Here is a 288,358-nt window from a genome sequence, read left to right on the forward strand (position 1 = left end):
CTCAGAACTGATTGCATTTCTGAGGATCTATTCAAAAAAGTACAAGTGACTCCTAGTTTGCCAAAGTAGATATAACTTAGGCCTTGTAAATCTAGTTACATTTGGAACATCAGTTACATTTGCCATATTTTCGTGGTTTTCCAAGTGCAACCATTGTTTATGCTGGTGCCTTCAACCATCTAGAGTCCCATATAATTGAGCTTTTTTTCCCCTAAAATTGTGTTGATTTTTCTTCTGAATTTGTTCCTGTTTTTCCTTTTTTATAGACAGTACAATGATTATGAAAGGTCCTGGACTGAAAGCCCTAGAAAACAGAATTCTCTGGCCAAAGAAGCCACTGCATGGGCAATAGCATGGGTAATGGCGGGATGAGCTTCCCTTATCGATGTACTTCAGCACTGACCTGAAAGGACCATCTTTACAGATAAGAGGATGGTTCACATTCTTAGTATGGCTAATTCTTGGCTTCACTGCTGTGGATGTGTTGACAAAAGTTCCAATTAGTGTGGATTTTTGGAATGGCTTTTGATGTAGATTCGTAGATTATAATACCTTGTTACACAGGAGGGCTACATAAACCTAAGCACAACTTTGTGTGGGCCAAACAGATTCTACATATTTTAATAATATTTAAAGTCACCTGTATTAATTTATATTTTAAGTTCCGCTTGTTTCATAAGTATATAGATAGGTTGTTTCTATGTATAGTAGTGTCTATTTACACACTTGTGTAGACTAAAATGATGACAACATGATGTCAAAATGCTAATGCTTAGTATGTTGTTTTGAAGCTGACCGTGGGCCTTATGAAGTGCTCTAGTGGGCCATGTATGGCCCATGGGCTATAGATTGGGCATCTCTGGATTATAGAATTGGAAGGGACCAATGTGATCATCCATCCAGACTTTCTGCATAATACAGGCCATCAGTCTTCCTTGAATTAATTCCTGTTTGAACTAGAGCATATGTATTAGGGTCTACATGGATGTTTTTCTATTTCACTTAGAACTGGACCACTACTGAATAGCTATCATGTTATGATGTGTTTTGGTCAATACTGATCCTGACCAATATGAACTGTAACATTAAGCTGAAAAGTTCTGAATTCATTTTACCAATCTTCTGAGCTCTCCAGTTGTTCTAAGGCTCCCTCTCCTTTTATTTTCTTGTCACTTTTCTACTACTTTACTTTAAATGAAATAAGTTGACTAAATGGGGACAAGTACATTTTATGATGTTAACTCCAATTAGTGCAATGGAATTACATCAGGGAAGAATTTTGCCTATTCGTTTTACCCTTGGTTAGTTAGAGCAGGTTACTTAGGTGTCAGGACTCCTGGTTTCTGTTTCTGGCTCTGCAATTGACATGTTGTGCATCTGACGACAACAGTGGAGAACCACATAAAGAACTACTTTCTTCTAACACTGAAAAAGAAATAGGGAAAACAGTATTACTCCCAAACCTACTTTGTGTGTGCATCTCTCTCTTCTGCTACTTCATTGTAGAGCTTCAGCCTTGAACCAACCTAGTCTCTCTCCCCGAGTCCCGTCTGGCTTCCTGATACAGATTTAAAGAAACAGAACATATATCCTCATCCAATTGTGACCTTAGCCTGTCACTTACTCTGACTTAGTAACCTACAAGTGAAATGGGTGTAATAATTCTTACCTACCTTATAAGGATGGATTGTGTGGCTTAGTGTTTAAGCCATTTGAGATATTTGGAGGCAAAAGGTTCTCAGATCACTGTTGTTGTGTGGAGAGCTGGCTGATCATGTGATGCTGGGTCTCTTCACTTCCAGCTGATAAAGCATGTTAAAAAACAACTAAAAATATCACTAAATACTTTCCTACTATTACCCTCCCATATAAGCTATTGCAGTATTTATCTTGAGGTTGTAACGCAATCATATTTGGGAGATGATTTTATGAATCAGAGAGGAGCTGATCCATGAGGCAGTGTCTCCATTAAGATGTAATCTATTCTGTGGAAAAGGCTGACAAAATCTTCTAATACAGTAAATGTAAAGTAGTATTCTATTGATTGTCTTCCATGCATGAATTCCATAGCAGTAGCACAACATTCAGACAACAAGATCATCTCCTGTAACCAGGAGCTCTGAGGTTACTGATCATTCTTCATTTCAACATTAGAAACGATTTCTATTGATCTCTCTGCCTCAACATTGGGGACATGCATTAACTATCTTTTCACTTTCTAATGTTCAAATTCAAAGGGTCTATCTCTCTCTCTCTTTCTATCTGACTTGCTTTCAGGCTGATCCAAGATAGCTACCCAGTCTGGCAGTTATCTGTTATGATTGGGGGATTTGTAATTTTAAAAGATTATGCCTCTTTAATAAATCAGTGTAACTTTAAAATATGAAAGGATTAAGTATTTTATTTGCTTAAAATACCACCATGCTCTGGCTTTGCAATATAGGAGCACAGAAAGATGGTTGTAGAACAGCAGCAGCAAGTGACTCTAGAGTCTAGACAGAGTCCATCCTAGAAATGTGTATCCATGAATGTGACTACCTTGCCATTGGTGCTCTGTTAGTGATCAAATTACGAGGCCTGGAAGTGTTGGCAATAAAGCAAACACTTCATTATTTAAATCTGAGGAAGATTGGAAGAGTGAGGGGAAATAGAGTGACTGGGAAGATCCAATCACAGAGAGAAGGGTTGGAAAAAACAGGCAGCATCCTCCGCCCTTCTCATACTTCCCCTAAAGATATGTGGAGATTTGCACTGCTTCTAGAGTATGGCCTAATGCTAGATAGTGTTGGAACAACTTTCAGCCCATTCAGTAAATTTGATCTGATTAAGAGCCTTTTATCAGATTCACTTTCCTCTCCTGCTTCTCTTTCTGCTAAGGAATTGTTGAGGATTATGGCTGTCCAAAGTTGGTACAACATGAGAACAAAAAGAATAGCCCTTGAGCCCTAAGACGATAAAAAGTAATAAAGAACTGAGGGAGAGTAATGTAATTAATGGAAACCAACATGGGTTTATGGAAAATAGATCCTGTCACACTAGATATTTTTTATGAGATTACAAATTTGGTTGGTAAAGGGAATAGTGTTGCTGTAATACTTAAACTTCTGAAAGGCATTTGACTTGGTGCCATGTGATATTTTGATTAAAAAACAAGAGCAATATAAAATTAATATAGCACAAAGTAAATGAATTAAAAACTGGCTAACTGATCTGTATTTGGCACCACTGCTGGAATATGGTATCCAGTTCTGATTCCAACCGTTCAAGAAGGATGTTGGTAAACTGAAGAGGGTTCAGAGAAATGCCACAAGAATGATTAAAGGATTAGAAAACATGTCTTATAGTGGTAGACTCAAAGAGCTCAGTCTTTTTAGTTTAACATAGAGAAAATTGAGATGATTTGATTGTAGTCTACAGTTATCTACATGGGGAACAAATATCTAATCATGAGTTTTTCCATGTAGCAGAGACAGGTATAACATAATAACACAAAGGTTTTACTGGAAGCTGAAACTAGATAAATTCAGACTGGAAATAAGGTGTGATTTTTTTTTTAAAACAGTGAGAGTAATTAGCCATTGGAACAATTTACCAAGGGTTGTGGTGGATTCTCCATCACTGACCATTTTTTAAATCAAGATTGGATATTTTTCACAAAGCTATGTTCTACGAATTATTTGGGGTAAGTTCTGTGGTATGTGTTATACGGGAGGTCAGAATAGATGATCATAATGGTCCCTTCTGTCCTTAGAATGTATGAGTCTATGTAACTGACATAGGCAAAAGGAGTAGAATATATGGAAAAGCCACAACAGAAATTAACTCAGAAAGAAAGCACCTATAGTTCTAAATGCCCACACCATTTCAGAATGCTAACTAGAGCTCTCTCTGTTATTTATGATTCTGTTACCTCTCATTAGGATTTGCGCTGCTCCTGAGATTGTGTGTACACTTCCTTTTTAAAATGCCTGGATAAGAAATACAGAAAGCTTAAGGTCTTATTCAAGCTATCAGAAACAAGACAGACAGGAACTCTACAGATTTCTGTGACCTGAGGATTTTGCTGTAAGGTATTTGAAAAGGCTCAAGTCACTCACTGAGTGACCCATCAAGTTTGGTCCATATTGAGTGCAATATAAAGCCTTGTGCTCAGGCTAACAGTGCATTGTTATTTAATATCAGTAGTTTTTATGATGCTGTATGTTTTCAAGGAGAAAACAAGCACTTTGGATTGAAACACATACTCTGAAGTCTTGTGTGGTAGACAATCTAACATTAAGAAGATGCAACTAAATCAGGGCTTGGACATTCCTTGCAAGTCCCAGTACATACTCAACTTTATTTTTACAAAGGGTGATTATAATCAAACTGAATAGAATAGTCAATTTTGTGATGACTGTGCTTTTTGACAGGGTATACCCATAACCGTATTGCCCAAAACTCATAAGACATAACAGAGTAAGAGAGAGTGGGGTCTGGTTTGTGAATGTGATCTCTATGAATGTAAAGTTATGCTACACTTCTATAAGTATAGTATCTATTTTCTAAAGCCATGGTCAAATCAAATAACTTTCTGAAGTTCCTGGTTAGGAAGCAGTTTTTCCAGAATGTTCATTCTATTTTAGTTTTGTGTAAATTGTAAAATACACATGGACAGGTAGTCAAATTATCATTTGACTGAAGATGCAATCCAGTTTTTGCTTATGTGCCCCATGACTCTCAGACAATGACCTTCTAAGCACACATTCCACCAGTGAATACTCTTGGCTAAGATTTCCAAACATGAGGGTTTTCCAAACGTGAGATTTTCAAAATTGCTCAGTGGTGGCCTGACTCTTGGTCCCATTGAGGTCAATGAAAATTATACTACTGACTTCAATGGGATCAGAGTTAGACCACTGAGCCACTTTAGGCACCCAAGGTGGGTTTTTTAAAAGTTAGGCTCCTAAAACCATGCTTAGACACCTAAAAGTGCTATGCAACAAGCAGATCTCATACACTTCACTGAGCTTTGGATCAGGCCCAAACAGAGAACTCTGTGTTCTGAAATTGTCAGTCAAGCAACTTTCCTGAGCACAAAAGAATCCCTATGTGATGGGAGTTAGTGATGGGCCATTACAAATACTGCATTCCAAACACCGCACTCACTGTGGTTCTGCACAGCTTGATGGCTGTGCAGTTGGCTTGTCTATCACAGCAACTGTTGAAAAGCTGTAGATCCTTTGATCTTAAGCTGATGGAGCTACTTTGGCATTCATTGAAGCACTGTCTGTTGGGAGGTGAAGCCTTACAAGAAAAGCGAACTAGTGGTTACAATAAGTAGATTATTACCAGAACCTTTATTGATGAAAGACTGTAATTGGGACACTGACTACTTTCGGAAAGTGCCCCCCAGTTGTTGCTTTTAATACCATTGGCCTATGGAATGAGAATGTATGCTCTGCTGGATTGTAATAACTCTTAGGAACATACTAGCCCACAAACTAAACACATTGTAAAACTGTTATTTTCACATTTTTCCAATAAAACTCCATGATACTGTAAATCTGTTTTTGTTCTACTTCTAATGACAGAAATATGTTTTTCATAAAAACAACTCCTCTGTCAAAATACAGGATGTATGATAGTGCTGTAATTCATCCATTTCAGTACCATGGGTTGCATGACCCCTTGTCAGAACAATAAATTATAATCACTGCTTAAAATATTTTTACTTATGAAATGCTTCATAAAATTCAAAGTGTGCTCAGTTCTGCACTGTTGCTGCAGTTCGTGCAAGGGTAATCCAAAACATATGAGCAGTTAAATGGCAAAAAGTCTGGTGATGCACAAGTACCTGAAGTATTTACATTTGATTGATTGGTTTTGACCTAATGCATTTCAACCTTGGTTATCAAAACTTCCTGAACAGTCACATATCCTAATTAAATTAAAAATTGCCTCGATTTCCACACAGTGGTATGTAAGAAATCAGAATTGTACTAAATGTAGCTCGGTTTTTAAATTGACTACATTTTTAATTGCTCAAAGATAACAAAATATGTGATGCATATAACATTCAGTAATCAAGTATATCACTAAGGGAAGAGAGCTACAAAAACATAGTATGCACCAAAATAAAAAGTATCATTATTTTATAAAATAGCGTAATGAGGCCTCTTTAGTGGATAGTTGAACTCATTAGATATCATACACAATAGTCACCACTTAACAAGTCAGCATTTTTCCACACTTGCTTTACCACACAGTGGTGCCTGAGATACCAAAATATTTCCCTGTGGTTGGAATAATTGTGATATTATGTTAGATAATTATGGGTAAAAGCTGAATTATTAATGGTAACCGTAGTAACTGTAATGAAATATCAGTACTATGTGTAGATTTTCATCTGTATCTCAAAATGTGATTTTATGTGCTTAGCTTCAAAGATGGGAGAAGATTGTTTCAGACCTTTCACGTAGGGAAAGAGAGAGGAGGTCCTTTGGAACTGTCACCTACCAGCTGAAACTGACGGATTGTTAAGAGACAATGGCCCAGCAAGTAGCCTTAGTGACCCCAGTATGCTCTTGTGACAAGCACCCAAACCAATTTGAATTAGGATGGGTCTGACTGAGAGAAGCAGATTGAAACTCTCACAGTCACATTCCTTTTGCCAGCTCAAATCCTCCTGTAAGTTAGTTCTGTTCTTCCCCTGTAACTGAAGAGAAAAGCCTATCTAGCTTAGTTTGTAATAAAGTGTAAGATTTATACAATACTAAATTTGCTTCTAGGCTCTTTGCGATTTTAAAACCCCTTTTTCTCTGGTGCTTTATTCCAACTGCTAAATACATACATTTGGTTTCAAGAAGGCTGTTAGTCAATATCACTGGGCAGAGGTTCTGAAACGAAGAAATGCACATGCTTGAAACTCAGCCAGGGCAATAAGCAGTTGGTACCCATGGGGTAGCATTCTTGGGTTCTGGTCTGAGAGTGGAAATATCATGAGATTCCACCCCAACATAGGGAAGGCAAAGAGAGGTCAAAACCAATCAATCAAATGTAAATGCTTCAGGTACTTGTGCATCACCAGACTTTGCCATTTAACTTCTCATATGTTTTGGATGGGCGAGGGGAGCACTCAGAGATAAGAAAGGGGCCAGATGCAGCAAACCTCAGAAACATGACAGCTACCCGCTCTGGCATTGTCGCTTCACAAGCAGTTAGGTAACTATTAGAAAAGGCACCTCCTCCTTTCCCTAGATCAGTGTTTCTCAAACTGGGGTCACCGCTTGTGTAGGGAAGTCTGGCCAGTAAGTCCCTCAGCCCGCGCCGCTTCCAGCATCTCCCATTGACCTAGAGCAGCGAACCGCGACCAGTGGGAGCCGTGATTGGCCGGACCTGTGGACGGGGCAGGTAAACAAACTGGTCTGGCCCGCCGGAGCTTTCCCTACACAAGCGGCGACCCCAGTTTGAGAAACACTGCCCTAGATGAAAGGGCTGAAATTAAGTCAAGCACATAAATCACATTTGGGGATACAGATGATCACATTGTGTCCGTGTAACTCAGGGCTGGCCTTACCATGAGGCGAACTGAGGTGGCCGCCTCAGGTGCCAGACTGTGTGGGGGGCGCGACTAGGACCCAGAGTGTAGAAAATTGTGTCTGCTGCTGGTGTATATGTATTCTCTCTGCTCTAGATGCACAGAGATGGTGGAGTGCTGTGCTGGAGGAAGGAGGGCACGAGAGACATAACAGGCAGGCAGGAGAAAAGGTGAGAGAGAATAACAGAAAGCAGCAGGAGCTACAGGGAGAGAGAGGAGGAGAAGCCTCTTATGTACCTCTCTAGCACCCCCAGGAGCCTGGCCTGATTATCACCAGCTTCTTGGGGAGCTTCCTGTTTCCTGCTGCTTCCCTACTGGAGGAGAACAGGAAGTTAACTGAAATAGTAGGAGCCAGTTAGGCCCTTAAGACACTGATATCTTCCCTCACTCAGGCCCTGCTACCAGTCTGCTTATTTGTCCCCTTCAACTGAGTGTTGAGAGCCACTATAGCTGGTACAGAACAGCAGTCATGAGTGAAAGAAGAAAACGCCCCATGGGGCAGCATTCAGAAAAAGAAAGAAAGAAAGGGAAGCTTTTCTATCTAAGCAGGAAGGAGCTCTCCTGAGATACATAGGCACAAATGTTCCAATTAGTCAGAGTGCAGGTGACCTGGCAGCTACTGCAGCATCCATATCTCCATCTCAAATGGATGTAGCCATGCACATTCTTGAAGAAAAGTGTAGATCAGAGAAGAGTGTGATGGAGGCACAAGAAACAGCTGCTGCTGAGTTTAGCTCCTTAAGTCTAGATGATCCAGGACTGTGGACCCACTTGAGCAGTAGCCTGAGGGACTTCCTTGTATTGCATGGGCCACAGCAAGTAAAAACTTCATGTTCCCCAAAGACAATGAAAATAGAAGTTTCCATCCAACACACTACTGGCGTGAAATCCCCAATGGTGACAAAGTGAAGAGGCCATGGCTTATGTACTCAAAAACCCAGAATGCTGCATACCTTTTTTGTTGCAAACTCTTTCAGTCTAATGTTCCAGCCACATTGGGTTCTACAGAAACAAAGGACTGGAAAAATCTGGCTAGAAATCTTGCATGCCATGAGAAGGCAGCAAATCACCAGAGAGCATTCCATAGGTGGAAAGAGCTTGAGATGAGACTAAGGTTAAAGGCCACCATAGATGATCAGCATCAAGAGAAGATTGCATCAGAGTCTCTTTACTGGCAAAATGTTCTGAAAAGGTTCATTGTCATTGTGAGAATGCTTGCTACCCAAAACCTAGCGCTGCGTGGCACTTCAGATCAGCTGTATGTGCCAAACAATGGAAACTTCGTTAAAATTGTGGAGCTGATGGCTGAGTTTGATGCTGTACTCCACGAGCATCTAAGAAGAGTCACCACCCAAGAAATGTACACATACCACTACCTTGGAAAAACAATTAAAAATGAGATCATACAGTTACTGGCAACAAAAGTCAAAGAGAAGATTGTGGCAGATCTGAAGTCAGCAAGATATTACTTTGTTATTATGGACCGCACACCTGACATCAGCCATACGGAAAAAATGACTTTAATGGTGCATTTTGTAACAACAACAGAACCTGCAATGGTGACTGTCAGAGAGCATTTTCTAGAATTTATTGACATTGATGATACTACAGGAGCTGGTATGACAAATGTGCTTCTTAAAATGCTGGACGATACAGGAATTGCAATAGCTGACATGAGAGGTCAGGGCTACGATAATGGTGCCAACATGAGAGGAAAGAACAGAGGAGTGCAGACATGGATCTGAGAGTTAAACCCTTGAGCTTTTTTGTCCCCTGCAGTTCTGCAGTTCTCATTCATTGAACTTGGTGATCAGTGATGCAGCATCAGCTTCTAGTGAGACTGCTGAATTTTTTAATGTAATTTTTCTCTGCATCAACTCATCAATGACAAATTTTGAAGTAACATCTGGGAACATCCTCTCTGACACTGCAACCACTGAGTGCCACATGATGGGAAAGTCGAGTAGCGGCGATAAAGCCTATCAAACACTAAATTGGGAAGATAGATGATGCCTTAGTTGCCATTATGGAGGATAATGCTATGACAGGAACTATTCATGGGAGAAGTGGCAGAAGGAAATGGAATCACCAGAAACATACATAACTTCAAACTTCTGTGTGGCTTAGTGTTGTGGCATGACATACTGTTTGAAATAAATGTTGTAAGCAAGAGACTCCAAGGTGTTGACCTAGACAAAGCAAAGTCATACCTATAGTCTTACCAGTCAGATGAGGGATTTCAAAATGTTCTGAAGAGTGCACAGAAGTTGGCAGAGGAACTTCACACTGAAGCTATTTTCCCATCCATTCAAGAATACAAGAGTCACCGAAGAAGAAGACATTTTGATTACGAGGCACGGGATAAGCCCATAAGAGACCCCAAACAACAATTCAAAGTTGAATTCTTTATCCAGGTGCTAGATTGTGCAATACAGTCAGTTGAAGAACGTTTCATGCAGCTCAAAGAACACAGCAGTATATTTGGAATGTTGTATGATATTCCAAAACTCCTCACTATACCTGAAGAAGACCTACACCAGCAATGGAGGGCACTAGAGACAGTGTTGACCAGGGCCGCCCAGGGGAGGGGGAGCAAGTGGGGCAATTTGCCCCAGGCCCCGGGCCCCACAGGGGTCCCCACAAGAATATAGTATTCTATAGTATTGCAACTTATTTTTATGGAAGGGGCCCCCGAAATTGCTTTGCTCCAAGCCCCCTGAATCCTCTGCGCGGCCCTGGTGTTGACACACGATGATATGCGCAATATTGATGCAAGTGATTTAGGTGATGAACTGAAACTCCAAAGGCTGTTCTGGAATATATGTGCACAAATAAGATGACCACCCTCTTTCCAAATGCTTTTGTTGTTCTGCGCGTACTTCTAACACTTCCTGTAACAGTTGCCAGTGGAGAACGCAGCTTCTCCAAGCTGAAGTTAATAACACATCTACACTTCACAATGACACAGGAGAGGCTGGTCGGCCTTGCAACCATCTCAATAGAGCATGACCTGACCCAGACTGTGAACCTTCAGCAGGAAGCAGTTCACATCTTTGCAACCAAGAAGGCACAGAAAGCACCACTTCGATTATTCAAAGAGATGAAAATGCCAGTGTTTACTATGCAGACAAGAAAAGTTACATTTGAGGTTTAGGCGTGTAGCGGGGTGGCCTGGCTTCCAGGCGCCCCAGGAAGCGATGAGCCAGAACACCACGGCCTGTCCCGCCCCCCGGAAGTCAAGGGGCGGGACAGGAAGTATAAAGGCCAGGCCACAGCGCTCAGTAGCTGGCCGGCAGCGGGAGAGGACAGACGCTGATGCCCGAGCTCCCGCGGACCTGAGCCTGCCAAGAGCCCGGTATCCCGAGGAGGACTGGCCGAGCCTGCCGAGAGCCCGGTACCCCGAGGAGCGGCCTGAGCTTCCCCCCGCCGAGGGCCCAGAGGGAACGACAGACCTACCTGGTGCTCGGGGCCCGGAGGAGCCCATGATCTGTGACCCAGCAGACGGAACTCAGGAGGAGCAGGTACCCATGGAGGAGGAGATGGGAAGTGGCCCGGGGATAGCAGACCCCGAACCCATGTCAGTGTGTTGCGGTCAGGATCCCCACTGACTGCGCAGCAGACGGACTGCTGCGGATAGGGTCCCGGGCTGGAACACAGTGGAGTGGGTGGGCCTGTGTTCCCCCCTGCCACCCCGCGCCGGGTGGCAGTCTCTCCTCCTCCTTGTCCAAGGGGCCTGGGCCCCTGACAGACTATCTGTTGGCTGCCCCGCCCTGACCTAGGGCCTGGGCTAACCCAAACTGACCCAGCCCCTGCTACAAGGCCTGGGCCACTGACTGACTATTGGTGTGCTGCCCCGCCCTGACCCAGGGCCGGAGCTGTTAATTGTGTGCTCAGTCCCTGCCTAAGGGCCTGAGTCCTGAACTGTCAATTGTGTGCTCAGTCCCTGCATAGGGGCCTGAGCCCTGAACTGTCAATTGTGTGCTCAGTCCCTGCATAGGGGCCTGAGCTCTGGACTACCAATTGTGTGCTTAGCCCCTACCCGAAGGTCAGGGCCCTAACTGTTATTCGCTTTGTAGTGGGGCGGCCTGGCTTTCAGGCGCCCCAGGCAGGGACGAGCCCCACCCCGGAACTACTACACGGCGTTTGAAAGTTAAGTGTTACTTAAAATTTTTGAACAAGGCATTTTAAGTTGTTAGTTCTTCTTTATTGGAGTAGGTCACAGAGCAGTACCATGAGAGGAGTAGAACAGGAAGAAGGCAGAACTGAGACCTTTCAAAGTTTTGGCCCAAGCAAGAGGGTATGGGAGCATCATTTGAGCTCCCCGCCTCAGGTGCCAAAACATTGTAGGCCAACCCTGCTGTAACTATATCTGAAATAATCTAAATTTCTCATTTGTGTGAAACTTATTGGACCAGGTCTTCAGCTGGTGTAAATCTGCATAGCCCCATTGACTTTAATGCAGCGATAACAATTTACACTAATTGAGGATCTTGCCCATTGTGAATTTTTCTTCAGAACATTCCAATTAGGGATTTAATCTCTCTGGATGTGTGTTTTCTCACTTGCTTCCTATAGTGCAATGTGTATGGTGGGGGAGGTTAGATATGCATAGGCAATTTAAATGGGGGTTATGCACTGATCAATACTGGAAAAGGAAAGCAATTTCCAGTCAGGCAAGGCCAATCATTTGGCAGTAGTGGCAGCTTGATGAAATAACATCTGGTTCCAGGGAGTGAGGGTGGACAAAAACTGTCTTTTCAACATCAACGACTTCTCAGAATCTCCAGCGAAACCAAAATGTTAATTCTAAGCATATTTTAGAATTGGGGCAATTGATCATTGGTCAGTTTTGAACTGGGTATCTAGTCAAACAGAAGTATCATAGAATAATAAAAAAGTAGACTTGAAAGTAACCTCAAGAGGTCAGCAAGTCCAAACCCCTGCACTGAGGCAGGACCAAATAAACTTAAACCATCCCTGACTGGTGTTCATCCAACCTGTTCTTAAATACTCCAATGTTGGGGATTCCACAGCCTCCCTTGAAAGGCTATTCTGGAATTTAACTACTCGTATAGTTAGAACGTGGTTCCAGATATCTAACCTAAATCTCCCTTCATGCAGAGCTCAGGAGTTCCTTTCTGGAGAAAATAGGAGAGTGTATTAAATGTCTAGAAAGGCCTGAAAAATCTTTGGATAAAGTGAGAATCCTTTTGCTAATGTATCAGTTCAGAATTTGCCATGGAACTGATCACTGGCTGCAGAACTGAGGTCCAAAATCTAAGCTCTCATTTAGAGAAAAAAATGTTTCTAGCCCATGTGGTTGTGAAAATAACCTTAAAGAACATTTTTAAATGGGTAGGTAAGTCCATATTTTTGTACTTAAATAAGTGGCCTGATTTTCAAAAGTGCTGAACACCCAGCATTACCCACTATAGTCAATTGGAGCCACTGGTGCTTAGCAGTTTTGAAAATTAAGCCAGTGCTTGGTGACAAAATATGGTGTTTGGGTGTCTAAACTTAAGCTTAAAAAAAATGTTGGACAAAAATATATCTCTCTCATATACATATAGAACTTGAAAAATCCAGTAACTCAATTACCTTCTCAGTTGGAGAATTTTACCAGCATCTAACATCTTTCCATGAAGCACTGTAACTGTGGGACTCCCATGTGGTGGCTCAACTAGAAGGGAGACCATGGTACATCATGGGAGTTAGAGTTCAACCAGGGAGCCAGGCCCATAGAGGATAATGGAGGTATAAGGCCCCAGAACTAAAGCTTCCAGGAGGTACTGTGACTGCACTTCCAAGTCTGAATTTTTTGGTTTTCAAATTAAAATGTTCAACTTTTGATTCTTTGCCAAAAAGTTGAAATTCTGTGGAAATTTTTGAAGAAATTTTGTTTTTAATTTCACTGAAATTTGCTGTGGGCAAAAAAAAATATCCATTTTCCAACCAGCTGTAATTCGCAGTGAAACTAAAAAGAATTGGGTCAATTTCATGCTGTCACACCTTGGCAATGGTATGGTCAGTCTCAGGAGCAAGTGCTGGAAACATCAATTCAGGAGAGGAGTCTGGGGTAGGAAGAGGAAATAGGGCTGGTTAGTGGGAGGACTTCAAATCTATCACTTGCTAGCTGGAGGTCCTGAGAAAGAGGAAGATCCCCCTCATTGTTGAGAGACAGCACAAGCATGGCAGAGAGTATAATATTAAATACCTAGCTCTTATACATTGTTGACAGTGACAGAGAGAGAGGGAGTACTTAGTCAGGAAGACAAGTATTTCTGTCGTAGCTCTGTTGAGTCTAGTATACTGCAAGACTTCAACGTGGCACTGTTACAGAGAGATTATGATAGGACAGTGGGGAGGGAGATTTGTGAGTTATCAGAGTAACAATACTAGTTGAAGCCATATAAAAGAATTTAAGTGGCTTATAACTCTATATTTAAAACTATCGACCACTTTACCTGGCACACTGAGCGTCTAATTGAAAATGAGTGAGCCTTGAAATTTTCTGTATTTGTTCTTTCAACACAACCAGTATCAACCAAGATCAACTGGAGATTTAAGCATGCTCTAAACTGTTCATTGTTGTTCTCATTCCTCTCATCCTGTGTTTCCCAGTCACTTGAAACCTGAGCCTCTCTCCGGAAAAATGAAATGTAAAACAATTTGTACCCCACCCACCATGTGTTAAAGGCCTCCTACCTATCTTAATTTGTACATCTTTCGTGTCCTACCAGTTAGTCCCTTAGCACTGGGATAGGCTTGTGCACATCTTCGTAATGTGTTACTTCATCTCTTTTATTTTAGACTTTGAGCAATGAAATAGTTAACAAGGTGTTGACATTTGAAATGTCATCATTTGCAGCTGAGTTTGCACCAGTTTAAGTGAAGGGGGAAGTTTTCCTCTTCAGAGCAATAGGTTCAGGCTGTCCATAAACTGAGGCAGACTCCTCTGTGTCAAGTACACTTGTTTTGAAGGTTTTCCTTTGCAACCATAACAGCTATAGATTTCTTGTGCAGAGAGCTGAGAATGTGGAGAACAATTGAGACATTTGTCCATACCCTTCTGCCCAGCTACTCGTTCATCATGGTTCCTTGAGGGGACACACTCCACAATTTGGGAAACACTGGCCTAACCTCTGGCCTAACATAGCATCGGTCTGTCCTTCAATGGAGTCACTCGGAGCGAGGACTTTCCATTGCTGTCTGTCTGAAAGCACTTAGCACATCATGGGTGCTACTATAGTAAGCTCTTCGGGGCAGGAGACAGTCTGTTTGTTTTGTGTGGTTGCCCACCACTTATCACAGTGGGATTTTGGTCCATGAATAGGCATTCTAGGTGCTGCCACAATACAAATAATTATATATAAAGTCTTCTCCTGTTAAAAGCATAAACTATATCATTTCTACCAATAGATGATTCCTCCATCATCCACACCAGCTAAATGAAGAGTAACACCATTGAAACAAAGTAAAATATAATTTACCTCCCAAGTTATAACTTTTGAGGTACTGTGCTGCATTTTTGGAACCCCTAAGAGCCATGAACCCCTGAGAGCCATGTACCCTATTGGCTGGTGCTAGCCAAAACCAAATCCTTGTCATCCCAGTAGCATTGGAACTTTCTGCTTTCTCAAATTCTTTTCTAAACTAAACATTTTAATATGAAAAATCTGTAGTTTATTCCTCTATTTTGTTTAGATTTCATTCAACGTGTCTATTGATACATCTAGGTACTTATTTATTTTTATAAAAGCACATGGAAAAATAGCTTATGTTCATAGAAGACCTCCTAAGCCAATATAATCAAAGCTTCTTCCTGAAACTTCCTCCTGCTGAGGGCTTAGCTAATGTATTAAAACTATCAGAAAAAGCAATTTTATATACAGTGAAAGCTATGAAAAATAGCTTTTTGTATATAAACACTTATTAGTCATCTAATACCCAATAGCTTAAATCAGCTCGCAATAGCTTAAAAAGACTGAGACAGAAGGCCCTCCTGCAGTGTGTCTACTCAAACAGTTATGGACCTATCTCCATCTTCCCTGCCTAATCATCACCTTTCCATTCTTGAATGATATCAGGGGAATTTTGTGCAAAGTTTATTCACCCTTCAATATTTTCCCATACAATATCCCTCAAAAGCAAAGGAACAGGAGTCCTTTTCTTTTTTCTGCTTTGTAAGCCTTTCTGCCCCAGCTGAGTTGGGACAATCAGCTTTATGACAGACTCTTATAGATTATTGTTTTTTGATAGCCAAATTAGGAAAAAATGCCTTTAGAATTGACATATCTAAATTCCTTGGGGTGACCTTTCGGGGTTCCCTAACATATAGCTAAAGTTCTAGGTGAAATATTGACTCCACTGAAGTCAATGTCAAAACTTCCATTATAAATAGTTAATAAAAAGTAACTATAAGAAAGAATATAAGTTTTATTAAATAAAGAGGAGGAAATGTATATTCCACAGAGAAACTCTACTGGTGGTTAAATATGTTCAGAGCACGCAGAAACTGTCCAACTTGCTTCTTCGTGACTACCAGAATTTGTTGTAGCTCTCTGTATTGTTTCTTACATGCATGTTAGGTTATCTTGTGTACCTGTGCAACATCTAATTCACTTACTTATTAATCTTGAATTGCCTCCCATCTTCCTCCCCACGTAACCATTCCCCTGCTAAATCACTAGTGATGTAAAGGGAAATTTTTAAAGTGTGGAAAAAAATCCATTGTAATATATTATTAGTAAAATAAATATTTCCTTGAAGGAGTTAGAAATCTGCTGTGAGATGTAAATATTTCAACGGGTTTAAAACATCCTGTTTTCATTTCATTTTTCCAGGGTATGGGTTAAAATAAAAATAATTAAATGGTGGTACTGTTCTGAGTGATACCTGACGAGACCCCACGCTCCACCCACTCATGATGCCAAAATAAGATTCCACTCAGCTGGGTTGTTTATATATTAAAAGCATCCTTCTTTCCTGTTTACTTTTTTTAACAATGAAATTAATAATCTCCACATTCAAATGATTATCATTGGACAGCAGAGTTAAAATCCCTTGAGGTGAATGGGGCAATTGAAATCTCTTCAAGCTATTGTTTCATAATGGCTACAGATGGCTAGAGATAGCAATCACTAAGGATAATCTGTTCAAAGCACCTTGAATGTGAAAAGCACTTATAAATAACTATTATTATTTTATTAATAGTGGCCATCACTATAGCTAGAGAGACCCAAAGATACAAATGCTCCTGAATTTTGTGTGTGTTCAGAATCCAGATCCAAACGCCACAGCTAACCTCCATTTCTCCACTTGGGTGGACCAAAAGCCTGGATCCAAACATATCCCTGAACTTTTGCAGGACAATTGTACCAAACCTAGGTTTGGATTTTTGTGCCTTTGGCCCATCTCCCCTATTTGCCCTTTATTTTACCATTTTTATAAAGGAAATTACGGGGGTTTACCTTTTTTTAATTTTGCTGGCAGCCTCTTCAGTTCTATACTGAAACATGTTCAGAAGGCTTTTTGAAAGCAAATGCTGTGTTCGTGTTTTTTCCTTTCCTTTTTTAAGTATTTTTCTACATAGTTTCAGTTTCATTTTGTGAAACATACAGTACCTAGTAACAAGGGATATTGATATTGCAGACACAAGGGAGGCAATAAAGTACTGTGTATGTTTATATATGTGACCTTCCCATGCCAAACTTCTCTTCCACATGAACTGCTGGTGAAATACGTGATTTAAATATAAACAAACACACAACTGGAGAAATTAACCTATTTTTTTAGGGCCAATTCTGTAGCCTGCCTTCACACCGAATAGTATTTACTCACGTGAGTAATCTCATTTACTTCAACAGGACCACTTGCATGAATAAGTACCAGTCAGCTTGATAAAGGCTGCAGAATCTGGCCCTTATTGTAACTAACTTATTACTTCTTCCACATCTTCCCATGTACATGCACTTCATAGGCGTACGCAGCACATTTCATTAGGATGTGCACCCAGGAAGCCCCGCTCCAGCCCCCATCCACTCCCTCCTACTTCCCACCCCCTGACTATCCCCTCCTGGGACCCCTGCCCCTAACTGCCCCCCCAGGACCCCACCCCCTATCTAAGCCTCCCTGCTCCTTGTCCCCTGACTGCCCTCCTAGGACCCTACCCCCTACCTGTCCCCTGACTGCCCCGACCCTTATCCACACCCCCGCCCCCAGACAGATCCCTGCGACTCCCACACCTATCCAACCGCTCCCTGCCCCCTGACAGGACCCCCAGAACTCTCGATCCATACAACCCCCCCTGCTCTCTGACTGCCCCAACCCCTCTCCACACCCCTGCCTCCTGACAGGCCCCCCCAGAACTCCTGACGCATCCACCCCCCCCAGCTCCTTGTCCCCTGACCACCGCCTCCAGAGATCCCCCACCCTAACTGCCCCCCCAAGACCCTCCTTGCTCCCTGTCCCCTGACTGACCTGACCCCTATCCATCCCCTACCCCCTGACAGACCCCGGGACTCCCATGCCCCATCCAACCCCCCCTGCTCCCTGACTGCCCCCTCCAGAGACCCCCCACCCCAACCACCCCCCCCAGGATCCCACCCCCTATCCAATCCACACTGCTCCTGTCCCCTGACTGCCCCTACCCCTTATCCATCCCCCCCGGCCCCCTTACCATGAGGCTCCTAGCAGCATGTTTGGGTCCGCGCAGAGCCAGACATGCTGCCTCGCAGGAGCGGGCAGCCCCGCCACTCAGAATGCTGTGCACGCGGCAGGATGGCTCCGGATGAGTGGGGAGCATGTCTGCCTCCCCACAGAGCCAAACACTGCCCCGTGGGAGCGCACAACCCTGGCCCCCAGAGCGCTGTGCTGCGTGCGCGGCGGCATGGCTCCAGGGGAGGGGGGAAGGCAGGGGAGGGACAGACGACTTGCTGTGCTCAGCCGGGCGCTCTGGCCCGGGAGCGCGGACCCTGTGGCTTGCCACGCCATGAGAGTGGGGCCATTTTCCCACCCCTGCATTAGGGTGTGCCTGGGCACACCCGGCACACCCCGTGCGCAGGCCTATGATGCACTTATTGTAAATATGTGGGGTTGCATTATTTTGGTATCCAACACAAAACTGGTAGTTTTTAAAATAAGTTTAGTTCTGGGGAACTTGTACTCTACTACATATCAGCAAGAGTTGGTCACAAAATTCATAACCAATAATTTATTTGAAACATGTTGCCTTTTTTTCCTGTCTCTGAATTGTCACCATTTTCTTAAATGTTTTTATTGCTTGAAAGTTTTTGCCAGACAGCTTCTGTGAATAATTCTTGACTTGCAGCTTGCTCATGAGTGGCTTATAGTACTTGAAGCTTAAGCTGCTTTGAGTGGACATGAGTCACAGGATATTGGATACATATAACTCATAAAATCAGGCTCTTGGTATGAATACTTATGATTTCAAATTAAACATTCACTTTGTGACCATTCTGCAGTATTTGCTTAAAACTAGGCATTTTACAAATCTTCCTGCCAGTAAACTCTTGGCCATAATATTTGCAGAAAATGAACACAAAAGGTACTAACACAGTCGCATCCAATTAATTTAAACGTTCCAACGGGTATTTGTGAAAATTATCTTGCTGTGCTTACCCAGCTCTAATTACAGCCTTACTCTTCTTGGACCAATATATAAATAGGTTCTCTTTTTGTTTTGCAACAATAGTTCAGGGGAATGAGAGAGTTCAGAAGAGCAAAATTATTTTTGCTTGAAAAGAAGGATGAGAAAATGTGTCAAAATATGACAACTATAACTATTATTTATGTCTGTCACTGGGAAAGGTCATGCAGCTTGTGCAGTAATGAGTACACAAAACTGACCATTTCAGGTCCATGCTCCATTTAACTATTTTCTGCTTGAACCAGCCTTGAAAGCCAACACAAATGTGAAAATTCCTAAGAGGAGATGGTCATTCACTGAACCTGATGTGCCTCCCCCATTTTGTTCATTCCCTCATGGCCCTTTGCCCTCTTTTTGATTCAGTGTCCCATAGCTTTCACTTTTCATTTTGTGCCTTTTGGGGTGGGGGCACTACTTGAGTTACATGAGAAAATAGAATTAAGGAGGGTTATCCTTATGACAACTTGCTGTCTGCAAGATTTTCTGAATTTCATTTTTGTTCTGTTAGTTCTGGTGAAAGATGCTGATCGATTGACTGTGGCAATTGAATCTTTTAACCAAAAAGGTCAGGGGATTGGCAGCACAAACTACACAACCAGTGTAGCTTATCCTTGACTTGAAGTGATCATTTGTAGAAGTGAAAATGTAGTTCAGTATTAGCACATAGGACTAGAAGACACCTCATGGGTCATAGGCTATGTCTATACTGCAATTAGATACCTGTGGCTGACCTATGCCAGCTGACTTGTGTTCATGGGGCTTGGGCTAAAGAACTGTTTAATTGCAGTGTAGACATTTGGGCTTGAACTGCAGCCCAAGCTCTGGGATCCTGGCACCTCACCCGAACGTCTACACTGCAAATAAACAGCCCCTTAGCCTGAACCCTGAGCGCCTAAGTCAGCTGGCATGCGCCAGTATTGGGTTTTTAATTGCAGTGTAAACATACCCATAGAGTCCAGTCTTCTGCTATCACAGGCAATCCCATTCACATTTATCAAGCTCCATCTTAAAACTAATTATGTTGTTTGCCTCCCGGACTCCTATTGGGAAGCTGTTCCAGAACCTCACTCTGATCGTTGGAAACTTTTTTCTAATTTCCAACCTAAATTTATTGGTTGGTTGAAAGATGAAAATCATTTTTTAGGGGGGAGGGGAATTTGAAGTTTTTTATATTTCGAAGGGTTCAAAACACACCGATATTGCTATTTAAAAGTCTTTTTTTAATATTTGTTTTACATTTTATCTCACTGTATTAAAATGATTATCAAAATTTTTTGTTCACAAAATAATTTTGATAATCACTTTGGTGATGTTTTTGACAAGTTTTTTGATAAACCTTTTTGAATTAAAAAAATGCAATTTGCTGTGATTTTTTTAACAATATAGACAATTTATGGAAAAAAAGTTTTCAAAAAAGATAATTGTTCAACAACAACAAAAATCTTCAAATGGCTTCATTCAGTACCTATTTTAGTGAAGTTTTTTAGGGCAGATTTAATTTGTATCCTATGCTAGCCAGATATGCAATGCATGAGTCCAGTTGATTACTATTATTTATTATTTATGTTACAACAGCATCTATAGGTCCTAACTGAGATCAGGACTCCAGTGTCGTAGGTGCTATATGTACACACAGCAGGAGACAGTTCCTGCCCCCCCTTTCATGGAGAAGACAAGGGAAGTATTCTTTTTTTATAAATGGGGAACTGAGGCAAAATGAGATTAAATGACTTGCCCAAAATCACACAGGAAATCTATTGAATCCAAATCTCCTGAGCCCCAATCCAGTGCTTTAACCACAAGATCATCTTTCCTGTTATGAAACAATTGTAAATCTTCAAATTGTGTCAGGAAACTATTTGTATTTATTTATTTAGAAAGCTAAAAGGAGAATAGTCATCTTTGAGACTCACTACTTAGCAAACTACCAGCTCTACCATCTTGCATCTGAGAAGAAATTCATCACATCATTACTGGCAGGCTTTGAAAGCCTTTTTGTTTTTGTTCACTGATTAGTACAGCAATCTATTTTGAAAGGTATGTGGGCAGATATGGGATATCATGTATTTGTTTCAATACTAGCTTTTTTTGCAGTGAAATGTATGAAGCTTTTAAGTAGTCTGGTTTGAAGGCTCTGATGTCAAAGATAAACTATTAGGATTATAAATACAGTTTCTGTAAACTTTTGTAAGTACTGTAATCAGTAACAATGTCTCATCATTTGCTTGTCTCCCTTGAAGTGCTGAAGCTTTTTCTCGTTAAAAACCACAGGCATTTATATCAGCAGCAGACATTAACAGTTGAGTCAAACATGTAAAATGAGTTAATTGTACAATGTGACTTGCAGAAAGCAAAATTTCCATTTAACTCCATGTTTTAACACTTTATGGGTTAAGCAAGTACACCGCTTGGCCTTCTCTCTCTTTTTTTTTTATTTCTTTTTTCTGCAATTCAAATCAGTCTTCTGGAAAATTGACCTTCGCGCCAGTGACGAGCTGCTAAACTTAAGAGATCTCCAGAATATCCTACCAGATTTCATTCTTTTGTTGTAGAATTGTTTCCATCTGGTGCTTAGATATAAAGCTGGAAAATTTAAAGGTTCTCCCTTCTCACCCCACCTAACTTCCAAACATTGGTAAATAACCTTCCCTGTCGATGAACTAGATGGATAAAAAGATGGGACTAATTTATGTAGCTGTGGAAATTAAATGTACATTACTGAAAGTTTAATTCTGTATCCAACATTTGGAGAAATAAATATGCACTTTAAACTCAAACTAAAATGCACATTGAAACAATTAGAATATTAGTGTCTAGAGATACATAATGCCACATTGGGACAGGTCTGCTGGGTTAAAAGCACACAGTTACGCATATATGCATGTGGTTAATTTAAGTGCAAAATCCCAATATGTATGTACAGAATAAGTGTGTATGTGTGCACAAGGCCCTTTACATGCTATAAATTAGGTGCTCACAAATGTATGAAAATCTGGCTCATCATATTAAAAGCAGGCACTATATAAAGTATCACCAATCAAAAAAACTCTCAAATTTTCTCCACATTTGAAAAATCGTTATTTTTAAACTGATCTCATGATATTGGGGGGGGGGGGAGTAAGGGCAGACTCATGGTTTATGAATAGCTGGGGTTGACAATATTATAGAGGAAAAATGGGGGGAAATGGGTCCATCAGTCAGTGGCTCCAAAATAACCAGAAGGGGAAGCAGACTTCATTGTCACCCCAGAGTGTGTGGTTCTTGATAATGGACCTGCTAGCTGGCTTTCTGAAAACACTGAAAGAGAGCAGCTATCTGGTTGGTGGCAGAAGTGAGTGGGGAGAAGGATAATAGGCCACTGCACTCCAACCTTCCTCAAGAACATCTGGGATTGTCAATACTTCATGTGGGAGGATGCTGGTGGCAGGAAGAGATGTTGTGGAAGGCTGGTGAGTGAGGGTCTTTGAAATACCTGGTTCTGACCAAAATATCGTATTTGAAGTCATTCTTGTATTATCCACCTGGTCAGAACTGGGAATCTTGTAAAAATGTCTGCACTGAGAATTTGAGTTGGTTGATTTTTGCCTTATTTATATAGCAGCTTGCCACTGTAGGAAAGAGAGGAGAGGGGTTTCTGTGAATAGCATTTGCCTTGCTTTAATTACTTATGCAGCCTGAGAAGGGGCCCGGCAGACTCAGTGCTGAAACAACTCTCAGAGAGGGAGAGAAGCTGTATTGCTCCTTAGTAACAAAGACTGTTTAAGGGACTTGCTGGCACAGAAGGTGCCTCACCCTTCCATCCTCTCCATGTGCTTCACAAACAATTTGCATATATTATATACACTATGTGGAAATATGTTTGCACCCTAGATTGAAATATGGTGTCCCATTCCTCTATCATCTGGGGCTCAGGTGAAGAAGAGGTGCAATGAAGAGCATCTGAAGCTGAGCAACAGGAAACTTAAAGGCCCTTGAAAGAGGGATTCATTTCTCATCATTGTGCAGAATTGTTACGATGTGGTGGGTATTTGTCAAGCACAAAAAAGCAAGTGAAGTTAACAAGGAGTGTAGGCTTTTTACAGATTCAGACTAACACGGCTACCCCTCTGATACTTGACATCCTGGAATAGAACAACTGCTCACCAGCAACCATCTGCTCCCACAAACCAATCATCTTGTTTGTGGCTAATGGTACCAAAAATGATCCATGGATTAGGGTCTGCTGAGTGGCTAGCATTACAGAAAGATTGGTCATTGAGCAGCATGACTAACATCACAAAGGGAGATTTCTGCTGAAAGTGTTTTTCTGATAGTCCCATGGAGAAGACTCCCTGTCAAACCATGAATAAATTGGAGTGGCTAAAGTATAATATCCTCAACTGAGCCAGGCAAATGCATGATTCATTTTCTGAGCCAATTAGAAGAATGTTAGATAAGGATAACATGGCAATTTATAAAAAAAATAATTTGGGACACTAAAAACTGGACATGGATTTGCAAGCACTCTGAAGTCATTGTTCCCTGCTACAATCTACCAAGACCCTGTAAAACCTTTAACTATTCTTTGCAGTCTAAAATAGTCATACTAAAATAATGTTCAGCCATTTCACCTAATGACAGAGGGTCCTGTGGCACCTTTGAGACTAACAGAAGTACTGGGAGCATAAGCTTTCGTGGGTAAGAACCTCACTTCTTCAGATGCAAGACATGTCTTACCCACGTTCTTACCCACGAAAGCTTATGCTCCCAGTACTTCTGTTAGTCTCAAAGGTGCCACAGGACCCTCTGTTGCTTATTCCAGGATGATGATTCTATGGAAGACCAGCTATCTGACAAGTAAGCACTTCACATTTTCTCTTTAGTTACACCAGCCATTAAATATCTTTGGCAGTACAAGCCACTAAAGCATACCACAGAATACCTTCAATACCAGTGGTCTACAATTGCAGCTGTAGTTGGATGGAATGTGTATCACATAAAGCCATTTTGCCCCACTCGGGCAGCACAAAGTGGCTGTATTGTTGCCGGAAGTGGCAAGTGGGAAATTCCTGGTGCATAGGGGACTCTTGCAGACATAAACTTGGTGAAGGCAGTGTAGCTGCTTCCTTTGCTAGCCTCCTCTGCCTCCTTCTAGTGTAGGCAGAGAGGGATGTAGCAGAGCTCCTCTATGCCTACACACCACTGGTGTAAAGGTCCCGATTGACCTTTTGCCAGTCAGATACGTTAGAGCAGGTCCAGCCTGTCTGGTCCAAATGGAATTCAACTGCAGGGGAGAATCTATTCTGTCCCCTTTAACTAACCAGCCTCTAGCAGTGACTAGTCCAGCAATGGCATCTGACAGGGGTTGCTATCTGCTTTTTGGGTGAAATTTTATCCCCACTAATTTCAATGGGGTCAGAATTTCACCCTATAAATAATTCAGCAAGTCATTGGTAGTATAAGCCTCCTAATTAAGACTGCTCCACAGTCAGTATTTGACACTGTTGGCCAATGGATAGGAGTGTGCTCCATAGATGCACTGAACCACCAATTAATGGTGAATGTCCATGGCACAGTCTTCTGTGTTACAGATAAGACTCTTTTCCCAGTGGTGAAATTAGAAACTTAAGTTTTATTATACTAACAGAGGCAGCATTCTTGAAGAACTACAGTTACTAGAAAGTAACCTTTCTTTCTTTTGAAGATATTTCTTGTCATTTCCTGGAAATGTTGCAGTTGCTCCTACTTACTGAAGGCTTTCTTCTGGGGAAAATGTTCTTTTTCTGGAAAGACACAGATTTTTAAATTTAAGAAAAACTTTAACTATTACACTATATAATTTTATTAGCATGAAACTGTTGTAGGAGCAGCAGTGATCTGTATGCTCTGTATAACTGTGCTCTGTATAACCTGTATGTTCAAAGGTCTGTTACACCTCCCCCCCCACCTTTGTCTCCTCTCCGTTTTTGAATACTTGTGAAGTGGCTTTCTCCCTCCCCCTCCCGCCTGAAATGCTTGTGGGATTAATGGGCTGCTTGAGCAGCTGGAAGATTAGAAGAGCTCCCAAGTAGACAAGGTGTCTGGGACTCTGATTAGGCAGCGATCACATGCCCAATGCGTGGACACTGCCCGAGGTGCAGCAGCCAAGTAATCTCTAGTCGCAGGCCATGAGGAACAGGTCCTTAAAAGGGGAAGGGGCCATGTGCTTGGCAGTGCACTCACAAGATTGTACCTCCTGTGAAGGCCCTTCGCCTGGCCCGCCTGGCCAGTGGTTCGCTGCGTTGCATTTTGTCATGCCTCGGGAAGACTTACCTTTATTGCACCATCCATCGCTGAGCTGTGGGACACTTACCTTAAAGGATCCTGACATCTCCAGTGCCATGCCTGTCCTGGGAGCATGAGTGTAACCCCCTCCTCCACCCCTTCTTTTGAGCTTAGCCATCAGTATAATAAATGTGCTGCTTTCTGCCAAACTCTTTTGGGTCATTAGTCCTTCCTAAGCTTACTAGCTGACCCAATTTCGAGTAACATAAACAACACTGTATACATTGTATTGTATTCTGTAGAAATTTGAGTGGATACACAAATATCTAACCATCCTGCAACTTTAGCCTCCATATTTATTTTTTTATTCTTTTAAAACACTTGTCCTTACAGTCTACAGTGCATTTTCACTTTAAATGCTCAATCTAATAATATCTTCACATGGGCAATAATAGCCAATAATTTACAGGTCGTTTTATAATAGCAGCACTGCTCATTCTTATATACAATCTTAAAGAAATAAATCTCTCCCCCAACCCAACCTCTCCCCACACAGAACTCAATAAACAAATGAGCCTTATGCCACGCCCTGAATATCAACATAGTTAGATTCTGTTGCAAAAGTAGAAAGAATGAGTTCCAGGTATTGTTGGCCAAATTGCCTCAGCTTATCTCAACCGCTGTGGTAGGGCAGAGTGTAGATGTCTGTAAGGTAGCCAAAAAATATCTGCCACAACATTCTTCTTGAACTTATTTAGTTTAAAATAATGAGGTTTTACAAGCATGTTATTTTAGGCACTTGGAATGTTCAAACTATACCGTTCCAATTTCACTTGTGATCTAACATATATGGAAGGCAGAACCCACATGCTAACCACCAGTCCTTTTATCTCCTTATGTTACATTTTTTGAAAGTGGTACATAGGACTATAAAAGAAAATGACTATTATTTCATTATTATTTTCTGCGCTTCATGAAAAATATTTTCTTTAATGTTTGTTTCATTAAGAAACTAAAGTGAGCAGAAATTATGCCTGGTCCAGAGACTCCTGTCCAAACTTGTATATTTTTTTCATTATCATTCCCAAGGAGCAAGGTTTTAACAATGCACATAATGCAGTAGTACTGAATAGAAGTATGAAAAAATGTAGTCTAATGGCCAACATTTTCAAAAGCTCCTAAGTTCTGTTTTCCAAAGTGACTTAGGCACTTGAGTTACTTTCAATGAGTCTTTGGCTCCTAAATGCCTAAGTCACTTTTGCAAATGGAAATGAGACTTCTAAATCACTTAAGAGCTTTTGAAAATTTTAACCAGTATTTTCAGGACAGGAGTGTAAGTAACCACGTATCCAGTTAAGTTACTAGTCTCTTCAGTATGTTTCCTGCATTAGAATCAGTTGGGTAAATAAGTCAATACATAAAGTTTACTTGAACTTGTTATAGACCACAATATGTTAAATCTGGGGAATCATTGACTTGTAGCAAAGCTATTTGGTTTGCTCCCAATGGAAATTACACAAGCTTGTTCCATGTAAAATGCAAATTGGGGAGTTTATTGAAAACATCTGGTCAGGTGGTATGGGGCTTAATTGTTGATATTGTTTTAACACTCACCTTAAAAACATGGGAAATTGTAAATTGGGGTGGGTGAGTTGGTTTGTGTAAGTCTGAACTGACCCAAACTTTTGTCTGTACCAGAACTGGAAATAAACCTTTTCTGAGGTTTCAAAAAGTTTGTTTAGCATTTTGAATCATCATCTTTTTTTCATGCAGTTCTTGGTTCTGGCTGGGAGCAGAAACAGAAGAGCTGAAATACCACAAATCTCATGGTACTTCTGACCTGATCAGAAATTTGAAAGTAGTAGTAATCTTACAAGACAGTGCATTTTAATGAATTTCATTAGTGATTGTTAAAAGTCCCCTCCTAAATCCAAACTAATCTAGAAGGATTCTCTAAGCATTTCATCCCCTGAGACTGGTTATCATCAGTAACTGATGATTCTCCTAGCTAGACTTTAGCATAGTGAGCATTGAAGCTTACTGCACTGTATATTTAATATTTTGTAATAATAATATTTAATATTAATATTGTGTTGGTTTTGTTCATGTGTTAACCTTAGAATAAAATAGAACAACAACAAAGGCTGCAAACAGTTGTCTGTGTGGAAATCAGATTACAGTATATGGCACGAAGTGCTATAGATAGTGAAGTTCTGATTAAGATTTAAATGCAAATTAGATATAGTGATTTAAAAACTGACCTTTGATACAGAAATATACAAGGATCTTTTCTCATTTCAGTGCACGTACAAAGACTATTAAATGCAATGAAAATCAGGCAAGAGAAATTTTCCTATCCCAGAAGAAGTAGCAATTTACTTGAATCAAAAATGTATAATAATCTACAAAATTGTTTATTTTATAATGTAGGGCTCTATTCCTGGCAAAATGACTTAGGCAGTCAGATCAGGTTCTGTTTCTGTCGGCAGGGTTGCTGGATTTTCTGGAAGCAGAATCAACATGCAGTTCAAAAAGAAATATAAACCTTTTGATTTAAGGTGATAAAATTCAAGTTCTGTTTGGGCAAGTGCAATTTGCTAAATTTAATCTCTCTCTATGTACATGTATGTATGTATTTATATTTTTAAATGGTCATTGTAACGATTACATTGGATGATAGGAGGCCTGAAAACTGACCAATTTCCAATTAAAATATTAATAATAATGGGCCAAGTTGTGGCCCATGCTTAGTTTGATCAGGACATGCAAGAATAAAAGACAGACACAAATATGGTTTTGGGCAGCAGGCTGCCGTTTTATTAACTTAGTTCCCTTCCCCATTGTTATCTTCCCAACCCCTCTCATATATCAGGCATTTAACTGGGTCCAGTGCAGTGTTAGAGGGCTCCTATCATAAAACCAAAAAGAGTTGATCCTCTTAACCCTAACCCTAACCCCTAGGACTCAACTCACTTCTGAATCCTCTTGCCATCCACCCCCTCGCCCCCCATCTACATAAGGAGTGTAGAAGTTATCAAGGATACCTCCATCTGCAAAGACTTCAGATCTCCCCTGTCTCTTACAAGCAGAAAGTCCACAAGAAAAATCCAGGGTCTCATTTACCTCTGGGAGCTGGCCCTTTTAGCCTTTTTGCTTTATTTAGCACTGGACGCAAGTTACAACAAACTAAACATGGATGTAGAACTGCTTTACAGCAATATTCCACATGAGGATAGACTACAAGCTGTCATGAGGCCTAAATGCCAGCAAATACATCAGCAGCAGCCACTTCAGACCAGTACTGATAGCTATAGCATGCCCATCTCCACTCAAATGTAGGAGGTGGGGGGTAGTCTGACATTGAAGTGTACAAGTTGTGTCTTGGCTATGACCCTAAAGCATATAATTGTTGTTGGAGAGTAGCAATGGCAGCTACCTGGGAAAGAATATCCAAAACCATTCACGTAAATCCTTTTCTCCCTGAGGAAGGTCAAGGTGCATGTTCGACCCTCTGCAAGAATTAAGAAAGGAACAGAATTTCCGTTAAATCGCCATGTTAGACTGACAGAGGTACAAAAGAGGCCAGTTTCTCTCTTTGTCCCTCTGCTGTTTCCTAATGTGATCTGTTATATGATCTTGACACTCAAGGCCAGGATGTTGGATGAAACTATGGAGTATGTGATATTTGACCAGTCCTTCAGTCTTCCAAGAGAAGAGTGCGAGACTAGGGGACGGGTACAGAAGACGAGCAATTCTGCTCTCGTTGAAATCTCTGTCAAAACAACCAACTGACTTCTATGAAAGCAGGATGTTGCACAGTGGGTAAGAGTATAGATAGTACCATACTGGAAAATATGCTTTCTGCTACCACAGTATCACTGGTCTTATTGTCCCCCTATCCCCAAGTGCTCCACTTAGCAAGAGAGAGTCACTGAGCCCTTGAGGCTGGGGGTGTTCCAGGATGGATATGATAGCAACAGCACTGCTGCTCTTGGCACAATGTGCATGCATGTGGTACTGTCATGGCAGAGCTGAGACGGCGGTGCTAGATGTGGATAGTTTTTACTACCTTTGATTTGTTCAAAAGTATTTAATGTTAATTTCAAGAGAAATCCCTTGTTCTCAAATGACAATAGCTTCTTCTTGATTCTGTGGGGGAGAGAACATGCTACTGAGAAGCAGAAGCATGAAGGATTGTTGTGAGAATGAAATGTAGTGATGGACTTGGATAAAGAAGCTTGCATTTCCTATCTGACTATATTAAGTTTTCCTTTAGCATGTGTTAAGAAGCCACACTCTGGCTATGATGAACCCTGACATATATGAAACTTTACTTTTATTTATGATTAATATTTTAACCAAGCTTCTAGCTGTTGTTATTAATTTGATTACATTTGATTTATTCAATGTTTATAATGTGTTGGAAAGCTGAAAAGCTGCAACTGGATATTGTAGTCAAACAGTACTTAGCACTATTGTGATGTCCTTATTCCCATTAACTTTAATAGAAGTTATGCCTGACTAAGGATGTCAGGAATTGGCCCATTACTATCATGATTTATTAAAAGGAGAAGAAGTGATATTATGATGTCTCATTTGATACTATTGCATTGCACTATATGCTTATCAACCACAATGTATAACAAACCATGGTCTGTTGTACACAAAGGAGATATAATGATGGAGTAGAACAGTAAGGCAAAGAAATTGGATGTCATTCTTTACACAGAAATGTGAGGGGGAGTGTGACAGGGTGTATCAACCCCGCACTGGCAATACAGGGGTTAACCAACTGGTTTTTGGGCCCAGGAGGCCATGGCCCCTCACCCTTGCTGGGCATGTCTCCGGGGAGGGAGCATATTAAAAAAAGGAAGCAGCTCAGCTCAGTCTGGGCTGGCTGAGGAGGAGAGTGAACGTGCACTATGGGCTCCTAGTGAGAAGCCGATGGGACTCCAGACCACCCAGGCTGAACACGCTGTGCCATGGGATACCAATCGGCTGCAGGACCGAATGGGACCTTGAGCCGCTACCAGCGGGGGAGATACCCAAGACAAGACTAAAGGTAAGAAGCAACCCAGGGAATGCTTTCGGGGACACAGAGACCTGAACACTGCAACTGGATAATTGGTTTCAGAAGGCCCTGGGTCAGAACCTGGGGGAGTAGGGTGGGCCTGGGTTCCCCTACCCTCCCCGTACGTACCCTTAGGCACTACTGCCATTAGCAAGATAGCCCCATAGACTCTTGCCATTGGGCACATTGCCGCCGGAGAAAGGTCGACTCCTTTGAACTTGTGTATCTAGGCACTGCTGCCACTGGAGAACAGGCAGCTCCTTAAACTCGTGCCATTAGACACCACGGCCACTGAAGTAAGCAGCTCCTCACTGGACTCTTATTACTATGCATTACCGCCGCCAGCGAGAGAGAGGGGTGTGTGTTGGACTCTTACCATTAGGCATTACTGCCACCAGAGAGGGGGCGGCTCCTCAGACCCTGCTGACCCCCTGACAGAGAGAGAAGAAAGGGAGAAGGAGGATTCTGCCTGATCTCATCCTATACTTAGATTGCATGCTCTTTGGGGCAGGGATCATCTTTTTGTTGTGTATATATCGTGCTTAGCACAGTGGGGCCCTGGTCCCTGATTCGGACATCTAAGCACTAGAACCATGCAAGTAAACAAACCAATTAATAATAATAAACAGGGCAAATGCAGCAGTGAGAATGAAATGTAGCTGACAGCAGGTATACTGTTGGGATATAGAGCTTCCTCCTCTTATCCCCTCCTGCTCTCCTTTCCACATACCCCAAAAGAAAAAATTGTCATTGGTGCCCAACTACCTGGTCATTTTTTGATCTCTATTAATAACTTGGCTGAATCCACCAAACCTTCTGATGAGAGCAAATGGTTGCAGTAGGCTATTGGAAACTATCAAGAGCACTTAGTGATTTTCTCCCTCCACATCAGGTGTAATATATACAAACATACTTTTTTTCAATATTGATAATTTTTGGCATTGTTTAGTTTGTCATCAAAGAGACTCTAGTGATGGTTTTTAATTGAGTATTTATGTTTCTGTCACAGATACACCAGCCAGGTCCTCAGCAGGTATAAATCAGCGTAGCTCCACTGATTTAATGGGCTGCATCCGTTTACAGCAGCAGAGGATCAGGCCCAATGTACCCAAGTGAGAAACTGGAAGGAGTAAATCACACACCAGGGTATAAAACACCTATTGGTGGTCAGAACATCTGTTTATTCCATGTGTATCATTAAGGTCTTGATCCAGAGTCTCTGAGCTCCCACAACTCTAATTGACTTCCCTGGGAATTGCAGGTGCAAAACACAGCTCAGGATCTGTCCTAAGTGCACTGAAATGATAGCAGCATTTTCCTTCTGTCTTATCTTCCCTTTGTGTTAGTAAAATTACCTTTGATTACTGAATGTTTTGTGTCAAATCTAATGCAAGATAAACAATAACAAATGTTTTCAGAAGCCTAAGAATAATCCTTTAATAATACATGAATAGATACAGTTAGGAAATATTATACTGGAAATCCCCCCCCCTTTTTTTTTTTTTCATTCTAGTCTGTAAGCTTAACACTGTGGTATTGTTCTTCAGTATTTGGTTTCGAGTCCAAATGAATGGGCCCAATTTACTGTGGACATTTCCATGAAGATAATTGTGTGGCTATCTGTAAACAAAGAAAGAGGCATCAGGAGATATTTCTTGGTTTCACAATGGCTCAAAATGAGTTGTGGTTTTATTATATCTTGCCTGATATTTTTAAAGGTGGGAGGCATTGTAATTCCCTGTCAATGGAGAGCAGCCTTTTACTTCTGTAATTAACCATTGCACAGTGGCAGTATTTGACAAAGAGTACTTTGTCCCCAAAAAGCAGCTGCATTAAAATAGTCTCTGAGACCTGAAGGGCCTCGTCCTGCCTCCACTGAAATCAATGGCTACATTCTTTTTAACTTTAATGGGAGCAGGGCAGGTCTAAATCTGTATAAAATACAATTATATGAATGTAGATGACTGAGGGCCAGATCTTCCCCCAGTCTGAGGCCATTTTGCAGTGCTCTGCCAGCCAAACCTGCCTTAAGCCTGTGTGGAATTCCCACGCGACAGTTTAGTAACAGGGCTACAAAAAATGCCCCTGCCCCCAGAATCAGCTAGGGGATGGACAGAGAGGATAAGATGGCCTCTTCACTGGTAGAGAGCTGGCAGGAGATCCCACCCTAACTTCCAGCGGCCAGCTCTATGATGGAAGGATGGGGTTCCCATTGGAGGAGAGACTGTGCAGGTCGCTGGAGTGGCCCACAGCAAGTTGAGATTCTGAATTTTGTAGAGGAAAGCGAGTCTGTGTGACAGCTATGCACCTGCCCTGCACATGGGAATCAGTGGAACCCCAAGGGGAAACAGGCCCCTGAATGATGACTGAGGGGCTGATGCTGAAGGGGCACTTGAGACTGTTTGTTTGCTGATATAGGTGAATTTCTGCCTCCCCAAAGACGAAGGGTTCTCCACCCCAAGGGAAGGGGTGGGAGTTTGTAGTTAACACACACCAGACTTGGGCTATGTCTATGGTACACAGCCTTTAGTGACAGGACCGGCTCTAGGCACCAGCAAACCAAGCACATGCTTGGGGCGGCACAATTCCAGGGGCGGCATTCCGGCCACTTTTTTTTTTTTTTTTTTTTTTTTGCTTCGGGCATCAAAAAACCTAGAGCTGGCCCTGTTTAGCGACATGGCTGTGTTGCCACAGCCATGCCACTAAAAATTGTGCTGTGCATCTGCTGTTTATCGGCTCTCCTGCTGACAAAAAACTTCTACCGCCAATGAGTGGTGTTTGCATTGTCACCAGGAGAGCGCTGCTGCCGACAATGCACTGTTCACACTGGCACTTGTTGTGGCAAAACTTTTGTCTTGGGGGTGAGGGGGGGTGTTGACATCTCTGAAAGACATAAGTTTTGTCATTCAAGTGCCAGTGTAGACTTAGCCTTAGGCAAACTTTGTGGAGGGGATTCTTGGGTGTCTTAAAGCTTCTGCAATAATTCCTACACCACTCCACCTCCCTGAGACTGACACAGAGTGTGACTGGGCATGGTCAGGCTATCCATGTACCCCAGAAATCCCTAGCTCTCTTAATGGCCTCTTAAAGCCATAAACTGTCTGCATAAATTCTCATCTTTGCCAAGGAATAGACATTCACCTCTCCTGTGCTGTTGGCTAGAGCTCGGGTATGAAGTCTGTGCCTTTAAAGGGAATGGTCTGAACTGTGCATGGAGACATAAAAAGAGATGAGTATAGGCCTTCATCAATAGGCAATAGTGCCTAGAGGCCCCAGAGAGATTGAGGTCCCATTATGCTGTGTGCTGAACATACATATAGTAAGATACAGTCGCTGCCTCAAGGAGCTTAGAATCTAAATAGACAAGACAGACAAAGGATGTATTTTATCCCCATTTTACAGATGAGAATTTGAGGCACAGAGAGATTGTTACTTGACCAAGATCACACAGGAAGTCTTTAGCAGAGATAGGAATTGAACTTAACCTAGTTCTCCTGAGTCCTTCCTGAGCCTTAACCATAACACCATCCTTCTTTTTTTCTTTTTCTCTCCCCTCTGAGATTTTATTGATATTGGGTTATTAGGAAAAGGGGATATTATTTCAATTTCATTGGCAGCATTTCCAGAATTACAACCAAGAATGTTTCCTTAATGCAATGTTGTCAACTTTTGCAAATTTACCAGGACTATGGCCCCTGCTGCAGGCAGTCTTGTGATGATGCAAAAATCTACAGCCTTCACATGATTTTTCTGGAAGAGGGAGAAGGGAGACTCCCTCCTGTAGCCAGGGCCAAAATCTTCCTACTCATTATAACTTTGTGAGAGTTGGTACCACTGTAATTGTCACACACACCTTGAAAGAGGAGAGCATTAAAATTAGAAAAGCAACCAGAAAAGAGATTTTTTTTTTAAATGTCATGATTTGAGGGGCCAATTTCATTATTGGGGAAGAGGGGCTGACATGATTTTTGAACATTTGGAGTTGGGACTACTTGAACACACACAAAGATAATTCTTACCTTCATTCCCATTAACATTTAAATGCAGAATTGGGCAAACTATGTAGATTATGTATTCAATATGGTATTTCAAATTCTCTTTATTACTGAACTCCTTATACTTAGGATCTTATCCGTACAGAACTGAAATATCCATTTTCATATTTTTTTAGATATTCCCAAAATTCTGATGCAGGATTAACTACTAAAAGTCTTTTTTTGCCTTATATTGTAGGGAATGGCCAGCAAGTGGCCTCTGTGAGCTGAACACAATACTTTTTTTTACCCTTTCCACTACCATTTCACCTTATATAATTGATTTAATACAAATAAGTGTTTATTGACACATTGTGGAAACTAGTTCAATTCCATGAGAATTGCAGAAAACAAATTTTTCACAGCTTCTGCAAACTTTGTGCATGTCTCCATGCATGAACTGGACATACCATTTTTACTGCAATGGCTCCTACAGCATTTACTACAACTACCCTTATATACACACATACCATAAGTGAGTCCAAAAGGAATGTGTATGTATGTATATGTATATTGTGTGTAATCTGATGGAACACCTACTGCATGGAATGTATGTCAAAGTAGTTGCCAAAAAAATCCAGATGATCACTTCTTAAAATATTTTCAACTATATATAGGTCTTTTGTGAACCTATAAAGAACATTTGTGTTTCAGAAAATACAGCAATGTAATCTGAAAAATACAGTAGTGTTTCTGATCACTTATTGCACCAACTAATCAGACAAAATATTTTGCTGTTTCTTGCATCTAGGTAAGTCAGACAAAGAAATTTATTTTTTCTCATGTCCCAAACTTGCAATGTTGTAATCCAGGGGTAGGCAACCTATGGCAAGCGTGCCGCCTTCAGCACGCGAGCTCATTTTCAGTGGCACTCACACTGGCTGGGTCCTGGCCACCGGTCCGGGGGGACTCTGCATTTTAATTTAATTTTAAATGAAGCTTCTTAAACATTTTAAAAAACTTATTTACTTTACATACAACAATAGTTTAGTTATATATTATAGACTTATAGAAAGAGACCTTCTAAAAACTTTAAAATGTATTACTGGCACACGAAACCTTAAATTAGAGTGAATAAATGAAGACTCGGCACACCACTTCTGAAAGGTTGCTGACCCCTGTAGTCAAACATATCAAAATCAGGATTTTACACTGGAAGGTAAGTTAGCTTCGCAACACACTGGGCACTGATTCAATATAATTACAAACTGTTTTGCAGCCTTCCTTGAAGTTGAAATACAGTGTTGCAGTTTCTAAGCCTCTTGATTCCCCTTTGCCTCATACAAGTGAACAAGTCAAACATCTTCATTTCTTTAAGGAAAGCAGAACCTATTATGAGTCAGTTGTGTTTATTTCAGACAGAACATGTGCACGCCAAAACAGTAAATTACAAGCTGTGTACATTGGTCTCCAATACCTTTGCACTGATTATGAAAATAATTAGGAAGGCCTTTGTGATCCAAAGAGCCCCTCAATACCCACTGGCAAAAGACCCACTATACTGTAATTCATATCAGGCCCTACACACTCACTACCCCCTACACACTGCTGTCATAATATGTGTCCAAAAGGTATCTTATAAATTATCATCTGTAAACTGGTATGGAATGCTGGTCAGGAATATTATTGTGTCATGTATGGATGGATCGTACATAAAGAATTGTGTGTGCTGGAAATACGTTCTTAAAATGTGTTTTGGAGGCAGGGCATAAATCAAACCTGCCATAGGCAAAGGAGTATGGATTTACCTGTTTGACCTGTTTGATTGCAGGCAGAGGACAATGAAAGAATATTTTCGTACAAAGCAGTGCTGTTATATTGAATTAAGAATGAGACTGTGGTTAAACCAACTGACTGGTGTGTACACTGTCTCCTTGGAGCCAGCAAACATAATTTCTGTGAGTATCATGGCAAGAGAGACTGGACCCTACAAAGAGATGTCTCTGGGAAACTTGAGAACTGGGGTTCACTGATTGTAACATGCAAGGCAAGATAAAGACTGGTAAAGTCTCCAGGAGTTTGCTGGTGAAGTGGACAGACTGGTGTGGCAGGGAGCTGGCACACAATGTGGTCTCCAGCAAAGCTCACTCTTGCTGAGGCAGAGGGTTAACACGGTGGCTTATGGTTCTGGATTCCTTAAGGAGAGTGTCACAGGCCTATTTTTCCTTGGCTTCAACAGGTACAGGTGAACACTCTGCATTTCTGAGGCATTCTAAAAAATGAGTTACAGCTGTCTTAGTGTCCAAGATTAAATTCAAAGAAGTTTACAGTGCTCAGAACTGCAAATCTGGTAAACTGCTTTCTTGTCCATCACATGCAATAAAAACTATATACATTGGTAGAGATGGATGGTCAAACAGCAGCAAACATAAACATTCATTGGCCACTTGCCATTTCTCAATTGAATACCATGATAAAGAATGACATCACTGCAGTTTAATGTCCCTTACAGGCTTCCTACTTACACTGCCATAAAGTATTAAATTTCTACTTCTGAATATCTCCGTCACTCTCAATAATAAGTTGATATAAATTGATGTTTAACAAAAAGTGACTCTAACTGTTCAATACCATTATTGTTTCACAGTAGCCGGGTTAAATCAATGTATCGTCTCATGTTGTGTCCCAGAAAAGTTAAACAGGGAATTGCAGTTGTTACCAAATTCCAAATTGACTGCACCAAAAGACTTCAGGTTGGGAGTTCAACTCTTCCACAATTTCCATCCAGTTTATGCATGTATCATTCCCTGTTCATGGAGTCATGATTGGTTTAGTAGCAAAAGCTTAGATTGAGCACAAGATACATTCTAGTGTTAAACTTTTGTAGGTTTCAGTCGTCTCTCCAATTTTAATTAAGATATGTGAATACCTTGAAATTGTCGACAGCTACTATATTCGACAGTGCCATATGTGTAAGATCATTTAAAAGTTATTTTCATTTTACAGATGGGAAAACTGAGGCATTGAGAAATTAAGTGATTTGTCTAAGGTCACATAAAAAGTCCCTAATTCCCCTTACAGTGTCTTGACCACAAGACTCTCCTTTGTCTCCCTTGTTGTTCTTGAAGATATCTGTTCATTTAACAGGTATTTTTTAATCCATTTATATTTTGTGAAACATATTTTGATTTGGGCCAAAAACAACCTAATGCTTTTCTTCTCAGAACAAATGTCTGTTGACCGGTATTCTTGTGTGTTTGAAGTTCTTTCTTTAACAAGTTTATTGCTTTGTTAGGTCTTCATTTTCAAGGGCATCAGAACATTCCTTTCTATTTTGGTTTGGTCTGTGAAAAGTATTCTTGGCTTCATCCAAGGAAGAAGCACTTATGTCATCCTTTAGAGGTATGATATACATCCCATACTTAGGCATTTTTAGTGGGTGGAGGAATGCATCTTATAGAAATATTACCTGTTCAACAAGCATCCTTTACTGTGCTTCTGGATAACATGGTAATAATACTTAGTTCTTACATAGCACAGCTCACTTGTAGATTTCGAAGTGCTTTACACAGGAGAGATCAGCATGATTATCCCCATTTTACAGAAAAGGAAACTGAGGCACAAAGAAGGGCAGTGACTTGCCCAGAATCATTCAGCTGGCCAGTGAAGAGCTGGGAATAGAACACCAGTTTTCTGAGTCCCAATACAGTGCTTTGTGCAGTACGTCCCAGTGAAATCTACAAATGTGCGGAGAGCAGCCCCAGGCTTATGCATCACTGCTAACATTCTGCAAAGATGTGAATAACTCCCATCAGCAAATACTGGGTCAAGCTCTGACCTCAGATTAAATCTTGGTCCCAATACTTTTGCCATTTACAATACTTAAGTGGGATTGGGATTTGGCTCTGTTACATTGTTTAAAATCCAAACTAATGCCATTGAAGTCAATGGAGTTACTGTGCAGAATTTGGCTAGTTTACCTTTAATATTCTTTTGTTTTCATGATCAGAGCCCCAGCATACTATATGATGATGGTCATGAAATGTTTAAGGTGGTAATTCTGATTCATATAACAAAAAACAGTTGCAAATTGAGAAATCAAAGGGCGTGAGAACTATTGTACCCTTTCACCCTAAATACATAATATATTTCTCTTTACTTACATAATCGGAAATCTGTCTCTTTCCACCAAGATAAGCAGACTACGTAAAAATACAATTGCAGGAATATAGCCCCTTTTCATGTGGAAGGTATACTCTGTAATTACTGTGGCAGCAGAAAATTACCCAGTTATAAAGAGCTACGTAAACACATTTAAGAAAGTCAGGTTTTGATTAATCAGAGCATTTATAATATGCAGCAATCACAGAGGGGAAAAAATCTATCGGTAACTTATTAACATTTACACGGTAAAGGTGCAGATTGGACAGTCTCCATATAAAAGACACTTATTTTTTTGTGATCCATCAAATATATTAACTCAGCCAATAATGAAACATCCATCCTTCTCTCATTAAGGGGAGAGTTGACAAAAAGGGGGAAAGTGTTTTCTACCTCTAAAAGGCAGAAATATTTTTAGATAAAGGGAGAGGGCATACATTGTTGTTCTTGTATTGCCAATTAAACTTGTGTTGTTTCAATTGTCATAGAATGTCATATTAGCTGGATTTCTGACTGCTCTCATACAGATATGACAGAGTAGGGGAAAGAACCTACTATTTTTATGAAGTTTCTGAAGAGTTTATAAAGAGACTGCAATAATTATTGTGTCCTATTGCTTCTGTAGGCTAAGAACTATATATATATATATAACTATTTATATATATTCCAAGTTTGGAAACAAATTCAAAAGTTTTAAGGGGTAAAGAAGGACCCGAAGTTAATGGAGTGTCTATCAGTTGTCTTCTGTCCCACGTTTTGTCAGTATTCCAAAAGAAAGCAGCAAAATGGCAGCTGCTTGTACTCTCTGAATATTGCTTGCTTCACATCAGTGCCAGATTTTAATTGAGTGTGCAAGTCTTTGCATGGACACAAAGGAGTATATCACAAAGCTTCTTTTGGATTTTTCTGCATGAATTCACACACGGTACTCGCCCCCGTCCCTGTTGCCCCCTCCAAAAATCTATTGTATGCCAGTCTTGCCTTTGTGCAGTGAGTACAGTAAGATGTTCTTCTGTGGTAGCCACACACACAGGATCAAATCTCACACCGAATCTGCGGTGCAGTTCACAAAACTAAAAACCATGGAGAGCTCAACCCCACATATGACAATTTTCATATAGTCCTTAAATATTTTCAGGCCTGATAGCAAACATTGAGGGCATAAACCTTGAAGAAACCCCAAAGTTCCAGTTCTCATTTCATAGTGAATTAAACATAGATGCAAGGAATCACGTCTGCATAGAGCAAGTTTAAGGTTTTAAGAGCACCAAGGATTTACTAAAAGAACGGAGGTAGATGAGGAAGAGAAAATTTGCCCGTGGGGGAGATAATGTCAAATGCAAATAGAATTTAAAGAATGTACGAGACTATTATATTTAATCTTACCTTATCTGTCATTTCAAGTCTGTCAGCAAATAAGTTGGTCAAGGGAAATACATTGTTATATGTATTATGTATGCCACATGGATTACATAGCATAACAGTTTGCTCAAGTTAGGAACATGCCTACTGAGGACTTCCAAGATGAAAACTGGATATTTTTTATATATTTCATCTTAGAACATCATGCTAATATTAATCTCTATCAATGAATAACTGAGGATGGTAAATTGTACAAATAAAAAGGAATAATTACACCACCATAAAAGGAAATGTAGCTCTAACCTCACTTTAAATTAGAGGAACACGGTGTAGTCATGTTCAAGGCTGATTAGAAGGGAAGCCAACTTTGAAATGTTGCCAGATATTTTGTAGCATGAATGACCCTTTCTCTTTCTCTCTCACATGCATGACACACTGAGAAGCTTTGCTGCCTACTGCAGCAATCTCTTGTTTCAGTATGAAGAAACTGTCAGAGATAAGGCAAGCAGATATGTAATATTATAACCATTATTTATTCTGGATTAATGAAAGGAAAAAATAGCCCTTTTCGTTGCAACTCGCATGCAGAGAAAACATTCATCTTACAGGGCCCAGACTGTCTATTGTATTCACAATATATCTGTAGTTAGCCGGTCTATCAGCTGAGATGAATTATTATATTGGCATCCAGTGATATCAGTTTTAATTATAGGGCAGTCACCCAAGTCCTTTCCCATTCTGCTTGCACATTTTTATTATTTATTTTCGTTTTTCTTATAATCCTCTCATCAGGCGTTTGGGATATACAGGTACTTCAAATGTTGTATGTTTTGATTGTTTAAAAGAGCTGGAGGGAAAAACAAGTAATTAAATCAATGGGTTGTCCAGTAATCTGTTAATATTGCAGCTTCTTTTTCTGCCATTCAAGAAATCTGGGTCCAGTTTCCAGATGAAACTTCTCTCTCCCTAGACTGGGAGGACTGTGAAGTTCTTGGTAGGCAGCTCTACAAGAAAGGAGTGTGATTTTGACCTATAGGTCACTTAGCAGTTGAACCCACTGGCCACTGGGAGTCCCATCCAGTCGTCCTCAACCACACGTGGGTTGCTTCAGTACAGGTTTTTGGGCAAAGGAGTCTAAAGATGGGGGCAGAATTGTTGAACACCCTGAGGATTTGGTATTAAAGGATCTGCTGGGAGAAAAAAATAAAATGAAAGAGGACTTGTGGCAAGTACTATTTTCTCCACATTTGCTCTCCTTTTCTTTCTAGATGGAAATCACTGTGGCTCAATGCTGTCGTGTACATTTAAAGCTGTATTTAGACTGTATGCTTTCTGGAGCAGGGAAAGTGCCTTATCTGTGTTTGGAGACCACACCATGGGCACTCCTGCGATCTAACTAATAATGTTAATGATTGCCAGCAGACAGTTGACACCAGCAGGCTATAGTCTGACTCCTCAGACAATAGGACTGGCAGCTTTGCTATTTCCCGTGGGCCTGGCATACAGTTAGGCTGCTTGGTAGGCTTTCCGTATGCCAATTTTTAAATTTATTCCCTAAGCATTCTGAATATTTCAAAATATGTACTTATTTATTAAAGAAAGTACCGGCAGAATAGAGCATGGAATATTAAACACAGCATGCCAGGGTGAGATATAGGATTTCCCAAACCGTAAGCAGTAATCATAATAAAATGCAGATGCAATGATGTTCCGGGAGCATTGTGGTCATAAAGAGTGAGGGAAGGAACAAGTGCATAAAAGGGGGAGCTATTGGAAGAATGCCTTTGAATTATGGCAAAGACATTATGTGAGGTGTGTTGCAATTACACAGGTTTGTTTTCAAAATGTAAAGTCAATGGGCCACTTTCATGCCTGGTGTAACTCCATTGAAACTAATGGAAATACACCAGGCCTGAATCTGTCCCATCTAAGCAGAGTAAAGTCTATAGATATCAATAAAGCAGGGGGTTGATGTACCCCAAAAAAACAAAACACATGAACATTTCTTAGAATAAAATCCTTGAATTAATTTTTAAATTCATGATCCTTTTTATTCCTTTTATGTGACATTCACAATTATTATATTTTGGTCATGGAAAACAATAGCCTCACAAATGCTCATTCTAATGTATCTGGACCAGAAGTATTTGTGTAGCCATCTTGAAATTTACTTTATTTTTCTCCTGTTTATAGAAATTTGTCATCCTATCGGGAAGTAGAAACAATATCATGTGGCTTAGGACACCAGTTGCCACACATTAGCCATCTGTTCTATCATAAAGGGGCCCTGGTCTACAGCTGTGGCTCCTAGATGCTGATGCTACCACAATACAAGTACTAATAAATCTTGAAGCATGCAAAACCTAGTCAAAGTATATAATTTGTGAATAACTGAAATATGTTTTCATAAGGTGTTCACTGAACAAATATGAATAATGAGTAAACTTGTGAAAATCAGGCTCTGTGCAATTAACCGAGAACAGGAAAAAAAGGCAAAATTTGCCATATTATTAATTACAATTATTTTGCCCAGTTATATCAGAAAAAAATGCACCAGTACCAAGAAAGTAGGAATACGGGCAGGCCCTCTGAATTGGGGTGAATTTCACCCTTATTCTTCCTTTATTGTAGCATTGATTCGTTTTGGCTTTTTTATTACTGAAAGAAAAGAAGAGTGGGAGGAGTGGTTTTAGAAAACAAAAACGTGTTGGCATTCGTTTAACCTCAAAATTAATTGAATTTTTTTTTTTAATTCCAGCTCTAAAGTATTAAGAAAAACATCTACAATTAGCAAAGAGAGAGTTGCTCTATCATGCAATATATGTATTGCATATTACGGGTCCAGATTCTGTGCTGCATCCAACTTATGCTGGGCTCAGCAGACAGACGGGCTGTCAAGGAGCTGACTTCTGATCCCTGATTCTGTCTTGGCCCCAGCCATGGACACAGCTTAGAACAGCCTGGGGACTGCTGTAAATTTCACCTTTTGGGTATAGCCTCATAGGTGTGATCCAGCTTCTCCCCTTGCCTGATTGTCCTCATTCCCAAGTTCAATTAGAGATCCTTGTCCTCAGTAGTGAGTGTTTTGGCTAACCTTTGCCCAAGTCGTTAGAAATCTGGGGATACTCTAGGATCCTAGATAGCTTCCAATGGCAACAAGGGTTCCAGGAGCAAAGTGCACTTTTTCTACCACCATCTCAGTAGGCATTTGTGACCTGTTCTTTCTGGCCTTTCCCTCACTACAGTAAACCAATTTGTCATGTCTACATTTTACTACTGCAGCGTATTCTACTTGAAGTCACATTTGAAGACAAGTAGACATCTGAATCACTGTTCGTAGAGTGGTGTTAGCTAATGGGAATATATTGCACCAGTTCTAAATGAGCTTCATTGGCTTCTTGTGTGCTTCTGAGTGCAATTGAAGCAATTGTCTTTGGTTTATAAAGCCCTGGATTAGCTTGGCCTGTGACAATCAAAAGAGATTTAATCTCTCCTTGTGATCTGCCATGGCAGTTGAAGGTTTTTTGGGGTGTTTGAGCTTACAATTTCCAGATTTAAGCATGATGGTCATGCTCTTGGAGGCATTCTTTGCTCTAGAATCTACTTTCCCAGATGACCTGACAAAACCAGAAGCCCTTCTCTTTTTTGGATGTTTGTTTTGAGCAACATTGGGGGAATGGATGAATGGAGTGCAAGGGAAGGAAGGGGATTGACTGTTCACAGGGATTAACCTTTTGTCTACTATACCTTGGGGAAAAAGGCAGATTTATTGTTTTTGTTCCACTGTGTACTGTACAGGTGTGGTCTAAATTATGTAGAAGAGCTTTTGTCAATCTATATATAACAATTAAATGGAAGGTGTTTAATAGTCTGTCAGTGGTACAGATACAGTTAAATTAACCGAGTGTTTGGCAATTGTATTATTATTATATGTTGCCAGTCACTTACAAAAAGACAATTTAAAAAAAAAAGCCAAAGTCAAACATTGACATTCTGATCATGCATTGATCCAAACCAAAATCCTCAATCTGCTCACTCTAGACCTTTGGGAAACCTGAGCTCCAAACCTAAACTTTGTGGTTTCCTGGTGTTGCTGTAAGAGGGCTGAGCCAGAGCCTTGGTTCCAAGCATTTTAAAAAAGGCTTTTCAGCATTCTCTCAAAATCCACAAACAAAATTTTAAAAGCTCAAACATCTTTAAAATTGTATTTTTTTTTTTTACACTTTTAATGGTTTTCATAAGGATGCAGGTGAATTTATAAAGGGCCTGTTCTGCATGGCCAGACATGGTTTTTCACGGGTAGTGTTGACAGCTCTGAGAAAGAGGAATTTTTAAAGTAGTGCTAGGTCATCCAAGGATGCCTGAAAACCAGGTCAAATGTTTAGCTGTTTATGGTGTCTGTGTGATCAGACTTCAGCTGGATGGCCAGACATGCGATTTTCAAAACTTCATGGTTATAAGAGTGCATATCATAATGTCGAAGCTCTTCCCCCGTTTCAAAATATGTCTGACTGGCCGTCTCTCAGATCCATTTCTGGGAGTCCTTTCTTGGTGTGCTGTCTGTTTTAAGGGTACAGATTGGAAAACAGCCAATGAGGGGCTTTTACGTTAGCATCTGACACTACCAATTGTGGATCACCTGGAACAGCCAGGTGTTTGACCACATGTTCCCCAGCCCACTCCCTTGACACATGCTCTGAGTGTTCCAGCCCCTAGGTACTTGGACAGCTTGTGGGCCGCTAAACACCGTTTGAAAATCCCATGGATGCCTGTCTCCAGGTGGAGGCCCTAGATGGATGACCAAATGGTGGTTATTTGTGCCAGTAGGGCCACATCCTAAGTAGTGGCTCGTTGGCACTCAGCTCAGGAGGGGAATGGGGAAAAAGGTGCATGTTAATTCTCCCCACCCAAGTTCTACTGTTTGTGGCTTCCTTGTCATTGAGACACCAGGCCTCACCTTAGAGCAGACTTGGGGATGCAGCAGCCCACAACGGGCAGTTCCACAAAGCTGATGAATTTCTGAATAAAAGGATAGTCTGACCATACCCCTTTTCCCCCCATAAGCACACCTCTTACCCTGAGATATAGGACATGGAGGCAGTAGCACAGAACCAGCGATGCCATCCCTGCACTTCTCAGGAATTCTTCTGGACAATTAAACCAGCCTTTTAAATTTACTCTGTGCTGCCAGAATGGCATAGAGTATCTTAAATGATGGCAAGGATATGGCCCATGGTCCTTTTGTACCTTGTTTCCCTGAGTTTCAAGGAAATGCATATATTCTGTCTCTAAATGGTATGGGAAACAATTCCTCCCCCCCAAAAAAGGATATTGATATTTATACTATTAAATGAACCCTTCGTAGCTTCCAACCTTGTTGCTAAAAATCTTTTTATTTGCTTATTAGATATGAAAATTCTGTTTTTTACAGGCACACTAGTCTTTTTCGCAGCACTGCATCTGGTTGAAAATCGGTTAGGCACTGAGGTAAACTCCCTATGTTAACACTAGAAGACCACAAGCTTTATGATGGAAGAGTGTGTGCCCTCACCTGATATCAATTTAAAGAGATAACCTGTTGGGTGGAAATTATTGTGTCATTATTCTCTTCAAACAGAATGAACTCTTCTTAAAATCAAAGGTAATATGTTTTCAGGATTTGCAAGGGGGGCAGGAGGAAGCTAAATCTCAACCTCACCCGTCCCTAGACCTCTCTTTGTTAAACCTTTAGACCTGAGTAGACAGCTTATTTTAAAATGCCCCACTGTGTTCTCTGTTTTTCAGATATCAGTAGGTGTGCCTGGGCAACCTTTTGGTTTATATATCTCTGAAAAATGGAGGAATCATCCTGATGTAAAAGCAAAAGGTGCTTACATTTGTGCTGGCAGCAATAGAGATGGTACAACATCACACAATGGATCCTGGAAGCAGATGAGTGTCAAAACAGCATGAAAAACCCTTCTCTCACAGTGCTAAGGCTTTCCAAATTCCCCTAGAATAACATACACAATCATTTCTGTGAAATCAAAGCTAATATCCGTGTCACTCCTTCACAAAGGAAAGTAGATGCAGACAGGAACTAATCACCCTGTCCAGTTTAAAATAGAGAAATCATCCTTTTGTTTTAGCAGATTTCCTCTACAATATGTTGTTCTTGCATGAAAACATGCTGTGTATAAAATGGTTGCATGAAAGGGTTAGCAGTTTTGAGACACAATGGTGGACATTGTTGAGGTTATAACAAACAGTACATTTAGTAATGGAAGAGTAGGGTGTGGGTGATGATATTTGGAGATCTAGCACACCTTAGTGGAAACAGTTAGTAATACAACGAACATCAGGGTTTTTTGTTTTGTTTTTTAATTTAAGACCTAGGCAATGCTGGAGACAACTGCATTTAATCTGATCTAGATTTAATAATTTTATTGTGGTTTATTTTAAGAATGTGTGGTTTCCGTACACCTTTATTTGCATGGCAAGAGAGGTTTGATTACAGTTGTTTTTTGTTTTGTTTTGTTTTGTTTTGTTTTTAAAGGAATCAGAACAGTCCCTTTTTTGGGGCCATATCATGGAGAATAGCTCAAGTCTTTATACATACTTTATGCAGCATTCTGACAGAAGGAGATCACTACCACCAGAATGGATAGTGGTTGAGTTGAGTATTTTATTTTCCAGAGTTACTGAGCACCTAAAACTCCAGTTGAAGCCAAAGGATTTGTGGATGCTCAGCACTTCTATGAATGAAGTCCTGAATTTATAGGAAATTGAACTGTGTCCTAAGAGTCACTCATGCTGATGCTACTCATAATCTCCACTGTTGGTGCCAATACTGATTTTTATGATCTGGGGGGTAAGGGCCCAGGCCAAATATCCACAGGGTATGCAGAAGGGAACTCCATCTCACTCCTGATTATAAAAAAAATTGAACCACGGTTAGAAAAATATACTGCTTACAGTATTATCTGGTCTATGACACTTCAGTGGGATTCCAGAAAAAGAAAGACATATGTAAGATAATGTACTATGTCACTATGCAAGGTTACTATAAAAGAAAACTGAGGAACTCTAATACAAATAGAAAATTATCTCTTCCTTGCAATTCTCACAATAAATCAGGCAAAGAAACAAAAGGTAGAAAGAGGAAATATGCTTTTTCCACAGACGCTCATCCTCACAGGAACTAGCTGGCTCAGGAATTTGGTAATTGGTATGAGGTTTTTCATCTCTATATCTCATTCTGTTCAGGTTCTTATCCCATGTCCATTAGTGTGGTATCTGAGTGCTTGGTTTCCAGTCCAGACTGATTAGTGACCAAGATATTGCTGTTTTATGGCAGTTCTATGACCTGTGTGAAATGAACAATTAATTTTAGCTTGGTTCCTAGTGGAGAAGTATCTATATCACAAAAAGCACCATCCTAATTAGCACTAACTGGCACCCCTGTTGGCAGTCTCTCTATAGAAACAAAATATTTAATGGTCATGGCAGTTGAGATAGTAGTCCCAGCCCTAGAGAGTCGACTCACCAACTTGTTTTAAGACAGATTTGCAGGGCCATTTTGAGGAAACCTTGCATTGACAACACTGTATCTGTTCAGTGGAGAAACTGAAGATTTTGGGATGGGATTTTCAAAATCACCTAAGTGACTAAGCACTAGTTTCCCTGACTTTAAAAGGTCTAGTCTTCCTAAATCACGTAGGTGCTTTTTGAAAATCCCACCTTCGATTTCCAGTGCTGTCAAACTGACACTTTCCAGAAGGACTTAAAAGTTAGTTAATATGAAAATCTCTACCCCTCCCCGCAACACTGCAAGAGTAGTGAGATCTATGGCACCATTGTACAATGTACGTCACAGATCATGTGTAGTTGGCTGGTTTCACTGACAAAGACAGATTTCTCACTTTTTCTAATGCATTATAAACACTTAGGGAAAATAGCTGAACAGGGCCATTTCCCCACAATTTCCTACTTTATTGACCCAAGTTTTTTTTTTTTTTCCCCTATCCTTGGTAAGTGGCCTGAGAGAGAGTGCCACATTTGGAAACATTGAAACACTGGAGTTAAACTGGGGCATAAAAATGAGCACAATAGAGGTGGATAGGTTCTAGTCTTCATCTTGGTTGTACAGATGAGCTCAATATTCAGGTCTTTGGGTCTGATGAAGATCAGATTCATACAGACTTATCTGTTCTTTCTTGGTTTTGTATCCTGTGCATGTACCTATTTAAAGTGAATATGAAAGTGTAAGTTTACTAAATATGCTATGTAAAATATATTTAATTTGCATTACTCATTGCTGAAGCTTAAAATAAAATGTGGCTAATTTCTGCCTGCAACCCAATTGATCTCCTTGGTACAATGACTAGTTGACTGTTTCATGTAGTAATAATTATCGACAAGGGACAAAGCGTAGAGCTATCAGAATTTGCCCCACTGTTAGTTCCCATCATTTGGAGCTGCATCGTCTTTGAAATAGTAAAAGATATCCATAATAGATGTGATTTCTAAGATCTTCTGTAGGAGTTCTTTTCAAAAGCTTTATTGTTTCCATGGATGCCGCCATATAATCTAATTATTCCTGATGGGTTGCCTATTGTAACATAGGATTGTTCAAAGGAAAGGAAAACAGCAAGGTAGATCATTTGAGCAAAATTCTTTTATTTGTTTAGGACAATGTTTCACAAAAGCTCTAGCTGGGAGGGGAAAGAAATCTCTTCTGAGCCTCCTTTCTTTCAGAATTCAAGTTGCTATAATCACGTAAAGCAGCTCTGTGTACTGCAGGTTTTCTCGTTTCCTTTCATTGGATGATAGAAGACATTTCAGCCCCATGTCCACTTTTTCCAGTGGAAAAATTAAATCATTTATATTTAAGATCTACTGTAGACAGACAAGGGTAAGGCAACCCCAAGCCGTCAGAGAATACAGCTTATGCCCAACACCTGCAGCTTGTCAAAGGGATAATTCCATTCAACCCAGCAGGAATTTTTTCTTGATAAGATCTACAGTGGTTGCAAGGGAGTTGATATTTACATCCACCTCATTAAAGTTAATCAGTTTCCTATTATAACTGGAGTCTCAAAGCCTTAGTCTAGATGATGAATCTCACTTGGTTTGTGTAACTGCACTATTTTTGACCTTGGCCATTGTCCTAGCCAGGCGTAGGCTCTGATACCATGTGATGTTTCACAAGACACCCCCTTGCACCTGCATATCTAGGCTTCTGCCACTGTTTATCAAGGAGGCTTCTGACATGCAGCAACATATGATGGCAAGTAATCACACCACATCCTGTGCATGTGCATGCTCTCCTACTGCTTTGATCACATGGAATTGCTGAACTTTCTTTCACACACCTACCATTCCAACCCATCATAGTGTGTGTGTGTGCACGTGGGGGGGGGAGGGTGTGAAGGAGATGATGCAGAATCCCCTTATCATGTGAAGTGGGAGGAAAAAGGAGCCCCTCTACCCACATCTTAGCAGTCATTAAGGCACAAGTGATTTTTTGCACAATTATGCTACAAGTTTTGCCATTTTTCCAGCCTGTTATATGCATGTGAAAAGATTTTTATCAGTATTTAAGTGGGATGCTTCTTACTATATAGTCCATAAATGGAGATCACATTTGTATAACGTTTTCAATCTATTTTTATGGGCATTAATGTCTATTTACAAATAAAGTATAACTGATTCAACCAATTTTTTCCCATGTGCAACTTTTTCATCAACAGATAGTCATATATTTTATTGATACAGGCTTTATCACATGTAAGCTGCCATTTAAAAAAAAATTATTCACAGCTGTGTTCTGTTCCCTGATTCCATATTATTATCAGGTCCAACTCAGAGTCCCAGTCTTAATTTTTAATGGTCTTCATGGATCAAGACCAGGAAAGCTTGGAAATTGCCTCACTATCTGTGACCTTGCTAAGCCATTAGGAGTAGTAGAACTAGAACCAGCCAGAGACTATTGGGACACTGAGGGAGGCATTTTAGTGCTGGAGCCTAAGCTATGGTAGACCCTGTCACAAGTAACCAGAATGTGTTGTAGCCTAAGTGCCTGCAGAGCACAGGGCAAATCCTGCCTTTTTGTAAAAGCCAACCCACAACAGCATGTAAGCCTAATAAAACCCTCAAAAATCCCACCTAAAATACAAGTATCAGCAAACCCTAAAGGGAGATGAGGAGTACAGTTCACTTTTATTGGACTATTCTGCCTCTTTTTTTTTAAGTGTACTTCAGTGAATAGATGCATGGTGATGGCACTATATCTAAACTATATTATGTATTTAGCTAGATTATCAGACCTCTCTAGGGTGACCAAACAGCAAGTGTGAAAAATCAGGATGGGGGTGGGGGGTAATAGGAGCATATATAAGAAAAAGTCCTAAAAATTGGTACTGTCCCTATAAAATCAGGACATCTGGTCAGGGCCGGCTCTGGCTTTTTTGCCGCCCCAGGCAAAAAAGCCTCCCGCCGCCCGCTCCCCCCCCCCCCCCGCAGGGGAGGGCGACGAGCCCCGCCGGGGCTCCGCTCTCCCCGGGGGCCAGAGGCTGCGCCGGAGGGAGGGCAGAGAGCCCCGCCGGGGCTCCACTCTCCGCGGCGGCCAAAGGCAGTGCCGGGGGGAGGGCGGCGAGCCTGGTCGCAGCCCCGCTTTCGGGCCGGAGTGCCGCGCCGCCCCCCTCCAGGTGCCGCCCCAAGCACCAGCTTGGTGGGCTGGTGCCTGGAGCCGGCCCTGCATCTGGTCATCCTATACCTCTCCACCACTGTGGAACCTGAGGGGCTTGAATGTTTTTGAAAATCCAAACAGTCTGTTTCTCCTAAGTAGAGGTAAATTGTATGTTTTGATTATAGGGTGTGAGGGGTGGTAATTATAGGGTTAGAAACGTATTGAGAGAGTGTGAAATCAAAGAAACAAGCTTTACATTTAGTTCTGAAAGTGGCAAGATTTTAAAACACTTCAAAACAAAGGGCAAAATGACAGGGAAAAAGGACAGCACTGCTGGGACTGAGGAACCCACATCCTCAAGCATCCAAGAGGAATTATAGCGACATTATTTCCAGGCCTGCCTAGCTGGGTTGGGCTGGAGGGGAGAAGGTTGTTGTCAGAGCAGGGGTGTGGGGCAAGAGATGAGGTTGCTTAGATTACCTTAATTGTTCATATGTGTGTTTAGCATGTTTCTGGATCCTCAGCTTTCCAATGGGACAGAGAGCTTATTCTAGCCAGGCCAAACATTGTGAAGGTTTAAAAATATATTAATTATTTTTTTCCTAAAGCCCAGTACAGCTGGGCTCATGCCACTGTGCTGAGGGAGCACAGTATTACAGGTATAAGGATAAAAAAAAAGTCTGAATAAATGTTCTTCTTCGAGTGCTTGCTCATATCCATTCCATTAGGTGTGTGCGCGCCGCGTGCACGATCGTCGGAAGATTTTCTACCCTAGCAACACCGGCGGGTCGGCTGTGGAGCCCCCTAGAGTGGCGCCTCCATGGCGCTGAATATATACCCCAGCCGACCCGGCGCCCCCTCAGTTCCTTCTTACCGCCCCTGACGGTCGTTGGAACTGTGGAGCGCGGCATAGCTGTTCTCCACTCTCCCTAGCTTAGTTAGTTATTCGCAGTTGTAGTTATAGTTATAGTTCTAGTGTTTGTAGTTTAATAGTTAAATAGTTTTTAAAGTTGTTAGATTTGTTATAATAGTCCAGGGGACTAAGGGGGTCGTCGCCCCCTTTCTCCCCCGGCCGCGGGCCCGGGCTCATGCCCAGAGCTCCCGGCTTCAAGCAGTGCGCCTCCTGCGCTAAACCTATGCCCACGAGCGACCCGCACGACTCCTGTCTGAAGTGCCTGGGAGAGTCCCACCAAACAGATAAGTGCAAGATCTGTAAGGCCTTCAGACCAAGGACCAAGAAAGAGCGGGACTTTCGGCTCCGGCAACTCCTGATGGAGGCGGCACTTAGCCCGGACACTCCTTCTACGAGCCAGGCCCAGGCACCTAGCGCCTCGGTGCGCAGTGCCCCAGCAGCACCGGCAATGCCGACAACGCGGGCGGTGTCGGACAAACCTCCCCGGCACCGGACCTCGTCGGCACCGCAGCAGGCACCTCGGCGCCGGTCATTATCCCCGGGGCATAAAAAAGCCCATAAGACGGGGACCTCTGTACCGAAGACGCCGGCTCCCCCAGTGCCGGGGGTAGAGCCGAGTGCGCCGGTGGAGCACCGGAAACAGGTGCCTCCAGCACTGTCGACTCCGGCACCGAGGCCGTTGAGTCCGGTGCAGATAGCGTCTCCACCGAGACCGGCGGTAATACAACTCCCGTCGACTCCGGAGACCTTCGTGGCGGCGAGAGACTTGATAGCTCTCACGGAGCCGGCACCGCCTCAACCACTGGCACCGACGGCACCGTTGACCCGCCCGGTCCAGTCAAGGGGGAAACCTGCCTTGATGCGCCCTCCATCACAAGGGCTGGAACCTCGGCACCGGTCCAGGTCCAGAAGCAGGTCCCCACGCCGCTCGCAGTCCCGGCACCGAATATCACCTCGGCACCGGTCGTACTCGCGGCCAAGATCTTCGTCGTGGCACCGGTCTACGTCTCGGCACCGCTATGATCGTCGGCACCGATCAACGTCGAGACGTAGTTCTCGGCACCGCTACGGTCGACGCTCGACGTCGAGAGGCCGCTCCCGGCACCGGGCATACTCCAGGTCCTCGTCGAGGTCCAGATCCGGCTCCCGGCACCGACGAGGTCATCGGCACCGATCGCGGTCCCGGCACCGTTCGCCGGCACCGCGCAGAGATAGATCATCTCCGGACCGGTACCGTGCGGCACCGCAGCCCACGGGGATCGTTTCATCTCTCTCGGCACCGCCATGGCCGTCAAGATCGGTGTCTCGCTCCTCGGAGGACCTGTCGAGATCGGCATACCACCCTCAAGGGCAAGCCGAGGAACGGAACTTGGGCCATTGGCAGGAGATGGCAGAGGACCACTCTCATGGACCATCTCACTGGTCATTTTGGACCCCGTGGGCGTACCACCAGGAGCAAGGGGCTCCAATACCATCGACCTCTCGCTCGGGTCACTCGGTTAGAAGGGCCCCAGAATCCACCATCTCTCGGCCTCCGCCAGGGGGCATGGAGGCTTCCGTGTCCACGCCACCTGACACCATAGACCCAAGTACAGGTGATGCTCCGGCCCAAGAGCAGGGGGATCAGGACCCCCCCTTGGATCCAGTACCACCGGAGGCGTCTTCCTCCTCCTCTCCGGATGAGGCAGTGGCGGGCACTTCATGTACGGGTCCCCCTCCGATAGATCTTCGGGCTCACCAGGATCTCCTGCGTAGGATGGCCCATAATATGGACCTGCAGGCGGAGGAGATAGTGGAAGTACAGGACCCTATCGTGAACATCCTCGGAGCGGATGCCCCATCGAGGGTGGCGCTACCCCTGATCCGCACGATACAAACCAATGCGGATACGATATGGCAAACTCCTGCCTCTATCCCACCCACAGCGAGAGGGGTGGAAAGGAAGTACTTTGTCCCGTCTAAGGACTACGGGTACTTGTATACCCACCCCCAACCGTGTTCACTGGTGGTGGAATCAGTGAACGCACGAGAGCGCCACGGCCAGCAGGCTGCAGCGCCTAAATCAAAAGAGGCTAAGCGGCTCGATTTGTTTGGCCGTAAGGTTTACTCAGCCGGAGGGCTGCAACTTAGAGCGGCGAACCAACAGGCGCTATTGAGCCGTTACAATTTTAACTCCTGGAACTCTATGGGGAAGTTTAAGGCGTTGATTCCCCAAGAGTCCAGGGAAGAGTTTGGAGCCATGGTAGAGGAGGGTAAGAAGGTGGCTCGGACCTCCTTGCAGGCCTCCTTGGACATAGCAGACTCAGCTGCGAGGACCCTGGCTTCGGGTATCGCTATGCGGAGGATCTCCTGGCTTCAAGTTTCGGGTTTGCCTCCGGAGCTACAGCAAACCCTACAGGATCTGCCCTTTGAGGGACATGGATTGTTCTCGGACAAGACGGACTCTCGCCTGCAGAGCCTCAAGGACTCGAGAACAATCATGCGCTCCCTGGGGATGCATGTTGTGGGCCCTCAGCGCAGACCATTTAGGCCGCAGCCTCAGCGCTTCTACCCCCCCCCCGCCTCGTCAGAGACAGGACTCGACCCGGAGGCGAGGGCGAGGTGGTAGAAGAAGGTGGGCCGGCCCTCAACCCGGCCAGAACCAAGGGCCACCTAGACCACCTTCAGGCCCCAGGCAGAACTTTTGAAGGTGCGGTCGAGGACGGCGCCCCAGTCATCCCCCAGGATCCAGCCCCCTCCTTTCGGGATCGTCTCTCCCACTTCCACCGTGCTTGGTCCCTTATAACTTCGGACCGTTGGGTCCTCCGCACAGTGGAGAGGGGATACACTATCCAGTTTTCTTCTATCCCCCCCTCCCACCCCCCTTCCCCGTCCCTCTTCAGGGACCCTTCTCACGAGCAACTTCTTATACAGGAGGTTTCCACGCTCCTTGCTATGGGGGCCATAGAGGAGGTTCCAGTAGAGTTAAGGGGCAGGGGATTTTATTCCCGTTACTTCCTGATCCCCAAGTCCAAAGGAGGTCTGCGGCCCATCTTGGACTTGCGCGGACTCAACAAATTCGTAGTAAGGTTGAAGTTCCGCATGGTCTCTTTGGGGGCCATTATCCCTTCCCTCGATCCTGGAGACTGGTTCGCCGCCCTCGACATGAAAGACGCATACTTTCACATCTCAATTTACCCACCTCACAGACGCTTCCTGCGATTCGTGGTAAACATGGTGCACTACCAATTTGCAGTCCTTCCCTTCGGCCTATCCTCGGCCCCAAGAGTGTTCACGAAATGTATGGCTGTCGTGGCAGCGTACCTTCGTCGGCAAGGGATACAGGTGTTCCCGTACCTAGACGACTGGCTGGTACGCGGTCGCACCAAGGAGCAAGTTCAAGCTCACGTCCACATAATAGTGCACACATTCAACGAGTTGGGCATCCTACTCAACAAGGACAAATCCACTCTAGAACCTACCCAGAGAATAGAATTCATAGGCGCAGTTCTAGACTCCAGACGTGCACAAGCCATCCTGCCAGACAACCGATTTGGCACCATCACGAGCCTCATTCAAGGGCTCCAGGCGTTCCCAACTACCACGGTGAGGTCGTGCCTTACCCTGCTGGGTCACATGGCCTCCTGCACGTACGTAACCAGGCATGCCAGACTTCGGCTTCGCCCACTCCAGACCTGGGTGTCGTCAATATATCGACCACATCGGGACAGCCTGAACATGGTGGTCACGGTCCCGATCTCGGTCCTGACCTCCCTCACCTGGTGGCTAGATCACACTGTGGTCTGCGAGGGGATGCCATTTCATGCCCCACAACCCTCTCTGCACCTGGTCACAGACGCTTCATCTCTGGGTTGGGGCGCCCATCTCAACGAACACCATACCCAGGGCCTGTGGACTGCACCCCAGCTAGCCCTGCACATCAATGTTCGGGAACTGATGGCGGTGCGCCTGGCGTGCCAGGCATTTCTCAACCTCCTACGTGGCCGATGTGTGTTAGTTCTCATCGACAACACCACGGCCATGTTTTACATCAACAAGCAAGGAGGAGCACGTTCGTCAATTCTATGCCAAGAGGCCATTCGCCTGTGGGACTTCTGCATCGCCCACTCAATCCATCTCACGGCATCGTTCCTCCCTGGAGTCCAGAACACTCTAGCGGACCGACTCAGCAGGTCCTTCCAGACGCACGAGTGGTCTATCCGTCCGGACATCATACATTCCATCTTCCGGAGGTGGGGGTTTCCCCAGATAGACCTGTTTGCATCTCGAGACAACAGGAAGTGCCACGTGTTCTGCTCCCTACAAGATCGAGCTCCGGGCTCCCTCTCGGATGCGTTTCTCCTTCCCTGGAAAGACCACCTGTTTTATGCCTTCCCTCCGTTTCCTCTGGTCCACAAGGTACTGCTCAAATTGCGCAGAGACCAGGCACAGGTAATTCTGGTCGCTCCAGCGTGGCCGAGACAACATTGGTACTCCACACTGTTGGAACTCTCGGTTCAGACACCGATCCCGCTTCCGTTGTGTCCGGATCTCATCTCTCAGGACCACGGCCGGCTGCGTCACCCCGACCTGCAATCACTCCACCTCACGGCGTGGCTGATCCATGGTTCACCCAGGCAGAGCAGCAATGCTCACACTCTGTCCAACAGATTCTGCTGAGCAGTAGGAAGCCCTCAACACGCACCACGTACCTGGCCAAGTGGAAGCGGTTCTCCTGTTGGTGCGAACAACGAGCCATGTCCCCGTTGCAGGCACCCATTCCTCTCATTTTGGAATATCTCCTCTCCCTAAAACAGCAGGGGTTGGCAATATCTTCAATTAGAGTTCACCTGGCCGCTATATCGGCCTTTCACCCAGGGGAACTCGCGTCCTCGGTATTCTCTAACCCGATGGTCGTTAGATTCCTCAAGGGCTTAGACCGGATGTACCCACAACAACGTCAGCCCGTTCAGACGTGGGACCTCAACCTGGTTCTCTCCAAGCTCACAGGTCCTCCATTCGAGCCACTGGCCACCTGTTCACTTTTGTACCTATCCTGGAAGACAGCCTTCCTTGTAGCCATCACCTCAGCAAGGCGCGTTTCTGAACTCAGGGCGCTTACATCCGAGCCCCCTTATACAGTTTTCCATAAGGATAAAGTGCAGCTTCGTCCACATCCTGCCTTTCTCCCTAAGGTGGTTTCTCCTTTTCATATCAACCAGGACATCTTTCTCCCGGTCTTTCATCCCAAACCACATGCCACTCGCCAGGATCAACGTTTGCATTCCCTGGACGTACGAAGGGCCCTGGCCTTCTATATTGACCGCACAAAGCACTTTAGAAAGACGACACAACTCTTCGTTGCAGTGGCCGACCGAATGAAAGGCTCACCGGTCTCCTCACAACGCCTATCCTCCTGGATTACGTCTTGCATCCGGACTTGCTATGACCTGGCAGGTGTCTCAGCACCGCACCTCACCGCTCACTCCACGAGGGCCCAGGCTTCCTCGACGGCTTTCCTGGCACAAGTTCCGATCCAGGACATTTGTAGAGCAGCGGTTTGGTCATCAGTCCACACATTTACAGCTCACTATGCACTAGTGCAGCAGTCCAGAGACGATGCTGCTTTCGGATCAGCGGTTTTGCACACAGCAATGTCTCACTCCGACCCCACCACCTAAGTTGGGCTTGGGAGTCACCTAATGGAATGGATATGAGCAAGCACTCGAAGAAGAAAAGATGGTTACTCACCATTGTAACTGTTGTTCTTCGAGATGTGTTGCTCATATCCATTCCAAACCCGCCCCCCGTCCCCACTGTCGGAGTAGCCGGCAAGAAGGAACTGAGGGGGCGCCGGGTCGGCTGGGGTATATATTCAGCGCCATGGAGGCGCCACTCTAGGGGGCTCCACAGCCGACCCGCCGGTGTTGCTAGGGTAGAAAATCTTCCGACGATCGTGCACGCGGCGCGCACACACCTAATGGAATGGATATGAGCAACACATCTCGAAGAACAACAGTTACAACGGTGAGTAACCGTCTTTTTTAAAAGCTCAGAATCGTTTTATGATAAAATATCTACCATGCATTGACTGTATGATGGCATGGTGTGGTATAACACTTTTATAATCAGGATGGGTGTGGAAAATCCTGCAGAAATTGCCTGTGACCTTGCCAACTGTGAGTAATATGACATTCCAAATTGATGCAGTATTGCCAGCTCTTGTGGCTTGATTATGCATCTAAAGATTCTGGGAAGAGGTTTTTTGGTTTTGTTTTCCTGTCTACTGAAAATGCAATGAAAGGCTATGAACTCGCAAATTTTCTCATTCAAAATGGCCACTATCTCCCATGACTGTCAATGGGGCTGAAGTCAGTGTGTTACTCATCTATGTGCATGTGGAAGTGAGGCTAGTCCTAATGAAAATGGCTACCTCCTCCCACTATTTTCAGTAAGACTGAAGTCATGCCCACAGGCAAAACCGCTGGCACTGTATGGTTCAAATGGCTAGACAGGACACTATTATCATACAATGACTGATGAGAGAAGTAAAGAAACTATGAAAGGTGCATAGGGAGTTTGGGGACAGGGAGCAGGGTATTGGTGAGCAGGAGGCAGATTTAGGGGGAGCAGGGGAATAGAGGGCAGAAGGGAGGCCCTGAGGAAGTGCAGGGAGAAGGGGAGGGCAGAAGTAGACTAAGGGGAATGGTGTAATTGGAGGAGCAGGAAGGAGGTTGAGGGAGGTGCAAAGAATAGTGATGGGGTGGGAGAGGGACAGAATGGTTGAAGTCACTGACAAAACTCCTGCTGACCCCAGTGGTGCAGGACCAGGACTCGTATATAGGGGTGTATTTATTCTCTGTAGGGAATGTCACCAGTGGCGCTTACAGTGTGGATCATTGGCAGGGCCGGATTAAGACATAGACAATTTAGGCATGCACCTAGAGCCCAAATTGTATGGGTTGGGCCTAACCTGAGCTCTGGCTGGTCTGGGTCAGATACAGGTACTGGCCACTCCACTGCTCACTCAGATTTGGCCCTGTGGCCCCTCCATTACCACTGACTCAATTTTGGGTCCAACCAAGTGAATTGTTCAAGGTAGCGCAACAAGTTTGTGGTAGAGCAGGGACTTTAACCCAAGTCCTAGATAAGTGCCCAAACAACAGATTATCCTGCCATACAACACTTGGTGAGTCTCCATTTCCTTTCACTAGTTGTACACCAGCTAACTCCAATGACTTTACTTGGTTTCTCCTGATTTATACTAAAATGAGAAAAGAGCCAGGCCCATCATTTCTACAACTTCTATCTTTCAATCTCTCTCATGCTCTCATTTAATTTCACATAGTTCTTATGGCAAAATTATGTAATTTAATGCTGATGAACACTGAAGTAGAGTCACAAAGATCACTTAACTTTTCCATTTGTATAGCCCAATCAGTTACCCCATAATCCGACGTTGTATTAAAAGTACATCATTCCTTTACCTTGTTAGAGGCAAAGTCCTTCTTGTATCTTTGAGGGGAGGGGAAAGACAGCTGTCCTCAAGACTTGCCTTCAAGACTTGATAACAGATCCAAGTCAACTTATTCTTAGCTCTCTTTGCTGCTTCTGTTCCCTGCATATATTGTGGAGTGGAATATGCTCTACCATTAGATAAATGCTTGCAAAACTATGTGCTATTTCTTCCAGGGCAAAACTGACTCACCTCAGAAAGGACACCCTGCTAGGTTTCTCTTTGTATGGCTGCTCTGTAGTAACTACTTGGAACAATTCAGTAATTGTATAACTACATTGCTTTATTTAACTTTTTCCTTTTATTAACTCTGACTCTTCTAATGTGGCAAAAATGTTGATCCCCATGTTTGATGGGGTATACAAACCCCACACTGGACAATAAGAGATTGTTTCTAAAACATCTCGCCCTCCCTCCACACCTGCAAGGCATGCACAGGCTGGAGGAGAAGCTTAAAAGGGGAGCAGAACAGCTCCCTTGTTGACGGACCAGAAAACAGATCAGACCTTCAACCCTCAGCTCCTGAGCAAACGCTGACTGAAGGCAGGAGCTTCCCAGGCAACCACTGCCTGAAGGCCCTTCTCTGCAGAAAGGAACAGCCAGATCCTGTTTACACCCTCAGAGGGAGTAATTCCCCTCCATCTCTTAGCACTAATATATTGAGTTAGTAATTCCCCTTGTGTTTTGTTCATAGGCTACTCTGGAATGGGAGATACTTCAAAGTGACCTGGCTGGAAGGCCACGTCACAGCAAGAGGAAGGCCACCACAGATGCAGAGAGGCCACACCATGCCCAGCCACAAGGATGTGGCAGCAGTGAGTTGACCCCTTCAACCATATAAGAAAATGGGTACAGTTTTAAAGAATAAACATTCTGGTTTTTGTGGTCTTCCTATCTTTTCTTCTTCTGCTGCCTTGCCCCACTGATATACCATTCAAGCATTGGGCCTAGTCAGTTTCATGTTGGGATCATCAAATAAAGTTGTGCATGCTAGACACCATTTTGGAGGATAAATGGAAGATCCAGATTCATAGAGATGGACAGAAATACAGAACTTGAATAGTCTATGATTGTAACAAAATGACCAAAATATTGACTAACCAATTCTGAGTAATCAGTGTCTTAACCTGAAGAGCAAAGAAAACTGAGGAAACCACTGAAAAAGAAAATAGTATTACTTTTTGTGTAACTATTTGATCAGCAGATTAATATGGCCATTGTTAAAATAATCACTGTAGCTTTCTCTGTAGAACAGTTTCTGTATTTTGGACACCTTCCAAACCAATACTAACATTAACCTATTTGGTAACTCTTGCTAATGCCCTAGTTACCTTGAGAGTGTGCATCAAAATATTACATAATACTTTAGGAAAACCAACTATAAAAAATAATTAACAAATAATGTGTTGTTCTGTGGCAAGCCACTGCTCACATGTTTGGAGTTGCTTATTCTATTTTCCTTGATCATTCTTGTTCTTCTTTTAACAGTGCCAGTATTTGAAACAGGCTTCCTTTGTGCTGGATGCTTTGATAAAGAACACACATTAGCCAATGTACAGTATGTAGTCAGTTGGGTGCACAAATATGTACATTCTTTCTTCCCACTATTTTTTCTCTGGGCTACATTGTGTTCTGAGGGGGGAGAGGGGGTCAGTTGTTTTGTTTTGCTTTTGTTTTGTTAATATATCAAGGTGATGTATAATATGGTCATCAGAACAGTGGGCCAAAGACAGATCTAGATCTAGGTAATATAATATTACTTTGGGTTATTACCAGTTCTACCAATTATTTAGTATCTGGACCAGAAGAATTTATAAACATAATAATGTATCAAACTTTTCAGACTCTTCTTCTTTGTATCACATCACATTGGTTTATGTGGTGTCATCTAATAATAATCAAAGTCTACATCCTAAAACAACCTGAGTGATGTAACAAATTATATAAGAGATTTGCTAGCAATTCCTTACATTATTTATCCTTTTTAGCAATGATTTCATGGTCTATGGAGAGAGGTGTTGTGAGTAGGTTAGAGGACAAGACTGGGAGCTAGGACTTTTGTGTTCTATAAATTGTTGTTGTGTGGCCTTGGGTAGGTGACTCACATCTCTCTGAGTCATTAGTATTGATGTGTTCCTATTTTACAGAGGGAAAAAAATAAGAAGGAATAGTGGGCATGGTCACCTCTCTTTAGATGAAAGATGTGCCTACCTGTAATGTCCCTATATGGCCTGCTTTTTCTCTTCCTGATGCTTAGGGTCTGTGCCTGCCTTCCAACGGACACTACAAACTTAAGTTGACCTATGTTAGGTCAATTTACAGACACCACAGAAATTACTGCAGTTTTCCATGTCCACACCCTCCTTCTGTCGGTGGTGCGTGTCCTCACCAGAAGCACTTCCACCAACTTAAGAAGGGCAGCGTGGAAGGCCGAAAGCCAGGGCTCTCAGCTCCGTGTGGAGCTCCCTGCTGGAGTCCAGCTACCGCAGGGCTCTCAGATCTGCTCCCTGCTGGGAGACTGGGATCTCAGCTCCATGCCCCTAACCTATACCCTCCTCCCTCTAGGCAGCCCCTGACATGCCCCTGCTCTGGCAACAATATGCCCAGTGCTGATGCTTTTGAGTAAGTGGTTTATGGCTGACAGAGCTGGTTCTGTATTTGGTAAGTAGGAAACCTGTGATGGTGTTGATCAGGGACACTTTATTTCTGCCTCACTGCCAGTCAGAGTGATAGCATTTTACAATGGTGTAAATGACAAGATGTCGGGCAATGGTGAACCAAGCCCTGCATCTGGACAATTCTCTGGCCCCTTGATGTCTTTGCTCTAGTGCAGGTTTAGGCAGTGTGGGGAAACCTGCACTGTCACTGCCAGTTTTGTACCCATACTTGGGAACCAAGAGGATTTCCATGTCCAGTACTGTTGGTCTAGCATGTCACAAGTAGGGTTGGGTGAAAATCATCCATCAAAACTGTTGGTGGAAAATTGAGGTTTTGGCTAAACAAAATTATTTTCAAAAAGTGCCTGCTTTCTATGGGAAATTTCATTTTTTTTTAATATATATAGGCTGAAAACTGCTATATTTTGATTTGGGAATCATGGAATCTTAGGACTGGAGGGGACCTCACAAGGTCATCTAGTCCAGTCCCCTGCATTCAAGGCAGGACTAAGTATTATCTCTAGACCAACCCTGACAGGTGTTTGTCTAACCTGCTCTTAAAAATCCCCAATGATGGAGATTCCACTACCTCCCTAGGCAGTTTATTCCAGTGCTTAACCACCCAGACAGGTAGGAAGTTTTTCCTAATGTCCAACCTAAACCTCCCTTGATGCAATTTAAACCCATTGCTTCTCTCCTATCCTCAGAGGTTAAGAACAACAATTTTTCCTCCCTCATCCTTGTAACAACCTTTTATGTAGTTGAAAACTATCATGTCCCCTCTCAATATTCTCTTTTCCAGATTAAACAAACCCATTTTTTTCCACAATACTCTTTTCTAGGCAGCCACTTCCCATTTTGTATGTGTGAATACTGCTGAGGTGCCTCATGGGATTTGTAGTTTGGTTGCCTCATGTCCCCATTCTCTTCTGTGGACTGGGCTCCCCAACCAGACTACATCTCCCATGATGCATTATATCCAGGGACTCCTGCAGTGCACCACCTCCTCTCTCGAACAGGTGAGACTGTGGTACATCATGGAAGATATAGTCTGACCGGGGAATCTGGCTTAAATGAGGCACATGAATTATACCTTCCATGAAGTACCGCAGTAGCATTTCCGAATCAAAATATTTATTTTCAGCTGAATTTTTTTCCCTAAAAAAGTTTAAATTTTCCATGAAGAGAAAAATTATTTGATTAGCTCTAGTCACAAGCACTAAATTCTGTTTTTAAAATATAATTTTAAAAATGCTTGCATTTGTGTGAAACTAGTCCTATCTTAATGTCCATTGACATTTGTATACAGCCATGTATCTTTCCAAATGGTTTACCATTTCTTCATACATTGAATTCAGAAGACCAAAAATTGATAAATGTCAAAGAGTAACCCAGTTAAAGTTCTTCATTGAGCACTATGCTGAACAAATCTTTTTGACTGGGGGAAGGGGAGGAAGGAGGGATTGTTTGGGGAGGGGGGTTAGAACAGGACAAAGGGGATGTATTTTTAAAAGCAATCTTTGGACTCTAATTGTGACCATATTTCCTTCTACAGAGCATACAAGATCAACCTTGATTTAGATCAGAATTTCCTTTCCTGCAATAAAATGGCTGACTGTTTTAGAACTTTTCTGTGTTTTATTTGCCTGGTATGGTGGTGACAATATTTTGGAAAGGAGAGGAGAAAGTTCTCGTCCAATCCTTTTGTCTTTCATCTCAGATTTTACAGAAGTAACTTGTCGATGAAAACTTATTATTGAGGAAGCTTTTTACCCTGATCTGTGACAATGGTAGAAATAAAACCAGATCAGGCATGATAATCAGCCAATCAGTGAAGCAGAAAAAAATATATTTTCAAATGTTATTTTCAAAAGTTACGGATAAAATCTTGTTGATTTTAGCTGGAAAATATTAATATTCTATGAGGTGCTAGTTTAAAGAGATTACCTAATTGTAGAATTTAACTCCAGATACTACAGCAATGTTACAGTATATTAATTTGTTACCTGCAATTTTGATGCAAAATGAAAGCCTATATTTTCAAAAGCGATGAGGGATTCTGGGCATCTCCATTTTGGGTTACCCCATTTTAGATACAGCAAAGTGATCTGATTTTTTTTCAGAGGGCAGATGCTCAGCACTCTTTTAGGTCATCTCAAGTCGGCCACCCAAAATTGAGGTGATTCAAAATCACTGGTCACTTTTGAAAATGTAGGCTGGTGTAAACTCATAAAAGTAACCTGACGAAGCAGGAGGAAGGTGGTAATCCTGAGCCCTTTGCATCTGATCTTAACGCTAAACTCTTCTCGTTGTACAAACAAAAAACATTGCAAACAGCAGATTGCTTTTGAGATAAAACAGCTAATTGGGTTATAGCAGGTGGCACTTTGTTAGATACAGAAATAGGCATTTAATTTAAATCTTTCATTGTCCTGATCTTTAGATTTTTACCTTATTTTTGTGTTTAACAACTAAGCATGTTAACATAAAAGGGAAAAAATAACTAAAGGCCTGTTAGTTTATCAGCATGTAACTGGCTAATGTTAGGATCTGTTACTACATGTAAAGTCTCCAGACCATTTATTCAGCCACAGTTCTAGCAGGTGAAAAACTGGTTGGGAACATGTTGGAGTTATCATTATTGGGAGTGGGGCAAGGGACTCTCAGGCTATAGACTGATGGTAAGAGCATTGGCGTGGGATGTGGGAGACCAAAGTGCAAGTCCCTCCTTTGCCTTTATCCGAATGATGGGGCTAGAAGATCTCTCCTTTAAACCAGACAGAACAGGGAGTTGAATCTGGATCTTCTACCTCCTAAATCAATGCCCTAATCCCCAGGCCACACTCCTTCTAGACACATGTAATTTCTCTCTTTCTCTCTGAGTTTTTAATTTGGAAAATGGACATTTTGACAATTTCCTGTGATGTTTTCTGGAATCTGTCTATATATACAGGGGGTCCCCGGTATACGTCAGGGTTGTGTTCTTGAAAAGGGCAGTGGATACTGAAATGATGGATACTGGGGAATTTTGGGCAGGAGAGATGGGAATGCTTTTGTTTCTGTTAACTGCAGAATCAGCCAAGATGAAAGAAGCAAGTAGATTTGGAGCAGAGGGAAGGAGCGAGACACACACACACACCATGATTCTGAAGAGAAGCCATAAACAAGAGGGGGAACTCGGACTTCTCAGAGGACTCTGCCCTAAGAACAAAGAACTCTCCAGAGGAAATTGAGATAGGGAAATGCATATAGGAGTGTCTATTATTTTGTCTACAACTGTGTATGTCTTGTGCTAAATAAAAAGTAATGGTATTTAGAATCTTATGCAGTGTGTCTTTTTGCTTCACCTAACATGTACCTCTGAAGAGTTATACTGCAAACCTAGAGCACCCATATGGTTGCAGTTCTGGGACAGGGTGTGGTGAAGTTTCTGAGGAGTCATCACTGATCCTGGAGGCCCAGGTAACTGGGCCTTGTGGTCCCATTTCTGTGAAGAAGTAAGAGCCCGTGCCCAGTGCAAAAGACGCCAAGGAAATAGACTGTGTTGTAGCCTACTCAGATCAAGGGAAGCTTAAGGCAGCTGGGTCCCAGTGGATGGCAATCCAACACAGAAGCCTGATGGGTGTCCAGCCATAGGGAGCACTACCAGGGCTGTGTGGGTGACAATTCTGTCTCACAAAAATCCTCAAAATATTTTGGCTTTATTCTGATACAGAACAAAAACTAATTTTGAAAGTTTCTGCTAAATGGAATTGTTTTCCAGTCAGCTCTTGATATTTAGAATTGACTACACTATAGATGAATCCATATTCTTTATTATCTCTACTTGTGACTGTTCACTCGCTCTCCTGAGTTTGAACTAACTATTTTTATGTTTTTTTTTAAATACTGATTCTTCTAGAATTCCACTATTTTGCCCAGGCCAAATATTGTTCAAGTGGTATAAGAAAAAAAGACTGTCCCCAAATGACCATCACATAAGCAAATATACCTCTACCCCGATATAACGCTGTCCTCAGGAGCCAAAAAATCTTACCACGTTATATGTGAAACCGCGTTATATCGAACTTGCTTTGATCCACCGGAGCATGCAGCCCCGCCCCCCCGGAGCACTGCTTTACCATGTTATATCTGAATTCGTGTTATATCGGGTCGCATTATATCGGAGTAGAGGTGTAAAACCATTCGCAGGGAGGATGTTGAATCTTTTCTGATATAAATCAGCTATTAAAACTTTCTCGGGAAGAAAAGTAATAATATTTAACACTATTTCCTTCTTGAATTGTGGACACCAGAATTGAACATAGTACTAAATGCATATTGTTTGCTTGCGTCCAGCTTACCAAGAGATCCAGATCATTCTGTATTAGGCCTGGTCTATGCTACAGGATTAGGTCTACATAAGCTGCCTTGCATCAATCTAGCTGTGGAAGTATCTTCACTTAAATTTGGCTCTCTACACCGATTTAGTAACACCCAACTCCCTGCACAGCAAAAAGTCACATTCAATGTAATTAGGTTGATGCAGTGTCAGCATGGACACTGCGTTGCTTACATTGACTGTTACTGGCTTTCACAAGCCATCCTACAATGCCCCACACTGATAATATAGTCGATACAAGTGCTCCTGGTGAGGATGTGCACTGCCAACACAAGGTGCCAAGTGTGTGCACACAATCAATTTAATAACTGTAGTGGCTGCATGCCAACATGAATTAGGTCAACATAATTCTGTCGCGTAGACATGGCCTCAGTGATCTTCCTCTTTTTTATCTACCTCTCCCCATGGAAAGTATGAGCTGTAAAGAAAGTATTCTAGTACTTCGGGTTCTTGTAGCTCCCATCCCATCTGTACTGCATATTCCAGAAAGAGGAATCATGTCTCCAAATCCTCTCTCCTTTAAACTTTTCAGGTAAGCTAGTTGCTCCAGAACCTTTGATTCTGTTTCTGGAAAGCCAGCTGCTTATGTTTATTTGTTTGGGTTTCGGGTTTTTCCCCCCAGAAAAAACTGTAACACAAGTGTCTGCAACAGACTAATGAGAGACCAGTTTTCCACTTGAAGCACAAGAACTCCTTGGTTTATTACTGGGTTCCATGACAGTACAGTCATTGTAATACCAGTAGTGCAGGAGGAAACAAGTTGACAGCAACTCTGGATTTTTGGGCATCCTCTCCAGAAAATGCAATCTCTCTCTCCACATTCATACCAACGCAGGTTAGATCATGCATCTTAATCGGCCACAAGGTTAGTAGGTAAAACTGACTTACAATGATCTTTTTTGTATTTTGGTACGAATGTAGTTGTGTTCTTCAAAGTGCCTTATAAACAATTGGCAGATTTTTGCCTCTAATAGTCAAATAACTGAGTATTGTGTATTGGTGACTGGATATTCTAAGGGCCAAATTGCACACTCAGTTTAATTAGACCCAGTTCCACCGACTTATGCGAGGGCTGGATTTGAGCCAAATTCAGATAATTGGGTTTGTTTCTTTTTCTTTTCCTTTGGAATATGTCTTTATTAAACAGTAAGCAACTTTGCTATTTTGCACCATATTGAGATGACTGTAAAGTTTTACAATTAAAAACTTGTGCCAATTAAAACTTTATTTCTTTAATGTTTGTGTAATGTCATAATGTGATCCCATATTTTGAGATCATACCTAAGATTACAGCCATATTAAATTCTGACTCCTTAGAGGAACACACAGAGCACTCCCCACAAGTAGAACGTAGAACTGGATCCTAAAACAGATGGGACAATAATGAAAGTCCATCCGGCTTGCTACACAACTGGTCAGTTTTAAAACTTACGAGCATTATTGAAAATTCTCCAGCACTGTTCACTTAGCAGCAGAGCCATGATGTGCAAAAATTATTCATCATACTTTTTGTTTTAATAATAAAAACTTAAATGTGTATTTACCTGTTAATTAAAAATATACAGTATCTTGTATTTTCATGAGTTGCCACTAGGGGGTGCTTTGTCCCTTCTTATTTCCAGAGAAGTAACCTTGTCGATCCATATTGTTTACTTTCTGAATGGAAACCACAGACAAATGTTGCTCTTGGGCATAAATGAACAAATATCTATATAATCGTTCATTTCACTTCCCTGATCTGACTGTTATTTAATGCTGCCAAGATTGTTTTTATAGTGCTACTGTGTCTTCTCTTGGAGAGAATATTTTCAACTAGCATTAGGGGGAAAAGAAAATGTATTACTCATGTGAAGGAAGGGAAGTTTAATCCTCTTTGAAATAAATTAGCTGTTGGTACTCTTAGAGAGAGATTTTTTGCCACTTACTCTCATGTGAAAGGAAACGTCAGAGCCTTCTGAATCAAAATCCACTGACTACAACAATGCACCCTCGCTCAACCCAGCAAATAAGGCAGTCAGTAGATTAAAAGAATCTGACTTCAACAAATGTCCTCTGGCGAGCTTTTCCTGAAACATTAGTTTCATTAGCAACTAGAAGATGTAAAGGATGTAGAGAGCTCTTGAAAATAAAGTGCTCTTCCTCTTTTTCCTTTTCCTGTTTCCTTTCCACTGTCCCAGCAGGTAAGGGGAAGAAGATATAGAGGAGACGGGTAGGAAGTTGCAACTATATTGTCCGTAGAGGGAGTGGGCTGGTTGCTCTGTCCTTAGAACATTCTCTCAGGCCTTGAGGCTACATGAGAAAAGTGTATCAGTATCAGTTTAACTTATGGGGTTTTAACTGATTTAGTTAAACTGGCACAAACCCATATGTGTCACTTGTACTCTGGTTTAAGAATGGTTTGTTTCGGCTTGGGGTTTGCAGTGGTCTAACTTAATTGGTGAGTCAAACAAGTGCTACTTTCTTATGTAGACAAGGCCTCTCACACACTTGCCTGAGTGAGGGTCTCCCTTGGCAATCACAACCAAACCCTTTGGAATAGTTAACTGAGATAAGCCTTCACCTATACCTAGCCCCACTGTTTTTTGTTGTCTTTTTTAATTTGTCTTCAAGATCTTTGTGGCAGGATCTGTTCTTCTGTATGGTGTTTGTACAGCACCTAGCACAATGGGGTCCTGGTCTATGGTGGAGGCTCCTAGGCACTATGATAATACAAATAATTAAACCTAATAATAGGCTAACAAAGGAGCAGAATCAGAGCAATCTTGGTAGGAGAGAGAGGGCTTAATCTCTCCTGTCTCATCCGAAGTGGGAGCCTAGCTGGGAACATATAAGCCCAGACCCATAGCCTAAACTAAGCAAGGCAGGAGAGAGCAGGTGAAAGGTGAGCACCAGAATACAGAGGAGAGAAAATGTTTAAGTCTTGCCCATTGGCAGAGAGTGCAATGCTAGAGCAGTGAGAGTTGGTATGGAAAAGTGATGCGGCCAGTGATTAGAGTTGGACAGCCAGGCAGTCAGATGGAAAGGAAGCCCAATGAGTGGGAGGTAGACAGTGACCATGCTTGGAGCCGGTTAGAAGATGTTCAGTGAAAAATATTTTCAACAACTACAGAATTTTTTAACCAGAAGTTGGCATGTCTTGATTCACTAACCATGCTGCTGTGTCTGTTTGGGAAGGTGATGGAGCAGCACACAGAAGACCCAGTAAATCTGGGATAGGATGCGTGACTTTCAGAGAGACCACTGGTAACATTTTCAAAAGTGCCTAATTGACTTGGGAAAGTCTAATTTTCAAAGTGACTTTAGGCTTTCAGTGCCTAGACTGAGTAGAAGCCAATGGTGTTCATGCTCCTCAGTGCCTCACTTTTTCAAATGGACTGCAGGCTCCTAAGTCACTTTTTAAAAAAAATGTTTTTACCCCAGATCAGGCCCATCCTCTTGCTGGTCAAACCAAAATCTGGATTATTCTCAGTACAAGACATAGACAGTCACTGTTGGATGTTAGAATCGATAGAATTGCCAAGTGTGTCAGTAATCATGAACTATTCCTGGGAATGATTAGGATTAAGTTAAAATCCAAAAACAAGATGAGTGCAACTGGAGCCAAATTTGATCTTGACAAATGAAAGAATAGCTCAGTGAGGGAGGCATACAAGGTGACACTTGGAGGGTGTTTCAAGCCATTACTTTAACAGGGATAAATGTCTCATGGGAACCTACTCTAAATTAAAACAACTGAGCCCTGTAGCCTCTGGTGGCTTAGCCCTGTAGCTGTGTCATTGCTGCTTGCTGTGGCAATATGGATATTACTTTTTTTTCTAGGGTAGCCATACCATAAGAGAGGATTGGCAGCAGGGAACGTGTAAAGATTATGAAACAGAGTAATCAGGGTCCAAAGAATAGGCTTACGCCTCTCATAAAGGAAATTGGTTACATATTATAAACATAGCTGAGATAGATCATGTTCAACTCCAGGAGAGTGTCTTGGGCTGCATGCATCCAAAAAACAGTCAGATACTGGGGTATTATAGGTTTTGTGCCAAATGCTTTCCTTTCCTTCTCATGTTCTGTTCACTAAATAAAACTGTCTGCTCTAATGTGACTGTCATTGCAGTGTCCGAGTGGCTGTAAGGCAGGAATTAGTGTTCTGCACATAATGGAGATCAGACTCCACAGACAGAATTGTGCCTTACAGAGACTTTCTAATAGTGACCTTTTTCTGACCTCCACCTCGTCAGTTTAGTTTTCAGTCAGTCTGGTGGCTGTGTGTGTAGGCTGTGAAAGACCGTCACAGGGAGTTGGCTTGAAACCAGGCTTCAGAAATTAGAAGCTAGAAGAAATTCTGGCACGCTGCAGGGGTATATCAGGCCAGCTGAGTCCATGATCTCGGCCTTTGTAAATGAAAAGGGATTACGCTGGCAGGATGTCTAGGAATGTGGTTTTATGGGTTTGTCTCTTCCCTTCAAGGGAGCTATGGCAATTTATACCAGCTGAGTATCTAGCCCCTAGAACCAGTTATACATCCTATTCATTGGCTGATAAACTGTCTAATACCAGAGAACTCTACCAGGTTCCAATAAGATCTTTACAGTTTTAACTTTGCTTATTAAATATTATTGCAGAATTCACATTATTCCCTAGTATAGAGGATGCTGCAAATACCTGGGTAACATAATTTGCAAACACATTTTAAGTAGTGAGCATTGATGTGCCATGTATGGGAGGCTTCTGGGAGATGGAACAATGGCTTCTGTAAAGATTACATTTAAGGAAGGACTCTCACAGGGAAAGAAAAGAGAGTAAAATCAGTGTGAACTATAATTTGTCTGTGTAACTCCTCATCTGCTACTAGTAAAGCTTGTTTAGCCTGCCACATGTAGACAACTCAGATATTCCAGCTGTTCCCTTATTCCCATTTTGGACACTTAAGGCACAGAGTTCAGCGCAGAGCTTGTGCTCTGACAAACCCTGGTACCACACAACTACAGGGCAAATTCTGAGAGATACCAACCAACTGTGCCTCCCATTGGCTCTCTTTCAGTATAGCCTAGGGGCTAGGACACTAGATTGGAATTAAAGACTTGGTTTAATTCTGGGCTCTGCCACTGGTCTGCTGCGTAACACTGGGCAAATTGCTTCCTTCCCCATGCCTTGATTTCCCAGTCTGTAAAATGGGGATAAGGACACTGAACACCTTTGTAAAGTGCTTTGAGATCTACAGATGAAAAGTGCTATATTAAAGCTATATAGTAGTATTTATTATTTGAAACCAATAGCATTTGCAGGTGCTCTCAGGAACTGCCCGGGCCTTGGAAATGACTTCTCATTATGTTCACTCCCAGACATTCCATGTATATGAAAAGAAAAGATGGACCATGAAGTATGCTGGCAAGAGGGAGTTGCAACTGACAGCACTATCTCAACCACTTATCAATCTAACTCACTCATGTCCATCTTAGCCCCCTGGGCATCATTTGATGAGAGTTTAGGCAGTGTGAAACAGATTGTTCTGCTGAGAATGTGCTATTAGGTAACACTTACTGCTACATCAACCACTTATGAGTTGAGACAGCCTGCACTACATGTTAGCGTACTAAACCACTTGGCATTTGAGGGTTTTCTATCGTGCATCAGAGCTACAATCAGTGTGGAGGGCATTGATGATTATATCTGGCCATCCCTTCACTGCTGCTGTTTAGAGGGTGAAAAAAAGATGAAAGAATGTCACTTTTTTTCTTCTTTGAATGCTGTTGCTGATAATGAGTCATACATAAGAAAGACCTGGGAGGAAAAAGGTTTTGTTCACAAGCCTTGCTTTGCACATTGATTAAATTGAATCACCTGGGAATCAATGTTCGAAAGTGCTTTGAGATGCTGTGATGCAAAGCATTAGACTAGCCTTACAAAATTTTACTTAACTACATGCTCCAGGAGCAATTGGTCTAGGGTTGTTTGATTGATGGGTGAGAAAGATGGTGGAAGGTTTTTTGTTACCTGTATCCTAGTAAAAGGTGAACAAGGTCATTTTATGCCTGGGTAGTAAAATTTCATAACAGTTTTGCTAAGCTGCTTTTTAAATGTAAGATACCAGTATTGTGACGAATCTGTGATCTAAGAAAGTCGTGGCTACACACCATGGCCATTTGGAACTTCAAGGCAATGTCAGAGAGAGAACTTGGATTCCCCTGCCCCTGCCCTAGAAAAGCAAGTCCTACACCTTGAGCTAAAAGGGAACACTTGTAGCTCTCCCAGTATCGAGGACTATGAAATACAGCTAAGCAGTTGAGTCCATCCAATAGAGGTCGTATTGGACAGTTGCACGCATGTATATCAACCACGACATTGCAGTATTATTTTATTTATTTTCAGTAATAATTTACTTATCTTGATAAGAATATACTTATCAAGGATCCTATGTACAATGCTAACTGGATATTTCCTCCTCAGTTAATTGGATGCCCAAATAACTATGGCAACAAATCCCGTGCCCACTTCCACCTGCAGTTGCCCAATGGGTCAAATCAATGAAGTCAATGGATCTGCCTCATTTTACAATCTGGCCTAACATAGCAACTAGATGTATGGATTTACTTATGGGTACTCAATGCTGTGCTTCCCAAGTATTTCAAAATGGGAGTAACAATTTATCTCTCACTTTCTTCTTTCCTAACTTCTAGAGCAAATGTCCTGATTCATTGATAGGGATTGTGAGAGAGAGAAAGAGAGAGAGGTATCATCCATTGTTGTTTTCAATGATCGTGTAGCTGTGGTGGTCCCAGGATATTTGAGAGACAAGGTGGGTGAGGTAATATATTTTATTGGACCAACTTGTGTTGGTGAAAGAGACAAGCTTATGAGCCACACAATGCTCTTCAGATCTGGGAAGGGTACTCGGGACACGTCTACATGTACAGCACTGCAGCGGAGCAACTGTACTGGTACAGAAGCGCCGCTGCAGCGCATGTGGTGAAGATGCTGTATGCCATCGGGAGCTCTCCCATCAGCATAAAAAATCCACCTCTGCAAGTGGCATAAACTATGCAGGCCACAGACGCTCCCACTGACATAGCGCTGTCCACACCGTCACTTATGTCGGTGTAACTTACATCGCTCGGGGGGGGTGCAATATTCACTCGCCTGAGCAACATAAATTATACCAACGTAAGTGGTAGTGGAGACATAGCCTAAGAGCTTGTCTACACTGGCACTTTACAACTTTCTTGCTCGGGGGTGTGAAAAAACACACCCCTGAGTGCAGCAAGTTTCAGCGCTGTAACGTGCCAGTGTAGACAGTGCACCAGTGCTGACAGTGCACCAGTGCTGGGAGCCGTGGTCCGAGCGCTGGGAGTTACTCCCCTCATGGGGGTGGCTCTCTCCCAGTGCTCGGCTGCGACTACACAAGCCATGCTAAACCGTTGCCACGGCAGTGCTTTAATGTTGCCAGTGTAGACAAACCCTTAGAGTGTCACAGTGCAAGACAAGGAATAGATTGTTTAGTGTAAAGTAGTTAACACTGATTGTAAGAGACCTATTGTGTAGTGGCCAGTTAATTGTTAGATATTATCTCACCACTCGTTTATGTGCGAGATAGATAGAGACAGAGAGAGGTGTGTCTGTGTGAAGGTCTTATTGTATAAAAGCCAGTTTTCATTTAATTCTGAATGTGGTCAGGTCTGTGGTCATTCTTTTGACTTGTGGGAGAGAGTTCCATAGTCTAAGACCATGTCTACAATACAGACTTTACAGTGGCACAGCTGGGCCGCTACAGCTGGGCTGCTGTAAGGTCTCCCATGCAGCCGCTCTTTCCTGGCAGGAAAGAGTTCTCCTGCTAGCATTATTAAACCACCCCCAATGAGTCTGCAGTCTTCAAAGCCTCTCCTGATGACATAGCACTGTCCACACCAGCACTTTTGTCGGTGAAACTTATGTCGGTCAGAGGGGTGTTTTTTTCACACCTGGATAGACAAAAGTTTTACCGACAAAAATGCTAGTGTAGACAAAGCCTAGATCTATCTCCTGTGAAACTTTTGTCTCCTGCACTTACAAAACTCCTTAGTGGTCAGCAGTTTCAAAGTGGAAGCCAGTGGAGCTATGCCAATTTATACCAGCAGAAAATTCTACCCTGAATGTGTAATTCCCTTTACATTACTATTTTAATACATTTAATCTCTCTGACAAGCATGACCAAGTTGCCCAATAATCTTAACTGATATATTTGTGCTGATGATTTTTCTATTGCTTGTTATTCCTCTCAGTCTCTCTCTTTCACCTTGAGCACAAATAATCTGATCTTTGGGGAGTTTTACATTGACTTCAGTGAGAACAGAATCGAGCAGCCAGAAACATTCAGTATGCAATTGTATTTTACTTGTTAACAGAGGTCTACTTAAAGCAATATTCTATTTAGAATGATTAGTTATGCACCTGGAAAGCCAACTGGTACTTACAAGAAATGTGTGTATATTATGAACGCCAGTTAATGAATTTGGTTGTATAGCTGAAGAAAGCCTATGAAATGAAAGAAGGAATAATTGGAAACATCTGTATATCATCCCCCATGCTCTTTGAGGAAAAGAAAAGATTGGTACAGATGAGGAAGTGAAATTATTAAAGGATATAGCATAATCGGACAGGTCATGCAAATATGTTTTTGTAACAGGAAGAAATCTATCTATTGAAAGAGGGGTGATGTAAGTAATCCTAGTGTTTGTTTATAAGTAGAAACATTTTCAAATTACAGGAGCAAGCACCTTACTTCTGGGCTGGCCCATAATAGGATTTTCTGTCCAAAGAGGTTGTATTTCTAAGGGACTAGTATAGTAAGCCAGACAGACCAGTTTCTGAAATCATACAAACAAGGTAGTCCTACAGTATTCTGGAACTTAAAAGATAAGACTCAAGTCCTTGAGGAAGAGAGAAGATCCTTTCCTAGAAGCCATTCACATGTGTTTAAAACTTAACTTATTTTCTGTTTTCTCCCTCTTCTGCTAATTGCCTATAAATGCTTATTTTGTTTCATCTGAACTGATGTTACACTCTTATATATGAGAAATACCACATGATGGTGCTTTCAGGGGAAATGGAGCTCAGTGCTCAAGTGAACCAGAGAAAGCTTCACAGGACACGTACCCAGTCTTCTTCCATAAGGCCTGTAGAAGCCCAGCCCATAGAGGGAGGGAGCAGGATAAATGTTGTTCAGTTAAAATCCACCCTGTGCAGCTGGAGAAAGAGGATACATAGGAAATCGCCCTGTGCACCCACAGGCACTCCTGCCCAAAGAATCAGCATGGATTTGGCACTGTGGGCTTGGCTAGTAATTGTTCAGTCATCAAGAGGTATTGATAGCTGGGAGGAGGACCTGGCTAGAAGCCCTGAATACCAGCTAGCATCTGACAGAAGCATTTCATTCACCTTTCATTAACAGGTATGATGAGTGCAAGCATGTGTAATGACTTTGGTCTTTGCTGGGTATTGAACCCAGGACCTCCAGAGTTGAAACATGAGCTGCTATAGCCAGATTTAACAGCCTGAAGTCCAGAGCCACAAACATCACAATACTGAGCATTGTGGTGCCTAACTTTTAGGCACCTAGAAAGTCACAGGACTAACACTGCATGCTTTAGAATATTTTGATGATAATGATGCAACTTGTATAAATCTTTGCCTCAATCAAAACTATTTTATCATTCACGTTGTAGGCATTTGATGGCAAATTCATGTTTCTTAAGTAAAAGCTCTGGCTATGGAACTACTGATGGGGTAGTTGGAGGGGGTATAGCCCATCCACGTTTTGCCTCGAACGGCAGATTGTCTGGAGCCATCTCTGCTGAAAACCCTAGCTATCCCCTCAAAGAAGTGTGAACAAAACAGACATCTGAAAGTCTTTTGTAGAAAAACAAAACCCATGATGTTTATAAGGTGCTTGCTAAACTCCATTGCAAAACTAATTTACTTTTTGTTGCAACCCATCTGTCTGTAAATTGCCAATTACGTTGTACTCACTCAGAGGCAGGGACCTGTCTCTGAAGCATCTACCACACAATAACAATACTCTTCTGTTTACCCACCCAACCTACAAAATAAAAGATAATAGAGTAGGAGAGGATATCAGAAACCTACATCCATTCCCTTCTCTCTGGGGGAAAAACATGCCTCCTCCTGCAACCTAATCTTCTTTGCTTGTCGACCAGGTAATGTTCTATTGGACTGGCCATAGATATCATGAAGCACTGACTGAATTGGCGCACACAGCTGAAATGACATACAGTGTAGCTGCAGCATATGGGAGGTTGGTAGGGCTTTTGTTGTTCATTTTCTGATTACTTTTCTTGATCTAATCTGGACTAGGGCTGGCTAGGGTTGGATTAGCAGGATAATCCATGTGAGCCATATGCTTTAAAATCTTGTCTGCTGCAGACACTTAACACATCCCTGCAGTGTCAGGGTAAAAAGGCAAAATCTTTCCACTCTCCCTCTCTATTGTCGCATTAGGTAATGGAGTAGGAATAAGGCACCTGTCAAACAAGACTGCCATGTCCCAGCTGGGCAGGAATAAATACTTGATTTTATGTTTTTATTCTTATTTTATATGTTCTTTATCCAGCAAAATACAGATACAACTCTGCCTCTCTCCACTTGTCTGCTTTTGTCTCTTATTATGTTGCCCCTCACCCCACAGCCTCCCCAGCTCTGTTGTTAATGCCAGCCTTACCTGCTCATTTGTCAATTTCTTATTCTAACATCTCTAGGCTTTGTTCCTATTTTCCTTTAGGGTATGTCTTCATTGCAGAGTTACCCAGATATAAGCCTGGGTTATTGCCCCTAACCTCCTTTCCGTTCACATACAAACCCTCTCAGTCGAGTATGGTGCTGCTTCCAACCTGGGCTAGCTGGCCCGTCTTGAAATAAAGGCTAAAATGTGAGTGAGGCTTTCACTTGGGCAGGTAACACCACACAGTTTGCTGTGTATACACAGGCTAAACCACTCGAGTGCTGATAAGCCTCCGATGCAGGGCCGGCTCTTGGAACCAGCATTCCAAGCATGTGCTTGGGGCGGCGCTTTTCAAGGGGCGGCATTCCTTGTCTGTCCAAGATTTTCTTTTTGTGCCTTGTGTTCTTCTGCCATCAACTTTCCCTTTCCCTTCCATAACCATGCATCGCCCACTGAAACTCTTAAAATGTGTCCTGCTAATTAGTTTTCTCTTTTTGTAAGATCTCTAACTAGTGTTTATTGAGTTCCAGTCAACTGCAATACTTTTTCATTGGTTACATGGTCTAACCATGGTATTTTCAGAATTCTTCTGTAACACCATAATTTGAAGGGTTGTAGTGTTTTTTATTATCTATTATTTGAATGTCCCTGTTTCACATCTGTAAATTAACACAAACCAAATATAAATGTTTGAGTCAGAATAAAGTCTTCAGATTTATGTCACTCTTCTCTATTTAGAATAACTTTTAAAATGCAAATGCGTTTATTATAGAGTAACCTGGTAGTGACACCTATATTTAGGTTGCTTAACATTTTCCATTATAAAGATTATTGTGAAGTTCTAATACCTCCATTATTAACAACATGCCTTTGAAATTGAATAGGGAGAAAGTCTTCAGGCTAGAGAAGTGCCTTTTCTGTGTTCTATGAAATTCCGTCCCATTTGCTGCAATATAAATTGTTGAAAATCACTGTTTCCCTTCTGCTACTTGTGTTCCTCAGGAAAATGTTGGCAACCTATCAAAATAACTGAATATGAATATTCCAAGAGCAGGTTCATGCCATCACCAAGGCAGGAGTAGCAAAATCTGTAGTGGGAATGTCCGGGAGCTGCTGGTGTAGCTGTAACTGGAGGAGGAGAAGAGGGCCAGTCTAGGTACCCTCAAACCAAACCCACATGTGCCCATAGCCCAGTCCACCCCACCTCTGGGATTACAGCCTGCTGCTGCCAACTAATATAGCGAGTCCTGTAGTTCAAGTGGTATAAGTCCATGCTGCAGTGCTGAAAGTACAGGTTGCACAAAATAGAATTTGTTTTTTTCCTTTTTACTTAAAAACACACATGCACATGCACACACACCCCTAGCGCATTACATATAAAAAAACCTACATTAATTGCTATTTCGGTTTCAAAATCAAGCACTCAAAAGATAGGAAATGCCAGAATTAAGGCTGCTTGTGCAATCTGCATTCCACTCCCTTGCGTTTATGCCTTATGGATAGAGTCCTAATTACATGACTGTCTGCTACTTTTTCCACAGGACCCATGCTTTATTCAGTGCACAGGATGGAGACACAAGGAAGAAGAATTAAGGTTGCGTGGAAACAACCACAAGGGGTGAGAGACGCACTTCACCAGTGGGTTTCAAAGCTATTTGCTGACACCAGAGGAACAATGAGCTCCAGTGGTCACAAAACCTTCGGTCCCTGCTCTCCCAAGTCTCACCCCTTTTGATCCTGTCCTCAGTAGCGTAGCTAGTGGGGTGCAGGGTAAGTAGCCGCTTTCCCCGCCTTTCCAAAAGCGGCCGGAGGAGTGAGGGGGGGCGCAGGCTGGCGGTCCGCAGCGCGGCCGGCCGCCATGAGGGGGCAGTGGGCGCGGCCGGAGGGGGGGGGCACGGCCAGAGGAGCAAGGGGGGGCACAGGCTGGCGGCCATAGGAGTGAGGGGAGTAAACTCCATTGCAAGGGGGGGGGAGCTACGGGGGTGGCACGGCAGGGACAGAGAAGCCATGAGGGGGGGCATGGAGCGGCCGGAGGAGGAGCCAAGGGGGGCATGGCCAGAGGAGGAGCTAAGGGGGGGGCGCCTTTTTTATGTTTGCTCCCCCTCCTCTTAGAACCTGGCTACGCCACTGCCTGTCCTCTCTTGCTTGTTGCTGTGCTAGTCCTATCTCCCCTGTCCCACTGGTTCCTCGTCCTTGTTTCAGTCCCAGTCTCCTTGCCAAGACACACCGATATAAAAGTGACTTATACCAGTACAACTTATTCCCCTTCCTGTATGGGAATAGCTACACCAGTATAAGGACCTTAATACTAAAGGCATGGCTACACTTGCAGATGTAGAATGCTGTGGGTTAAACAAGCCCTCGGACCGCGCAGTAGAGAAAGCACTGCAGTGTGTTCACACTGTCAGCTGCAAGCGCACTGGCGTGTCCACATTTGAGACACCTGCAGTGGCATTGGGAGTGGTGCATTATGGGCAGCCACAGAGAACCTCCTCCTATCCTGGTGCAGTGGCTTGTGGGAAGGAGGTGGGGGGTGCAGGGTATTCTGGGTCCTGTCCCAACGCCCCGTGATGCATCGCTTCACATCCCAGCAATCCCTGTGCTTCTGTCCACATTTGGCGCCATCTTTCAACGTTTTTTGTACTGCACGCTCTGTCTTCTCTTTTGGCCTGCGGGAATGGAGACTGAAGTGCTGAGGAATATGCTGATGGGTCTTGCCAGCACGTCACATTTGGCAGTCGAGTTACTCCTTAAGCTACAAACTGACAGTGAGGAGTCCAACGATGATGTCGACTTGCATAACGCATATGACACGAGATTGCTTGTGGCATTCATGGACATGCTCACCACGTGGAACGCCGCTTTTGGGCTTGGGAAACAAGCACTGAGTGGTGGGATCACATCGTCATGCAAGTCTGGGATGACGAGCAGTGGCTGCAGAACTTTCAGATGAGAAAATCACCCTGGTGTCTGGCTGCTCAAAATCGGATGCCAGACGATTTGCCTCAACCTCCCACCCCGCCATAAACATCTACCCCTTATTCTCACAGATATTATGGAGCACACAGCAAGCAGTAATAACAATGGAAATGTTGGTTGCGCTGAGGTCTGACCTAGTCAGCAAAGCTTTTAAACATCCAAATGCACATTCTACCACCATTCTGCACTTGCTCAGCCTATAGTTGAACTGCTCCTTACTACTGACCAGGCTTCATGAGCCAGGGGAGCAAGGGGTAGGCTGGGGTAGGTGCGACCATGTGATGCTGCCGGCTGGGAGAGCAGCCTGAGGCAGAAGCCTCCAGCTTGCATGATATTCCAGGCAGGACTAAATCTCCATTAGACGAAACTTAAAGAAGAGAATGACCAGGAGCCTCTGGCTCCCATTCAGTGCTCTAAGAGGAGGATAGCCATGTCTGTCCAGGCGCCCCTGATTGACCTCTCTGAGGTCTGCCAGGAGCACCTAGGAGACGTACAACGGCTATCAGTCCTACTGCACCATCTGCCATGAAGGCAAGGAGCTGCTGCTGTGTATCACTGCAGTACCGCATCTGCCAGCAGCACCCAGGAGATGTACGGTGATGGTGAGTTGAGCGGGCTCCATGCTTGCCATGGTATGGTGTCTGCACAGGTAACCCAGGAAAAAAGGCACAAAATGATTGTCTGCCATTGCTTTCATGGAGGGAGGGGGGCCTGACGACATGTACCCAAAATCACCCGCGACAATGTTTTTGCCCCATCAGGCATTGGGAGCTTAACCCAGAATTCCAATGGGCAACAGAGACTGCGGGGACTGTGGGATAGCTACCCACAGTGCACCGCTCCGTAGATCAATGCTAGCCATGGTAGTGAGGATGCACTCCGCTGACTTAATGCGCTTAGTGTGGACATACGTAATCGACTGTATAAAATCGGTTTCTAAATATCGACTTCTATAAAATTGACTTAATTTCATAGTGTAGACATACCCAAAGATGGTAAAACATTTCAGGGCAGGGAGGGACTCTGTGAGCGTTTACACAACACCTAACAAAATGGCACCCCAGTCCTGACTGGGCCCTACTGAAGCATAAATATTAAAAAAAAAGTCAGTTATTCACATGAGAAGCTATTGTTTAAAAGGGATCGACACTAGTTCAAGAGATGCATAATCATAGAATAGGTTATCAGTTATGTCAGTAATGTAGGGATCTTTAGAAGAGCCATGATGCAGAGGGGTGTCATTCCCCATTTCTGCACAGTAAAAAGACTTGAATCATTTCCTTTGAGGAAAGCATCTATATTCAGAAGAGCACTTAAGCATACGGTTAAGTCACATTGAAGATAATGGGACTTAAGCACAAGCAAGTTGAGCATGTGCTTAAATGCTTTCCTGAACTGGGAGATTGGGTTAGGGGCTGAAATATGTATAATTTCTATTTTTTTTATAAAGTATCTAGATGTTTTGAGGAGAATGAGAAAACTGTCAGATACATGCCTGTGAGAGCATTTGGATCAGTACCTTTCTAGACAGGGGCAGTATTCAGAGTTGAAAGAGATCTACTAACTGACAAGGTTAATGGCATGTAATATATTTAATACAAGGTAGCTGATTAGCTGTGAGGGGGGTTCTCCAACTTGGTTAATTGTAAAGGTGGTTAACTGTGTTGTAAATAAGGCTGTGAGCCATGGCTTTTCCTCTCAGAATAAATGTAGTGATAAATTGCTTACATTTGGATTTGGGAGGCTGGAGGAAGTGGCATTCTGCCAGTGCTTTAAGAAGCTTACTTTTCTTATTGATCCTAATATATAAACTATCCCGACGACTTTGGATTGTGTAGGTGAATAACATGGGAAATGCAGCATCAGCTACAGGAGATTACTTTGTCTCTTTAATAAAGATGCAGATACAAGCATGTGTTCAACTGCAGGCTGAAAAACAAATTAAAACTATAATCAATTACATTGAATGTAGAAGATTACGGATGCAAGAGAGTGAGATAATTGCACTGTCAGATGGCATGGAGGGTTTACCACCTGTCATTTGTTTTTAACAATTGGACCCAATAATTCTCCGTATGGACAACAAAAAAGATGCTCAGAGCACATGCCCTTTGGTTCTGAGCTGAGAAATGAAGCTTGTTCATGACCATTCAAATTACAATTGAATCATTTACTAGATAATCAGAAAGTGCTTCTAACCTATTGCAGCTGAAAGCAGTTGCATTATTAAGGATCCTACTAATTATATTTAACTATCTTCTGTAAGAAATCTGTGCAGAATGTACCAAAAGGTGTTTGGCGCAGGCTGTAAGGGCTATCGGCTGCAGACAGTGCCATGTGTCAGTAAATAGAGTTGTGGGAAAGAGCTAATTTTCACTTTTCAAGTATTCACTGAGATTTTTCTAGTGAAAAATTTGATCCAGGCTCAAATGTGAGCCTCTTCCACTACTGATGGTAGCTTTACAGGGGAAAACTGCATGCTCATGCCTGGGCATATTTCACTTTTTTGTGATTTTTTTTTTTAAACAGCCTTTTAAGACTTCTTTAATCTGTTAGTGAAATTTGATCCTTTAGTCTCTTTGGCTTCTAAAATCTCCCAAGCTTTCACCTCTGCCTTCCAAAAGTTACCTGAAGATATCTGTATTGCAGTCTGAAGAATTTAGTTTTACTGGCCAACTCCAGCCATTTGTGAGGAGTTCTATGAGGCTTTTTGTGAATGATGCTGTCACACAATAAATAAGGGCCAGGACCTGCAAACACTTGCTATGAGGCACAGTGCTTGGTCCTGGGCCTACTCACTGTAGTGAGCAATGTACCTGGTAGCAGGTGTTTGCCATGGCATTGCATTGTATTCTATTGTATTACAATGACACCTGAAATTAGGATAGCTAAAGTAAAATACTTTGTGCTTTTCAGGGAAGGTGAGTTATTCCTTTCTCTTGGAACCAAGCAGAGGTGAGAAGAGATAATATGAAACATACCTTTACCAAATTTCTGTTGAAGACTTTTTCATTACCTAGTAACATCACCCATCAATATGGTGGACAAACTACTGCTCTGATCTATACAACCACCAGACAAATGGAGATCCTAGTGTCTTAGACAGCCCAGATTCAACAGAGGAGGATGACTTTCCAATACTACATGAAAATGAAATCACTCAAGAACGGAAAGGCTACAGGTATTGACAACATCCCAGCTGAACTGATGACATTCAGAGGAAAAATAGTAATAGATGTACTCACCAAGATCTGCAACAAGATCTGGCAGACTGGTGAGTGGCCCTCCATGTGGACACAGTCACTAATCATCACTCTGGCAAAGAAAGGCAACCTGCAATTGTGTCAAAATTACCAGACCATAAGCTTAATTAGCCAACCCAGCAAAGTGATGTTGAAAGTCATATTGAACAGACTGAAGCCGCAAATGGAAAATATCATTGCTGAAGAACAGGCTGGCTTTCGTGCTGGAAAAAGTACCACAGAATAGATTTTCAACCTTTGTGTTCTATGTGAGAAGTACTTATAATACCAGCAGCACATCTACCACGTCTTTGTTGACTTCAAGAAGGCGTTTGACAGAGTATGGCATGAAGCTCTCTGGGCAACCATGAAGAAGTACAATATTGGTCGTAAACTTATTCTTACCATTAAACAACTGTATGCCAAGGCCAGCAGTGCAGTTCTTGTCAATGTCACAATAGAGAGTGGTTTCGCACCGCTGCTGGAGTCGGGCAAGGCTGCCTTCTTTTGCCCACACTGTTCAACATCTACTTGGAGCACATAATCATAACCCTCTGTGTAGACAGTGCAATGTCAGAGCTTCTCTCACCAACATAGCTACCACCTCTTGTAAAGGTGGAGTTTTTAAGCTCATGGGAGCGCTCTCTCTCATCAGCTTAGATCAGAAGTGGGCAAACTACGGCCCGCAGGACCGTCCTGCCCAGCCCCTGAGCTCCTGGCCTGGGAGGCTAGCTCCCAGCCCCTCCCCTGCTGTCCCCGCTCTCCCACAGCCTCAGCTCGCCCCGCTGCCGGCGCAATGCTCTGGGTGGCGGGGTTGTGAGTTCCTGGAGCAGCGCAGCTGCAGAGCTGGGCCTGACCCAGTGCTCTGAGCTGCATGGTGGTGGCAGTGGCAGCGTGGCCTGGCTCCAGCCGGGCGGCACAGCTGTAGTGCCAACAGCCACCGGTGCTCCGAGTAAGGGGGCAGGGAGTGGGGGGGTTGGATAGAGGGCAGGGGAGTTCAGCGTGGTGGTCAGGGGGAAGAGGCTGGGGTGGATGGGGTCGGGGGGAGAACGGGGGTTGAATGGGAGCAGGGGTCCGGGGGGGGCAGTCAAGAAGGAGGGGTGTTGGATGGGGCACCTGGGGGCAGTCAGGGGACAGGGAGTGGGGGGGGTGGATGGGGCAGGGGTTCCAGGGGCAGTCAGGGAGAAGGGGTGGTTGGATGGGGCAAGGGTCCTTGAGGGGGCATCAGGAATGAGAGGAGGGGTTGGATGGGGTGCGTGGGGCAGTCAGGTGCAGGGGTCCGGGGGCGGTCAAGGGACAGGGAGCGGGGTAGGGGTGGATGGGGCAGGCGTTTTGGGGGGTGGGGGGGACATCAGGGAACAGGAGGGGTTGGATGGGGCAGGAGTCCCAAGGCAGAGCAGATGGGGGGGGGCGGGCCACAATCCCCTCCCCTAACCGGCCCTCCATACAATTTCCAAAACCTGATGCGGCCCTCAGGCCAAAAAGTTTGCCCACCCCTGGCTTAGAGCATCTTCACCAGAAGTGCTACAGTGGCACAGCTGCATCGGTGCAGCTGTGCCGATGCAAGTTTCTGGTGTAGACCTGCCCTAAGTCTCTCCTGTTCTCTCCCTGTGGCACATAGTTTAGTCTCATGAGGATTGAAATGCTTTTGTGTGAAGCTATTGTGTTTAATATAGGGCTATCCAGGTGAAAATTAACAGCTTCTGATATATAGGTCAGAGATGATCTAATGGTCTCTTCTAGCCTTATATTCTATGAAACTATGAAAAGCATTTCTTCCTTTTTCTGCATGACCTGAATTCACTCTTCCTGTTAGGCAGGTTTAAGTGGTGAGTGTCATCTTGAGTTATCTTTTAATCTTTCATCAATGATTGAAATGTTGCAGGATGACAACCAAAACACATTCAAGAGTTCAAAACTGTATGGAATGATATGTAGTGGTTAGAACAGGAGGCCAGACATTAGGACAACTGGATTCTATTCTTGGTTTTGCCATTTACTCATTAAGCTTCACTGGGTAAATCATTTTGTCTATCTATTCCTCAGTTTGCCCATTTTCATACTGTGTGTAATGATATTTACTTATCTGAGAGGGGTGTTTTGAAAAACCAAATAATATTTGGTAAAATGCTTTAATAGCTTCATATAAAAATGCTAAATAAATGCAAGGGTGTGTCTACACAGCCAAAGTTGTGCAGTGGCTAACCTGCCTGAGCTCCTTTGAATCCAGGTAGTCTAGGTAGCAATAACAGTTAAGTCAGTGCAGGGTGGGCTTCGGAGCAGACTAGCAAGCCAAGTAAGTACCCAGGATCAGTGTCAGACTTGTACTATCCATTGCTGAAACCCACACTGTGCTATCTTCATTGCTACTGTTACCTGAGCTAGCTGTACTCAAGCCAGCTCTGATAAGCTAGTCTGTGCACAGCTTTTGCTATGTAAACATAAATCTAAAGTTTGAAACAGTACTACATTACAGCATGCTAGGGAACTGTTAGTGTGCACCTCTTAAGGTCTACACAGGCCAGTCAGTGCTCTTTAGAATTCACACCCCTGTAGTGTACATTGCCACAGTCCTAAGACATACCAATTTCCCAAAGACATGCCCTCAGTAAAGAGGTCTAGTGGCTGATGACTAACAAACAGTATTAAACAATGTATTTCCCTGCCTGACTTCATGTTTCGTGGTTAGAGCCAGAATTCTTGGTTTATGTGTCCACCTCTGCCATATAGTTGCTGTGTGAACTAGGCTTAACTTCTCAGCTTTACTTCACACACATATAAAATGAGTATAATAATACCCATAGTGAGTTGTCATGAAGTTTAAAGCCAGAAGGGGCCAACAGATCATCTAATCTGACCTCCTTTATGGCGTAGGCCACTAACACCACCCAGCACCCACACCAAAGTATTACAAGCCGCAGGAGACTAGACTATTATGTGCCACAGGCAGAGAATAGGAGGGACCAGGATGCACCAATGCCCAAGGCCCCTGCAATGGCAGGGAAGTGATTAAGGGAGATATACCCAGATAACCCTGGCATATGACCTACAACCACATGCTGCAGAAGAAGGCAAAACAAAAACCCATGGTCACTGCCAATCTGGCCTGCTGGAAAATTCCTTCCTAACCCCACGTACGGCAATCAGCTAGACCCTGAGAATCTGAGCAAGAACCGGCTAGATAAGCCTTTGAGAGAGAGAATGCCCGGTGCCAACTCAGAGCACTGTCTATCCCAGTCCAATGTCCCATCTCCAGCCACAGCTATCCCTGATTCCTGCAGATGACGGGTTGAAACCCTGAAGCATGAGTGTTTATGAACCTAAGACATAAACCAAAAGTGAGCCCCAGGGCTGCTGAACCCTGCCCCCTACCGTCAGAAACAAGGTTTCTCTCCTCCTCTGTCGCTTCCAACTGATAAGCCCCCAGCTTGTAGCAGAAATTCTTATGATTAGACCCTAAGTGCATGACCTTGTACTTTGTACTATTGAATTTCATCCCATTTTTGTCACTCCAGTCTTCAAGGGCATCCAGATCTCCCTGTGTAATATTCCGATCCTCCTCTGGATTGACAATGCCTCTGGGCCTCAATCTGGGCCTGTATTTCTCTGTCTCTTAACTCCAAGGCTCTTTTGTGGGCAGCTTCCTCCCTGGCTGCCTCTGCTTCTTTGAGTTTCAATTGAAACACACGGTCCTTTGCCTTCTCTTCTGCTTCCAGTCTGGCCAGCTCTAATTAGTAGCTGCCTCACTGGTAGTCATTTTTCTGCTCTCTTGTGCTGGGCCACACCCCTCTGCTGTTCACTGAAACTGGGATGCACTCAGCTCAGGGGCTTCTTAGTTAACAGAGACTTTTCCAGCATCCAGTGTTTAGCCTTTCTGGGCAATTTGCAACCTATACAACTCTAGCTTCTTCTGATTGTCATTCTTACTTATTTTGCTTATCTTTCTGTCCCTACTTCCCTTACCCAAAATAAGCAAACAGAAAATAACAAACCAGTAACCACTTTGTCTGTTCTCCAGCCACCACACCCAAAACTCACTTAAAATCATTACCAGTATCTCAGAGCAATCAGCTGTGCACAGATCCTGCCGACTATGCCACTATAATGGGTTGGATCACAGAAACCACCTTGGGACTGCCAACTGATGTGCTGAGACTACCTCTAAGCCCATTTTCCCTGGCAGCTTGGGACTTCAGTGCCCTGCCTGGTTTGAGCCAGACATGCTAGCCTACTACAAACTCAAAACCAGGTCTGAACAATGTCCCCCAAAAGCTGCAGGTTTAACTGAAAACAGCATAAGAAGTGTTCCTGTTTCCAACACTCAGATGCCCAGCTCCCAATGGGGTCCAAACTCCAAATAAATCCATTTCCCCTTGTATAAAGCTTATGCAGGATAAACTCATAAATTGTTCGCCCTCTAGAACACTGATAGAGAGATATGCACAGCTGTTTCCCCCCCCCCCCCCAGGTATTAATACATACTTTGGGTTAATTAATAAGTAAAAAGTGATTTTATTAAATCCAAAAAGTAGGATTTAAGTGGTTCCAAATAATAACAGACAGAACAAAGTGAATTACCAAGCAAAATAAAATAAAACATGCAAGTCTAAACCTAATACAGTAAGAAAGTGATTATAGATGAAATCTCACCCTGAGAGATGTTCCAGTAAGTTTCTTTTACAGACTATCCTCCTTCTAGTCATACGGTACTACCCCCAAGTAGTTAGATGTATTAAAAATCCTTGCTACTGGACTAGCAATCTCATGTCATGTGCCAGTTCTCTCAGTATTCTGGGATGGAAATTATCCAGTCCCCTTGATTTGAGCACATTAAGCTCTTTATGTTTTTCTTCCACCATCAGCCACACTGCCTTCATGCACATCATCCATATTAACACTGTTACTGAAAACTGCAGCAAAGTGTTCTTTTAGTTTTGGGAGCTATACCTAGATGATCTTTAATCTCATTCCCAAGTACACTGTACTGCACTTTACTGTTGGGAAGTTTACTTAAGTAATATTTATTAAGCTCTAAACCTGAGAATTAGTCCCTGATCTTGTTCTGGCTGCACAGAGAGTAACAAAAGTTATTATACTGTATATATTCATAGGCTGTTAAATCAGTATGCTGCTGAACAAATTTTGGGCCAAATTCTGCTCTGAGCAACACAGGAGTAAATTCCAAATTAACACATTTCACTGTGCAATAAATTTAACCCTCTCTCATGAACTGATTGTTTTGGAGATTAATATTTAATACCATTGGATAGCTGAGATCCTATTCTTTTAGATGTTGCAAAGTATTTTTTTTTACTAGCAGCAGCAGTTCTTTACATCTTTGCCACTAAAATATATCTGACTATAAGAAGAAAAACAAAAGCAAAGATGGTGATGTTAACATCAGCTCTCTACTGTCTGATCCATGGGCTAAAAAGAAATGGTAGGAAGGCACACTCCCTAGAAATCAGTGGCATCCGATCAATGTATGCAAGACATTCATTGCATGCCCAACCAACTGTATGTTGTCCAACTGATGGCCCGTGGGCTGCATGTGGCCCATAGGACAATTCCTTCTGATCCTCAAGGAGGATGCTATTTTGTAGAAGAACATGGAGTCTTCTATACAGCATGATCTCCTATGAGCAATGTCATGCACGGAGGATATCATTTTGGACTACCTAAGCATAGGCACCAACTTCCTCTCTATCCAGGAGGGGGTGCTCGACCCCCCTCCCTATACCCCAGGCTTTGCCCCCACTCCACCCCTTCCCTCAAGACACCAACCCCCCTCTTCCCACTCTCACTCCACCCCTTCCCCTAAGGCCGCACCCCTGTCCCTCTTCCATGCCTCTTTCTGCCCCCTCCCCTGAGCATGCCCCATCCCCTCTCCTCCCGCTCCCTCTCAGTGCTTCCTGCAGGGCACGGAACAGCTGATCCATGGTGGGTAGGAAGTGCTGGGAGGGAGGGGGAGAAGTTGATCAATGGGACTGCCAGCAGGGAGGGGAAGTGCTAGGGGGAGGAAGGGAGCTGGTTGCCGGTGGGTGCTAACACCTGCTAACTTTTTTAGCACTCACGGAGTTAGTGCCTATGTACCTAAGGCATGCTGGTGTTTCACAGCACATCAGAATTTAAATCTGTCACTCTGTCTAGCAATGCTTTTTTTATTTTTATTTTTTTTTCGTTCAGTATAGAAAATGCCAAGTTCTGGACTTCACACAAATTCCTGTCCCTGAAAGAACTCACTTTCCTAAATTACTAAATCACTTTTGTCTAATAATAATTCTTATTTTTCCCAATCACATTTAAGTTAATTATCACAGGAAACTATCGAGGTTAATCAATGAGGAGCGATATTAGACCTTCTTATAGGAATACAGGCTCACATGTGAACTGTGGTTTTAAACTGAGTTTGGATTTTAGCACAAGTGATAGGTCCAAAACATGTGACCAAAAAGAATGAACTCATGAGAAAGAAAAGTTTGTTTGTGTTAAATTTCCAGTGACCTGGAAATACCAGTGTTATCTTATTTAAAGTTTGCACAAAGCAATAAAAATAAATAAAACATGGTTAATTGGGCATCTGGTCAGTAAATAAATGCTTAAAAATACTTAGACCAGAAATTGAGGGGTAAAATACGACAAAGTGAGAAGGGGAATAACCTTGAAAAGAGTAGAGTGCAGCCCTAAGCTGCATCAGCTAAGGTCTGAAAACCAGCAGAGTGACATCAATTGTTTGTTACAGTGTAGGGCAGTGGTTCTAGGGTGACCAGACAGGTAGCCCTGCCCCCTACCATCAGAAGCAAGTGCTTGAGCACAGCTATTTGTTTTCTCCCCTAAGCCATAATTTAGCCCTTAATGACTAGACAATAGAAATCATAGAATCTTTCCTTACTTAAGGAACTGTGCTCCCAGTTGTTATGAATAATACCTTACAAAGGGGTTATATATTCCTTAATTAACAGAATAAGCTCACCATGTTTATTATGCTTTCTCTTTAAATGGTGAAACCTGATGTTGACAGCAGATGTGTAAGATTATCCCAAAAATCTCCTAGCTTCTTCTTGATCAGCTATTTTTCTCATTTTTGTTTTGTGAAAGAAAATGTAGAATCCAATGAAGTAAAAATCTTAAGTGGATCCACATGTTCCATAGAATCTCTATGGATAGAAATTTCATGCTCTAATAAGAATATAACATTAGGGATCTATTATAGACCACCTGACCAGGACGGTGATAGTGATGATGAAATGCTAAGGGAAATTAGAGAGGCTATCAAAATTAAGAACCCAATAATAGAGGGGGATTTCAATTATCCCCATATTGACTGGGAACATTTCACTTCAGGACGAAATGCAGAGACAAAATTTCTCGATACTTTAAATGACTGCTTCATGGAGCAGCTGGTACGGGAACCCACAAGGGGAGAAGCAACTCTAGATTTAGTCCTGAGTGGAGTGCAGGAGCTGGTCCAAGAGGTAACTATAACAGGACTGCTTGGAAATAGTGACCATAATACAATAGAATTCAACATCCCTGTGGTGGGAAGAACATCTCAACAGCCCAACACTGTGGCATTTAATTTCAAAAGGGGGAACTACACAAAAATGAGGGGGTTAGTTAAACAGAAGTTAAAAAGTACAGTGACTAAAGTGAAATCTCTGCAAGCTGCATGGGCACTTTTTAAAGACACCATAATAGAGGCCCAACTTCAATGTATACCCCAAATTAAGAAACACAGTAAAAGAACTAAAAAAGAGCCACCATGGCTTAACAACCATGTAAAAGAAGCAGTGAGAGATAAAAAGACTTCCTTTAAAAAGTGGAAGTCAAATCCTAGTGAGGCAAATAGAAAGGAGCATAAACGCTGCCAAATTAAGTGCAAGAATGTAATAAGAAAAGTCAAAGAGGAGTTTGAAGAACGGCTAGCCAAAAACTCCAAAGGTAATAACAAAATGTTTTTTAAGTATATCAGAAGCAGGAAGCCTGCTAAACAACCAGTGGGGCCCCTTGATGATCGAGATACAAAAGGAGCGCTTAAAGACGATAAAGTCATTGCGGAGAAACTAAATGGATTCTTTGCTTCAGTCTTCATGGCTGAGGATGTTAGGGAGATTCCCAAATCTGAGGAACTGTCACAGATTGAAGTGTTACTAGAGGAGGTTTTGGAATTAACTGATAAATTTAACATTAACAAGTCACCGGGACCAGATGGCATTCACCCAAGAGTTCTGAAAGAACTCAAATGTGAAGTTGCGGAACTATTAACTAAGGTTTGTAACCTGTCCTTTAAATCAGCTTCTGTACCCAATGACTGGAAGTTAGCTAATGTAACGCCAATATTTAAAAAAGGCTCTAGAGGTGATCCCGGCAATTACGGACCGGTAAGTCTAACGTCGGTACCGGGCAAATTAGTCGAAACAATAGTTAAGAATAAAATTGTCAGGCACATAGAAAAACATAAACTGTTGAGCAATAGTCAACATGGTTTCTGTAAAGGGAAATCATGTCCTACTAATCTATTAGAGTTCTTTGAAGGGGTCAACAAACATGTGGACAAGGGGGATCCAGTGGACATAGTGTACTTAGATTTCCAGAAAGCCTCTGACAAGGTCCCTCACCAAAGGCTCTTACGTAAATTAAGTTGTCATGGGATAAAAGGGAAGGTCCTTTCATGGATTGAGAACTGGTTAAAAGACCAGGAACAAAGGGTAGGAATTAATGGTAAATTCTCAGAATGGAGAGGGGTAACTAGTGGTGTTCCCCAAGGGTCAGTCCTCGGACCAATCCTATTCAACTTATTTATAAATGATCTGGAGAAAGGGGTAAACAGTGAGGTGACAAAGTTTGCAGATGATACTAAACTGCTCAAGATAGTTAAGACCAAAGCAGACTGTGATGAACTTCAAAAAGATCTCACAAAACTAAGTGATTGGGCAACAAAATGGCAAATGAAATTTAATGTGGATAAATGTAAAGTAATGCACATTGGAAAAAATAACCCCAACTATACATACAATATGACGGGGGCTAATTTAGCTACAAGAAGTCAGGAAAAAGATCTTGGAGTCATCGTGGATAGTTCTCTGAAGATGTCCATGCAGTGTGCAGAGGCGGTCAAAAAAGCAAACAGGATGTTAGGGATCATTAAAAAGGGGACAGAGAATAAGACTGAGAATATATTATTGTCCTTATATAAATCGATGGTACACCCACATCTCGAATATTGCGCACAGATGTGGTCTCCTCATTTAAAAAAAAATATACTGGCACTAGAAAAGGTTCAGAAAAGGGCAACTAAAATGATTAGGGGTTTGGAACAGGTCCCATATGAGGAGAGATTAAAGAGGCTAGGACTCTTCAGCTTGGAAAAGAGGAGACTAAGGGGGGATATGATAGAGGTATATAAAATCATGAGTGATGTGGAGAAAGTGGATAAGGAAAAGTTATTTACTTATTCCCATAATACAAGAACTAGGGGTCACCAAATGAAATTAATAGGCAGCAGGTTTAAAACAAATACAAGGAAGTTCTTCTTCACACAGCGCACAGTCAACTTGTGGAACTCCTTACCTGAGGAGGTTGTGAAGGCTAGGACTATAACAGCGTTTAAAAGAGAACTGAGTAAATTCATGGTGGTTAAGTCCATTAATGGCTACTAGCCAGGTTGGGTAAGGAATGGTGTCCCTAGCCTCTGTTTGTCAGAGAATGGAGATGGATGGCAGGAGAGAGATCACTTGATCATTGCCTGTTGGTCCACTCCCTCTGGGGCACCTGGCATTGGCCACTGTCGGCAGGGCCGGCTTTAGGCCGATTCAGCCGATTCGGCTGAATTGGGCCCCGCGCCAAGAGGGCCCCGCGCTGCAGCTGTTCACCACGCCCACTTCCCCCTCCTCCCCTGCCCTGCACGCCCCGCCCACTCCCCTCCTTCCCGCGAAGATTTGCGGGAAGTCTGAGACTAAGCAGCAGGGGCGGGCCGGCCGGCAGCATGAGGTAAGCTGGGGTGGGGGCAGGAGAAGGGCTCCGGGGAGGCGCGGCCCGTTCCCACAGGCCCCAGCATGGCCCCCGTGGCCCGGCTCCGGCCCGGTCCCCGCGGCTCGGGCCCCCCCATCCCCCCCCCGCGGCGCGGCTGGGCTCGGGGCCCCCCTGGACCCCCTGCGGCGCGGCTCGGCGCCCCCTGCGGCGTGGCGCGGCTCGGCTCGGGGCCCCCTGCGGCGCGGCTGGGCTCGGGGCCCCCCCGGCCCCCCTGCGGCGCGGCTGGGCTCGGGGCCCCCCCGGCCCCCCTGCGGCGCGGCTGGGCTCGGGGCCCCTCCGGCGGCACAGCGCAGCTGGGCTCGGGGCCCCCCCGGCCCCCCTGCGGCGCGGCTCGGCTCGGCGCCCCCCGGCCCCCCCGCGGCTCGGCTCAGGGCCCCCCGGCCCCCCTGCGGCGCGGCTGGGCTCGGGGGCCCCCCGGCCCCCCGGCGGCTCGGCTCGGGGCCCCCTGCGGCTCGGCTCGGGTCCCCCCCGGCCCCCCCGCGGCTCGGCTCGGGGCCCCCCGGCCCCCCGGCCCCCCTGCGGCGCGGCTGGGCTCGGGGGCCCCCCGGCCCCCCGGCGGCTCGGCTCGGGTCCCCCCTGGCCCCCCCGCGGCTCGGCTCGGGGCCCCCCGCGGCTCGGCTCGGGTCCCCCCCGGCCCCCCGGCGGCGCGGCTCGGCGCCCCCCCCGGCGGCACGCCTCGGCTCGGGGCCCCCCCCGGCCGCGCGGCGTGGCTCGGGTCCTGGGGGCGGGGCTTGCAGCAAGCCCCGCCCCCAGGAATTGGGCCCCACTCTTGCTAAAGCCGGCCCTGACTGTCGGTAGACAGAATACTGGGCTAGATGGACTTTGTTCTGACCTGGTATGGCCGTTCTTATGTGATTATTATTTTGGAATGTTAGTCCTTGCATGAATGATTTGGGAGCATTCTACCTCGTTGTTTCTTATCCCCTGTTCATAACATCAGAGTGGTTTTATCAGAGAGTTTGTAAACATTAGAAATCACCAGCAAATATAAGTTTGAATTTCACAAACAAAGGAAGTTCCTGTTGTGTTAAGAATAATAATAGAGTCCAGAGGTATAGTTAGGAAGAAAAGTAGTGAGTGAGTAAGAGAGATTAATTCAAATTGCACAAGCAACACTGCAGGAAAGTTTATTAAGCAGAATAACCAGTTTTCATAAAACTCCACCCCTACAACCCTCAGCACAGACAGTAAATAAGCAGTAATATACAATAGAATATGTAGTCAGTCAATATGCACATGTCTTGGGTGTGGCTTAACATACCCAAGAGGTGTATCATTAACTTATGCACACCCAACCTTGCATTTGTTACTGCACTTGTAAGATGGTATCTTGACAAAAACAATATTGGTAGATGTAGTTACATTTCTATGAAGTACAAATCCACCAAACAAAACAGTGGTAGTCTGGTGCTTGTATTTGATACAACTATAGACTTGTTTTAGCTTCAGATCTCCTAGTGCAACAGATGACAAAACAGTGGAGGACAAAGGTGTCTGTAGCATCCCATGTTTTAAAGCTATAGAGCAGGGGTCGGCAACGTTTGGCACATGGCTTGCCAGGGTAAGGACCCTGGCGGGCCGGGCCAGTTTTATTTACCTGCTGACGCGGCAGGTTAGGCTGATCGCGGCCCCCACTGGCCGCGGTTCGCTGTCCTGGGCCAATGGGGGTGGCGAGAAGCCGCGGCCAGCACATCGCTCGCCTGCGCCGCTTCCCGCCGCCCCCATTGGCCCGGGACGGCAAATCGCAGCCAGTGGGGTCCGTGATCGGCCGAACCTGCCACATCAGCAGGCAAATAAAACTGGCCCGGCTTGCCAGGGTGCTTACCCTGGCGAGCCGCGTGCCAAACGTTGCCGACCCCTGCTATAGAGTCTATAGTTGTATCAGATAAAACTACTACAACATCTATGTGATGTGACTTTTTAATTCCCTAAAATACTTCCTCCCTCTCTATATCCCTCCCCTCCTTCCATGCCCCTTTTTGCATCTTCCCTACCATTACTCTATTTTCATCTCCTGGTTTTGATAGCAGTAGGGATTTAAAAGAGAAACTCTTGACCCCAGCCTTGCTTCTGCTGTGTGGTGCTGGTGGAGCTATAAAAAGGGAGTGCCTCTGGCTTCAGCTATGGCAAACAGCTGTGTTATTGTTAAACAGCTGAGTGGAATAAGCTGATAGTAGTAGCTTCTCTTCTGATGCTCCACTACTGCTGATTAGCTAAGAAAAAGGGCAATGCCAGTGCTTCATTTGTAATGAAAGAGGTGCAAGGGCTCAAGCAATTAGGTGCTGGGGCTCAAGCAATTTTTTTACATTCATAATTGATGCAGCAAGCCCGGAGGTGCCAGGGCTATGAACAATCAAGCCAAGAGGTACATGGGCTCAGCCCTGGCACAAATGAAGCACTGAAAAAGGGGGTTACCTCAGTGCTAATACCAGTATAGGTATTGTTAATAACAGGATGAAAAATTGCTAGACAGACACACTGTTAGTGATGGGTACTAAATATGGCTAGCATGGTTAAAGCACATTTAGTAATGCATAGCAGCTAGCCATGTGCTGCCCTTGTCAGCAGACAGAGGCTGTGTTTGTTAAACGTCAAGGCAGGCTGAAAAGCTTGGACATCTGAGGCAGGGAAAGATGGGGCACAGAGTAATCAGATGTTAGGGTTACTGCTCAGGTTATTGTGGGTCAGTGCTATTGTGGCTTTGTATGGGCAGTTCTGTATGCCTTTGTGATGTATGCATTTTTCATTTTAGTAATTGTACCTTTTAATTGCTATGAAAGCACTTACTGCCAAGGGTAAGCATCTGAACCTCAATGAAAATACACAGATAAATGCATAATTTTAATGGTCTGTGTGCGTGCGCGCATGCCATTGTTTCATCCGAAGGGGAAAAATATCCCCAGAAAGCTGGTCCTAAAAAGTAGGGCATTTTATCCTGCTATCAAGAACAAAAGAAAACAGATTGTTATTACATGAGTTGCACCTTTTCAATGACTGTATTACAAGCCTGAGGCTGTCTCTGGGTGTGGCAACAGGGGGAAGGGGATGTCAGACTGTCGTTCTCTAGTTTCAGGCTGTCAGTTGTTTTACTAGATGATAATGCTTCGGCAGGCTGTTGTGAGTTTTGTCCAGTCAGTTTTATCTCACTTTACCATATATGGAGCAACCCGCTGCTTGCCTCTGGGGGTATCTTTCTGATACTGGGACATAAAGACTGCGAACAGCCTGAACAATTATTGAAGAATAACACACGATGCTCTGTTAAAGAGAGATCTCTTGAATATTTTTTTCCCCTTTAGCTTGTCTTCCCCATGTTCTGCACTGGTCACTAGTGGGTTTTTTTGTTTGTTTGTTTGTTTCTGTTTGTTTTCCCCTTCTCAGTCCCTGTGATCTGTCATCTGAATAGTGTGTGATGAGATGTATCTCAAAGTTCATTTTGCTAAGCATTCAGCCTTTGACCAACAACACACATTCCAGGGAGCTGCAAATAGCCTGGCAGTGTCCGTTTTCACTACCGAATTACTACATTCCTGACTGGATTGTATTTTTCCCTGTGTTTGATTTTGCCAGGTGAAATAAATGGGTTGTTTAGAAAGGCTGACCTGACTCAGAGAAAAACAAAGGAAAAAAATACATAGTTCAGCAGTTTTTTCTCTACTGAATTTTTTTTCTGTTTACTTCCATTTTCACTCTTTGTTGATCCCTTCTTTTCACTGACCTTTAATAAATTAAATGTTGATTCTACTTTTTCTCTTCTGCCTTTGGCAGCTGGGAAAACCCTCTGCACCAGCTCCCAGATTTTTTAATTTTTTTTAAATTAAACACAAAAGTTAGTCCAAAAGACATCTTTTAGCCTTCTCCTTTCCCCTATTCATATCAGCAAATGCTAGCATATACTTATAGCTTTGGGTACAGTAACTTCAGATTCTTAAGAGCAAACTGCAAAGGTGTCTGTGGGGTTTTTTTAAGGGGGGGGGGAAAGCTTGTACTTTTGTTGTTGTTTTTTTGTTTGTTTTTGTATTTTTGCTTCTTTGTGATGTATAAAGAAAGTCTGAATATCTTTATGGTTTCCTTTTGCTCATTTTCTACCTTAAACCTGAGCTACCACTGGGAAGTTGTACCAGTATAATGATGTTCATTAGGGGTATGAGGATTCTTTGTTTGTTTTGTTTTTTTACCACGGTAGTTATGGTAGTAGAAGTCATGGTGTGGATGCAGTTATAACGGTATGAAGCAGCATGGTTAAAGCAATATAACTTTCTAGTGTAGATAAGGCCTTAGCAATATCAGGAACAGGAGTCGGCAACGTTCGGCACGCGGCTCGCCAGGGTAAGCCAGTTTATTTACCTGCTGATGCAGCAGGTTCGGCTGATCGCGGCCCCCACTGGCCGCGGTTCGCCATCCCGGACCAATGGGGGCAGCAGGAAGCCGCGGCCAGCACATCCCTCGGCCCGCGCCGCTTCCCGCCGCCCCCATTGGCCCAGGACGGTGAATAGCGGCGAGTGGGGGCCGTGATCGGCCGAACCTGCCACGTCAGCAGGTAAATAAACTGGCCCGGCCCACCAGGGTGCTTACCCTGGCAAGCCGCGTGCCGAACGTTGCCGACCCCTGATCAGGAATGTCAAAATTGGTCTTCCCTAGTCCTATCTGGAAGACTACTAGGGGCAAAAGGGATGTTTACTGTGAACTTACACCACCTTAACTGAAGAGTTAAGGATGCTGTATCTTTAACAAAGGGGCTTCATTTATTCAAAATATCCATCTATCATTGAAGTTAAATAGCTGTTAAGACTACCTGGGACCGGATCTTTAGGTAGTGTAAATCATCATAGGTTCATTTAAATCAACAGGACTGTGTTAATTTAAACCAGCTAAGGGTCAGACCCAATATGTCTGACTAAAAATCCTTTTCCCTACTAATAGACTATCTTTTACTCCCCTGACTCATAGAATGTTTGTTACATTAGAAATTCAGGTTCTGTCTAGGTCAGAAGACTCTGTCAATATTTCACTGGTTCTCCAATCCTTAGAGAATCAGATTTTAAAAAAATAGTTTCAGGCCACTTTAATCATAAAAGAAGCAAAGATAGCACAAGAATGTTGTCTTTGCTTTACAAGTCACTTTTAAAACCTTAGTATAGTCAAACTTGGGACCTAACATTTCAAAGAATTGTGGTGTCATGGTTTGCAGGAAGAAGATGGGCAGGAGAGATAATTTGTGTGAATTGTCCTGCTTCTTGGCAGTTTCTTTTTTTTTCTTCCCCAATTTTCAAAGGCTGGCATCTCCTAGATTTTTTTTTTTTCCTCCTGTGTCTTACCTACTTCTTAAATAGCTGCACTTACATTACAGTGAGGAAGTTGCAGGTCTTCAGGGAAAGGGATTCCTTAAATGAACTAATCTGATATCTTTAAAAAGAGATTTTGGTTTCTCAGTATCCCTCCTGGTCATTAAAGACTGGAGCTGGCATCTGTGCTTGCTTGAATTAAATAGTCCCTGCAGGCTCTTTGAGTTAAAGAGTTGTTTATTTTATTCATTTGGTTGCTTCCTAGTTATTTCCGTAGGGGTAACTCCAAACTGAGCTCTTATGTTTGTTTACTTGCCTCACAAACTATTATTTCTTTCTCAGTGCTTGTGTATTAGTGAAAATGTTGAACTCCATCCACTTTGCTTTTATTGCTGTCTTTTACCTGGAGTTTTTTCCTGCCGTGGTCTCTCTTTACATATTATTAACAAACTATCTGACTATAAAAATGTTCCCCATTAGCTCAGAATAGGATAAGGTTCAGAGTCAAACATGCTCTTGTTTTATTCAATACTGTTACAGTGTTGCCAACTATCATGATATTATCACGAGTTTCATGATGATTGTTTTCCTTAAAGCCCCAGCTCCTGGAGTCAAGTGGATATTGATGATTTCAGCCTTGATTCTAAAGAAAAAGTAAGTTTCTAGCCATTGTGGCTGTAGAGGAAGTTTCAAAATGTGACCCCCAGCGCACCGTAAAGGCTCAACAAGAGAAGGCAAATAAAAAGAACACCAAATCTGTTACTTTTACATAATCTCCTCATTTTAAAGCCAATCCCATGATTTTTGGTGAGCCTGACTCATGATTTTTTTAAACATTTGGGGTTGGCAGTACTACTAATATACCATCCACCCTTATTGTCTCCAACCAACATTTACAAACTTGAGGGGCTAAAAGCAAGCACTCAATTCCATAGTTAGGCCCCTTAAAAAAGATGACCTGCTTTTTAGAGGGGCTGAGCATCTGCAATTTACTTCTCTCTCTTATGCCTCTCTATTCCATTAGGAATGTAGAGCTTTCACCACTGCCTTCTGAGAGAGCAGTAGAATAGGTTTCCATGAGTGCCTTTTTTTCCCACTGGACCAGATCATTAGCCCACACCCAGCCCCATACCAGGAGGGCCAGTTGGCTGCCTTTAGGCTGGCTTGTACCCTTCAACCTGTCTGGCATGGGTGACACTACCAGGAGTAATGATCCCTCCAGCATAGCTCTCAGAGTCATAGGGGCGCAAGAAGGCCTTCTCATCACATAAAGCTGCAGTCCCCAGGGAAGGATTTTACAATTTACTTCACTGGTACCTAAATATGGGTGCACGTGGCTAATTCTACACACTCAGGTTTGAAAATGTTGGTCATGAACAATAGCACAGTGCATCTCATTCCCACCTAAACTTAGCTTTTAACCATGCTGTGTTGGATGGCAACTGGGATTTAGTCATCAGATCACCCATATATTCTCACAAGGCTCCCTTCTTAGCCCCTTCACTTGTCTCTCTCTTCCTACCAGGGCATGTTATCATTTCAGAGTTTATACTCCAGTTCCAGTTCTGTGTTGATAACAGCCAGTTCTTTCTCTCACACCCTTCTTGTACTGCATTCTCTCAATCTTATTCTCAAGCACAGCTCCAGTTTTACTTTTTTTCATTGAAACATCACTAAGGTCTAGATCCTCCTACTTGGCAAGCAGCCTGCAATGCCCCACCACACACCTCATCCACTTCCATTCAAATGTCACAGACCTTCTCTTTAAGATCTTTCATGGCCATTTAGTTCTGTAAGTCTCGTCTCATTCCTATGCTCTGCCTAGTTTGTCCTCTGCTTAGATCCTATATACTCTCTTCTTCTCTGTCAGGAGTCAGTTGCATCTGCAGCTGCTGACTAGCCACCTGGGAGAGTATCTCAACCAGCATATTGTATTGAGTCCCTCAAAATTCAACTCTTCCATACTGTCTTTAAATAATAAGAGAGCCAATCTATATTACAAATTGTGGTAATTTGGGACAATTTGTGTTTCCATGATCGTGTCTATCTTATGTGAACATGACCAAATTATGTTATAACCACTTGCTACCACCCGAAGTTCCTTATTATGTCGAAGTTCCTTATTATGGTTTTATTTTAATCTAATTAGATTCTTGTACCATACCCTCACTATGGAATCTCAGTACTTTCCAAAGATAAAAACACAGTGAATAAACAGAGTGAACATAGTGACAAGCATCTGTTGCATGTATTTTCCTTTCCGTTGTTGTTGTTATTCATTATACATATTATCATAGTACCTAGGAGTCCCAGTCATGAACCAGGACCCCATTGTGCTAGGCACTGCACAAACACAGAACGAAAAGACTCCCAGGGAGCTTACAATCTAGGTATAAGACAAGAGACAACAAATGAATAGAGATAGATGGGGCAGCATAAGGAAATAGTGAGACAAAATATTGCCAGCATGATAGGCAGTGGGCTCAGGACACCAGGAGCCTAACTATTGTCAAGTTTTTTGTAGGCATCATGGCAAAGGAGAATTTTGAAGAGGGATTTGAAGGTGGACAATGAAGTAGGAGAAATTGTATATGGGATTTAAACTTCTTTAAAATTTTGTTTCTTTTTAGTTAAATGTGTATCTAAGTTGTTGTGTTCTATATGTTGATGTTTGGGAAGGCAGAGTTGAAGACATTTGCTTTGCATTTGGATCATAAGGAGGTGAGATTTGAAAGAGCTCTTGAGAGAATGAATTCCACAGTGTTGGATTAGCTCCAGGGAAAGCTCTCTTCTGCACAAATGAGCTCCACCCTGACAATCAACAATTCCAACTGGGCCAGAGAGGAAGAGTTTTGAGGACAGTGGAGGGCCTAACACAGGGGAGGGCAAACTACGGCCCGCAGGCCAGATCCGGCCCATCAGGGCTTTCAATCTGCCCTGTGGAATTGCCAGTCCCGTGGCACAGCGGGGCTAAGGCAGGCTGTCTGCCTGCCCTGGCCCTGTGCCGCTCCCAGAAACAGCCAGCACTACATCCCTGTGGCCCCTGGAGGAGGGGAGGGCAGAGGGCTCCATGTGCTGTCCTTGCCTGCAGGCACCACCCCCTGCAGTTCCAATTGGCAGGGAATGGGGAACCGCAGCCAATGGGAGCTTCAGGGGCGATACCCACAGGTGAGGGCGAGGGCAGCCACTGCCCAGTTTCAGATGCAGTTTCAGTTTCGGAGTTGGGTCAGGCCTTAAGTACAGAAGCAGCCCAAGGATCGGGGGATGGAAAACAAACAGTTCCTTTGCCCTTTCCCTATCACTTTCATTCAGCTCCATAAAAGAGGTTCTGGTCTTTATTCCAAGTCAGTTTCAGATGCATTTTTAAAACTGCTATTCCTGCTGGATAAAACTTGACAACATCACAGCATAGTAAAACCTTTAAAAGCCTGATTCAATAAGGTGTTTGTTAAAGGTAGTTAGGATTGTGTAATCTGTTTGCAAAACAATGAACAGGTTGGACAAGTTTCAATATCTTCTTGACATTATGTTAACTCTGGCAAATCTGCTGACAGTGTAAACAATACCTTATTCTCACAGATAAGAACTTAAAAAAAATGGCTTGTGTAATCATTTACAGTGAAACCTGTTTTAAATGGTCACCGAAACAATGAGCCTTTAACTAACTAAAAATATAACAATATTGTACTGGAAAGTTTTACAATACTTTAATGTAGGTATTTATTGGAGGTTGCTATTATTTCAGATTTCATTGTATTTAGGGATATTCTGGTGTTATGTATAGCGCTACTTTTGCAAGCAGTCATTAATAAGGAAACCACTTTTGAAAGCCAAATTTTACATATTTAGAATCTCATTATGGAACCCTGGAAAGAATTCTCCCCCAGGCCAGATTAGCAAGGACTTAGGGTTTTTTCCGCCTTCCTCTGCAGCATCAGGAATGGTTCACCTGCTGGGATCACCTAGTTTTATCTCACCTAACCAATACCCTGCCATTACAGGTGCCTCAGGCATTGGTGATATCTTGGGCCAGGGATACACTACATACTTCGGCATAACTACGCCATTCAGGGGTGTGGACCATAATCCTCTGTGTAGACAGTGCTATGTCAGAGCTTCTCCAGCCAACATAACTACCACCTCTTGTGGAGGTGGAGTTTTTAAGGTGATGGGAGAGCTCTCTCTCATCAGCTTAGAGTGTCTTCACCAGAAGTGGTACAGTGGCGGAGCAAGTTTCTAGTGTAGACCTGCCCTTAGGGCTTGGCTACACTTGCGAGTTAGTGCACAATAAAGAAGCCCCTTTAGAAGCACTAGCTCACTCCCCGTCCACACTGGCAAGGCACGTAGAACACTCTGACTCTGCGGCTAGAGCGCTCCTGGTACTCCACCTCGGCGAGTGGAATAACGTTTGATGCGCCCCTGCTGGAGCACCATGGTGCCAGTGTGGATGCCCTAGTCTGTTAATGCGCTCTGATCGGCCTCCAGAAGTGTCCCACAATGCCTGTTCTAGCCACTCTGGTCATCACTTTGAACTCTACTGCCCTGCCTTCAGGTGATCAACCGTCAGACCCGCCCTTTAAATTCTCTGGGAATTTTGAAAATCCCCTTCCTGTTTGTTCAGCCAGGCATGGAGTGCTCTCAGCAAATCTTTCCAGGTGACCATGCCTCCACGCGCCAGGCGATCTCCAGTATGGAGCAATGGCGAGGTGCTGGACCTCATCAGTGTTTGGGGAGAGGAAGCTGTCCAGTCACAGCTGTGCTCCAACCATAGGAATTACGATACCTTTGGGCAAATATCAAGGGACATGATGGAAAGGGACCATGACCAGGATGCTCTGCAGTGCAGGATTAAAGTGAAGGAGCTGCAGAATGCCTACCGCAAAGCCCACGAGGCAAACTGCCGCTCTGGTGCTGCCCCCGCAACCTGCCATTTCTACAAAGAGCTGGACACGATACTTGGGGGTGTCCCCACCTCCACTCCGAGTACCACCATGGACACTTCAGAGCCCAATTCAACAAGGCAAGAGGAGGAGGAGGAGCAAAGCGGGAGCAAGTGTGCCGAGGAAGAGGAAGGCACCCCAGAATCCCTAGATGCATGTAGCCAGGAGCTGTTCTCAAGCCAGGAGGAAGGTAGCCAGTCGTGGTGGCTGGTGCTTGTGGAAGGAGAAACACCAGAGGAGGTTCCCAGTAAGCGGCTTTTATTTTGGGAAGGAAGTTATTCGGTGCGGGCTCTTGGGGCAAGGAGGATTAAGGCTCTATGCATGCCAAGATAGGGCATTGATGTGCTCTATCACATCACGGTAATCAGCCTCAGTGATCTCTTCAAAGGTCTCATCCAGAACTTGGGCAATAGACTTGCTCAGGTTTCTCGGGTGAGCCACTGTGGTTCTTGTCCCAGTAAGGTTAACTTGTCCACGCCACTGTGCCGTGAGGGGCGGGGGGACCATTGCTGCACACAGGCAAGCTGCATATGGGCCGGGGCGGAAACCAAATTGCAGTAGAAGACCCTCCCTAGCTTCCCAGGTCACCCTCAGCAGTGAGATATCTTCCAGGATGAACTCCTGTGGAAAATGTGGGGACAGCGTTCAGTATAGGGGCCCCCTGCCACTCTTGGCTCTCTCCATGGCACAGAAACCCAGAGGACAGTACAGCTATGAAACAATCAGTCACGCTTGACCCTGTGCTTACTCACCATTTTGGGGCTTCCTTGGGTTATGTGCGCTCGCTTTGGGACGGACAAATTATGCTATTGTGTAGACTGTGCTTGCCCTTAAGTAAGGGGGAATCATTGCTCTGTCTGGTGTGAACAATGCTGCCTCTGTTAAATGTTGCATTTTGCCTTTACAGATGCAACCTTGGGATCTCAGCCGTCCGTGTTATCACCGGCCGAAAGACTCCAAAGAATCAGAAAGAGGCCACGTAGAAGCAAGGAAGACATGTTGCATGAAGTAATGCAGCATTCAAGTAATGAAAATCAAAAAGTGCAGGAGTGGAAGGAGACTGAAAGGAGGCTCCGCCAGCAGAACGAGGAGCGCCGGCACAAAAGCGTGGTGCTCCAGCAGCAAAGCACGGATCGACTGATAAGCATAATGGAGTGCCAAGCAGACTCTATCCAGGTGCTTGTAGCCATGCAGGCGGAGCACTTCCGCGCCCGCTCCCTCCTGCAGCCCTTGTCCCAAAACTCTTTCTCTTGTGCCCCCATGTCACCTCCAACCCACTTTTCCCAACATCCGGGTTCTTACCGCCACCAGGTACCTCCAACACCTGTAGCTTCACCACCCAGCCCTGAAAACTATGACCCTTACCCACTGCATTCAACCCCCATCACCATGCATTATAGCCATCCTGAAGTGCAGCACTCATTGCACAGCACTCCAGACATGACATATGCAAATCTGTGATTGTACCGTTCCGCACCCCACCCCTTTGCCCTTTCTGTTTCCCAAGCAGTTGTGTTTCTTTTCAATAAATGGATTTTTTGGCTTTGAAAACATTCTTTATTACTGCATAAAGTAAAAGACTCCTTAGCCCAGGAAAGAAACAGCCACTGCAAGTCAGCATAGCAAACACAGATTCCTACTAACATTGGAACCACTGCACTTCACTCCTGTGCAGGGCACCAGACATTACTGGTGGCTTTCAGCCTCAAATTGCTCCCTCAAGGCATCCCTAATCCTTGCAGCCCTGTGCTGGGCCCCTCTAATAGCCCTGCTCTCTGGCTGTTCAAATTCAGCCTCCAGGTGTTGAACCTCCGAGTTCCATGCCTGAGTGAATCATTCACCCTTCCCTTCACAAATGTTATGGAGGATACAACACGTGGATATGACGGCGGGGATGCTGTTATCAGCCAGGTCTAGCTTCCCATACAGAGAGCACCAGCGGCCCTTTAAATGGCCAAAAGCAGACTCCACAGTCATTCTACACTGGCTCAGCCTGTTGTTGAACCGCTCCTTGCTGCTTTCAAGGCTCCCTGAGTAGGGTTTTATGAGCCACGTCATTAAAGGGTAAGCAGGGTCTCCAAGGATCACAATGGGCATTTCGACTTCCCCTATGGTGATCTTCTCGTCTGGGAAAAAATTCCCGGCTTGCAGCTTCCTGAATAGGCCAGTGTTCCGAAAGATACTTGTGTCATGCACCTTTCCGGGCCAGCCTGCGTTAATGTCAATGAAATGCCTATGGTGATCCACAAGCGCTTGGAGAACCATAGAGAAATACCCCTTCCAATTAACATACTCGGAGGCTAGGTGGGCTGGTGCCAAAATTGGAATATGTGTCCCATCTATCGCCCCTCCGTAGTTAGGGAAACCCATTTGTGCAAAGCCATCCACAATGTCCTGCACGTTACCCAGAGTCACGGTTCTTCTGAGCAGGATGCGATTAATGGTCCTGCAAAATTGCATCAACACGATTCCAACGGTCGACTTTCCCACTTCAAACTGGTTAGCGACCGATTGGTAGCTGTCTAGAGTTGCCAGCTTCCAGATTGCAATAGCCACCCGCTACTCCACCAGCAGGGCAGCTCTCACTCTCGTGTCCTTGCGCTGCAGGGTTTGGGAGAGCTCCTCACACAGTCCCATGAAAGTGGCTTTTCTCATCTGAAAATTCTGCAGCCACTGCTCATCATCGCAGACTTGCATGATGATGTGATCCCACCATTCAGTGCCTGTTTCCCGAATCCAAAAGTGACGTTCCACGGTGGTGAGCATGTCCGTGAATGCCACAAGCAAACTCGTGTCGTACACGTTACTCGAGTCGATATCATTGTCGGAGCCCTCACTGTCACTTTGGATCCTAAGGAATAACTCGATTGCCAAACGTGACGTGTTGGCGAGACTCGTCAGCATACTCCTCAGCAGTTCGGGCTCCATTCCCACAGACCGAAAGGAAAGACAGAGCGTGCAGTACAAAAAACGTTGAAAGATGGCGCCAAATGTGGACAGAAGCACAGGGATTTCTGGGATGCGAAGCGATGCATCATGGGACATTGGGACAGGACCCAGAATGCCCTGCACCTCCCGCCCCCTTCCCACAAACCACAGCACCAGAAGGGAAAGAGGTGCTCTGTGGGATAGCTGCCCATAATGCACTGCTCCCAATGCCACTGCAAGTGTCTCAAATGTGGCCACACCAGTGCGCAAGCAGCTGTCAGTGTGAACAGACTGCAGCACTTTCCGTACTGCGCTCTCCAAAGGCAGGATTAACTCACAGCGCTCTGCATCTGCAAGTGTAGCCATGCCCTAAGTCTCTCCTGTTCTCTCCCTGTGGCACATAGTTTAGTCTCCTGAGGACTGAAATGCTTTTGTGTAAAGCTATTGTGTTTAATATAGGGCTATCCAGGTGAAAATTAATGGCTTCTGATATATAGGAGTGTAGGAGCAGGATTTTATAATTGTACTATGAGAATTAATGTAGGATTTGATTTCATCCTCCAAGCCACTCTTTTTGAATAGCAGAAAGGAATGACCCTCTGGGACATTGGTAGAAATGCATCTGACAGACTGCCAGTGTCTGTACTGACCCTGGGCAGGGAAGACTAGAACAATCCTTATGACTGATTATGGTCACCCTTTTGTGTTAGGATAAGTTATAATGTCTACTATGGTTTCCTATATGTATTACAAATGAGGCAGTCTAGTTAAATATACATTTCTTTGTTTTAAGGTTTAGTAATAAGAGACAGGATCTTGTATTGTGTCTATATTAAGGAGATCAGAGGAACATTGAAGGCCTGGGCCTCAAGGTGAATTGTTTTGGTTATGAAACTTAGCAAGGTTTAATTTACAATGCCTTTCCTTGCTCAACATAAAAACTGCTGTATACCTTTGAAGGTCTCTTTAAAAGATTGTTTGTGTGAATGAGGAATGTCTACATCAGGAAAAGATAGGGTATGAAGGCCCTTGTTATAGCCAGATGGTCAAGGAAGAAGGAGTGAAGAGACTTAACAACACCAGAGAACCATCAATGCGCATCAATAATTAAGGAAGGGCAGATTGATGACCCTGAGGTAAGGCTGGCACCCCTAAAGACAGTACAATTGATTAAATCGTAACCAGGACAGGATGACCCTCTGGAGGTGTACTGGAATGTTTACGTCAAAAGATAGCACCGATTAAGAAGTAACTGGTCAGAAACTGACACAGCAAAATCCATAGACTTCAACAGAGAAAAAAGACTATAAGAACAGAGTGCTTTGCCATGGGACTTTGGGCTCATCTTGCCATGCTCCAGGAGCATCGGATCACGACTGACAGAGCCCGGCTCCCCTCTGTGACCAACCTGGCTGGCCACTAGATTGATCCAGACTCTGGATTGGTAACTATAAACATCAACTGGCAGGACTGGGTGCATGGTGTGTGTGTGTGTGTGATTGCAAAAGATATGCTAACTGCTGTATTCTCAATAAATGCGGCGTTTTTGCCTTCTCCCCTATAAAGATCCGGTGTGCTTCTTATAAGCTTAACAGGAGGTCAGAGATGATCTAATGGTCCCTTCTGGCCTTATACTCTATGAAACTATGAAAAGTATTTCTTCCTTTTTCTGCATGGCCTGAATTCACTCTTCCTGTTAGGCAGGTTTAAGTGGTGAGTGTCATCTTGAGTTATCATTTAATCTTTCATCAATGACTGAAATGCTGCAGGAAGATGACCAAAACACATTCAAGAGTTCAAAACTGTATGGAGTGATGTGTAGTGGTTATAACAGGAGGCCAGAAATTAGGACAACTGGATTCTATTCTTGGTTTTGCCATTTACTCATTGAGCTTCACTGGGTAAATCATTTCATTTATCTATTCCTCAGTTTGCCCATCTTAATACTGTGTGTAATGATATTTACTTATCTGAGAGGGGTGTTTTGAAAAACCAAGTAATATTTGGTAAAATGCTTTAATATCCTCATATAAAAATGCTAAATAAATGCAAGGCGTTTTTATAGGTACTATATTGGACCCCCCGCCCACCACCAACCTTGCTTTGCATTGCAACGTACTGAAAGTTCAGAAATCTGTCTGTCTTACAGAATAGCAGAGTCTGAATACTAATCCCACCTAGCTCTTATATAGTGCTTTTCATTAGTAGATGGGAAAGTGCTTTACAAAGAAGGTCAGTATCATTTATCCCCATTTTACAGATCGGGAAATGGAGGCACAGAGAGGTGTATGACGTGCCTGAAGTCACCCAACAGGCCAGTGGCAGAGGTGGGAATAGAACCCAGGCCCCATGAGTCCCAATTGCTGCAAGTAGGCTAAAGCAGAAAGAATGCTGGACTGTCAATAAGACAAAAAGTTCAGTTGTTATTATAGAAAATATTCTTTTAGGGCAAATCCAAGTCATATTGATATCAATGACAAAACTCCACTGAATTCAATTGGGACAAGGAAGAAGAGAAAAATGAGAAATCTTGACAGTGCTAAAGTTCACAGTGTTTACACCATTACACCTTCCTGAAGGTGGTGAAAGAGAAGGCAAAGGAGATTTTGCATTGAAATCATTTAAAGAGCTGGTAAACTTGGGGTATGTCTACACTTAAAACACTACAGTCCTAGGCACTGACTCCATGGGTGCTCCAGCTCTGGAGCACCCATGGGGAAAAAATGGTGGGTGCTGAGCATCAACTGGCAGCCCCCTATCAGCCCCCGCCTCTCTTTCCCAGTGCCTCCCGCCTGCTCACGGGCCCACCAATCAGCACCTCCACTTCCCTCCCCCATGCCTCCCACCTGCTGCAATCAGCTTTTTCGTGGCATGAAGGAGGCTGGGGGGGAGGAGGGAGGACACGGCGCGCTCGGGGGAGGGAGTAGAATGGGGTGGGAAGAGGCAGGGTGGGGGTGGGGACTTGGGGGTAGGGGCGGAGTGGGGGTAGAGCTGGGGGTCAAGCACCCCCAGGCATATTGGAAAGTCAGCGCTTGTGGGCTACAGTGGTGCAGCTGCACTGTCGTAGGGCTTCAGTGTAGAAGCTACCTACACAGACGGGAATGCTTCTCCCATCGGCTCCTCAAGAGGTGGTAGCTAGGTTGACTTAGCACTGTCAACACTGAGGTTTAGCACCTGATCTACACTAGAAAATTAAGTCAGTTTAGCTACATTGCTCTCGGGTATGAAAATTCCACACTCCTGAGTGGCGTAGTTAAGCCAGCCTAACCCCCTGTGTAGACAGTGCCAAGTTAACAGAAGAATTCTTCCATTGACTTAGCTACCCTCGTTTGGAGAGGTGGATTAACTACGCCTATGTGAGAATCCTTTCCATCAGCATATGTAGTGTGTACACTGAAGAGCTACTCTGGCACAGCTGTGCAGATGTAGCATTTTAAGTGTTGACATACCCTAAATTGGGCATATCTATGTCACTCAGGAACATGTATTTTTCACATTCCTGATGGACGTAGCTAAATGGATGTAAATTCCTAGTGTACACCAGGACTTGGACTCTGACTCCATGTAGCTTTCCTGAGTCATACACAAAATAAATCACAGGAGACTTTGCTTTTAAAGGCAATATCCAGGTTAGTGATTGATCAGTCAAGAATGTTTAATGAATAACTGAGTGAAATAGTTTTCTAATTGCCTAAGATAGCACAGAATTGATTCTGCATGTTTTATCATTAGCAGGAAAAGGAAAGATTATGTCTATAATAACGAAAAAGTGAGTATGCTGGGTCCAAATTTATGGAAATCTTAAATGAGTTAGACCAATGAGTTGAATGTTGGGCCTGAATAAAGACTGCAGGTGAAAGCCTGGCCCCAATGAAGTTACTGGCAAAGCTCCCACTGAATTCGCTGGGGTCAATATTTCACACTGTAAGTGTTAGCTCCATAAGAATCATGTATATTATAAGAGAGACAAAGTGGGTGAGGAAATATCTTTTATTGGACCAACTTCTGTTGGTGAAAGACAAGCTTTCAAGCTACACAGAGCTCTTCTTTGAGGTACTTCCTCAGTTCTGAAGAAAAGCTCTGTATAGCTCGAAAGCTTGTACCTTCCACCAACAGAAGTTGGTCCAGTAAAAGTTTTAACCTCACCTACCTCGTCTCTCTCTTGTCCTGGGACTGACAGGGCAACAACACTGCACAATATTTATTATTCATTATTTGTACTACAGTAGGGTCTAAGGACCCAGTCAGGGATCAGGGCACTATTGTGCTAAGCACTGTACACATGCATAACAAAAAACTGTCTCTTCCCCAAAGGTTATGTCTACACTTTCCATACTGTATTGCTTACTCAGAGTTAGAATGCCATTACCTTGAGGTACTTACCACATTTTAAAGGCTTGTGTGGACACTCCCCACACATTTGTACTAGGCTGTAAATGTTTGTTCTCTCCACTAGAATGATTCCTACAGTATTTTATGAACAATTGTCTGTGCCTACAATGCACAGTTAATTTGGGAGATTGGAACCCAGGTCTGAGCACCAGGGTTAGCCTACCCTGGGTCTGAGCATCCCAGCTGCAAAGCCTAACTACATTATTGCATCTCTTACTGTTTTTGTACTTGGTATATGTATGTTTGGGAGTGTGTCCCATGGTTCTTTATGCTGAGGTGCTTTCACATTTTTTTCCCAGTCAACTGTGTCAATTGGAGGAGAACATGTCCGTCCTGTGGAAGGAATTGGGGGAAACACCACTGTAGGACTATCAGCATTCAAGTGATTGAGGATATGTCTACACTTACAATGTTACCACATTGCAGTTGCACTTCTACAGTGGCACCGCCATACCACTTCAGCTGTATCACTATAATCCATGTCCCTGAGAGACAGTAGCTAGGTCAACAGAAGAATTCTGTCAACCTAACACTGTCTACACCAGGGATTAGTTGAGTATAGCTATGTGTCTTGGGGGGTGGGGATTTTTCACACCCCAGAGAGACACAGCTATACCAATGTAAAATCCTAGTGTAGATCAGGCCTTAGTCTGTGTCCTCACTGCAAAGTGGGTGGGTTCCAGCTAGGGTGCCCAGATAGCAACATCTGGTCACCCTAGTTCCAGCCCAAGTGAAAGTGGAACCTGGGTACTAACCCATCACCTCCAGCCAGATAAGCTAGCCTGAGTTTAACACCACTCTAAACCTAGGTCAGAGATTTTCCTGTGTGGATGACGGGGGGGGGGGGGAGGATTAAGGCTAAAACCTGGGTAAGAGCGTGGGGTAACTGTGCAGTGTACACATACCCTGTAGCCCTGTTCAAGCATATGGGGAGTGACCACACCAGCCTCCACAGATGTTTTAAGTATGAGTTAATTGGTAATGGAGATAAACAAAATATAGTGTAAATCTATAGTCTAATAAAAAGTCTAGTGAAGAAAAGTACAAACAGCTTAAAGTCTCAGTATAAAATGGATAACAAGTGGATACAACAAACAGATGGGGGAGCATACAAGGTAACAGTGAGATTATTCTAGTAAGTGTAATAAGCAGAAGTAACAGCACACTGATTGCCTTGCCATTGTTGAGTTTTTTGTAGGCATCATGGCAGAGATGAGTTTTAAGGGTAGATTTGAAGGACGATAATGTAGTGGCATTGCAGATTTGTATGGGGAGCTCCTCTCATGCATAAGGTGTGGCAAAGGAGAAAGCACAGAGATGCTTCTGGGAAAACGTGACTAATGGGCAATAAAGGGTGGCATTGTTGGCAAAGTCGAGGTGGGGGCAATAATGCATGGACAGCAGGACAAGAGATGATATCTAGGGTGGGGCTAGATCATGAAGGGTCTTAGAAGTGAAGATAAGTATTTTCTGTTTCATGTAGAGGAAAGGAGGAGCTAAGATGGTCAAAGCAACAAGCTAGGAAGATGACCTTTACAGCAGCATTTATAATGGATTTTAGGGGGCACGACTGCATTTGTCAAGGCCATAAAGGAGGTCACTGCAGTTGCTTATTTAGCTTACTCCTGGATAATACAAGAAAGAAAAACTCTCTAATTTGATAACAGCTTTCTGTGAAAATGCCCTCATATTAATTTATTAACCAGCTACATTTTGCTACTAATTCTAAGCTGAGACTGATCTGACCTTGGCAGAACTCAGAAGGATGGAGGAAAAAGGTGGCAGTAGAAATCTTGTGTTCTTCTGGATTTTGGAGGTGGCCAACGATCTATCTGATCAGTAGCATGGTTACAGCAGCCTTGGGGCTCTGATGGTTTTGCTGTCCCTTTATGCCAGTGTAAAGTGCAAGCAATGCACCTAAAATCAAGCTCAAGCAATTCAATCTGCCTGTCACATACTAATGATAAGGTAGCCTTTGCAATTTTCAAATACTGTATTTCCTTTTTCACCACACCTGTATTTGCCATAAGACGCTCAGGTATGAACTGGAGATGGGCTATTATGAATATAATACAATTTAATGTTCCAATGCATAGTTTTTACAGCTATTTCATGATGCTCAGCTGTTACAGCAATGAAAATGTTCTAATAAGCTGCAGTTGAGAGCATGAGGTAGACCAGGCATTGAGTTGGAAGTAGCAAGCACCTGTGTTTAGAATTGGTTGATACCAGAAGGCCTGACTATACTCATTCCCTGTTTGGGGATAGCATGTTATGTCATGGTACATGTATTGTCTTGTCAATGCAGACATCCTTACTGGTTAGGCAAGGGGTGGGCAAACTTTTTGGACCAAGGGCCACATCTGGGTGGGGAAATTGTATGCAGGGCCATGAATGACAGCGGCAGCAAACAGGGCGGCTAACAGGGGAGTTTGAGAGGGAGTTCTCATTGGAGGAGAAGGTATCTGTGTTTGTGTCTGTCTTTGTTGTCCTTGTGTGTTTGTAGAGGCCTGCAGGGGCAGGGTGCTGGGAGGGACGCCGAGCCCTGATTAGGGGGCGGGGCTTAGCTGAGTAGGGGGCCCATAAAAGCGGCCGCCCAGCCAGGCAGCGGCACAGAGGCAGCAAACAGGGCGGCTAACAGGGGAGTTTGAGAGGGAGTTTGCAGGGGGAGGTAAAGGGGGAGGCAGGAGGGTGGGGTGTGGTGTGTGCCCTGTTTCCCCAGGTGCTGTGGGCAGAGACAGCAGCAGCCATGAGCCAAGCAGCAGCAGCAGACAGAATGCAGATGGCGACATGTGGGAGCTGTGGTATGTATATAGTCCTAGCAGGAGACCTGGAACAAAGGTATGTGTGTATGAAGTGTCGCCTTATAGTGTTACTGGAGGAAAAGATTAAGGGACTGGAGATGCAGGTAGAGACCCTGGTGGAGTTTAGGCGGGGGTTTGAGCAGCTGATGGAGGATAGGCAAGGCGGGGCTGAAGGGGAAGGCTCTAGGGTGCAGAAGGAGGCAGTAGTAGATGACAGCGAGAGGGGAATGGAAGGGGGAGATCAAGGGAAGTGGAAGTATGCGACTGTGAGAAGTAGGCCAAGGAAAAGGAGGGCCAGTGAGGGGGGAATAGAACTCAGGAATAGGTTTGAGTGTTTGGATAACGAGGTAGAGGGGCAGCAGGTGGTGACTGAAGGTGGGAGGGTGAGGAAGAAGAGAAGAGCTGCTAGTCCGAGAGAGAGGGGGGAGGAGTTGATGGAGACAGCACCAATTATGGGCCACCAGAGGATACAGGAAGGCATAAGGGGGAGCATAAGAGAAGATAGGAACAGACACAGGTCAGGACTAGAGGGATCGGAGACTAGATTACTAGATCGCACTGTTGCCAGGCGACGGCAGGTGTATGTAATTGGAGACTCTTTACTGAGGAGATTGGACAGGCCTGTGACCAGGGCGGACCCGGAGAACAGAAGGGTGTGCTGTCTACCGGGTGCAAAGATACGCGATGTGGACCTGCGGTTGAAAAGGATCCTAAAAGGAGCAGGTAAGAACCCCTTGATAATCCTTCATGTAGGAACGAATGACACGGCTAGGTTCTCGTTAGAGAGAATCAAGGGAGATTATGCCAGGCTGGGGAAGACTCTCAAGGAGATAGAGGCTCAGGTTATCTTTAGTGGGATTCTGCCTGTTCCAAGGGAAGGGCAGCAAAGGGCTGATAGGATTGTGAGGATAAACAGTTGGCTAAGGGAGTGGTGCTATAAGGAGGGCTTTGGGATGTATGGCCACTGGGAGGCTTTCGGGGACAGACACCTGTTCTCGCGGGATGGGCTTCACCTGAGTAGGGAAGGAAATAGACTTCTGGGAGGGAGGCTGGCTCATCTTATTAAAAGAGCTTTAAACTAGGAAGTTTGGGGAGATGGTTGGGAGATGCACAGTTAATCTCCACGCCAGTTTCCAGTATTGAAAAGCTGAGTGTAATAAGAGGAGACATAGCCGGGGAGATGAGATTGGACATAGGAAGGACAGGGGGGATGAACACAAAGAGGCCCGCAACATACAGTGCTACTAATGGGAGACAGGCTAAATGACATACATTAGGGTGTTTGTACACCAATGCGAGAAGCCTAGGTAATAAAATGGAGGAATTGGAGCTCTTGGTCCGAGAATTGAAACCGGATATCGTAGGAATAACTGAAACGTGGTGGAATGGCAGTCACGACTGGAACGCAGGTATAGAGGGGTATGCGCTGTTTAGGAAAGACCGGGATAAAGGTAAAGGTGGGGGGGTGGCATTGTATGTCAATAGTGAAATAAGCTGTAAAGAAATAATAGTGGATGGAATAGATAACACGGAGTCCGTCTGGGCAATACTCAAGCTGGGTAAAAGGACTACTAGAGCCTCTCCGGGGATAGTGCTTGGGGTGTGCTATAGACCGCCGGGATCGACCCAGGATATGGATAAGGAACTGTTTAATGTATTAAGGGAGGTAAATACTAATAGAAACTGTGTAATTATGGGGGACTTTAACTTCCCGGATATAGATTGGGGAACAAACGCTAGTAGCAATAATAGGGCTCAGATGTTCCTAGATGTGCTTGCTGATCAATTCCTTTATCAAGTGGTAGCTGAGCCGACGAGGGGGGAGGCCATTTTAGATTTGATTCTGGTAAGTAGTGAGGACCTTGTTGAGGAAGTGGTAGTGGGGGACAACTTGGGCTCCAGTGATCATGAGCTAATTCGGTTTAAACTAAATGTAAGGAGTACCAGAATTAAGTCAAAGACTAGGGTTTATAATTTTAAAAAGGCCAATTTTAAAAAATTAAGGGGACTGGTAAGGGAAGTGGATTGGGCAAACGTATTAAGGGACCTAAAGGCAGAAGAAGCCTGGGATTACTTTAAGTTAAAGATGCAAGAGCTGTCAGAGGCCTGTATCCCCAAAAAGGGAAAAAGATTACTAAGCAAGAGACTTAGACCGAGCTGGATGAGCGACTGACTGAAAGGGGCGATTAGGAAAAAACAGAAAGCGTACAAAGAGTGGAAGAGGGGAGGGATTAGTAAGGAAACTTACCTTAGTGAAGTCAGAGAATGTAGAGATAGAGTGAGAAAGGCCAAAGGCTGGGAAGAGTTGGACTTAGCGAGGGGAATTAAAAGCAATAGTAAGAGGTTTTACAGCCATATAAATAGGAAGAAAGCAAAGAAAGAAGAAGTGGGACCGCTGAAGACTATAGCCGGAGAGGAGATTAAAGATAATCTAGGCATGGCGCAATATCTCAATGAATATTTTGCATCGGTGTTTAATGAGGCCAATGAAGGTATTAGGGATACTAGCACCGTTACAGAGGGGCATACAGGATGGGGGATTACCGCATCCGAGGTAGAAACAAAACTAGAACGCCTTAATGGGACTAAGTCGGGTGGACCGGACGATCTTCATCCGAGAATATTGAAGGAATTGGCATGGGAAATAGCAGGCCCATTAGCGACTATATTTAATGAATCTGTAAACTCGGGGGTGGTCCCGTTAGACTGGAGAATAGCCAATGTGGTTCCTATTTTCAAGAAAGGGAAAAAAAGTGACCCGGGTAACTATAGGCCTGTTAGTTTAACATCAGTAGTGTGCAAGGTGCTGGAGAAGATTCTGAAAGAGAAACTAGTTGAGGACCTTGAGGTTAATGGCAAATGCGATAAATTACAGCATGGTTTTACGAAGGGCAGATCGTGCCAAATGAATCTGATCTCCTTCTTTGAGAAAGTAATGGACTTATTAGATAAGGGAAATGCGGTGGACCTAATATACCTGGATTTCAGTAAAGCGTTTGATACAGTACCCCATGAGGAATTATTGGTTAAAATGAAAAACACGGGGATCAATATGAAAATCCAGAGGTGGATAAGGAATTGGTTAATGGGGAGAATGCAGCGGGTCGTATTAAAGGGTGAATTGTCGGGTTGGAGGGAGGTTACTAGTGGAGTGCCTCAAGGTTCGGTTTTGGGACCCATCTTATTTAATCTATTTATAACTGACCTCGGGACCGATTGCAAGAGTGGGCTGATAAAGTTTGCGGATGATACGAAGGTGGGAGGAGTTGCAAACTCGGAGGAGGATAGGGATATTCTGCAGGGAGACTTGAATGAGCTTGTGAATTGGAGTATCAGAAATAGGATGAAATTTAATAGTGAAAAGTGTAAGGTGATGCACTTGGGGATGAATAATAACAATTTTAGTTACAAGATGGGGACGCATTGGTTAGAAGTAACGGAAGAGGAGAAGGACCTAGGGGTCCTTGTGGACCGCAGGATGACTATGAGTCGACAATGTGACGTGGCGGTGAAAAAAGCCAATGCGGTCTTGGGATGTATTAGGCGAGGTATATCTAGTAGAGATAGGGAGGTCCTGCTTCCGTTGTATAAGGCGCTGGTGAGACCTCATTTGGAGTACTGTGTGCAGTTCTGGTCTCCAATGTTTAAAAAAGATGAACTCAAACTGGAACGGGTGCAGAGAAGGGCGACTAAGATGATCAGAGGAATGGAAAACCTGTCGTATGAAAAGAGATTAGAGGAGCTTGGGTTGTTTAGTCTGACAAAGCGAAGGCTGAGGGGGGATATGATTGCTATCTTTAAATATATCAGAGGGGTTAATACAAGGGAGGGAGAGGAATTATTCCAGCTTAGTACTAATGTGGACACGAGAACGAATGGATACAAACTGGCCGGGGGGGAGTTTAGGCTTGAAATTAGACGAAGGTTTCTGACCGTCAGAGGGGTGAAATATTGGAACGGCCTTCCGAGGGAAACGGTGGGGGCGACGGACCTGTCTGGTTTTAAGATTAAGTTGGATAAGTTTATGGAGGGAATGGTTTAATGATAAAACATAGTAGCCAAGGAAAACCAAGCAATGGTACATGAATAGCATAATGGCCAACAAGGGTCAGGCTAGAGACTCTTGCCTATATGCTCGGGGTATTACTGATCGCCATATTTGGGGTCGGGAAGGAATTTTCCTCCAGGGTAGATTGGCTGAACCTCTGGAGGTTTTTCGCCTTCCTCCGCAGCATGGGGCAGGGATCACTAGCAGGAGGGTCTCAGCCAATTGAAGTCACTAAAACACAGGATTGGGGACTTCAACGGTAGAGTCCAGGGAAGGGTCTTGCGGCCTGCAGCATGCAGGGGGTCAGACCAGATGATCATAATGGTCCCTTCTGACCTTAAAGTCTATGAGTCTATGAGTCTATGAGAATGTAGGGCTGGGGGTTGGGGTGTGGGAGAGAGTGTGGTGTGCAGGAAGGGGCTCAAGACAGGGGGTTAGGGGGCTCAAGGCTGGGGATTGGAGTGTGGTGCAGGAGGGGTTCAGGGTGTGGGCTCCAGCCTGGTGCGGCTTACCTCACGTGACTCCGGGCTGGCAGTGGCACGCAGCATGTCTGGCAGTGGCTCCTGGGGGTGGGGAAACTGCATCTGAAACTGACTTGGAATAAAGACCAGAACCTCTTTTATGCAGCTGACTGAAAGTGATAGGGGAAGGGCAAAGGAACTGTTTCCCATCCCCCTGATCCTTGGGCTTCTTCTGTACTCAAGGCCTGACCCAACTCTCATTAAAATCTTCCACTGATTTGAATGGGAATTGGATCAGACCCCTACCTAATCTCCAGCATAGTTTAGAGCAGAGTATATAAACAATGTTACCTGCCAATTACCACTCTTGGGACCATTTTAGCCACAAGGGATTGCTGTAGCACACAAATGGTCTGACCATGCAGTCTTTTCTTCCAGAACATCTCCTCTTCCCAATGTCCAGTAGTTTAGAGACAACTACAAAAGGTGTTTTAACAATTAACAAGGTGATAAAAATGCAGGAGCCACAAAACCTTATCTACCTGTTTCTTTGGCAGGGTAATGTGATATATCTCAACTTTAGTAAGGCGTCTTATACTGTGTCACATGACCTTCTCATAAGCAAACTTGGGAAATATAGCCTAGACAAATCTACTATAAGGTGGGTGCACAACTGGTTGGAAAACCATACTCAGAGACTGGTTTTCAGTGGTTCACAGTTAAGCTGGAAGGGCATATTGAGCGGGGTCCCAAAGGGATTTGTCCTGGGTCCAGTTCTATTCAATAGCTTCATAAATAATTTGGATAATGGCATAGACAGTACAGTTATAAAATCTGTGGCCAATACCAAGCTGGGAGGGGTTGCAAGTGCTTTGGAGGATGTGATTAGAATTCAAAATGATCTTGACAAACTGGAGAAATGGTATGAAATAAATGGGATGAAATTCAATAAGGACAAATGCAAAGTACTACACTGAGAAAGGCATAATCTCAATTGCACAAATACAAGATGAGAAATGACTGCCTAAGAAAGGGTACTTCTGAAAAAGATTTGGGAGTTATAGTGGATCACAAACTAAATTAGAGAGACAAGGTGGGTGAGGCAATATCTTTTATTGGACCAACTTCTGTTGGTGAAAGACAAGCTTTCAAGCTTCCATAGAGCTCTTCAGCAACACACAACATGTAATACTTCCATTTCTAGTCAGTGCTGATAAGGCCTCAACTGGAGTACTGTGTCCAGTTCTAGGCAGCACACTTTGGGAAAGATGTGGACAAATTGGAGAAAGTCCAGAGGAGACTAACAAAAATGTTTTAAGGTATAGAAAACATGATTTAAGAGGAAAGATTGAAAAAACTGGGTTTGTTTAATCTGGAGAAGAGAAGCCTGAGTGGTAACATAACAGTCTTCAAGTATATAATTGTTTGTTATAAAGAGGAGGGTGATAAATTGTTTTCCTTACCCACTGAGGACAGGACAAGAAGCAATGGGCTTAAATTGGAGCAAGGAAAATTTAGGTTAGACATTAGGAAAAACTCCCTAACTGTAAGAGTAATTAAGCACTGGAACAAATTACCTAGGGAGATTGTGGAATCTCCCTCATTAGAGATTTTTAAGAACAAGTCAGGCTAACACCTGTCAGGAATGGTCTCTAGATAATAGTTAGTCCTGCCTCAGTGCAGGGAATTGGACTAGATGACTTATCGAGGTCCCTTACAGTCCTACATTTCTATGATTCAACATTAGTGAGCCCATCAGTGCAAGCCAATTGTGGTTAGGTTTGTTTGTTTTTTGTAAAGGCTAATATATTAATGCTGCACCAATCCATTTTCAGTGCACCTAACATCTTGCAGGACCATGCAAGATAGTATTAACATGAAAAGATCAGCCTGATGTTACTCTAGCAGAGAAACCACCATATAGTATTGCCAACCCAAAGTGTTCTAAAAATGTGAGTCAGGCCCCCATAAATCATGAGATTTTTTTAAAAAATAATAAATCTTGGGTTCTTTTTATTTGCCTTCTACTTTTTGAGACTTTTCCAGGTTTTTTCCCCAGACATGAGGACTAGACATTTTTTTTAATGAACGCTGAGATTTTGCGTGACTCCAGGAGCTAGGTGTTTAAGAAAAACGTCAAATATCACATGACTCAAGATAACATTGCAAGAGTTGGTAATATATGATTATACTGAGTATATGGATTTTTTAGTATTTTGGAGTTTGATCCTGGAAAGACTTATTGCCAGACATAGGACCCAAGATTGTAACTGAATTCATTCATGTGCAGGGATCAATTTCTTATTATTGGGCATTGACATATTTGCTTCAGTGGGACTACATACAATTGTAAGTGTTTGCTGGATCAGATTTTTAGGACTAACTACATTACCACCACCAGTAAATTGTCACTGGTAGAAGCATATTGGCGGTAAAAATCCCTAATTGTTGGCTGCAGTACAACAGTCACTGTTGCTACCACTGGTGATTTCACCAATACTGTCGGTTAGTGAAGATACATAAAAGTACTTAACATGAATAAGGATGCTTTCCCACATCAGGGCCTTAATGAGATGAAAATTCTTGGAGTTTGTTAAAATACAAAACTATTATTAATTTTATTCATTTTATAACTGTTATTAATGTGTACTGCATGTTAATGTACCCAGACATTGTTTACCCTGCAAATATGCAGAGAAATGTCTAACACGAATTACATTTGAAAAATACAAACCAATAAACAAAGTGAAAAAATATATAGTGCTAATATTTTTATAAGGAAGAACTACATTTTTTTCCTTTTTCTAGACAAGCTTTCCAGTATTTTTTATAAAACTTTTTCTGTTCCTCTTTAGGGAATATGGTATGATACAATTTTCTTAATTTTGGTTAATCACATTTTAATAAACACCAGCAGAGTATGGGCCTTGATGTTACTTGCTTATACCAGTTTCAGTGGTTTTAAAGTTCTGTTTTATGTGAGCCACTGATTTTAAATAAACAATACATACAAAATTATTATTTTAAGCATATTGTTTCCATATTTTACTATTGCAAAGGCACCAGAGGGTAAAATGTTATCCTGTTAAAGCATTTTGCTGAAAACTGTCTCCAGACAAAGAACAGTGGTAGCAAAGTATGACCTATGACTCCCTAACAATTATCACCAGAGTGAGCTGTTAATTTTGAAAGCTGTTCATACTATTTATATACTAACTTCAATCAATGGCAATATAAGAAAAACACTTAGCTGGAATTAATACACTTTTAAAAAAACAGTTGATTTTGGCCAATTTATCCTTTAAGTTATTCCTTTTAAACTTCCATTCCCCTCAATAAGGCATTGATTTAAATAGAACAATGTAAATGATGCCATTATAGAAGAATGGCCATCTAACAAAACACTGTTTAAAAAAAGAAGTTAGGACCTATGCATTTTTGGGGGGGGGGGGGCGGGCTGTAAGAGGATATGGGAGAGAACAGACCCTTTAGCCTTGTCTATTCCATTCTATTCTACACATGTTCTTGTACTACCCTCAGTGCATAAAACTACTTGTCTAACATCTGTCACATATAGTTAGTTTTTTCTCTCATTCTCTCCCTAGGGGAAGAATTGTGAATGCAATGTAGACTTTTGTTTTGGGGGATTTTTTTTCTTTTCTGTTCCTTTTTTTACTAGTAAATATTTACCAAAGAATCCCACTGTTCCTAACACTCATTCAACCAAATGGGTGGTAGCAAAGTTGGGAAGCTCGGGCCCAGTCTACACTAAAAAGTTAGGTCAACCCAGTTACTTCGTTCAGGGGTGTGAAAAATCCAATCCCTGAGTGATGTAGTTAAGTGACCTAGCCTGCTGTGTAGACAGCACTAAGTCAATGGAAGAATTTATCTGTTGATATGACTATCACCTTTCAGAAAATTGGATTACCTCAGGAGAATCCCTCCCATCAGCATATCAGGGACCTCAAGAGATCATCTAGTCCAACCCCTTGCTTAAAGCAGGATCAATCCCCAGACAGATTTTTGCCCCAGATCCCTAAATAGCCCCCTCAAGTATTGAGCTCACAACCCTGGGTTTAGCAGGCTAATGCTCAAACCACTGAGCTATCCCTCTCCCTACAGAATGTTTATGCTGATGTGCTACATCAGTGCTACTGTAGTGTTTCATGGGTAGACAAGCTCTTGAAGGAGACAGTCCTCTGGTTCCAGCAGTCATGTTCAAAAATGTGCCGGCTAGATTTGCTCTGAGTAGGATTAATTTATATAATGCTAGAAATGGCTGCCAGAGCCAGAGAGCCATTTATACTAGAGCTCCCAGTGTTGCTAACACTACTACAGTTGAATCACAATTAGTAACAGTGAGAATATTTTGCAAGAATTCTGTAGTGTAGAACAACGGCTCTCAACCTTTCCAGGTTACTGGACCCCTTTCAGGAGTCTGATTTGTCTTGCGTACCCCCAAGTTTCACCTCACTTAAAAACTACTTGCTTACAAAATCAGACATAAAAATACAAAACTGCCACAGCACACTATTACTGAAAAATTGCTGACTTTCTCATTTATACCATATAATTATAAAATAAATCAATTGGAATATAAATATTCTACTTACATTTCAGTGTATAGTATATAGAGCAGTATAAACAAGTCATTGTATGACATTTTAGTTTGTACTGACATCACTGGTGCTTTTTATGTAACCTATTGTAAAACTAGGCAAATATCTAGATGAACTGATGTACCGTTTGGAAGACATCTGCATACTCCCAGGGATACAGGGTTGAGAGCCACTGGTGTAGACAAGGTTTTTGCCCATTGTTCTTCTGAGCAGAGCTTTCCTATCATGCTACTACTATGGAATGAGACTGGAGTTTTCTTTATCCTATCATTATTTGTATCACTTATCTATCAAATACTGACAATGTGCTTAATAAATAAAGTAAAATTCCATATTATAGAGTTTAAAGAAGGATGGTTCTGTAGGAAAGCATAGGACTGGAGTCAGAGCTGGATTCTATTCCAGGCTCTGCCACAGCCTTTCCTGTGTGATCTGGGGAAAGTCGCTTTGGTCCGAATTCACAGAATTACTTAGGCCTGGTTTACACTATGAGTTTAATTCGAATTTAGCTGCGTTAAATCGAATTAACTTTGCACCCGTCCACACAACGAAGCCATTTATTTCTAAATAAAGGGCTCTTAAAATCGATTTCTGTACTCCTCCCCGACGAGCGGAGTAGCGCCAAAATCGATATTGTCATTTCGAATTAGGGTTAGTGTGGCCACAATTCGATGGTATTGGTCTCCAGGAGCTATCCCACAGTGAACCATTGTGACCGCTCTGGACAGCAATCTGAACTCAGATGCACTGGCCAGGTAGACAGGAAAAGCCCCGCGAACATTTGAATTTCATTTCCTGTTTGCCCAGCACAGGAGAGCACAGGTGACCACAGAGAGCTCATCAGCACAGGTAACCATGCAGGCCGATAATCGAAAACGAGCACCAGCATGGACCATACGGGAAGTACTGGATCTGATCGCTATATGGGGAGAGGATTCAGTGCTAGCAAAACTTCGTTCGAAAAGACGAAATGCCAAAACTTTTGAAAAAATCTCCAAGGGCATGATGGAGAGAGGCCACAAGAGGGACTCAGATCAATGCCGCGTGAAAGTCAAGGAGCTCAGACAAGCCTATCAGAAAACAAAGGAGGCAAACGGTCGCTCCAGGTCAGAGCCGCAGACATGCTGCTTCTACGCTGAGCTGCATGCAATTCTAGGGGGGGGGCCGCCACCACTACCCCACCTCTGACCATGGATTCCGAGGCGGGGGTAATCTCATCAGCCACACCTGAGGATTCTGCGGATGGGGAAGAGGAGGAGGAGGAGGAGGTTCTCCCCAACAGCCAGGATCTTTTTCTCAGTCTGACTGAAGTACCCTCCCAAGCCTCCCAAGCCAGTACCCAAGACCATGACCCCATGGAAGGGACCTCGGGTGAGTTTACCTTTTAAAATATAAGACATGGTTTAAAAGCAAGCATTTTTTTAATGATTAATTTGCCCTGAAGACTTGGGATGCATTCGCGGCCAGAACAGCTACTGGAAAAGTCTGTTAGCGTGTCTGGGGATGAAGTGGAAATCCTCCAGGGATATCTCCATGAAGCTCTCCTGGAGGTACTCCAAAAGCCTTTGCAGAAGGTTTCTGGGCAGTGCAACCTTATTCCATCCTCCATGGTAGGACACTTGACCACGCCATGCTAGTAGCAAGTAATCTGGTATCATTGCATGACAAAGCCTGGCAGCGTATGGTCCCGGTGTTTGCTGGCATTCAAGCAATATCAGTTGTTTATCTCGCTGTGTAATCCTCAGGAGAGTGATATCACTCATGGTAACCTCGTTGAAATATGGGAATTTAATTAAGGGGACAGAGGTGGCCATTCCTACTGGGCTGTTTGCCTGTGGCTGAAAAGAAATCCTTCCCTGCAGTTAGCCAAGCATGGGCGGGGGGGGGGGGGGGGAGAGGGAGGGAGAAATTGGCGCTGAGTTTTTTGCCTTTGGCTAGCAGGGATCTTCCCTAATACCAGCCACGCGGTGGGGGGAGGGGTACAGCAATCATCCCAGAGAATTGGATGGCGGGGGGGTCACTTTGTTTTCTGCTGCTGAAGGTTAACAGGAAAACCGCAGCAGTCAATGGGCTTTGCTTGGTATGTGGGAAAGGAGGGCGCAGAAGCCGAAAGACAGTGGCTTACCATGGCCGCATGCAAGCCAAATTCTGTTGCCCGGACCTGAGTCTGTGATCTCTAACACGAAAGCCACAGGCACTGAATATTAAGATGGAAAATGCGACCTTGTATTGAAATCACATGTGCTATGTGAATAGTGTTGTTCACCGTGAAAGAATATAAGCATTGTTCTGTAAAATGTATCTTTTTAAAAACTTCTCTCCTTTTTTCCATCCCTCCGGCAGCTGCAAATTTTTCAAGCCTCCCTCCTCCGTCCCGAAAGCTATCTCAGATAAGACGATGGAGAAAGAGGACGCGAGACAAGATGTTCTCGAAAATAATGGAATGCACCCGAAATGGAAGACCACATTTGAATGAGTGGAAGGACACGGTATCTAAGGAAAGATGCCAGTGAACGTGAGTTCATGAGGGACGCTCGAGATGAGAGGTGGCAGGCTGCAACGCTGGGGCTGCTGCGTGATCAAACGGACATGCTCCGGCGTCTGGTGGAGCTTCAGGAACGACAGCAGGATAACAGAGTGCCGCTGCAGCCGCTGTATAACCTCTCTCTCCCCCCTCACCATGTTCCATAGCCTCCTCACTCAGACGTGTAAGAACACGAGGGGAGGAGGCTCCGTGCACCCTCCCAGTCCACCCCAGTGGATAGCCCAACCAAAAGGCTGTCATTATATTGAACTTTTACTTCCCTCCTATCCTCCTCCCAAACCCCACCCGGGCTACCTTATCGGTTCTCTCCCTATGTTTATAATCAATTAATAAAGAATACATGATTTTTAAACGATAGTGACTTTATTTCCTTTAAAAGCAAGCTATGATTTAAGGGGGGAGGGTGGTTTGCTTACAGGGAATGAGTCAATCAAGGGGGCGGATTTTCAACAAACAGAACTTTTACACCGTAGCCTGGCCAGTCATGAAACTGGTTTTCAAAGCTTCTCGGATGCGCAGCGCTTCCTGGTGTGATCTAATCGCCTTGGTGTCTGGCTGCGCATAATCAGGAGCCAGGCAATTTGCCTCAGCCTCCCACCCCGCCATAAAGGTCTCCCCCTTACTCTCACAGAGATTGTGGAGCACACAGCAAGCAGCAATAACAATGGGGATATTGGTTTGGCTGAGGTCTGAGCGAGCCAGTAACGAGCACCAGCGACCTTTTAAACGTCCAAATGTACATTCTACCGCCATTCTGTACTTGCTCAGCCTGTAGTTGAACAGCTCCTGACTCCTGTCCAGGCTGCCTGTGTACGGCTTCATGAGCCATGGCATTAAGGGGTAGGCTGGGTCCCCAAGGATAACTATAGGCATTTCAACATCCCCAATGGTTATTTTCTGGTCCGGGAAGTAAGTCCCTTGCTGCAGCCGTTTAAACAGAGTACTGTCCTGGAAGACGCGAGCGTCATGAACCCTTCCCGGCCAGCCCACGTTGATGTTGGTAAAACGTCCCTTGTGATCCACCAGTGCTTGCAGCTCCATTGAAAAGTACCCCTTGCAGTTTATGTACTGGGTACCCTGGTGCTCCAGTCCCAAGATAGGGATATGGGTTCCATCTATCGCCCCACCACAGTTAGGGAATCCCATTGCAGCAAAGCCATCCACTATGACCTGCACATTTCCCAGAGTCACTACCTTTCGTAGCAGCAGCTCAGTGATTGCTTTGGCTACTTGCATCACAGCAGACCCCACAGTAGATTTGCCCATGCCAAATTGATTCTCGACTGACCGGTAGCTGTCTGGCATTGCAAGCTTCCACAGGGCTATCGCCACTCGCTTCTCAACTGTGAGGGCTGCTCTCATCTTGGTATTCTGGTGCTTCAGGGCAGGAGAAAGCAAGTCACAAAGTTCCATGAAAGTGCCCTTACGCATGCGAAAGTTTCGCAGCCACTGGGAATTGTCCCACACCTGCAACACTATGTGGTCCCACCAATCTGTGCTTGTTTCCCGCACCCAGAATCGGCGTTCCACGGCTATAACCTGCCCCATTAACAGCATGATCTCCAAAGCACCGGGGCTCACGGTTTGATAGAATTCCATGTCCTCATCACTCTCGCCACCGCGCTGCCGTAGCCTACTCCTCACCACCTGGTTTTGCAAGTTCTGGTTCAGCATAAACTGCACGATAACGCGCAAGGTGTTTACAATGTTCATGACTGCTGTCTTGAGCTGAGCGGGCTCCATGCTTGCCTCCAGGAAAAAGGTGCAAAACGGTTGTCTGCCGTTGCTTCCCTGGAGAGGGGGGAGGATGTACCCAGAACCACCCGCGACAATGTTTTTGGCCCCATCAGGCATTGGGATCTCAACCCAGAATTCCAATCGGCGGAGGAGACTGCGGGAACTATGGGATAGCTATGGGATAGCTACCCACAGTGCAATGCTCTGGAAATCGACACTCGCCCCGGTACATGGACGCACACCGCCGAATTAATGTGCTTAGTGTGGCCGCATACATTCGACTTTATACAGTCTGTTTCCAAAATTCAAATTATATAAATTCAGATTAATCTTGTAGTGTAGACATACCCTTAGACATTGCAATGCCTTTGAACACACCTATCAGATCAGGCCCCATTCAAGCTCCTTCACACCATTGTTTCTCTCCCTGTGTGGTGTGGGGGCAGGGTGAGAACAGCTTGGGGGTTGGGTTAGAAGCTGGTGGGAAGGTGCTGCAGTTTAGAACTACACAAATCCTCAAAGGTGATGCTTTCCTATTCCTTTGCACAAACCATTTGAATTATGCCTTTCTTCCTATCCCACTTCTTCCTCAAGTACTGCAGATGATTTGACAGGACAGAGCACAAGTCAATCTCAAAGTGCGCAAATGGCCCACGTAGTCCTGCATATGTCAGCCTGGGCACTCATTAGCACTCATTCCTTTCCAGACTTATAGACTCGAGAGAATGGCAAGTCCTGTGTGACACTGCATCCCATATTCTTCATAGAGCTATTATTGATATGATTATGGCATAATTCTGATGTATTTTATGCAAGATAGGTCATGCCAGATATCATTGAAAAGGTTATGATTTACTGAATATGATTATCCTAGTTGTATGCATGTATCATTTTTGTATCTGAAGTTAGTAATATGGCTATGTATCTGTGTTACAAATGTGTTTACACATGGGGAATGCCCACTAGACAAAAGACTCAGTCTAGATGGCTGGCTGGGAAGGGCCATTCAAGTTAATGAGCCATTAGGAGAAAACAACAGGCCTTCGAAGAAGCTTATCTCCCACCAGGGAGCCTTCCTGAGAACATTACAGACAGCCTCTGAGTTATGGCTGCTGTGACACTACAGGGCCTTGTGACCTGGTCATCTGGTGCTGGACTCCATTTTGGGATACCAGTGTTTTTCCATTGACTGGCGTGGAAACAAAGCTTTGAAAGAAAGGGTTCCCACCATATGCAAAAGCTACATAATGCAGTGGAGTGACATCATTGTGGTTCTTCATGGCCTCCCTTCCCAAGAAGACTCCTGGAAACACCTGAGGAACAAAGACTGAACGGGGGGGAAGTGTTGGACCCAGGCTAAAGGGATTTTTAGCCTGTGAATGAAACACCTGGGGATTCCAAGTTGTAAATTGGTGCAGCTTGCCCCTTAAGAATCTGCAGCCTGCTCGGATCATCACTTAGGGTGAGGATCTGCTATTCATATCCAATTTCTTTAGTATATTAAGATTAGTTTGTTTATTTGCTAGGTAATCTCCTTTAATCTGTTTGCTATCCCTTATAATCACTTAAAGGCTACCTTTTGTAGTTAATAAATTTGTTTTTGCTTTGTCTAAAACCAGTGTGTGAGGGAGTCATAACTTGGGGCAAAAAGCTGTTGTATATTTCCTCTCCACATTGAGGGAGGGGGTGAATTTCATGAGCTTACATTGTACAGTTCTCTGTGCAGCATGGGACGGTATAATTTTGGGTTTAAACCGCAGGATGTGGGGGTGGTACCTGAATAGCTGGGAAGTTCCTTAGCTGAAGCATCCTCATGCAGAACTGATCACAGCTGGGTGTGTCCCTACCTGTATGTGTGCTGGTAAAAGTGCAGGCTGGAGTCTGGGAGGAGGCTTGGCAGGCTGGTCACAGCAGTACAGTATACAGGGAGCCTAGGCTGATGGCTCAGTGGTACCCCAGTTCCAAGTGGCACCCCAGGGGGATCCCGTCACAGTCTGACATCCCAGTCCCAAAGTTATTCAGCTGGGATTTGGATGGGTGTTGGACCTAGAACACTTCTGTTCCAAAACTGTACAAGCTGTTCTTACTAATAGCAGGAAGGACTCCAGCAGTCCTATGTGGAAGCATTTCTCTACCTGGGCCCAGCAGCACCATATGTCTCCTGAGACCATAGATATTCCCAATACTTTGGATTGCCTCCTTCCCCTCAGAGTGATGGATCTTTCCCTTAGCTTGATACGGGTTCACCTGGAGGCAATCAGCCCTCCAACGAACAGTCTTTACTCACTCAATCACCTCCAGAATTCTTAAGAGTCTTAATTAGAACTTTTCCATCAGCTAGAAGACCAACCTCTCAATGGGACCTTAATTTTGTATTTTCAACACTTACCAAGCCTCCTTTTTAACACCTGGCCACTTGCTCGATGTCTTACCTGTCTATGAAGGTTGTCTTCCTTCCTTCCAAGTTTACCTCTGTCTGTATCCTACTTTATCATCAGCTGGCACACCTTCCTCTCCCACCTGGGCCAGACACGTAGGTGAAGTGGGAGCCCCAATGGCAGACACCCATTACACAATATTTCATAAAGATAAGGTCTCACTAATTAACCCCTAGTTTCAGAATTACATATAAACAAGATTATTCACTTACCCGTGTTCTTCCTGAAGCACCAAGCCTCCAGCATAGAAAAGAGACTTCATTTCCTTGACATGAGATGAACTTTGCCATTTTACCTACAGAGAAGAAAACAGATCAGAAAGTTACTGATGCACTGGTTGATGCCACAGCAGAACAAGCCCTAGGTCAAGCTGTTTCCTCCCAAAGGACCTCCAAGTTTACCTCTGTCTGTATCCTACTTTATCATCAGAGCTGGTACACCTTCCTCTCCCACATGGGATATGGGCTCATTCAATGAGAGCCAGGCAGCTTCAGTGGCATCACTTCAAGAAGTATCTTGATATTTTCAAGGCAGCAATGTGGACTTCCATTCACACATTCATAAGACATTATGCCTTGGTCCAAGCCTCTACTGATGCATCCTTTGGAAAAGTGGTTCTGTGAGCAGCAATCCACCTACATCCTTTCACCCTCCTCCTCTATGAGTACTTGCTTGTCAAGTTGTCAGTCACTCACAGTGGAATATCCATAGTGATCAGCACTCAAAGTAAAAAAGGAAATTACTTACCTTTTGTAACTGGAGTTCTTCAAGATGTGTGCGCTGTATCTGTATTCCACTACCCACCCTCTTCCCCGCTCTGCTTCAGATCCTCTCTGATTTGTGGTAGGAGGAAAAACTGGAGAGACATCAGCCTGCACCGCCCCTTAAACCTTCAGCACAGAGTATGAGGAGAGCAATGGTGCAGGCAGGCATGGACCAACGGATTCTACTTGCTAGAATTCTCTGGTCTCAGGCACATGGAGCACATATGTACCCATAGTTGAATACAGGTAGGGACCACATCTCTTGAACTCCAGTTATGAAGGGTAACTTCCCTTTCATACCTTACAGAGTTTTGTTTCAAGCTGTTTGCAAACTCAGGGAGACATCGCTGCAGTGGTTCACATTTTAAAGATTATCTTTGTAATCATCTGGGCCAGACACTTTATTAATTTTTAATAGAAGTTTAGGTGCTGGAGCACAAGCTGGCAGCCACAACAAAAAACAAACAAACAAAAAACCCTCATCTTGCTAAGCTACTGTGAGCTGGTGAAATGCAACTCCTAGATTACAGTTCCTTGCTCCAATGTCTCCCTCTTCCAAATAGTGACTTTTCTTCCCATCCTGGATGCTCTCCTTTGATCCAAAGTTCAAAGCATTGACTTCAGAAGGAGCATTTCTGTTCACTTCAGAGGGCTCTGACTAATACCCTTTGTTCCTTCTTTGTCAGTAAAGTGCTTTTGGCCTCCTGTTTCAGCAGATCTTATCTCACTTTCAGCAGTATAATCACCTACACCTACTGCTTCCCCAGCTTCGTTAATCTCAAAATTTACAGGGTGTCACACCTTGTGATACATCTGGTAGATTTTTGGAATTAATCACAGTTATGAGCTGTGACTTTTTGACATGGATTTTAATGATTTATTGAGATCTATTTAATCAAGAATATTTCTTGAAAAAATGTAGATTTCTGACACATCATCTCTTACACTTAAAAACTTTATGGTTTAAGACCCAGTTTTTAGCAGTGTTGATATAAACTTACATGGGAGTAGGATTGCCCTATGGAGACTAGAGAGAGTGTGGACTTCAGGTTTCCTAAATGCTATACAGTATTTCACTTAATTACTAGCTAGTGTTTATTCCACATAAGGGTGAGGATCTCCAATCTAACAATGAATCATTTTCTCTTTCTGTAATACATATAATTACTTCATCATACTTTTCATGGTATATAATGTCTATGTTGACACAAGAGGTGATAAAACAAAGACTTCATTCACCCAGCCTATGGTACTAAAGTCCAGTTAACCTTTAAAGTACTAGTCTGCAGTGCATACAAAACAGAACAACAAATCTGAGGGAAACAAAAGAAATATATTTCAAGGCACTGTAAACATGCTTTGTATGAAATTCACTGTATGCAAAGTTTTTCAGTTTGTCTGTAGTATGTTTTAGATCAAAGATTTTATTGCAACTCTCTCAGAAACTACTTAACATATTCTTTTCCAATTTGCTTTGCCTTGGAGATCTCACTAAAGGTTTTATCTATACCTAACAGTTACACCAGTTTAAGTAAATTGATACAAAAAATCAATTTAACCCCTGCTGTACATACACTTAAACCACTTCAACCATTGCTTAAATTACAGATGCAAAATAAAGCAAATTAAGCAAGGGTTAAACTGGCTAAATATATCAACATTACATGTTTACAATGATTTACCTTGACACATTTTAAATAATCTTGATTTCAACAGGTGCAACTTTTTTGTATAGACAATACCTAAGACTGAAAAATTAGACCAAGTTTGAAAACTTACATTTCTGAAAAATATTAGAAATTCTGATTTGTATTGCATGATCTGTTTTATTGACAGATAATTTAGTATGTTACAAAGAAAAAAGCATTTGTAAAGTATTTTGTTTACCTGCCGCGTCCGCAGGTTCGGCCAATCGCGGTTCCCACTGGCCACGGTTCGCCGTTCCAGGCCAATGGGGGCTGCGAGAAGCTGCAGCCAGCACATCCCTCGGCCCGCGCCGCTTCCCGCAGCCCTCATTGGCCTGGAATAGCGAACCGCGGCTAGTGGGAGCCGCGATCGGCCGAACTTGCGGACGCGACAACTAAACAAACCGGCCCGGCCCGCCAGGGGGCTTACCCTGGTGGGCCACGGGCCGAAGATTGCCAATCCCTGGTATAAACAAAAGGAACAAAGTTGAGGGTTGAGCTTTTAAGCTCTTAATTTCTTGATTTCTCAGCTTTCAGATTGCATTAATGCTAGACGTTTTTCTTCATGGAATAGATAATAGTTTTGATGTGTATAATTAAATAAATTGCAGAAAAAAATCCTGATTTAAAAGGCTATGCTAATTATACAAGATCATCTTAAAAGGGAATCTAAACAAGTACAGTAACTCTCCATTTAATGTCCTCTTGCTTAACGTTGTTTTGACCTTACGTCCCTGCTCAATTACAGAATATGCTCCATTTAAAGTTGTGCAATGCTTCTCTATAATGTCGTTTGGCTGCCTGCTTTGTCCACAGCTGGCAGCCCCCCTATCAGCTCCCTACGCCTCCCCACACAGCGCCTCCTGCCTGCTGGCAGATCCTGCGGATCAGTGCCTTCCCCCTCCTTCCCGTGCCTCGTGTCCGGGGCAGTCAGCTGGCTTGCAGCATTCAGGAGGGAGGGGGAGGAGCGAGGACTCGGTGCGCAGGCTCCCCCTCCCTCCCAAACACCACAAACCAGTTGATTGTCGCAGGCAGGAGGCAGGGGAGGGAGGGGGGAGCCTGTGCGCCGAGTCCTTGATCCTCCTCCCTCCCTCCTGCCCCCTGAACGTCGCAAGCCAGCTGATTGCCACGGGCAGGAGGGAGGGGGGAGGAGCGAGGACGCGGCATGCAGGATCCCCCCCTCCCTCCCCTGCCTCCTGCCTGCGGCAATCAGCTGGCTTGCGGTGTTCAGGAGGGGAGGGAGGGGGAGCCTACGCGCCATATCCTCACTCCTCCCCCCTGCCTCCTGAACACTGCAAGCCAGCTGACTGCCCTGGGCAGGAGGCAAGGGAGGGAGGAGCAAGAACGCAGCGTGCGGAGTAAAGGGGGAGGAGGAGAGGGGGGAAGAAGAGGTGGGGGAAGGAGTGGCATGGGCAGGCCGAGAGTTGAGCCCCCCGCCCCTGGTGCTTGCAGAGTAGGGGAAGCTGCCGCTGCTGCTTCGCAACGTCCTTCACCTAGCCAACAGCACCTTCAGCCTCCTTGCCTGCCTCATTGTCTCCAGTGCCAGTGGGCTGTGCCTGTGTGGGGTAAGGTGGGGACACCTCCCAACTATACTCCTGTACTGTATGGCAAAAAAAAAATTTCCTTGGAACCTAACCACCCCCATTTACATTAATTCTTATGGGGAAATTGGATTCACTTAACATCGTTTCACTTAGTCACATTTTTCAGGAACATAACTACAACGTTAAGTGAGGAGTTACTGTATTAGACCCTGTGAAGTGTCATGTATTTATAGTGTAAATATTAACCATACTCTGCTGTACTCTTAGAGAAAATGACTTGCATCCATTTAACCCTCTCTAACCTTATAAAGAACACAGAGACTCACCCTTGGCAGGTAAAAGCTATAGCTTTATTTACAGTAACCAACCATTTCAAAATAGGTCAGTGCACATTCATACAATCATTATCCCAGCAGAAATGGAGACTTCATGGATCACATCAGTGATCAAAGCTGTGGTCTACACCAGTAGTTCTCAAAGCCGGTCCGCCACTTGTTCAGGGAAAGCCTCTAGCGGGCCGGGCTGCTTTGTTTACCTGCGGACGTAGCAGGTAAACAAACCTGCCCGGCCCGCCAGGGGCTTTCCCTGAACAAGGCGGACCAGCTTTGAGAACCACTGGTCTACACTACAAATTTATGATGGCATAACTACCTCGCTCAGGATTTTCCACACCGCTGAGGAACATAGTTATACACCAACCTAGCCCTCGGTATAGACAGTGCTATGTTGATGGGAGTGTGATTGCTTCTTGCGGAGATGGAGTACCTATGCCACTGGGTCAAATAAAAGATATTACCTCTTCTGTCTTCACTAAGAACTACAGTGGCACAACTGCACCGGTGACTGAATAACATGTCCTGTTAGCTAACAGATAAGAGAAGACCCTTTTGAATAGTGGCCCATTAGATCTATTAATATATATCCAGGGCAGAAATGATCTTGGTTTTTAAGGTCTTATCTGAAAGATTCACACACAACAAATTGTATAATAATATGTTGAAGTATTTTATGAAGGTGAATAAATATCTTTAGCTGAACTCCTGCCAAAATTCAAACCTGTGGTTCCTGGATGTCTAAGGCCTAGTTTACACACAAATTTTATGCTAGCATAACTATTTCATTTAGCGGTATGGGTTTTTTACTCTCAAAAATAGTTATACTGCTACAGCCCCTAGTGTGGATGCAGTTATACTAGTATAAAGGTGCTTCTACTGGTGTTGTTTATTCTACTTCCTGTTGGCTGTATGTGGAAAAAAGTACACCAGTAGAAGCACCTTTATACCAGAATAACTGTGTCCATACTAGGTGTTTATGTTGCTTTAACTAAACTGATATGTTTAAATCAACAATAAATATTAATATGTATTAAAGCACAGTTATATATTAGACCACTGGACTATGGGTAAGCCATACACTGCACCCCACTGTATCCTGTAGTCAGGGGTGAAAGTAAGATAAAGGACTTACCGGTACACTGGAGTCCTGAGCAGGGGCGTGGCCTCAACTGGAAGAGGCGTGGCCTCAACCAGAAGAGGTGGGACCTTTAAATCAAGATTTAAAGGTCCTGGGGCTCCAGCTGCGGCTGGGAGCCCCAGGGCCTTTAAATCACCCCTGGAGCTACCAGCTGCAGAGGTGGCTGGGAGCCCCGGGCCCTTTAAATCGCTGCCTGAGCCCCTCTGCCAGAGCCCCGGGTAGCAGCGGCAGGGCTCCGGTGGTCATTTAAAGGACCCGGGGCTCCAGCTGCTGTGGGGAGCCCCAGGCCCTTTAAATCACCAGCCTGGGGAAGCCGGTCGGTCCAGCACGGCGCACCAGCACTTGCCGGTACACCATACCAGACCGTCTTACTTTCACCTCTGCATGTACTATATACAGCTATGTAACTGCTATGGTCTTGTTGCCTCTGGAGTACAAATCTTATTTTCTAGGAGTCACTGTCCACTGATTGCAGCTGCCATTTTGTGTTCAGCACAGATGAAGTGTATTACAGAGGAAACAGATTGTACTCTTTCACAGAAACTTTACTTTTGTTTGTTATTTTCTAGTTTCCTTTAATCAAAAGTAAATCATTCAGAGTGAAAAGATGAGGTTGTTCTATATATGGAAAATACATACAATCTATCTCTATGGGACTGGTGATGTCTGAAAGTCAATGGGGAAATGCTGACTGTAAAGTTATGTTTGTTGTTCAGTATCATTTCATAGTACTGGGTAATGATTGTCCTATATGGCATCATCTATATTGGCAAAAATGGGATCAACAATTCATTACCAGTGGTAAAAAGAGTTATATGACATGGATACGTTTACCTGTGACTGGTCTACACTACACTACACTACACTACAGCTTCCTCAGTTGATACCAGAGGTGTTGGGTATGGCTTCTGTTTTTACCCATGTAGACACAGTCTGTCAGATCTCCCCTCAGCCAAGGCATTTTGGCAAAAATCTCTTCCCATTGCTGCTGCAGTGATGGTACAATGGTAACTACTGTATAGAGGGCTCCATGTTTTAACCACCGACCCTGTCACCTAACCCTGCTCAAAGGACGTTTATAGATGCCACAGAGTGACCACAGCACTACACTAGTGCTCCCACCATGGAGCCGAACTGATGCTGCAAAATAATGGTGGAAACTTTTAAGGTGGGGGGAGGAGGGGAGAAACGCTGGTGTTGACACAGCCTGAGAGTAATTTCAGTTGGAGTCACCCTTGTGCTGCAGCCCGGGCCAGAGGGGTGAGTGGGTAGGTGACTGTGAAGGGGCTAGGTAAGGAATTTAGCTTGACCAAGTTGTAGAGGGTAAACTAGAGCAGTAGCTGGGGGGATTAGCTGTAGTTGCCAGGCTGCACTGGAGGGGAAGCGGTTGTGTGTGGCTGTAGCTGTGCTGGGAGGAGGCGGGTGCCCCTGTGGGGGTGGGTGGCAGTAGAGGGTGTAGCTATGGGCTGTAGCTGCGTGGCTCTGGGAGTGTGTCTGGGTGGTATGGGCCCGTAGCTGTGTGCAGGAGGAGGGATGGGTGTATCGCTCCGTCTGGGGCTGTCCCGTAGCTGCGAGTAATTGCTGTGTAGGAGTCAGTGACTCTTTGTCTCTAGTTTCAGAGTGGTAGCCGTGTTAGTCTGTGTCAGCAAAAACACCGAGGAATCCTTGTGCCACCTTAGAGACTAACATTTATTTAGGCATAAGTTTTCGTGGGCATCTGATGATGTGGGTTTTAGCCCACGATAGCTTATGACCAAATACATTTGTTAATCTCTAAGGTGCCACAAGGACTCCTCCTTGTCTTTGTCTCTAGTCTCCGCTCAGGGGTGGGGAGTACCCGGGAGGCGGTAGCCGCCCCTGTGTGTGTATCATGAGGGAAGGGGGGCAGTGCCTGTGCGGTGTGTGTATCAGGAACAAGTGCAGGGTGTGTGTCCCGGGGAGGGGGCAGTGCCTGTGCGGTGTGTGTGTGTGTGTCCCGGAGGAGGGGGCAGTGCCTGTAGGGTGTGTGTGTGTGTGTCCCAGGGAGGGGAGGGGACAGTGCCTGTGCAGTGTGTGTGTGTGTGTGTGTCCCGGGGGAGGGTGCAGAGCCTGTGCGGTGTGTGTGTGTCCCGGGCGAGGGGGCAGTGTCTGCGCGGTGTGTCCGTCCCAGGGGAGGAGGCAGTACCTGCGGTGTGTGTGTGTCCCGGGCGAGGGGGTAGTGCCTGTGCGGGGTGTGTGTGTGTCCCGGGGAAGAGGGCAGTGCCTGCGGTGTGTGTGTGTGTGTCCTGGGGGAGGGGGTAGTGCCTGTGCGGTGTGTGTGTGTGTGTGTCCCGGGCGAGGGGGCAGTGCCTGCGGTGTGTGTGTGTGTGTGTCCCCCGGGGGAGGGGGTAGTGCCTGTGCGGTGTGTGTGTGTGTCCCGGGGGATGGGTTGTGCCTGTGCGGTGTGTGTGTCCCGGGCGAGGGGGCAGTGCCTGCGGTGTGTGTGTGTGTGTGTCCCGGGGGAGGGGGTAGTGCCTGTGCGGTGTGTGTGTGTGTGTGTCCCGGGCGAGGGGGCAGTGCCTGCGGTGTGTGTGTGTGTGTGTGTCCCGGGGGAGGGGGTAGTGCCTGTGCGGTGTGTGTGTGTGTCCCGGGGGATGGGGTAGTGCCTGTGCGGTGTGTGTGTCCCGGGCGAGGGGGCAGTGCCTGCGGTGTGTGTGTGTGTGTGTCCCGGGGGAGGGGGTAGTGCCTGTGCGGTGTGTGTGTGTGTGTGTCCCGGGCGAGGGGGCAGTGCCTGCGGTGTGTGTGTGTGTGTGTCCCGGGGGAGGGGGTAGTGCCTGTGCGGTGTGTGTGTGTGTCCCGGGCGAGGGGGCAGTGCCTGTGCGGTGTGTGTGTGTGTCCCGGGGGAGGGGCAGTGCCTGTGGGGCTGTGGCCGGCCGGAAGTGACGGGCCGTTGTTCACCTGCTGGGAGTGTCCGTTGGGAGCTGCCGTGTTGTGAGGAGGACGCTGAGGCGCTACCGCCACTGCCCCGCCATGGAGCTGCCGCCGCTGGCCGCGCTGCTCGGGAGCCTCCTGCTGTGCTGCGCAGGTGAGAGCCCGCCCGGGGCAGAGCCGGGCGGGGGCTGAGATCGAGGGGTCCCCCCCCCCTCGGCCATCGTGTGCCCGGGCGGGCAGAGCGCGCCCCTCGCCCCAGCTCCTGCCCCGCCGCTCGGGGCTGCTGTCCCCGGCACCTCCCGGCTGTCAGGGTCTCCCGCGCGCCCCCCTTGGGTGTCGTTTGTAGCACGGTGTTGCCCCCCCCGCGCCCCCAGAGGCGGGCTCGCCGGGTCCGGTGTGTGCTGCGGGCGGGGGGCTCCTGCCCCCCCCCCCACCGTGTGCCTGGCGCCCCCCGGCAGCCCCTGGCGCCCGCCGCCCAGCCCGGGCACCGGAGAGGCTGGAGTCTCGCCCGCCGGCTCGGTGCCCCTGCCCGGGGCGCTGTCCCCTCCGTGCGCCGCGTTCCCAGCCGGTGAAAGTGCCTCGCGGATCCTTCAGCCGGAAAGTGGCTTTGTCAGCGAGGCAGGAGCCCAGACCCACCTCGGCGCTAATCCAGCCGGTTCCTCCTCAGAGAGGGATCGCGTGGCGCCTTCCAGCGCATTTCGGTGCTTTGGTCTTTCTGTGGCTTTCAGCTGGATCCGTGTAAAAATGTGGCTCCGCAACCTGCAATGTAGGAAACGTGGATTAAATGAGAAGTTTAGGGCAGAGCTAACTTTCACAACGAGTAACTTTCACAAGGTTATGAATACATTCCTGGGGTGGAAGTCAAAGCAAAGAATAAAAACAACAAGGAGTCTGGTGGCACCTTAAAGACTAACAGATTTATTTGGACATAAGCTTTCGTGGGTAAAAACCTCACTTCTTATATGCATCCGAAGAAGTGAGGTTTTTACCCATGAAAGCTTATGTCCAAATAAATCTGTTAGTCTTTAAGGTGCCACCAGACTCCTTGTTGTTTTTGTAGATACAGACTAACACGGCTACCCCCTGGTACTTGACACAAAGCAAAGAATATAAATTAGTTGGAAATACTTTGGTCTGTTCGCAACGTATGGCGCAAAAGCATTAGGATTTAATTAAGCAAAAGGAGCAAGCATATTGCACTATGTGCTCCTAAAACAGCTCCTTGTTTTGACACCCTTTTGGCTGCTAAAAGGTGGATAAGCATAGTTTAATTCTTTCAGTGCATCTGCAGTTATTTTACAAATTATAGAAATTTTAGGTAATGGCACTATTTAAGGAACTGGTTCACTGTTTCCTGTTAAAATGTGTTGACTATAGTTTGCCTAAAACACTTATTTTCGATCCTGTGATAAAGTTTATCAAAGTGATGTGTTAATTCCACCTAATTTTAGGAAACTGCTACAGTTATCTGTTGAAACACTTCCTGTTTTCAAAGCTTTCAGATATTTCGTACAATTTTGCATCAATTTCGATGTAATACAAAAGAACTATGAAACACCTGGGAAGGTTAAAAGTTAGAAAAAAATGCTTTTCAGCAGTGTTAGGATGACTCTCTGTTTCCTGTTGAAATGTTAATGCCATTGTTGATGTCACAGCTGTGTTGGGGAATTACTCATGGGATCAAAATTTGTTATAATAGAATCTCCAAATCTAATCTCTTGTATGACAATGGATGAGTAGTTGGAAACTTTCTTGTCAACTTCAAGTAAAAATACATGGCTGGTTTTGCTTTTTTGCTATCTATTTTACTGAATATATTACATTTGTTGATTAAGATTCATTTGAAAATAGTTTCCATGTACTTAGAATAGGCACTGTGTATAATCTGGATTGATTAATATTAATTTTGTGCATTTAGAAACTTCTTTGTTTTCTTTGAGTTTCTTGGACAGTTCTGCCCAGAGTGAAGTTTGAACACAAAGTTTTATATATAAACATACAACACTTGATTCAGGTGAAAACTCTGTATATAGGAAAAAATACTCACAACATTACTTTTTCTTTGCAAATCATTAAACTGTGCCAGTGTATATAATCACTATCATTTGACAATTGTTAGCACATCATGTTGATATTTTATCATAAAATGGAAGTAAATGACACAATGTGTTAGTGTTAATTTGAAACTGAGTAGCAGGAAATACAATTTATAGTTCAGATCCGTCTTTATTTAAAGGTGATTTGAAGAACAGTTGCTTTCAAAATGAATTTGGAAAGAACAGTAATCAATGTTCAGGACACCGTCTATATTTAGATTTCATAAAGAGGGTAAATTTTAGCTTTTTGTTTTGTATTTATCTTATGCAAAATATTTTATGTTCCTTTAAAGGAAAGGAATATTTAAATGATTATTTTCAGTATTTTGACCTAAAGGTTTTTTCAGCTAATCTTTTTCCACTTATGACAATGATTTAGTCTTCAAGTATTCAGTTACCAAGTTGAGGAGATGCTGTGGTTATGGTTACAGTATAGTTTTCAAATTCCGATCATCTTTAAGTGGACGTGCAAATATGTCTGTTACCTCCATATTAAAATATAAGTATTAAATTAAAATATGAAACAATGTTAAGGTTGCAAAGTCAACCACTCAAAAAGTTAGGAGATGACAGAATTAATGCTGCATATTCCAACTTTAATTCAGCCCATTTGTTGTATGTGTTAGTCTTTAATTACATGACCAAATGATATCCTATCTTTTCAATTAGTGATAGTTGATGATTAGATTAGCCTCATCCTGTACTTGTAATGGGTTCTGTTAACTCCATGAGTAGCAGCTATTCAATGTTTTGTTTTATCCTCACTATTTGATTTGTCTTCCCATGTCTAACTTATTGTACACTCTTCTTGCTCTGCTTTGAATACAGAATTAATTTCCTCATTGGCTTTTCTTACAGAGCTGATCATTGTAATATCAATCTGCTTCATAAACATTAATTTATTTTCATAACACTTCAGTGTGGTAATGTGGTATTCTATTGTCACTTAACAGATGAGGAACTGGTTCACAAAGAGATTAAGGTAGAGAGAGCCTGCTAATTTTGGGATCCCAGTTTGAAGTGCCAGGGGACTGATTTTTTTCAGGATGTTTGACATGTTATATGTCCAGAACAGACCTGTATTGACTTCCATTGTAGTTGTGAATGGTCATCTCTTTTGCAAATCAGGCCTCCAAATGTGTCAGATTCAGTACTTGAAAAGTTAGGATTCGGAACAAACAATTAGCGGCTACCTGTGAATAAACTGATTTAAGTCGGGGTAGTCAATTATTTTTTGTCAAGGTCCAGACTCCAGAGAAAAATTTTTCACTCTGCAATAACAGTAATGATAATAAGTATGTAAAAAGATTTCATGGTCCATTCAAAAGTGCCTGGCAGTCTGCCTATTGACTACTCGTGGCTTAAGTGATTTGTCCAGCATCATATAGAAACCCTGTGGGAGATGGGGGTGATAGAAGTCAGTTCTTCAGGGTGGCATTTAACTGATTTTTCCATGAGACTATCCTTTCTTTCTGTAGTCCCCTGCTTTATTCACTCATTCCAACTTCTCTGAAACAAATGATGCAGAAATCTACAGACAATAGCCTTGTTTTCTATACAACCCTGGTTCATTTCCAGGACACCTCCTATCCTGTGCACTGAATTAAGCAGAGGTCATGTGGAGAAAAAAGTGTGTGATCATGTAATTAAAAACTATACATCATAAGGCATACCCACAAGGTGTTTGAATTAAGGCTGCATGGGCAATCTTAATTCTGGCATTTCCCAACTTTTGAGTATGAGTACTTACATTCTCGTAAAGTAGCTTTTTTGGAAGTAATTTCCTAATTTTTTTTAAAGCAAACTGGGGAAAAAACAAATATCACAGAAAACTAGGGCTGGAAAGGATCTTGAGAAGTCTAACCTTTTCTCCTTCTCCCTTCCTCCCCGCCCCCAATTCACTGGGGAAAATCCCATAGGTTCCCTGCTGGTGGTACCATTTCCTAGTCCTTTCCATAAAATGGAGCCAACAGTGAAGACTTGGTTCTCCTTGTTTAACAAGAAGTTGTTTCTGCTGGAACTTCTGTGAAACTGAGGCTTTTATTAGGTGGTGGAGGGGGAGGATGTTTTAGCACTGCCTGTAGATACCTGGGCTGAGGCAGGACCAAGTCAACCTCCAGTGATGGGGATTCCACAACCTCTCGTAGAATCCTATTCCAGAGCTTAACTACCTTTTAGAGTTAAAGTTTTTCCTTTATCTGATCTAAATCCCACTTGTTGCAGATTAAGCCCATTACTTCTTTTCGTAACTTCAGTGGACATGGAGAACAATTGATTGCAGTTCCCTTAATAACAGCCCTTAATATATTTATTAATTTGTCGTCATTTCTCAAGACTAAACATGCTCATTTTTTAACCTTTCCTCATAGGTCAGGTTTTCTAAACCTTTTATTGTTTTTGTTGCTATCCTCTGGACTCTCTCCAGTTTGTCCACATCTTTCCTGTGTTTAGGCATGGCTGGATTTGGTTTAAATCAACAAATGTTGGTGAACAGTTTTAGCTGATGCATTGAAATAAAAGAGAAAAATCCACTGTAACAGTCAGCACAAATGCAGCTCCATGCACCTCTCCCTGCTTCTCCCGCCTCCCCCGCACCTTTTGCCTGCAGGGATTGGATGATGACACCCAAATTGGTCATTATTAGGGTTGGAATCTTTGGAGTTTGGCTCTAAAGCACAGACTTCTGCCACTTAAGCTAAGAGGACTAAAGATTGTAATCTTCTATGTGGACCAGACTGGAAGGAGGTGATCCACAGACTTTGCCATGTATTTGCTGACTGGCAGAGGATTGTTGAGACAGTGTAATCATGGGTTCCATTCTGGATTGGATGGATTAATAGTCACAGACCCTACATTTTGACCCCTTAATCATTTTCTTCTTTCACAACTCCTATCTCAGTTTCACTTCACTTTCCCCCCATCTCATCATCCTTTTGCATTCCAATCAGGTTAGTTCCATCTCCATGCTGCCTGAGCACCAGCAGCAGAGAATTCAGAGCTCCCTGTTCATAGTTTGGATGCTTGGCACGACAGACTCCCAGCCACCAAGAGGAACAATTTCAGGGAGAGTTCTGCTTACTCTTGCAGCTTTGGAATAGATCATGCTTATTTATTCTGTGGGGATGGTACGTGTGCAGTCTGGTTGATATGTAGGAACTGTATGAAGATGGATGGTGAATATATGATAATTACTGATAGTCTTTTGAAAATTTAACTGCTAAAGTGCTAACCTTTTATTGGGTGTATGTAAGCTATGGATTGCCCAGTATCTCCATGAGAGTTTCGTAGAGATCTGAGGCAGATTCCCATGAAGTTAGGGAGTCAGTTAACACCCTGTTCTGCCTCTCAGACTAGGCATTTGGTGGTATGAGCATCATACAGAGACACAAGCCTGCTTTCTGCAACCCTCCTGCCCCTAACAACTCGCTTCAGCGATTCCCGAAATCAAAGCCGCTTACCAGGGGTCTCCTCTCCTGTTTGCACTTCGCCAAGCTCCGACAGCTGTGACTGGCTCTACTCCTCCGGGGTAGAGAAGAGCTCCTGGTTGCATGCATCTCTGACCTCCGAGTCCTCTGCCTCTGGGTCCCCCAATCCCTCCACGTCCTTTTCCAAGATTTCCTCCTCCTGGCTTGGTCCAGTCTCGACTGGCATGCAAGCCAACAAAGTATTCACAGTGGCCTTCTCAGTGGAGATTGGCTTGCCACTGACTATCGCGTCCAGCTGTTTGTAGAATCGGCAGCTCATGGGCGCAGCACCGGAGTGGCGGTTTGCCACCCGTGACTTGTGGTAGGCATTCCGCAGCTCCTTCATTTTGACCCTGCACTGCAGTGTGTTCCGGTCATGGCCCCTTTCTGTCATGTATCATGAAATCTGTCCGTAAGTATAATTCCTACGGCTGGAGCGCAGCTGGGACTGGACAGGCTTCTCTCCGCAAATGCTGATGAGGTCCAGAGCTAAGCATAGCTCCAAAGGGGGGATCTCCTGGTGCATGGAACAGGCATGGCCACCTGGAAAGATGTAATGGTTTCAGCACATGTGTCACTGAGCAAACAGGAAGGGGACTTTCAAAATTCCCAAGGAATTTAAGGTGTGGGGCTCACGGTTGGTCACCTGAGGGCAGGGCACTAAAGTTCAAACGGATGACCAGAGAGGCGAGAACAGGCATTGTGGGACACCTCCCGGAAGCCAATCGCAGTGCTGTAATCCACCAGGGTGTCTACCCTGGCACCAAGGCGCTGTACCCCCGGCGCGGAAAGCTGTACACCTCTCGTCGGGGTGGTTTTTTTATAGCGCTGCAACCGCGCAGTTTCTGCGCACTACGTGGCTTGGCAGTGTGTACACCTCGGGAGTTACACCGCAGAAAGCTGCTTTACTGTGCAGAAACTTGCCAGTGTAGAGAAGGCCTTAGTGACTACTTCTGTTGCTTCACTTTCCCAAGCAGCTGCTAAGTGGTTCATACCAGTTTTGGGTTACCTTCAGGTTTCCGTAAAGCAGCAGTGAAACTGACCAAGCTACTAAATTTCACTTGCTGCTGTTTTCTGGATTCAAAGACAAGTATTGCATTGGTTCACATATGGAAACATATCTTTGCAATCATAAGAGCTAGAAATGTTAAAATGAAAGCCTACTGTAGGGAGCCAGGGTGGCTGCCCTCCGAACCTGAGGGTAAAGGGCCACTCTCTCAGCCTGAGTGGGCGGGGCCAGGCCAAGATGGCTCCACCCCCCAGAAGGGGAGGGGTGGAACAGGAAGTATAAAGGGCGGGGCCCTTAGCTCAGTCAGGGCAGCACCAGGAAGGGAGGCAGACGCAGACCGCGGGCTGCTCCCTTCAGACCCTGCTGCCACGCCAGGGGAGGCCCTGGGCCAGTGGGAACCTCACCTGGAGGAAGGACTGGGGCTGCCAGGACTGCCCGCTGCCGAGGAGCTGGAGGGGGAGCTGGAGCTGCCAGCAGCCGAGTACCGGGAGGAGCTGGAGAAGCCTGAGCCCGAGGAGGAGCTGGAGCTGCCAACAGCGGACTACCCCGACGCACTGGTGGGACCAGAGGGATTTGGACGAGCAATCGGGTAGGAAGTAGCCCAGGGACAGAGCTGCACAGTGGTGAGTCTATGTAGCGGGACGACCCCGCTGACCCAGTGGAGGGACCCTCGTTCTGCCACTGTCAGGGCCCTGGGCTGGAACGCAGTGGTGTAGGGTGGGCCTGCGTTCCCCTACCCGGCCGACCCATGTCGGGACCTTTTGCCGGCGCTCCCCTGCCTGAGGGGCGCGCTACTGTCCTTTTGCCGGCGCTCCCCTGCCTGAGGGGCGCGCTACAGACACTGGCTGGCGTCCTTCCCGCCGCTAATTCCCCAGTGGCAGAGGCGTGACCCAGGCCGGCCAGTGATGTCGTAGCTCCCCACCGCCCCCTAGCAGGCAGGTGGACCGACACTGATCACACCTATATTCTGCAGAAATTGGTGGCTTAGCTCCTTCTCCATTCAACCTACCTGGGAAAGCTTCCTACCTGCTACTGGTGAATGGGTGAATACTTTGTTTCAGTCACTGCATTATCTCTGGTTTATTCTCTGGTAAAGGGTTTTGTCTTTTCCAACCCTTGCTTTTAGCTGATTTTCAGGATTTTTTGCTGAAGGTATGTCTACACTACGAAATTAGGTCGAATTTATAGAAGTCGATTTTTATGAAGCGATTTTATACAGTCGATTGTGTGTGTCCCCACTAAGCGCATTAAGTGGGCGGAGTGCGAGCACGGTACCGTGGCTACCATTGACTTTCGGAGTGTTGCACTATAGGTAGCTATCCCACAGTTCCCGCAGTCCATTGGAATTCTGAGTTAAGCTTCCCATGCCTGATGGGGCAAAAACATTGTCACGAGTGGTTTTGGGTACATGTCGTCAGTCGCCTCTCCCTCCATGAAAGCAAAGGCAGACAATCGTTTCGTGCCTTTTTTCCCTGCAGATGCCATACTTTTTACAGCAGATGGTGCAGTAGGACTGCTAACTGTCATCATCCAACCACCGCTTCCGCTGCAACTCTGCTCTCCTGGTGCCGTGGATCGACCTCGCAGGTCCTCTCGTCGTTCTTTATAAATATCTATTCTCGTGGCATCCCATTGTCATCCACCGCTTCCACTGCAACTCTGCTCTCCTGCTCGTGTCTCGTTAACAAATTTCCCCGTGTTGTCTGTCATGCGCTTCGAGGAACCTGTGTTCTTCCTTGGTAAATGTGCGCGGTGCTAACTATTGTCCTCCACCACTTCCGCTGCAACTCTGCTCTCCTGGTGCCATGAATCCACCTCGCAGGTCCTCTTGTCGTTTGGTATAAAAATCTATTCTCGTGGCATCTGTCGTCATCCACCAGTTCCACTGCAACTCTGCTCTCCTGCAGATACCATATCACGGCAAGCATGGAACCCGCTCCGCTCACCGCTGCTGTTGTGAGCATTGTAAACACCTCATGCATTATCCTGAAGTATGTGCAGAACCAGAACCTACAAAAGCAGGCGAGGAGGTGATGACAGCGCGATCACGATAGTGATGAGGACATGGACACAGACTTCTCTCAAAGCACGGGCCCTGGCAATTTGGACATCATGGCGGTAATGGGGCAGATTCATGCGGTGGAACGCCGATTCTGGGCCCGGGAAAAAAGCACAGACTGGTGGGACCGCATAGTGTTGCAGGTCTGGGATGATTCCCAGTGGCTGCGAAACCTTAGCATGAGTAAGGGCACTTTCATGGAACTTTGACTTTTTCCCCTGCCCTGAAGCGCAAGAATACCAAGATGAGAGCAGCCCTCACAGTTGAGAAGCGAGTGGCGATAGCCCTCTGGAAGCTTGCAGTGCCAGACAGCTACCGGTCAGTCGGGAATCAATTTGGAGTGGGTAAATCTACTGTGGGGGCAGCTGTGATCCAAGTAGCCAACGCAATCACTGAGCTGCTGCTATCAAGGGTAGTGACTCTGGGAAATGTGAAGGTCATAGTGGATGGCTTTGCTGCAATGGGATTCCTTAACTGTGGTGGGACGTTAGACGGAACGCATATCCCTATCTTGGGACCGGACCACCTTGGCAGCCAGATAAACTGCAAGGAGTACTTTTCAATGGTGCTGCAAGCACTGGTGGATCACAAAGGACGTTTCACTGACATCAAAGTGGGATGTCCAGGAAAGGTACATGACGCTCGCATCTTCAGGAACTCTGGTCTGTTTGAACAGCTGCAGGAAGGGACTTCCTTCCCAGACCAGAAAATAACTGTTGGGGACGTTGAAATGCCTATAGTTATTCTTGGGGACCCAGCCTACTTCTTAATGCCATGGCTCATGAAGCCATACACAGGCACCCTGGACAGTAGTAAGGAGCTGTTCAACTATAGGCTGAGCAAGTGCAGAATGATAGTAGAATGTGCATTTGGATGTTTAAAACTCGCTGGTGCAGTTTGCTGACTCGGTTAGACCTCAGCGAAACCAGTATTCCAATTGTTATTGCCGCTTGCTGTGTGCTCCACAATATCTGTGAGAGTAAGGGGGAGACGTTTATGGAGGGGTGGGAGGTTGAGGCAAATCACCTGGCTGCTGACTACGCGCAGCCAGACACCAGGGCGATTAGAAGAGCACAGCAGGGCGTGCTGCGCATCAGAGAAGCTTTGAAAACCAGTTTCATGACTGGCCAGGCTACGCTGTGACAGTTCTTTTTGTTTCTCCTTGATGAAAACCCGCCCCCTTGGTTCACTCTACTTCCCTGTAAGCCAACAGCCCTCCCGACCCCACTTCAGTTACTGCTTGCAGAGGCAATAAAGTCATTATTGTTTCAAAATCATGCATTCTTTATGAATTCATCACACAAATGGGGGGAAAACTCACAAGGTAGCCCGGGAGGCGTGGGGGAGGAGGGAAGCACCAGGTGGGGTGGTGGATGAGGGGAGGAGGGAATGACAAGGTCACACTGCACTTCAAAACGTGTTGAATACTAGCCCTTCTGTTGCTTGGGCAATCCTCCGGGGTGGAGTGCGGTCTGTGCTCCTGCTGCCTTTCATGCAGTTCCACCAGACGCCGGAGCATATCAGTTTGATCCCCCAGTAGCCTCAGCATTGGATCCTGCCACCTCTCATCTTGTTCATCCATCCTGTCCTCGTGTTCACTTTCTGCTTTCCTGGACTCTGACATTGTTTGCCTCCACGCATTCTGCTGAGCTCTTTCAGTGTGGGAGGACTGCATGAGCTCCGGCTTTATGGTCCGTGAGCCCGCCTTGGGAGGGTATTGGCTCCAGGGTAATAAACAGTTCCTGGCTGTCGGGGAGAATGGTTTCTCCGTTTGCATGCTGTGCGCTATCCTCCTCCTTCTCCACCTTGTCACCTTTCTTGTCCCCAAATTCCTCATCCCTGTTGCATGAGACTCCTTGCTTGCAGGTGTCCACGGACAGGGGTGAGGTAGTAGGGGCCCCCCTTAGAATTGCATGCAGGTCATCATAGAAGCAGCTTGTCTGGGCTCTGACCCGGAGCGGCCGTTTGCCTCTTTGGTTTTTTGGTAGGCTTGCCTGAGCTCCTTAATTTTCATGCGTCACCAGTGCGGGTCTCTGTTGTAGCCTCTGTCCATCATGCCCTTGGAGATTTTTTTTCAAATATTTTGGCATTTCGTCTTTTGGAACGGAATTCTGATAGCATGGATTCATCTCCCCAAACAGCGATCAGATCCAGTACCTCTTGTTTGGTCCATGCTGGAGCTCTTTTGTGATTCTGGGACTGTATGGTCACCTGTGCTGATGAGCTCGCCACGCTGGCCAAACAGGAAATGAAATTCAAAAGTTCCTGGGGCTTCTGTTGTGTACCTGGCTAGTGCATCTCAAGTGCTGTCCAGAGCGGTCACAATGGAGCACTCTGGGATAGATCCCGGAGGCCAATACAGTTGAATTGCATCTGCACTACCCCAAATTCGACCCGGCATGTCGATTTCAGCACTAATCCCCTCGTCGGGGAGGAGTATAGAAATCAATTTTAAAAGCCCTTTAAGCCGAGAAAAATGGCTTCGTCGTGTGGATGGGTGCAGGGTTAAATCTGCTAAATTTGAGCTAAACTCGTAGTGTAGACCAGGGCTGACAGTTGGCTCTTCTCTCAATTCGGTGATTTCTCCCCACCCCCCCTCTTAAAAACAAGCTTCACTGGCACGTCTATAATCATCTTAAGTAACTTAACAGGTTGAATTATTGTTTTTGAGGGAGATAAGAAATAATTTTTATTATAAGTAGCTATTTGGAACAAATCTATCAAATTAACTTTTTTCTTGTTTATGAAGGAAAAATGTATCCTACTTCAGCAAAAATTTGGAGTTCCTGCTTCAAATCTTCAGTTATGATATGTACACTAATACAGTGTTTCCCAAACTTGGGACACCGCTTGTGTAGGGAAAGCCCCTGGCGGGCTGGGCCGGTTTGTTTACCTGCCCCGTCCGCAGGTCCGGCCGACCGCGGCTCCCACTGGCCACGGTTCGCTGCTCCAGGCCAATGGGGGCTGCTGGAAGTGGTGCAGGCCGAGGGACATACTGGCCACCGCTTCCAGCAGCCCCCATTGGCCTGGAGCAGCGAACCTCGACCAGTGGGAGCCGCGGTCGGCCGGACCTGCGGACGGGGCAGGTAAACAAACCGGCCCGGCCCGCCAGGGGCTTTCCCTACACAAGTGGCGTTCCAAGTTTGGGAAATACTGCATTAATATCTTGGCTTAGTATTTACAGATAAATCTTCCCTTGACTTGGGGGAAATATAGAGTATTTTAGCTTCGAATAGTAAGCTTAAAACTGTTTAGTTTGTGATCTATACTGACCTTTCTCTGACTACTTTTCTGTTTTTTGTTTTTTTTTTTCATCCCCTCCCCTATCTACCATCACCACAGGCAGTACCCTTGGACTCACTTTATCTCTTAGCAGTTTTAGAATAACCAAACATTTTAACACCTCTATGCTGTCATTCCTTTCTAACCAGGTCTGCTTGAGGTCAGAATACCACATTTTACAGAGTCTATACTTGGTTATTTATGTACACCCCAGCACATTCTCAGGTTAAAATGATGAAAAGTAGGTTTTCTAAAACATTTCAGTAGGTTCACTTTTGCTAAATAAAATCAGTTCGTAAAGTAGAGAGGGTAGTTGCTTCTGAAATTGTGAATGTTAAAGGCAGTTTAGTCTGATTTGCTTTTGTTTGTTTGCCTATTGCTTTTTCTTCCTCTGCCCTAGAGAGCAGTAGGCACCCATGCCAAAACCCTTAGTGTAGATGGCAAAACTGCACTTTGCTGGTATAGTTTTATTTTGCTTGGAGTTGAGGGCTGAGAGAGTGTAGTTGGAATAAGCTATACTGGCAAAACCATGCTTTTGACAATACAAAGTGTGTTCATGCTAGGAGTGTGGTGTTGGTATACTATACAGATATAGCTATAGTGGCAACATGCTCCTAGTATAAACCTGCCCCCAAACTTATTTTGAGAAGAAGATACAGGCATAAGATGGTAACGTGTGATGATAAACCACATGTACTACTAGCTAATGACTGACCCACAGAAACTCTTATGTCCATTAACACCCATTTGAAATGCTATTAATTCTAAAAAATTCACTGTATTCATTAGACATTCTGTAATATAAATAAGTAGAAAAACTAGCAACATTTACACTGTAAAAAGGAGACTGAAGTGGCTTTGCTCCTTGCTCTTGAAGACTAAGTTTAAGATTCAATGTAACTGAGTTGAAAATTGGGTTGGTTTGCAGATTTCCAAGTGACTGGGGTACATGGGAGTAAATCAGAAGTGCTGCCATATCACTACGGTGAGATACAGTTTTAGATAAAGAACAGTGGTTTGAGGATTCTCTGTGTGGTGATCCTCTTGACCATTATTGCAGTCTTGTAAAATCCCACTTGAGTGGCACTAGTAATATAAGTATTTTATATATTCAACAAGGTAAAGGTGGGTGAATGGATTGTGGGCTGACAGAGTTGACTGTCTTGTACAGCTGAATTATTGGGTTATCTGAGAGATTTTGTCCTGATTTTTTTGAGAGGGAATTGTGAGGGATAATCTATGACAAATGCAACATATTATGCCAGGTATAACAGAATTTAGATATGTCTATGTGACATACAAATCAACCCAGGAATACATGTTTCTAGTATCTCTTGACTATGCAATTTGAAGTTACACTGGTAGTATTGTGGTTAAATTAAATGCCCTTGTAATTGAACTGGTGGGATAGCGTCAGTATAAATATTAGCAGTACAATATTTGCAGTAAAATGTCCACCCTAGTTCAGGTGAAGGTCAGCTGCAGTTGTGCCCTAAACTCTCACTAGTGCTGTACCATCTGATGACAATTTATCTGCCCTTGGAGTACCTATCCCACCGAACCTGCAACAGCTGTCTGAGGCTGTGGGTTTCTGAGAGTTTCCAAAAGGCCGTCTTGGAGCCAAGGGGAATGTTGAAGTCTGACCTCTTCTCCCCCTCCCCCCAATATACTGGGGAAAATCCCATAGGTTCTCTACTTCTGGTACCATTTCCTAGTCCTTTCTATAAAATGGAGTCAAAGGTGAAAACTTGGTTCTTTCTCCTTGCTTAATGAGAAGAGGTTTCTGCTGGAACTTCTGTGAAACTATTGAGGCTTCTATGAAGTGGTGGATGGAGGATATTTTAGCACTGCCCCTAGACAGCTTGAGAAGGAAGAATAGTTCCTGGAATTTGTAATTCACCAGTCATTCATTCATCATGCTTGGAGTAGACAACATTGCACTGTACTTGCAGATGGTGGTGTCAGTAGGTAGAGCATCACTTTTGCATTTGGATCATAACTACAGACTTGAGTTCTTGAAGCCTGTGATGAGCAACAGTGTCTGCATAACTTGAGAATGAATGGATTTTACAGTATCTTCTTTTGTGGAATTCCAGACCTTATGGATAAGAGCTCCCCTTTGTGTGGAAAAGAAGGGCAGTTACCCTGTGGAAGCTGGCCACCGTGGACAGTTGCTGCTTATATGGCACCATTTTGGCAGTGGGAAGCCTATGATGAGTGAAGTTTGGTCATTTGTTGGGCATATAATGTGTTGAATTGGTGCATGGTTAAGAATTTAAATAGCTGGGACTCCCAAACCGCATGAGCAATTGAATTTATGTGCACATTTTATGGCAGCCTCAAATAAATCTAAATGCATAATAATGGAAAGAGGTTCAAACTATTCAGTGGTGATGCAAGCCTTAATGGCTCACCCTTGCAGGTTCATGGATGTGTACACTCTGTGACCAGGCAGTGTATGTAACGCTAGAATTTTCAAAATGTGTTGATCTCTCAGGAGCGCTGCTCTTCCTGAGCAAGTGGCATGGATGGTTTTTGTCTCCCCACTGATTCCAGGTGACCAGGTATATGCATTTTGGCAATGACTTGTAACCTTTTCCTGAGTACACAAACCTGAAGAAATGCAGATTCACTGGTATACTCAGTAGGTCAAGGATGGCAGTGGAGGAGTATGCTGTCAGGAGACTGAAAGCAAGTGATGGATGCCCGACCTGCAATGGCTTGTTTATTGGCTAATATAGTGATTGTCATATGTCTGCTGCATTTTGCATAACATGTAAAAGCTGAGAGGAGGTTTTCACTGAGTGTTGAGATAGTCTATGCACAGCTGGAGAGACAAGCAGTTGCACCTGAGACTGTTAGTGTAGACTGCAATTGCCACACTGCACAAATTAGAAATGCTTAGGGTTACCATTCGTCCGGATTTACCCGGACATGTCCTCCTTTTTGTGCTAAAAATAGCGTCCGGGGGGAATTTGTAAATAACTCAAAATGTCTGGGATTTCCCCCCTCCCCCAGCAGAGCAGAGCGAGCGGCTGGGAGGGCTGCAGGAAAGTCCCGGGCTGGACTCCGGAGCAGCTGTAGAGGAGCTCCGCCCTGCATTCTGAGCCGGCAGCTCTCCCCTGCAGCCCGGCTCCGGCAGCACTGTGCAGGGTCAGGGACCGGGTTTTGTTGTGCTGGGGAGCGCAGCCACGTGTCCGGCTCGCACAGAGCCCAACACCCTGTTCTGAGCAGCAGGGTAAGGGGGCCAGGGGGCAGGAGAAGGGGCAGGGAGGTTCTGGAGGGGGCAGTCAAGAAACGGGGGGGGGCTTTTTGGGGGGAGTGGAGAAAGTTTTGGGAAGTCAGGGTACAGGTAGGGGGTAGGGTCCTGGGGGGCAGTGGGGGGGGTCTTAGGAGGGGGCAGTTAGGGGACAAGGAACAGGGAGTCTTAGGTAGGGGGTGGGGTTCTGGAGGGCAGTTAGGAGCAGGGGTCCCAGGAGGGGGCAGTCAGGGCACAAGGAGTGGGGGGGTGTGGGGCTGGGAGTTCTGGGGGGGAGCTGTCAGGGGGCAGGAGTGGAGAGAGGGATCGGAGCAGTCAGGGGACAGGGAGCAGAGGGGTTTAGATGGGTTGGGAGTTCTGGGGGGGGCTGTCAGGGGGTGGGGAGTGGTTGGATGGGGCGTGGGAGTCCCAGGGGTCTGTCTGGGGGTGGGGGTGTGGATAAGGGTTGGGGCAGTCAGGGGACAAGAGGCAAGGAGGCTTAGATAGGGAGTGGAGTCCCGGGGGGCAGTTAGGGGCAGGGGTCCCAGGAGGGGGCAGTCAGGGGACAAGGAACGGGGGGAGGGTTGGGGGTTCTGGGGGGGCGGGAAGTGGGAGGGGCAGGGGCGGGGCTAGGGCGGGGCTCCTCCCGTCCTCTTTTTTGCTTGCTGAAATATGGTAACCCTAGAAATGCTCCATGTACATATTTTCAAACTGAAAGTGGGAATTTGATCGTGGAGTCATGAAGTGAATCTGACTAGTAGCTGACAGGAGTCTCTTTATGCTGCGGTACAGCTGTTTCTGTACAAAGAATATCTTTATCATTCTTTTTGTGGGTAGTTTAATGTATAGTGCCTGGATAACTTTACAATTGATTTATGTTCTGTAAGTGAGGGAATTGGTTTTAAATGTTCATGTCTACAAAACTAAAAACACAAGTCTAAACAAAGCCATGACAGTTTGCCTTCCTCGAAGCAAGCCTTTTCCAAATGGTGGTTGTAAAGCTTGTACACTCAGGGAGTGTCTTTGTGTGTGGAAGCCGGTGGGGAGGGGGCTAAATAGGAACTGGCCTTTATAGAACTCTGAAATGGATAGGTCGATTTTGCCCTAATTTTCTCAGTTTTTAATATTTTGAGAAGCATGAAAAATTTCAACACAAGAGGTGACTAAAGAAGTTTACTATGTAAACCATTTTATTACTTAACTTTGTAGCACGCTCTAACAGACATCCTTTATAATGTAATGTTAGACCTAAGACTGAATGTCAGTCATTTGACCCTAGTGCTAATCTCTCATTTATGTATCTGAGAAACAATCAATTGTGAAAGCTGCTGCAAAGATCATTCTCTCAGCCTGTTGATTTTGATCCCTTGTCACAGAGCAAGTCAAATGCTTGCTCTTTGCCACTCATTGGACTGCTGTGAGGGAATCCTGCTGCTGAATCCCAGGGAGTTTGTGAATAATCGAGGCACTGCTGTTTCCAGGCACACTCTTGAGGTGCAGATTTATATCTGCCAGACTCCATTGCTCACTTGTTAAATTTTCAAATGAGCACCTTTATATTTTCTCCAGGCTTTCACCTCATGCTTGGGAGGAGTTCCTCACAAACATTTGAAAAACTGCCTCAATCTCTCCTGTGATGCTTACAAAAATTGACAATTGTTAGGCTGCTTGTATGCTGATACACTGTGTCTCATACTGACCAATATTGTCTCATCGTTTCCTTTTACTCCCCGAACTGTCTGTATTCATCTGTTGTCTCTTGTCTTGTATGTAGTTTGTATGCTCTTGTGGGGAGGGAAGACAGTGGTGCATGTTTTTGTTCTGTGTGTTCAGCTCGTAGCACAGTGGGGTCCAAAACCAGGGCTCCTAAGTGTGATGGTAATAGAAATAATTAATCAGGGAGGGAAAAAGCCTAATATAATCACTCTCAAAACTCATAATTGTGACATCAGAACTATATTTATACTGAAATTCCAGTACTTATTCTACCATTAGCTATCATCAGTGAAGCCCCATGGATGGTAACAATAGTGGAAATACTAGTATGGATTAGGACAGGTTTTAATCACTATCTCAGCTAAACAGTGATGGTAACTTTATCCTGCTTTTGGAAATTTTCCCCGTCTCTCTCTCTCAGGGAATATCCCTTCTCCTTTCCACTTGCTTGAGCATTTTCAGTGGGTGAGGTACAGGAGCCATTCTCTGTCTGGTGCAGTGGAGCTCAATGGCAGAGTGAGAGTGGGGGGTTGCAGACTTTCCTTGGTGTAGCCACAGCTGAGCCCCTACTACTATGCTGTGGCAGCAGTGGTGACTCCTGGAAGAGCTTCTGTGTGGGATGGGGAGGGGCTTGCGTGCCTGTGCCCAGTCAGCTGCATGAGCTCCCTATTGAGCTCTTCCTGCTCCTACTCATTTGAACTGGGTTGGGTAGGGTGGGGTGGGATGGGATGAGCTTGTGAGCTAGAGAGAAGGATCCTGAGGGCTGCTAGTTTGTCAGCCCTACTATAAAACCTCTTGCAAGAGGACCTCTTCCCATCTAAAGAGTCAGTCCTCTGTTAGGAGAATGTAGAGGATATTCTTGGTTTAAAACTCTAAATGTATGATTTCTGCAGAGTGAACCTATGTAGATAATTTAACTTTCTCTGACAGGCTACTGAGGACATTTTATCACTTCCTCATATATTTTGTTCTTTTAATTAAAAGGTGGGTGTGATCACCAGTCAAATTATTACTCTAGAACTTAATGAAATAAGTGGGGGGGAAAAAGACCCTTTTAAAATGCAGGCATTTCTCTCTGGCTGTTTATGCTGCTTAATCCTTCCTTCTTTCTGTTCACCTTGATACATCATAAAGAACCCCTTTTCATGTCACCTCTAAAAATAGGTTGTATTACTGAATAAGTTTGCTTATAGTATTGACATAGAGCTCACCACATGCTAAGAAAAATTCTATTGTCCAATAGCTCTGGACAGCCAAAAACCTACTGTCCTCTGGATAAACTGCTACCTTACATTCAAAATCCTAGATGCTTTGATTGACAGATGCCTGACATGCCTGAAAGAAAAAGTGACTTGCTCACTTTCCTTGTAAATGTCAGCAATGACTTAAAGAAATATAGGATTTTCCAATGTGTCTCAATCTCCTTAGTGGCACAGGAAACATGGCGATGAGAAGAAAATCAGGATGTATCTGGCTGAATAAGAGCAAAAAGAAAAGCCCCTAAAATGAACTAGAGGTAGAGACATTTGGGGGATGATGGGCATTATTTCGGTACAGTGTATAGCTGGTGCCACTATTCATTTCTTTTTGTTGACACTGACTTTCCTGCTAGGGGATAGGGAGGTGGTGCACTTCTGTTGCCAAGATCCCGGTTTTGTTACTCTGCTTCACACTGTCTGCCTCCATTAAATTTGTGTAGATTGCTCTACTGGAATTTCAGGAGGCTTTTACTTAATTGCAGACTGACCCACAACACGTTGGATCATTTAAATGTTTCCAAATCAAATCAAACTAAACTTATCAAACGTGCATCTTGAGTAGTTCTCCAGAATCTGAAGATCCTGGATATTGGCATAGATAAAGCTCTATACTTAAACTTGTTTTGTTAAGAAAGCTTTTTATAACTCTGTTGGATAGTGGTTGTACAAAAGGAATTGTAATCTTTGCTTTCCTATGGTAATGAAAAGAATACAAGTGTTCTATGCTTCTGAACTTGATAACTATGTCCCTGTGGAGCAAGGTCATCAGCTACTAATGTTGCTAGGAAACCAGCTCAGGAACAAGAGCTTCAAAAATGTTCGGAACAGTTTGTGAATACAGGGATAGATACAAAAAGAATGGACTATTGGGTAAAGATTAAACTCATTTATTGTCCTTTCATTTTCAAATTTATTTTAATGATAGTCAAGCAAAGTATTTAGAAAAGTCCCTTGTTCACTTTGGAGTTACTTCCCAAGGCCCAGATTCTGCAAAAACCCATGCTAACTTTACTTGCCTGAGCAGTGGAGACTAGTAACATGAGTAAAGCTAAGCACAAGTTAGCTGTTTGCAGGTTTTGAACCTAAATTATCTATAAATATTTTAAGTTATTAATCTTTACTTTAATCTGAGAAGAAATAACTTTTCTGACCATTGCTAAATGCAGACACAAAAATAGTACATGCTTAGCAAGTCTTTGCCACTGGAGTATGCAACTTTTTAAAGGGATTCCTGTCAGTAATCATGCTATTGACTGAAACTATTGCATCTTCTATTTATTACAGGTAGCACCCAAGATGTAACAGATTAGAGGAGAACATACCTTTTTTTTTTCTTTTTTTGTTTGTTTCTTTACTTTGTGCATAGACACATTTTGCCACTTTCACTGTTTCTCCTGTATGCATCCATTTCTCCTGTTTGTATGATCCTTTAATACAGCAACAAGGGGAAATATTTCTTTAAAATAGGAAAACATGATTACATTACTTTGGATTTGTATACAAAAATAAAAAGAGCCCTGGGCACTCCTGTCATAAATTGCAAAAAGAGAAGTAAAACTAACAGCCAGCAGAACTCTTTATCGACACAAACTTCATGCTCTATGGTAGCCCTTGCAAATAGATTTACCTTCCAGTGTGTCCCAAAGTGAATGGACCTGGCCTATATTGCGGAAAGGGGAAGCTTGTTCCAGATGTGCAGTCCACTCACATAGAACACTCTAGCTCCCTCTGTTAAATTCAGAGGAATACAGCTTCAGCATCTCTCTCCACTGTTCACAAGTGTGACAGTACAGTACAAGGAGAGAGGTAGTCTCTAAGGGCTGGTCTACACTACAGCTGTAAGTTGACCTAAAAGTTATGCTATTTCAGTTATGTAAGTTACATAACTGAAGTTGACATAACTTGGGTCCTGCGCTGTGTTCATGGGAGACGCTGTACCGCTGATTTACTTTATTCTTCTCAGGGAGCTGGAGTACAGAAGTTGACAAGAGAGTGCTCTGCCATCGACTTAGCAGATCTTCAGCAGACCTGCTAAATTAACACTGCTGCATCGAATGGCCTAAGTAAGGTCACACACTCTATAGAGCTTTATAGGTCAAAACCACTTCAATTCGCAATAGGCAGCCAATGTAGATCACAGAAGAAAAGTGTCATGTGCTGCCATTGAGAATCACCACTTATTATAAACAGGCCATTGTATTCTGCACTGATTTAAAATGCTAGGTTGAGGATATTGCAATAATCCAATATGTAACAAAACCCACAAAAATTGACAGAGACACCTGGTGGCAAACGAAGTAAACTTTTTACCTCAACTTTTTACAAAATAATGAGCTTGCAAATTGATAATGCCCCCTTTTATGTGTATTGGAAAGCCTTGCTCATAGCTGAGTTTTTGTACAGCATTAGATGTACTTTATAAATAATTTGTGCTAGTAATTTTATGATGATGATCTCTGCACAATAATACTTTGCCATTTAGAGCTGCTATTTTTCTTTAGTTTGCAGGGTTGTTGTAGCAGTGTTGGATATTAGAGAGACAAGGAAGGTGGGTGGAGTAGTATTTTTTTATTGGGCCAACTTCTGTTCATGAAAAAGACAAGCTTTTGAGCTTACACAGAGTGCTGTTTACACTTCCCAGAATACTCAATTATTGGATTACTGCACAGCCTCAAAATACTCTCTCATCAACATCATACAGCTCCTGTGCAGAAGTGCTTTTTACAAGTTGCCATAAGCCATATCTGATGTGTACTAGGCTCCTGGTGGTTCTGTTTTGTTTCATGTTGAGCAGGAATTTAGGAGTGCCACTGACTGGGAGAGGTTTTATAGTGTGATACTGACTCGCATTGTAATCCCTCAGCAATAAGCAAAAAGAGAGTATGTGGAAGTTGTTAACTTGTAAAGCTCAGTTTTTAGCATTCACACTGACCTTTAAGACTTTCAAATAGATATAGAGGGGGAGGGATAGCTCAGTGGTTTGAGCATTGGTCTGCTAAACCCAGGGTTGTGAGTTCAGTCCTTGAGGGGGCCATTTATGGATGGGGCAAAAATAGAGGATTGGTTCTGCTTTGAGCAGGGGGTTGGACCAGATGACCTCCTGACATCCCTTCCAACCCTGATATTCTATGATTCTTTGGTAGCACAACTCAGTAAAACATGTATTGGAAAAACCCTTTTTGCCTACCTAGATCTAAATTAAGAGATTAGTTTATATCAGGAGTCGGCAACGTTTGACACGCGGCTCGCCAGGGTAAGCACGCGGCTCGCCAGGGTAAGCGCCCTGGCGGGCCGGGCCAGTTTATTTACCTGCTGACGCGGCAGGTTTGGCCGATCGCGGCCCCCACTGGCCATGGTTTGCCGTCCCGGGCCAATGGGGGCCGCGAGAAGCCGCGGCCAGCACATTGCTCGCCCGCGCTGCTTCTCGCGCTTACCCTGGCGAGCCGCGTGCCGAACGTTGCCGACCCCTGGTTTATATCCTACACAATTCTTAAAAAAATGTATGTATTTTCTGCTATGGTGGTATTCAGTTAAAAAAAATCTGCCTTATTACTCACAATAGTTGCATATCCTGAAGTAAAAAGAATGAGGAGTACTTGTGGCACCTTAGAGACTAACACGTTTATTTGAGCATAAGCTTTTATGGGCTAACACCCACTTCATCGGATGTATGCAGTGGAAAATACAGTAGGAAGATCTATATTTATACATAGGACATGAAAAAAGCCCATCTTAGCTGATTACTCTCATTATAAGTTAGTATGGCAACACCCATTTTTTTCATATCATCTGTGTGTATATATATCTTCCTACTGTTTTTTCCACTGCTTGCATCCGATGAAGTGGGTTTTAGCCCACAAAAGCTTATGCTCTAATAAATTTGTTAGTCTCTGAGGTGCCACAAGTACTCCTCTTCTTTTTGCTGATACAGACAAACCGGCTACCACTCTGCAACCTGATACCCTGAAGTGTAAGCAGCAATATTATCTCATCTCTTCCTTTCTTGCCCAAGCACTCGAAACCTACCAAATTTAACAATTCTTGGACATTTTCCAGGGAAATTAAATTAAATATAGCTATGTAAATAAAATGCTTTAATGCAGCTATAGCTTTATTTTCACATTCTTTCCCTCAGTTTACATTTCTCCTTTTCTCTCAAATTCTCACTAATATTAAGTTTGGGTTTCTTGAGTACTAGCCAAAAGCAGTCTTTTCCTATCTGTTTCTTCCCTACTGCATCTTTGCCAATTGTTTTCACTAATTCCCTAGTTGCTGCTTGTTTGTTACTACTGCTTCTTTCTCCCTTGTGTGTATTCTTTTTGCTTTCTCTGACCATTCTAGAATAAATTAGGTTGTCTTGCTGGTAAGGTAGTTTTCAATAATAGATGTCCTAAAAATTTACTAGGCCTTATGCACCTAACTAATACAAATTACAAACCTTGTCCTTCAGCAATTGATATTTAGAGCCTCTAAAATAAAACGGAGATGATAGTGAATTGGTCCATTGGAACTGAGTTTCTCTTTTAAAAAGAAAACAAATAATTTTAATTAAAGGTTACCTGCAGAAGGGGAAAATAGCCTGTGTTCTTTATGCATTTTAAAGAAACAGGATAAAGAGAGCTGGAACGGATTTCTTTGAATTTTTTTATTCAGAGTATCAGGTCCTAATTTCCCTGGTTTTGATGGAAGACTACGCAAATAGTGAGATTACAATGTTATAAGAGTAGCTGATTACCAGTGGGTGAGAGAAGGAACTTTTGTAATCGTTCTGCTTAAATTTATTATTATAATTAATTAATGCAAAGTCCTGTCAAACTCTTGGGAGGGGAAAAGATTGAATATCCAATCAGCTATGTATGATGTGTTTGCTTGCAGAGTTGCACCAGTTTAATTTAGGTGTGAATTTAATTAGATTTTGTTAAGCATTTGGTGTAAAAAGCTGTGTGGATACTTATTTAGGTTTAAACTACATTTATTTCTGTTGAGTTTAAATTGATTCGGAACAGGTTTAAACTAAACAGAAATAAGATCAATTTAACTAAATTGGTACAAGTTTGTGCTTAGACAAGGCTTTAGTACAGGGATCGGCAACCTTTGGCATGCGGTCCACCAGGGTAAGCCCCCTGGCGGGCCGGGCCAGTTTGTGTACCTGCCACGTCTGCAGGTTCGGCCGATCACGGCTCCCACTGGCTGCGGTTCGCCGCTTCAGGCCAATGGGGGCTGCGGGAAGCGGCGTAGGCCGAGGGATGTGCTGGCTGCCACTTTCCGCCACCCCCAGTGGCCTGGAGCTTTCCCTGAACAAGCGGCGGCCTGACTTTGAGAAGCACTGACTTTGAGAAGCACTAGAGAGTTTACAGTGGCGCTGCACCGCAGTAAGGTCTGTAGTGTAGCCGCTTTAAGCCGACAGGCGAACTCCTCTGTCATCTTAATTACCCCGAGCAACATAATTTATGTAACACAAGCAGTATTGTAATCATAGCCTAAGGGCAGGTCTACACTATGGCAGGGATCGATGCACTCAGATCAATCCACTGGCTGTCGATTAGTTGGTCAAGTAAAGACCCGCCAAATCACTCTCCAGTTGACTCCTGGTCTCTACCCCTGACGAGAAGAGTAAGATAAGTCAACGGAAGATTTTCTCTCGTCAGCCCCCCTCGGTGTAGACCCCATGGTAACTCGACCTAAGGTACATCGACTCCAGCTATGTTGTTCACAAATAGCCTAAGACATGAACCTCTGAAAGGATGACCAGGAAATGAGTAATTTACATTTAGTAATGTGAACAGGACATGAATTTTAATGACAGTCCCTTTGTAGTAGCCTTGCCTCTTCCTGCCCTGCCTTCCCCTCCATCATCAACCTGTAGTGTTTCTTGAAAAATTATGTTTGGTGTTATATTATTGGTTATTTTTACTTTAAAATGAAAGCCAAAGACTCTAACTTCACTAACACTGTATTCACTAACTTAACACATTTTTAAAATTAAACCCCTGGTAACTATTTTTGCTTTATTTACCTGTCAGCACAAGGTTCTGTTTCTCTGGTACAGTTGATGTCAACAGCTTAGGCAGTGCAAGAAATGTGGGTCTGGTACACTTGCTGAGAACATGACTGTATGGAAATCCCACTAGTGCTGTGATTGCTTCAACTGCACTAGTGGTAGTTTGGGTGGGACAAGTGTAGGGAAGAGTGTAGCAGATTCTAAAATTTTTACCACTGCCAACTAAATGTGCTTGGTGATCAAAAATGCTGGAAGCAGCAAGAACCTTGCCTACGTTATAGCTCCTACTCAGGCTTTCACTGATCCAACTGAATCAGTGGTTGCACTAATGGGAGATTTCTTAAAATTAGAGACCAATTGTGTTAGAAGTGCTGAACCCTTAATTCTAGTCTTGGTGGTTTAAAAGCTTTTTGGTTTGTAAAAGAAAAATCTTGAGTAAGACATTTCAGTTAATTTTCTGATTTCTCCCTTTACCTGTGTTGTCTTACTAGTCCTATGGAGAGGCTAGGCATATTGCATCAGGAGAACATCTTCACTTTCAGTTGCTAGGAAGTCGGCCATTAACTCGCTGTATCAGTTGAATTCACTTTACCATGAAGTCCTATTAGAGCAATAACTCTGCTGTAGTTAAGGTTAAGAACATCTTTCTGTTTAAAACCCAATTCCGCTAAGTGCTCTAAAATCTACACCGATTACTTGGATTGCCTCAGGGGAGTGTGGGGTTCAGTAAGGTGCTGTGCTCTTGTGACCCCTGCGTTACTGATCTCTAGATTCTCTTTGCCCCTCTTATATTACCCAAAGTTTGTCTCTGTTTCAAGAGCCAGGAACCTTCCTGTGGTGCAGACTCTGTCCCCTGGCATGATTGTTTAACTGTCTTCTTCCATGCTTGTCTAGTTTTAATGGCTTTATTTACTTTATATGCAAATGTATTTCTGTTGTCCTCTGCCTATACTCAGCTCAGAAGGTAAATACACATTCCTTTGTCTCGGGCAGGCTGGGTTCTTGCTCTGCCTCCCAAACACATATTAAGAACATGTTTCAAGCACACATCTATAACTTTTTATATACAGTCTGTACATACATAACACACTGATTTTCAGGACCAGCATATCACCAGTTTACATATGATACCTTACCTGACACCTTTATGATGGATGTTGGGGCACTGTGTGTGTCAGGCCTGGTGTGATATGGGGGCCCTCCGTCAGCTGGCATTGAGGGACTCGAGGATCACAGACACCCCCCCCCAGTAGTAAAATCTAAAAATTTAGTCATTGTGGAAGGATTGTTGTATGTTTAAAAAAGTGCACAATGGGTTTTTTTAAGTGCTGTTCAAGCTGTAATTGAAATAATTCTTAAAAGATATTTTGAATCTTGTATTGCTGCGTAGAATAATTGTAGTTGTAACAAGTCCTTTACTGCTATGTGATCTCTGATGGATGGGTTTATTTTCTCTTGGATGTATTTATTGGCTGAGACTGGAGAAAACGTGGTAACAAGCAGCCAAAACTGGATGGGGCTATAGAAATTCAGTCTGTATCTGTTATACTATCAGCTCCGAGTAGTTTTAAAATGCACTTAAAAAAACAGTATGGGAACTTTGATTCCTACATACCATACCTACATGCTTCCCATGGATGGTCATTCTGGGCTCTGTTGGTTGGAGTTGGATTTAGATGGAAAGCAGATCTGAGGATGTCTCATTACTCTCTCTCACTGAGGTGATGGTAGGAGAAAGGGGGAGGGGTGAAGGGTAAAGGGGGACCGCTTTAGTAGACTGATACTGGTTGAAGTTCTTTGTTAATCTGCCTCTTGAGAGACTGAAGGCACTGTGATGCCCTTAATACGAATTCACATAGCAACAGTAATCTATAACAACTAGTGACCCTGCTAAATTCATTTTTAAAGTGCTGTCTCTGCATAGACTGTTTCTTTCCTTTTGTATTTTTAAACAAATGTAAGCGTTATTTGGTAGCAATAAACTTCCTTCTAAAAGCCTCTTAACGCCAAATATGCTTGTTACAGTGGCTTTGGGTCTGTAGGAATTTTTTGTGACAGGTAGTATCCCACTCTAGATTGAATTGTGAGTTTTCGCTCAATCCACAGCGGGATGCTATCATAGGTTGGAAATAATGTTTATATTTGCTTAAATGTGATTCCAGAAAACCAGTTTCTAATACATTCTGCCCTGCCAGTATAGATAGTTCCAAACTCTGTTAAAACCATATTTTTCAAGAGATGCTCTGGGTTTGGTAATGATAGATACATGCTGGCTGACAATAATGTCTTGGTAATATTTTTCTAGAAATTTGTTTCAGCTGTTTCTGTGTATTGTATGTGTCATACTGAACTTTTTGGGTTGTTATCTCACTTGTCACATAGGAAGGCAGACAAACCAAGAATGATTTAAGAATCTGGTTACCATCTGACCATATGACACTTTGACCAAGCTCCCACATCTCTTCTCTGCTACTCCAATAATTAGGATGAAATTCAATAAGGACAAATGGAAAGTACTCCACTTAGGAAGGAACAATCAGTTGCACACATACAAAATGGGAAATGACTGCCTAGGAAGGAGTACTGCGGAAAGTGATCTGGGGGGTCACAGTGGACCACAAGCTAATATGAGTCAATGGTGTAAAGCTATTGCAAAAAAAGCGAACATCATTCTGGGATATATTAGCAGGAGTGTTGTAAACAAGACACGAGAAGTAATTCTTTCGCTTTACTCCGCACTGATTAGGCCTCAACTGAATTATTGTGTCCCGTTCTGGGCACCACATTTCAGGAAGGATGTGGACAAATTGGAGAGAATCCAGAGAAGAGCGACAAAAATTAAGTCTAGAAAACATGACCTATGAGGGAAGATTGAAAAAAATGAGTTTGTTTAGTCTGAAAAGAGAAGATTGAGGGGGGACATAACAGTTTTCAAGTACGTAAAAGGTTGTTACAAGGAGGAGGGAGAAAAATTGTCTTTCTTAACCTCTGTGGACAGGACAAGAAACAATGGGCTTAAATTGCAGCAAGGGAGGTTTAGGTTGGACATTAGGAAAAACTTTCTAACTCTCAGGGTGGTTAAGCACTGGAATAAATTGCCTAGGGAGGTTGTGGAATTACCATCATTGGAGATTTTTAGCAGCAGGTTAGACAAACACTTGTCAGGAATGGTCTAGATCGGGGTGGGCAAATTTTTTGGGCCGAGGGCTACATCTGGGTGGGACAATTGTATGCAGGGCCGAGGCAGGGGGTTGGGGTGCGGGAGGGAGTGTGGTGTGAGGAAGGGGCTCAGGGCAAGGGATTGGGGCAGAGGAGGGGTGCTGGCTGTATGAGAGGGCTCAGGGCACAGGGTTGGGGTGCAGACGGGGTGTGGCAGGGGGCTCGGTGCAGGATGGGTGCTAGGTGCAGGTAGGGGACTTAGAGCAGGGAGTTGGGGGGCAGGGTGCAGGAGGGGTTCAGGCTCCGGCCCAGCGCCGCTTACCTCAAGCGGCTCCTGGGTGGCAGCGGCACGCACTGGGGCCACAGCAGGCTCCCTGCATGCCTGCCCTGTCCCCAGCCCTGCGCTGCTCCCGGAAGCACTGCGGCCCCTAGGGGTGGAGTGAGGTGGAGGGCTGTGCGTGCACTGCCCTTGCCACGTCTCCAGGTACCTCACCCAAAGCGCCGATTGGCTGCGGTTTCCCGTTCCCGGTCAATGGGAGCTGCGGGGGGTGGTACCTGGAGGCATGGGCAATGCATGGAGCCCTCTGACCCCTCCTCCCCACCCGGGGGCCTCAAGGATGTGGTGCCGGCGCCGCCGCGGGCTGGATCCAAAGCCTTGAGGGGCCAGATCTGGCCCGCGGGCCATAGTTTGCCCATCCCCCTTGTCTAGATAATACTTAGTCCTGCCTTGAGTACAGGGGACAGTACTAAATGACCTCTCAAGGTCCCTTTCAGTCTTATGATTCTATGAAATTGAAATGTTTTTTCCCTCCAGAATTTATCACCTAATTAATAATTGAATGTAGGTGTTCAGGCAAAGTAGCATTATAAATAGAAGTCGGAGGAAGGATCAAATGCTTCTTGTAGTTCTGCATCTATGTAATCAAAACGGTGCTGAGGAATTTCTTAACAGTCAGATTCTCCTCAGCAACCTGGGACTTTGTAGAATCTGATTATGAGAACTCCTCATCTGAGAAGTTGTTCCTCTGGCTATCTTATTTCCTGATTTTTTAAAATATCATTTGAAGTAGCTTTGACTTCAGTTTTGCAGAAAGGCTGACGACTCATCTTGAAACAAATTTTACCTAAGACAGAATGGTGAGTCTGAGTTGTCCTTGTTAAGATTTAGTACAGTAACTCCTCGCTTAAAGTTATAGTTATGTTCCTGAAAAATGCTATTTTAAGCAAAACGATGTTAAGCAAATCCAATTTCCCTATAAGAATTAATGTAAGGGGGCGGGAGGTTAGGTTCCAGGGGATTTTTTTTTTTTTTTTTGCGACAAAAGACTATATATACATACATACTCTCACACAGTATAAGTTTTAAAGAAACAATTTAATATTGTACACAGCAATGATGATTGTGAAGCTTGGTTGAGGTGGTGGAGTCAGAGGGTTGAAGGGGGTGGGATATTTCCCAGGGAATGCCTTATTGCTAAATGATGAACTAGCACTAGCCCAGAGACGCACATTGCCCCTTTAAGTACGCTGACCCAACTCTAAGTAAATTGCCTTTTTAAGTAGATCAGCAAGTTGAGAGCAGCTGCTGCCAGCAAGCTTCCTCCATTCTGAGTCCTGTCGTGTCCCCCTCCCCCCGCTCCTACACCCCATCTCCACAAGTGGGGGGAGGGAGACATCCTGACATTTGCACCTCTCTTCCCCCCTCCCGCCACCTTTGCACAGCAAGCAGGAGGCTCCAGGGAGCAGCTACAAGGCAGAGGGCAGGAGCAGCACACAGCAGTGGGGGGAGGGACAGCTGATCTGGTAATTGATAGCCTGCTGGGCAGCTGCCACACAGGGAAATAAGGGGAGCTGATAAAGGGGCTGCTGGTCCACCTTAGTTCCAAGCCCCCACCAGCTAGCTCCAACGGGTTGCTCCTTCTGCAAGCAGTGGACAAAGCAGGCTGCTGCCAAACGTTATAAGGGAGCATTGCACAACTTTAAATGAGCATGTTCTCTAATTGATCAGCAACGAAGCAACGTTAACCGGGACGACATTCAGTGAGGAGTTACTGTACAGAATTTTAGTTTTACTACTTCAGATAAGAAATTACCATTTTAAAGCCCTTCAACTACTAGTCTATCACAAATGTTGAATTTCAGCAAGATGTTCACACCCAACAATAGATTCAAAACATCAAATACCTTTCTAGTTCATCTCACAGTTTACACAGTGAAATGTTCCAAGAGGAACGTTTCTTGATTGCTAAACAAATACTGTGTGAGTCTGCTATAAAACACATGACAGATGAACACATTGTAGATTTAAGATTGTAAAATAATATGGAAAGATAGCTTCCGGACGCTTACGTGAATCTTTTTTTATGTAAATCCTGTTTGGTCATTGTATAGTTTCTTTCTTCTTTTGAAGCATTGGATTGAGCGGAATCTGTCGCTTGGAAACATATTGTTCTTTGAGCATACCATGCAAATGAGGATTATGCTGATTTTTCCAGGAGGAGATCAGGCAGAAAAGGCTGACACAAAAATTAAATCGAAAAACTCAGTAGGATTTTTGGAAAAGATTAACCCACGCATTCCTTTAAAGCAAAATGATCCTTATGTTTCAAGAACAAGTAATTTAACTTCAAGATTTCACAACTGTCCTGTCAGACTTAACTGACCTTAGCAGTATGCTGTATGTCCCCATTTTACCAGAGAGGTAGCATTAGGATTGTGGTATGCATTTACTATTGATGTGGAAAGTCACCATCAAAGGGTTTTAATTATGATATGTAGCTTTTTATGGGACTTATGTTGCATAAAACTAGGTTGTGTTTGTGTAGGAGATGGAAAATGAGGAAAGGTGTAGCTTTTCCTGATTCAAGTGACTATTTATATGACTCCCAGGTTGACTGATTAACATTATATCCAGTTTGCTTCATTGTTCAATAACAAAGTATGGCACAGGGTTTGTTGGGTAAGCTCTGCTAAAAATATGTCTGACTAGACAATTTCAGTTCTGTATACTTAACTATGTATTATGGCTAAGATTTTCAAAAGTGAGTGTCTGAAGTTAGGCATCTGTATGAGCAGGCTGACTTTCAAAGATGCTGAGCTCCAAGCAGTTCCTAGTGAAGGGAGCTGTTGGGTGCTCAGCACTTTGGATAATTGGGCAACTTACTTGGTATCCACTTTTGAAAATCTTGGCCTATGTCTAATGGAAAGTTTATCATAAAAGCTGAATGTTTATCCATAGATTTGAATTATTGTTTGTTGAATTAGTAGAGGTTTAACACTTGTTTATACCGCCACTTTTTTTTTTCTAGGTCTAACAAAAGGCCTAAAGATAACTTCAACTGACCAGCCTATGGTTGAAAAAGCTCAAGGAGAGAAAGTTACATTGCTGTGTACATTCACTGAATCACAAGACGATCTAGGCCCACTAGATGTTGAATGGGTCTTAATACCACTAGATAATCGAAAGAAGGAACAAACAGTGAGTAGAGAGAGCTTTTTAGAGATTGTTTAATTCCTAGCTGTTGTAAGAGCTCTGAATGTTGAAACTTTCTGCCCACAAACACCTCTTGTTCTCTGAATTTTGTTTCTTTCAGGTCAGGGAACTTGTGATCTTGCATGTCTGTGAAGCACCATGCACAGGAATAGTAAACAATGAATGCCAGTTATATAAACATATTTAAGATATAGAAGGACACGTAATTGCTCACTATAAGTTAGTGAGTTGTAAAGAAAAATAACTCCAGGATAATTTTATTTTTAATTTTTTCGGTTACTGATAAATACAGTGCTGTGTTGAACCAAACAAGTCAGCTTTTACTAAGAAAATATTTAAAAGAAATTCTTAGATCTTAAAATATATTAGCCCCTTTCCAATTCCATTCTTTAGAAGCAATACCAGTAAATTTAGATGAGCCCCTTCGTGCAGAAGTTTACAGTATAAGTATTAGCACGTAGCAATTTTAATCAGCTATTAATAGAGTTTATTCATTTTCCATCAGATAAATTGCATTGGGTGGGTTTTTTATTGTTCTGGTTAGAATTGTTTTTACACATGGAAAAAGTGTCTTCCAAAGAAATAGAACTGAGGTTCATTTGAAATATTCAAATTGCTATGCAGATTTGTTTGGAGAAAATACCTGTTTTTTCTTTTCCTTTTAGATTATTATGTACTCTGTAGACAGGATTTATAATAATTACTATGAAGCTATGAATGGACGGGTACAGTTCACTAATCCTGATCCCAGATCTGGTGACGGCTCCATAGATATCCTGAATCTAAAGTCAACAGATACAGGCACATACCAGTGCAGAGTGAAGAAAGCTCCTGCAGTTGAAAGCCAAAAAATACAGTTGACTGTGCTTGGTAGGATAATTTGTACAGATGCTATATGCTGTATATGTTCTTGAGGGCAAATTGTTACATGTCCATATTACATTTGACCCTTAAAATGAGAGAAGTGCTTGTGTAAAATAAATTCATAATCTAATACTGAATTGTAAGTGGATAAATTGTTATTTAGTAGGGCTGTCAAGCGATTTTAAAAATAATTGCGAGATTAACAAAATTAATCTCAGTTTTAATCACACTGTTAAACAATACTACAATACCATTTATTTACATTTTTGTGGGTTTTCTATATTTTCAAATAGAGGGTCAGGGGTGGGGGCTCGGGGCTTCAGCCCCTCTTGGTGCATGGGGCTCCAACCCCCACCTGCTGCTGGTGCCTTCCGCCCTCACAGATGTATATGATTAATGTGTAAAAAAAAAAATTAACACCATTAAGTTTGCTTTCAGTTAATAGCAGGTGTTAACTACGATTCATTGACAGCCCTGTTATTTAGTGTTCAATAATTAGATGATTGATACCCCTCCTCCCCCAGTGGAATGGAGAGGAGGAGGACAAAAATGTAGAAATAATTAACATTTCTTGAAAATGGCTCAAAAATTGGTTTGCCCTTTGTATAAAACATAAGAGTTAAAAAACATAGGCTGACTTCAAGTTCTGTGCAGTGAAAAATTATATACTTGCTAAGGCTTAATTAATGGACACCATAACTGATTTTTAAATAATACTTTATTTATTAGTAAAGCCAGCAAGGACTAAATGCTACATTGAAGGATCACAGGAAACTGGAAGAGACCTTACCCTGAAATGTGTATCACAAGAAGGCTCTCCACTCTTATCCTACAACTGGAGGAAATTAACTGGCACACAGGAACTTCCGGCGACATCGTTATTGAGTAATATTTATCCTTTACTATTTTAATATATTTAAGATGGATAATAGGTTTTGTCTTCATGTTTTTATTTCACCTTGAAATGCTAAGCTTTTTTTATGCCTAGGCTTAATGTGTTAAGATCTGGTGCCTCGCAGATTACCTGTGTTAGACACATCCATTACACTCTTGGCAAGGAAATATTCTCAGCAGACTAGTGGTATGGAGCACCAAGATTTAATACTGAAATTAAATGCTATGGAATAAACTTCCAGTTATTCAGAAAAGAATGGTAGTATTACATATGACAGCTCTTTGCAGCTTGACAAATGTCTCATTTTTTTCAAACTGATGTCAACATAACTAAGACACTGATTTTTTTAAATAAAATTTGTTGTAATGGATTAATACCTTTGGAAATATTGAATAATAACCATTAATGGAAAATTTTAACCAAAGTTTCTTCAATATTTTTAGATAAAGATACAGGTGAACTGTCTCTGAAGAATGCCTCTGAGGAGTACTCTGGTACATACAGTTGTGTGGCTACAAACAGAGTTGGCACTGATGACTGTTTCGTTGTGCTAAATGTCACTCCTCGTAAGTACTTGCTGTATAGTAGTTTCTGCAAAATCAGAAATGTTGATGAATGAGTTAAAGAAATAAACTCTTTTGATTCTTTTGTAATCTATAAAAGAAATATGCTGTAGAACAGGTAACTGACACCATTTTTAATTTTGTCATATTTTTGAGTATTGAGCATTCTTTCAGCTCCAATAAACAAGTCAGCCTTTTCACCCGTCTTTCCATGTGAATGAAGGTTATTTATTTTTTTTTTTTAATTTAAAGATGTGTATAAGTACTCATGTATCAGTTCAGTAATATTTCTCAGTATAGGGCACATTGTTTTTATTTTAAGGTGTACGAGGAGAATTCTCTAGTTATGCAAATTCAGTTAAAGGCCAGTATCGTAGTAATTTGTGTTAATCTATTCTAGCTATAAATACAGCTGGCACAATTGCTGGAGCAGTTATTGGAACTCTTCTGGGGCTCTTTTTATTGGCCTTTCTTGTCTTCTGTTGCTGTAAGAAACGTAAAGAGAAAAAATATGAAAAAGAAGTGCACCATGATATTAGGTAGGTAATGGCCCATTGTCTTTACCCTTTGAACTGTAATATCTGAAACTAGAAAATAACTTCCTCTTAATGTTTTCTCGTAGATAATATATTCATTATGGCTGGTTAGAATTCTGCATTGACCTAAGTCAGTACATTAAGCCAGTGTGACAGCTAAGCCTATAACTGTATACTTTGAATGTAGTATACATTAATATGCCTGTATCCTATTTTCTGATGTTTCAGTATTTTGTTGATTTAAAAAGTGTTCTGAAAGTGGTAAATATTTGAAACATTTTTTTTTAAAGTAATAAACAGTATTACTGTTTTTGCTACTTTTATTTTTGTAATAGGGGAAAAAAACACTAGAAATTTTACAAATCCCTCAAAACACCAATACATTCTTGGTTTAAACCATTTTTATTTTTAACTATTTTCAGAGAGGATGTTCCTCCTCCAAAGAGTCGTACTTCAACAGCCCGCAGCTATATAGGCAGCAATCGTTCTTCTCTGGGTTCAATGTCTCCCTCCAATATGGAAGGATATGCCAAGACTCCATATAATCAAGTACCAAGTGAAGACTTTGAACGTCCTTCTGGTCAAAACCCAAGCTTTGCAACGTCAAAGGTAGCTGCACCTAATCTAAGTAGAATGGGAGCTGTCCCTGTGATGATTCCAGCACAAAGCAAGGACGGGTCCATAGTATAGAATGGTGTTAATTTATGCTTTTTTAAAATTCTTTACAAATATTAAAAATAAATAAATAAATAAATAAAAACCTTGTTCCAACCTACATGTAAAAAGTGCACAAAATTGTTCTTAAAGAAAATGAACAGTTAGTTTGAACAGCCATCACTTTTGCTTATTAATTTTTGAACTGTTAGTAAAATATATTAATTAAATGCTTCAGCAAAAGCATTTAAGTTCCTAATGAGACATGAAACAATGGAGGTATTTGAATTTTAGATGAAGAAACACCATATCAGCTAGATGTGGAATTCTGAATATGAAACACAACGTTGTGTATTTTTGACAGTGAAAAGACATTGCAACTGTAGTCCATGAAATTAGATTTCCAGAGACTTCACCCTCAAAATTTGGAATGACTTAAATATTTTGACCCCTTTGGCCATTCTGTGATAATGGCCACAGTGTCTGAAGTACTTGAATGATTGATCTAAATATTTTACTGAAAGTCTGTGGAAATCTTTAACTTTTGTAATGTGCTTTTGGGGCATCTTTTGAATTTCTGAGAACTCGTATATCATGGGCTACCAGTTGCAGTTAATTGAACCCAGTCAACTGATAAACTTGATTTTGAGATTAAATGCAACAAGTGGAAATGCTACAGGGGAGACCATGAAAGCTTTATGAGACCCCAATTTTAAGAGAAGAGCATTTTATTATAGTCATGCCAGGCAACCCCGAACTGTTCACTGGCATTAAAGGGACACGATCAAGTTTATACCAACTTGTTACTCATGGAACCTAGTCTTCCAAAACTTCAGATCAGCTGTTGTTTTCCCATGAAAAATGGATATGTGTTTGTGGACAAATAGTTAAATTATGTGGGATAGATATCTGTCTGTTAAGATTTTCAGAACCTTGCTTTAGTTTTATAAATCTCACTTTAGGTTTCTAAATCCATATTTTGATTCCAAAGAGGTAAGCATGCAGAAGCTCTATCTGGATTTAATAGGAAATGATGAATGCTCATGATTTGGTAAAATCTGCCCACTTATTTTGGAAACTTATTTTTGACCCTAGTGTGTGTTTATACACAGTACAATATTAGTCTGCTATTTGAGGACATTGTGTAAACAGCTTTTGTACAAGGAATTCGTAAAGGGGGTAAAATAATTTGGTCCTCGGTGTCCCCGTTAAAAACAAACCAACTTCTAAATACTGTTACCAAACACTTAATTCCATTTATTTTCTCATAACAAAAATAGAATTTCAAATAGTTTCTCTTCTTCATGCATTGTGGTTATCCAAAATTGTAGATATAGAACTAAAATTCATTGTTTTGTTGAATTTTTTTTTTAAAAAGCTTTCCAGTGTGGTTTCTGAACTAGTTTCAGACTTATTAAAGTACTGTTGATATCTTGTGATAGCTGTTGGGTTGTTGTGGATAGTGTATTTGAATTTTGCATCAGTTTGAGTCTTTGTGAAAGTGATTTTTTTCAGAAAAAAGAATTTTATAAATTTAAAATGTCAATAGTGGATATTAAACTGCCAAATATTCTTCAAACTGAAAAGGAAGATTGAGTGCAACACTGATCTTATTTAAGCTAAATGTCTGAACTGCCTGTGTGAAAGATACTAGGTATATCTGTATTACAATGGTGTGAGATAAAAGGTTTTCTCAAGAGTTTAGGGAAGCTTTAGGCTATAGTGTCAGTTTTTTCTATAGCTGATTAGGTCTGTGAAATTATTCAGCTTGCTCTTAGATGTTTGTCCTAGTTGTAGGTCGGTACACAATTTTTGATCTGGATTATTATGTATATAAACCCTTTTCATTCTGAATTTAGAGAATGAAGTAGATATTAAGTATTTTAGATATGTATAAAACTTTCCACATTTTGGGACATCTTTTTTAGATTGTAATCAGATACTGTTAGAACTAAGATACTTTTATCTTTCATCTGTGCCTTTCCAATAAACTTTTATGCCTGATTGTAACTTAAGTTTTTTAAAGAAATTTCTGGTGCCTAAATTACTTTTTTTTGAAAGGTGCTTCTTAAACATGAAGGTACAGACTTCACAACACTGTGACCTGATTTCTTCTTACATACTTTTTATATTTGTACCTCTTCCTGCCAATATTTTGGATGTGGCTTAAGTAACTCTACATAATGTTCTGTATTTCAAAGCGCTTCAGTTTTGCTTAAACTTCTCTTTACAAGCTAGTGAATGTTATGTTCCTGAAAACATTCTCTTTCACTGTAGTACCAGATTAGATGATTAGAACCCTCATATGTGATACGTCATACTTTGTAGTTATTTTCCAGACACATGAATACAAAAGTCTTTAAAAATAAATAAGTAAATAAGCTTAATTTTAAAGAATTTTTGAAAGTGTAAGGCAGCGGTTCTCAAACTGTGGATGGGGACCTCAAAGTAGGTCACGAACCCAATGGGGTTACCAGGGCTGTCTTAGACTTGCTGGGGCCATGGCCGAAGCCTGTGCCTCACCACCCAGGCCAAAGCCGAAGCCAGAGGGGTTCAACCCTGGGCAGCGGGGCTCAGGTTACAGGCCCCCTGCGTGGGGCTGAATCTTTTGGGCTGAAGCTTGCCCACTCCCCAGCCAGAGCGGTGGGCAGCAGGGCTTGGGCAGACTCAGGCTTTGGGTCTTTTCTCCACCCCACCCCCACTCCCTCGTAGTCATTTTTGTTGTCAGAAGGATGTCGAAGTGGAATGAAGTTTGAGAACCCCTGGTGTAGGGAACGAAGACCGTCCCTTCCGATATCCAGTTATAAACACAGAAGAGAGACTGTCACAGTTGAATGATGTATTGATAGACCAAATATTTTATCTACCCCTAAAGTAAACTATTTATTATTTTAAAAATGCTGTTATGTCAATCTTGAAAGCTGATCTGCTGTGCAAAACAGGAGGTAAAGCACAGATTAAAAGCCAGCAGTAGGACTGGGCAACTAGCTAACAGTCTCTAAAGTGCATAATTAATCCATCTGTGGATTTGTTTGTGAGATGGGCTCTCATTGTATTGTCCAATACTCCATACTCCTGTCAGGTAAACCGGCAAGATATTGAAGAGCATAAATGTATTACACTAAAGCAGGTGTAGCTGCATTTGTGCATATTTAATGCCCAGTCAGCTCACAAGAAAGGAATAAGTGATAGAGTGAAAGGACAGCATGATGTGCCCTCAAAACATAGCTTTTAGGCCTTGCAGCCTTGACAATGTCTGTTTATGAAATTGCATGGAAGATAAAGTAACAGGAACTTGACAGTGTCCTCTGAAATACATAGGACTACCTACTTGGGATAGACTTTGTCTCAAGTACCTAACATCCAGCCCTACTGAATGGACAAAGCATTATTATGAAGGCCACTTTATTACTACTATAAATCTGATTAATATCACAAAATAAATATTTTAGTAAATTGTTTTTCTTTAAATTCAGACATCTAATTTACTTAAAGCAGATACCAGATTAACAATGTATTGTCTATTTAGAAATGGAATGGATGGGACCAAATAGCTTGTCCCAGTACTCCTCCTCCCTGCCCCTCCACTTAGAGTGTTAATTGTTACAGATAAGACTTCTAAGGAAAAATCTTATAGGAAGCAAGGACAGCTAGTTCACCGATTAGAACACACCATCCTCAATGCCTCATTCACGCAGTCTTATAGTTGAAGATAAACTCTTTTGTAAATATTAAATCTAAATGAACTGAAGAAGTAATAAGTAGTTAATTGGATGACTGAAAATTTACTTTTCCATTGTCAATGCGGCATACTCTGATTTATTTTGGGGTGAATAAAGTGTGACAGCCTTATGTAATTTGAAAAAACACTACATTACACCAGATATCATAATAAACTTAATTCCTTTAAATAAACTTTCTGAAACAGATATTTAAAGATGTTTTTGTGAGGCGTTATTTTACACTGAAATTTCACGAATAAATTTTTTAAGCGTTTAGTGCGTTAAAAATGCCTTGTTTCAGTTCAGCAAAATAAATATCCATCATATTTTTGTAAATGCCATTATCTGTGGTATTTTGCCTATTTAGAAACATATAAAAGTACACATTTAATCTAATGTTGTATAGCATATTGTTACATGTCAGATTAAATGTCCTCATACCTCTTGTTTAGTAACAATACAGCTAAGTGTTAAAGATGTGTTTAAAATATCTGTCTGTAAATCAGGGCTTTTCCGCAACAAAGGAAGCCAACAGTATAGACAGTAGTTTTCATGGCAGATTTTTGTTCTTTGTACTCTTGCCGTGTAGGAGGAAAGTCCACATTAGGTTCATTGTATCACTTAAACCCTACTGAAACACTGCATTAAGTGTTTATAGGGCCTTTGGGCTTCTCAATGATGCGGTACATTTCAACTTAATTATACTAAAGCAATACTGCCTAACAGAGTAAACGTCTGCAACTGGAAAAGGTATTCAGTACTTCACGTGCACAAAGCATAGTATTTGATATTGGTATGAATTTCAGCATGAGGTTTTATATTTAATTTTTAAGAATTTAAAGTAGAAGCATTGAAATTTGTAGGAGTCCATTTGTAAAAAAAAAAAAAAAAAAAAAAAAAAAAATACAAAAATGCTGTAGTTTCATGACAGACTTGTGTACTTTTTGAAATAAATCTGTTAGAGAAAACAGTCTTTTATTCTAAAGCAGAGCTTGTTTGTGTCTTTAGTTTTCTCTTCCTCTTGTACTCTTTTAAGTGTACTAATAAACTTGACTGTCCCTACCACACTGGTGCTCATCTTGTTCTTTCTTATTCCTCCTTTTGTTACCTATTTCAAATTGAATGAAAACTAGCAGTTAAAACTGGATATTTTAAACTTTTCTGTGGATATAGGCATGCACCTTCAGATTCTATAACTTGATTTCTCATTACAATATGGATTATAGCTTATGATTTTTCAGTTGGGTTGATTATCCACTTTCCATTGCAGGAATAAAATATTTGAATATAAAGTTGTTCCCCCGGGAACTTAACCATTATTATTGTAGATGTCCAAGTGAGTGCTATTCCCTGTCATTTCCCTTTAACCAGTCAAACACATTCTGTTACAATAAGGTTTCCTACGGGTCGAAGTAACCTCCTCAAGTTGCTCATTTTAAGTGTTGTTTAAAGTATTTTATTAATATGTTTATATGATAAACTTGATCTGAAGCCCGTAAACGTGGCAAATTCTTAGTGCATGTGTACAGTATTTCTAGTGGTATTCAGTTCCTCAAATTTTGAATTTAAAATTTCTTTGATTTCTATACATTTATCTAAGTTAAATTTGTGTAATTTAAAATTGTTCTATGCATATGAGCACTGGATATGTATTTATAATTGGCACGAATACCACTAAAGGCTTAAGGAAGTAACATACATACATAACTTTTTTTTTTACAATCTGAAAATACTCTGAAAAAGATAATGTCTACATATGTTAATGCATATTTAATTAAATCTGTACAGTGCCAAGCACATTTTGAACTTTGCTTCAGTGTGTGTGTGCGCGTATCTCTCTCTCTCTCTCTGTGTGTGTGTGTGTGTGTGTGTGTATATATATATAAATAATTAATTAATTAATTGTTGATCAATGGAGTTTAAGAAGTGAGCACACTAATGAAAAACCTGTAATGACAATAACTGTTTCCCCCCTATATAGCTGTCCTTCACTTTTCTTTCAGTACAGAGGAGTTTTATTTTAATATAGCCCGGAAATTAAAATAAGCAGTAAACTTAAGGCAGAATGCAAGGAAACTAAGAGATCAGCGTTCTAAATCTAACAAGTTTCAATTGAAGAAAAACTGATCTGATTTTAAAATGTTCATAAACAGGCTAGACAGTATATCCGTTACCAAGTGTCATGAGCCATCTCCAAAGTGACTCAGTTTCTTCAGTTGGGGATGAGGAATACCGCTGGAAAAAGTAATGCCTGAAAGGAGGAGCAATCAGAAAAAAGGTCCAATGAGATTAACAATTCTAGAATACATATCTTGCAATAGAAATGAAAGATTGCTGACACTCGTTTAACAATCTGGATCAAATGGTTTCCCTCAATGGCTGAACCTAGAAGGAAGAGGGAGCAGTCACCACTTACGAGATTTTTTTTCCTAACCAGCTGCATTTCCTTCACTCTGGATGCTGTTATTGTCAGTTAATCTTCTGCCTCAACTCCAGGCAAACACCTTCTAGTTCTTCATAAAGCAAGCAACGAGATGGACAGGCGGAAGATGCACAGGTATGGAAGTGCCCAAATTTCTTCAGTGGCAATTGTGATGTTCATTTTTGCTCTTCCTTGAGACAGAGTACAGCAGACCCAAACTTAGTCTGCCTCCTCTCTGAGCATAAAGGCCTCTTCCATGGCAGTGGAAGCAGCCTTGAAATTTCTGAGTACCTCTGTCTCTGAGTACCCTGGCTTCTCAGTTTTGGTGACTAATACATCCCCCTCCAACTGAGTCCTCACTGGGCAGCCAATGTTAGAAGCTGAAACTCGCATTCCTCTTCCCCTTTCAGGACAGGCAGTCTTTCATAAGATCACCTGAGCTACACTATGTTTTACTTTCCCCCGGGCGGGGTCCCACCCGACCCTCCCCCCGGTCCAGTTTTCATCACTCTCGTCCCCACTTCAGGACTTCAAGGGGAGGGGGTGGAGTCCAGATCCACTACAGCTAGATGGCTAAAAGTCCTGTGTTTCCACATAACGCTGGATAGTCGTCTTCCCCTGAGCCATTTATAGCCCACTATACTAGATCCATGAACTATCCCATGGGTTGAAAGGAAAAGGGCTTCAGCAAGGGACTTGTGTAAAGCTGCCAAATGATGATCCTTACGTACCTATATGCCACTACAGATTTGTTGTGTCAGCTTTGGCAGCTACTGTCCTTAGAAGGAGCATCTTGATCACCAGAACTAGGGAGTCACTGTGCACTCTTTATATCTGATTGATCCAGATTGTCAAATGAGTAGGAACAGAAAGAGATTCTGTACTGGTAAATTGGGTTTTTGTAAAGAAGCATTTGACTATTTGGGATTCTTCCAGACCTTAATTACATTAGTGCTGATAATTAATTAGTTATTAGACTTGCTATTTTAGAAAACATTTTAGTCACTTTAGGTTTGCCCATATCTAATTGTTTCCATGAGCATCTTTAAAGGCTAGGGAATAATCCACCTAAAGAAAGTGTGCAAAAGCAGCCTGTAGATAGTGTTGCTGAGTAAGGAGGATAAGCTGTTATAAATTGATTGGTCACTAGCAAACTCAAAGAGAGGAAAATCCAATGGTCTAAAGACTGCCAACTACCTTGTGGCAGAAACTTGAATTACAGGAAGGGAAAATCTCAATTTCTAGGAAAAGCAGGAGTTCAATAAAGGAAAAAATAGAAATGTTTACATGCCAGAAGCTCTGATTTTTCCAAAATTTTATTTATTTTTAATTTATATAACATACTTAGAACCATAAGTTAAATCAAAATTGGTTCAGGCTCTGCTAAAACAAACTGCAAACTCCCTAGCAAGGAATACCACCACCACACTCCCATTCCCATAAACTAATTCTTTGTGCAAAAGCCTGTCTTAATAGACAAGGTTTTCTGGACACCTCAGTTAGGATCCATCAACCAGTGAGTGAAATAAGTTCGGTGACAAAATCCCTGCTTCCAACATTGTATCGACAAATCTAGTGATTGCCACCTCTACTTATATCAGTTATGTTGTGATTGAAGACTAGGAGAAAGGTAATTAGGGCTAAAATGTATAATATTTTATGAATCTCCAGCCAACAATATTAAAGTACATAATTACTGGAGTTCAGTGACAGCAACCACTAGCTGGGCCTGAGTGTTCTGTGGAACAGATTAATAAACTAAATCTCAAGGTTGGATACATTTGAACAAAGTAAGAACTTTTTTTGCAAATTGTCTTAAGAAATTGGTAGAACTGTTTCAGAACATTAGTGTATCCACTAAACTTGCATGATGTCAAGACCACTAAGATGGGGACTTTGTTTAAACTGCATAGTGTATTAGTTGTTACATATGTTATGTTTCTATCAGCATAGTAACACCACCTTCCCAAATGACATTGTCTATGGCAACAGAAGCACCGTTCTTTGAGCATAGCTATGTCTACAGTGAGGATTGTACGAGATGAGGCTAGTAACTAAACTGAATTTTAACTTAAACAAGATGACATCTTTGGGACACAGCTGGTGGCTTGCGGAGTGCTGTCAAAAGCTTATGTTGTGGCTGCCAGCACTATACATTTTATGTGAATAAATAGGATGCCCTTTCCCATCACTAGTAATCCCATAACTGCTGAAAGCACAAATATTTTTTCCAGAATATAAAATAACTTAGTAAGATGATGCAAAAGCTTGGTTTTAAAATATATTAATGTTTATGCCCTTTATCCATGCACTATAGTTTTCCTTCAATAAAAATGAAAGGCGGCAGTCTCAGATGAACCACCATGAATATAAAACAGCAAGGATGAAATCACCCATTTTATTTTATTTATTTTTTAAAAAGGGGGGTACTAATGAGCCCAAGTTTCTCTTTTTTGATTCTTTTCCTTGACCTCATTACACTTCTCTGCACGTTATGCATTCTAGAAGTATAATTTAAACACACAAGGATATGGCCACTTCTGAACTGGTGCCCCTGTTGATCTAATAACTATCACAAAGTGTTGCTTTGTCCATCCTCAATTTAAGGTTGGGAGGGTGGCAACAGTATGTATTAATACACCAGGATGTCTCAAAGCTAGGACACTGTTAAAGACAACAAGATTGTGATCTTTAATTTATGTTAATAATGTTTAAAGGTAACCTGCAAAGAGGTGGGATCATGGAAATTGGACTTGTTTTAGAAGATGGGTAATATAGAAGGCTATTGGATGATCAGGCTACAGGAGACAGATATTGAACAGGTATCCTCTGGTGACAAGCATTCCCAACCCAGCACTCCTGACTGCTAAATCCTGCCCCATTATAAGTGGTCAGCACCCCATTTCCCTTTATAGACAGCCACAAGAAACTCTCCTAAAGCAATCTTTTCCCAAACAATTTTGCATCTCCCACTATCACCAATGAAGGGATGTTATTTCATTGCTTTACCTGTGGCTCTCAAATATTATTTATACAGTACCAGGAAGGTTCATGGTGCTTTACAAATAATATGGCAGGGCTCTGTCTTTAGTATGATCTCAAAATATTAACCAGTCATTTGATCTCTGTGCTTGTCAGTGCAGTATTAGTCATTTATGTTCTAGAGTAACTGTTTCCCCAATAATTATCTCTTTTTCCCCCACCCCCTTTTAAAGGACACTGGCTAAATAATTAAACACATTTCCATCTGTAACAAATAGACCACTTCAGATTATTAAACTGAATTTTAAAAACCTGATTTAGTGTTCTCTATTTATGCTTTGTTTACTAGTTGCCTTTCTTAGCTTTAGTCAGTGAAAATAATTTAGACTAGATAATTTTAATTTTTAGTCTAGTTTACTTTCTCGTTTGCATGCACTAACACAATAGTGCAATATCTGGGTTCCAAACATAGCATTTGTGGGAAGTTCTAGATTGTATTACTTTTATTTTAAAGTCATATTAACTTGTGTATATGCACGTTGATGCTTTTTGTAATTGTGGGTGCATTTTATAAAATCAAAATCTAAATGTTCAGACAAATTGTACTTGAGTGTCTTTTAAAGGGACGCTGTGAGGTTTGTTTTTGCTTTGTTTTTTAAAGAATGAAACTAAAAAATCCTAGTTTCTAGCAGAGAATGTTTTAAATAACATGTCCTGATTTTAGGGAATAAATAAAGTTGGTTTGCTAGTCTTATCAATTGTTTTTAAAAAGGTTAATAAATAATTAGAAGTTTTTTTAAAATGGTCATTCAGTTATTAGTGTCCAACTGGGTTAATAGATTGCTTATGATAATGGCTTACAACCATTATCTGCTGATATACCTAGAATCTGTAACACATACTGCTCATGTCTCTAAAAGCTTTATAACTTCTATTAATCATTTACAAACAGAACCTTAATATAAACTAAACAGGAGTACTTGTGGCACCTTAGAGACTAACAAATTTATTAGAGCATAAGCTTTCATGGACTACAGCCCACTTCTTCGGATGCATATAGAATGGAACATATATTGAGGAGATATATATACACACATACAGAGAGCATGAACAGGTGGGAGTTGTCTTACCAACTCTGAGAGGCAAATTAAGTAAGAGGAAAAAAAAACTTTTGAAGTGATAATCAAGCTAGCCCAGTACAGACAGATTGATAAGAAGTGTGAGAATACTTACAAGGGGAGATAGATTCAATGTTTGTAATGGCTCAGCCATTCCCAGTCCTTATTCAATCCTTTGCTGATTGTGTCTAGTTTGCATATCAATTCCAGCTCAGCAGTCTCTCGTTGGAGTCTGTTTTTGAAGTTTTTCTGTTGTAATATAGCCACCCGCAGGTCTGACACTGAATGACCAAACAGGTTAAAGTGTTCTCCCACTGGTTTTGAGTATTATGATTCCTGATGTCAGATTTGTGTCCATTAATTCTTTTGCGTAGAGACTGTCCGGTTTGGCCAATATACATGGCAGAGGGGCATTGCTGGCACATGATGGCATACATCACATTGGTAGATGTGCAGGTGAACGAGCCCCTGATGGTATTGCTGATGTGACCTAATCACATCATGTATATATGCCATCATGTCATATATGTTCCATTCTATATGCATCCGAAGAAGTGGGCTGTAGTCCACGAAAGCTTATGCTCTAATAAATTTGTTAGTCTCTAAGGTGCCACAAATACTCCTGTTCTTTTTGCGGATACAGACTAACACGGCTGCTACTCTGAAACCTGTTAATATAAACTATGACCAATTTTTTTATAATGTGGGTTGGTTTTGTTTTGTTTATATTTGGTTTCTCTGATATTTTAAAAAGCTCTTCTCAAGGAAGGAATTAACTAGTGCTGAACTTCATGCTCATGGTCTTCTGCCCCTATTCAGAGTTCCACTGACTTCCCTGGGACTCCGCTCAGGCAGTAGTGTCTGCCTGCCTGCAAAACAAGTTGTAGGATTGGAGCCTAGCTGACTGGCTATACATGGAGTGCTGTGAGACCCATTTAGCAAATTGAATAAATAGATTTTTCCCTCCACGGACTTATTTCAGCTATGTCAGTCGTGTTACCTTGACTATAGTATGTATGCAGTGTTGTTGTAGTTGTGTTGGTCCCTGGAGATTAGAGAGACCAGTTGGGTTTGGTAGTATCTTTTATTGGACCAACTTCTGTTGGTGAGAGAGTCACGCTTTTCAAGCCACACACAGCTGCTCTTCGGGTCTGATGTAATGTGTTTGTCAGGCCGAAGGTGAGAGTTGTTGACAAAGGTAACCCTTTGTCAAGGAGGTCTCTGTATCACAGCCTGACCCCTATAGAAGGGGGGGAGAGGGGAAGACAACTCTGCCCAGACCTGAAGAAGAGCTGTGTGTGGCTCGAAAGCTTGTCTCTCAGCAATGGAAGTTGGTCCAATACAAGATATTCCCTCATAAATAGTATGTATGACATTTTCAGCCAGAACCATGTTTTTTCAACTCCAGTGTCCCTTTGAATAAAGTATAAATAATATAAATTAGAATGGTCATTAAATATGATGTGAAATGAGTATTTTATAGTATCAGAACATTTTAAATAGTTTGTAAATAGGTTGCAACACTTTTTTGGCTTCCAACTAAGTTACCTACAGATGTATTCACAGGCAGATAGAAGAAGTGTTCTGGAGATCATAAACTAGCCTTCTTTTATTCTACTGGCATTGGATCATAATGCTCTGTCCGTTGGCTAGACTGATTTAGACAATATAACAATTTTCATGCTTTTTAAATAATTGTATTTATCCGGACAGTGTTTGACAATAACACACAATTTATTTCTGTGTAGTCAGTCATAGTATAGTATGACATTAAAAAAAAAAAACTCTTAAAATGATTATACGTGATTATTTTAAAAATGAATGAATTGTTATAATGTGAATGTCTAAATTATTCATTATTTCTGCACATTCACCAAAACATTTGTGTGTGTGTGTGTGTATATATATATATATAATATATATGTATATATATAAAACAAACAAACAATAAGACAAAAATGATTGATTAAGCAGAACTTTCAGGACCTGATCTGAAGTCTATGGAAAGAGTCCCTTCTGCCTTCAGTGGGCTTTGGCTCAGGCCCCTTACTTGGTACCTTAATAACCTTTATAATTCACAATTCCCTAGGTATAGTTAATAAAATAAAATGAGAACATTAGTCAAAACCATATAAAAAGAAGAGACATCCTGAAAAATGCTACAATTCCAAATAATCCCTCTGTCTCCCGCCCTCCAACCCCTCTCCTCCCCCAATATGTTAAAATATCACAGTGCTTGAAATTGAAATATGCTAATATGAAATATGGTTTGGTAAGAGAATATTGGATGCCCTCTTGTGGCCAATGATTTCTGATTGTCTTCATGTGTTTTTTTTAAACAGTGCTTCACCCATACCCCAGTGACTGAAACATACCACACATTTGCTTGTCACTTGCTATGATTTGTTAATTCATAGTAAAGCATTTTAAATATTGTTATATGCTGTATGGTAAAGCAAAAAGAATTTAGCCTAACTTCTCCGATTCCAGAAAATTATGTATCCTACTGCAAATTATAACCCTGAAAAAAAAAATGAAAAAATAGAGTAAAAATTCTATTGTAATTCGTATCAATTGCAAGAGCGATAAATTGACCTTTCTGCATAAACTCTGGAAGGAAAGCTGAATTATATGAAGATAATTTAAAGGAAATGTATAGCTTGGTATATAAGCTTTCTTTTTTGATCTGGTTTAACTGTTATAAGAACTATTTACAGACTTTTTAAACTTAGGAAGCCTTTAGGCAGGTGTGCACCATACCATTACATAAAATATTCAGAAGTGTAAATTAAGGAGTTGCAATGAAAAAATAGTTCTGAAAAGCACATAGAAGTTGACTGTGTGGATGCAAATATAATAAGGATCTTATTAAAGTTAAACCTGAATTTAACTGAAAACTAATTAACTCCAAGAGAGCGGCTCTACACTTTTATATTGAAGAAATGTATTGCACTAAGACATTGAAATATCAGCTGTCCTCAATGCAGCTGAAGCCATCTAAGGTCCCTGAAAATAACGTTTCCTGGTTCACTGCTCTCCCAGGGGAGATGTACATTCCTAAGACAGGTCTTAATGTATCTGATGAGATAGGTGTACTTAGGAAAATGAAAGTACATTTTTCTTGTATGGCGACAGTAGAGTCTGATCATGCCAGATCTCTCGCTCTCTCAGTTTACAGAGACATCAAGACTGCACATTATTTCAACAATAATTTTTTTTAAGGATGAGAGGGTGAAGCTGTCTAGTTAGCTGAGAAACTGACAATAGATTCCAATTAGTTAATTTGTAAATCTTAAAGTTAGACATCAGTAGAAGTAAATTCTTTTCCTTGTGTTTCTTTTATGCTCAATCCTTGTGTTGATCAGGACTGAATACATATGTAATATACATCAAAGGATTTTTTTAGCACATTTAAGCTTTGTTTTTTTATGAAATATATATCAGTAAAAGCTATGGACATGCTCTTTTTTAGCTGGCATTTGTCATAAAGTCCACTAGAATTTTTTGCTGCTAAGGTCAAGAATTGGGAAAAAAACTCATGCCTTTCCCCACTTAGTGGCTTGCTGAATTTCCATTATTCCTCTGTGTCTGGTTATATCTGGTTAGCGTAGGAGTTTAGTCAGCACTCAGAACAGGCATGAGGGGTAACTTACGGAGAATGAAAATGGGCTTGTTTCAGCACGCACATGAATTTTATTCAGACAGCATCCTATATCTTTAAGCCACTTTAATACCTACCTTGCGTTCCAGTCCTGCAATTTGGTAGGCAAATGGGAGACTGCTGTAACTGCCGGGAGCCCCACTGAAATCAATGAAGCTCTGCCTAGGCATAGCAGAGTGCTTGTGCGCAATGGATTCCATGTTCTGAAATCCCACCTCAGACTCAATGTCTGATCAATATGCACTTGAGAGACATAACGACACCACATAAGGTCTAGGTGTTTTCAATTGTTTTTAGTCCCACAAAGCTTCCAAAATGCTTTGATTTAAGCTAGCTGTAAATTTATTGTTATAAAGAACTAGAGAAATATTCATCAGTGTGAATGCTGGTTCAGATTTGTAGAGTTAAGGTCAGAAGGGACTGTTTAGTCTGACCTGTATGTCACAGGGCATTACATTTTACGCAGTTACCTCTGTATTGAGCCCAATAACTTGTGTTTGACAACAGCCAAATACAATTTATGCTTAATATATCTTGCAGATGTATTCCAGAACACTGATGAAAATGTTGAATAGTATCAGGCTCAGTGCCAAGTCCTGCAAAAACCCCATTAGAAACATCCCCACTTGATGATGATTCCCCATTGATTGCTACATTTTGAGATCTGTCATTTTAGTCCATTTAACATGTGCTTTATTGATATTGTATAGTGCCAATTTTTAAATCAATGTCATGCAGTATACTAAGCCAAAGTATTATATCCTACACAGTTATCTTTGTCATCCAGACTGGTAATCTCACCAAAGGAGGTGAAATCATGATAGTTTGACTAACTCTTTTCACAAAACCATGTTGATCGGCATTAATTATACTCCTATTCTTTAGTTCTTTATCAATTGAATCCTGTATCAGCTTTTCCATTTTTTGCCCGGGATTGACGTCAGGCTAACTGGCCTATATATCAGTACAATATTAGCATGCTTCTAGTCTTCTAGAATTTCCCTGGTATTCCAAGATTTATTACAAATTAACATCAGTAGACCAGAGATCTCCTCAACCAACTCATTTAGGATTCTTTGTGCAAGATATCCAGGTCTGTTGATTCAAAAATGTTTATCCCTACTACACATTGCATAACATTGTCCTTAGTTACTAATGGACTGGAAAGTGTTTCTTCATCATGTGCAATACCAGTACATCATCCTTCTTTCCAAATACAAAACTGAAATATTAATTGAACACTTCTGCCTTTTCTGCATCACTATTTAACAGTTTTGTCATTCCATTTAGTAATGGGCCTATACCATTGCTGTGATTGTTGTTGTTGTTGTTCCTAATATACTGTACAAACAAACTCACTCCTTCTTTGAGTGCTAGTCCCTATGAGTATTCCACAGAGGATACAAATGTGCCTGAGACCAGAAGATTCCTGCTACTAGAATCTCTTGGTCCATATCTGCACTCTTTTTCTTGTGTTCTGATCCAAGAGTATAAGGAGCCATGGAGACTGACAGTCTCTCCAGTTCCTTCTTACTGTCACATGGTCTGGGATGAAGCCCTCCGGTGTTCACAACTGATCCTAGACTCTGTTTTTGTAAGTATTATATAACATTTATATAAAAATCTGTAAATATTGGAGAACTGTCTACAAAAGTTGATTAAAACTTTCTTAGTAAATTAATGCCCCCCACCCCTCTGCTCCTTCCTCCCTTTCCCAGTCAGCAATGAGTACTTAGAGGTTCCTGTACTGCCTCGAAAAAGCTTGTATCTACACTGAGTGCAGTATCAGCCACTCCTTTTTGTCACAAACCTATCAAGTCGGGGAGTTCAGGTTTAGGAAACACTTCATGGAGGAGGCTATGAGTCTCCAGTCAGATCCAGGCTAGGCAGACTCTTGTACAACGGGCTGAGTCAAGGAGCATGCCAGCCAGCACTGTTTCCCCAAGGAAATAAAGTCCACTGTGGAAGATTTGCCCTTCAAGGGAAACAACTTATCAATCTTTTGACTGAACAAGGCCTTGCACTCATTAAAATACAAAAGGCCAACCTTCCATTCCTTGGGGATATACACCTCAGCTGAGGAAGTACACGAGGCAACCTTTCTTTCACCAAAGAGCTTATGAACTGCTGCAAAAGTGTCAGAGGATGCAATGAAATAAACATAATGCTCCTTCTGCCTCTTCTTTCCAGGAACAACACCTGCCAAGAATGCTTTTGGTGGGATCTGTGAGAACCACTAACCTACCCAGGTGCCAGGTCCTCCCTCCTCCAAGATCTGATTTGGTGGGTGCCTAACCCAGTTTTCTCATATATGGTAGATGATTACAAACAGATTCCTCATACTATCCACTTTAGCTGTACCATAGAGTTCCCCTCTTCCCTTCCAAATCCCCCTTTCTCATTCCTTTCCAGGGACTGCTCTCATGAAAGGATACTCTTACAGGAGATAGACTCCCTACTTCTACCAGGACCTATAGAACCTGTATTCTAATGCTGAGGTGGAAAGGAATTTTATTCCAAATATTTTTCGATTCCCTAAGAAGAAAGGGGATGGAGATAACACTTCAATGTCATTATCCTAAAATAAAAATTCAGGATGGTCATCCTGGTATTGATAATCCCCTCGCTAAACAGACACAAATGATAAATGGATATTGACCTGAAGGATGACTCTAGCTGTACCATCTATAAGCTTGGCTTTGATCAGTATATGTATCAGGCACAATATAGAAAAAAAGAGTACTGTTCCCTCCTACAGTGAGACTCTCTATGTTGGGGGGGCAGGACAGGGAACATGTATGTGTAAGAGTCCCATTTGCTGCACCTCCTCAGAAGATGTTAATTACAGATGTCTCCCTTGTAGGCTAGAGCATTCATCTGGCCAAACACAGCTCGGGGAACATGGACTCCTCAAGAGTCCAGGGTATAAGTGGATCTCCTGGAACTCAGAGCAGTCCAAGAAGCCAGCAAAAGATTCTTACCATTCATTCACTTGCAACTTATTCAGCTGATGTCATACAATGGGAGAACTGTGTTCTACATCAACAAGCAGTGGGAGCAAGATCACCCTTTTGCACAGAGGCAGTCCACCTATGGGACTGGTATCTTTGTCATCACATTACCCTGTCAGCTGTTCACCTGGGAATACAGAGAACAAAATCATTTAGGAGATCACACTGTTTTGTAGCCCTTGTGGAACACATGAAAGGCCAAGCAATATCTTCACAAAGACTATCAAAGTGGATCTCTGGTTGTATCTGCTCAGTTACCAGATGCTCCTCCACCTTACGGAGTGAAGGCCCACTCCACCAGAGCAAAGTCTCTTTCAGTAGCTTTGCTTTGGGAAGTGCTATGCCTTGACATGAATAAAACAATCATTTGGAGTTCTATTCATACCTTCACACAACACTCTACCTTAGTGAAAGCCTTCTCAGCAGATGCATCCTTTGGGTCAGTGGTCATCAATATCACAGAGATCTTCGCATCCTCCTCCATCTTAAGTAGTGCTTGTCAGTCACCCACAGTGGAATACACATAGAGACCAGCACTTGAAGATGAGAGGTTACCTGCCATCCATAACCAGAGTTCTTTGTGATGTGTGCTCTCTATCTGTACTTTACTACACACTCTCCTTCCCCTCCGCTTCACACCATCGCTGTTTCGCGGCAACAGAAGCAACTGGAGAGGCAGTTGGTCTGCACCACTTCATATACCCTTGGATTAGAGTACAAGGAGATAGAGCGCACAGTAGTGGACCAACAGATGCTACTCTTCCAGTTTCAAGTGCATGAAGAGGGCATGCATACTCACAGTAGAATACAGATAAGGACGTCACACCTCAAAGAACTCTGGTTATGGAAGGTAAGTAAACTTTCTTTATTATCCTTGGCCCTGATAGCCATGGATTTTTTTTCCCCTGATGTCTTTAGCTTCCCTTATGAATTTTATAGACTTCATAACTTCTAATTAATATGGATTTCTATTTTCTGTTTTTATTTCTAGTTGCTGCTGTCTCTTCTGCCACTGAACCAGGAAGGGCCCTTAGCCAAAGTTGTTTTCTTTATTGATTGTGGCCATCTAATAAACTCTTCCTAAAGAATTCCCAATTTTAATTTACTTTTCTTTCCTCCCTTCCTCCCCCCAATCAATTTGCCTCATCTTCAGGGAGTTAGCCCTTTTGAAGTACCAAGTATATAAATATATATATTACTGATTGGGACTGTCCCTTGTTTGTCCATAGTGAATATAATCAGGTCATTATTGCTTGTCCCTAGGCAACCAGTAACTTAGAGGTCAGTGATTAATTCATCTTTATCATTATGAGGTCCAAAATAGCGTTACCTTCTGTTGGTTGCAGTACTGTTTGTGTTAGAAAATTATTTATAATTTTTAGAAATTCTGATTTACTGCTGGCTGCATGAGACCCCCTGCGTTTCCTGAATTGAAGTCCCATGTTAGTTGTTGATTTTGTTGCCTTGGGAATGAAGAGACATATATTTTATCCTTTGTTTGCTAAAGAGATTTACCTGCAGAGGAAAGATAAACTGGGGAAAATAAAACTTGAGGGTTTCAGGATTGACAGTACTTTGGACAGGTTAATATGAACTGGAAAAATTGGAGTGTACCCAATGAAAACCCAGATTTGAATAACGGATCATTGCTCCTCCAAATGTCTGAGAAGATGTGATTGTTTTGTTTTTTTATTTTATTTTTTTTTATGTCAGATAAATACATCTTCTGGTGAAAGCTGCCCTTTTGGGGCAAGTATCATCTGCCTGGGAAGCCTGGGTTGGAACAAAGGGTCTAATTTAAACTGGTAAAAGTAGGTGTCATTCTTCTTCAGTTAATGGAGTTTGCACCCGTTGACATCAGAGCTGAATTTAGACCAGCCTTTTCATCAGGAATATTCTGACAGTTACAGTGTGCAACATAACAGAGGTTTTCCGAAACTGGGGGAATATCTTTTTAACTTGCCCTAGATTTGCTCATATAAGGAGTGGGCACAGAGCATTCCTGACACAGGCCCTCAACTCTGGAATCTCCGTCCCTACCCTATTGTTTGACAGAAGCTGAGTTTTACATTGTGGCAGTTGTCCTCTTTGTGGCACAGGAGAAGGAAGGTTATCTTTTGTTGGGAAGTGTGCTTTAATTACCTTATTATTTTATCACTTATTTGAACTAAGGTAGCACCTAGAGGCCTCAAGTAGGAGCAGAGTCTCAGGGTACATCTACACTACAGGGGGGAGTCGATTTAAGATACGCAAATTCAGCTACGTGAATAGCGTAGCTGAATTCGACGTATCGCAACCGACTTACCCTGCTGTGAGGACGGCGGCAAAATCGACTTCTGCGGCTTTCTGTCGGCGGTGCTTACTCCCACCTCCGCTGGTGGAGTAAGAGCGCCGATTCGGGGATTGATTGTCGCGTCCCAACGGGACGCGATAAATCGATCCCCGAGAGGTCGATTTCTACCCGCCGATTCAGGCGGGTAGTGTAGACCTAGCCTCAGTGTGCTAGGTGCTGTGTAAAAAGATGGTCCCTTCCCCCAAGAGTTTACAATCTATTTAAAAGAAAATGAAAAACATGGGTGTAACAATCATGTTTTTGCATTTATTTTTGTATTGTTTTTGTTCCTGGGGTCACAGGTATGGGGATGCACGTGCTACACGGAGTAATAAATAGATCAATATGTTTGAGTAGGGATAGTCTTTTTGTTTTCTGTTTGTACAGTGGCAAGTACAATGGGGACACAAATAAATACTACTACTACAATAAAAGAAGCACATATGCTAATCTTCCAAAATGATGGGGGGAGGGGAAAGGGATGAGACGAATGATCCTGACTATTACTGTTTTATGGTGTCGCTAAATTTAATCCGTACTAAATTAAAGGGATAAATAATAAAGACAAAAATCTAGATGCACAAGCATTAACCTGAAAGGGTTTATGAAGAACAACGACAGATCAAGCTAGATTCATTTTTGCAGCTAGATTTACCAAACTAGTAGGCAGATGGTCTAAAGTAAATGCAGTTATCGATTATCACTTTCACATGGATTGAGTAGCTGGAGTATTTTACACAAAGATTAATGCTAATCAGCAGTGTGTCAAGTTTATAAGGAAGGGTCTATAGGAAGTGACAGTTCAGTGTGTTACAGAAGTTTCAGTCTGAGTCAACATCTCCATTAATGATCTGCAAGAGGAAATAGATTGAATGTAATTAGCGCACTTTAAATACTATGGAATTGAGGCATGTTATGAACAGTAGTGAAAATGAGAAATAATACAAAGGCACATAAGTTTGGAAATAAGGTTAGACAATAACAAAATGAAATGCTTCCTGGACAGTTGCTTCTGTGTATTACTGAAAATGAGTTATGCTGAAATACAGCAAGGGGTGATAGTAGACAGCATATAAAATGTATATGATCTTTCAGCTTAATGTGGCTGCCAAAAAAAGCAAATGTAGTTTTGAGTTGTGTCCTTGAACAGCAATTTGGGGCATCATGTCACAAAGAAGGGAGGTAATAGTTCCTCTTTATACATCGTTAGTGAGATGAGTACTGGAATATTCTATTTAGTTTTGGGTACCTCAGTACCAGAAAGACATGGTACTCAGAAGGCGGGTGGGGAAGGAGGGGAAGGATCAAGGGATTGGAAGGGCTGATTTATAAAGAAATATTAAGAATGCAAAATAAATATGACTAAATAGCCAGTTGCAGTGGAAGGGACTTGATAACTAAGTACTTAAAGGTTGTAAACACAAAAGAGGAAAAATAATTGTAGGGTGAAACAATTGGTAACTAGGAGTGATGGAATGAAATTAAGCAAAGGACATGTTAAGTTGAATTTCCCAAAAATATCTTCATAATAGTGATTGTGGGAGACCCTTTGCTTGTGATTTTAAACTAGACCAGATAAATCCTAGAAAATATGCTGTAGATAACTTTACACTAGCTGATGGATGAACTAAGGAGTCTGATCTATAGGCATAGGAAGCAATGGAAAACTCTGACTTCAGTGGGAGTAGGTTCTAGATCAGAGGTGGGCTAACCACGGCCTGCGGGCCGAATCCAACCCGCCAGCTGTTTTTATCCGGCCCTCGAGCTCTTGCAGGGAAGCGAGGTCTGGGGCTTGCCCCACTGTGGCGCTCCAGCCGGGGAGCAGGGTCGGGGGCCGTTCCACACGGCTCCCGAAAGCAGTGGCCTGGCCCCTCTCCGTCTCCTATGCGTAGGGGCAGCCAGGGGACTCTGCTCTGCACGCTGCCACCACCCCAACCGCTGCTCCTGCAGCTCCCATTGGCCAGGAACCGCAATCAATGAGAGCTGCAGGGGCGGTGCCTGCAACAGCTCATTTCTATTCTAACATATTAATATTGGGACTTACTCTCTAATGGTGTTTATCTTAACTACAAATTTACCTAAGTGATGATCAAATATCCTAGCACCGCATATAGATTAATAGTATTCTCTTTTTTATAGTATGACCTCGCATACAAGATTCATGATATAACAGTGGTATAAACATGAAGAAACAGGCTGCACTTTCCCATGAATTTCAACTGTGGAAAAACTGAAGTATATTATGAAATGAAGTACTGTTTGTTTCGTCTTTACCTATTTTCACTTTAGAGTCAAGATTAGAAACTAGACTCTGTTAAGTTTTACAGGTAGCGTTTTCTTTTAATCTTACCTACCTATCTATGATGCAAAGTTTACAATGTGACTGTTAAAGGATTTTTCTCCACTGGTTCTAGGTTTTAAAGAATTAAAAAATAAAAAAATCCCTTTTCATAATATGAAGATAGCAATGCCTCTGGGTAGAAGTAAAAACTCAACATGAAGTTGCCAGAAAACTCAGGCAGCAAAAAAATGTAGCTTGTTATGCAATTTGGTGCTGAAATTATTTCAGTCCAATCACAAAGAAATTAATGTGATTTTAAGTTTTGATTTAGACTGAATTTTGTTTACAACTAGTTAATTGCCTTATTTCTTTGATAGGAAGTGTGCCTTTTATACTTTATATTTAAATGCTGTGATAATTTTGTCTTTCAATACTGTTATAAAAATGATTTCTATAAACATTTCTTTTAAAACACTTTGCCATATTGTATTCCAAGACTGTAAATCTTGTAACGTATATTTAATAAAACATTACATTATACTTCTACTATACACATTATATATATCGAAATCTGGTAAAATATATGCTGCAATAAGTGGTCAGTTTATGACCCTACCTTTGCTTTTCATCATTTTATCATAGAAAAGAGGGGCAAAGAATATGCAAATGGTGATGGAATTGTTTAAACAAAGAAATTTACATACATTAGCTTACATTCTCCCCTGTATTATGATGGCTTAGAACTGTACAAAGAGTGCAAAGTGGCCACAAATCTGGTGGCAGATAGCAGATCCACCCACTATGTGGCTGGCATCAAGACTGTGGCCTGGAGAGAGAAGGCATGGTGCGATGGAGGGTTCCAGTGCACTAGTAATCCCCAAACATTGGAGTGTCTCCTTGTTACCATACATAATCAACATAAATTAAAGCAGCCCAAAGGACTAGGCTGACATGCAGTGGCCTACCGTTTAGGGGGCACAATTGTCTTAAAACCATTTTGTGCGCACAGAGAGACTCCTGAAGTACACTGTGTGCTCATCAGTGAGTGCTGAAGATCTCATTTGATTGTTGGGTTAGTGAATCAGTGTGAGGTAATGTGTTTGTATTATTTAAGGCTTAATGCAGTGATTTCTACCATGCTGTTGCTCTGAAGGTACCCATGTAATTTGATGATACAGGCTGTTATTCCTTCTCTAATGGTGGTAACCACTGAAAGTGAGAGTACTAGTTCTTAGATTTGTACTATCCTGATTTTGTTTGTGCTAAGATTACACTGGTCTACAATTTTTGAAAAGTCGTCTGCTTCAGAGATAAAATGTGCTATTTATTATGTATTTTGATGTGCTGAATTCAAATATGACAATTAAAACAACTGGTTACTGTTTCTAAGATATTTAAGTTTTTACATTTTATGTCTAGGTATATTGTGTAGATAGTAGAGTTTTAATCATAAATTGTAAACCTAGGTCTTTTCATGTGTTTATGGTTGCTTTACATGATATTTCACCTGTCCTGTTTATGTAACACTTTGAAAATATATATATATTTATATATATAAAATGTATTATGAAACAAAAGGCAAAAAACTATTATGTACATAATTTAGTCCTATTCAGTGTCTACTTGGCGCTTCTTGGCTTCTCTCTTGTATTCATTAAATGGAGCATCTCTTGTCACTGTCCAGCAATACTCTGCAAGCATTGATGGGCTCCATTTGCCCTGATAGCGTTTCTCCATTGTTGCAATGTCCTGGTGAAATCGCTCGCCGTGCTCGTCGCTCACTGCTCCGCAGTTCGGTGGAAAAAAATCTAGATGAGAGTGCAAAAAATGTATCTTTAGTGACATGTTGCAACCAAGGCTTTTGTATACCTTGAGGAGGTTTTCCACCAACAATCTATAGTTGTCTGCCTTGTTGTTTCCGAGAAAATTTATTGCCACTAACTGGAAGGCTTTCCATGCCATCTTTTCCTGGCCACGCAATGCATGGTCAAATGCATCATCTCGAAGAAATTCACGAATCTGAGGACCAACAAAGACACCTTCCTTTATCTTAGTTTCACTTAACCTTGGAAATTTTCCACAGAGGTACTTGAAAGCTGCTTGTGTTTTGTCAATGGCCTTGACAAAGTTCTTCATCAGACCCAGCTTGATGTGTAAGGGTGGTAACAAAATCTTCCTTGAGTCAACAAGTGGTGGATGCTGAACGCTTTCCCTCCCAGGCTCCAATGAATGTCGGAGTGGCCAGTCTTTCTTGATATAGTGGGAATCTCTTGCACGACTATCCCATTCGCAGAGAAAACAGCAGTACTTTGTGTATCAGTCTGCAGACCAAGCAAGAGAGCAACAACCTTCAAATCGCCACAAAGCTGCCACTGATGTTGGTCATAGTTTATGCACCTCAAAAGTTGTTTCATGTTGTCATAGGTTTTCTTCATATGGACTGCATGACCAACTGGAATTGATGGCAAAACATTGCCATTATGCAGTAAAACAGCTTTGTCATAACTATAAAGGGAAGGGTAATAGCTGTCCTGTGTACAGTACTATAAATCCCTCCTGGCCAGAGACTCCAAAATCCTTTTCCCTGTAAAGGGTTAAGAAGCTCAGGTAACCTGGCTGGCATCTGACCTAAAGGACCAATAAGGGGACAAGATACTTTCAAATCTTGGGGGGGGAAGGCTTTTGTTTGTGTTCTTTGTTTGGGAGTGTGTTCGTTCTCGGGGACTGAGAGGGACCAGACATCAATCCAGGTTCTCCACATCTTTCTAAACAAGCCTCTCCTATTTCAAACTTGTAAGTAAATAGCCAGGCAAGGCGTGTTAGTTTTCCTTTGTTTTTCTCAACTTGTAAATGTACCTTTTACTAGAGTGTTTCTCTTTGTTTGCTGTACTTTGAACCTGAGACTAGAGGGGAGTCCTCTGAGCTCTTTAAGTTTGATTACCCTGTAAGGTTGATTTCCATACTGATTTTACAGAGATGATTTTTACCTTTTTCTTTAATTAAAAACCTTCTTTTTAAGAACCTGATTGATTTTTTCCTTGTTTTAGATCCAAAGGGGTTTTGGATCTTGATTCACCAGGAGTTGGTGGGAGGAAGGAGGGGAATGGTTAATTTCCCCTTGTTTTAAATCCAAGGGGTTGGATTTGTTTTCACCAGGGATTTGGTGAAGGTTTTTCAAGGTTTCCCAGGGAGGGAATCCATTGAAAATGGTGGCAGCCGAACCAGAGCTAAGCTGGTAATTAAGCTTAGAAGTTTTTATGCAGGCCCCTACATTTGTACCCTAAAGTTCAAAGTGGGGATCTCAGTCCTGACATGGTGAATAGCGGTGGGATCATTTTAAACCCAAAAGCCAGTGAGATTTTTTTTTCCTTCTAGCTGCTTGGAAAGCCGAGCTGGAAGTAGATAGATGCATATCTTATCTCTCCTTGCCTGAAGGCAGAGGTGTTAAGTTTTTTTTACAGGTCCTTTGTTAAGAGAAGGGTTCAATTAGCAAATGACTGGTAAAAGGTATTTACAAGCTGAATTGTTTTTTTTTTCTTTTTACATCCTCGGGAGTAGCTAGTTAGAAAGTTACTGTTAACTCTGCAGCAGCCAGAGCTGAGAGCTTCCCAGTTTGTCAACTGCAAAGGGGGTTACCCAGCACAAGAAAACAGGAAAATGACTACCAAAGAAGTAGCTAACAAAATAGAACTGGCCAAACTAGAAGCAGAAGAAAATGAAAGAAAACATCAGAGACTGCTTCAATTAACAAAACTCGAGACAGAGCAGAGAGAAAGAGAAGAAAAAGCCAAAGAGGAGGCCCACAAGAGAGAGATGGAGCTGAAAGAAAAAGAGATGAAGATAAAAGAAAAAGAGATGGAGGAGAGAGAAAAAGAAAGGAAGCATGAACTGGAAGTAGCAAAGGCTAAGCAGGATGCACCAGCCAATGCTAACAACCCCCCTCCAGGTACCACTTCCCATCCCAGAAGATTCCCCACCTACAAGGCAGGCGATGATACTGAGGCCTTCTTAGAAAATTTTGAAAGGGCCTGCCTTGAATACAGCATCACTGCAGACCAGTACATGGTAGAGCTGAGGCCGCAGCTCAGTGGACCCTTAGCAGAGGTGGCGGCTGAAATGCCTAAGGAACACATGAACAGTTATGAACTTTTTAAAAACAAGGCCAGACTCAGAATGGGGCTAACACCCGAGCATGCCCGTCGGCGGTTCAGAGCCCTAAAGTGGAAACCGGATGTGTCATTTACCCGTCATGCCTACCACATTGACAAAAATTGTGATGCCTGGGTATCAGGAGCAAATGTTAAATCTCTGGAAGATCTGCTTTCCCTAGTAAAAATGGAGCAGTTTTTAGAGGGTGTTCCTGAGGAAATAGAAAGGTACATCCTAGATAGGAAGCCCAAAACTGTAACTGAGGCGGGGGAGATTGGAGCCCAATGGGTGGAGGTGGCAGAAAAGAAAAAAACTAGTAGCAGTTGGAGCGAATATCAGAAGGGGCAAGCCGAAACAAAACCTTACCACCGGGGACAACCCAAGGCCCCACCCACATCTCAAGGGAAACCCCAGACGCCTTCTCACCCCACCACACCAGTCTCCACCAACCAACATCGCCCCGGTGATACCTTAGCAGGGCGATGTTTTAAATGTAATGAACTGGGACATATAAAGGCTCACTGCCCCAAGAACCCTAACCGATTACAGTTCATTACACCCCAATCACACCAAAGATCCCCAAACCCAGATGCCTCTCTCATACCCTCGGAGCGAAGGGAAACCTTGAGAGTGGGCGGAAAGAAGGTTACCGCCTGGAGGGACACTGGGGCTCAAGTGTCAACTATCCACCAATCCCTAGTGGACCCCAAACTCATCAACCCAGAGGCTACAGTGACAATTCAACCCTTCGTGTCACAATCTGTAACCTTGCCTACAGCCACGTTGCATGTCCAGTACAAGGGCTGGTCAGGAATGTGGACTTTTGCAGTCTATGACAATTATCCCATTCCCATGCTGCTGGGGGAAGATTTGGCCAACCATGTGAAGGTAGCCAAGAGGGTGGGAATAGTCACCCGCAGCCAGGCTAAGCAAGCTTTCACCCCCATCCCTGTTCCTGAGCCGTCCACCAGGGCCCCGTCTGTGTTACCGGAGACCCAGACAAAGGTGGTGGAACTGGATCCTCTGCCAACGACTGCAACAGCCGTAGTGGATCCAATCCCAGAGACCCAGCCAAAGCCAGTCCCAGAACCGGAACTGGCAACGCAACCAGCACCAGAACCATTGCCAGCCCTGAGTCCAGCGCTTGCAAACCCGTCTACAACTCCAACGCCAGAGGGCACCAGCGAGCCTGAACTGGCAGAAGCAGCAGATAAGCCTACCCAAGAGGCTCAGCCAGAGCCTGAGATACCACATAGTGCACCAGCGGACAGCGGTTCACAGTCAATGGAAACAGCCCCAGCACCTGCATCGCTTCCAGAGGGACCAAGCCCCAGTCCACAGTCCAAGGAGGAACTGATGTCTCCAGCATCAAGGGAACAGTTCCAGGCCGAGCAGGAAGCAGATGACAGCCTTCAGAAAGCTTGGGCGGCGGCGCGGAGCACCCCACCGCCTCTCAGCTCTTCTAACCGATCCCGGTTTGTTGTAGAACAAGAACTTTTATACAAGGAGACTCTTTCTGGTGGGCACCAGGAAAACTGGCATCCTCAAAGACAGTTGGTAGTTCCCACTAAGTATCGGGTAAAGCTCTTGAGCTTAGCCCATGATCATCCCAGTGGCCATTCTGGGGTGAACAGAACCAAGGACCGGTTGGGGAAGTCCTTCCACTGGGAGGGAATGGGCAAGGACGTTACTAATTATGTCCGGTCTTGTGAGGTGTGCCAACGAGTGGGAAAACCCCAAAACCAGGTTAAAGCCCCTCTCCAGCCACTACCCATAATTGAGGTCCCATTTCAGCGCGTAGCTGTGGATATTCTGGGTCCTTTCCCAAAGAAGACACCCAGAGGAAAGCAGTACGTACTGACTTTCATGGATTTTGCTACCCGATGGCCGGAAGCAGTACCCTTAAGCAACACCAGGGCTAAAAGTGTGTGCCAGGCATTAACAGACATTTTTGCCAGGGTAGGTTGGCCCTCCGACATCCTTACAGATTCGGGAACTAACTTCCTGGCAGGAACCATGGAAAACCTGTGGGAAGCTCATGGGGTGAATCACTTGGTTGCCACCCCTTACCACCATGAAACCAATGGCCTGGTGGAGAGGTTTAATGGAACTTTGGGGGCCATAATACGTAAATTTGTAAATGAACACTCCAATGATTGGGACCTCGTGTTGCAGCAGTTGCTTTTTGCCTACAGGGCTGTACCACATCCCAGTTTAGGGTTTTCACCATTTGAACTTGTGTATGGCCGTGAGGTTAAGGGGCCATTACAGTTGGTGAAGCAACAATGGGAGGGGTTTACGCCTTCTCCAGGAACAAACATTCTAGACTTTGTAAGCAACCTACAAAACACCCTCCGACATTCTTTGGCCCTTGCTAAAGAAAACCTAAAGGATGCTCAGGAAGAGCAAAAGGCCTGGTATGATAAGCATTCCAGAGAACGGTCCTTCAAAGTAGGAGACCAAGTCATGGTCTTAAAGGCAATCCAGGCCCATAAAATGGAAGCATCGTGGGAAGGACCATTCACGGTCCAGGAGCGCCTAGGAGCTGTTAACTATCTCATAGCCTCCCCCACCTCCAACATAAAGCCTAAGGTATACCATGTTAATTCTCTTAAGCCCTTTTATTCCAGAGAATTAAACGTTTGCCAGTTTACTGCCCAGGAAACAGATGACGCGAAGTGGCCTGAAGGTGTCTACTACAAAGGAAAAAAGGATGGTGGCGTGGAAGAGGTGAACCTCTCCATGACCCTTGGACGTCTGCAGCGACAGCAGATCAAGAAGCTGTGCACAAGCTTTGCACCAATTTTCTCAGCCACTCCAGGATGAACCGAACGGGCATACCACTCCATTGACACAGGTAATGCTCACCCTATTAGAACCCCACCCTACCGGGAGTCACCTCATGCCAAAGCTGCTATACAAAGGGAGATCCAGGACATGCTACAGATGGGTATAATCCGCCCCTCTAAGAGTGCATGGGCATCTCCAGTGGTTCTAGTTCCCAAACCAGATGGGGAAATACGCTTTTGCGTGGACTACCGTAAGCTAAATGCTGTAACTCGTCCTGACAACTATCCAATGCCACGCACAGATGAGCTATTGGAGAAATTGGGACATGCCCAATTCATCTCTACTTTAGACTTAACCAAGGGGTACTGGCAAGTACCACTAGATGAACCCGCTAAGAAAAGGTCAGCCTTCGTCACCCAGGCAGGGGTGTATAAATTCAATGTACTCCCTTTCGGGTTGCAAAATGCACCCGCCACCTTCCAAAGACTTGTAAATGGTCTCCTAGCAGGATTGGGAGAATCTGCAGTTGCCTACCTCGACGATGTGGCCATTTTTTCTGATTCATGGGCAGAGCACATGGAGCACCTGGAAAAAGTTTTCGAGCGCATCCAGCAGGCAGGGCTAACTGTTAAGGCTAAAAAGTGTCAAATAGGCCAAAACAGAGTGACTTACCTGGGGCACCAGGTGGGTCAAGGAACTATAAATCCCATACAGGCCAAAGTGGATGCTATCCAAAAGTGGCCGGTTCCAAAGTCTAAAAAACAGGTCCAATCCTTCTTAGGCTTGGCTGGATATTATAGGCGATTTGTACCCCACTACAGCCAAATCGCCGCCCCGCTGACAGACCTAACCAGAAAGAAACAGCCAAATGCAGTTCAGTGGACTGATGAGTGTCAAAAGGCCTTTAACCAGCTTAAGGCAACACTCATGTCTGACCCTGTGCTAAGGGCCCCAGACTTTGACAAACCGTTCCAAGTAACCACAGATGCGTCCGAGCGAGGCGTGGGAGCAGTTTTAATGCAGGAAGGACCGGATCAAGAATTCCATCCTGTCGTATTTCTCAGTAAAAAACTGTCTGAGAGGGAAAGCCATTGGTCAATCAGCAAAAAGGAATGCTATGCCATTGTGTACGCGCTGGAAAAGCTACGCCCATATGTTTGGGGACGGCGTTTCCAACTACAAACAAACCATGCTGCGCTACAGTGGCTTCATACCGCCAAGGAAAATAACAAAAAACTTCTTCGGTGGAGTTTAGCTCTCCAAAATTTTGATTTTAAAATACAACACATTTCGGGAGCTTCTAACAAAGTGGCTGATGCACTCTCCCGGGAAAGTTTCCCAGAGTTAACTGGTTAACAATTGTTTTTGAAATGAAACATATTGTTAGTTTTTATATAATCAGTAGTATGTCTAAAGGTACATGTGTCTTATTAACTCTGTTTTCTCCTAGAACTCCAGGAAGAAATCACAGCCAGTGTGGAACCAAACATCCAACACTATCTGTGATTTGGGGGGCGTGTCATAACTATAAAGGGAAGGGTAATAGCTGTCCTGTGTACAGTACTATAAATCCCTCCTGGCCAGAGACTCCAAAATCCTTTTCCCTGTAAAGGGTTAAGAAGCTCAGGTAACCTGGCTGGCATCTGACCTAAAGGACCAATAAGGGGACAAGATACTTTCAAATCTTGGGGGGGGAAGGCTTTTGTTTGTGTTCTTTGTTTGGGAGTGTGTTCGTTCTCGGGGACTGAGAGGGACCAGACATCAATCCAGGTTCTCCACATCTTTCTAAACAAGCCTCTCCTATTTCAAACTTGTAAGTAAATAGCCAGGCAAGGCGTGTTAGTTTTCCTTTGTTTTTCTCAACTTGTAAATGTACCTTTTACTAGAGTGTTTCTCTTTGTTTGCTGTACTTTGAACCTGAGACTAGAGGGGAGTCCTCTGAGCTCTTTAAGTTTAATTACCCTGTAAGGTTGATTTCCATACTGATTTTACAGAGATGATTTTTACCTTTTTCTTTAATTAAAAACCTTCTTTTTAAGAACCTAATTGATTTTTTCCTTGTTTTAGATCCAAAGGGGTTTTGGATCTTGATTCACCAGGAGTTGGTGGGAGGAAGGAGGGGAATGGTTAATTTCCCCTTGTTTTAAATCCAAGGGGTTGGATTTGTTTTCACCAGGGATTTGGTAAAGGTTTTTCAAGGTTTCCCAGGGAGGGAATCCATTAAAAATGGTGGCAGCCGAACCAGAGCTAAGCTGGTAATTAAGCTTAGAAGTTTTTATGCAGGCCCCTACATTTGTACCCTAAAGTTCAAAGTGGGAATCTCAGTCCTGACAAGCTTTAAGACTCGTCTTCGATGAATCAATGAACAGTCTCCACTCATCTAGATCGTGAACGATGTTGAGGGCTGCCATCACACCATCGATGTTGTTGCAGGCTACAAGATCACCTTCCATGAAGAAGACTGGGACAAGATCCTTTTGATGGTCACGGAACATGGAAACCCTAACATCACCTGCCAGGAGATTCCACTGCTGTAGTCTGGAGCCCAACAGCTCTGCCTTACTCTTGGGTAATTCCAAATCCCTGACAAGGTCATTCAGTTCACCTTGTCTTATGAGGTGTGGTTCAGAGGAGGAGGATGGGAGAAAATGTGGGTCCTGTGATATTGATGGTTCAGGACCAGAAGTTTCATCCTCTTCCTCTTCCTCGTCTGACTCAAGTGAGAATGATTCTGGTGCATCAGGAATCGGCAGTCCTTCTCCGTGGGGTACTGGGCGTATAGCTGATGGAATGTTTGGATAATGCACAGTCCACTTTTTCTTCTTTGACACACCTTTCCCAACTGGAGGCACCATGCAGAAGTAACAATTGCTGCTATGATCTGTTGGCTCTCTCCAAAGCATTGGCACTGCAAAAGGCATAGATTTCCTTTTCCTGTTCAACCACTGGTGAAGATTTGTTGCACAAGTGTTGCAGCATATGTGTGGGGCCCATCTCTTGTCCTGATCTCCAATTTTGCAGCCAAAATAAAGGTAATAGGCTTTCTTAACCATAGTGGTTATACTGCGCTTTTGTGATGCAAAAGTCACTTCACCACAAACATAGCAGAAGTTATCTTGTTCACACAAGTACGAGGCATCTCTGCTCACTTTGGCTAAACAGAAATGTGTCCCTTTGCAAAATCAAACACTGACATGTATGACGCAATACCAGCTTCAGATTGCATCATTCATTGTTTTGCCTAAAAAGCAAGTACTGTCCAAACCCAGTCATAGATTTATTCATAGATCCAGTCAAAGATATATTTTAGTCATTTCTGGTTTAAATTGAGATCCCTTCCCTTTATAACTCACTTATCCTCCGCCATTCCCAAGTCAAGGGTCGTATATACTAACCCAATAGCATATCTTGAAAACTAGAGCCAATCAACAATTTTAAGCATCATTTTCGTTCTCAGTGATCCAGAATTAGTAAAGTTTGACTACATTTATTTCAGAAGCATTTTGGCTGTAGAGCAGTGTTATACACCAAAATGGACCGAAACATAAAACCTGACACTTGAGAGAGAGAGAGATGCACATATTTGCTTTAGTCAATGTGCATGAAAAACTAACCGATATTCCATAATCAGCTTTTTAAAGTATATACACACACACACACACACACACACACACACACACACACACACACAATCCAGTGGTATAGCCCCTGTACTCACAGCAGATGGTAACTAGCTGCTCACAAAGAGAGGCAAGATTCTCTCTCACTGGGCAGAGCATTGATAGTCTCCTGAACTGTCAATCCACTATGTTTGATGAAGCCATTGACTCACTCCCACTGTGTTCTGTCCTGGAGGAGCTGTCCTTGTACCCTTCTTTAGCGAGATTACTAAGGCCAACATGCGGCTGTACCGGGGCAAGCCTCCGGACCCCAAGAGCATTCCATCTGAAGTGTACAAATGTGGAGGTGCACACCTGGTCAGGAAACTCACCAGCCTTTTCAAGACTATCTGGGAACAGGGTACCATGCCCCAGGAGTATAAGGATGCTTTCATAGTCCATCTGTACAAAAGGAAGAGAAGCATATTGAGCTGTGGCAACCATCGCAGGATCTCACTGCTGTCCGTAACTGGGAAAATCCTTGCCTGGTTGTCCTCTACAGGCTCATCTCTCACTTAGTGGACCTGGTGTATCCAGAGTCACTGAGTGACTTTCGTGCTGGTTAGAGCACCATGGACACGATTTTTGCAGCCTGACAAATACAAGAGATGGCTCGTGAACAGAATAAGGACGTATATGCAGTGTTTGTTGCCCTGACCAAGGCTTTTGACACGGTGAATTGCGAGCGCCTGTGGAAACTCCTTCATAAATTTGTGTTCCAGGAGAAGAGGATTGTCATCCACTCATTTCACAATGGCATGATGGCCAGGGTGATGGAGTGTGGTGACTCATCAGAAGCCTTCTCTATCACCAGCAGCTCCAAACAAGCATGTGTAATAGCTCCAGCCCTCTTTGCCACCGTCTTTTTCAGCCATGCTCTTGTTCACATTCCAGGACTTTGGCAAAGGGGTACCCATCCAGTTTAGATTGGATGGTGGTCTATTATCTACAGCAACTCAGGGCCTGCAATAAGGTAATCAAATAGCTTTTTAAGAGAGCTCCTATTTGTTGATGACTGTGCTGTCATTGCACACATACTTGAGGACATTCAGTTGTCATGTATCACTTTGTCTATGCCTCAAAATGCTTTGGTTTCACAGGCAGCCCGAACAAGACAGAGGTCATGTACCAGCCAGGACCAGACCATGAGCATCATAAGCACCATGAGTCCATTGTCACAATTGACAACTCACCCCTCAACTCTATCAGGAATTCTGCTCTCCGGATAGCACACTTTCCAGTAATGCCATGTTGGAAGATGAGATTATTCAGCATCTAGGAAAGGCCAGCATGACATTTGGCAGGCTCACCTTTAGGCTCTGGAGGGAGCGTGAAGTTTGCCTCAGAACCAAGATAAAAATCTACCATGCTGTTTTTCTCACCTCACTTCTCTATGGCTACGAGACATGGATGCTATACTGACAGCACTTCAGACAGTTGGAGAGCTTCCACTTTCACTGCTTAAGATCCATCTGCAACATCAAGTAGTAGGACAGTCTCCCCAACACTGAAGTCCTTGAAAGGCGCCAAATCCCTGGAATTGAGAGCATATTCAGGGCTCAATTTTGCTGGGTCCGACACATGGTCCCTACTGAGGTTTTCTGTATACCGAAAGCGATGCTCTACAGCCAACTGTGCACAGGAACCCACTGTAAGGGTCAACCCAGCCTCTGATATAAGGACATTTTGAAGGCCAACATCAAATCATTCAAAATAGACATTAAAACCTGGGAACTCATTGCTCTGGACCAGTGGTGGGCAACCTGTGGCCTGCGGGCCGCATGCGGCCTGCCAGGGTAATCTGCTGGCAGGCGGTCAGACAGTTTGTTTACATTTGCACAGCCGCCCATAGCTTCCTGTGGCCGTGGTTCACCATTTCCAGCCAATAGGAGTTGCGGGAAGCAGCGCAGACTGCAGGGACGTGCTGGCCACTGCTTCCCACAGCTCCCATTGGCCACCACTGCTCTGGACAGACTCAGAGAGGTCTGTGCCATGAGTCCGTGTCTACTTTTGAGCCGTGGCGTGAGATTGCAGCAGGGGAAGAGATCATGTTGTAAGGCCAAGACCTCAAACCTTCCCCCCAACAATGACTATGCTTGCTAGACATTCAATCGCATTTAAAATCCACAATTGGACTTGCTTCCCACGTGAGAAGCCATAAAAACAAATATTCCAGAACTCAAATCAACACCAGCTGAACGCTCATCTGCAAAGAGAGAGAGAGAGAGAGAGTGTGTGTGTGTGTAAGTAAGAGAGTAGTGAAGACCTATCTAAAGTAAGTTTAGGAATTTGGCAGGGTCCTAAGAGTTTTTGAGATGGGATTGTGGTGATGCTTACAATGGAAAGAGTTCTTATTTCTAGCTGAAAGAGGAAATGGTCTGACCAGAACAGATGATTTAGGTGTTTCTTATATTGATATCCTGCCTGAGGATCTTGGCAGCTCTGTATTGATCCAGAGAGTATGAAAAGAAAGTTTAGGGCTATCATGTCAGAAGCACCATCTGTGTAGATGTTGAAGTCTCCCAAGATGTTTGCAAATTTAAGAAGTCTTTGTTGAGCAGAAATTTATAGATTAGCAAAATGCCCAGGAAAAATGTACTGATGAGTGACACCAGGAGCTGAGTGCTAAATAAAGACACTCAAATCATGTGTGGCCTGACTGATTGCTTTTACACCAGTGCAAGTCAGGCATAATTCTATTTAAGGTATTTATATGGCTCCTATTACTATAGTATCTGAGCACTTCGCAATCCTTAACATGTTCATCTCATAACATCCTTGTGTGGTATAGAAGTTGTCATTATTCCATTGTACAGCTGAGGAGCTGAGACACAGACTAAGGCTAGGTCTACACTACCCGCCTGAATTGGCGGGTAGAAATCGATCTCTCGGGGATCGAATTATCGCGTCTCGTCGGGACGCGACAATCGATCCCCAAATCGACGCGCTTACTCCACCAGCGGAGGTAGGAGTAAGTGCTGTCGACAGGGAGCCGCGGAGGTCGATTTTGCCGCCGTCCTCATAGCGGGGTAAGTAGGCTCCGATACGTCGAATTCAGCTACGCTATTCGCGTAGCTGAATTTGTGTATCTTAAATCGACCCCCCCCCCCCCAACCCCTGTAGTGAAGACCTGCCCTAAGTAATTTTCGGTCCTGTTTTTCAGCACCGTTGTGATCCACCAAAACCCTGCTCGGCTGCCGCCTAAACCCGTGGGCACCTAAAGTCACTCTGCTCCTAAGTTTTCCACTTTTCCTAAACCTCGTCTTAGGTGCCTATATTTCTACCACTGGGCATGTGCACTGCTGCCTCACTCTAGGCACCCGGGTGCCCATTTCCTGCTAAACCCTAGTCCTATTCATGAGCCAGGGGAAATGTAGGTGTTCAGCTTCCTAAGTTGCATGCAAGGTCTGATCTGACTGGCATGCTCAGAGGCCACCTAACCACCAAACACAGGGGTGGGGAGTGGGTGGAAAGGAGGACCGTCTCCCTTACACCCTTTAGCCTGGTGATTAGGATACTCACCCAGGATGTGGGAAACCCCTCATTCAAGTCCCTACTCCTCATCAGGCAGAGGGAGGGATTTGAACAGGGATGTGCCACCACTCGGGTGAGGGTCCTAAGCAGTAGACCTTGGGATATTTCAATGTCGGTCTCCCTCAATCTCTCTTATTGAGGTTGTTCCATTTTAATTAAATATTAATTGGGCCACAAAGTATTAGAATGACTCATTAGCCAAGGGATTAGGGCACTGACCTGAGGGGCAAATCCCTGTTCAAATTCCTTCTTGTCAGGCAGAGGGGAGATTTGAGCCAGAGGTCTCCCCCATAGTAGGTGAGTACCCTAACCAGTAGGCTAAAGGGATAGCCTCCATTTTCCCCCACCCCCACCCCCTCTCCCCAGTGTTTTGTGGAGTTAGGCAGACCTCTGAGCATGCTTACTGGATTGGGCCCCACACACAACTTAGGCAGCCAAACTCCTATCTTCCCACTTTGTGACTCTCAAACAGATAAGCACCTCTCTGCAGCCTGGGCTTAGGCAGCATATGCAGAGCGAGGCAGGGGCTTAGGATATACCCTTCCGGTCAGCATCTCCATTGGCTATCTTAGGCAGCTCCCTGCTTAGTGTGTAAACTTTATGGATTGCATTGTAAGGTGCCTATCTCTCCCCATTTGTGGTCTAGGAGCCTAGGCTCCTAACTCAAACGTGTGTGTTGCAGTGTTGTACCTGTGATTTTTCTAGATGCCATGATGCTAAGTATCACATCTCCTAAGTCTCTCTTGAGGATCCTACCCTTGGGCACTGGGAATTGAATGTGGGCCTCCTATGTCCTACACTCACATCTTAAACACTGAACCATCTTTTTTAAGTCTGTCTGCATATAAAAGTCATACCGCTATACCAGTATATGTGGCACAACTTCCCTCATGTGGACACAGTTATACCAAAATAAAGATACTTATACCAGGATGGCTTATTCCCATACAGGAAGGGAAATAAGCTATTGTGCTTTAAGACATCTTTATACCGGTATAACAGCATCCATACTAGGCATTGTATAGGTGTAACTAAATGGGTAAAAAATCACACCCCTAATCTCCAGAGTTATACTGGTAAAAAGACTTTGTGAACTGGACCTATTTGCTCATTCCACTGTAGTCATTGGAGCTGGTGAAAATCAAGAATCAAGTCAGCATCTTGCCACCATAGTTCAGTATAGACTCTGGGTTTCATCCATTAAATAATTTGAAATTCCTAAACCACAATGCATCTTCCATTGTTGTTTGCCATGTTGTTGTAGCCATGTTAGTCCCAGGATATGAGAGAGAGAGAAAAGGTAGGTGAGGTAATATTTTTACATAACTGCCATATCGGATCAGACCAATGGTCCATCTAGCCTACTATCATGTCTTCTGACAGGGGCCAGTGCTTTAGAGGGAATGAACAGAACAGGGCAAATTTATGAAGTGATCCATCCTTTGTCTGGTAGCTTCTGGTAGTCAGAGGGTTAGGGATACCCAGATCATGGGATTTTAGCCTTGACCATCTTGGCTAACAGCCACTGATGGGACTTGTCCTCCATGAACTTATCTAATTCTTTTTTGGACCCAGTGATGCTTTTGGCCATCACAACATCCCCTGGCAACAAGTTCCACAAATTAACTATATGTTGTGTGAAGAAGAACTGTTGGGTGAATTACATCTGGTTCTGGTGACCTATTACTGTTTAATTCATCAATTTATTACAAAACCTCATCTACTGATAATTTATCAAAAAAGAATGGCTCCGGCTGGGAATCTTCTTCACATCCTCTGTAAATGCAAAGAATTCATTTAGCTTCTTTGCAATGGCCTTGTTTTCCTTGAGTCTGGTGGCCCCACTGATTCTTTGGCAGGCTTCCTGCTTCTGATAAGCTTTACATTAGCTATCCGCCAGTCATCTGATACTGACTGAAAAAGAGCTCTGTGTAGTTCAAAAGCTTGTCTCTTCCACCAATAAAAGATACTACCTCACCCACTTTATGTCTCAACCATGACATTCACTTTAAAAACAGCACTGTGAGATCCAAGCAGAAGTCAAATGTAGTTGTATTTAAGAAGGAAAAAAACATTATAAAATACTAGATGTCAAGGATATTATCCCACAAATATCAATATGCTTTGGCTCAGCTTGCATTCTATTCTTGTTTTCACAAGATGTGCTCATTTAGTCCTGTGTAGAGTAATGAGTGGCTCACAGTGATATTTTGACGCGTCAATTACTATGCAGTTTACCTGTTTGAAAGCCCATTTAAGACAAAGATTCTGTTATGCTAATTTGAAGAAATTGACCAGTCTGAGATTGAGCCATTTTGTTTCTTTCCTTGTCAACGCCACCCTCTCCTGCTGTTAAGTATCTCTGTAATGTGACTCCAGTCTGTCTAGTAATTCAGACAAGAGATTCCTTTGTGACACTAATTTTAGCACTACCTAAGCAGTCAATTGGCACAGATAATTGTTTGGTATTGGATGTTAAACTGGCCTATAATCTCCTCAGGGGAACTGGGCTAAAGTATCAGCTTTGGCCTGTAATGTCCATTTCTAAAATTCCAGGTTGTTTCTCATAGCAGTAAAAGAGCAGCACTACCCAACCACTGCATTTTTTTTTTTTTAAGAATTGACATAACTTAGGGACCAGCAACATCTTTTATTATTGATTATTTATTTGTATTACCTTAGCATCCAGGAGCCCTTGTCATGGATCAGGACCCTATTGTGCTTGGCTCTGAATAAATACAAAACAAAAGAAATAATACAGGCTACTCCTAGTTCTTGAATTTAATTTCTTGATCTAGTTCTAACAATGTGGCACTGTGCTGTTTCATCTAAATAACCACATCATCACAAGGGCACATTTGTTTTCCTCTCTGATACTCCCACTGGAGCCACTTGCTGGAGTAACTAGAAATTAAACATAATTACTACTATTTATGGTACCACCTTGGGGTCAAACAAGAATGGGACCCCATTGAGCTAACATTGTGCAAACTTAGAATAAGAGACATACGGCAATGTTTTCACTAGAAATGCTGCAGCTGCACCGCTGTAGTGTTTCATTGTAGATACTCATTACAGGGACTGGAAGAAGAGTTCTATCACTGTAGTTAATCCACCTAGAGGTGCCAGCTAGGTCAACAGAAGAATTCTTCCCTCAACCCAGCACTGTCTACACCGGTAGTTAGTTTGTCTTAACTACGTTGCTCAGGGGTGTAGATTTTTCATACCTATGGGAGATGTACCTGGGTCAACCTAACCTTTTCATGTAAACCTGACCTAAGTAAGCAAGACAGATGCAGGGTTGGGGAAAGAGATTCAACACTCCAGCAGAGCGAACAGTATGACAGTTTGTAGTAACCCTCATGTTAGTGCCATGATTTTTGGACGAGAGAGTGGGTGATGTTTGTTCTTTTAATTCTTTGAGTGGGGTTTTATTAGGAGGGGATCAGTTAAAGAGAAAAACAAAGGAAGTGAGAGGGATCATAGCAGGGAGTAGGAAAAGGGGGAGAGGGCAGGCAGGGGGAGCAGAGAAGGCAGGGGGAGTGAGGCTGAAGTGAAGAGATTGTGAGGGAGAAGGGGTTGGGAAGATCTTCAAGCAAAAGGCCAATTAGTGGAATGCAGAGAGTGGAAACTGTAGAAAGCAGTCTTATGACATTATCAGTGTGCCAACAGTGCCTGCCTGCTGAGGTGCTTCTCATGTCTGCTCCTGTTGTTTTGAGTTTATGTAGCCCTTGGAACTGGCTCTTCCCTGAAATGTCCTTCTTCCCCAACCCCACATAAAGGGGTGAGGGGGTATGTGCATTCTAGTGCCCTCAAACAGAGGGTGTGGGTCACACCTGCACTGTCCTGGATTTGGGAGGTGCTGGGAAGAGGCAACCTTTGCTATGGGGCTGGGAGGCAGTTGCCCCTCCCCCCGAGACCTTGGTTTGCCCTTGCGTGCTTCCCCCTCCCCCTCCCAAATTTTTCATAACTCCTTTCCAGCTGGTGGTGCAGGGTCTCTCAAGGACCTGCAGGGGTAACTAAAGCGGGCTTGTCAAGGGTTCCTAATCACTGCATTGTCAGCAACACCCTCCTCTCCCCACTGGCTGGACAGGAAGCAGTAGCAGTGGTGTGGTCAGGGGTAAGTGTGGAGGCCGCAATCCTTGCCCTGGGCTAGCCATCAGTGAGGCAACCCCGCAGAGTCCCCCACCCCTATTACTCCCCAGGATAGGACTGGCATGTTCCGTCCCACTCCTTTTAGGACAGGACAGGCCCACTAACCCCTCATGAGCAAGCTGCAGCCCTAGCAGGAAGTCAAAATCAGGGATGTTGACACAACTTGGCCTCCCACCCCCTTAATTTTTTCTGAAATGACACCCCTGGTACTGGGGGATGAGGGGTGGAGAAAGGGATGGCCCCAGCTGTAGTTTTGGAAAAGTGCAATCTAATCAGTAACCCCACAGACACAGCCAATCCTAGCAGTGCTATGTATAGTCTATGCATCCTGAGAGAGAACTGCAGCACCTATGAGTGGAGAAGGGCAGGACTGCTACTGAGATCACCCTTATGGGGATGGGTGAGGAGTAGCTAGAGCTGTGGTTCATAGACTCATAGACTCATAGACATTAAGGTCAGAAGGGACCATTATGATCATCTGGTCTGACCCCCTGCATGCTGCAGGCCGCAAGACCCTTCCCTGGACTCTACCGTTGAAGTCCCCAATCCTGTGTTTTAGTGACTTCAATCGGCTGAGACCCTCCTGCTAGTGATCCCTGCCCCATGCTGCGGAGGAAGGCGAAAAACCTCCAGAGGCTCAGCCAATCTACCCTGGAGGAAAATTCCTTCCCGACCCCAAATATGGCGATCAGTAATACCCCGAGCATATAGGCAAGAGTCTCTAGCCTGACCCTTGTTGGCCATTATGCTGTTCATGTACCATTGCTTGGTTTTCCTTGGCTACTATGTTTTATCATTAAACCATTCCCTCCATAAACTTATCCAACTTAATCTTAAAACCAGACAGGTCCGTCGCCCCCACCGTTTCCCTCGGAAGGCCGTTCCAATATTTCACCCCTCTGACGGTCAGAAACCTTCGTCTAATTTCAAGCCTAAACTTCCCCCCGGCCAGTTTGTATCCATTCGTTCTCGTGTCCACATTAGTACTAAACTGGAATAATTCCTCTCCCTCCCTTGTATTAACCCCTCTGATATATTTAAAGATAGCAATCATATCCCCCCTCAGCCTTCGCTTTGTCAGACTAAACAACCCAAGCTCCTCTAATCTCTTTTGGTTCTTTTCCCCTCTTTGCTTGGACCAGCCAGCAGAAGGATGCAGATGCCTGGTGGGCAGGAGGAATGTAGGATAAACCCTTTAAAGGGGTGTAGTAATGTGACACTTTGGGAAAGCTGTCTATGTACAATTTATGAAATCTGTTTAAGTTTATGAACTCTCTGGATATGTCTTTATCAACTGCAAACTCCATTTTGAGTGCTAAACTAGTCTGCCTTGCCTGTTGTCTTTTTACCTACACCCCGGGATGCAATTCCAAGGGGTAGTGACACAGGACTAAAAATGGAGGATGGTCAAACCTTGATAACCTCCAATTCAAACGGAAGTAGCATTGGACAAAGAAGGGTGCCAAACCAAGAAAACTGGTTCTGAAAGGTGGGCTAGCAACAGAGCACCTGGTGGGGACTTTGAACACCTGATGAGGCCAATCAGAGGATCACATGACAGGGGACTTGCAACTTTATAAGAGGAGGCTTCTCTCACCAGCCATTTTAGAGCCAGAGAAGAGACCAGCAGCAGAAAGCAATGCTGTGCAAGAGGAGGATCCTGGACACCCTGAAGGACTCTGACCGAAGCCCAAAGCACACACCACTGAGGTGAGGAAACTGAGGCAGGTAATGGTGTGTGGGTGTGTTTTTTGTTTTCCCTGGATCTGTATATTTCTGTACTGACTACTGTAAAGAATAGTTGTTTTAGAATCCCTTTTGCAAAGTCTCTGTGTTATGTGCTTTAACAATCACGTGTCCCTGGGGAGGTAAACTGTAAAACAGTACCCACAAGGGTTGAAGCTTTGAGAAAGGCTGTACTTAAGCAACTGGGTGTCCTGGGGGCCTTGGTCAGCCTCACTATGAGGTCCCATCTCTGTGACAAGAGAGTCTGTACCCATGTAGTGTGCCAGAGAGGCCAAAGAAAAAGACAATGCTGGAGCCTGTCAGTACCAAGCAGAGCTTAGGAGCATGCTGGCCCAGTGTGGTGGGATCCAAACACAGTAGCTTGGTGAGTGTCCAGCAAGGGGATCGCAACTGGGGCTGTGACAAGTGCAATCATTTCCCTGCATGCTAGGAAGCTCTGGAAGACTTCTTGTACTTTAGTCTCCTCACCTCCCAGCATACTGCGGCCAAACACACTCTATCACTATAACATTTATCTTCATCTATTAATACATGAAGGTTTTAAAGAGCTGTTTCCACTGTCTTGTTTCCTTAGCTCCTGGGTATCCAAGGCACTACAGGGGGTTGCAAGAAGGTTTTGTGTTACTCCTTTAATGAAATTCAGTCCACTTTCTATCTGTTTGGTTCTGGTTTCTATTTATACCTTCTGATCACCTGCCCATCTCCTGCCCTGCACTGGTCTTTCCATCCCTTGCATTGTAGAATAACTTCTGTTGGGCCCCCTCTTGGCCCTCTGATCTTATATTATCATGGCTCTGCACAGCTGAATTGGGGTTGCTTGCTCCAAATTTTTTTTTGTCTACCTACGAAGTCTCTAGTGTTGGCCCTCACATAGGCCCCAAACCTGCAAACACGTGTGTGTCTAGCTTACTGCAGTCAGTGAGACTCCTCTTCTGCATAAAGTCAAGCATAAGTATAAGTGTTTGCATGATCAGGGCCATAGTTTCAATGAGAGCTTTTTCTGAAGAAACACTGTTGAAATGGGCCATTTGCTAACAGGCAAAGAGCTCCCCATCACTGTTTCCAGTGAGACAGGAGCTGCAACTTAGGGACCTAAGGAGGGGAATAAGAAGAACTGAATTTGGTATCTTAAAACAGTTAACACATGTTCAATACCTATAAAAAATGGTAAAATGCTTTTAATTAGCACTGTGCTCTGTAGAGGTATCCTGAGTGCAGATATCATCAGGAGGAGGTACAAGAACTTGAAAATGTTTTCAAATATCTGTTTCCCCCCACTTCCCTAGGACTCTGATCATGGAAAAAGAATGGGGTGGGCAAATCCCCATTGACTGCAGTGAGGCTCCATGTGGGACCCTGCCTTTGCAGGAACAGGATCTGAATTATTAATAGTTACAGAATGTGCATGAATGAAATAAAAAACGATTCACTAAAAAGGAAAGCAAGGGAGCGCTGAAGAATTAATTTTAAATTGGAACTCTAGCAGCCCCTGAAAGGCAAAAAGTGAAATCAGAGCCTTTCAATACACAGGAACAGAAGTGCCAATTTAATGTGATTATAAGAAGCCAAACTGCACTGGCAGCAAGAATTTAACTCGCCTGACTTTTAACATAAATATATGAGATTTTGATGTGTGCTTCACCCAGGTGGTCTGCACTGCTCCATGTGACAGCTGTTAAGTAGAGAAATCGAACATGTTAAGAACATTGTCATTTGGTTTGGATTGGTGGCTTATATCTTATAATGCCAATGTGTTGATGTTCAGTAACCTGAAAGAGTGGCACAAAGCCTCAGTTACTTAGCACTGAAGGCATCAAGTGCTTTCAGTACATAGTGTATGCACAGTGTCCATTATAATTCACTCTACAGGTACTCAAAGTATGCTGCATATGTTAAAATAATTTCAGTGGTAAACACTGAAAGCATTTCTAGGCAAAGGAAGGGAATGGAATAGTTCTGCTTCCTGCAGCAACATGATATTCTACTGTCACCACTTTTGAGACTGCTGCTTGCCAATGTTATTTCCCCTTGCCCTGTTTCAACTGTTGGCCAACCATCAAGGCACTTGATCTCCATGCAGCAGTATCGCTGTATCCTCACCGTTCCCTTCACATCCTTCTAACGCTCTCCTCTCTGTGCTGCCTTCTGTGCAGCCCTCTACACTTGGAACCCCCTCCCTGATATTTAAAACACAGCTTTCCAAAAGCCATATTAATGCGCCTCTTAGGGGTAACAAAGCAGTAGTAAATCTGATAAAACCTCAAACCAAAATCATGAAACTAGCAATTCACTCCCCCAACACTTGGTTAACACAGAGTTAAGGTTGACTGGCAGTGCCTTTTATCCTTCCATAATGGCAAATCCTTCTGTGTAAACCTCAGAAAACCAGGAAATGCTGAGTTAAGCATGTCCCACTCTCTCCCCACAACCTTCCTCAATGTGGTACTCTGCCCCCCTCTGGTGATGGCTTGGCCACATATAAACGTTATGAGCTTGATACAGCCTTGGCTAACAGATGTGGAGCTTTCTGCTCAGGTAGTAGAGGCTTTGGCTTTCAGATCCACACTTTGGTTCACAATGCTAATGACCCAACCAGGGGCATGGTGTTACAAGTAGTGGACACACTGCACCACCTAATTGCTTGACGACTTCTTGTGTCTCAAGTTGCTCTCTGCAGGTGGACTCCTGTTCCTGTATGTAGCTCCATTGACTTAAATGGGACTGACTCCATGGTGGTGCAGGCATCTGCTTTTTCTAAAGTACTTGCATGACCAGGGCCTTACAATGTAAACTTTCTGGTCTAAGGACCTTTTTTTACAAAACACTTGTGTGGAAGATCTGCTATTGTTAAGTAAGGATGTGGCAGGTGGCTGGAGAGTTCAAATGGACGCCCTTCATCTAAATGCAGGGCTCAGTGACTGCTGAGCAAAATGGAGAACTTCAGGCTGGTTCTGCATTGGTATAGGGATGTTATGGTAAAATAAAACAACGTATTTGCAGAACACAAGCTCGCCTTGCATTTGTGTGAAGAGCAATGCAACACATAGGCACAATATAAATCAGTAAATGATAATTATTCACTCTTACATTTTAGAACTCTTAGGATGTGGAAAAAGAGAGACTCCTCAATTATTGCAGAAAGGATTTTATCATCAATCTGGGGAAACTATACACTCACTAGGCCCAGATCCTGAAAGGTATTTGGACATCTGGGAGTTGGGCACTCAAATACTTCTGAGGCTTTGTGTCATAGGCACTTCTGAAAATTGTATCTGGTGTCTAATATTTATTTTTATGTTTGAAGCAATTATTTTTATATTGTTTCTATGTCACAGAGTGAAGGCCATGTCAAGAATGACAACTTGTTTCAGTTCACTCAAACTTCTATTTTTTTCCTTTAATTCTGTTATTTATTCAGTCTTGCGAACAGGATCAGTGTATACTACTTTATATTGGTCAGTATGGAGTTTCATTTCATTACTGTGATGAACTCTATTAGACTGGGATTATTAGTTGGAAGTTGTATGTAATTTGTTTTAGTAAAAGATGCTATGATGCATGCACCAGTTTCATATTTTATCTTATGAGACAATAAGTGTGCACTTAATCAAATCCCTATTAAAACCAGCCATTTACCAATAAACCAAAAAATACACAGACTTCATGAAGCCTAGGCTAAACAATTATGCCAAAGGAGGTAGTGGAAGGGTAAGCGAACCTGTCCAAATAAAGCTGTGAGACAGAATAGGCTATGTCTGTGTCAAATTGTGACCTCCATTTTGTATTGCAACCTCCATTTTGGATTAGGGGTCCTTTTTGTGTTATGTGCTGAACTAGGGTGACCAGATAGCAACTGTGGAAAAAAAACAGGATGGGGGCGTGGGGGTAATGGGTGCCTATATAAGAAAAAGTCCCAAAAAATGGGACTGTCCCTATAAAAACGGGACATCTGGTCACCCTATGCTGAACTCATATCTAAGCTTGCCCATGGTAAGTTAATGTTGTACTCTAGTCAGCTACCCTTCACAAGAAGGGTGCTTGACCCCTTTTTGAAGGATGATCTCTGAGAAGCCATCAAGACAACAACGTAGGGCCATTGACTCTGATGATCTCTTAACTACTGGCCCATCTCTGTGGAACAATGGACTCTACACAGGAATCCCAAGGGGGAAAGGGACAAGCATGCCAGTAGAGCACATGGCAAAAAGAGGCAACACAGACTGCTTTTAGGAAAGAGGCTTCTGTCAATCGCCACTGGCCAGGAGCAAATGAGGAGGCAGGATGGACCCTGTGTAGCTTGAAGCACTGACAGACTTATCCAGGCAGGACTCACAGAAGGGGTGAGATCCCTATGCCCCATGAATGGCTCAAACCAGAGGGCTGAGCCTGGAAGTGCACATTAGAAATCCAGATGTAGAAGAGTGACTAGACTCTGACAAGATCCAGGTGGCTTAGAAGCATGTGGGACCCAGTGTTCAGGTCTTCTTCCAACAGACTGGTGACCGTCCAGAGGGAAACTGGGCCAGGTTGTAACAAGCTGTATTCATGGATCCATTGTGGTGGTGGTGTTTTTTTTTTTTTTTTAAAGCTAGAAGATATTATTAGGTTATATAAGTCTGACCTCCTTAGAACACAGATCATAAAATTTCATCCAATAGTTACTTTTGTATTGACCACAGCATATCTTCCAGAAAGGCATCCACTCTTGATTTGAAGATATCAAGAGATGGACAATCCATCACTTCTTTTGGCAGTTTGTATCAACATTTAATCACCCTCACTGTTAAAATACTGTGCCTTATTTCTAATTTTGATTTTTTTCTGCCATATGGATAAGTTTCTCTGTTAAGTTCATCTGCAGTTGTTGCCTATAAAAGCATAATTGCATGAAACCGATATTAAAAGTCAAGGAAGCATAAGAAACTGGTTTCCAAAAATTTGATCTGGGTTATTTACTCCCACAAAACAACATCCATATTTACCACACTTCCTCCACTGGTTATTAATGCAATATAGAACACAACTAAACCACGTATGCTTTTGGGGGAGTACTATGGAAATATATGCACATATCCCTTGCCACAGGAGAAGATTCAGTGGAAGGAAATCTCTGCGATGAGCTTCTCGTGCGTCCCTATCATCCCATCCAGGGATGCTCTCCCCACTGCAGAAGAGGCCTCTGGTGGGGCTGTTTTAAACCCTGGTAAATCTAAAGGATGCAGGGCCATCTGTGTGGAGACATTGTCTCTGTACTGGTTCTGGTCCCTGGTAGATTACCTGGCTCCCTGGCAGTACACTTCCATCAGAGCTGTGCTGTTAAGGACTCCCCCAGATGACAGCTGCCCTTTGTTCTCCTGTGGCAAGGCTTTGTGGAAAAGATACACCTTGGGGCTCAATTGTCTTCTTTGGGACATCTCTGTGGGGCTGGAGAGGAAGATGATGTACAATCCCTGGCTCTTCTTTTAGCCTGGCCAGTCTCCACTGCCTCCCACTTTGGTGACCCTGAACCCTGCAGAAATTGTGTACCACTGGCAGATGTGTGCAGAGGATTCCCTCTGGGATCTGTGTGTGTGCATGGCATTGGGGAGGGGGGGAGGAAACAGACTGGGACCCCAGTGATTTGAATGCATTCTCATGGTAAGTTTTAGTGTAAGAAATGCCTATTTGACTACACTAACCAGACTCCTTGTCTGGCAGCTGGAGAAAGAGAGAAATTGCCAGTAGCTAACCTTATGGGCATTAGTTTTGCTAATAGAAAAGCTACTACCAATATGCTACATTAGGAGATTTAACCTGAAAGTACACACTGTGTAGGGTTACCATATTTCAACACTGAAAAAAGGACACTCCACGGGAGCCTGGCTCTGCCCCAACTCCGCCCCTTTCCCACCCCCTTCCCCACCCCGGTCCCACCGCAACTCCGCCCCAACCCCGCCCCTTCCCCAAAGCCTCTGTCCCCTCCTCTGAGCACCCTGCATTCCCCCTTCTCCCTCGCGTTCTGATCTTGGTTGGGGGTTGCTAAGTGCTTCCCTGCTCCCCACTCGCCCTGCAGTCTGTGACCCCTGCTCCCCACTCACCCTGCAGCCCCTGCATCCCCCTGCCCCTGCAGCCTCTGTGCCCCCCACCTGCCCTGCCCCTGCACTCCCCCCGCCCCTGCAGCCTCTGTGACCCCTGCTCCTCACTCGCCCTGCACCCCCTACCCCTGCAGCCTCTGCGCCCCCTGCCTGCCCTGCCTCTGCACCCCCCCGCCTCTGCAGCCTCTGAGACCCCTGCTCCCCACTCACCCTGCAGCCCCTGCACCCCCCCGCCTGCCCTGCCCCTGCAGCCTCTGTCCCTGCCTGCACTGCTCCTCCTCGCCCTGCAGCCCCTGCACCCCCCGCCTGCCCTGCCCCTGCAGCCTCTATGCCCCTGCCTGCACTGCTCCTCCTCGCCCTGCAGCCCCTGCACCCCCCCCCCGCCTGCCCTGCCCCTGCAGCCTCTATGCCCCCACCTGCCCTTCTCCCCCACTCACCCGGCAGCCTCTGCCTGCTGGGGGCTTCAGACACTTGACAGCGTGGGTCACTGCAGCCCCGGCTGCAGCTTCCTTCCTGCCGCCGAGCACGTTCCCCGGCCTGTCTGTCCCCGCGGGAAACAGCTCCCACGGTGCCGGGTTCCGAGCTGCGCGGGGCAACGGGGCCACGGGGCCACAGGAAGGGTCCCCCAGTGGCTAGGGGGGTCCCCACCCGCGAGGGAAGCCCGAGCCCCCTCCCTCCCCCCGTTCCCCACCTGAGCATTGTAGCTGGGGCAGCTGGGCTGCGCTGCGGACCCGGCGGATCGTGCTGGGCGGACCCTGGCTTATGCCTCCCTATTTCCCCGGACACGTCCGTCTCTTTGGAAATTCCCCCCGGAGGGGATTTGAGCACCAAAAAGCTGGACATGTCCGGGGAAATCCGGACGTATGGTAACCCAAACACTGTGAGGGACTGATTTCTTGCTCACACAAGTAGTCTCATTAATTTCAAGGCCCTCCTTGGGAGAGTAAGACAAGTAGGATTTGACCCAAGATTATATTGACTATCCTTTGTAAAGTGCTTTGAAATCTATGGATGAAAAGCACTATATAGAGCTAAATACTTGTACTATCATATTGTGATAAATGTCTGGGCTAGACAGCCTTTTCGGGTGTCAGCAGATCCTTCCAGATTTCCACACCCCACAAGTACACTGGGAAATGTAGGCACAGTAATACAATATTTTGTAGCAAGATTGTGCAGATTGACAGTGGTTGCTTGTCTTTTGTGTGTTCCAGATGTATTTGTTTGGCAATGATCTTTCATGTAGAAGAGGGTCATTTATGAATGAGTTAGGCTTTTCCCTGTGTGAGATGATTCATGTACAGAAAATGTGCATTTTCAGGAAGGTTTACATTTAAAGAATAAATCACTGAAGAAAGGCCTGCAGTAAAAATGCTGTAATGCACAGAAATCTGAAGCACCAAAGTAATGTGATTAATTAAAGCCAATTAAGATAGGGCTCACTCACTGGGTTGAATACTGCCGCAATTGTGATGGATCATCTGACCATTTGTGTTAAAAATACTCCTCCTAATATCCTTAAATATAAAAATAAAACTCTTATAAAGGCATATAGCATACAGAAAGTATTAAAATGCAGACACATTTTATATTTGATTTCTTTATGTATAATATTCAAATATCTACTCCCTGAAGCACTGTACAATGTAAAAGTTTGTAAGGATTGTATATGAGTAGCGACAGATTGGAGAGTCATGACTATATTGGTGTCAAACCATTACTTCTCAAACTGGAAGAATCTAATGGAATGTCTAATGCTTAACAACATTGAAGTGTTTTCCCATTTTGATCATTTTAATATTTTTGCAAAGATTTTGATGCAACTTGATAATTAGTACAAATTCAATCAAACAATGGCATTTGCAGTTGTATTTTATTTGGGTCCAGTGAAGATTTATAATATGGAACAAGATTTGCATTTGTGTACATGTGATTTTTCTATTGCATCTATTTACTGTGAAGGGAAGAGAGGAAATCATGATAAATATGGTTTAAAATATTTCTTTTATGAATCAGAAGTAATATATTCCATATTTTAACAAACTCTTCTAGAGTATGAGACACTCAGAACAGAACTCCTCACAAAGTACTTGGGACTAATCTGAAAGATTATTCAATTGGTTGAACATTACTACTTTTGCAAACGGGATGCCCTGTATGTAAATAGTAAATGGAAATGTTCAGCAAATTTAGCTCCATCATATAGGTTTAATTTTCCCCCAAAACTACTTACCAGCATAAATATATTCCTGGGAATCTTTATTCTATGGAAACAGTTATTCTGCTGGGATTTCAGCTTTCACCTGCATTGTTTGCAAGCTACACATTTGCAGTGTTCTAGTGCATGAATCCCTAAAAATAAAATTTACAAGAAATGCCTGTAAGCAAGTAAGAAACTGGGGGACTAGACAGCTCAGAGGATTGGTAATTTACCAGTCTTTAGTCCATCGATTGTCAGTTTGAATTCAGCCCAAATTAATGATGACCATATGTTATTACTGACAGACGACTGCTTTGGGGCTTATGTGAAACGAGTTGAGTGTTCTTGTTTCATTTCCTAGTGGCCAAGTATCTTCGTCACAAGGATATCACAGTATCCTAGCACAGCAGATCTTTCCATTTTGTCCTCACTTTGTAATTATATCTCAGTGAGAGTCCCAAGCATGCAGAGTGCTGTCCAGTGGGAGGCTGTACAACTTTTGGTCATGGAACATCAAGAGTCAGGGACTGATGGAAGGGGGGAGGGAGAAGGCTTCTAGAGCAGGTCATTTTATGTGCTGGATAGGCCTATGTGCTTGCTGGGATTTTCATAGCTCTTCAAGCTGTGGAAATGTGGTAGTGGAATGCCTTACATTCTTGTGTAATTAATCTAACCAAAACAAAAGCTCTGTAATTTCAGGAGCAAGGGTCAGATCCACTGATCTGTCAATGAGTTTTCCAGCTGAAGAGTGGAACAGGAATGTGGTGTTCAATAAGTATGTAGCTAGGATACCTCCCCATCTCAAAAGCCTCAGATGCCGACGAAGGAATGTGGCTATGCTCTTGAATAGCTTCACTTTTGAAATTTTGTTTCTGTGAAATGAGTCATATGGCTAATGATTCAGGACTTGTACAGGGATTACCTGATGATTGCCTGATTAGGAGTGCTCCTTAGCCAATTACATGATGGAATACTACTACTACTAAGAACAGCCAGAAGCCAGTCAAAAAGGAAAATTGCCTAATGCCAATTTGTTTTCCTCATTTATTTCCTCGCTATCATAATAAGTATTTGAAACAGAAACCCTTCTTAAAGTAGGACAAATATTTACTGCAATAGGAAATCTCATTTAGAATCACAGTTAATTTGTTTTTAATGTCTGCACAAATACAGTTCTTAGGCAAAAATAGATTCTGAATCAAAGGGAGCAAAGACATGAAATGTACCTTGCTGCTGAACTCAACAGAGTATTGATTTTGTGGGGGGTCTCATTTGATCAAGTAGAACTGAACAACAAAGCAATCCAAATCCAAAGGATTCATCTGCTCAGGCATCATCAGGATGTAGTTGTGAATGAAAACTGTTGCTTCATTATGAACGTGGTGAGTGATGAATGCCGGCCCCCTATGGGGATCAATGTTTTTCTGATTCTGAAGCTGTCCTCAGGAGCACTATTGAAAACATTCACTTCTACAGACTGGGAAATCCATCACACTCCAGGAGGGTCTCTAGGAGGCTGTTTATGAAAGTCAAGGATTTATAGATGGGGGAAAGAAAATGTTAATGGACTTCTTAAAAATGCCTATTATTGTTATTTATTATGGCATCACCTAGGCATCCCAGTCATAGATCATCTTCCCGCTGTGCAAAAGTGCTGGTCACCCACCTACGCACCCATATATATTTACCTATCCATGACTTAAAGCTTCCTCTGAAACCTGAAAATATTTCTCCCCTCACCAATCTTGTCCTCAATTTGTAATTCTGACTCGTAGCATTTCTTTAAATGTAAGTGGTATTGTCTTGGTTCTTTTCTATCTTCACTTATATGAACCCAAATCATGCCATAAAGTTTACCTATTTAATTATTTTTCAATTTAACAAGTATCTGTTGATTCTAAAACCAAATATACAGAGACATTTACACAGGGTTGCCAGATCTCACAATTGTATCATGAGTCTTGCCATATTTCATTGTTTTTCTTAAGGCCCTAGGTGCTGGAATTGAGTGTGTGTGAAATAGGCAACTTTCATTTATTAAAAACAAACCAAAAGAAAGGTCAGCTTTTATCTTTCACGTGGTAAGGCAAGGAAAAAGAATTCCAAAAGTATTATTTTTTTAACAAAAACCTCACGATTTTTAAGGCAATCTCATGATTTTGGGAGGCCTGACTCATGATTTTTTAGTACTTGAAGTTTGCAATACTATTTACATATATGTGTTATATGAGGAGAGGAAGTATTTTCTAGTCCAGGGGTCTCAAACACATGGCCCGCGGGGCTATTTCCTGCGGCCTGCCGAGCAGCCCATGCCCGCCCCCTCAGCCTACCTCCAGGCCGGGGTGGGCAAACTACACCCGTGGGATTGCCCCCCTCGAGCCTCCTGCCTGCAGCTCAACCCCCTGCCCTGAGCCCCCTGCCACATCCCACACCCCTCCTACACCCCAATCCCCTGCCCTGAGCTCCCTGCCTGAACCCCAACCCCTGCTGCACCCTAACCCCCTGCCCTGAGCCTTCTGCACCCCAATCCCCTGCCCTGAGCTCCCTGCCTGAACCCCAACCCCTGCTGCACCCTAACCCCCTGCCCTGAGCCCCCTGCCACATCCCACACCCCTCCTGCACCCCAACTCCCTGCCCTGAGCCCCCTGCTGCATCCCACACCCCTTCTGTACCCCAATCCCCTGCCCTGAGCCCCTGCCTGCACCTCAACCCCCTGCCCTGAGCCCCCTGCTGCATCCCACACCCCTTCTGCACCCCAATCCCCTGCCCTGAGCCCCCTGCCTGCAGCTCAACCCCCTGCTGCACCTCAACTCCCTACCCTGAGCCCCCGCCACACCTCTCATGCACTCTCTGGGGGCAGGGAGGTGGCAGAGTTGGGGTGGGGGCAGGGAAGGGGTGGGAAGAGGCAGTGGGGGGTGTGTGTCTGTGATGCGGCCCTCAGGCCAATGAATTAGCCCTCATGTGGCCCTCGTGGTCATTTGAGTTTGAGACCCCGTTCTAGTCCATTGCAGGGAAGTAGGAGCCAGGAATCCTCAGTTCTGTTCCTGGATGCAGTACTGACTGACTCACCACATAATCTTGCTCTAGTCACTGAGATTGGACTGAAGTCGATGGGCTGTGAGTCAGGGCCTTAGCTGTGCAAAGCAAACACAACTCCATGTTAAACTTCCATTGTTTTTGGGTTCTCTCTGTTTTGGAAGATTAGGAAGAGACTCTCAATCTCAAGGAGAGAAGATGAGTTATTCCTATCTCTCTTTGATGATGGGCACAAAATAAAAAGTTAGTGGAATAGAATCATATAATTTTCCTCTTTGAGGACCCAGTTCAGCTAAGCACTTAAACCCATGATTAACCTTAACATTTACTAATTAACATTGCAATTACCATTATTTATATTGTGGTAGTGCCTCTAGAGCATCAGCTGAGACTGGGGTCCTCTTGTGCTACATTCTGTACATACAGAATAAGAAAAAGTCCCTGCTCTATAGAATTTATAGTCTAAATAGACAAGACAGACAAATGGTAGGAGAAAGAGCACACCTACTATTATCCCCATTTTACAGATGGGGAACGGAGGTTCGGACAGATGACGTGATTTGCCCAAGGTTGCACAGAAGAGACTGTGGCTGAGCCAGGAGCTGAACCCAGATTGCCCAAATCTCAGTACAGTGCACAAGGGCATTCTTCCTTCCTGATGTGGTATGCACTGTTGTCACATTATTGATTTAAACTGGGACCATATAGAACATCGATGCAACCAAAGCCCTGTAGTGGCACCAAATCTTGCATAAAGGGGGTCAAAGGAGGTGTCTAAGACATGGTTATGGTTTGCTGGTTATAATTATGCTGTCTATATGTGTGTATCAATTTTGTAGTTGAAGTTATGAATATTGGCTTTATACTGTCTGTATTTCAAACTTATGCTATGCTACTGGGAAACATCCCAGACAAGTTGGTGTTAGCTCTTCCTAGCCTGCTTGATGGCCCATTAAGGACCATCAGCTATACAATTGACCCATTGAGAGAAGGCAGATATGCCTTGCAACTCAGCAAAGTAGGCAGGGACTGGCCCATGTGACTCCAGACTCCATTTTGCTATAATTTTTCACAGTAAGGACAAAGAGGTGTTCTTACACCTGGAAAGGACTATAAAAGGCTGATGCCTCTCCTCCATCTGGTCTTCAATCCTGCTTCTTACCTCTGAAGGAACTTTGCTACAAACTGAAGCTCTAAACAAAGGACTGAGGACCCATCCCAGCCAGGGATGTATTCCAGAGACTTGATTTGAACCTGCAGTTTATTTCATCACTGCTACAAGCCTAAACCAAGAACTTTGCCATTACTGTATGTAATTGATTCCATTTAACCAATTCTAGCTCTCATCTCTATCTTTTTCCTTTTATGAATAAACCTTTAGATTCTAAAGGATTAGCAACAGCATAATTTGTGGGTAAGATCTAATTTGTATATTGACCTGGGTCTGGGGCTTGGTCCTGTGGGATCAGGAGAACCTTTTTTCTTTTAATGGGGTATTGGTTTTCATAACCATTTGTCCCCATAACGAGTGGCACTGGTGGTGATACTGGGAAACTGGAGTGTTTTAGGGAATTACTTGTGTAACTTGTGATTAGCCAGTGGGGGTGAGACCAAAGTCCTCTTTGGCTGGTTTGGTTTGCCTTAGAGTGGAAAAACCCCAGCCTTGGGCTGTAACTGCCCTGTTTTAAGCAATTGGTCCTAAATTGGCATTCTCAGTTGGGTCCCGCCAGAACGCCTCGTTACAACTGCATACAGGCGAGGAAGAGGAAAGGTATACTAATAAATGGAGGCACCAATTAACTGAATTATATAACTGAGTGGGGAGAGGAAGGAAATTGAAGCCCTGTGGAGTAGGGGCTAGGATTATGGAACTGTAGCAACATTTTTAACCTATGAACTTTTCTTTCATATATTGGGTGCATGACTGCCAGAACTCTGCACTGAGAGGTGTTTATTATAATCTTTGGTTTAGTTCCATGGGGAGAGCCTATAAAAATGGTGTGAATCTCTCTTTGTTTGATTTAATCTGGGTTGTTGGAAAAACAGTTGTATCCGTTTGTTTCTGGAGATAAGTGTATATAGTGGAAAATAATGTACTGTGCCACTTGAAAACAATTCACAGCAGCAGATATTTCCAGTGCAGATCAGATGGTGAATTTCTGATCTGAAATTTGGATTAGAAGCAGATACTTTATATAATACAGCAGACAGCTCAAACTGAAGCTAATTTGCTATTTGAATATTTTTATTTAGAATCCTGTGTTCCTTCAAGAATTGCCACTTGATAGTTACTTCACACACTAATCGAGATTAATTTGGACAGTATTTGTGGCTAGGCAACAGATTGTATGTTTTATAACTAAGCAACTGAAAATTAATAGCTAGCTTTTCAGAGGAGTTAGGATTGGAAGTGAGAAGTAGTCCAATTTGTGATTTGGATTTACGGTAGTTTTGTATGCTTTTAAACACTTCTGCGATTTGGAAGTTACTGCGTTGAATGTCCATTGCAGTTTACATTGTCTTGTATCAGATGATGTAAAGAAAATCAGAGTTACTAGTATGTCTCTGGCTGTTGTACAGTTACATTGGAGCTCTCACTGTGAGTTATCTATGTTTTACCTGTATTGGAAGAGGAGTTTTGTTACCGTAATACTGGCAGTGCAGATTGCTAAATAAATCTGTTTTTACTTGGAAAGCATATGGTGGTGTTGGTGTGGCCGGGTATGAATGGTATGTTAGTTTTACCTAACCCCTTTTATATCATGCCTACGGCCCTACCAAATTCATGGTCCGTTTTGATCAATTTCACAGCCAGCGGGTTTTAAAATTGGTCAGTTTCACGTTTTCAGATGTTTACACCTGAAATTTCATAGTGTTGTAACTGTGGGGTCCCAACCCAAAAGATACCTAGAGGTGAGTCTGATTCCCCACCCCTGGAGCAGCTGTGCAGGGGAAGGTTCAGTCCTTTCCCTCCCCAGCCTGGCCAGGACTTGCAGCTAGGAGTCCCTGGCTGGGGTGCTCGAAGCAGCACGGGGGGAGATCAGATCTCACAAGGAAGGGCTTATTTCATAGTCCATGACATGTTTTTCATGGCCGTGAAATTGATAGGGCCCTAATTATGCTTATTGCTGTGGCACTAGCAGTCATTACACTACATATAAAAACAAGTATCAGTTAGGACTAGTTCTGTCTCATGAATAGCTCAATAGGCTCTGTGACCCTCTGAGCCATAATTCCTTCCCTACTTCCTCCTTGTTCCCTGGGGGTAGTCATTTACCGCTAGCCTGAACCAGCATGAAATTACTTCTCCACACCGCATGTTGGCTCAGATACATTGAATAGATGAAGCCAAAACTCCATACATTTGCCACCTCTTTAGAGAGTGTGCAGATGAGTATTAGTGCCACTTAGTGCTAAGCACCCAGAGCTAAGGTCCAGGTGGCTTGTGTAACAAGGAATTAAAGGTCCCACTTTCACACTCTACTTTCAAAGTGTGGCCATTTGTGGTCATTGTCGGTATAGGAATCAATTAAAGCTTTGGGGTGGAAGGAAGGCAGGCTTCAGTGGGAGTCTTAAATTTTTCAGCCAGTGGGTTGGGCAGGAATGAATTTGGGCAAGAATGATGAAACTTGGAGACGGACAAGAATTAATCCCCTGGAACCAAACAGTCTTAAACGTAGTGAAGTCCAGATCTAAACTTCACTGCTGGCCTCCCTCTAGAATGGGCTGATTCAAAATGTTGGGTACAGACATCCCCACCTTGTGGACAAGCTTGAATACAGATAAAAACTTTGGGCCCAGACCTGTTCCCTTTAAAATCAATGATACTTGCCACTGAGGGCAACTGGAACAAGAATGAACTTGTTTGAAGCTTAGTCCCAAGTTCAGTTAAAATGCAGTTGATTGTAGATGAAAATAATTAGCCTTTGATTCAGTCATACAAAAATTCTATGTCCCATCCCAGTCTCTCTTTCTGATAGCCCCAGCGAGGACCTATTATTTGGGCTCTGCGGGAGGTTAATATTATATAAGAGGAAGAAAAGGACATAGTCAAGTTTAAGGCTATTATTGAAATAGGCAAAAAAATGTTTCTGCATGTGTGCTGTCCTAGGTCAGACACCCTTTTCAGCAATGAATACAGGAATATGAAAAGTGACAGGGAGACTTAGACCTCCAAATTGCTTAGATGGAATGAGGTCAAGTTTGGCAAAATGCATTAAAATCAATTATTTTTAAATGACCTCTCCAGATGATTATAACATGCCACATGGTAGGTATTACATCACTCCTTTTTTGCAACCTTTACCAGTGCCCTAACACTAATTTGTATCTCTGATGCAATGACAGCTGTTTAGATGTGTTTTCACGGCAGGTAATATAAATATCTATTTTCACTCTCTCTATATATAATATAATCACTATGTGTTGTTGATGTCTGCCAATTTGCTTCTGTGGGATGGGTGGGGGGAATCAGTAATATTTTTGTCAGGAATGTAAAACAAAACATAACATGAACACCAGATTTTGTATCTTTTGAACACAGAAGGAGTTGTGTACAAAAGACACGGACACCAGAAAATATGTTGGCAGGTCCTGATAAAAGGACTATGGGACCTCAAGGCCACAGCTATTTAGAGAGCCCTGAAATCCTGGGACACTGCTACTACATATTAAAGCTGAATTCCAGAGCTAGAATAAAAACTGAGTTATTCACAGATCTGGTTTCCAAATGAGCCAGCCAGCCATGCTCTCTGTGTGCAGATATAAATAATGACACCTGAACTTTCATAAAACAAATGTTCTTTTCTTGAAATCCCCTAGCACTTCCTGGTTTGCTAAAGACATCCAAGTGTTTGTTTGTAGATAGCCTGTAATAAATAATATAATTAATAGCTTTCCTTATAAAGTCTCTTGGTCCCCACTGCTCCATTCCAAGGTGTTTAGGTCCAGGCCCAAATCCAGGAAAGCACCTAAGCACATATTTAGCTTATGCATATGAGCAGTTCCATTGAAGTTACATGCTTGAAGGTAAGCATGTGATTTGCTAGATCAGGCCTTGGTGCACTATATAAACAAGTAAATGTAAAATCTGCATGCAGCAGTACACAAACAGAATGATGAGAGATATATTCTATTTTCTGTGATAACCTATTTGGGGATTTGATGAATCCCTGAAATGGAGTCAATGTGTACAGCAAGGGTAGGCAACCTATGGCACGTGTGCCAAAGGCGGCACGCAAGCTGATTTTCAGTGGCACTTATATTGCCTGGGTCCTGGCCACCGGTCCAGTGGGCTCTGCATTTTAATTTAATTTTAAATGAAGCTTCTTAAACATTTTAAAAACCTTATTTACTTTACATACAACAATAGTTTAGTTTTATATTATAGATTTATAGAAAGAGGCCTTCTAAAAATGTTAAAATGTATGACTGGCACGCAAAACCTTAAATTTGAGTGAATAAATGAAGACTCGGCACACCACTTCTGAAAGGTTGCCGACCTCTGGCGTACAGAATTCCAGCCTCTCTGAGGCTCTTTGGAATTGGGTGTATCCTGACACGTCAAAATGTACAATAGGATCATTTAAATTAACAAATGATTCTGCTCACCACAGCACTCCCTTACATCATGGTTCACTACAGCTAAAAGACAGGAGGGTAAAGTGAAAACTGGCCAACAGAACGCCTAATAGCGAGATGGTCACAGTATACATAGCATGTCTCCTTATAGGGGTAAGAGGTAATTGTATAGTAGCCAACAAAAATGCATTTACATACACGTGAAGGGACAATATTGAAGTTCCATGGCTTGGGTTGTGGCTTAGGGAAAAGGGGCTGATCCACAAAGGGACTTAGGCTGAGTGTTGCACTGCCTAAACGTTTAGGCACCATGCTGCTTAGTGGAATTCACAGCCATGAGCTAAGTGCCCAGGCTCCCTATACAATATACGGGGAAAGATAGGTGCCTAAGAAAAGGATCACAGAAGCCCGCATGCTGGGCAGGGAGCTGCCTAAGCTAGCCAACAGGAAATACTTAGGAGAGAAGTATGGCTTGGACCCTGCTCATCTCAGAGAATTAGGTGCCTATCTCTGCTTAGGATTCATAGCCATGAACCCTCTCCTGGAGTTAGGTGTCTAAGCCAGGTCAGCCCTTTCTCATGGAAAATCTGAGGAAGAAGCGGTGATGGTGTGCCCCCTTCCCAATACCCAAGTGGTTAGACTGGTAACCTGGAGTGTGGGAGACCAAGCAAGGTTCAAATCCCCACTCTGCCTGATTTGGAGCAGGGACTGGAACCTGGGTCTCCCAGACAAGTGTGCTAACCACTTGGATATTGTCATTTTCTTTTTGTACCAATGAGTATTTTATACACAGTGGAACATATTCAACAGGAGAGACCCACCCCAGAATACCCCATCACCTAGGATGCTCATTTGGGAGATGGGAGCCCTGGGTTCAAATCCTTGTTCCTTTTGGGCAGAATGGGGGTTTGAGCCTGGGTCTCCCACATCCTGGGTGAGTACTCTAACACTGGATTATTGGGGATAGGGTCACTGCCACCTGCAGGCTAGGCTTGGGAATACCTAGTTTGACGATCCCATTGAGGCTTAGGCATGAGCTAGGCACCAAGCTGCTTTGTGACACCAGGACTTAGGCCTCTTTGCACATGGCCACTGGCAGAAACTTAGCTGTTTATGGGGTTAGGCAGCAGCTGAGTAGGAGTTTTGAGGGTCTAAATATTGGATTTAAGCACCTAAAGTAGCAGGTAGGCACCTAAATCCCTTTGCAGATCTAGCCCAAGGGTGTTTTTGTAGCAGCATGCATTTGTGACCTTCCCAAACCTGTTTAGGTAGGTAAAGCAGATGGTAAGAGAGGATATATTTATAAAACATGGAAGGAAGGGAAGATCTATTTTCTTACACATGATTACTAACTTCCATGTTACTATTATACACTACCAGGGTAAATTCCCATGGCTCCATTGAAATCAGTGGAATGATGACAATTTACGCCAGCTGAGGATCAGCCTCCAGATCTTTACCAGTATTAGCTAGTTATGTGGCTATGGCAGCCAGGTCTATGGATGGATCAGCAAACTCAGTTGGAAGGGCCTGTTTGGTAGCTGCTCCGAACTCTCTATTTTGTGAAGGAAATCCAAGTACTCTTTGGTCTTTAGCCTTTTTTTGCTCCAAGCATCATCCTATAGAGGAAAATATGGAAGAATGCTATATTATTGTATTAAGGAACGGAGCATGTGGCATTACTGTGGAAATCCTATTTCTTTAAAGGTGTGAGATAGTTTCTGAAAGCCATGCTCCGACATATTAGTGCTTAATATCTGCTATGAACCAGTCAATAATGATAATCTATGGTGATCTTTTATAAAATATTTTAGTTGGTTACATTATGAATTTGCAACTCTGTACTGCTTAACTGCTTAAAAACAAAAACCTAGTAAAATAAAATAAAATAAATTGTAGTTACTGAAGTCTACCACCAGAGAGGGCTTTTGTTCTATTAAATATTAATGGCTAAATGGCAAATACATCAAAGGGAAACGTACAAAGAGCAGTGCTTACCTTCTTCTGCTCGTGTAAATGTCAAATTGGCAGTTTGTGCAGTAGTTATAATTGGATTTGGTCTTTATTATATTTATTCTACTTGTGAGTATTGAATTGTCCTTCTTCAGATACCAAGAGGAAAATAATGCATTGAAACGTCAATCGTTCATAAAAGTGGAAAAAATATAAAATATAATCAAATCCTTTTAATTACACATAGTGTTGCTTCAAGGATAATTGTCAAGATAATTTAGAAAATGGGCACAATTGAGATAAATTGGGGATAAAAACTATTCTACTGGATAAATGACAGGAAGCTAAGAAGGGCCAGATTCTGATACCTTTTCACTGAATAGCACCTGACTTCACAGGTGGTCTCACGGGGGTCAATAGCTGTACCCTTGGTTTAAGGTGCTACTCAGCATTCGCAGGACTGTCAGAATGTGGCGCTATGGAACAGTGCACTTCTCATTGATTTTGAGGCTGTATAAAGACCAGGAGTTCTATGGGGATTACTAGGCCCAATTCTACTCTCCACCAAATGGCATGTGGCACACTAACCAAATATCGCTTAAATGCACAGAAGTAGACATCCTTTTTAGACTTCAGATCATGCTCTATTTAATCACCCAGGTCTCTGAAAAAAGAAGAACAGGAGTACTTGTGGCACCTTAGAGACTAACAAATTTATTAGAGCATAAGCTTTCGTGGACTACAGCCCACTAAAGCTTATGCTTATGCTCTAATAAATTTGTTAGTCTCTAAGGTGCCACAAGTACTCCTGTTCTTCTTTTTGCGGATACAGACTAACACGGCTGTTACTCTGAAACAGGTCTCTGAAGGGTTGCTTAAACGAGACGAACTCCTGTCCATACCTTAATTATTTTTAAATTGACATCATATTTATATTTTCTGAACATGGAAGTGCGCAGACTTCTTGTTTTGTTTTTCTTTGCCTAAAAAGAGCTTGGGCAGTCTCTGTGAATGTGATATTTTTATATCTGATGGCTTATGTCCTTTAAGATACGTATCTGCTCTGCAGGTTTCCAGTAGATGAGGAGGCCTGGTACAGCAAATGCACAGGAGTGTAACTTTATTCATGTCTGCAGTCCCTTTGACTTCTGCAAAGAATTCTCAGCGCAGGCCCTCCCCCAACCCCCACTCTTTCTTCTCAGAGGAATGTTTGGAAATGTGGAGTCAAATTATATGCTAGATCTCTGCTAATAAAAATATAGGGATGAGTAGATGAAGAAAGCCTGGGCAGTTATTTTAACCTATTTACTATGGAATAAATACATTATGTTGTACAAACTGCAAGGTTTCCAGTCCTCTAGAGCCATTGGGCCTCATCCTGCATTCCTTGCAGAGTAGGGTTACCATACGTCCGGATTTTCCCAGACATTTCTGGCTTTTTGGTCCTCAAATTCCTGTCCGGGAGGAATTTCCAAAAAGCCGAACATGTCTGGGAAAATAATCCCAGCTTTGCTGGCATCCTTGCCCCAGTCCCGGGCTTACCTTAGAGCGTGCTCTGGCAGGCTGCCAGCTGCAGGTGGATTCCCCCCAGCGGCAGCGGCTGCTGCTGCTCCGAGACACCTCAGCTCTGTGCAGCTGAAGAGCCGAGCTGCCCGAGTGCTACCGGCTTCACGGTTTGCCGGGCAGCCACCAGACCTCCAGCCCCTACGCCCAGGGCCAGGCACTTCCCCAGCGCAGCAGCAGCCGGAGCCCAGGAGGGGAAGCGCCTGGCCAGGGGCGCAGGGTCTGGAGGTCTGGTGGCTGCCCGGCAAACCGTGAAGCCGGTAGCGCTTGGGCAGCTCGGCTCTTCAGCTGCACAGAGCTGAGGTGTCTGGGAGCAGCAGCAGCCACCGCTGCCGGGGAATCCGCCTGCAGCTCCCGCTTCCCATTTCTGGCTGCTGCTGCGCTGGGGAAGCGCCCGGTGGGGGCGCAGGGCCTGGAGGTATGGGGGTTGCCCGGCCAACTGTGAAGCCGGTAGCGCTCGGGCAGCTGTTTCGTGTGGCTGGGAGGGAGGAGAGGGAATGTGGGGCGCTCAGGGGAGGGGGTGGAGTTGGGGCGGGGACTTTGGGGAAGGGGTTGGAATGGGGTCGGGGAAGGGGCGGAGTTGGGGTGGGGACAGGGCCCCATGGAGTGTCCTCTTTTTCTAATATTCAAATATGGTAACCCTATTGCAGAGTCAAAACTTCTGTGACTTCAGCAGAGTTTTGAACATACAAGAAATATAGATTCAGATCCGTAATGAAATCCTGCTCTAAATGTGGAGGTGCACTAGTTAAACCCACTTCCCTAAATCATCTGTCCTCTCATCTAGATTTCCCAGTGTGTCCCGTCCTGTTTGTCTGTCCATTAGATAGTCCCCAGGGCACAGACTGTCTTTAATATTGTGTATTGCACACTCCACAGCACATCGTTGGCACTAAGCAAATCATTAACAGAATAACCACCCGGAGGGTAATGTTTGTTCCTGAAAATTAAGGCTTTGATCTTGCCTTGGGAGCCACACACATCAGACTTGTGCCTTCAGCAGGATTCTGCATGAGTGCAGGAATCTGTGTTAGAGGCTCCCGAGGCATGATCAGGCCATAAATTGCTTCAGTTACTGAAAACTGCAGTCTTGGAAATGTATCTCTTCAAATGTGTTTAAACAAAACCTACCTCTGGGACCTAAGTTGACTTGAGTGTGATCCCTTCCTCTGTTGGCATTCAGGAGCATTACATTAGACATTGGGAGAGGGATTCTCGGGTCCTATTATGACAGAAAATAGGGATCGACTTATTCACAATTATGTGTGATCAGATATGTATTTGGTGCTGAGCACCCACAACTCCCATTTACTTCAGTGGAGGCTGTAGATGCATTGTGTGTCTCAAGATTGTGCCCCGAGAGAGGAGTCATATTGCTGTGTGTGAAATAAAACTAGGCCCAACTCTGTGAGAAGCTAAACGCCTCTGGCAAGGGGCTGAGGGTTCCTGTCTCCCATTCACTTCACACAGGATCCTGTGCTTTATTTTTAAAGAACATTAAATAAGTCTTCCCCCTCTCTACGATATTCACAGCCAGTGCTTTATACTTTTCCATGGTCTTTCCTCACCATTCTGATAATTGCAGGAATGTGTCGGATGGATGGTGCAGAAGGCATTCTTTGCTTCTGTCGGGCACTGCTCAGGAGTCATTAAGGCCCCAGTTCAGGAAAGCACATAAACATGTGCATCAGTTCATCCTTAATCAGGAAAGCATGCCAGGATGTACTTATAACATTAAGCATACGCTTAAGCTCTACCAACTTCAATGGGACTTGAGTACACCCTTAAAACTACACATGTGCTTATGTGCCTGAGGGCTGATTTTATAAAATCATGAGTGATGTGGAGAAAGTGGATAAGGAAAAGTTAGTTACTTATTCCCATAATACAAGAACTAGGGGTCATCAAATGAAATTAATGGGCAGCAGGTTTAAAACAAATAAAAGGACGTTCTTCTTCACGCAGCGCACAGTCAACTTGTGGAACTCCTTACCTGAGGAGGTGGTGAAGGCTAGGACTATAACAGAGTTTAAAAGAGAACTGGATAAATTCATGGTGGTTAAGTCCGTTAATGGCTATTAGCCAGGATGGGTAAGGAATGGTGTCCCTAGCCTCTGTCTGTCAGAGGGTGGAGATGGATGGCAGGAGAGAGATCGCTTGATCATTGCCTGTTAGGTTCACGCCCTCTGGGGCACCTGGCATTGGCCACTGTCAGTAGACAGGATACTGGGCTAGATGGACCTTTGGTCTGACCTGGTACGGCTGCAGGTTTGCTCACACGAGGCATGCTTTCCTGAAGCCTAAATGAACAAAGTAACACATTTAAAAGATTTGGAAGCCTAATTATCCACTGCTTATACTGTGAATATCAGGAGTTTCTTCACTTCTGTAAAACTCAGGTAAATCAGAGGAGGATCAGATCCCAAATGCACATGAAGGCTCCAAATCTAAGGATGTCTTTTCAATTACACTTTAATTTCCTGACACTTAGATCTGCCTTCATCTATTTTGACTCTCCCTGGCACAGCACTAAGCCATTGTTTCACTATAATGTCAGCAAGGGACAGGGAAGAAAATGATGCAATAGAGCAGCTATGCAGCGTTCCTCCAGCACACCCCAATGACAGCTTTGGGGGATTAAACCGGAAATTGCAGGTTTACAGTAATTGCCTTGAAAATGTTGGTTTTATTTCTCTTTTACTAACATTTTAAGACAGGGCTTCCCATTTCAGTGTTGTTAGTCCACAGTCTCCCATAGGATAAAACGGGAGTTTGGATTCAAAGAAAGGCAGCTCAGGATAGAAGTGGTGTAAAGTTTGTTGTTTGCAAAATGTTTAGCTGGAATCGAATTCTGGGGGAAAGATGTGTCTGAGTTAAGTCTTTACAATGTCTGGAGCTTGAGGAAAGGGGAAAGAGCCTTCACACCACAGATCAGCAGAACTGGACATGTCTTTTCTTAAAGCTGTGAACATTCATCCTGCTATGTGTAACCAAGCACAGAGCTTGCTTTCCATTGTTGACTAAAGAGATTGTTTTGAACTGTGGACATCGGACAAGATTGCCATTAGATCCCAGCTATTTCAGAATGTATGGAGGTAAACTGCAGGGAGCTTCTTATGTTCAAGTACCTAGCATTGTACTCCAAGCTTCATAATCAGGAAATGAGAAAATTCACCCTGCAGGGCTTTTCAGTGACCACATTTTTGGGTTAATCGTCTTTAGGAATAAAAGGCGATGATACTGTTTTATACTTCCATGATAGCACTCACCCTTGGAGGATTTAGCACTTCAAAAACATTAATGGATTAAGCTTGACAATAAAACTGCTTATTATTTCCAATTTTCAGAGGAGGAAACAAGCACAGAGAGGGCACTGGGAGGTGGCTTGCATGAGGTCATGCTGGAAGTCAGTAAGATCTAGGAACAGAACCCAACCATCAGGTCAGGTCTCAGCCCTGCTCTGACCGCTTTGTATTGCTCCAGTGCTGCAGAGGGGTACTGGCTAAAGCCAGTGAAACTAGGCAGCTGTGGACTCCCTGGATATGGTACAAAAGGAGCAGGAATCTCCCACATGATCCTATCCGTGTCTTCCCATAGTGGGAGAGCGTCCCAAGGAATGTATAGTCACTGCCACCTCCACCCCTGCTGCCTTCTGCTTAGAGGCATTGTTGGATAGGGAGAGGTGCATTGGAGTCATAGCCTGAGCTCAGTGCAATCCAGAAATGACCAAGCTGTTGTGTGGTCCCGTGGTCTAGAGCGGCCCCTAGGCTGTTGCAGGTTGGCCCAGAGAATCAGGGAGCCATGGCAACTCCATGATGCCCCCCACCATTGTACCCACAGCTTAGGCAGAGATGTCAGAGTAGGAGCATCAGGTAATCGAAGCAGATGATGAATCTGGCCAGTTCTATAAGAATTTCCTTAGCAGAGATAAGAGTGGGATGAAGTAGGGGAGATACGTTCTTTTTTTCTGTTTAAATGCAAAATGTTAAAGATGCCCTATCTGGGAGACATAATAATGTACTACACACAAAAAAACTACATTAAGGTTGTAAAGTCAAGTCCTCAAAAGTTAGGAAATGCCCAAATTAAGGTTGCCTTCACCATAATTCAGCTCCCTTGTGCGTATGCCTTAAGACACAGTCTGTAATTACATGATCACCTGTTATTTTTTCCATAGGATCCCTGCTTCACGAAGAGCACAAGAATGAAGGCTGCTCGCATAATGAGTAGCTATTCAATATTTTTCTCCTCTTTGTTCAATGTGGAATCATAGAATTTATTTACTGCACTCTAGTCAAACCCTGCTCTGAAGACAGAATTACTAATTTCTTCATTGTCTCCTCTAGGGTGCTCTCCACTTTAGTATCTGAGTGCTGCACATGTATTAATGAATTTATTTTCATAACACCCCTGTGAGATGAGGTGTTATCTCCATTTTATAGATGGGGACCTGAGGCAGAGAGTTTAAGGTCTAAGGCAGGGGTCGGCAACTTTTGGCACGCGGCTCGCCAGGGTAAGCACCCTTGCGGGCCGGGCCAGTTTTATTTACCTGCTGATGCGGCAGGTTCGGTCGATCGCGGCCCCCACTGGCCGTGGTTTGCCGTCCCGGGCCAATGGGAGCGGCAAGAAGCTGCGGCCAGCACATTGCTCGCCCACGCTGCTTCTCGACGCCCCCATTGGCCCGGGACAGCGAACCACGTCCAGTGGGGGCCGCGATCGACCGAACCTGCCGCGTCAGCAAGTAAATAAAACTGGACCGGCCCGCCAGGGTGCTTACCCTGGCGAGCCGTGTGCCAAATGTTGCCGACCCCTGGTCTAAGGTATCCACTAATTTGAGATGTCTTGGACCTCTTTTTTCAGAGAACCTAGCATTATATACTACTTTTAAATGGTCAAAACACAGTTTTTGATGCTTAGGCCTTATTTACTGCATGCTGGTAAAATCCTTCTCTGAAGACATACATATTAACCTCCTCACTATAGACCACTTGAAATGCTCGAAGCACAGTTCCCTCTGACTTTAGTTGCAGCTGTGAGTGGTCAGCACTTCTGCAAATTGGACTCTAGGTCTCAAGTTAGACACCCAGAAACTGAGGGACAAAAATTAGTGATCAACTGTGGAAAAATCTGGTTTAAATGACATGCCCAGCATCACATAGGAATTCTGTGGCAAAGGCAGGGATAGAATCCAGCTTTCCAGGGTAGCCTTGAACTGCCTTAACTAGGAGGCTGTCCTTTCTCTTCCCTCAATTCCCTACCTCATTCACTGTAGGCCTTCCAACTTCTTCAGCAAATGAGGCAGGAGTCCTACAAACAACAGCCTCCTTCACTATTCAGCCCTGATTCATTTCCAGAACAGGACCATCCTGTGCTTTGAATAATGCAGGTGGTCCAGTGGAAGAAAAAACAGTATGTGATCATATAATTAAAGATTGTATTGCATATGCACAAGGGGGCTCAATTAAGGGTTTCCTATCTTTTGAGTGCTTGACTTTGCAACCTTAATAATGTGGTGGGTGGGTGTGTGTGTGTGTGTGTGTGTGTGTGTGTGTGTGTGATTTACTAGGTTTAAAAAAAAGCCTAGGAATTCCATAATGTGGCATCATATGTTATGTTCACAACAGACATAAAAAGAAGTTAGATTAAAAACGTAAGTATTCTTGCTGCATAACTCTACTTTATTTTTTGGAATTCAGATCAATAATACTCAAGGACACCAAACAAAGAGAGACACAAAGCAGGCTGCTCCCTAAAACAGCGGCACAACTCACCCCGCCTGATTGTTAATCTCAGATGCTTCACTACAGAGCCACCTACCTTGTAAGTGGGACTAGGAGCAACACCTGATTCCCCCCTTCTCCCTTAAAGTGATAGCTTGCAATTCCAGCACAGTCCTCAATACACCAAAATAATGATACCCACATGGGTCATCAGCAGGGCTGGGACCTTAAGCACCTAGATCTCTGCCACTTGAGCTAACAGATTAACTGACAGCAGTAGTAGGTTGTCATTCTCTATGTGGACCAACACTAGAAGGGGATTGGACAGTGGCCAGAGGGTTTCACAGATATATGCTGACAGCAGAGGAATGGTGAGACTCTGGTTCCATTCTGGAGGGGAATATGCTCTAGTTGGCACAGAATTTTCACCTCAAGCTCAATGCCTTTATTCCCATCCCCTCAAACCTGTCTTTGTCCCAGTCGTGTCTCTTCTCCACTCATCCCAGAACTTCCTCATCCCAGCCCCATTCTCCTCACTTAGCCAGTCATAGTCTGCACTCCACAGGCTTCTCATTCCAGACCCAGTCTCTTTGCCTAGCCATTCTCAGTTTCCCCTTCTGGCTTCTCTTCTGATTTGTCTCTTTCTACCCCACTCTGGCCTCCAGTTCCCTCCTGTCCACTCCCATTTTCCATACACATTAGCTCCTAGCCTCCGTAGCCCTCCCTGAACTTCTTGTCCAATCTGTGTCCCCTCCCCTCATGACTTCTTGTTCCAGTCTCTTTGCCCAGCCATTTCTAGTTCCCACTTGCACACCTGCTCTACATTATATCTGTCACCCCTCACCTCTTTTTCCCACCGTGCTGGTTCTTAGTCCCAGTCTCCTTACCCAGCCAGTCCAAATCTCTACCTCTGGCTCCTTATCCAGTCTCAGTCCCTACTGTTTACCTTCCCAGCTCCCAGTCGCTTTGCCCAGCCCGTCCCAGTTTTCCTCTCCCGTCCCCCCACCCTCAGGATCCAGTCCCAATTTTCTCCCCACTTGGCTTCGTTGGGCTAGATCCACAAATGGAAGCTGTCCCCTCTGTTTTCAAATCAGACAAGAGCTGGATTTACACATAATACAGGACTTCAATCTCTGTTTTACAATTTAACTCTAAAGTCAATAGGATTTGCCTCCATAATAACAATTTAAAGAATACTAAATTTGAGCAGATAAAAACAAGAACTGACCTTCAGTATTAAGGCACAATGAAACACTCCCACAACTATTCCTTAACAGGGCCTGATAAAGTCTTGTTAAAGATGAGTATGAACTGTGAATTCCTTGTTGTTACCAGCCTGTGCCACTACTGAAACATTTTTGAAAAGCAACTTTGGCTGGTGAATACAATTAGTGTATGGTTGATGTCCGTACACAGAAAACTTTATTCTATTTGCATCCAAATGTTAACTATTAGTGAGTTTAAAATACTTTTTTTCTTAATGAGATAAGCAGAAGTTTTGTATCTCCTGTGTCTTATGTATGTTATGGCAGCAAGAGAAAAATCATATAATACAAAGCATGAAGAGTTGTGAGTTCTGTTTTGGAGAAAATTACTGTATAGATTATAAGAACAAAGGAAACAAAAAGAAATTAGGTTAGAATATGATGTACCAGTAGGCATGCATTGTTTATACCAAGAAGCACAAATTGTAGCTAACATTTTGAAACCTGAGTAACTAAAGTTAGGCAGTTAAATATGATATATGTACTATACAAAGGCACAACTGATTTCAGGGCAGAACCAGAACCCAAGATTTCTAGCTACCACTCTTATGGTGCAACTGTTAAAAGACATACCATCCCAGTACTGGTATTGATGATGGATGGGATTTTCACAAACATCTAAGTAACTAACATATATGTGACTTTCAATGGGAGCTGTGCTCCTAAATTACTTTGGCACTTTTGAAAAATCCCACCCACTGTTCTGATCTAACACAATCCTACCCACTGTTCTGATCTAACACAATTGGATGTAGCTGAATGTCCTTCTATTCAACAAGAAAGTAGAAATTCTGCTACAAGATTCTTTTCTTGATGGCGATTTACCAGAGATCTCAATTTGATATTCTTTTCCTTTTGAGTGAGTGCTTTTGCATAAACCATAGTCCAAAACTCAAAATCTTTTTAACTTTTGATTTGTTCATTATTTTAACAAGTATGAAAATATATTCCCCGGTCTCACACAAAAGCCAAATTGCTTTGAGTATTTGTCATAATGAAGGCAAAAATAATTGGCCATGAACAACAGGGACAATAGTACGGATTTGTGCAGAGTCTCCATGGAAAATCTAAAGTGATTCAGTTGTTTCTTTTGAACTGCTCAATTGTTGCGTATTTGAGAGCTCAAATTCTGAGAGTTATTGTGTGGCTCTCATTTCACAGAAAAACACATCCTTGTACATTGTGATCCATGTCTCCAGCCTTCCCCATGAGTAAATCCTTCAAAATGCAGCTAATGTTATTAGAGACAACACTTAAAGGTGATGAAATTCTCTGTGAACATGGCTGTCACCTGGAAGGAAATGAATGTCTTTGTGTTTAATTTTGAAACAATTGTTGTCTGGTATTGGGCAAGTTCTCTTTCTGTGCCGAGTTATTTCAACTTAAGGCTATGTCTTCACTGCACAGCTATAGCAATGTAAAAACACATCTTGTTATCTCCATTTAAAATCCTGGTGGAGACAAGGGACAGTAATTCTTTCCTCAATGTGTAGCTAGGAGAGGTCAACGCTAATCCCCCCCATTTTAGGTTGACTGTGACAAGCTACCTCAAATTAAAACCTCTAAAGTGCCTTGTCTCCATTAGGATTTCACATCAAAATAGCTATCTTGGGGTAAAAACACACAGTTTTTGCATTGAAGACAAAGCCTAACTGTTAAAAGCAGAGAGCGCTCTATTGGACTGTAGCTGAAGTCTTTTTTTTTTTTTCCAGCTGTTACTACTGCATGTGGCAGCTCAATGCCTGCAGAATTGTAGTTGCCCTTTCTCTCTGGTTTTGGTTATGCAATAGGAATCAGGATTATGCACTGGGAGACAGTGTCAAGTTCCAGCCCTCGGAGTTGGTCAAAAAAACAGGAACATTTTACACACGAAAATTCACATACACCTTTTTGTTTGTTTGTTTGTTTGTTTGTTTGTTGACCAGCTCCACTCTGACTTCCCAGTAACACAGGCTCTATAGAAATGCAAAAGCATCTTTTGGTGTCATTTATAAAATAAGTGGCCCCCATACCATTTGGGCTGAACTTGAACTGCTGGTTGATCACATGTTGTTGTCACATGCTCATGTGCAGCTTTGATGCTGCACTATGACTGCTCAGCTATTTTAAAGCCTTTGCTTTTCAAATAGCTATGGGCATGTGACTTTCGCAGAGCTTGTCCATTACTCTTAGGGCTGACATTGTCAGCAGCCTAGAACAGTGGAAACTGACAAGCCAGGAATATTCTTGGCTGTTGGGAATCACAATAGAATCTCTGCTCCAGCAGGCCAAGCAGGAATTTTGTTGATGGCTGCAGCAGCTACTGGGAAGGCTCAGCTACAGCCATCTCTTGTTAGATGACGTGGTTATTATTAAACAGATGAAATGTTCAGTCTTTGCTTATATTAGGTCATTTCCCAGATGCCATTGGGTGGATTCTGACCTGCAGAATCAACAGCATTGGTAAGGCTATTACCAAACTCTTCTAACCCTGGGGATCTTGCATGTTCCAAGGTTAAGTACTAATTCAAACTTACACTGCTTTCCCCCATTGAAAAAGACTTGGAAATTACCACCGTAATTCCTAAGGCCCATCAGTGAAGCATTTAACCACACGCAGAACTTTAAGCAATGGGACCGCTCATGTGCTTAAAGTTACACACAGGCTTGACTGTTTTGCTATATTGAAGCCTAAGGAAAGATGTGTTCAGTATTAGTCTCTGAAACCATCTTGGCAAGGAAGCTTTGTGTTTTTTTATTGCAGAGTCACTGCACAGCTATAAACACAATAAATTGCACTCCATGCTATTTTCATTTCAAAGTGTGAACACTTTGGAATTTGAATTCTAATTAAAATAGCTACTGGAGTCCCATAAACTGCTAGGAAAGAAATGCCAACACTGAGTTTTAGGGAAAATCTGATGGTGTGTGCTAGACTTTTTTTTTTAGCTTGAACAGGTTAGCATAAAAGGTGGGAAAATTGACTCTATTCCCCAATAATTTCTTCTTTCCTTAGCAGGAGGATTAAGAAATAGTCTTATTTTATAAGCTGGTATTTGCCTTTACACTTTACTCATTTTTGTGCTGCATCAGAAAACTGGAGAAACATTTTAAAGTGAAATCATTATAGGGAGTGCTATTCTGCACAGGAATTTGTACCAAGCAAGAGTTACTAAAAGTAGAAGTTTAGCAAATTGCATTAACTCCTGGTCTGTTCAAATTCCAGTTTAGCCACCTTTACTGCCAATATAATACACTATTTAGTGCTTTGTAACATTAATTTGCTTTGACTACATATCCTTTAAGGTGATAATCAATTATTAGTTGTGCTCCGGGAAAGACAGCAATACCAAGAATCATTAGAAATACTGGTTGCATATGCTTTTATTGGGGCACCCTCCCCCTTCCCCCCAGGCCCTTTAAGGCATCAAATACATTGAACTGTGTATTAGTCTTGTGTCTAAGGTCTCTCCCTTACTCCGCCAAACATTTGGCCAAAAAAGGGAGGGGAGTGGCAACTATTTAAATATTTTCCAATAGAGTATGTCATTTAATAAAGAGGGGTTTGAAAGAGATCTTCACCAACTGTAGTGGTACACCAGATGTATTTTCAAGCATGCTTGCACATATATCTCACATTGTTAATATGTAGGCACACACACCTCCACTCACACAAATGTGTTGGTAAGAGCCATGTGTTAAATTACAGAACCCATAACCAATACAAATTTAGCAGATGGCTCCAAAACTTATCATGTACCTTTATAGCATCACCTGCCTCTGCTCACTAATCTGTGTCCATGGGGCCTTCTTCCAGCATTCCACCCCACCTTTTAAAATAACAGCAACAATGAACTATTATTCCTTTAAAACCTTCTTTTGTTCAAAAAAAAAAATGGTACAAGAGCTTTAAGGCTGCATGGTTAAACACTTAAAAGTCAGCAAATGTAAAAGTTCAGATCATACACTACACTAACTCTTCCTTTTATGTCTATGAACTGAGGACATTGCCTTTAATGATAAGATCACATGCTATTGCAGATGAAGCGTCGTCATTTTTCTACAACCTGAGATGCATGACTGACATCTTGCAATTTTTATTCTTGTATATTTACACAGTTTTCATTATAATAGTCCAGTGTATCCCTGCTGATAGATTTTTAAAGTAATTTCACATTAGGCTATATAGTACCTTCAACTATGAACTAATATACATTCTCTCACCAATCAGCAGCACTGCCTTCCCTTTTTAGTTAAGTCTCATTGCAAATTTTGTGGCCTGAAGCTCCTTAGACAGTAGGGAGCTTACTATTGACAACTGTTGGTGAACAGGGAGAAGTGTGGCCCACAGCTGCTTGAGAGCTCCAGATGGATAGACTACATACCCTGTTTCCCCGAAAATAAGACAGTGTCTTATATTAATTTTTGCTCCCAAAGATGCGCTAGGTCTTATTTTCAGGGGATGTCTTATTTTTCAGAAATGAAAAATGCCTTATTATCGGTGGATGCCTTATTATCGGGGAGGTCTTATTATCGGGGGGATGCCTTATATTACAACGAGAGGCAAAACTGTAAGTAGGCCTTATTTTCGGAGGATGTCTTATTTTCGGGGAAACAGGGTAGGTGAAGGGGCTCTCTGCTGACATCTGTTGGTGAGCAAGGAGAAATGATTGAATGGGCCAGGCCTCATTTGCATTTCTGTTATGTGACAATTTGGGGGCATTTTAGTCAAAATTCTGTGAATTTTTTAAATTTGGGGGAATAGAACATTATTATCCCTGTTGTGTAATGAAAGGGCATGAGACCTGCATCAACTGTGCAGGGGGAGAGGCGTCACCTTGACCAAAACTACAATCTGGTATGGTTGGGTAGTAATGGGTTTGTTCCTGCTTTGTGATAGGAGTGTATTCTTAGTTGTAAAGATTTGATCCTATATGCTACTGCTCTCTGCCAGAAGGGTGCACAGAGGTGTTTTCATGAACATGAGGTGGGTAATAGTGAAGAGGCAGTTTTTGCTGAATCTGCAGAGGGTAGCAGCTGAGCTCTCGTGTGGGTCCTATTCCCAGCAATCATAGCTGTAATCATTTCAGTTGGGCTAGGACCAGGCAGCACTTCTGTTTGGGACTGGAGATGGATCTGTCTGGAGTCTCCTAATGCTGGAAAACAAATAGCGAGTGGCGTTGCAATGGAGGAGGGAAGTGGCTATTTCAGAAACGTATTGCCTTATTGGACACTTACAACGTGAGCGGAGGACTGAGTTTAAAACTGTTGTCTAGACATGGGGAAAGAGGGAAAGGTCTCATTGGTTTCCCCAAGCTTATTCTGTGCCCCTTCCTCCCCAATAACATTTGCTTTGTTTGTACAATGGCCTCGGTGCTTGTATGGGGAAGTGTTCCTTTCAAGGGCATCAGGTGGTATATAGTGTCCCAGGCTTATGGACGGGGCCTTGAGCCAGTGACATTACAGATCATACAGATGTACAAGGGGACAAGGTTAAATGTTGCACGTGGAACCTCAGTGGTAGCATTTCCTAACTTCTGAGTAGCTAACTATGCAAATGTTATCAAGTTTTTTAAGCATGGAATTCCCTACATTTTTTCCCCCCTCCAGCTAAGGGTGCAAGTAAACAGCAAGCACCAGATGAATCAAACCCTCAGTATGTTTAGGAATAAACATAAAAAAAAAGTTCTACACCGGGAAAATAAAAAATATAATTTGGAAATGTTTGTCACATTCCAGGGTGCAATCCAGATCAGTGAGGGGCTGCCCTGCAACTTTGGGTGCCTCACAATGCTTTGCTGTTGTAGCTCCCAAGCTGGGCCACTCACTAACAGCATGCAGGTCACCCTGAGTGTCTGTGTATAGCTGCAGCCCTGATCCAACAGTTCTGACCCAGAAGCCTGTCAGCAAACACCAGCTACACTCTGGCTTCCTGCAGCCTTGGTTATTACTTGCATAGTGACCCCAACACACTCCCAGGCCCAGACATTCCCAAAAACATGTGTTCTGCACTGTCCATCCCCCTCCTGGGCAGTTCAGACATTAAAGGTCTGTTGGCCCTCTGAAGGGTCAATATTCAACAGTTTTTTACTTCAGCTGGAGTAACCAAACAGTTCAGTTTAAACCCAACATTGGGTTACTTTAGATTAAAAATAAAACAAGTTTATTTAACAACAAAGAGAGATTTTAAATGAGTATAAGTATAACATATTCAAGTCAGAAATGTCCACATGAAAAATAGATACACAACTTCCTAGCAGCTAAAATTTAACAAGTTAGGCTTGGTTCAAGGTAAAATCCTTACCACATATGGCCGGCCATGTTGCTGGGAATATTCTCAGGTCAAGCTCTTCCCCCACAAAGTCAAAGGACTGGTTTCTTTGGGTTTTTTAGGTGAAAAAGAGAGGTTGGGTATTTTTGCTCCTCATTTTTATAGTCCAGTCACCCTTTAAAATGCATTTTCCTGAGGGTTACCCCAGATAAAGTTCATCCCAGCGGTGAGGACGGAGGCATGGAGTCTGGTGGTGAAAGAGGTTCCATGTTGTTGTTTGCTAAGAAATTATTATTTATGACCCACGTGGTTCTTTGAGTTGTGATCCAGATGTATATTCCTCTTAGGTGTATGTGCACCGGAGCCAGCAGTGTAGTTGAACCACCTCCCGGAGAGACAGTAGCTATATCGGTAGGAGAAGCTTTCCTGCTGACATAGCACTGTTCACACAGGGCATTAGATCAGTATAACTATGTCGCTCAGGGATGTAGATTTTTCACATGAGTAGATGCAGCTGCGTATTCCATTTAGGCACATGTGTGCCCAGTGCACTGGAGCCAGAGAATTTTGCCTTGCAGGAATCCTAGAGGGGCAGCACTCATGTCTCATGATCGTAGCCCCTCCCCAGGCTATATGAGATGGTGGCACTGCCGTTCCAACCACTCTCAGTTCTTTCACACTAAATTCCCAAAGCTGTGACTTCGATTCAGAGAGAATGAAGGGTGAATTGTGGAATACACATCTGGATCACAGTAAGTAACCGTTTCTTCTTCTTCAAGTCGATGCAGCCATGTATTCCACTTAGGTAACTCACAAGCAGTACCCATCCCTCCAAGAGCTGGGGCTCGGAGTCTACCTAAGCAAGGATTGGAGGACTGTCCTTCTGAAGGCTGCATGCACCCTGGAAGATATGGTAATGGCATAATGATTCATAAATTTATGTATTGAAGATCACATAGCAGCCTGCAAATGTCCAATATGAAAACATCACAGAATGCTGTTGACGTTGCTTGTGCTCTCGTTGAATGAGCTCACTCCCACTGAGGGGGCATAGCAGAAGCTATTTCATATACAATCTTGATACAGGATGTTATTCACCCTGTGAAGAGACCACGTGGCCCTTCGTACAATCTGCATATGACTCAAACAGGCGAAACAAAGCACTAAATTGTTTAGTCCTGTCCAGAGAGAAGGCTAGACATCACCAGATGTCTAATGTATGGACACGCTGCTCCTCCGGAGATGAATGGGGCCTAGGAAAGAATACGAGTAAGTATATCCCCTATTTCAAATAAAACTGAGAAATCACTTTAGACAAAAATTTTGGCTATGGTCATAAAGTCACCTTGTCTTTGTAGTATTGCATATAAGGAAGCCCTGCCATTGGACCATGCAACTCTCACACTCTCCTTGTGGACCTTATTGTCACCAGGAAAGCAGTTTTCTGACATGAGCAGAAAGGGACAAGATGCTGGGGGTGTCCAATCAGTGCTGCTAGGACCATGTTAAGGTCCCACAGAGGAACCTGCTCTTGGACCGGAGGCTGTAGATGAAGAAGCCTTTTTAAGAATCTTATCACCATGGATTGGAGAAGACTGATTTTTCTAACTAGGATGATGAAATGCCAATATTGCTGCCAGATGCACTTTCAATGAGCTAACTACCTACAACTGAAGGTGCAGAAGGTACTCCATGATGTCCTGGATGGAAACCAGCATCGGTTGAATTCTGCAGGAGAAGTGACCACATAGAAAACCATTTCTATTTTGCTGAATAGACCAGCCTGGTAGAGGGCTTTCTGCTGTTAAGTAGAACCTGCTGAACAGCCACCGAATACTGCTCTTCCTCCTCATTCAGCCATGCCATGAGATGCAGAGAACTGAGCATGGGGTGCAAGGTGTGGCCATGATTCTGAGTGAGTAGGTTGGGATGGAGAGGAAGTGGTATGGGAGGCTGAATTGACAGTGCAAAAGGTCAAAGAACCAGCACTGTCTAGGCCACACTGGGGCAATGAGGATGAGCTTGGCCCAATCTGCCTTCATCTTCAGAATGACCTGTGGGATGATTGGGATCAGGGGAAAGGTGTAGAAGAGAGCCGCTTGCCAGCTGAGATGGAAGGCATCAGAGAGGGAGCTTGGACTTAGGCCCCATGAAGAGCAGAACAGGTGACATTTCCTGTTGTTCATTGTAGCAAAGAAGTCTATCTTTGGAATTCCCCCAGATTGTGGAGATAGCCCAGAGCATGCTTGTCTTTAGAGACCATTTGTGACTCAGTGAAAAATTCCTGCTGACATGGTCGGTGAGGTGATTCTGAACAGTGTTCCCTCTAACTTTTTATGTCCATGTGCAGAATGAATTTTATGTGCACCAAGATGGAGGTGATGTGTGACACGTCACCTCCATATTGGTGCACATAACTAAATTCATGTGGGGGTGGGGCCGAGGGGTTCGGAGTGCGGGAAGGGGCGCAGGGCCGGGGCAGAGGGTTAGAGTGCAGGGGGCAATGAGCTTTGGGGTGGGGCCGAGGATAAGGGGTTTGGGATGCAGGCTGTCCTGGGGCTGCAGTGGGGAGAGAGGACTCTCTACTGCCCTCTCGCCGCAGCAGATCGGGGCCAGGGGAGGGGCGCCTCTCCCTGTTGCAGCCCTGAGCCCTGTGCAGGGCTTAATAGGCAGCTGCATGGCCACACAGCTTAGTGGGAACTTAGATTCTGAAGCCCGAGCAAGTGGTTGGCTATAAGAGTGATACTCTCCTCAATGCAAAACTGTCACAACCTGATCTCCTCTTGGCAGAGCATCCTGGAGTGTGCTGCTCCTTGCTTGTTCACGATACGTTGTAGTGGCATTGGCAGTAAATATGTGAACAACTAAGCCCCTGATATAGACCTGAAGGGCCCCAAGCACCAGCACGTTGATCTGCAGAGAGGCCTCCTTCTCCAACCATAGCCCTTGGTCTTTCTGCAATATCAGCTGTGCTCCCCAGCCCATCACTAAAGCATTATAGCGGCACAGCTGCGTCAGTGCAGCGTAGACATGCCTAAAGAAGAAAATGCTGATTGATGTGTTCCTATCCCCCTTTGTTGCCAAAGAATGGCCACTTGACAGGCGAGTGCCAGTTTTGATGACAGCTGGCTAGAGCTGTCAGTTTGTGCTTTGTCTGAGAAACATATTGTAGTTATACATGGAAATTATGTTCATAACTCTTAATATGCATTTCATACATACATTACACAAGAATATTAATGATCAGTGTGGTAGTTTTTGAAGGATACATCACAAGGTGTACTTTGCATAAGCATTATTACAATAACGCGTAGAGTGTGAATACAGCAGCGCTTTCATATGAATCTAATTGGTTTTGGTAATGGGGAAAACAGGATTACAAAATAATGAGATTAAGACAAACCAGACCTGGAAACAAGCATTCAAGCTATTCAACACGCTATATAGGCTCATGGCTTCTTTCTGGTCCTTGCTGGATTCAGAACTATGGTGATGAATTACAAGAAGGTAAAATCAGTGAAACTGTCTACTTACTGTGTGTGGAACACCTACCACAATGGGATCTATCTCTGGGCTGCTGCAGTACAAAACTAAGATGCTGCTTTATTTTAAACTGCAATGAGTTTAATCTGCCTGGAAGACCTGGCATCTTCTAGCCCCACACCATTAGTCCCTCTTTCAGCTCTCCCTTTGATTTTTAACTGTTAAATATGTGTACATTTGAATAATGATAGTAAAGTCTTACAAAATCAACATTTAAAAAGCTGAGACTAAGACAAATGCTTTATGGGTGCAACATGGAGTGAATAGAAGCATATATATATGCAGCCCACAAGCAATGAACAGAAACTGGAATTTTTAAAAATGTAATTAAACAAACATTACTTCTACTCTTTATGAAACGGACATGTTTGGTTCTTACAGTGATCTAATTTTGATTACCTTCTGCTACACTTTATAAGCACAATTTTTATATGTTTAAGACTTTCCCTTTGGGGAGAAACAATATGGTCTCTCAATTTTATGTGATGGAAGCCTAGAGTGAATGCCCTTGTAGGCAACTACAGGTGCAGTTGCATTGAACTATGATCCGTACCAGTCCAGAAGCATCAAATACCTGACCAAAATATATGTGTGTGTGTCCTTTTTGCTTCCCTCTCTACTGACAGCCAACATGAATCAGTGGGGGCAGCTTTGATTTTTGTAAAATCTTTGGGGGTGACCACTGCAGTCTAAAGAATTTTTTTTTAGTGAGTGAGACATATTTGTTGGTTGAAGTTCACTTCTTTAACCTCTCATATTGCCCATAGGGTGCGTGTGTGTGAAACTTATTGCCGGTTCTTTGTTTGGCTCATGACATCTGTATTAACTCTGGGGGGTTCATTATAACCTCATACAGCATAGCTGCTCACCTAAAGGAAATAAACAGTATAACACTCTACTAAGTTTGAGAAGTCCTGGCACTTCAGAGAGTGCAAGTACTTCCAGGCTGAATTCTGAGCAGAGCAGATGATGGATCTGAATATTTGCAGTATAGTTGGAGAGCAGTAAAGGGTGTGGTTTTTGTCCTCAGTTATTAATTAGCTATATATTATACTGCATTCTATTTAGTTTTACTACATTAACAAGCTCATCCAAAGCAACTCTACTGTAGACTATTTCAGCAGCTATTGCAAGGTGGGAGGGATAGCTCAGTGGTTTGGCATTAGCCTGCTAAACCCAGGGTTGTGAGTTCAGGGTTGAGAGGGCCACTTAGGGATCTGGGGCAAAAATCAGTACTTGGTCCTGTTAGTGAAGGCAGGGGGCTGGACTTGATGACCTTTTGGGGTCCCTTCCAGTTCTATGAGATAGGTATATCTCCATGTGGATGTAGGCAGCTAGGCCCAAATGCTCAAAGATAGTAAGGCACCTAACTCCCATTGAAATCAATGGGCATTCAGTGCCTAAATACCTTTGAGGCTCTAGGACCTAGCAATTATGCTACTAGATGTTCCTCTGTGTGGTATGATATTGCAGTTGGATTGATTTAATAAAGCTGTCCTGATTTAGGTATATAACAACCTGCAGCAAGAATCTTTGCATCACCATTTATCAGTGAAATGAGCCTGTAACTTATACTGTTGATGGGTGGCCAAGATACACAGCCTCATCAAGGAATTCATTAAAGGCTTCCATATGGGCTGTGTATTTTGCGTGGGGAAGGGCATCTGATTTGTATAATTCTGAATAAAAAAATATGGAATTATTAATGACTTCCTTTGTTGTATGGATTTTTGAGCATTACTACATCGCAAGTGTATTTTATCTGTGAATTTTTAGTTTCAGCTTCTATAGGAGGAAGTTGCCTACCCATACCCCTGGACTCCAATCATCTTATTTAAGGTAAAATACAGATTGAGCTCTCCTTTCTACCAGGATTTTGGCAGGAGTGGGTTCTTTGACATAGCCTTAATCTAAATTTGCCTTTTTAGGGGGAGTTTTAGATATTTTCTATAGTACTGTGATTGATGAGGCTGCAGGACTATTAGTTTTGTGAAAGGTCTCCAGTTCACTGGTGAAATCCACAAAGGTGGTATTGGTCAGGAGCAAGATGTTAAGTTCCCAACCTTTGGCACGCACCCCCCATGGGCCGAGGGATGTGTTGGCCACCGCTTCCCGCAGCTCCCATTAGCCTGGAGTGGCGAACCCCAGCCAGTGGGAGCCACGATCAGCCAAACCTGTGGACGCGGCCCGTAAACAAACCAGCCTGGCCTGCCAGGGGGCTTACCCTGGCAGGATGCGTGCCAAAGGTTGCCGATCCCTGATGTAGACTGCCTAGTTTGAAATATTTCACCAGCTAGCTGGAGAAGATTTGAGAGGAATTAATAGCCACTATGAAAGTAGGCTATTGCTCCTTTTGAGATTTATGTGCTACTTGTGTACTTGAGAGATAGAAAAGTTGTCTGCTTGAGAAGCCAAGCAGCTTTTTAAATCTGCAGTCTAACACTCGCAATTGGCTGAACCTGTGGATGCAGCAGGTAAACAAACCGGCCCGGCCCGCCTGAGGGCTTATCCTGGCAGGCCGTGTGCCAAAGGCTGCCGCTCCCAAGTCTACATAAAAATCTAACCGCAAAGCTACTGCTTTGATTTAGATCAGGGGTTGGCAACGTTCGGCACGCGGCTCGCCAGGGTAAGCACCCTGGCGGGCCGGGCCAGTTTATTTACCTGCTGACGCGGGAGGTTCGGCTGATCGCAGCCCCCCCTTGCCGTGGTTCGCCGTCCTGGGCCAATGGGGGTGGCGGGAAGCCGCAGCCAGCACATCCCTCAGCCCGCGCCACTTCCTGCTGCCCCCATTGGCCCGGGACAGCAAACCAGAGCGGGGGGGGGGGGGGGGGGGGGGGGGCGCGATCAGCCGAACCTGCTGTGTCAGCAGGTAAATAAACTGGCCCGGCCCGCCAGGGTGCTTACCCTGGCAAGCCGCATGCCAAACGTTGCTGACCCCTGATTTAGATGAAGGCATAAGAAACTGTTGAATTTAGTCTGCTCTAAAAGAGTAAATATTTCAAAATGTAATCAAGTTAAATAATGAGACCTTTATCAATACAATACCAAAAAATCCCCTTGCTGAACATCCTATTTGTTTATAGTTATCTTGATATTACATTAAGGAGCTTTAAAGGTGGTCTTGCCTCCAGAGAAGCCATGTTCTCTGGTAGTTTAAATACTCAGATTAGCTAATGCACCACTGTAATTCTAGGCTTCATTTTGCATGCAAGCCATTTGATATTACAGATCTTCCTCCCTGCAATCACAAAATACCCCAGTGACACTAAACAATTCATAAGTTCCTAATGTGTGGTGCTCAGATTTTGCAGTTGTTCACTTTCTGCATCTGAACTACATGTGACAGTCACATTAGTATTCAAACCCTAGAAAATATTGCCCTCGAGTTTGTTCTGACAAGTATCATTTTCTCCCACCTCTTTCCTCCACCCCAGTAGATTACTTCTGACTATGAAAGCCAGCACCATGCCATCTTAAGTGTGTGTGTGCGCATCAGTTTCATTTATTTCAGCTCTAGGAACAGCCTTTACTAGTAACTTTTGCTCATTCTGTTGCTACTGCAAAAAAACAAAACAAACCACTACATGTTTACATGTCTCAGGAGAAGGGATTTAATATGTAAAATTTAGGTAAAGAGCAGAGACTGTGCCTTTTTAATATTGGTAAGCACAATAGTATTGGTGCTCCCAGCACTAGTTCCTCTCTACCAGGCTTAAGATACACAGATATACTACAACCAAGTCTCTTCAATTCCTATTCTATTTAAAACACTAGTATTGAAACAGTTAGAGGTATTACAGGTTTATTTAGTTTCTTTGAAGCCATATACTTTTATTAAGCATTGAAAAATATTTCACACATACAAAACCAACTCCATACACTAAAACCATAATATGGAATTTCAAAAAAGAGGTGCTGTGCTTAAGTTTATTCTACCAGAAGATACAATCCATGCCTGATGAAATCACCTTCTTGAATTATAAAGTTGCTAAAAAGTGATACACCATCACAATTTATTTAATGGGAAATAAATCTGTCTTTTTAGAAAACAGGGTTTTTTTTAAACATCTGCATCATGAAAGATAACCATACACAAGGCATAAATGTTACACAGAATCATTCAAACTTTTTATAAAGAGATTTGAAAAAGTACCTAAAATAGTAACTTTTGTTCAGTATAAAATTTCAATAATAAAATATTGCTCATAATAAATAAGGAATTTCAGGAATACTGGTCTCCTTGTAAAGCTCTCTTGGTTGGATGTTGTTTGATCGGGCATTAGGTTATTCTTTGTTATTGAACAAATATTTCTGTATCACTAAGACATGACACCTGCTTCAGGGGACATTGCCAATTGTGCATGAAAAACTACGTCCAGAGTGAACCAAACAAACCCCAGTAGATTAACATCTAAACACTTGCATTTGTTAGAATCCAAAAGCTGTTGCATACAATTGGTTTTATTTAAGTTTGAAGAATTTTTTTCCCCATCATTTCCCCAAAAGCTCCTAGAAGGTCTGTGCAGCTTTATTTAATGGAACTGTTAAGGAAAGTTAATACTAGTAAGGTCCTCATCCCATTTATATGGGGACATTCGATTTCATTCCTGCTCTTCCCACCTGTAGACACGGCAATTTGGAACAGTTCTTAAGCAGCTGCTCAATAGCAATGTGGCGGACATTGAGTTCTGAGGCCAAAGAATCCTTTTCTTGCACTTCCCGAGTCAGCTCTTCAAAAACATCTGTAAGAAAGTTAACCGTTTAATTTAAAGGGACAGTCAGATTTAAAAGCCATTACCTGAAAATGTAGTGTTAAACTTGGTTTCGGAATATGCAGTGTGATATTTTACAGGTGCACAATGGAGAGCATGTGAACTGGGAAAACATTCAAATATTTTTTAGCTACAATACTCCTTGGTATACAACGCTCTAGTAGATTTTAACATCTAAACACTTGCATTTGTTAAATAATCCCATGCTTTTATCAAGGGGTAAGTGCAATATAAAATGTAAAAGTGTCTTTCCTTTCTCTGCTCTGGAATTCAAGCTTATGTAGATTTCAAAACTTTATCGGTTAAGCAAACCTAGAGTTTCATTTCAAATGACATTTTGTGCACTATAAAAAAAATCAGCAAGTATTTAAAAATGATCTCTCACCCTGGATTTGCTTGAGGAGTTTTTCATTTAGTTGCTCTACCTCTTCAGGAGTCATCATATTCACTGCAACATGAACAAAATCCATCACCACCACCACCACCACCAAAACAAGGGATAACAAAAAAGCATCCATGAAGTTTCCCATGCCTCAAGATATTTTATTTGTACCCTTAATTGTTAATAGCTGTGTTAATGTTGATTAGCAGCAACTTGTCATGTTTGAGATTTTTCTAGCATGATAATTGCACTATTAAGACAAACATCTATTTCATATAAAAACACTTAGGGGTCGGCAAGGTTTGGCATGTGGCTCGCCAGGGTAAGCACCCTGGCAGGCCGGGCCAGTTTATTTACCTGCTGATGCGGCAGGTTCGGCCGATCGCGGCCCCCACTCGCCACAGTTCACCGTTCCGGGCCAATGGGTGTGGCAGAAAGCCACGGCCAGCACATCCCTTGCCCGCGCTGCTTCTCGCCGCCCCCACTGGCCTGGGATGGCGAACCGCGGCGAGTGGGGGCCGCGATCGGCCGAACCTGCCGCGTCAGCAGGTAAATAAACTGGCCTGGCCCGCCAGGGTGCTTACCCTGGTGAGCCACGTGCTGAATGTTGCCAACCCCTGTCTTAGTTCAATGTTAAAAGTTGAAGAGGCAAACATTCAATGTTATGAAGTGCCAGAATTAAAGCTGCAAGAGTGGATATGCAGTTTTTAACTACATGATCACATTAACCCTCCCCCCACTTAGAAAAACATAATTTTCATATCTTTAGGGGCCTCCACAATTAGATGGTGAGCATGAATAGGAAGTGCTATGAAGTTTGTGACCCTACAGAAACTACCTCTAGCCATGACTCCTTCAAGGTAGAAAGCATCTGTCTAGAGCTATGCTGGCCTATGATGTACACAAATAGCCCAATGGTAACATTTTTCAAACCTTCAGGAACTCTGAACAAAGTCATGTATTTCTTTCTCTTGCCCAAATCCCACAAGCACCCAAGACAAGCCCTCTACTACCTTAGAGCCCTCTGAAGTGCCAGAAGGCTGTCGGTTTCCTATTTTCTACCGAGCTTGCTTTTCAACTGCCAGTTCCATGATTATTTTTTCCATGTCTCTTCTTCCCTATGCAGCTTGACTGCCCCCAGAGAGAGGGCATTACAACTAAAGGGAAGGGTTTTCAAAAGTGTTCAGTGGTGCCAAACTCTGCTTCAACTGAAGTCAATGGAAGGAGAGTGAGGCCAAAGCTTAGTAGGTGTCTGGAAAACAAAACAAAAAAACCCCACACCCCTCACAAGAAAGTGTTTTATGTTGTCAAGTGCAGGGCAGGCTGGGGAGGGTCTGCTGCTGCTGCTCAGATTTCAGAGGTGGCAGAATGGAAGTGACAAACCTTGTCATTAGCACAGATGCCCATAGGGTGCTGCATAGCAGCAGCAGAAACTTGAAGATCTTAGTAAGTTTCTGCCGTGCTGCAGCTTGGCATAGCCATGAACAGCTATAGCAGAGTTGCTTACTGCAGACCTACCACCACACTGCACCCATTTACACCTAAGTTCTTGTTCAGAAGAGACTGTTATGCATCATAAGAGGGTTGCTTGTGTGTGTGTGGGGCACACAGACTGGGGGTCACAGAGGTAATGGGGTGACATTGAGCCAGAAGCTGAACAGGGGTGGGGGGTGCAGGGACGAACAGGGACAGGGTCAGATGTGCCTGACTGAATGGAAGAGGCTAGGGGGTCAAATAGGTCTGCATCGTGGAGGGTCCCTAAATCCTCTCCCCCCCTGGAAAAACAAAAACAAAAACAAAAAACAAAAACAAAAAAACCACACTGTTCTATACTTCTCCCATCCACACCCAACTCCCCCCTCCTCCAGGTTCACTCTCTGGCTTCTTCCCAACAATTACTTCCCTCTCTTTCAACTCCTATGTTACCCCTGACTCCCCCAAGTCTTTGCACTGTGGGAAGTATGTTTCTGTATTGTAGTTTAAATGAATTAACAACTTTGAGTAATATGCCTAGTAAGAAATCTAATTGTCAAAAAATTTCTTGAATCTTTGTCTTCTGTATTGTTATTGACATACTTGCTGACAGGTATTTTGAAATAAACTACCAAAATAATTGAAACTGATTATATTATATTTGACAAATAAAATATTCAGAATTTTAAAACATTGTGCGTAGAATTTTTAATTTTTTGGCACAGAATTCCCGCAGGAATAATTGTAAGAAACCTACTAGCCAGAAGCAGACAAGAGAATCCTTAAACAGACTCGAGGTACAGCAATATTATAGAAATCAACTCTTTCCAAGTAGCTGGTGACAGGCTTCTCACATGGACCTTGCTAGTGGTATTTCAACAACCCCTCTCACCTCCCCATTTTTGTCTCTACCCTCTATGCTAGCAGCTGGAGTCCAATGGCTTGTAAGTTTTGTTAACATTTTCGAGCCCCGTCTAATAACCCAATAACGTCCATAACAAACATATCATACTGCAGAAAAAACTAGGAGAAAAGTTAGTTGAGAGTGACAGTATTCTAATGCAATCCATATCTGAAATAGTCAAAACAAACATACTGGCCAAGCAACCTACATTTATAAATCCACACAAAGGAAATCTGTAGTAGGAGTGCTGACAGACTTAGCTATATTGCTACTAGAAAGGCAGGTGATGCTCTGAGACCATCATACTTCAATTTTGACAGACTTTTTTTTTTTTTTTTTTTATTAAACAAAACGTTTAGATTTAATTACATTAATATCCACTAAAGTGACACAGGGGAGGGATAGCTCAGTGGTTTGAGCATTGGCCTGCTAAACCCAAGGTTATGAGTTCAATGCCTTGAGAGGGCCCATTGAGGGACCTGGGGGGGAAAAAACAAACAAAAACCCCACACTGTCAGGGACAGTATTTGGTCCTGCTAGTGAAGGCAGGGAACTGGACTTCAAGGTCCCTTCCAGCTCTGAGTCTGTCTGTCTATCTATATATATAAAAGACAATTAATATGCAATCTCAAAACAACTGGTGACTTACAAACCAACAGTAAATTGTGAGTATGGAAATTTTGTTGCAAATGGAAAATTAGATCTTTTAGTATTAATTTTCTTACAGTTTAAAGCCCTTTTAAGCCTCCTGCTACACAGAGCCATCAGGAAGTAAGCTATTTTTAAACACAAGAACTGCTTCATACCTTTGGTTTTGTTTCAGCAGTAGGAGGTCAGTCATGTAAGTCTCAGGATGACTAACTTCAGTCAGACTAACCCACAGGCCAGGTCAAGCTTTACATAATTGCTTATTTGCTGTAAATTGTCAATTTGGTATTAAGTGAATCAGGATTCCAAAACACAGGTGGGTCAAATAGATTATTGCCTGCTTTGAGATTTGTTGCTTCATTAGATATTGGCAATATGACACACTGCAACAGTTAGGATTATATACTGGAATCCATGTCTGAAATTCAGAACTTCATGAACATGGCACTTAATTTTTTCATATTTAATACTGTGAAGAATACTTTCAGTTTTAAGGGGAAGGTTTTGTTTGGATTTCTTTGAGAGCAGTAGCCCAAAGAAACAGATACCATCTCCCCTTACAGCCAGACCTTGATATGAAGACACACTTATCCGTGTCCCCTCCTTCCATTTTGAATTCTACCTCTGTCCTCTCCCTTTTGTTTCTTCAGTTCTCTTCCACACATTTAGCTAATCTCTTCTTTCACCACACCTTCCCAACAGCCAAAAACCTTCCCCACTATTTCATTAGTCCTCAAAAGAGCAGTCAGTATATCAGATGCTAGCAAGCATCCCCTTCCAGCAGTCCTAGCGGGCAATCCAAACTTCTGAGACTCTGGTATCTGGTGGTGTTTCCAGCTCCCAAAGCCGGAACAGAATCCGGCCATTGCCCCAATCTCAGGGTCTGGAGGCACCCTCTCAGGACACAGATGAACTTGGTACCCACTTTGAGTGTTGGAACCTGCTATCCAGCTGCTTAGTCCCTCTGGGCATAGTACTGACCCTTCAGATTCTGTTTAAATATGCCTTGTCCCACAACCCACGCAAAAGTTTCTGGTTTACATTTTAACTCTCTCAGGGGCAATGTGGTGATTATGAATGCTTAACACATACTAGTAGACAGGCTTGCACTGATTCTAGCATCACTGCTCTTTCCTGAAGAGAAAGCAAGGAATACTGATCACTCGGAAAACACCAGAATGTCCCAAGTGCAATGTCCCTCTCTAGCTCACTCTTCCATTGGAGGGGGAGGGACAGGGAGGGTAATCAACTGTGTCACATCAGGCAAGCAGGATCCATCCCCTTGTTCACCCCTGCAACAGCTTCCCCTCATGTTAACTCATGGTGGAGATAGGTACACACATACATGCACACACACTTTTACCATGACATTAATCTCATGCTGCAATTTCATAAAATCTGCAATTCAGAAGTGGTACAGACAGAACCTCCAAATTATCTCAAGGACCAAATACTGTTCCTTGTTCTCAATGGAAGCAGTACTCTGACTGGGGAAATCATGCCTTGTACTGCTTCCCAGTGAATCCCACACAAATATGTTCTACTTAGGCTGAAGAAGCAGCATCAATAGATACCAGAGGGATCTATATCCAGCCTTTCCATGCATTAGGGGCCTCTGAACTATCCCTTCCCTCTTTTTGTTTTCCTGTGCTTGTAATGCCTTCAGGGTCAGCTTAGTCACCTATGGCAGCATAGACAGGAACAATTCTCTATACATCTTAATTTTAGAATTCAAGTGACATGGGAAAAATCAGAGTGAGTGAAAAATAAGATTCATTTTTAGGAAGCAAAACTCCATTTTTCAAAGGACATTTTCTTCAGTTCATTCCCAAGCGTACTTTCAGACACTTCAGATTGTTTAAATGGATGTGGAAAGGACAATTAGCAGTGACAAGTGTTGGATGACAGCAATGACCTACATTCACCATAAGTAAGGCTACAATTTAGTCATGGGTATTTTTAGTAAAAGTCATGGACAAAAATTCATGGCCGGTGACCTATCCATGACTTATTTATGGATAAGAACAGCCATACTGGGTCAGACCAAAGGGCCATCAAGCCCAATATCCTGTCCTCTGACAGTGGCCAATGGCAGCTGCCCCAAAGGGAATGAAAAGACAGGTTATCATCAAGTGATCCATGCCCTGTCACCCAATCCGAGCTTCTGGCAAACAGAGGCTAGGGACACCATTCCTGCCTATCCTGGCTAATAGCCATTGATGGACCTATCATCCATGAATCTATTTAGCTTCCTTTTGAACCCCGTTATAGTATTGGCCTTCACAACACCCTCTGGCAAGGAGTGGGGTCACCCACACTGGCCACTGCAGAAGTCACAGAATCCATGACTTCCATGACCTCCGTGACAAACACAGAACCCTAGCCATAAGCATTAACTTAAAGCTGCACAAAGCTTTCACCTGACCATTCTGGACTCATTATTTCTCTCCCTATCCTATAAGCAGCCATTCACAAGGCCCTCTTCTGCTAGAAAGTGAGAATGCTCATGTTTCTTCCACATCAATGCAATGGAAGATTTCTATATAGTTACATAAACCTGAAGTGATACTGAGCAATATGCCAACATTAACAGCCTTATTTAGGCACCTGAATTATATTATTTGCTGATATTGCATAGTATACGGAGCACCATCAAGAGAGAAAACCTGAGGCATTCATATTATACTGTATGGTCACGCTGTGTACGTACTACTCGACCAGAATACTACATCCACAGAGTTCTTGATGTTCACCTCTAATTTGACTAGATCAGGGGTCGGCAAAGTTTGGCACGCGGCTCGCCAGGGTAAGCACCCTGGTGGGCCGGGCCAGTTTTATTTACCTGCTGATGCGGCAGGTTCGGCCGATCGCGGCCCCCACTGGCCGCGGTTCGCCGTCCCGGGCCAATGGGGGCGGCGGGAAGCGGCACGGGCGAGCGATGTGCTGGCTGCGGCTTCTCGTTGCCCCCATTGGCCCGGGACGGCGAACCGCGGCCAGTGGGGGCCGCGATCGGCTGAACCTGCCGCGTCAGCAGGTAAATAAAACTGGCCCGGCCAGCCAGGGTGCTTACCCTGGCGAGCCACGTGCCAAACGTTGCCGACCCCTGGACTAGATCAATCAGAAGCATAAATTAGCATTTCTCTACACTACAAAAATTATACTGCAGTTGATTAAAAGGCTTTAGTCAGAGACCCCTTTTAAATAAAGTGCCTTCCCTCCCCAATAAAATACTTTTTCCCCCACTATTGGCCATAGTGTAATGTTATACTATATAGAGTGGTAAGTTCACACAAGCAGATTACTTCCCATACATATGAGAATTATAGATCTTATGCTGGGAGTTTACTTCACTCTCCTAGTCAATGCGCCTTTCAATAAGACAGGTTCCAAAGTCCAAGGGTGTTTGAAAGCTTTAGTGCATAAGGGCTACTGTATATACCTATAATCGTTACCAATATATAATTAAGTACTTTGGGATACTTAGAGTGTGTGACTAATCTCAACTATTTTACTTTGCACATTATTTTGGTTCTATACAAAGTTTTCACTAGTTTCCACAAATTCATTCTTCCATTCAAGGCAGTTTGTCTCTGAATTACATATTTTAGGAACAATGAGAAAGTCACTGTCAGTAATCTGCTAATAACCTCCACTGGCAGGATTGTGCGGCATTGTTATGTCTGAAACATGAAGGATAAGCAAAGAACTCTCCTCACATGAGTTTAGGAGACACATGGTATGTGATGGTGGGTTAAGACTAGCACGGAAATATAAAGTGAACACATTGCAAAGATTCGCTTGGTTGTATAGACTCCTGAAAGCTAGTTTTTATAGACATAAAATAACTGTTTCAGCACGTTAGACACTTATAGCTGGTATGTGGGAGAACTTAACAGTTCAAGACTACAGATGGTTTTACAGAATATACAGACCATAGTGAGAAGTAGAAGTGTACCCACCTAATTCCCCCTCTACTTACATTCGTCCCTGCTGTAACGGGGATGTTGTCTTTGGGTATTGGCATCTGAATCACTTTTAGCTTTTTCTGTCTTCGGTGCCTGGTTGCAACTAGACCATAAAACACTCTTGCAACAGAACGTAGCTCCTGTTTCTTGCAACATATCAAGTCTGAAATCAGTAGATTCTTTTTGTTCCAAAATACTTTGTGAACATTTTGAGATACTCCCAGAACTTCCATCTATCCATTTTGCAGAGTACCTGGGTACTTGGGAGTCAAATTGTGGAAGCAGTTTTCTGTCTGTCTGATGTCTGAAGTTAAAAAGCTGGTGTTGAGAAGTTTTTGTGCTGTCTGAATCAGAATCCAAATCTTTGTTTTGTGCATACTGTATAATCCTGTTAATTTTTTTGCTCAAGATACTTTTTACTTCTGCATAGGTACTTTTGGAGAGTTTTGATCGTGGGCAGTCCTGATTTGCTATTAAATGGAATTTTTCAAAGCAGTCTCTGTGCCCCCTTAATGATCTTGTGTGTAGAAGATTGGACTTTGGTACCCCTGTAAAGACAGAAATGACATTGACTATGTAAACTGCGTGTTATTCCATAATACCTTTAATACTTAGAAAGCAAATGCTTACATTTTAGAAGTTAAATTTGTGGTTCTACATATTGTTTCCAGGACTCTCATACAAAATGTGTTGGCAGTTTTCCATGTAAATGGATCTGAAGACAACTGAGGTTTCAATGAGCACAAAAAGGCCATACGTATATGCTGCATCAACACTTAAGTATCAGAGTATTAGACTTACTGTTTTTGTTTTGGAGCGACAAGGTGGGTGATGTAATATCTGTTATTGGACGAACTTCTGTTGGTAAAAGAGACATGCTTTTGAGCTACAAAAAACTCTTCTTTAAATTGTTTTTACCACAAGGCTTGAGAAATCTTATTACCTGGTCATCTTTGATGAGTGGACAGGCTGAGTGCTCTACATCAACTTCTGCAGAATCCAAGCTTTTACTCAAAACTAAGTTTCTAGCCCTACAGTTTCAAAAAGAACCTTCCAAACATGAAGCTAGTGCACAACAATGCACTGGCTTCACCCTGAGTCCCTCTATTGCCAATTAGAGATTCCCAAGCTGCAGCAGAATTAAATTAACAAGACTCAGGTTAGTTTTATTTCTGATTTTGAAACTTAAGAGTGTCAGTTTCATACTGTGGCTTAGGAAAGCATGTAGTGCTGAAACCGTTTATGGGGAGAGAGGAACCAAAAGAACAGAAAGCGAGGGAGAAAGACAAGCAATGGAGACCTTCTCTCCCTTTTCTCTTTTCAGCAGCCAGAAGCATCTGGTGGAGGAGAAACAAAATTTCTCACCTTCCAGGAACTACACAGGTTAAAAGACCCTACTAGCCAGATACAGGAAAGACTGACCTTCAAGTAAGGTCCAAGGACAGATCCCTACCCAGCAGCTGCAGGTTGGGCTTCTCACCAAGATACTGCCTCAACTCTTCACTGACATCTTTCCACCCTCCATGTTTCATATCTGCCATTGGCTAGTATGTGGCAGAAGACAGGTTGTTTTTTTCTGCGCTCTGGTTTATCTACTCTATAGTCTTCAAAGATAACCTGCAAAAGACTTTCAAAGCAAACTGCAGTGATAAATGTATACATATTTCTAGTGTAAACCAGAGAAAGGCAAATCATTTTTCTTTTCAGGGCTTTCCAATATAACTTAAATATAGCAAATCTGCTTAAATTAAGAGGCAACAAGCCTTTGCTGCAAGCCATTAGATCTTAAAGCAATCAGGGAATAGAAAGTCAAAGTTACAGGGAATACATTGCTTAAAAGCCTCCACAGACTTTTGAGATTGTTCTTTTCAATACAACCCCCAACCCCCGCCTCTTTTCAGCATAAAATGCTGCCGATATTTTATGCTTGTAAAAACTTAAGAGTCTCTCGTATCTTTAAGTGAAAGGATTATACAAGTTACTGTATTTTAAGACTCTCTCTTTGTCTAACAGTGCTGCACAGAAAAGCAGCTACTAATGATTTGGATAGGAAGCAGAATGCACAATGAAGTCTGTTCTTTTTGTTGGATGGACAAAAAACAGTCTAATGCAGCAGTAACTAAGGATGCCCTGAAGGTCTTGTGCAAGAAAATGGGGGAGGGAAGACAGAAAATGTTTTATCATTAAGTTCAGAATAAATGCAAGTTTCAGTATACAATGTCTCTAAGTGATTAAGTTTTTGCCTAGTACCCATACCTGGTGACTGTAATATGGAATGATCAGTTTAAAGAGTAAGTATTGACATAACAATATACTCATTTGTTTCCTTCCATGCAAAACAAGAAAGTCATTAGTCGATAGAGGATGAATTTCTTGGCCCCTTCCCCACAAAGTTAGTTTCTATTTAGAGAATACTTTAAAAACAAAATAACGTCATGTGGTTCACACCAAGGCTGAAAAAAGTCTGCCAGACACACACTAACCATAGGATTTTTGAGCAAGAACATCAGTTCTGCAAAGTAGTTAGTGTGACTCCATCTCATACAAAAGACTCCAGATTAGGCAGCAGACTCCATCAATTTGCTCACAGATGGCCACAGACTAGGTTGCATAAATGGATTTGGATGCTGTCCAGAAAAAGCTCAATTATCTAAGGGCAGGTCTTCACTACGGGGGGGGGGGAGGGGGAGAGAGGGGTGTCGATTTAAGATATGCAAATTCAGCTACGCGAATAGTGTAGCTGAATTCAACCTATCAGAGCCGACTTAACCCGCTGTGAGGACGGTGGCAAAAATCGACCTCTACGGCTCCCAATCGACGGCACTTACTCCCACCTCTGCTCGTGGAGTAAGAGTGTCGATTCAGGGATCGATTGTCGCGTCCCGACGAGACGCAATAATTCGATCCCCGAGAGATCGATTTCTACCTGCTGATTCAGGCGGGTAGTGTAGACCTAGCCTTAGTGACGGACCTATGTCCATGACCTCCAGAAATCCTCACAAGAGGGCTAACATGAGAACAGTCAAACATCGGTTGCAAATAGGGACAGAGTTCTTCATTCAGAAAAAGCCAGGGCATATGTTATTTTCTTTCCCAAAAAACACAGAGAGAGAGATGGTGTGTGTGTGTGGGGAGTGGTGTAGAGACCATGCTGTACCTCAGGGGTTCTCAAACTGGGGGCTGCAAGGTTATTACATGGGGGGGTCATGATCTGTCAACCTCCACCCCAAACCCTGCTTTGCCTCCAGCATTTATAATGGTGTTAAATTTAAAAAAAAAAAAAAAATTTAAATTTTGTTTTTAATTTATAAGGTGGGGGGAAGGGTGGGTTCGCACTCAGAGGCTTGGTATGTGAAAGGGGTCACCAGTACAAAAGTTTGAGAGCCACATTTTCATATTCCAATCTGACCTGTGCACTGCAGTTTCCTTTCTTTTTGGTACAACTCCAAGGATTTCCCTACCTTTCAGGTTAGTCTCTGCTCCAATGTTTTTTAAAAATAAATAAATAATTAAATTAAATTAAATTAATTAAAAAAAAATGGTGGTCCTGATTCCTGCACTGAAGCAATAAGTCTGCAATCCAGACACACACACAAAATGTGAGGTCCCCAGCTCTTCAGGGGCAACACCCTTTAACTACTGGAAGCTGGGAGGTTACTTGGAATACACCAGGATATTGCCCAAAAATCCTTCACGGGGGCCACATCTTCCATATCAGTTTCTCACTAGGAGGTTCCTAATAAACTTGAGAGCCTCAATCTCCTCTGGCTACCGAAAGCAGGTGCAATGGGGAGGATGTCCTCTACTATAGTGTTTTCCTCAGCCTTCTGTCTTGATTTCACTTTGGGAAAAGTGTGAGCAGCACAAGAGACTTAGAGTTGTCTGAAGACTTAGGAAGGCAGTTGCACTGATTTATGATGGGTTTACATGTAGACAGTTATAAGGGCTAAAAGTGTTGTTTTTTGTTTTTGTTTAAAAAAACCTTTCAATTGTACAGAAGTTCCTGGTCCTTAGTCAGAAGTTATGATGCATGGCTCTCTCTATTCACTACGGAAAGAACTATACCCACCAATGCGTGGGTTTTTCAAACCCAGAAAGCAGGCAATTGATGGTCATGTTTCTGCATAATGAAACTATTAAACAGCTATGTTTAAAAAAATGAAATGAGTGGGGGTTCATGAATAAATGCTGATGCCTCAATTAAAGAGGCACTACATGTTGCAATTAGAAGCAGCACTCGGAGTTTATAAAGGAAGTATATTAAAATTTTGACAGATCCACTATGAATTCTAGATTGTTAAATAAGGCCACGTTCTGCCCTTGAATATATGGTCATTATCCCCACAAACTTCAGTGGGAGTTCCATGCATGTAACTGTTGGCAGAACGTGTCAGAAGGTCAAAAGGTGCATAACTTTCTACTTGTAAAACTGAGGTTGAGAATTATGCATCTGACTCAGTGAATGCCTGGAACACTGTAAACACACAAAACAGAGAGACAAGGGGATGCTCAGTTTATTTTTGATTCAACTTATACAAGGAAGGATTTTTAAAATAAGTCTCTGTCAATATTTTAACTGGCATTGTCTCTTTTTTGTAAAGAATCCAGGGTCTGCAAAATAGTGACAGACAATACGCACCGAGCAAAGTTTGAGTTTTACAAAGATGCTATAACACTTTAATATTGGAGAGTTAATTATAACTTGCAACAAGCACTATGAAGATGTGATTTAGTATAATGGATATTCACTGCCCCATTTCTTATATTAAGTTTCCAAACAAAAATTGATATAAAAAAAATATGTAGTAATACAAGAGCTGCATCTTACTTAAACACAACCCTGGGCAAAGTATTTATTTTTATACGTGCTCTGAGGTGACATTTTAAAATCCTAATCAGTAACTCAGACTTGCAAGCCTAATAGGGTCAAATTCAGTGAAAAAAGTCGAAGTTTCTGAGGGTATGTCTATACTACAAGCACTATAGCAATGGAAGGGTTCTTTTCCATCACTGTAGTAAACCCACCCCCTTGAGAGCGGTAGCTAAGTCGATGGAAGAATTCTTCCATCGACCTAGCTGTGTCTATTGTGTGAGTTAGGATCAGCCTAACTACTAAATCATATATGGGGCTACATTCATAACTAGGGCCCTACCAAATTCACAGCCATGAAAAATGCATCACAGACCATGAAATCTGGTCTTTTACCATATATTATACAGATTTCATGAGGGAGGCCAGCATTTCTCCAACTGAGTGTCCTGGGGTGTGGATGGGGTCAGGGAACAGGGGGGATTGGATGGGTTGGGAGTTGAGGGGGGCAGTTAGAGGGCGGGAAGTGGGAGGGGGGAGGAGCCAGGCTGTTTGGGGAGGCACAGCCTTCCCTACCTGATCCTCCATACAGTTGCGCAACCCCAATGCGGCCCTCGGGCCAAAACGTGTTTGCCCACCCCTGCTCTAACCTAACCAATGTGGTAAGAGTTATTTGCCTGGACCGTGAGAGACCCCTGGTTCAAAACCCACCTCTGCCTGAGGGGGAGAAGGGATCTGAACAGGGCTCTGCCACCTCTCAGGTCAGTGGCCTTGTTACTGGGCTATGGGATAGTCTGAGGTGGGGCTCCTTCAGTCTCCTCTGCTGAAGCTGTTCCACTGTAGATTTACAATTAAAAAATTCACTGGAGCAGGGGAACTGGTTCCTGGGTCTCCCGCTTTCTGAATGTTCAAGCCACTAGGCTACAGAGTCTCTCATGCTTGCTTCCCCACCCGGCCAAAGATATTTACCCTCTGGAACTGCTTCAATATTAGGCCAAAGAATGCACACAAGCATAAGAACGACACTAGTCCCATCATTTTATATTGTCAATTGTGTCAGGCTATTGCAATAATCTTCCATGCTGATAACTTTATTATTCCAACAAATACAATTTTATGCATTATTGATTTTCTTGCTCTGGACTTAAGATAACTATCACCCTGACCAAACATATCTATTCTGTGTCAGAGTATGATATTAGAAGTTGTGAGCTTCAGACATAAATGTTATATTAGCAGAAATTAAACAGAAGAGAAGAATTCAGAATGTGTTCTGCACTATGCCAGTTGTGCAACCACATAATTTTAAAACCATATGATTTATTTCTGTAATAAGTTACAGAACTGTTTGTTTTTCGCAAGCACAATGTTGTCTATGAAAAAGCCAAAGACAGCCAAAATTAAAATTTCTTATGTCAGTTAAAAACACTCCCAATCTTACTACACCTCTACCCCGATATAATGGGACTCGATAGAACACGAATTCAGATATAACATGGCAAAGCAGTGCTCCCGGGAGGGGGTGCGCTCTCCGGTGGATCAAAGCAAGTTCAATATAATGCAGTTTCACCTAGAACGCGGTAAGATTTTTTGGCTCCTGAGGACAGCATTATATCGGAGTAGAGGTGTACATGATTTAGGTGCAACAGTTTCTAACTATCTTTTTAATGAGTTAAGTGATAAGTAGTGCTTTCCTTCACAGTAGCTCTGTCTAAGGTCTACAACTGACGTTCTTTGGCATTTTCGACTGAAAAACTCAGAACTTACAATTGACAGCCAACACAAGCTAACAACAGACACTCATCCAGAATCAGGCCTACAGAAAAAAGTACTCTCCTTGCAATAGATATTGTAGTCCAAAACATTGGCCATCATCTGCTTTATATGGCAACTGGAATGCCACTCTTGGAAACCACACATTCCACACAGATTCTTAAGATTTATTTTTTCCTTTTATTGGTATTTCATCAAAAACTTTTTGCAAACTGACGAATGCCATGGACCAAGCAGCTTAGTCAGTTTTATCAAGAAAACAGGTATTCAGTCCAGGTAGCAATTAAATTAGTTCTTCCTCCACTCTATGGAAAGGGACAAATAAGCAAGCAAAGCAAGGCTCAAGAGGTTATGGTAAATTACATCATAAGTTTATCTTGCAATGATACAATATTCACTAGCCAGCTTTGAACCAGAGCTTCCCTGGCTAACCTTGTCCTGGGACTTCTTTATTTCACTGTTTAAAATGTTGGTCCTTGTCCCTCAATATTCCTACATGCTAGCCTGCTGCACCTGTGCCCCCAGCATGACTTGGCTAGTCTAGTCTTTAGTGGCCAGGTATCCATCAATAGTTGCTTTTACAGGTATATGTATACACTTGCCTATTTGCCCTTTCCCCAGTTTCCTGGGAAGGAATGCTGTAGCAATTAACACAAAGAATACTAGTAGCCAAACCCCGTGCTATCACACAGGTATAGTTGTACAGTTAAAAACAGCTAAAAATGGCTGACAACTTAAAACCAAGGCAGTAACAGATCACAAAATGATTAAACTTTTTGTTTAGAATATCACCAAGAGCTCTCAGCCATGTTTGCAAGTGTTTTGATCACTTCACCTAGAGGGGGGAATAGTCATCCAAAATTCAAAGTACCTAAAATTAAATCCATTCAACAGGTGCAAATGCTGAACACACAACAGAGTGCCTTTGAACACCAAGACTATTTCACATGCCTACATGACCAAGTTTCAGTGATCAGCAGCCTGCTTTGCTTAACTTCTGTTGCATTTTACTTTGTTAGGTAGCTGTTAAAACACTTTGGTCTTTCCACCCTATCAATTTAAATTAATGTAACAGAATAAGCTACTGCCATTACCTTCAGATCCCAGCAAGCGTCTAATAGGACTTCTCAGTTCTAATTGCTTTTACAACTGTGAACATCAATTTATTTCATCAGTAGCTGGAAAGGAAGGAACTTTTTAGTCATAAAATGCACTTTTCAGATACATGAATGCTATAAAGCTCACTAATCCGGTTAATGAAGGTCTGTATTGCAATGTTCCTTAATGAAAATGTTTACTATAAGGCTACTAAGTTTGGCACTCGCCTCCACTAAAAAATTAAATTAACAGGTGTAAATTAAAAATGATAATCCAGTTAAAAATCAATTTAAAGATGTCCACACACTTAAAGTGCACTACTTTAATGGAGTCTGTTTGAAAGCACCTTGTTAATTAAACTTTAATACTCCTGGGGGAATTCTACACCACTGTGCAAGTACAGAATTCATGTCCCCCGCAGAAAAATGACTTTCTGACAGGGAACCAAAGGGAAGATGCAAGAGCAATCACACACCATTCCCTAGCAGTGCAGGTACATCGTTTCAGGTTCCTCCCCTGCTTCCTGCCCCATTGCTCTTCAGCTGTGGGGAAAGGGGTTACTGTGTGGGGAGCTGCTCCCTCATCCGCCCAACCACTGTGCATCTGGGCTTCCCATACCCAGACACCCCCCACCAAGCCTTACCCCATACACCCAGAACCCACCCTAGCCCTCCATACCCAAACCCCACCCCACTGAATTCAACCCCTGCATCTGGAGCCCCCCTGCCTCCAGACCCCCCACCCCTGCACCCAGACCACCACCCCCACTGAGCTCCCTGCACTTAAACCCCCACCCTGATGATCCCCCTGCACTACTCTCAGCCCTCACACCACTGACCCCCCAACTAGCTGCACCCAGACCCCTCCACCAAGCCCCACTCCCCCAGCATCCAGACTTCCCTACTGAGCCCCCCACACCCAGACCCCTCTGCTGAGCCCCAAACACCTTAACCTAGAACCCACTGCCCCAGCACCTGGAACCCCCCCCAATGAGCCTCTGCACATTCAGATCCCCCCTACCTAGACCCCCCCCAGACCGCCCCCCCCCCCCACCGAGCTGCCTGCAACCAGATTGTCCCACACAGAACCTTCTCACCCCACACCAAGCCCTTTCATACTTGGATCCTGCCTGGTTGAGCCTGCCTGCCCCACATTAGGTGCACCTGGCACAGAAGGTCAGGTCTCCAGGGTGTTTCTGGGGCAGACCCAGGCCTTGTGCTGTGTCAGGGTCGGATGCAGACTCACCGCTGAGTCCGTGTCCCGGGGTGGGTGGTGGGGAGGCTGCAGGGTGATCTCTCACCATCGTGCAGCCAGCGGCCTGTGCTACCCACTGCCATACTGGAGCCTCTGCATTTATTTATTTACTGACAAATAAAACTTGCAGAATTTTAAAATATTGTGCGCAGAATTTTTAATTTTTTGGTGCAGAATGCCCCCAAGAGTATTAAACTGATGCAGTTTAGTGTGTAGACCCAGCCTAAGATCTAAAGAGCAGGGGGAGAGAGTATAAGACTCTTTGCTCTCTGGGTATAGTGCTGGTGCCTGTCCTATCCCCAACTTCCATTAATTCAGGATTTTGGGGTGGGGTTACCTACCCACAAAAGTGTAGGAAGGAGGGAAACTGCATTCCATGGTCTTCTGGATACGCTGGGACAGTGCTGGGACGCCTGTGTTACCATCCTATTAATCCAGTACTCTAGAGCACCCAATCCTTCCTACCTGGCCTATTAGGTGGCTTCAGGCACTCCTTTCTGTCCACAGCTGTCAAGATGCTTCAGTCACTTAACAGCTAGTCTGCTTCTGCCTTCCCTGGGAGATCTAGCCCTAGCTATGGCATCCATGGGATACCAGCTTATACTGAAGTTAAATCAATATAGCACTGTGCTGTGTGAACATAACACTTGAAATGTATGTTACATTGATGTAGTTAAACCAATTTAACTATCCCCATGTAGCTTAAACAAGAAATAATGTGTTGAGGCCAAAAGCCAGCCATTATTCAATCTCTAGTTTTCCTGGGCTGGTGGTGAAGTTATAAGTAAAGTGCATATAATTCTTTTAGACATAAACCCCTACATGTAGTCTTCTGTAGGAGGAGAAAAAACTGGCATGTCACTACACGTCCTGTGGTTAAGTAACAAATTTCAATCTGTCAGATTTTATATTTTATCATGTAATATGGTATAGCTTTTATTTAAGACATTTTTGATGTTTAATAATAGACTTGTCAAATGTATTCAATAAGATTTTAAGTTAGTACATCTTGAACAGTTATTTTCCCTTTCGCCAAAACATATCAAGTGATAGGAGCATACAATGGACTACCTTGCTTGCAAGAAGTAAAAGCTTTTTTGAATTACACCAGAACCAACACACCTTGAGCTATTTTTGTATTGCTTGTCTTAAAAAAAGAGACACACCTAACTTTTGGAGGAAAAATGCTGGACGAGACCTTTACTGCCAAATCTGATCTCTTACTAAGCGCATGCAGATGTCTTAAGCTTCTGATATTAGAAGGTTCCCACGAGCATCCGTCAGAGAGGCAAAGCAGAGCTCAGTAGTAAAGTAGTCTCCAAACTAACTAGTTTACAGAGGATGTGTCTGGATGGATGGGAAGCAACTCAGATCATGCAGGGTTTCTGCTAAAATTAAAGATCCAGGCTAGCTAATGGGTAATACTGAAAACAGTTCAGTTAGTCTCCCTCCTACCCCACAACCAACACAAAGTTACCCGGGGGGGAGGGGGAGTAGGGGAGAGAGAGAGAAAGAGTTTGTAGAACCGAGATGTCATGTGATTTCCTGGCTGTTACTTAAGCAATCTAACCCTTATAAATTAGAAACAGGAAATCCATTTTAAGCTTAGTCCAATCCACAAATCTTCTGTTTCCTGTAGTTGTGAAAAGGCAACTAAATTATGTGTGTGCGGTTGAGCTGTTGGCTTTTTCTTCTTTTTAAAGCCATAGAAGAGTTGACATTCAACACCCAGTGAGGATCTACATGAACGGAATTGACCTTCTAAAGTTTTCATAGACATTGTTCAGCATAACTAACACGTTACATGGTTTTAAAAGTTATCAGATGTCTATATTGAACTAAGTGTTAAGGGACACTATCAGTTACTTTAGGCACAAAATTCAGAATTAGCATAAAAACATTTTTTAATTAAAAATATATAGCTAAATACACCTCTTTTCCCCCAAAGAAGAGTTTTGGATACAAAGATTCCCTTAATGTGCACTGTAACACATAAGAACTAGAAAGTGAATCTGACTACACAAACTGAGCTAAGTGTAAGACAGGTGAACAAATTATGTAAGATTATATTAAAATGGAAATAATGTTTAAAGTTCACTAATACTTTAGCACAAGTATAGAAAAATTTTAAGCTGTGACTTAGTCCAAGTTTTTCTTTAAATAACGATTGTTTATAAACCTCCTCCCTTCAAAGAAATTATATAGGTAGGGATCAAGAAACAGGGAGATTTTGCATATGTTATGTGTCTATTCCTGTGTCTTCTGTATTTTGGCCCAACCCTGCCAAGAGCTCAAAGCAGGTGGACTCCAAGACCTAAGTGGATCCCTACTGATTTAGACTGCATTTATACAGGACCTAGTCAATGGTTTGAGCCTAATTTAGTCCTTTGGTATTAACTCAATACAAATATTGACCAATAGTTTAGACAAAGCATGCATTTATATTTCACTCAAAGGCTAAAATCCCTACTGGTTCAAAGGAATTCTTTTAAATGAGCAAGAACAGTGACTGGGGAGGGGAGTTGAGTTTAACTTGTCTGCTTACTCACAAAAGGTTGTGAACGAGACTTAACATTTGAGTATAGATATCCTTGTGATTATGTACTGCCATCTGAGTTAATGTCCAAACATGCTAATAAACATTTAACTCCTAAAAACAGCCTCAGAAAAGCAGAAGTTGAAACGTACCGAAACCTTAACACCAATCCAGGAAACAACGTAACGACAGACTGGAAAGTTCCCAACCTAAGAGCTAAATGAAAACAAACTACTTTTTTTAATTCTACTTAACTAAGGAGAAAGGATGAAGTCATTATCCATACAAATGAACTTCTACAGTTAGAGGGGCTCTGCATGGGTATAATGTTCCATCCATAGTAACCAACTGGCTTATGGTTAATGAAAAAGTCAGCCTAGCTATCTGTACTTTCTGCAATATTTAATCTACACATGTTTGAAGTTCTACAATCTTTTTCTGGATTTTCTTATTGTTTTAAATCTCATGCCAAATAAGTTTAGTTTTGCTTAAGATGTGTGGAATTGGTACAGGCAGTTTTAGGAAAAAATGCTGTCAAATACTCCCCAGGAAAGAAGACAGAACTCTGGCCTTAAAGGAGACCAAGTCAAGAGAGAAAGCTTGGGTCCTTTGTGAAATATGAGGGAAATGAAAACTCATTTCCAGAAAGTGTTGAAGGGAAGCTGACCCAGGCTACTGTGGACACTGGAAATGCTCATTGCCTTGGAAAGATACTAAGCACAGTTATATGTATTGAAAGTTTGTTTTAAAATACAAGTGGCTTCTTTTTTTTTAATTGAGAGGAACAGTTTGTTTATATGTAAACTGCGTATCTAAATATAAATTCAGATATTAAGTTAAACTAATCATCATATACAATAGGTAGAACAAATCTCTTTCCTATCAGTTTCGTTTCTGAAGAACGATAAAAGTGCTTGCTTACTTCCCATGCTGAACAGCTAGCACTCACAAATAGAAAAAACACCCAATAAACTAAGTCTTTGAAAGTTTAACAGTCTGAGTGCCTGATGCCATCCAATTCAAATAAAAAGCAGCAACTAAACTTTAAATAGTCATGACATTTCTGACACACTGCATCTCATAATTTATAACTATTCAGTGCAAGAAAATTAGCAATTACAAATGATTGCTCATTTCTTGTGCAAGAAGTGACTGATGACAGAATGATAGAAATGTAAAGCTAGTAAGAAAATTCCTGATGCATTTTGTTTTATAAAAAAGTTTGTGGATTACCCAATGTGTTCCCCTCCCAAGTCTTGAACAACTGAAGACCACTACTACTTTTCTACATTCCAAATGGCAAATTGTGCTGTAAGTCAATGGTCTAAGAAGTGGTAGTCAAGGTAGAAAAGCTCTAGTGATCAGGGCACTGGGCTGGGACTCAGGATACCAGGATTCATTTTCTGGCTCAGCTACAGACTTTCAGTGTGACTTCAGAAAAATCACTTATTTTACTTTGTGCCTCAGTTCAGTTTCCCCTCTGTAAACATGTATAGTATTTCCCAAATTCATAGGGGCATACTGAGGGCAAAAGGCAGTAGTTATGAAGTCTTCACATTCTATGCTGATAAGGACGTCAACACTTAAATAAATATTTCTAGATTAATAAGTACATGAACCTAAACACATCACATTTCCCTTAAACAAAACACAGTTTTAAGTAGCTATTTCTTTAGGCTTGTAAAACAAATCTTAAAAATAAAGGCTATATAACAAAGACTTTTGGGCAGCAATCTTAGTACCTCTAATACTATTCAAAATTACCAGAAATAAATGCATTTTGTTGCTATCATATTAAATCTGAGTTTTTTATAAAGCTATATTTATCCATTACTGTGCCAGATTCAAGCTCACCTGCTCAAAACAAAGCATGGAGAGACAAATGCACATAGTAATCTCACAATAAAAGCAGAAATATTTTTATATCAAGGCTCCTATCAGCAAGAAGCAAATGTCTAAATATCAAAGTCATTTATGTTCACAAGTCATGCACAGCAGTTACACTGCAACAAAAACATTGAACTGCAAATAAAAGTATAGTATTTGGTGGATTATGGCACCAGGTTCTCTTTAATTCTAAAGTGTAGGTGGTGGCATTAAAATATAACTAGAAAGAGAAAACTGTAAATCTATCAGTTATTTTAAGAACTACGAAAAAAAATCCAAGTTTTAAAGTACACTGACAATATTCCTTAATTCAAAGCAACTGTCCAGTTTCATCATCAAAAGATGAAGCTATAGTAGGAAGCCCTTTCTACATAGAAAGGGAAGGCAGACGGTGCAGTACTACTGAAGTATTAAACACAAGTGCTTGCTAGATTAAGATGTGTACTACCTTTTTTACTGAATGAGTGACAATGTTAAAGACTGTTTTATTTTAATTTTTACCAAAATAAGTTAAGATAGTAAGCACATGAAAGCGACACAGACTGACCAATATATTTTCTGGCTTCTATGAGACTGGAGTACAACTACCATTCTTTAGTATTATGTATGCATTAAAACTTCAGTTAGAACTGGAAACAGAGCATATTTTTATATATAAATTATAGACAGCAAGCAGTCACACCAGTTTCTATGCAGACTGGAACCAGACTGATTTAGGATAAACTGCAAGACCAATGGGAAACACATGAAGCTGCTGACAGCTCTTAAGCAAATCTTCAATCACCTCTGCAATTGTCTATAGCGGGGATTGGCAACCTTCGGCCCACGGCCCGCCAGGATAAGCCCCCTGGCGGGCCGGGCTGGTTTGTTCCAGTGGGAGCCGCGATCGGCCGAGCCTGCGGACACAGCAGGTAAACAAACCAGCCCGGCCCGCCAGGGGGCTTACCCTGGCGCACCGCGTGCCAAAGGTTGCCGATCCCTGGTCTATAGATTAAAAAAACCTGGTTGATAGCATCCATCCATGGCTTCCAACATAACAATACCCTATCTCATCTCTGCTCAGCGTCCCAATAGTTTAACACATTGATACCATGAATGACTTATCACCCAGACAGAAATAAGAAAGGGGGGCAGAGAGAAATAGGTGTGTATGGAGGCGTGTGCACACAGTCCTTCACATGAGTGGAGAACAGGGACCCAGGTATGGAGCAGCAGAAAGTGCCCCTTGCATGGGAGAAGTGGGAAAATGAGCGTTTATTACATAGAGAGAGCCCTTGCTATCTAGGGAGGAGGAAATGGGAAGCAAAACACCAGCCATCGAGGGGAGAATGGGGAACACATAGAACCTCGGGGGGGGGGGGGGGGGGGGAGAAGAGAGGAGATTGGGGAGATGCAAGGAGTCCCTGAAAGAGAGACCAGGAGTATGGTACAATGGGATTTTTGGCCTACACAAGCTATGAAGTTTGAAACTCTCCACCCCTCCTTCATGTTAAATGCAATCAATTAGTTCTTTCCTATATCAGAACAAAAGATAAAGGACGAGATGCTACTACTTAGAACAGCACGAAGGGCACACAAACTTCATACATTGCATACCAATGAACTTGTTCCCTTTCAGTCGCCCACTGTCGATGCAGGCCAGATCTACACTAGACTTCTGCTGGCATAGCTATATTGGTCATCAGTGGAGAGTTCTGTGATCCCCGACCAACATCACTGTGCCAGCAAAAGCCCACACTGTAGAAGCAGCTTTACTGGAAAATCTGCACTTTTACAGGGATAGCATGTTTCACTCTTTGGGGGTTGTTTTATTATACCGGTACTAAGTGCACCTTTGCCAGTACAGCTGCATCCAGACCAGGAGCACTTCGCCAGCATCGTATAATGGTATTCTTATACTAGTAAAGCACTCCTAATGTAGGCATGGCTTGGGGTCACCCCGGCCAGACAAGTACTTCTAGGATGGGTAGATCTATCCATTATATAATCAGACTGGATTAGTTTTGTTGTCCAAGTCTGGCAGCAATATGATGCTACAAAGCATCTATGGCGTATCAAAATGGAAGAGTTCTAATTTGCAGAACTCCCTTTTGTGGTGCAATTTAATTCATACACAGAAGAGTACAATAAAGTAAAACTTGACACTTTAAAACACGGCTGTTCAGTCCCACAAAAACATCCACATACGTGGACCCTTGAAGCTGCAGGCATTGACCCTGCCCTCAATATGGTTGTTTAGATTATTCCTATGAAAACTGATGTTTTAACCTATCAGGAAATGTGTTGGGCTTAAACTTTACAATCTGATAATTATGTAATTACGTTAGTTCATCTGTAAACTCTTGGGGGCACAGAGTGCCCTCTGAAGTACTTTTCTGTACCGTGCCAAACACATAAGATCGAAGAAATACTATTGCAATGGTCTGGACACCTGTCAGCAATGAACTCGGAAAGGATAACATACATGGTAATACATACCAGAGGACAAGGAACTAGAAATAGATGAAGACCAAAGATACGTTGGATAGACACAGTGAATGACATAGAACAAAAAGGCTTAAAGATGAACAAAGCCATGAAGCCACAACACGACAGGAAATGGTGGAAAGACTTAATTCAGCCCAATCACTGCTGCTGGCCTCATGGACAGGAATCAAAGAAAATCAAAGAAGAAAAGACCGTGCTTAGCATAGGCGGCCACCTATCTCTGACTGGGAACTTTAGGCACTAACACAGTACAAATATACTTTCCCAAAATAAACAGAAAAACATTCATTACACAATTTCTCTTGGTATTTTGAAAAGCATTTCCTGTTATTAGATACTATTTATCACTGCAAGTATACAACATTATTCGGAAAAGATGATTGTCTACCTTTTTATAAATTTTTGTTTATCCAAAAGCCCAGCCAAGCTGATTTTTATAGTACATAAAGAAATCTAACTGAAACATGAAAGACAAAGGGTAATAATGGAAGTCATTTACTCAGGAAGAAGTTATTTAGAATGGCAAAAAGTATGTTAATTATTCAGGGTTTGGAAGCCTTAAGGAAGTAAGTCCACAAAATTATCACAGTTACTTAGAAATAGTGTTAAAATTATGCATTACATCTACAAATTTGTTGATAACTATTTATGCACGAAGGGATACAGACAAGAGTTTGTTTCTCACTGGCTTCAAGCCACCAAGTCACTTTCCTTTTTTAGAACTTTCTTTTTCTCTTTAACTCAATGCAAGGTATTCCAGGACATTTAGAATGAAGTACATTATTGAGTTAAGTTGTACTGATTTCTTACCTTCAATGTTTAACTCAAAACAGACATGGCAAAATGAGAGTGTTTCTTTTTCTGTTCCCAGTTTACACACGCTGCAAACATTATCATCATTCAAGTCAATGTTAACAAACTGCTCTTCATTCATAGTGCCCCTAGGAGAAAGGCAAAGATGACAACGTTATTTTATAACATTATACTATCCCTTTTGTCAAAATGAGGAAGCAAGAAATATATTCTGCAGTTCTTGACAAAACTCAAATTTCAGTCAATATGCATCCACATTTACTACAGAAACGGTATGGTTCCTGAAAGTGGTTTGAGTTCTGGACACAGATGCATTAAACAAAATAAAGGCTACAAACTCATTTATGCAGTATTATTATTTTATTCATCAGGGAGTAATTTCTGAAAGCAATACAAGAAATCAGATGCCTGTCCCATTTAATATCTTATATGTTCACATAATTCAAACAATATGAAAACACTTGAAGGACTAAAGTGGTTTCTATATGGGCTGTTAACTCCACTGCAAACATATTTTAATGAAACTAGAGAAGTTTACCTAAATCACATCCTCCTTCGTAATTCTCCAGTCAGACAACAACAAAGTATTTCCTACTACACGCTCTGGTGTTCCCCCCGCCCACGGACAATTAGCAGCGTCTGATGGCACAACGAGTTAAGGCAGGTTTGCCCTGGCAGCCCCGGCGGGTGAAACTATCACGAGCCCCGACTCTGAAACCAGCGCCTGGAAACTTTACGGAGATTTCCAGCAGAAAACGGACACGTGCCGGGGAACTCGGGGCGGCACCTGCGGCTGAGACGGGAAGGAGGCGACCCCCGAACGCAGCGAAGTGGCCGGCACGGGGCGCAGCAGGCTCGCGGGGCCGGGCTGGACTCGCGGGCGCGCCAGAGGAACGGGGCCGGACCCGCCGAGCGCGGCAGGGACAGGCAGAGACCGCCCCCAGCCTGCCCCCTCCCTCGTCCCCACAGGGGCCCCCTCCCCTCCCCTCACCTCACCTCACCAGCCCCTTCCTCGATTCCCCCGCCCCTCACCACACCCCCCGACTCCCGCAGCAGGCAGAGCCCCTCACCGCTGCGTCGCTCCCCGCGTCTCTCGGGCCCGCGGCTCCCCAGCCCCGCTTCCCTATTGTTAGCGGCGCGGCCAGGCGGGCTCCCTGAGGCCTCGCCCGCGCGCTTCCGGAAGAGACCATCGCTCTACAGAGAAAGGGGGGGGAAAGGTTCGATTACCGTAGTCCCTGCCCTCTACCCGGTTCCCGTCACGCCCACCCCGTACGGGGGCCCGCGGGGGTTCGGGGTAAGTGAGAGGACAGATTGCGCCCCCATCGCTTCCCCTCCCCGCGCACGCCGGTCAGGTAGAATGTGGAATAACCCTCCACCTGTGCAGCAGTTGGACTCGCCCAGCGCATTGTGACGCGGCTTCCCACACACGGGAGAAACCAGGACGAGGGAGAGCGCAAACTGTCTGATTCTAGACTGTACCACAGACAGTGTGGGTGCTATGACTGGCCCAGGGTAACCTTAACTCTGCCCCCAAATGCACACATGGCTCCCCTTTATAGGGCTGGCAGCATTTTGTTCCCAGAGTTCCCTGTCTCTTACACACATCACATCTCCCTTCACTTTAGGGCTTGGAAGTTATTTACATCAGAACTAGCCCTTGGTGAAGTTGAAGTTGCAGGAAAAGGCATGTATTGTCTGTGAAGGGATGACTCCCACAGCCTTCTCAGTTTCCTATGTGATGTTTCTGTGTCCCTCATTTTGGGGTTTTGTCACATACTGTGCTGAAACACAGGCCCCCGCAGGTTGAGCATTGGCAAGACAAAGTGGGTAAGGTGTTATATTTTATTGGGCCAACTTCTGTCAATGAAAGAGACAACATGGTTACAACACCACTACAAACATCCATGCATTGGGTTCATTCCTCTACAGTCTGGAATTACATGGTTACATCTTATTTCCAGGGGACATAGTGTGCTTAGTGAACAGGTTGGATGGTGATTCAAATGAGGACAGACTCCATACAATTCATGTCTCAAGTGGGGCCTAATACCATATGTAATTACAACAGTCTAAATATGCATTTGGCTTATGGAAATCACTGCGCTTATTCTGATGATACACCAGTGTAACTGAGAACACCTCTCTGGTGGAGTTGCTTTTTATGTAGCCCGTTGTAAAACTAGGCAACTATCTAGATGAGTTAATGTACCCCCTGGAAGAACTCTGTGTACCCCCAGTACACGTACCCCTAGGGGAGAAACACTGGAATAGGATGTGTAGTAAATACAGCAGTTGAATATAGGGAATGAGGCAGGGGCCAACTTGTTGAACAGTGAGAAGAAAAATAAATAGAGCTCAGCTGCCTTAACCATTTGCGAAATTGGTACCACTGTACTTTATGCACAAGTTGTCCCATTGACTCCACTGAAGTCAGGGCCGGCTCCAGCCCCCAAATGCACACATGGCTCCCATTTATAGGGCTGGCAGCATTTTGATCCCAGAGTTCCCTGTCTCTTACACACATCACATCTCCCTTCACTTTAGGGATTGGAAGTTATTTACATCAGAACTAGCCCTTGGTGAAGTTGAAGTTGCAGGAAAAGGCATGTATTGTCTGTGAAGGGAACGACTCCCACAGCCCAAGCGGTGAAGCGGAAAAAGAAAAAAAAAAAGAAAGCCACGATCGGTGGCACTTCGGCGGCAGCTCAGTCGCGCCGCTTCATTCTTCGGTGGCAATTCGGCTGCTGAAGACCCGGACGTGCCGCCCCTTTCCATTGGCCACCCCAAGCATCTGCTTCCTTTGCTGGTGCCTGGAGCCGGCCCTGACTGAAGTCAACAGTACTACTCACTTAGTTAGGCTTGTGTTTAAGTACTTTGGTGGATCAGGGCCAGTGGGCCCTGCCACTTACAGAATTAAGCTTTCTGGAAGCAAAATGTGGTCCTTTACAGGGTTTATTTTCACAACAGCACCTCATGAAGTTAAGGAAGGAAGGAGGTTTCTAGTCAAGAGGGGTAAAAAACTTACGTTTATGTGGAACATGAAGAAGTGAGGCAAACCAGTGAGAGAGGACAGTAGGGTTGAGAGGGAGTAGGAGGGTTAGATAAGGTGGGGAGGGGGAGGAGGGTGACAGGGTGGAAAATGCCAAATATGGGTTGTGTGATCCAAACTGAAAGGAAAACCAGCTCTGTGCTTGTACTTAACCTCAGTGAGTTAAACTGTTAGTAGTAGATGACATTTTTCAGAAGTTTCCGCAGTTCAAAAAAGCTATGTACGTTACAGTGGCTGTATGTCAGAGCGGGATTTTGTCTACCCACACTCATTACCAAGAAAGAGGCTTAATATTATAGGAAGCTATTTGCTGCATCATACTTCCTCCTTAGAAACACTTATTTCTACAGTACTTAATATTATGTTTATTATATTTTTTTTGCTGCATTTTTTGTGGGGAATCTGATTCCATGCTGTCAAGAATAAAATTTACAAGGAACCTAAACCCGTATTACCACATTAGATTATAATAGTGAAAGATTTTTTAAAAATGTAATTTAATTTATTATCTGTATAACTGATAGTATCACTGATAGTTGCCTAACACTTTACACTATAAAGCCTGTATTCAGTTTCTCTTAACTTTGCTAAACTTAACATGTTTTGAGATAAAAATTTCCTTGCAAGTTGCCTGCCACAGGCTGATTTTTTTTTTCAAGTTTCAGCAAAAATATCTTAGCTGTTTGCAAGAATAAGGTTAAGGAACAATTGCCTATGTTATAGTGTTACAGTGAGGTGCTCTAGCAACTCCATGTTTTGGAGCAGACCCTTGAAATTTGGTAGAGAGTTAACACTGGTGTCAGTAGGGTGACCAGATGTCTCGATTTTATAGGGACAGTCCTGATTTTTGGAGCTTTTTCTTACATAGGCAACTATTACCCCCCACCCCCATCCTGGTTTTTTTTGACATTTGCTATCTGACATCCCTAAGTGTCAGGGATGTGCTTTTTGCTGTTCCTGTGAACATCCACTCAAATTTGCCCATGTTTTGAACTCTGAACAATTGGTTCATAGCTGCTCAGTAGAGGTTTGTTAAGGATTGCAGTATAATTCTTCAAAGATTCACTCTGTACTGAGCATGCACCACCATCCCCCTCACATCTCCTATGCTAGGGCCAGACTTCACATACATTAACCCCATAATGCATGTGTAATCCACACACACTCTGGGCATGGTGTTCTGTCCCATCTAGTGGCACTGAGACTACTTAGCAAGAATGCTAAAGAATGAGTCTGCTCTACAGCCTTAGCTAACAGCCAGTTGGCTTTTAGCTCATGCGGTAGAGGTTTATGCAGTAAGCTCTGGAGGTCCTAGGTTCAATCCTGCCCACTGACGACCAGGGTCTGTCGGTGTTATACGTGCTCCAGCCTAGGGCTGTAGTAAAAGCAGGATTTTTCCTAGAATTGCTCTGCCTAGCTGGTAGGGGCTACTGTGGTGGCAGGCACTGGAACAGAGGAGGGAGACTGTCTCTCCTATGCTTTCAGTGCTCCTCTTGCTGACACCCATACAGCCTGGTGGTGGAGGAGGAATTGCCTGACTTGAATGGAAAGGGGATAGGAGCAGAGGGGGACATGAGTCTGGGATGGTGTGTAAGGGAGGGAATGGCCTGGGGGAAAAGGGGCAGAAGGATCTATGAGTACTAGAGCACACTCCCCTCGGAACCTGAAATAGGATCTAGGATTCCAGAGTCTCAACATTCCATGGGCAGAGTATCTCAACAACTGTGACACCTATTGGCAAAATATGTTTCTCTTCTGCTGCTATTGGCTGGTCCCCATAGAGGACAACAGTCTGTTATTGCAACCAAGTGCTCAGTTAGCTCAAGCAGTAGGTGTGGCTCTGCTGTGGCTCTAGAAATCCAAACCCTGCTGATGAGCCGTTCGGGGGTCAATATGGTTGTGCATGGTGGATTTTTTTTTCCAGTTTGCTTTATAAATAAAAAAGGAAATTACATACAAATCTATTAGAAAGGCAAGGGGGCTGAGCTAATATATTTTATTGAACCAACTTCTGTTGGTGAGAGAGAAGCTTTCAAGGCACACAGAGCTCTTCTTTGGGTCTGGGAAAGGTTTTCAGGGCATCACAGCTAAATGCAAGGGGAGGCAGATTGTTTAGCATAAGTGGTTAGCAGATATTCTAAGGGACCATTCAAGGTAGAATGGCCCATTAACACCCCTCTAGTTATAGGAGAAAAAGAGGGGTTGAGTGGGTTACAGATTGTTGTAATAAGCCATAAATCCAGTGTATCTATTCAGTTCATGATTTTTAGAGTCAAGCAGAGTTATGAATTTAAGCTCCAAGGTTCATCTTTTGAAAGTGCTGTGCAGGTTTCCTTTGAGCATGAGGGCTGAGGTTAGACATAGACCACTAAGTTCTGTAATGAACTGGAGGGACATTAAAAGGAAGAAATTAGCAGTTAACTTCAATGTCATTGACCTTATTAACATTGTCATCATCTTGCTATTAAATACAAAATTTTAGTAACAGAGAGAGTGGTTTTTTGTTTGTTTGTTTTTTACTTTAGGATTTCATCTGAATTTCAACATCCAGCAGATGTAAAAAAAAAAAAAAAAATGTGTGGGGTAGCCTGGAAACAGATATTCTTCTGAAGTAAAAAGTGAATCCATAAGCTTGTACATCCATCCATCCATCCAGTGGGTCACAGAAGTGAGATAGCTAAGCCAACCTGCAATTACTCCTCTGAGTCATATAGGACCGGGGTGGAGCAGCAGCTACTCCATTGTGTCACAGTAGCGAGGGGGTGGCAGGTATTACAATGGATTAGAGACATGATGAAACAAAGTGGAGTTATGGCTACTCCAGCAGCTGCGGATGTGAGGCAGAGGAGTGGAATGATTCTATTTCCTTCCAAGTTCTCATAAAACATTGTTCCAATAACCTAATTAAGAAAATTACCTGAGCAGTCTCAATATTTACTAGTTTACCCCATTCTCTGTTTTCCAGGATACACTTTGAAAATTCCTGACTCCCATGAATAAGGTCCCAGTTTTTAATAATAATGATAAAAAGAGTCTTAGCTCTTAAGCAGTGCTTCTGCAGCATTTTTCATCTATAGATCTTAACACCCTTTACAAAGCCACTGCCTCTTCAAATGTATTGGACTTGCTGTCTAAAACTGCTGCCTTGAGTTTCTCACTTCCAGCTCCATCCTTGACCCCCAACTAGGGTGACCAGACAGCAAAAGTGAAAAATCGGGACAGGGGGTGCAGGGTAATAGGAGCCTATATCAGAAAAAGACCCAAAAATCGGGATTGTCCCTATAAAATCAGGACATCTGGTCACCCTACCCCCAACAATCTAGTTTCCACTCTGTCCAAACTAATGAAACTGCTCTCACTAAATCTAATGACCTTCTCCTGGCCAAATTCCAGGGCTTCTATTCTATCCTTTTCCTCTTTGATCTTTCAGTAGCTTTTGACACAATAAGCCTGTCAAGGCTGTATCCCCACTTTGAACTTTAGGGTACAAATGTAGGGGCCTGCATGAAAACTTCTAAGCTTAACTACCAGCTTAGCTCTGGTCTGCTACCACCATCCCAAGGCTAATTTCCTTCCCTGGGTAGCCTTGAGAGACCTTCACCAATTCCCTGGTGAATACAGATCCAAACCCCTTGGATCTTAAAACAAGGAGAAATTAACCATTCCCCTCCTTCCTCCCACCAACTCCTGGTGAATACAGTTCCAACCCCCCTGGGATCTAAAACAAGGAGAAATTAACCATCCCCCCTCCTTCCTTCCACCAACTCCTGGTGAATACAGATCCAACCCCCTTGGATCTAAAACAAGGAAAAATCAATCAGGTTCTTAAAAAGAAGGCTTTTAATTAAAGAAAAAGGTAAAAATCATCTCTGTAAAATCAGTATGGAAATTAACCTTACAGGGTAATCAAACTTAAAGAGCTCAGAGGACTCCCCTCTAGTCTCAGGTTCAAAGTACAGCAAACAAAGATAAACACTCTAGTAAAAGGTACATTTACAAGTTGAGAAAACAAAGGAAAACTAAGACGCCTTGCCTGGCTATTTACTTACAAGTTTGAAATAGGAGAGACTTGTTTAGAAAAATGTGGAGAACCTGGATTGATGTCTGGTCCCTCTCAGTCCCGAGAGCGAACACACTCCCAAACAAAGAACACAAACAAAAGCCTTCCCCCCCCAAGATTTGAAAGTATCTTGTCCCCTTATTGGTCCTTTAGGTCAGATGCCAGCCAGGTTACCTGAGCTTCTTAACCCTTTACAGGGAAAAGGATTTTGGAGTCTCTGGCCAGGAGGGATTTTATAGTACTGTACACAGGACAGCTGTTACCCTTCCCTTTATAGTTATGACAAAGCCACTCTCTGTTTCTTAAAACTGTGTCCTCATATTGGTTTTTGTGACTGTGCTTTCCTGATTCACCTCTGACCTCTCACCTATCTCTGCTTCAGTATCTCTGCTTCAGGTTTAGTGGGTCCTTTCCCTCCTCACTCCCTTTTTCATTGTGCATCCCCTCAAAACTCTCTCCTTAGCCCCTCACCTCACTCTATGTCCTATCTCTAGGTACTCTTATCCACAAACTTGTCATTGGTTATTATCTTTATGCCAATAACTCACAGATCTACCTCTTTACTGCTGATCTATCTCCCTCCATCCAATCCAGCACTTCAGCCTGTCTTTCTGACATCTCCTAGACGCCCACTTAAATTTAGCATGGCCAGAATTGAGCTGATCTTGCCTCCAGTAGCCTTCCCTCACCCCGTTTTCACTATCACTATGGATACCACATCATCCTCCCAGTCACTCAGGCCTGTGATCTGGGTATCATCTTCAGCTTGGTTCTCTCTCTAGATCAGCACATTCAGGCTGTATCGAGATGCTGCTGCTTCTTCGTACATAACATTTCAAACATCCAGCCTTTTCTGACTGCCAAAGCTTTTGTCCAGGCCCTTATTTCATGCCTTAATTAATGTAAACTCTTCCCTTTAACCATGATTACTGCAATTCTCCTAAAGATCATTCAAAATGCTGCTGATAGGATCATCTTCCTAGATTGTCATTCTGACCATGTCATCCCCTTTCATCTTTGTGGCTTCCCCCCCAGTGACTTCTTCCTCTCCAGTGCACAAGCTTGTTGTCTTCATCTTTAAGGCCCTTCATTATTTGGCTCTACCCTATCTATCAGTTGTATTGTCTTAGCAAGCAATCAACTCCCACTTTCTCTCTGCCACTAATGTTGGTCTTTACGCCTTTACATTACTTCTCCCACAATCACCTTTGTGCTTTCTACCAGTCTGCCCTATGGGGACCAGTTGGCAGGACTCTGCTTTTTTTTCTTTGCTCAGCCGGCAGGACTCGGTATTTTTTTTTGTGCTCTGCCGGCGGGCACCCCTCCCCCCCACATGTGTCCCGATATTTTCTTCCCCTCATCTGGTCACCCTAGTCTGCCCCTTCCATATGGGAAAAACTGTAAAGCCATTTTTTGTCCTCTTTTAATCCCTCCCATAGTCTTATTTCTGCCAAGCTGTACTGTCACATGGTGACTGGGCAATAGTGACCTGAGACTACTGCTTAGTATAACATGCTAATTTTACTCATACTTTGACCTCCCATCATGCCCATTTGTCCATTTCATCTGCCGGTTGTGTCTTATTGTAAACCTGCATTGTAAACTCTAGTCTTTTTATCACTTGTGTATACAGTACTTAGCGCAATGGAGCCCTGATTTCTGATTGGGAGCCACTAAGTGCTATTGTAATACAAATAAATTGTAACAACAGCAACGACTACATGGTA

General features: G+C 43.3%; 2 protein-coding genes and 1 long non-coding RNA gene across 10 annotated transcripts; 1 reads left to right on the forward strand and 2 right to left on the reverse strand.

The window, feature by feature from the left end:
* Positions 1-24,882: 24,882 nt before the first annotated feature.
* Positions 24,883-138,427, reverse strand: LOC128847739 (uncharacterized). The gene is made up of 4 exons (XR_008446942.1): positions 138,323-138,427; positions 129,544-129,626; positions 83,106-83,193; positions 24,883-25,009 (listed from the first exon to the last, which is right to left on the reverse strand). It is a non-coding gene; the product is annotated as an uncharacterized LOC128847739 (long non-coding RNA).
* Positions 137,622-194,049, forward strand: CXADR (CXADR Ig-like cell adhesion molecule). Of its 5 annotated transcripts, none has more exons than XM_054047366.1 (9): positions 137,622-137,840; positions 168,278-168,447; positions 169,128-169,332; positions 170,056-170,211; positions 170,665-170,787; positions 171,185-171,323; positions 171,743-171,929; positions 178,134-178,253; positions 193,362-194,049. In XM_054047366.1, exons 1-8 carry the CDS (start codon positions 137,786-137,788, stop codon positions 178,215-178,217), a joined length of 1,119 nt encoding a protein of 372 aa, XP_053903341.1. In that variant the 5' UTR covers positions 137,622-137,785; the 3' UTR covers positions 178,218-178,253; positions 193,362-194,049. The 5 variants fall into 5 exon arrangements, with proteins under 5 accessions (XP_053903341.1, XP_053903332.1, XP_053903358.1 ...); XM_054047357.1 differs by lacking the exon at positions 193,362-194,049 and adding an exon at positions 190,604-190,638; XM_054047383.1 differs by lacking the exon at positions 178,134-178,253 and adding an exon at positions 190,604-190,639 and having other exon boundaries at positions 137,623-137,840.
* A 60,456-nt stretch (positions 194,050-254,505) lies between these two features.
* Positions 254,506-280,685, reverse strand: C1H21orf91 (chromosome 1 C21orf91 homolog). 4 transcript variants are annotated; one of them, XM_054047425.1, is made up of 6 exons: positions 280,593-280,685; positions 279,520-279,650; positions 263,666-263,722; positions 262,879-263,412; positions 255,878-255,940; positions 254,506-255,462 (listed from the first exon to the last, which is right to left on the reverse strand). In XM_054047425.1, the coding sequence occupies exons 2-6, from the start codon at positions 279,641-279,643 to the stop codon at positions 255,302-255,304; spliced, it is 939 nt and encodes a 312-aa protein (XP_053903400.1). In that variant the 5' UTR covers positions 279,644-279,650; positions 280,593-280,685; the 3' UTR covers positions 254,506-255,301. The 4 variants fall into 4 exon arrangements, 3 of the variants coding, with proteins under 3 accessions (XP_053903400.1, XP_053903409.1, XP_053903417.1); XM_054047434.1 differs by lacking the exon at positions 280,593-280,685 and adding an exon at positions 280,061-280,357; XR_008446946.1 differs by having other exon boundaries at positions 255,440-255,462; positions 262,859-263,412.
* Positions 280,686-288,358: the final 7,673 nt, after the last annotated feature.

This window comes from Malaclemys terrapin, chromosome 1 (genome assembly GCF_027887155.1).
Source record: "Malaclemys terrapin pileata isolate rMalTer1 chromosome 1, rMalTer1.hap1, whole genome shotgun sequence".
NCBI lineage: Eukaryota > Metazoa > Chordata > Testudines > Emydidae > Malaclemys > Malaclemys terrapin.

Coding starts and splice junctions, on each gene's coding strand:
- CXADR (XM_054047366.1), top strand. CDS start 137,786: ATGGAGCTGCCGCCGCTGGCCGCGCTGCTCGGGAGCCTCCTGCTGTGC. Junction 170,212..170,664: donor TCCGGCGACATCGTTATTGA/GTAATATTTATC, acceptor CAATATTTTTAG/ATAAAGATACAGGTGAACTG. Junction 171,930..178,133: donor CAAGCTTTGCAACGTCAAAG/GTAGCTGCACCT, acceptor TTTCCTAACCAG/CTGCATTTCCTTCACTCTGG.
- C1H21orf91 (XM_054047425.1), bottom strand. CDS start 279,643: ATGAATGAAGAGCAGTTTGTTAACATTGACTTGAATGATGATAATGTT. Junction 263,723..279,519: donor TTTTGAGTTAAACATTGAAG/GTAAGAAATCAG, acceptor TTTTACCAACAG/AAGTTCGTCCAATAACAGAT. Junction 255,463..255,877: donor ACTCCTCAAGCAAATCCAGG/GTGAGAGATCAT, acceptor ACTTTCTTACAG/ATGTTTTTGAAGAGCTGACT.